Raw genomic sequence first — 288,358 nt, 5'->3', positions numbered from 1 at the left:
GCTCATCAGTTGAGGCCCATCGTCATCTCTCTAGAAGCTGAAGTATCTAGTTAGTCCCTGGACAAGAAACGAGAGATTTTTGTGTAGGAAAGTCACAGACTTTAGCGGGAGATGCAGGAGATCTGACTGAAAGCGGAGGCTGCAAGGCTGCACCACGTTTGTGAGTTCAGAGATGAAATGTGGGGAGAGTGTCTGTGTTTCTCAGTGCCCCCTGCAATGAAAACACGGAACCACACGAGGAACACACACTCCCCTACGGACCTGGTTTACAAATGAAATGTGAGACCAGAGCTCATCATGTGCTGTTTTTATTCCCACAAGTACTTGGGGTGGGGGGTGGGGGTGTCTCGTTTCAGCAGGCCCCGGACCTAGTTTGTTGGTATTATGAAGATGTAAATGCTATGATTTGGTTTTAAGTTTGATTTTATATTAAATAAAGAATATACAAAGTATGAGAAATCATCTCGACGTAATAAAATAGCTCAAATAGCTAAAAGACAAAAACAAACAAACAAACCTAAAAAAACACTGGTGGTTATGATAAGCAAGCAAGAATTTATGAAAGTTACAGGTCTCTTGCCCATGAGCTAATGAAATATAAAGCTACCAAACCTTGGAAAAGCAGGCTGTATACAAAAGAAATGACAGGAAAATGGAACAAATATGAGAGTCTTTCACAGGAGTCACCTAAGACCATTGGAAAATACAGATGTTTACATTACAATTTATAACAGTACTAAAATTATAGCTATGACGTAGCAATAAAAACAATTTTATGGTTGGGGTCATCACAACATGAGGAACTGTATTATAGGGTCACAGCAGTAGGAAGTTTGAGAACCTCTGCGCTAAGTGAAAGAAACCCACATAAAAAGTGCATCTGTGCTATCATTTGGTTGATATGAAATGTGCAAAATAGAAAAGCAGCTTAGTGATTGTCTGGGAGAGTGAAGTGGACATGAATCCGTAGCTACTGGGTTTCTTTTGGGGGTGAGGATATATTTTGGCATTAGACAGTGGTGATGGTTGTCTAACTTTGTGACTATACTAAGACCCACTGAGTTGTAAATTTTATGTTTTGTGCATTACTCTAAGTCTGTTTTGTGTTGCTCTGAAAGATTACTGGAGACATTAATGTTTTATATAAAGAAAAAAGGTTTGCGATTCACAGTTCTGGGTGGCCGTGGAGTCAAAATAGCATGATGCTGCATTAGATCAGGAAAGAGAAGCAGAAAGGAAAACAATTGAATCAGAAAGTGTGTGTGCACCTCAAAAAGCAAGGGGGCAACAGGTGTGAGCTTACTCTTTTATTTAATGACCTGCATGAATTACACGAGTCCCTTCCAAGCGCAACCTCTTAAGGATTTACCATCGCTCCATGGGGGCCTCCCTGGCAACTGAACTTAGCCTCTAGACCACTCAAACCACAGAATGTTGCATTTCTGTAAAGTGGTACTGGAGAGGCTGATGGAGTTATCCTTCAAAATAAAATGTGAGGAACCAGTTCCTCACACCTTTCAAGACACACATGAATAGTAAACTTCTCTAAATCTAGCAAGGTTTCTTCATGGAAGTTATTTTCTCAAAGGAAAACACTAGCAGACTCTACTCTAGAACTCTACAGACTAAAGACTCTATTATAGGGAAACTTTTATATGTCAAAATGTCATAAAATTAAACAGTAGTGATGTGGGGCGTATTTTTCTCTACTGAGTGCAATAAAGCTTTAACTTTTTAGCATCTTGATCAGGCAAACATTATAAGACCGGCAGAAAAAGAGAGAAAAGCTGTTCATGAATTTATAAGAAATATAAATGACTACTAACACCCAAAAAACAAAAAAGGAAAATTTAAACTAATAGTGACTTTGCCTCACAGAGGGGTGTGTTTGCTTATTCGTTTCACCCCCAGCACAGCTGGAAACAAAATGTGAGCCTAGATTTGCAATTAAAATGTCGAAACAGGTGGGTACATCTGTACAGATGTTAGGTACCCACCTGAGTTAGAAAGTATCCAAGGACTGGAGAGATGGCTCAGTGGTTAAGAGCTGTTCAATTCTTAGCTCTCCTATGGTGGCTCAGAACCGTCTGTAACTCTGAGTCTAGGGGGTTTTATTCCCTTTTTGTCCTCACAGGCACCAGGCACACATGTGGTGCACAGACAAACATATGGACATACAAAGCACCCATACACATAAAATAATTAAAAGAAAAAGAGTACAGGTGTACAGGTGCCACCTGCAATCCCAGTGCTGGGAAGCAGAGGGGGAGGGCATGCTGACCAGCCAGCCTTGCCCACTTGGCGAACCAATGAGAGCCCCTGTCTGGAGAAACAAGGTGGAGTTTTCTGGGGGAGAAAGAGGAGTTGTTTTGTTTTGTTTTGTTTTTTCCAAAGAAGTATCTAATAGTAAATAAGTTGCCCTTGCTTAAGTAAATAACCCTGGACACATGCTTATGTAAGCAAACATAATTAAATGCACACACACACACATGCACATACATATGAATGCATGCACACATGTGCCCACAGGTATGTCACAAGAAAATAAGAAAGGGTCTCGTTGGGAAGAAGGGGTTCAGAAAAAGGGGCAAAGGATCCTGGGAGATATGATCAAAGTACATTATACATACATATATAAGAAATAGTGAAGGAATAGGGGGAAAAAGCTGTACAAACAAAAACAAGGTGAGAAGATTGAGGAGAAAATCCAACATCAACCGCTGGCCTCCACAGGCACATGTTCTGTCCCACCGCACACCCCTGTGTACACACACATACACACACAACCACACTTACATACACAGAGAAATAAAAACATAAAATAACACCAATGTACATGATTTCCACCTTTCAGCTTAACTACTAAAATGTAACCTGACAGAAGCTTGAATGTTAGCCCTGAAAACCCTACTGTATTTTGAGTTGTCTTTTTTTTTTTTTTTGTAACGTGTAACATGCTAACAAGAGCTCAAAATGATTTAGTATTATAATGTGGTACTTAACACTTTATCTCATGAAGCCAGGAGGCTGCATCACTTATAAGGGATGCTGAATGGTATAAGCAGGATTCTTACCTTTTCTCATTTGAGTTGCTAGCAGACTATCTGTAAGTATACATGTTTTTAGTAGAAGCAGTGAAGGTGAGGTCAACAGACTTCCTCTATCTAGGATGTCTTCGGGCTCAGAAGGCAGTGAAGGTGTCATCCTAGAGCTGGTGATTTGTTACAAGCTACACAACTGCTTCGGCCCATCCTTCCCTCCTCTAATCCATGCACGTTTGGGTCTATGCTGTCCCAAACACATCCCAGACACTAGGAATCCTGACGAGTTCTACCCTATATTAAATGTGACCCAGGAAAACACAGTTTCTTCCTTACATATGGAACATTAGTTTATTCACAAGCTATCAGTTAGCATTACCTCAGTGTGAGTGAATGGCCCATGTCTTCCCATGCATCATAGAAAATGTCAGTATCTTGTCTGCCCTGGGTCACTCTGAGCAAGGGCTTTGGGTAGATGTTGCAGTGATGGTGTGTGGGAGCATCTATACAAAGTTTGGGGAAAGCAAGTGTTGGCCTTTTGTCTCTCTCTCTGTCTCTCTCTCATCCTTGTTGCCTAGCTCAGGCTGAATCAGGATAATAAGGCTGTTCTATCAGAAATCTGTGCTAATTAGCCACGATTTCTCAACATCCTTGGACTGCCTTTGAGCTCTAATTACTGGGAACCAGAGAGTGTAAGAAAATACACACCCTGCGGACACCTTGTTAATACACACCCCTCTACCAGGTGAGGATGGGACAGGGCATTTAATTTCCCTAAAGAGAATCCTTTGGTTTTTCCCCTCCTCATCTTTTAAATTTTTCTTTCTTAACAGCTTTGTTAATTTAGGTTAAGTGGTTTGGTTGCCATGGAAACCAGTATTCCTCTCAAGCTGATTGTGTCAAAGGCATCATTAATCTGTTTTCTCAACTGCCTCTTCCTCATCCATCTAATTGCAGCACCCCTCCTCCCCCTCCCTTTGGATGACATCATTTTGGACATTTTTAGGACACCATATGTGAGATTCAGCACAATTTATCTTCTATTCAAATTCTGTATCACTACATTAATTGTAATATTGCCACTGCAAAGAAATAGCATGGCTCCCCAGGTGGGTACCAGGAGTCTCCGTGGATGAAGGAAAAGGCTCCTGTTTGTTTGCCTCAGGTGCAGCTGAATATCCCACATAAAGGAGGCTTTTGAAGCCATGCCACCTCCGCCTTCTCACCCCTTTAGTTTTTCATTTCCAAAACAGATTCTAAATAATTAATTGTGATGTTTTTCTGGGAGCCGTGATCTTTGAAAGAGTAAAGAGCCTATCCTATTGAGATTATGTAGGGGAAGCTAGCCTGGGGAGCAGGCTGGCCACCATCCTGCCGAGATGGCCTTGGTCCAGGGGAGGGCGTGCAGGACTCCTTAACTTGCTTAGTTCTCTCAGGAACAGTGCAGGAACACAGTGCTGTGCCTAATGGCTGTGGTGTCCAGTTTTACACTAGTCTTTCCCACAGCTCTGAGCCACAGAAAATTCTCCACTGGTTCGCTCCATTTCAGTCACGCACACCTTCCTTACACACCGGCATCCCTGTGAGAGCTTGCTAGCTAGAGTCCGTGCCCAGCAGCAGAGTGGGTGAACAGGCGCTAGAGTCGGGGCCACGTGACCCCTCCACGTGACCCCTCCACTCTGCTTCCTGATCCTTGCTCTTGAAGAACGTGGACAACTGATGCTCTTTTCACCTTCCTTTCTGGGAATCCAAATCTCATCTTTTCCCTATCTGGCTAATGTTTCTATGGCTTATGAGGAAAAGATGAAAATTAATTGAAAATAATTTCAACCATATAACATTTTATGTACAAACGGTGTAGTAGAATGAAAATTTCATTTAATAACAATATATGTCATAACAATTAAATTAAGTCCCTTACATTTTTGGTGTGGTGTTTACTTCCGAAGGTTTACATACTGATTTCTATTCCTGAGATAAAGTTTATTATTAAATGAATTTTGACAATGACAATTTTGAATAAGACAAAATAAAGTAAAACATTCATTCTTTTAAAAAGTTTAAAAAAGTTTTGTCATTACTAAAAAGTAGCTGTTATAAATTAACTCCAATCATCTCAGTGTGAAGTGTGGGGGCAGTTACCTTCATCTGATTAATAAGCCATGAGAGAGGAGAGCTTCAAGCTCTACAGTTTCAGAAATGCGAGCACTTTACAGTTTAGCCTTCCTACTAGCGTTAGTCAGAACGAGTGTTTCTTCACTGTCTTCGACGTCAGAATCCAGATTTCTTTCTTCATTGTAGATGAAATGTAGTCAGGGGTAGGTGGGGGGAATAAGTAGAGGCTTAAGCGTAGGTTCTCATGGAAATAAGCGTAAGGGTCTGAGGAGGATGAGAAAGTGAGATACAGCAGTATTAATGATGCTGTAAGTTCCAGTTTCCTCCTTTTAAAGATAGTATTAGTGGCTCCTAACTAGTCTGTTAGGTTATTTATATTTTCTTTATGGGACATTGTACTGAAGGTGAAGGGACATTAAAAAAAAAAGATAGCCCCTGTTCCCTCCCCTATCAGTGGACTGGGGATGGGGCATGGGAGGAGATGAGGGAGGGAGGGAGGGAGGGCACGAGTGGGAGGGGATGAGGGTGGGGGCTACAGCTGGGATACAAAGTGAATAAATTGTAATAAATAAAAAAATTACATTAAAAAAGTTTTAAAGCACGCTTATTTATTTATTGTATAAGTATGTGATAAAGGTGGCAGTCACATACTATGACACCTGTGTGGAGGTCAGAGGACAACCTGCAGGAGTTGGCTCTCTCCTCACACTGTGTGTGTCCCAGGAATCTAACTCAGCTCGTCAGCTTGGTGGCAATTCGCCATCTTGCCAGTCCTCAGCCACTTATTACAGCCCATATTTCATTTAATTATAGTTAATTTGAAAGTATGTCTCTTCAAACATGAGCTATTTAAATCACATCTCTTATCCTTCTGCCCAGCAGAGTGTCTGACACATCACATTTAGTCAGAGTATTTGTTGGATAAGTGAATGTTGACTTAGGACAAAAACAGTATTGATTCGTGTCTAAATCAGTTCACAATAGTTAAGACGACTTTGTGTTCTTAACTGTCAGCATGGTGGGAGACCAGAGAAGACTCAAAACATTGACTTATTTTTTTTCTTTTTTTCTTTATTTTAATTTTTTTAATTTATTACAATTTATTCACTTTGTATCCCAGCTGTAGACCCTCCCTCATCTCCTCCAAACCCCACCCTCCCTCTATCTTCTCCTCCCTTCCCCCTCCCCCAATCCACTGAGAGGGGTGGTCCACCTCCCCTTCCATCTGACCCTAGCCTATCAGGTCTCATCAGGAGTGGCTGCATTGTCTTCCTCTGTGGCCTGGTAAGGCTGCTTCCCCCTCAGGGGGAGGTGATCAAAGAGCCAGCCACTGAGTTCATGTCAGAGACAGCTCCTGTTCCTATTATTGGGGAACCCACTTGGACACTGAGCTGCCAGGGGCTACATCTGTGCAGGGGTTCTAGGTTATCTCCATGCATGGTCCTTGGTTAAAGTATCAGTGTCAGAAAAGACCCCTGGGCCCAGACATTTTGATTCTGTTGCTCTCCTTGTGGAGCTCCTGTCCCCTCCATGTCTTTCTATCTCCCCCTTCTTTCATAAGATTTCCTGCACTCTGCCCAAAGTTTGGCTATGAGTCTCAACATCTGCTTTAATACCCTGCTTTGTAAAGTCTTTCATAGGCCCTCTGTGGTATTTTTCTATCCTGTTCCTTGTTTTCTCCCTCTTCCGAAGTTTACCCCTTTTGCCTTTCTGAATGAGAATTGATCATCTTACCCAGGAACCTCCTTCTTGCTTAACTTCTTTAGGTGTACTGATTTTAGTATGATTATCCTATATTATATGTCTAATATCCATTTATAAGTGAATATATACCGTTTGTGTCTCTGCTTCTGGGATACCTCACTCAGGATGATCTTTTCTAGTTCCCACCATTTGCCTGCAAATTTCATGATTTCCTTGTTTTTATTCGCTGAGTATTATTCCATTGTGTAAATGTACCACAATTTCTGTATCCCTCAATTGAGGGACATATGGGTTGTTTCCAGATTCTGGCTATTACGAATAAAGCTGCTATGAACATGGCTGAGCAAATATCCTTGTTGTATACTTGAGCATCTTTCGGATATATGCCTAGGAGTGGTATAGCTGGATCTTAAGGTAGCACTATTCCTAATTGTCTGAGAATGCGCCAGATTGATTTCTAAAGTGGTTATACAAGTTTACATTCCCACCAGCAATGGAGGAGGCTTCCCCTTTCTCTATAACCTCTCCAACATGTGTTGTCACCTGAGTTTTTGATCTTAGCCATTCTGATGGGTGTAATGTGAAATCTCGGGGTCTTCCATACACTGGAAAAAAATAGCATCTTCAACAAATGGTGCTTGTCTAACTGGGTACCTACATGTAAAAAAATGCAAATAGATCCATACCTATCACCCCACACAAAACTAAAGCCCAAGTGGATTAAAGACCTCAGCATAAAACCAGACACACTAAATTGGTTAGAAGAAAAAGTGGAGAAGAGCCTTGAACTCATTGGCACAGGAGACTTCCTGAACAGAACACCAACAGCACAGGCTCTAAGAGCAACAATCAATAAATGGGACCTCATGAAACTGAAAAGCTTCTGTAAAGTAGAGGACACTGTCGTCAGAACAAAACCACAGCCTACAGGCTGGGAAAGGATCTTCACCAACCCTATATCTGAGAGAGGGCTAATATCCAGAATGTATAAAGAACTCAAAAAGTTAAAAAGCAAAAAAAATGAAGCAATCCAATTAAAAAATGGGGAACAGAGCTAAACAGAGAATTCTCTGTAGAGGAATATAGAATGGCAGAGAAACACTTAAAGAAATGCTGAACATTCACATTGACTTCTCTTTTTTTAGCATTTTCTTTTCTTTTTTTCTTCTTTATTAATTACACTTTATTCACTTTGTATCCCCCCTGTGGTTTCCTCCCTCCTCCTGTCCCAATCCCTCCCTTCCTCCACCCCTCTGCATGCATGCCCCTCCCCAAGTCCACTGATAGGGGAGGTCTTCTTTTCCTTCCTTCTGATCCTAGTCAATTAGGTCTCATCAGGAGTGGCTGCATTGTCTTCTTCTGTGGCCTGGTAATGCTGCTTTACCCCTCAGGGGGAGGTAATTAAAGAGCAGGCCAATCAGTTTAAGTCAGAGACAGTCCCTGTTCCTATTACAATGGAACCCACTTGGATACTGAACTGCCATGGGCTACATCTGTGCAGGGGTCTTAGGGAAAGGCAAAGAGGATGGACATCAGAAGAAGGAGAAAAGAGGTGTTCTGCCCAGTTCACGAACCCCAAAAGACCAGAAATAACTAGACTCCGCTGTAAATACATGAGGTTCTTTTTATTGTAAATTACAAGCTGCAGCTTGGGCCCACATCCCCCACTGCTGAAGCGGTGGGAGCCGAGTGCAGGTGCCCAGGTTAGTTGGGTGATTTAAAGATTCTGGTCCATCCCAGCATGCCCAAGGCAGGGGTGATTCCTGCCTGTCAAGCATCTATTGGTTAAAATGATACATTTTGAATTGATTGGCTATAGGAAGGTTCCCAGACCATAATGACCTCGTGGTGTCCCTCCCTAGGGGGATGGGCCAGTTTCCTAGCAACTTTATCTCTAGTGGGCGGGAAAAGAATGCAGTGAGGTGGCCCTTCCCTTCAGTGCATTACTAGACTTCTTTTATCTACCAACTTCAGGCCTTAATAATAGCTGCTAATTTATCTTTTGGTCTCTCAGAGGGAACTACTCAGGAGCCTGACACAGAGGACCTCTGAAAGGCTCTGCCCTGCAGACTATCAATGCCAACGCTGAGACCAACAGGCAACCTTTGGGCAGAGTGCAGGGAATCTTATGTAAGATTTGGAGAGGACAGGAACTCCACAAGGAGAGCAACAGAACCAAAAAATCTGAGCACAGGGGTCTTTTCTGAGACTGATACTCCAACCAAGGACTATGCATGGAGATCACATTGGCTTCCATCTAAGGCCAAAGGAATAAAATAGTGTGTGGAAGGGTTGCGGCTATTGTTGGGACCAGTAAACAGGCACTTCTATGGCCAGCCCCCAAGGGACCTAATAGACCGGTTATCAGGCATTTGTGAAGACACCCTGACCACCTGGAATTACCTGCACATGCCCTGGATCACCCTATAAGAGAACTGGAGCCCTCCCCTCTCTCTCTCCTCTTCCTCTTCCGCTCTCTAACTCTCCTTTTCTCTCTCCCTCTCTCTGTAACCCCCTTCCCCTAATAAACCTCCCACGTGGAACCGATCTCGTGGTGTGATTTGTGGACCCGCGTGTACCCTCCACATCGGTGCTTTGGTCCTAACAGCTATGAACAAATCTAGTGACACCAAGCTGGATGTGAGGCATGAGAAGCTGCCTACAAGGACCCCTGGCTCTCGGGCAGCATGGGGCTTCTTATGTTTGGATAGGAGTATCGCGAAGATGCGAGAGCTGACTTGAGTTTCAACAAGTTTAAACTAGCAACAGTGAAGAACCTTTCCGAGTAAAACACAAAGAAGGTTATGGTCTTTTTTATCAGATGGCTGCATCTTTAACGCAAAGTGTCCAGTGTCTTCTGGTCTAATCAAGAAGCCTTGTCTGGCAAGGCTGTTAAGCAGATAAATAAGGAAAATGGGACACACAAGTACTTAAGAATTTATAGCAAATGGAAGCAAATTCAGACTTGTCAGAGAAGTTTAATATTTTAATTAGGAGAAACCAAGACTGTTTTGTGTAGCTAGGAAGTCTCTCATTTCCTCTCTGACTTTTGCAGTGTGTGTGTGTGTGTGTGTGTGTGTGTGTGTGTGTGTGTGTGTTTGCTGAGATTGAATATAGGGCCTCCCACATGTGAGGCAAATGTTTCCAAGTTCTCTTTCTACTTTGTTTTTTTTGTGAGATCGGGCCTCCTGAAGTCGCCTAGGCTGGCCTTGAACTTGTGATCTCCCCTACCTCAACCTCCCAAGTAACTGAAATTATAGGTACAGGCCACTAGGTCTGGGTTTTTTAAAAACCCATTTTACTAAACATTTATTTATTTTACATATATGAGTGTTTTACTAACACATATGTCTGTCCACCATGTGCCTACCTGGTGCCCTTGGAAGTTAGAAGAAGGCATCAGATCCTCTACAAGAACAAGTGCTCTTAGTTGCTGAGCCATCTCTCCAGGTCCCTATGTCTGTCTTTAAGCAAACAAATAAACAACAACAACAACAAACCATAATGAAATAATTAAGCTCAAAGAAAGGTAGTGCCTAGAGTTTGTTGATCCAGCCACTCTCTCCATCGCTTTCCCTGCTTCTCTCCCATGCCTTCCGGCCTCTTTTTTTTTTTTTTTCACATTTTTTTCTCTCTTGATTTATCTATCTCCGTGTTCATTGCTTCTGACTTTTAATAATTTGACTGTGTATGAGGCCTAGGCTGGCTTCTGTGTTGTCTAATTTTGGCTGTCAATTTGACTTCACATGAAATCAACTAACACACAAGCTTCTGGGCATTCTTCTGAGGAGTTTTCTTGGTCAGATTGTTTGAAGGAGGCCCACCCTACATGTGGACAGCAGGTTTTGGTAGGCAGTCTAGAAAAAAGAACATGGGAGAAGGAAACTTTGCTTCTCGCTTGCTGCTCTCACTCTTACTGGCGAGCCCATCTACCCATTGTTGTATTCCTTCACTGGTGGCAGAACCTACTTCAGGATTCTAACACAGACTGAAGACCAGCCGCTCTCCAGCAATCCTCCAGGCCTTCTGTGTCCGACTATAACAGCTGAAACCTCCGGCTTCGTGAGACAAACAATTATTGTATGCTCAGACTCTCCAGCGAGACAGGCATAGTCCCGACTTCCTAGACCACACCCATTTAATATATATTTTAATTTAAGAGATATTTTCATTCTATCCAGTGTGTTCCTTTAAAGCAGCAATTCTCAACATGCAGGTCACAACTCCTTTAGGGTCACATAACAGATATTCTGCATATCAGGTATTTACATTGTGATTCATAGCAGTACCAAAATTACAGTTATGAAGTAGCAACAAAATAATTGTATGGTTTGGGGCTGTGGCATTAGGAAGGTTGAGAACCACTGCTCTGGAGAACCCCGCCTAGTACAGTTATTCCTCTCCTTCTCCTTCATGAGACACCTTCATCTTTAACCCTCTACAGAGATGACACCATCTTGATCGCCCCAGTTTCAGAGTTGTCGGATAAGGGTGATTATTATCCATGCCATTTTTAAAGTCGTGGTGTCAGAATACAGGGTGGGACTGTCTGGCAGGATGCAAATTTACCGGTTGTGTAGATGAGGATCCACCAGAGAGCAGACGACAGGAAACAAATTTAATTCAAAACACTGCTAAGAGTATTCTGAGAAGAGGCAAGAACCGGGTTCCAAAACTGTAACTGTAAGCATGGATTGCTACTAACAGAGGCAAGGAAAACCTTCAGAAGTTTTGAGAATTACAGGCAAAGAAGCTGACGGGATAAGTGCAGGATGAGCAGAAGGATGGGAAGATAAAAGGGAAGAAGAAAATGAAAAGGTAACACAGGAAACATGGAGACGGCTGTGAGAGCCCAGCTCGCCAGCACCGCACTCCACGCCGGCACAGGAACCCTAACCTGGGCTGCAGTTGAACCATTGGGAAGCTGGGGTTCCTCAGGACCAGCTCACCTGTGGCCTGACGGGTAGCCTTTCTCCCAGGCCCTTGGCCTCCTAGCTTAGCCTCTTCGGCAGAAGGAAGTATGCTAAGCACAGGACGAATCTTTGTCATTGCCCTGCTGTATGCTCGTGTTTTGTTGCTCAGAGTCTGTGCTCTGCGGCACAGCACCTACTAAAGCGAGAAAGAGCACACACATGTCGACGAGGGGCAAGGAAAGACATCTGTTTGGCTTAGGGTCTCAGATTCTTTGATGTTCGGAATCCATGTATGTTCGGAGTTTAAGAGGTCTCAGAAGCAAGCTAAACAAGTGACTGTGGATGCTTCAGTATCTTCCTTCCTTCCTTCCTTCCTTCCTTCCTTCCTTCCTTCCTTCCTTCCTTCCTTCCTTCCTTCCTTCTTTCTTTCTTTCTTTCTTTCTTTCTTTCTTTCTTTCTTTCTTTCTTCTTTGTGTCTAAGCCCACCAAGCTCATCTGCTCACTAAGACTTCCTGTCTACACGGACAATCTCAGTGACTCTTCAGACCCTGTCACAACTGGGTTACATATTTGCGCAGACGCTGTCAGATGCAAGCTGCAGAATGTGGGTTCTACCAGCAAGGGCGGCATCTGATGGCGTCTAGTCCCAGTGCGTTTCCCTGAGTCAGGAAGCAAAGGTTGAATTCAACACAATAAATATTGAGGGAAACCCCAAGGGTGACCCCTTGAGTCTGGAAAAGCCCCCAGAGATGGCACGATTTAGCCTTTTCTGCTGTGGTGCCCAGTATACTATAACTTGCTCCCTTCTTCCTTTGCTTCCCTTTCCTTTGCTTTGTTTGGCTTTCCTTCCCTTTCCTTCGTCTTCTTTTTTCTTCCCCCTCCTCTCTTTCTTTTTGTAAGAGAGGGTCTCACTACATCTCCCTGGTTGTCCTGGAACTCACTCTGTAGGCCAGGTTGGCCTTGAACTCACAGAGGTCTAGCTGCTTCTGCCGCCCACGTGCTGGGGTTAAAGGCGTGTGCCACTATACCCTGCCCACCAACCTTTCTTAGCCAAGAATTTGACACCACACATAATTAAAAACAAAAGCTAAAGTAATCAAGTAGAAGACTGTGGGTGAAATAGCTCTTTTCTATGATATCCTTTACATTATTAAAAATTCATGTTGGGTTGAAAACAAAATTGAAAGACTTTCTTCCTCTTGGACAGCTTTCACTGCTTAAAATTGGTGCAGTTTTAGATTGTGAGTTTAATATTTGTCATGTGCCCAGTATTGTCCCAAGGATGTAAAGACCAATATGACATAGCATTTTGTTCAAAAGGCAACGGAGAGACAAACCTGACAGGGTTATACCACTTAACTCTCATCCTTTTAGTTCTGACGGCCAATTGAACGTTTCCTGTCCTATCTTAGTTCCTGTCTGGAACTAAGTGTTAAGTAACGGTAGGCATAATTAGCTCTTTTTAAATGCTTTTAAGTAGAGAGAACACTACAGAGCGTTTAAGCCCTTCAGACTTCTTTTCCTGCGGATTAAGAAAACCATGACAAGCCTTAAGTGTGTGGTTTCTAATCTGTAGCAAAGGCGTACTTTTGGGTGTGCTGTGCGGTGCCCCGCAAGTATAGGAAGCACCCATTCGTATCTTCATCTCCTCTGGGCTCAGTTCACTGCTTTAATGTGGTGCTCACTCTCACTGTCCATTTCTTAGGCATCAAGAAAAACGGTGGCTTAGCTAGTGTAGCCATTGCTTCCTGGAGGGAGGCCCACAAGGCTCAGGAAACTAACTTATCCATCTTGTGAGCTACCAGACTCATAAGGCCGCCCCCTCCAGTGACAGAAGATGCAAACACAGACTCTGGCAGAGCAAATTGTTCAGGGTCCTCTTAGGACGCAGCTCTCATGAGTGTCCACCATGCTTGGTGATGTAGTTAGGTGAGTTACCACAGTTTTGTAAATAACCTTTCACTCATGGGCTTATAAGTAACATTAATACTATTGTTTGCGCTCTAAGACAGACTTGGATGGAACCCATTTCTCTGGGCTGCTGGTGCTCTGGGGTTAATAGATCTTTGTTTACATCTTCCCAGGAGTTTAGTAGTAGTTGCCTTTTATTTTTGGAGATGTAGATGGCTGGTTGGCCCGATCATAAGCTTTTTCCTCACACAGACCTAATGTATGTCCAAGGTCATGAGTGCTCTTGGTTAGAGTTCACATGGGTTCAACATCCAGCTTATAACATGTTGCAAGAACACCTTTATACATTCATAGTATCTGTGAGGTTATCTTCAACTTACAAGAGTCATTAAAAGTAATTTCTCCCCTGGCCTCTCTCACAGTTGTGCCCTCATGTCTCAGACATAGTGGAGTGTGGGTGTGAGAGTTGTCAAAGGTCTTTAGAGTCAACCCTAGACCAAAGGAGCCTATAACTAACCACAACACGATTCTGCCAGCTGGGAACTCTTTCCAGGAGACAGGCATCCACAGTGGCATTGTTGGAACCCAACACAGGCAACCACTAGTTCCTTATTATCCAGAGGCCCAAAGTCAGAGGAAGCCCGCTATGAATTAATCTATTCATGTTTCCCCTTGAGAGAATTAAATAACTCCCTAGAAACAGTCTTTTTGAGAAGAAATTTTGGAGGACAGATCTATGATTCAAAAAGGCATATTCCTATCTGGGACAAAAGATGATTTTTACTGTTTATAAAAGTTGAGTTCACAGAGAGGATAAATAATTTCTAAGAATTTCTAAGTAGAATATAAGAAAAATCCTTTTGAAATGTCCTCATTGATTCATGGAGCATACACAGATAATTCCTGGAATGATGACAGTGCCTAGGATTACAGGATTTATTTTCTGTGTTTGCTATGAGGATGAAATAGGGCTTGAGAATTATTATGCCCAGACGCAAAGGGAAATCAACTAAGCTCTGAGGATGAAAAGACATGTTTAAAAAAAAGAACCCTGAATGACATTTCAGGTAATAAACCACTGGGGCCAGATGGGTACGCAGCTGTATTGCACAGAACTCACAGTCATAAATTACTTCTGACGTTACAGAGGTTTATAAACAGGCCCCCGGAACTGCAGAGACACCCCTGCTTCCAATAATGCTGGCAAGAAAAAGAAATGTGTAGGCTGTAAACTCATTTGTTTTTTAATTCTAGCAAAAAAAGATTGTGACTGTTAGATTTATAAAGTACTAAGCAGTATTTACCTTTCCAAGTATATTTATTTTATAGAGGTTTATTTTATAGAGGTTTCACATATGGGATTTATCACCTTATTAATATTACAAATACTGTGCCAGCTCTCTGAAAAATAAGTATGGATAAAGTCTCCCTAGAAAACTGAAGAGCTGAAAAAGCGTTCTTCTCAAAGAAATGGTCATAGAAGCTTTTGTTTTGTTTTAGATTGTGAGACAAACCAGAATCCAGGCAGAATATATTTGACTTTTTCTTTTCTGCATGTTCTTGGAACAGTTACACACACCTGAAACTAGCTGATACCCTACGTACTTCTTAAAGTGTGTTTGGAATAGCAAACCCCAAAACAAAACACAACAAAACATTCCTATGACTCACTTTGATGTCTAATACCAGGCTTTGTAAATTATGAACTGTTCATACAACAGATATTATGCAAATCATTACAAATAATTTAGCTTATTTGACTCAAAAAGGTGGCCTAACAATAGCAGTAACAATAGATTCCAAGGGAGGTAAGGTGTACACTCCCGTATCTCAGTACTCAGGAGGTGGAGGAAGGGGATTGTGAATTTGTGGCTAGCTGGCATCACATAGAGAAACCATTTTAAACGAATGGGTATAGGAGGCGTCTTCTCTATAGGAGAAGTTTTTTTGCCATGTAATATAATGTGTGTTTCTGTATCTGCAGTGCTCAGCAGGAAGCTTTGTTAGAGGCAATTAAACACTGAGACTGAAGACCCCCGGAGGTTACGTTTGCCTCACGTTGCTGTAGCGGGTGTTGGAGAGGAAGCACAGGTCTTCTGTGGGCAATGCCTTTGAGTCCTTTCTTACAGTTGCAGACCTGGTGCTAGCAGAGGACCACCACACTGGGCAGGGCAAGAGAGGCTGTGGCGTTCACCTCCTATCCCACAGGGGCTGAGCTTTTCTCATATCAGTTTCCTAACCTTTCTGGGTCACATTCCAGCCACTAGAGTCACCATGCTGAGGGAAACCCAGAGCACCCCCGTCTGACCAGGGAGTTCATTTACTCTCTTTTCCGGTGTGGATCCATTTGCCAACTCAGGAGTGTTTCTATTGCTTAATATCTGAAGCCAGTCAATCTTGCTTGTCTCTGAGATGGATCTGGAATCAGCTAGGAAACCCACTTCTGGGTGTATCTGTGAAGGCATTTCAGGAAAGGTTTAACCTTGAGCCCACTGGCCCGGATGTGAGGAGGTCGGAGGGAATAGCAGTGTTGTCTCTCTGCCTTTGCTTCTATTGCTGCTGTCGTCCCTACTGACGTCAGGGCCACAGAGCACTTGACCTTCCAGTACAGACAGAAGAACAACATTCTCCAGAAATCCTCCAGGCTCTCAGCACCTGAGAGCCAGTGCTGAGATATTCAATATGGCAGACCGAGAAACTACCAAGTTCTTGAGCTTTACAATCTGCAGATGGTCGCTGTTGAACTACCCAGCCTCTATTGTGTGGGCCCATATAGTGAATCTGCATTTAACACACACACACACACACACACACACACACACACACACACACACAGATACAGTTGTCAGTCTCCCCCCACCTCTTTGGAGTATCCAGGCACCAATGTGTACAGATGCTGGACTCAAAGGAATGAAGCTTAGCCAGATGGGTGGGTTAGCAGGAGCCCATTCCCGAGCGCTCTTTTAATCTTACAGCCCTTTTAGCGACACAGCTCTCTCAGTTATACAGCTCCCTTTGTGGAGGTGGGGGGGTAAGGGCTGCATAAACCTTGGGGATGTGGGTAGGGGTTTTTGGGTGAGTGAACATCATTGGCTGAGGTGCTGGGAATGCAGCATTTACACGGAGAGGAATTCCAGGTGCTAGGCTTCGTGACTACCTCAAGAATTGTGAAGGTGGGGGTCATAAGGCTAGGTGGGCCAGGGCATGCCGGTACAGGACAGTGAGGGAGAAGTCCTTACTCCTGCTGGTCTCGAGATTGAGACTTTTGGAGTTCAGACATGTCTAGACCTCACTCTAGCCCCATGCTGGTTTCCTCAGTCCATGTGCCCCACAAATAGCCAAAAGGAGTATAAAAAGCAAGCTTATTTACATGTATGTGATGGTGAAAACTGGATAAGGAGCCATCATTTAGGGTGCTAATGAAACCTGCGTCTAGAGGTGCCTGTAAGAGCTCTCCTAGAGACTAACCGAATGAGAAGGAACTGTCCTGGATGTGGGTAATGCCAGCTGAGGTCCTAGACTAAATAAAAAAGGAAAAAGGAGATTGATTGGCATTCTATTTTGCTTACACCTTCACTGACATTTCTTGTTCTTTTCTTTCTTCCTTCCTTCCTTCCTTCCTTCCTTCCTTCCTTCCTTCCTTCCTTCCTTCCTTCCTTCCTTTCTTTCTTGCTTTCTTTCTTTCTTTCTTCTTATATTATTATTATTATTATTATTATTATTATTATTATTATTATTACTATTATTATTTTGGTGGAAGGCTGATGGTATCATGCGGCCAATCAGCAGCATGCATGCATACCCCGCCTCTTTTCTTAATGATTAACATTATGACTGGGTATGAGATAGAATATCAGTGCCCTTTCTCCCCAAAATTTCAGTTCTTTATTTAGGTAACAAGTGGGTTATGTCTACTGTATTGCATGAAACATCATGATCTTGTGCCAGGAAGGTGTAGTTTTAATTTGCATTTCTCTGAGGGCATGTAGTATTGAACTGTTCTTTCATGTTTGTGGGCCATGTGAAGTTTAGCTTTTGAAAAGTGTTTGTTCATTAGTCCATTTACTGACTGGGTTGTTTGCCTTTTTGTTTCACGTTTGGAGTTCTTTATATATTCTAGATATTAATCCTCTGTCAGATGCAGAGATAGCAAAGACTTTCCCCAACTGTGCAGACTGTCTCTTCACTTTTAATTATTATTATCATTTTGCTGTGTAGATGCCTGTTGATTTCATTAAGCCCAACTTCTTGATTGTTGCCCTTCTTTCCTGAGTGACTAGAGTCCTAAAGGGCTTGCCTATGCCCCCTATTTGAATGGTTTTCCTTTAATAGTCTGAGAGTTCTCAGACTGAAGTCTTGGACCCTTTTGGGGGTGATTTTGTCACAGGTGGCACACGGGGATCTAGTTTCATTTTTCTGCATGTGGACATCCAGCTTCTCCACCCCATTTCTGGAAGAGCTGGTCTTCTCCAAAGCATGTTTTTGGCACGTTTGGCACATTCAGGTGGCTGTAGCTGTGTGGGTTTATAACCGGGTCCTTTTCTGTCCCACCAAGTGTCGGGTTTTGTGCCAGGACCAAACTAGTGAGGCACAGATGCTCTCGCTCACTGAGGCGTCTCTCCAGCCCCTGTGTTTGTTGCTCTGTGTGAAGGAGGAAACCAGTACAGAGGTACTTCTACACCATTCCTTTTATTACCAAGGGTCTTTTCTGCTTCCATGTACATCAGAAATTTGTATTTCTAGAATGTTGTATCTTTGTCTTTGTTGGATTGCTTCAGTTCCTCCAGTCCCTTCAGGGACAGACATGTCCTCACCTTGATCTGTTCTGTTGGTGAGACTTTCCATGGAGCTTTTGATTTGGCTTACCTTTTTCATTTCCACCTGATTGATTTTTCTTCAGCATTTCTATGTTGCCTTGTTTTTTTGTTTTGTTTTTTTCCATGTTTCTTGTGTTGTTGCATTGGGATTTACACATCTGAAGTAATTTTTTTTTGCCTTAAAAAAAAAAAGCCTCAACAATATACTTTCAGTTGGAGTATTTGCAATGTTCAAGTGGTTTTTGGATGCAGATGAAGGACCTACTCCAGAAAACAATATTTCAGTCTAGGAACTCAGGGTGCTGGTGTAAACTTTACATTATTCCCTGAGTAGAAAGTTAACTGTGAGACTGAGTGCCTGCTGGATAGGATCGCTATGCAAATGCTGTGGCAAAGAACTGACAACATGGGGTCCTTTGACCTCAAGAGCTGTTGGAAGAAAAACAACCAAGGATAGCACGTGATTTATTTGGCTTTTAGTTACTAAGATTAAGATTGGGAGGGAAGTGAAGTAGGAAAGGATAAAGAGAAGCATTAGGTCAATTTTGAAAAGAAAAACAAAACCCACGTGAGTAGAGAAGCTGGGAAGAGGATAATGGGATGTTGTTCAGACCCACAGATTTTAGACATTGCTACAATTAGGAAGGAAAGAAGAGGGACTATGGATAGAGAATGAGGAGGAGACCTGGTGTCTTAGAGTTTTATGACTGTGATGAGACACCATGACCACAGCGACTCTTATAAGGGAAGACATTTGATTGGAACTGTCTTACAATTCAAAGGCTAGTCCATTAGCGTCATGGTGGGAAGCATGGCGACTTGCAGGCAGACGGTGTTGGAGAGGTAGCTGAGAGTTCTACATCTGAAGGCAGCAGGAAGAGAGAATGACACTGGGCCCGGCTTGAGCTTTTGAAACCTCAGCAGTGACAAACTTCCTTCAACAAGACCACACCAACTCCACACCTCCTAGTAGTGCCACTCCCTGTGGACCCGTGGGACCCGTTTTTATTAAAACCACCAAACCAAACATGGTGATAAGAAATATAAGAGACATGGGTGAGAGATATAGTAAAAAACACCCTTTTGTGGCCTGGGTGATGAAACACACAGTAATCCTAAAGCCTGACCAAGCAATATACAGATGAAAGCAAACTCTTCATTAGACACACATACATACTAACTGTCCCACAGTTCACCAGCTGCAAGATCCAAAGGCCTTGAGCTCAAAACACAGGCCCTTATCAGATCCTTCCACTGTCTCCAGGACAACAAACCTTCCTAAAGAACACACTTCCCGCCTAATGGTGGTGGCGCATGCCTTTGATCCCAGCACTTGAGAAGCAGAGGTAGGTAAATCTCTGACCTCAAGGTCAGCCTGTTAAAGGACAGCCAGGGCTATGCAGAGAAACCCTCATTTTGAAAAACCAAACTCAACCAAACCAAAATAATAGAAACTAAGAAATAAAAAGAGCACCCACGGAGGGATTGGCTGGCACAGCTGAACTGAGACGAAGGGTGATGTTCTCAGATGTCCCCGGCTCTAGGAGGTGCTACTTGTTTCTGTGCTGGGTAGAGGCAAGGGGGAGCCTTTGGTCTCAGCAGCCTCCATGTTGTATGAACTTCTGTGGGGGAGGGGAGGTTCAAGTCCTTTCCTGGTGGTTCCCTTGGACCCCTATACTGCCATGTGGCCTCTCGGTCTCTCGTGTGTGAGGGAGCTTACTTTCCTTGCAGGTTGGCAACCCTCCTTCCCCAGCTTAATTGGTGCTGGCTGGGGAGTGCTTGCAGCTGGGCCTCAAAAGCTCTTACTGTATCTGTTGAGATAACCATGTACTCTGTGACCTTGGGTCTAATTATGGAATGTATTACATTTATTGATTTGCCTATTTTGAACCATCATTTACACTCTGACATGAAGATCATGGGGAATGATATTTTTGATGTGTTCTTGAGTTTAGTTTGCAAGTATTTTATTAATTTTTTGGCATTTATGTTCATCAGAGAGAATTATTCACAATTTTCTGTCCATTTTTGTGTGTTTGTCTTTAAAAATACTTATTTTACTTTTACTTAATTGTGCGTGTGTGTGAGCAAGCATGCACACATATATACTTACATGTGATGTAAGGCACATGCTGGTGCCTTCAGGGGCCAGAGCCAATGGATCCACTGGAGCTGGAGTTACAGACGTTCTGAGCTGGCCTCGTGTGGGTGCTGGAAAACAAGTTCCAGTCCTCTGGACAAGTAGGAATCTCACTCAACTTCTGAGCATCTCTCCAGCTGCCTTATCTGGGTTTAATATTCAGATACTATGAGCCTTGTAGAAGTTTAGTGATATTCTTTCTTTTTTATTTTATGGAGTATTTTATAAAGCACTATGCTGATCCTTCCTTGAAGATTGGTAGAATGAAGTAGTGAATCCATATAGTCCTGGACTTTCCTTACTTGAGAGTAATATATATATATATATATATTACTGATTCAATCTCACTTCTTATTACAGCTTCATTTAAAGGATTTATCTCACCTTTGTTTAGTTTTGACTAGCCATAAACATCTAGAAATGCACCCATTTCTTTTAGAATTTCCCGTTTGGTGGAATATAGGTCTTTAGGGTATATTTAATGGTTTTTCTGAATTCTACTAAAATCTGTTGTGTTGTCTCACTTTTCAGCTGGCCTCCAGCTCCCAGAGATTTGACTGCCTTTGCTTCCCAAGGGCTGGGATTAAAGGTGGGCACCCCCCCCCAGCAAAATGTTTAATATTTTTATTAATTCTTTGAGAATTTTATACAGTGCTTTTCGATCACACTCACTTGTAACCCTTCCCAGATCCACCTTATACCTCCTAGTCCCTTCCAACTTTCTGTCTCCTCCCCACCTAAACAACCCACGGAATCAAGTCTGTGCTGTCTGCATACTCCTGCAGAACCATCTGCCGGAGTGTGGTCATCTACTGGCCACACCCTCTGACAACACTGACTTTCTTCTCCCTAGAACCCGTCAGCTGTCAATAGCTCCTCATTTAGGGCTCTCTACTCCAGGTTAGACTATTGACTGGGTCGATCTTATGCAGGTCTTGTGTAGGTGACCAGAGTGACTGTGAGTTCACAGGGCAGTGGTCCTGTTCTGTCCAGAAGACACAGATTCAATTAATACTTCTCAACCTCTGGCTCTAGAGCCTTCTGCCATGGTTTCTGGACCTCCGGATGGTGGTAATGTAAGTGTCTCATTTGTGGCCAAGCACTCCTCAGGCACTTCTCTGAGGTCTGAGAGTGGCAGTAAGCTATGGGTATACAGAGGTTTGAATTTGAGGGCAGGTCTGTTTACTCCTGGGCTTCAGCAGACTCTTCTAAAACCGTTAACTTTCTGTTGCTTTGTCCTTTTAAAGGTGGTGTCAAGAAGAGAAGGTTTTCCCGATGCCTCCCCTCCTCTTCCACAACACACAACTTTTGTCTTATTTTCGCATTGTTTTCTCCTTAAAATATCTGTTATGGGAATACAGTGCTGATTTTCTGAGGCTCTCTTTCTTAAGTGTGGCGCTAGTTACTACCTCTCACTGAGAGTACAGAGCCACCTACAATGGACAGTTCCTCTTGTGTTTTAATTAGCTTGCCTCTCCTGGCATGGCTTCTGTCATGGTTTAATCTCCTCTCTTCCCCTTTGCAAGGTTCCCATTTTATGTCACTGTTAAACTAAAGATTCCCCGCCATCACTTTCCTCTTCTAGTAGCCGTTGTCACAATGTCCCAGGCTAGTCAGCTTTCCCCCTCGTTCCTTCTTTTAACCGTCCACTCACTGGCCTACGGGTTAGTTTATTGCTCCAGCAAGCTACCAGCTTCCTCTGATATGCTTCCTGATGAGGTCTCTGCTGTGTTCAAGGTCCCCTTAGGCCTGAAGGTCCCCACAATCCACCCCCAATACAACCATCCTTTGGCGAGACATTCTAAGGCTTCTGGTCTATGTCAGCCCTTTGGAGAACATCCCCATCCCTCCTATTGACTCTGATTCAGAACTTAGGGGAGGGACAGGACACTTGCACGTGGGGACAGCTTTGCTAGGAGAGCAGGGTGCTTGTTAGGGTGGCCTGTGTTTTAATTAGCTTGCCTCTCCTACTGTGGCTTCTGGCATGGTTTCAATGTAACACGTTCCCCACAGGCTCACGCACTTATATACTTAGTTCTCAGCACTTATATACTTAGTTCTCAGCACTTATATACTTAGTTCTCAGCACTTATATACTTAGTTCTCAGCACTTATATACTTAGTTCTCAGCACTTATATACTTAGTTCTCAGCACTTATATACTTAGTTCTCAGCACTTATATACTTAGTTCTCAGCACTTATATACTTAGTTCTCAGCACTTATATACTTAGTTCTCAGCACTTATATACTTAGTTCTCAGCACTTATATACTTAGTTCTCAGCACTTATATACTTAGTTCTCAGCACTTATATACTTAGTTCTCAGCACTTATATACTTAGTTCTCAGCACTTATATACTTAGTTCTCTGGGAGGTTCTGGAATGGTGTGGAGCCTAGCTGTAGATGTCAGAAGCAGGCCACTAGAGGGAGGCCTTTGAGTATTGTAGCCCAGTCTCACTTGTGGTCTCCCTTTTCTTCCCCTTGGTTCCCCATGCGCCAGTCACCATGAACACAATGGTCTCAGTGGTCATTGCTTTCCTCATCCTGGTGCGCTCTATTCCTCAAAGGCAATCCTTCCTTAATTTGCTTCTGGGAGGTATTTTTAGTCACAGTGGTATAAAAGAACGAATACAGCTTCCCTGTCCTAAGTAAACGGAGATGAAGGTGTTTGGGGACCCCTTGCCCTTATTCTTCGATGCAGCTTCTGCCATATGAGGTGAGTGAGGAGAAAGTAGCCCTAGACCTTTCAGATGTTGTTACCTGGGATAGAGGTTGTGTACCCCGCACTGGGAAATGAGTGCAGGTGGCCTGGCCTTCCTTGGAATCCTGTAGCCCATACTGAGGGCTGGGAAAGGCTGGGCCCTTCATCTTCACCAGTCCTCATCAGTGCCTCTCCAGTACTGAGCAGAGTGTGGGTAGATGCAGAACACGTCAGTTTTCATGGACACTCAGTGATTTTCTTGATTAAATATTCCTCTGTTTATTGTGTGCACTTAGATGTTTGTTAAACATTAAATTAAATTTTTTTTGTTGTTGCCAGATATAGTTATTCTCTTAGAGAGAAGGTTTGCAGAGGTCCTTAAGCTGCTAGTCTGAAGCTCAGTTCCCCCTTTCTGATGCCAATTCAGAGGTTCAAAAGCTCTCTCTCAAGCTATAGCCCCATATTGAATTTAATATTCTTATTATGCTGATGCTCTTTCTTTCTTTCTTTCTTTCTTTCTTTCTTTCTTTCTTTCTTTCTTCCTTCCTTCCTTCCTTCCTTCCTTCCTTCCTTCCTTTCTTTTCCTTCCTTCTTTCCTTCTCTCCTTCTTTCCGTCTCTCGCTCTGTAGAGCAGCCTGGCCTCGAATTCACAGAGACCCACCTGCCTCTGCCTCCCAAGTGCTGGAATTAAAGGCGTGGGTCACTGCCACCAGGCCCTCTTATTGTGTTTCTCTATGTGTTTTGACATAAACTTTCTGTTTGAAATGAGAAAAGAAGCTTTTATTGAAAGAAACAAATTCTTCATTTGTCTCTGATTGTCTGGGAAGAAAAGGGGAACACAAAAGCCTGCCCTGCTTTCTCTCCCTTTTGTTGAGGAAAGATGAGTGGTGAAATCAGGTATTAGTTATCTGCACATTCAGGTAACTAAGTACTTCTGTGGCGGAGGAGCAAGAGGCTGGAATTCTGCACACTGCAGGCACTGCTATTTGGGACATGATGGTGAAACATTTTCAAACAACTAGACAATTCAGTTTCAGCCCCTCTCCCCTTTTTTCCCTGTAAAGTAATTTGCTTATATCAATTTCCCGAGAACTGGTTTTTGAAATCTCCAATGCTTTCAGGCAGTGCAACTAGAAAGTAAAAATATGTAAGCCCTAATATTTTAGGGTGTGTGAGTGCTATGTGACTTTTCCCAAGGAGACTTGAGCAAACATCAAAGGACTCTAATGACAGGTCAAAGGAAGGCTCCCATCCCGTGCTGAACTGGAGTTTGTTAGGGTTATTTGATAGGAACACAGGTGACTCAAAGGTGGCCGAGTCATTGAGAAGCCCTCTGCAGTGAGAGTTCACTCATGAAAACTACACCCCGGAAGCTCCAATGGACACTCTTCTCTCCTTGGTAACTTGTGCTAGTCTGACCTCTGGGAGGGGACCCCTGAGTCCATTAAGGAAGGAAGGGAACTTCCTCCTTCCAGAAGACAACGGTTCTCTTCAGAAAAACTAGCCATACATACTGAGGCCATACAAATTACTGAGAGATGGGGCAAGGGAATAACCTTGCAACCAGAAGATTTTGAGCTTTTGTTCTCTTATGAGCACCCCTTCCATACAGAGAGGTCTTCCCTCTATTTTTCTTTTTTTCTTTTAAATTTATTTATTTTTATTAATTACAGTTTATTCACTTTGTATCCCCCCATAAGGCCCTCCCTCCTCTCCTCCCGGCTCATTCTCCCTCCCCCTTCTTCACGTATGCCCCTCCCCCCTCTATTTTTCTTAACGTTATAAACCAAAGGAATTTTGAAAACTATATGCGGTATAAAACAAACAGGAAACCAATCTGGTTTTATTCATTTCTTTAGTATGTTTTCTTCTGATCTTTTCTTTAGATGAGTCTTCCCTCATGTTTACAAGTCATTCTGTGCAGAGCTGAAGCATCTTCTGTTCCAGGACTCAGCTGAGGTAGGCAATTCGTTTACATTTGTTTGGAAAACTGAGGCAGAAATACACCTGTGCTGCCCAATTATGCAAACAAGCTGGATCAACAGAAACTCAATAACTTGTGAATCTTTAACAGAAGTGTGTAGGAGAAAGGCTTTCTATTCTGGGGCAGCTCTCCAGTGGGATTTGAGAAAGGACAATGAGACTGAGAGCCTCTAGCCCTCAGGTACCTCTACCTACCCCCCGGGTAAGTGTTAATATTTTGATGCGTCTTTCCCGGGTTATAAAGAGGGAAACATCTCTGGCCTCTTTCCAGGCAGAACAAAACAGCCACCATCATCTACAGACATGACTGTCCTAGTTTGCTTCTTGTTGCTGTGGAAAGGGCTTATTTCAGTTTACAGCCTATATTCCATCACGAAGGGAAATCAGGGCAGGAAGTCAGAGCAGGAACCTGGAGGCAGGAACCGAAGCAGATGCTGCCTCCTGGCTTCTTCTCCATGGCTTTTCACCTTTGCTTTCTTATACACTCCAGGACTGCCTTCCTAGGGCTGGCGCTGACCACAGTGAACTGGGCCCTCCGTATCAACCATCAGTCAAGAAAATGTCCCAAAGACTCGCCTACAGGCAATGGTGAAATAATTTTCTCAATTGAGGTTTCTCTTCCTAGAGAACTCTAGCTTGTGTCAAGTTGACAAAAACCAGACAAACCAAACCCCAGAATATTGGTGCTTTGACTGTTTTTTTTTCTTTCTGTTACATATGAAAAGCAGTGCTTTGTGTTTTTTTTTTTTAAATAGAGTTTCATGTGAAAAATGACAGTCCCTAGTGCACTAATGGTGTTCTATAGATTGCTTTGTTAATTCAGTTTGCACTGGAACACATCTTCTTCAGTAAATAATGCTAAAAAAATAATGGTTCAATTTCCAGCATGTTGGCCATGCTGGAAAAAAAAAAAAAAAAGCATTTCAGTCTTTACCCGTACCCATGTCATGTAGCCTATGACCCGTCTGGGATCTGAAAGTTCAGTACTGCACAGGTAAACGGCCTATGGCCGCAGCTCCAGTGCTTAGCTGCAGGCTTTCTTCCCTTCCCCCACTGTGCACTCCGTAGCCCAAAGCTAACGCGTGGTAACGGTATAAAACACAACGCTGGCTCCCTCTCACTACTGTGCTCAGGGCCTTCTTATTCAGTTCCCACTCTTTCCCATGTCTCATGTATGAGCAAGGAGACAAAGAACTGAAGTGACTTGCCCGAATGGATATGGCCACTTGAGGTGGGTCTAGCTCAGGTTTCTAAACATGCCACCCTCCTGCAGCCTTGAGTCAATATATTGGACAAAAATCGTTGCCTCCGTAAAAAGCTCCCCGCTTGTCTCTTCTCACCCACGCCGGCTCGGCTGTACTTAGTCGGGGTCTTCCTGGAAGGTGGAGTCCTTGCCAACACATTCATGTTCACTTAGTCGCTGTCGCTCTGCCCGGCTCCTGGCAGGAATTCTATTCCTCCCACACACACCGCTCGCTCCCTTCACGTTAGCGTCAGTTCCATGGGATGTGGGGACTCAGTTTGTATATTTGAAAGAAGAGGATGCTGACGAAACGTGGGACCGTTCTTCCCGGGGCAGAGAAAGGTGCACACGGGCCAGATGCTTCCTTTCACGTCTTACGGGACAGGGCTGGCTTCAGTGTTGACAGATCTCAGGGAACCACAGCTGCGGGCTCTCTGTGCTTAATGGAGAATGGTGGCCAGGACGAGTGTTAGGTGACTGTCAAATCTGTGTGTCAATCTCTAGTCTGGCTTTCTTTTTTTAAAAAGGCAGTTTCCGAAGAGCCAAGAGATTTGCCATCTGTACAGAGATTTCTTTTTCTTTTTTTTTCTTTTCCTTTTTTTTTTTTTAAGGACAGGTTCTCACTCAATAGCACAGTTTGACCTGGAATTTACTATGTAGCCCAGAAAGGCCTTGTAATTTACTTCAATCCTCCTGCCTCACCGTCCTGAATACATGGGATCAAAGGGGAGAGCCATTGCACCCGGCTTTGTCCAGGGGTTTCTAATTGGGGAGTGTGAGGGTGGGGGAGGGTCTCTGCAGCCACCATGGCCAGCAGAGTCACGATCTGCAGGGGCAAGAAGGCGGTTAGATTCAGAAGCCGCTATGCGGCTGGAGCTCGTTCAGACTTTGGGAGTCTGACCCGGAGCACATATTTAAACTCAGCACAATTTGGTGAAAACTTCCCTGGTGATGATTAACTCAATACCACACGCACAATAAAGCACACGCAAATCTCCTTAAGGGACAGAATAAGCTAAATAAAGATCAGATGTGACTACATTGAGGGTTTTTCTTTTCTTTTTTCTTTCTTTTTTTTTTTTTTTCTTTTTTTTCTTTCTTGTAAAGTGCTTGTGACACCTTCCATAGATGTGGGTTGTACAGACTGAGAAAAAACCAGCTCAGGATAAGTGTCTTGGAGTGGCCCTGGTGTGATCTCCAGCTCACAAAGGTTGATCACTGCGTTATTAGCCACACCTACCCCCAGCCTTCTGGGCAGCAGCAGATTGCACATCCCTGCTTTTGAAGGAACAGCCCCGTGTATGTCTAACATTCCGGAGTCCCTAGTGCTAATCTGTGAGCACAAAGACCTCTGTGCCTCCCACAGGGGACTCTCTACCTGCTCATTGGATCTTAATTGCTGGGCCTTCATTCAGTCAGGCCTTGGTGAGCCTTCAATCAATTTTTTTTTTTTTTTTAATTTTTGGGGAAAGTCCTAGTTTATTTCCCAAAGCCCTCCGGATCAAATCTCATTTAATACAAATTCTTAGAGCAAACGGTCTCCTTCGGCCCGTGCTGCCACTGCCTGGGATCTGCCATTATTTGCTTACCTCCGTGTTTGTGTCCACTGGCTTGCATTGCACACACTCTCAGCCCTTTGGATAAGCTTCGCGGAGCTCTGCAGGCCCAGGCAGACCTTGCCCGCAGTTTCCCAGCTGGGCCCTCTCACAGCGGTGACTCTGCCCTGCACACCACCCTCCACGCCCCTTCTTTCTGCTTCCCTTCAGGCCTGCTGCAGTGTCGCCGTCTCTGCAGCAGGTGGCAACCTTCACAAGCGGAATCCGGGCAGTTTCTCGGCTCTGCTCCTCCGCCCGGAATAGTTACCTCAGCTGCTCTCGCTCACTAATTAGAAACATTTGCTTCCTCGGAGCCTCAGAAGCGGTCCCGCTATTATTGTCCTGTTTGGGAAATGATCTGAGTTGTCTGAGCGACTCCATTTTCCATCATCCCATGCTTAGGCCAGAAAAGGGGGAAACAGTGTTCTTTGCTGTTTGCTCCTAAGGACAGGGAAGAGCCTTCGCTATGCAGTTTCGGTGCTGACGGGGTAGAGGGAACTTTTATCATGAAAATAACGAAAAGGAGAGAATATTTTTTAAAACACAAGGCTACATAGTTGTAAGCAAAGGCGTGGGAAAACAAATCGACGAAGAACTCCCACATGTATTATTGGCGGTTCTGTCTCTAGTTAAGGAGAAGACTGGGCAGCTGGTGGCTGCCCAGCGGGGCCGTTGGAGAGAGACCTTTGACACTTGGGAGTTTTCTGGGGCAGTCAAGGGAACTGTGCTTGGGGCCACCCTGAAGCCCGCACCTCCCGGCCACTCTTTCATTCCGTGTCTGCACCGCGGGTTGGCACACAGCGAGAGGGTCTGGGCGCGGTGCGTGTCCTTTCTTATGGTGCCCTTCCAGGAGGTTGTCCATGTTACCTGCAGGGATCAGTTCTCCTCGGCTCATCCGGACCCTATGGCACTTTTCCTTCACACCGTCCTCATCAGGAGATGCCAGATCAGTGTGAAGAAGTGAAAGTGTGTGAGCGGCCCCCAGACAGACCAAACCTGCGCTCAGCTGTACCCCAGCGTCCACGCCCATCGCTGCCATGCCCCAAAGAAAGGCTGAGGGCGATGCTAAAGGAGATAAAGGCAAGGTGAAGGACGAGCCACAGAGAAGATCTGCAAGGTTATCCGCCAAACCTGCTCCCCCAAAGCCAGAGCCCAAGCCTGAAAAGGCCCTGCAAAGAAGGGAGAGAAGGTCCCCAAGGGAAGAAGGGGAAAGCTGGTGCCCGTAAGGATGCAAATAATCCTTCGAAAAACGGAGACGCCAAAACAGACCAGGCACAGGAAGCTGAAGCTGCTGGAGACACCAAGTGACATTTTTGTTAACTGTGTACTTCTGACTGTACAGTTTGAAATACTATTTTTAATCAAGTTTTATAAAAATGCATAATTTTGTTTTACTTTTTTTTTTTTTAAAGCTATGGTGTTAGCACACAGAACACGTCATTGTGTCACTAACAAAATGTCTCCCAAGCTGGATTGATGATGGAAAACATTTTTCCCTGATAATTTTGAAAGGTCCTGGTGGTGCTGACATATGTGGTCACCAGAGCACAAAATGCCTTGTGGTATGGGAAAACTCCAAATTCATTTTAGTATCCTCCTTCCCTGCATCATCAACGTCAAATTAACTCCCTTAAAACCAGAGACCTGTTGGAACCTGACCCTCAAAACTGGTTTCCTACCGGGTGATCTGGACTTTGCAGTGACATCATTGAGTGTCCTCAGAAGAGTGGCGGTTCCTTTTATAAAAAATTGTAGATCTTCAGATTGATAATTCTGCCATTTTCATGTCATTTCCTGAAAGCCAAGGTTGCCTTGTGAGAAGTTGCTAAACAATATTCTTAATGTGAAATGTCAACCCTCACTCTAAGCTACTTCCCTCATTTCAAAGCATTGAATGAAGATTTCGTTGGGTCTTATAGTGGTTTTCTGATTTTGGTAGTCTATACAGGAACAGCGTTTGGAAGTTCTCGTATACTGTCAATGACTGTCTGCCTGTGTCCTGTCTGAAATGCCATGATTGTTTATGAAAAGCATCTTTAGTAAAGATGGGTATGTTAGAGTTGGGAAAAAAAAAAAAAAGAAATGAGTCTGGTTTCAGCAAATGGAAATGTCTGTTTCTAAGTGTGTACTGTATTCTTCAAAGGGAACTGTGCGTAATCTTGTACTCATTTTAACAATCTCTTGGTGACCTCAAGCAAGAAAATTCCAGTCTTGGTCTTATTTCAGAGCCTTTGGCAACAGAATAATAGCTGTTCTGGAGCCGCTTCATGGCTCCTTGGGTCTGTGAGTGCTTTTTGGGTTCCTGTGTTGCTCATGCACAGTTTAGCATATGGATCTTGCTGAAGTAAGAAGTTTGTTAACTCCACCTCATCTAATGTCTTTCAAGACGAGTTTAGGCTGTTTTCTCATTTGTGCCTTAAATCAAAGTGAGTTTATTCCTGAGAATATTTGTGTCTGATCTAAGAGGAAATTATTCCAGTGGTCTCTTTATACGCCTACTATATGCGGGGAGGGCTCTTTGATTTCTGTTGGACTCACAGCATCAGGCCTTAGGACTAGAAATCTATTTTCCTCTTGTTATGATAAAACTGAATGGCCAATAGAAAGTAGTGTAACTGGACTTTTAGGATGCTGAAAATATTCTGCAATGTATATATCATTGTCAGTTCTAACTATAGTAGCATACTAGGTCAGAAATACCTAGTGAGGGACTGTGTCTGGGGTAAGGGGCTGTAAAGGGAAAATCTTTCTTCTTTCTTCCCAACTTGGTGTGGGGAAAATAAAACCTTTTAAAAAAGATTTTAAAAATTATGTATACATGTGTGGTTTGTATGAGTGCAATGCCCAGAGAGGCCAGAAGGGAATGTTGGACCTAACCCCTGGAGCTAGAGTTACAGACACTTGTGAACCGACACATGTGGGTGTGACGAACCAAACTCAGGCCCTCTGCATGAGGTACATGGTTTTAAGCACTTAGCCCCATCTCTAGCCCAAATTTATTTTTTTTGAAGTTGGTTAACTTTAAAATGAAATAACTAAAATAAAAAGAAAGGAAAAGGAGCAGAACATAGTCTGTAAAATAAGTCAGGATGTATGTGTGTGTGTGCGTGTTTGAATCTGTCTCAACATCCACAAATCCACTACTGTATGTGTGTGCTTTAATGATTAAAATAGTCAACATTAATATCTAGTGAGAGGACCTCTTTCTTTCCAACCCCTTGGTTCTGCCCAGTTCCAACTCATGATATGCCAAAGGGATCTTTACACTGGAATTTGTGGCAGCTGATGAGCGTATTTGGGAATGAACCATAACTGTATTTTTATATAAGACAATTTTGTGGAAAAGCCTTATGACACTGTACGGCTTTTAGTAGTTTTCAGTAATGCAAAAGGAGTGGCAAGAACTCTGAAGCATGTGAGGCTAAGCAATGGAATCTCTCTGTCATGTCTGTTTCTTCCTCTTAGCGATTCTCATTAAGCCGGCCCTACACTGTCTAGGTAATGAGGGATGACATTCTTATGTCATGGCCCTTACTGTCATTTGTGGACTATCTTCTCATGTGTGTATTCTTGCCCAGAGTTTGCTAGCTAGTTAGACTCATTTGTACTTTACAACTGCTTACATATCAAAACAACAACAACAACAACCAATAACACCACACACACACACACACACACACACACACACACACATACACTTAGTCAAACAGGACTATAGAACTGACAAGATGGGCTGGAGAGAAGGTTGACAGGTTAAGAACACACACTTTTTATTGTAGAGTACCCAAGTTTGCTTTCCAGCACAAATATTAGGTGATTTACAACTGCCTGTAACTCTAGCTCCATGGATCTGATGACCTCTTCTGGCCTCTACAGGAACTGCACTCATGTACACATACACACACCCATTCATAGTCCTCATCAATTAAAAACCAAACATTTGAAAAACATTTTCAAAATTGACAAGAAAACAGCAATTCCTCCTGGTAAACCCTACTTCTGTCACATCTGTCTTGGGTCTTCCTGCAAGTGATTTCGTTAGAATCCAAGTGGTCTTTTAGCTGCTTCTTTGGGTGTTTATTATGATATTTATAAACAATATGCTTAAACGGTACTTCATGTTGTTCCAGTTGTAGACCTTATTATAATATTTTGGATGACGTTTCTTTCTTTCTTCCACTCCCCTCTGCTTGCTTAGACCCTGCACTGGGACTCATACTGCAGCTACAGCCAAAATTTTGGTTAAATGAATACCTGTTGTATTGGTTAGTCTTATGCCAGCTTGACACAAGCTAGCATTATCTGAAAGGAGGGAACTTTAATTGAGAAAATGCCTCCATAAGATCCAGCATTAAGGCATTTTCTTGATTAGTGATTGACGGGGGAAGGCCCAATTCCCAGGCTGGTGGCCCTGGGGTCTATAAGAGTGCAGGTAAGCTGCAGAGAACAAGCCAGAAAGCAGCACCCCTAGGACCCTGCATGTTTGAGTGCCTGTCTTGACTTTCTTCAACGATGAGCAGTACTGTGAAAGTGTAAGCCCAATAAACCCTTTCCTCACCAATTTGCTTTTTGGTCATGGTGTTTCATTGCAGCAACAGAAACCCTAACTAAGACAACTAGTATTCACTAAGAATGACCACAGAGGTTATTTACTACAGGCCGCAGTAATGGCTGAAAACTGTACTTTGTATGTTTGTAAATGTTTAATCTTGATGTTAAATTTCCCTTTTCATCTCTAATTTTATTAATTTAGTCTTCTTTCTCTGGTTAGTTTGGCTAAAAGCTTATTGATTATATATACAGTATGTATTATATGTCCGTATATACTATATATTATGTACATACATAGTATAATTCACACACACATATATGAATCACCTCTTTGTTTCATTGATTCTTTATATTGCACATTAAGTATCTGTTTCATTCATTTCTACTCTGCCCTTTATTAGTTTTTGCTATCTATTCTTTTAGAGTTTGAGTTGTTCTTGTTTTCCTAAGAATTTGAGGTGCATCATTAGGTTATTTATTTGAGATCTTTCAGAGTTTTGTTTTGAAAGGAAAACACTCATATTTATGAATTCTTCTCAGAACTACACCCCAGAGGTTCAGATAAGTTATGAGTTCATTTTCATTTGATGATAGAAATTATTCCTAATTTTCTTAATGAGTCATTGTTCACTCAAAATGAGTATTGTTAGGTATCAAAATAGTACTGTAGTTTCAGTAGTTTCTCTTGCTAGTGATTCCTATTTTTACTGTATCATGACCTGATAAGATACAATAAATTATTTTTATTCCTTGATAAAATTTGTGGCCTAGAATGTGGTCTGTTTTAGAAAAAGATCCATGGTATGCAGAAAAGAATGTGCATCCCATATTTATTAAATGGTATAGTTTGTACATATCTGTTAAGTGCATTTGATCTAGGCTATGGATTAACTCTGAAGTTTCTTTGGTGGCATTTTAGTTTGGATGACAGTGGAATGTTGAGGTAACCTCTTATTACACATATCTGACCTTTTATGACCACTGTGTTTGTTATATAAATTAGAAGCCCTGTGTTTATTGCATATATGTTTACAGTTATATATATTTGAGAAATTATATATATATATTTGAGAAATTATTTTTTTATTAACCCATAATGGCTCTAATGATCTCTTCAGAGTGATTTTGGTTTGAAGTGTTTTAATCAGCTATCAGGCTAGTTATTCTAATTAGTTCTTGGGTTCCATTTGCTGGATACATTGATTTCTGTATTTTTAAACTTTCAATCTGTGTCTTTTCCAGAAAAGCAGACTTTTTGAATTCGTTTTCTTTGGTCTGGCCGGCTGGAGATTAATATATAGGCTCAACCAAAAATATTGTGTGTCTGCTGCCACCAGTTCTGTTTAGCATTCATATCCTAATGATAACCATTTCTTTTTATACTTGCTTAGTGCCATAGTTAGGCTTGAGCCTATGATTTGGGATGAGTCTTTGGGGTTTCTGTGCAGGTTTTCAGTTTTAGCATCAATGCTAGCACCAAAGTGACTTCTATTTCTAATGATATTAAAGGTTAACATCTTAGGTGGAAGTGATTTTTCCACTAGCATGGACAACTTTGAAGTTGAGCAGTTCACAAGGGTTTTTTTTCCCCCATTCTCATGGTCAGAGCTTTGAACAATGTACGCCACATTGATTGGGAACTTCTGTTCTTCTGATATAAAAATCACCACAAGACTTTTGCAGCCACAGGAAAATCATTGTGATAGTCATCTCTAACAAATGTATTTGCATTTTTTTTCTTCAGCTTATGCTGCTTTAGCTTAGAAGATGCAGATCTTTGAATTCCAAATAAGACCTCTTTAAATTCTAAAATACCCTGCACCCACACAGATCATCTGTAAGTAGAGTTAAATTTAGTTTAGAGCACTCGGTAGAATAGAATTTAGTGGAAGTCAGTCAGAATTAGATTGAATTTGGGTTGATTCAAATATTGAATAAGAAAGGGCTTTAACTGAGTAGAAAAGAATTTGAGTAGAGAACGAACCATGCAGAGGCTGGGTCTTATAAAGACTGAGTTCTGCGGAGGATAAATTGAGTGTCTTGGTAGAGACTTGGCTGCACAGGGATTAGAGCCACCTGATATGTATTAAACAAACCAGAGTCCTTGTTAATGGCTCCAACATTCTTTTCAGCATGTTCATTTGGGTTATCTTCTGGCTTTTGCAAGATGGAAAGAGTGCAAGAGCTCATCTACAAGTTATTCTGGTTGGTTTGCTCTGCTTCTCTTCTTAGCCTTTCCTTCTTCCATTCATTTTTTAAAATTTATTTATTATGTATACAATGTTGTGTCTGCATGTACACCTGCATGCCAAAAGAGAGCACTAGATCTCATTATAGATGGTTGTGAGCCACCATGTGGTTGCTGGGAATTAAACCCAGGACCTCTGGAAGAGCAGTCAGTGCTCTTAACCTCTGAGCCATCTCTCCAGGCTTTCTTCCATTCATTTTAAAACCAAAAAGAAATTAGTTTTCCTTCTTTCCTCAGAACAGAATGGTTTCCAAAGGTTCTTCGACAGCCAGGTTGTTGTAGTTTCTTTGCTGTTTCTGTGATAAAACACCCAGACAAAAGCTACTTAAGGGGGAAAAGACTTATTTTAGCTCATAGTTCAAGAGTAGTGCACATGGCTGGGACTTCACGGTAGTGAGATCTTGTAGCAGCTGGTCGTACTGTGTCGACAATCAGGAAACAGAGATGAAGGCAGCGTCAGGGCTTTCTCCATTTTATACCATCCAAGATCCTCTGCACAGAGAATAGTCCCACCCACAGGGTGGCTAGTCCCATGTGAATGAACAAAACAGGGTAATCCATCACAAGGCATGCCCAGAACTCCTCAGGTGATTCTCTAGCCTGTCAAGTTGACGACACTAAGCATTTCACAGACCCTCATTGCTCAGCATGAACCCTGAGAGCTTAGCAAGTGTGCTTGAGAGAGTACTCTATCCTAGGAGGGTATGGGAAAATTGCTAAGACAATATCCTTTTCCCTATTAAATTATCTTAGTGGGACTAGTAACTTATGAAATGCTTCTCTTTCTTCTTTTAGCTTGCCAGATCACCAGAACTGTTGGCATACACTGACATGGAGGATAAAGTGGAAAACTCATTGCTCACTTACTGGAAAGTATATGGAAAGTATATGGAAAGTATATATATATATATATATATATAATATAAAAATATTCTATATATCATATAGAAAACATATGATATATGGTAATCCCTCTTAGGTAGTCTGATTTTCTGAAGTTGAATTACTTGAGATCAACTGATATTTAATATTAAATATTCAATGGAAAAATTCTAAAAATAAATGACACTATTTTAGGTTTTATTTTAATTAATTAATTTCTGGTGGTGCTAGAGGTTGAGCCTAAGGCCTTGTGCTGATAATTCTAAGTTTTAAATTGCCTGCTGTTCTGTGGAGTGTGTTGTTCTATGGAGTGTGTTGATATTGTCCTGGATCCTCCCCACCTGGGACATGAGTCAGCCCTTGATCTCAATTATACACTGCTGTAATGTGCCGCGTGCAATGCAGTATGTGCACAGGGAAAAAAGTACTTTGAATGGGACACGGTAGAATGTGTGGTTCAGGCATGTGCTGAGTGTACCGGACCATTGACCCCAAGGATAAAGGAGACTGTTGTTATTGTAAATCAGCATGCACTCTTTCAAAGTCTTGTAATTCTGATATCATTTGATCCAAGTAGCAGCGACAACTTTAAGAAGTGTGTCAAATTGACCACATTGAAAACATATTGCTGTTCTAAACGCACGCAACTGGTCAAAATCTCTATAGACTTTAAAAATTACCAAATTTTATTTGGTAACCTTCAGGTGCCAAAAGGGCATTGGGTCTAATTTTCAAAGACAATTAAGATAACAGGCACTTGATTTTTATTAAGTACTAGCTATAAAAGATGCAGAAGTCATGGCCTTTTCCATTGGGAAAGTTGAGAACCTTATTAGTAGAATTAGACTAAATAAAAACAGAAACAACGTTTGGGCTATAGGAAAGAGTGTATTTGAGGACTGAATTATGGGATAAAACTCCATGTTGTAGGCTTTGGGAAAGGCAGGTATGTTCTGATCTGTTATGCTGAAACCTGCACAACTTCAGCTGTAGCTGAGAGAGGAGTGCTGGCTCCAGCAAAGGAGGAAGAAGTGGTTTGGAAAGCTAAGAGCTGTGGAAATAGATTGAATGGGGAGAAGACTAGTAAGATGAGATTTCATGGTAGAAGAGCTCTTTCTTTCAATCCCTCCCTTCTTCCACCCCTCTTCCACTTCTCTCATCAAGGTCTTGCTACAATAGCTGAGGCTGGCCCTGAACATGTAATCTTCCTCCCCTCGTGCCCTTCATGGGGGTTGATTATGGGCATATATCACCATATCTGCCTCGAGCATTCCTTGATGGATTTGGGTTGGTGGGTTGCTGAGTTAGCGTGACTTTAGATTTGAGTTCTAGGCTTGAGAGACCACACTTAGTCTCCCTGACGGAGGAGAGCTTCCTAGACACGGTTATCCATGGAGAACAGAGATGGAATTGTCTGTGAGCACATTTCATCTTGTGGCAGAGTAATCATTTGCTCCCACATGTTTGTAACTTTCTCTCAGCAGAAACAGGGTAGGGAATTGCTGTAGTAGGATCTGCAGTTGTTGGATGTGTGATGCTATTCAGGGACAGTGGGACCTTTGAGAGGTGGGTTCAGTCTCTTTGTGTTTCTTACCTTTGCTTCGTGGTTGCTGAGTCTCCTGACATGGTATATTGGCCAGGACCACTTGGCACACAGAAACTTCTTAAAGTAAGCCACAGGAAACTTTCCTCCTTGAAAGTTGATTAGGCATCTTGTCACAGTGACAGGAAGCTCCCTAATCCAGGGAAAGTCCTTATGCCATGAGGGAAAAAAAGTAAGTGCTTGAGATCATTGTGTTTTGTATAATAAGGATTAAAATTAAACTTGCTATTAATGTTAATGTGGGTTCCTGCTGAGTTGCCAGTTCTTAAGAACTAAAACCCACCTGACATATTTTCTCTTCAAGAAGAGACTTCTCATTGTCATTGTACATGGTGCTGTTTTGGGCATTTTAGGAGGAACATTATTAGCGTGGTTAACTGAGGAAGTTTCAACGAAGGTGCTGAAGGCGTCAGAGGCCACCGTTGATGAGTAAGGAACAAGGCTCTCGTGTGTGTTGCTGAAGCAGAAGGACTGAATATGATTCAGACAAATCTGATGAATGAGAGGCAACAGATGCTCAGGATACAGGCATGCTTGTATTTGGCACCCCTGTGCCATCTCTTTCCATTCTTCTTTCCAGATCCTCCCTCATTTCCCAAAATTCCCAGATCTCTCTGCTATAAAACCCACTCCTGGTCTAATATTAGAGATACCGCCCTCTGTCCCATCTGTCTTTTGCTTTTCTCCCTCAGCCTTATTTATTAGGCTTTCTGCTGGGCAGGAAATAGTTCCAGGATGTAGATGGTGGGTAGAGTAAAAACAACCCTCTCCCCAAACCAGATTACTTCCGCTCACATTGAGTTGAAGGCTAGGGAAGGGAACACAAATTAGCTTCTATAAACTGGTGTTTAGAATAATTGTAAACTATTTTATGTGTTTTAATCATACTCTGTGTGGTATGAGAAAAGGCTTTATACTAATTATGAAGCGATGCAGTGTTTAGAATTCGCTGGGGGAGAGGAAGGTGGAATTGCCGTAGGTGGATGGTGGTGTGGCTGGGGGTGGTTACGTATCGAGGGCCAGTCCTTTTGTCACTCTACAGGAGTGGTATGCTACTTTTAAAGGATTAGCAAGTTCCTACGACTTGGTCTTTTCATAGAGACTTAGCAGAACAGGGAGGCCGGGTACAGTCAGAGGAAGCAAGTTGTAGGAAGGACTTCATTTGACCTAGGAAGGACTTCATTTGACCTATGAATGGGCTGATTTAACCCTCAGAGTCTCTCAGCACTTTCATTCTGCAAACACCATCCTGTGTCGTTCTAACAAACGAAACTGCCTCCTTAAGGGTAACGTGCTGGGTGTGGAGCTGTTGAGCTGATGCAAGGTTCCGGTGGTACACAAGCTGATGACTGACCACCTAGAAGGCTGCAAGCATTGTACTTACAGCACCTGGTCAACAAGCAACCGTGGGTGAGGACGTGCATTTTTTATGGAACAAGGAAACTGGCCTTGGTTTAGACTCAGCAGACAGGTCCTGGGGCTGTCACTTGTACCCATGGTTTAGACTCAGCAGAATGGCTCCGGGTGCTGGGCTCCAGGTCCACTAGTGGAGAGGATGGCCAGGGATGTCATGGTGATTTCTTCCTGAAGCCCATCTCACCCATCTCACCCTTACAGCGACTCCCACCTGCATCCTCGCTCCACTGACTAGAGAAGATTGGTTGAGGGGAGACAGCCCTTCCCCTTTTCACAGGCGTGACCCAATTGTTTTGATGTAGCCGGAGCTGAAAGCCTGAGGTTGAGTAAATGCGCAGCAGCCTAGGCTGGAAAGCAATCAGGCTTACTGAAGACAAAAAACAGTGATGGTCAGCACTGACTGTGAGCTCACGTGAGGAAGTCTTTGGGAAACTTTCTGCGGTCTGTATTCAATGGGCCTGTTGCTCTCACGTGGGAGTGAGACTTGGGTGTCCCCACTACTTGTTAACGTTGAGACACACTTGGGTTTTGCTACTGGTTTGCTTCTCCCCCTTTGCCTTTGGGTACTTAGGGGCCATTCACCTGGCAACTGTTTCAAAGATGTTAGAGGCAGAGGCCAAGCATTCCGGGCTTAGCAGGGGACTGTGTGGAATCACTCACAGTTCCCACCATGAAGCCAGGGGAGAGAAGCGGGGCCAAGGAAAGGTCAGAAAGCAGTTCTGAGGTGAGTCTTGAAGTCAGGCTAGGATTTAATTTCACAGGTGGGACCACATCCTTCGAGAAGTTTTATATCAACAGCAACTACATTAACAAACATTCATAGGAATTTAATAGTACCTAGAATTTTTCTAAAAAATTTAGAATTTATAAGGTGCTTTGTTCATAATTGTGAAGTATACTTTGACACCTGCGCTAAATTTAATTTTTTTTTTTTTTTACTTTTTTATTTGGTTTAACAGAGGTATTACTTTGGTTGTCACCTATATAGCATGTGTGATGGTTTGAATGAAAATGGCTCCCGTAGACTCACAGGGAGTGGCATTATTAGAGGTGTGGCCTTATTGGAGTAGGTGGTTCCTCGTTGGAGGAAGTGTGTCACTGGGGGTGGGCTTTGGGGTTTCAGAAGCTCAAGCCAGACCCAGCGCCTTTCTTTTTTCCTGCTGCCTGTGGATCCAGATGTAGAACTCTCAGCTACTTCTCCAGCATCTGTCTGCCTGTGTGCCCCCATGCTTCCTGCCGTGACGATAATGTACTAAACCTCTGAACTGTAAATCACTGCCGATTAAATCTTTTCCTCCATAAGCGTTCTCACGGTCACGGTGTCTCTTCACAGCAATAGAAAGCCTAAGGTGGCAGCTCATTTTATACCTCTTGGTTTTCACTCACACACACACACACATGCATACACCTGGGATTTATCAGTTACCCTCTAGCCTGTTCTTTGGGTAATTGACCACACTCTCTTGATACATCTCTTGAAAACTGGAAAATTTCAAGTATGTATCTTACTTCTAATGAGACTACAGGCTTTTCTTTTGTTTGTTTTAGAGCTTGAAACCATTTTGTTCAATTGTGTCCAAAAAATCATAGAGAGGAAAAAAAAAAGAATATGGTTTCTTTTATTTTTGAGGCAGAGAACAAAAACCCGACGTCTTACGTGGTGGCCATGTGGCGCGCATCAAGTGCCCAGTTTACAAACTCTAATATAGAACATATTTGCAAAGACTCCCAGCTAATCCACACTGAGAATATTTATGCACTTTTGGGGGGATTTTGGCATGGGCGTTCCTTTTCCGGAACAGGTGGTGGAGCTAAATTTGTTTGGTGCGCTCGACACGCTTGGAGCCTCACATTGGAGCCGTCAGTGGCTGTAATGAGCAGTTCTTCTTTGTGTTTACTGGGGGGTGGGGACTCTCTCTGCGGGACTGGGTTTCTGTTTCTGCTCCCAGGCAGGCTGGAAATAGTTTCTGGCCTGCATTCTTCCACCGGGACAGAAAGCTGGGGTTGATGTGATCTGGAGACTGTGGCTCAGCTGTGACGTGGCCCTAGCCCCAGCTCTGTGACTGGGTCAGAGCTGATTCCAGAATCCACTTAGGTCTGCAGAAATAGAAGCAATGCTTATAATCTCTTCATGTTTGATTGAAAGAGCGTCCTCAGAGTACTGGGGTATCACACAGTGGCAGGGAAGGGGTGGCGAGGGCGTGTGCAGAAATGTGGATAGAAAACACTGGGGGAACATGTGCTGTGCTTACTTGCTGGACTTGAAAACATTTCAAGTCTAACACCAAATGACTCAGAATAAAATGAAATGCATGCGGATGTTGTCGAGAGCATTGAGTGTATGTGTCTTGTTGACTTGGGCGTGCCCATGTCAAGGGCCTCAAAGCCCCATGGGAGTGGCAAAGCCTTCCTTTGGTCCAAGTGTGAATGTTGACAGTGTGTGCAGAAAATGTCTACCATGCCCCCAACTCATGTTTACAGCCCCAAGATTGCTCCTATCCAGGAACTGCTTCTACTGGGATTAGCTAAACCTGTCTCATTGTTAAGCTGCATGTAATAACCAGGTCTTTGTTCAGCCATATGCTACAGCGTTGTCTCTGTTCAGATGTAGATGATGAACACGCTGAGCTTCTGGATGTGCTTGCTTCTCTGTATGAGCTGTTCTGTGTCCATGTGTCTGTCATTTTTTTTTTTTCCCCACTGTCTATCCTTTTTTCATTCCTTCATCACCCCTCGCCAAGGTTCTCAGTCAGACCTCGGCTGAGCATGAATTTGATAATCTATGTGCTGTATATGTCTGTACTCAGAGTCCAGAGAAGAGCAGAGTGCCCGGCTCCATCACTCTCTGCCTTTTTCAGTGAGACAGGTTTCTCACTGAATCTGAAGTGAGGCTGGTGGCCCCAAGCCCCAACGATCCTCTTGTCTACACTCCCAACTGTGCTGTGGGTGCATGTGTAGGCCCATGTGAACACACCAGCTTTTTTTTATGAGTGCTTGGGATTCGAACTCAGGTCTTCAGGTTTGCATAGCAAACACACCTATCTGCTGAGCTCTCACCTTTTACCCTCTGTTTTGTTTAACACAAGTAAATGAATACACTCCCCCCCCAAAGCTTTGTGCTGGAAAGTGGTTTTTCTTGCTGAGAGGAAACAGTGCTTGCCTGAGTCCTTAGGCTCCCGGGCTTTCCCGACGCCTCTGATGAGCACGATGCTGGAAAGGGTCACAGCTGCTCATGGTTCTCGTTCCCACAGCAAGTCTGAAGCCAGCCCTCAGCAGCAGCTGTCAGGCTCGCATTCCCACCGTCCAGCTGTGTGTGATGACCCTGACCTTCCAGATGCTCACTAGTGTTTCCATCCAGGACTGGGTGTTAATGTACCTTTTAGTCACCTGATTTCATTTTCATTTCTGAGGCTTACTGCCTCTGTCTGCTAACCTAGACCTAGTCCTGGAAGCTTCTAGTCTCTGTACAGTCTAATCCAGGCCTAGAATGTTTCCAGCCTCTGAGACTTACTGCTGAATAAACTCACCCTTTCCGGTTCTTTCTGAACTCTGGCTGGCTGGTTCCACTCAGCGGTTCTGGCTCAAACTCCTCTCCAAGTTGACTGATTCAGTGTGACTTCTCTCAGTTTCTCACTGAATTGCTCTTCTTGGCCTCTAACTCTAGCGATTTGTTCTAATCTTCTGGCTCCTTCTCCTTCTCTGGCTTATCTGTCTTCACCTGTTTCTAGCTTGTTCTCTCTACAACCTGTCTCTGTACAACTGTCCTGGCAAAACTGCCCCCGAATTTCACGAACTGAACCGCCATGAACTCAACCTCACAGCCCAGCCTCTCAACTCACCGACTCAATTGAACTGACTGAACAGCACTGACTAGAATTCAGAGATCTGAAAGCCTCTGTCCCCTGAGTGCTAGGATAAAAAGCTTGTATTACCATGCCTAGACCTAAGCTTTTCTTCACCTGAAACTTACTTTATACCAGGCTGGCTTTGAACTCAGAAATCTACTTGCCTCTATCTCCTGGGATTAAAGGTGTATCTTTATTCCAGAAGGTCTTTGGATGTGATCTCTTGCCAGAGCAGCCATGTTCTGAATTAAAATTCCTCTATAATTGAGAGACCCAGGCTTTCAACATATTTAGGCAGAGGCTTCCTCTGCCTCAAAATTAAAGTTAACATACCAATAGTGCCTCACCTGCTGACAGACTAACCTGTTTGTGCTATACTTTCTGTTTGGGGGTTGTAGACAATGCTGTAATGTCAAGAGACTAGCCAAGTTTCATATAGACTCAGCAGGGCTTGATGGTACACGCCTTTAATCCCAGCACTCTGTGAAGCAGGTAGACCTCTGTGGGTTTGAGTCCAGCCTGGTCTACAAAGCGAGTCCAGGACAGCCAAGCCTTCACAGAGAAATCCTGTCTCGAAAAACCAAACCAAACAGGAATCAATTATGTTTTGGCTTCAGCTGTTGTAACAAAGCCCAAAGCCCAGTGGTTTCAACGGGATGGTTTCATTCTCTACTCCATGACAGAGTACACACCCAGGCGAGTATGGTAACTTTATGTCATTTGTTTCCTCACTCTTTTACTCTTATCCCATAGTTACTGTTTTATGATCCAAGAAGGCTGTTCCAGCTTCCACAGCCAAGAGAGGGCCTGAATGGCTCCTGTAGGTGGAATACTGCACCTGCCCCAATTCAAATGCTTAGTCCCTCACACAGATGTGTGGTCCTCATGGAAAAGCAAGGGTTAGTGGACCACACAGGGTCAAGGGAGCACCGAGTAAGACTTGACTTACTTGTGAGTGTGAGAAAGGCCAAGCAGGGCCCTAGAGAGTCTCTCATCTCGGATTGGCATACAAGGTGCACATGCCAAGGCTGCCACTCATCTGGATGGTTTAACCTTGCTCTTCTGGGCTGTCTCACACCCCACATTTAATGATGACGGTGAAGCTCCCTGAAAACGAAAACAGAAGGCGCCAAGCCAGGTTCTGTTGCTCATACCTCTAATCCTGGTACTCAGGAGGCTGAGGAAGGAGGACTGCTGCCAATCTGAGGCCTGCTTAGGCTAAAGAGTGACTTCCAGGCAGCTTAGGCTGTGTGAGACTCTGTCTCCAAAAATCAAACCAAACACACGAAGCCTAGAGGGAATCACAGAGAGTAAAAGATTTTCCAGTGACTAACTATGTGTCTCTGGAGGCTGGACATGTAGCCCAATTGGGAGAGCACGTGTAAGAAGCCCTCAGTTTGATCCCCAGCACCTTATAAACTGGGAGTGATGGTGCACACCTATTGTTCTAGAGGCTGAGGCAGGAGGATCAAACATTTAAGGTTATACTTAACTACCAGCTTGAAGCCAGCCTGAGCAGCGTGGGACTCAGTCTCAACTTCTGCCTATGAGTACGTGTGTGTGTGTGTGTGTGTGTGTGTGTGTGTGTGTGTTTTACTGAGTCCTGATGCAAATGCTTTTCTTATTGTAAGTTATGGTCAAATCAAGTTCGAAAGCCTATGGTCTAGTGTCTCAATGGTATCACTGCCAAGATGTTCATCTGTGGTTTGTCTGTATTTTCCCTGACTTGATTGAGGCTGTGGGGATCAGGCGACTAGCTTTTGTCATCTGCATCTCCCTCTTTTACAAGCTGGGATATCCCACCTCAGGTTGGACAGTGCAATTAGCTCTGTTCACAGGTAACTGCTGAACACAGACCATGTGCCTGACACTGTGTAAGATGGTGCAGGGCTGCGTAGGACCCTTTGCTACTTTCCAGAGAACTTAGTCACGAGGCCCTTGGGTACAAAGCCAAATGCCTCCCAAGTCCTACCACAGAGATACTTGCACATATTTGTTTACTGCAGGATTTTTCACAATAGCTAAGAAATGCACCAGCCACATGTCTATCAACATGAACAGAAGAGGAAAATGTGATACATAAACACAATGGAATTTTCGTTAGCTGTAAAAGAAATGAAATGATGACATTTTCAGGCAAGTGGAAAGAAACTATTTCAGACTAAGGAAGAAAAGAGGCATGTTTTATCACATGTAGATCTTAGATTTTAATTTTTACATATTTGTGTATATTAGGTGTATGTGTAGGAAATCATAACGGAGAAAGACAAGGTCTTAAGAATGTGTTGGAGGAGGGAAAATAAAGAAAAAAGAGTGTAACCCATGAGTGTAACACTGAGAAGGAAAGGTGACCCATGAGAGGAGGAAGAAGATGGGAACTAGTATGGAGGAAGAGTATCACCCCAAACAAGGAGTGCGTCACAGTGACATGATGAAACCATCACTCTGTCTACACGTTTAAAAAGAAAACGAATGCAGAAGTTACAAGTAAACTAGTGATAGGAGTCACATGTAAAGGAGTCAGTTTGATTGTAGGCTGACCATTAGAAAGGATGGTTAACTTTTCAATCATCACAACTTTATTTTCGAATTTTGATACACAGCTAGACAGCTAACAATATTTTGTTGTGTCTTATTCTGAGGGAGGCTCTTTATGTGTGGCAAAGGATGATCATTATGCCCTACTTGCTTTACCGAGTGTCCCAATATTCACCCTTTCCTTAGTTAATTGTCAGTGGAGGAGCAATGGGGACGGAAGTGATGCTGTCACTTGATTTCTTTCCTATTTTCAACTTTTAAAAAAGATGAGAAGTGGGATGTGAGGGTTCATGCTTGCAGTCTCAGCACTTAAGACTGTAGACACAGCAAGATCAAGGAGTTCAAGGCCAGTCTCTGCTGCAGAATTCAAGGCCAAACCACTTGAGACTTGGTCTCCAGAAAAAGAGTCAGAGTTGGAGGTGTAGATCAGTGAAGGTGTTTCCTAACACTGAGGTTCTTGACTCCACAAACAAATACAGAATTTAGGATTACGGTGTAAAGTATTTGCCAAGTAGCTGACACTCTGCTTATAATACTTTAAATTCCTGGAGGCTATTAGACTTAGCTTGCAGGGTCTGGGCTAACCTGAAGAACTGTATGCTGTACCATAGGACAAAGACAAGCACCTTGACCTACCTGTGGATGTGTGCAGGCCATCCCCCACCACTCTCACCAGGACAACTTTGACCCAGGAAAGACTAGCCTGCACTTGAAAGAAGTATCTGTGTATTTGTTTATTTATTTAGGCAAACTTTCCAAGGACAGGAAAGTCAGCAAACATTTAGGTGTTTCTTGGTGACATGCTCAAACAGTTCACTATAACTGACTTGCATATCTCTTTTAACTCGGACAATAATCTTATCATCAGCTCCTGTTTTATACATGAGGCTGCTGCTATCTAAAGATAGCAGTGTCATCAGAGTCTTTCCAAAGCTGGGCCCAGGCCATGGGAGGACAAAGCCTGAGTGTTTAAACTTCGTGCCATTCAGCAGTCCCGAGTGCTCCCTCTGTGGTCTGCTGGGACCCTCTGTGACATTCATGTGCAGGCTAGGTAATCATTTTTCAGCATTCCAATGTCAGAAGAGACTTTCTATCATGAGACCATTGCTGTAATGACTGAATTATTCTGATTTGATTCAGATGGCCAGCTGCCTCCAGGTTCATTCTATTAAAATTAGCTTTGCCTAATTTCTACCCTTTCCTCAGGAAGACTCATATTTTAATCTCTTCAAAATTCCAGAAAAAAAAAAAAAAAAAAAAAAAAAAAAAAAAAAAAAAAAAAAAAAAGATCCTTTTCTTGCCAGTAAGAATCTTTTAGTTTAGTCAAAGCAAGTTGTGATTTCTGGTGCTCCCTGCCTCATTAGCTCCTCCAGATGGTGCATGTAAACATGGCAGGAGCTGCAAATTGTGTGAAGGCCGGAATGTAAATTAAGAAATAAGTATTCATTACAATTCATATGACAAATGGAAAGGCCATCCAGTGAAACAGTGCACTGCTTGATTGATTTCACCCCATTACTCCTGGGGTTCTCTGGAGACTATTTTCAGAATTGGACTCCCCAGTTCTGAGAAGGTCAACCGTCGGGACATGGTTTCAGGATTCTGCTGGGCAGCTCTGATGACTGTGGGCTCATCATTCCTGCATCCTCTCCGGCCTCGATGAGCTGTGGACTGAGCTCAGCTCTTCAAAAAGCATTACTTTAAAATTTGGGGGGTTCGAGGCTAAGGAGGTGGCTCAGTAGTTAAGAACAATGGCTGTTTTTCCAGGGGACCTGGATTCAATTCCCAGAATCCAAGTGGGTGCTCAACTCCTGTTCCAGAGGGTCCTATGCCTTCTTCTGTTCCCCAAGGGCACCAGGCACACATGTAGTGCACAGACATATGTGAAGGCAAAACACTCAGACACATAAAAATATTGTGGGGGGGTTATTTGAGAGGAAATGGGAGATTGATTATAAGCATTCCATACCCACTGCAGTGGAAACCTCATTTCCTGCTACCTGCTGGAAGTATAGATGATGGTGGCTCTCAGCCCAGACCCTGAAGACATCTTCTTCCTCAAGGTCACACATCCTCCAAGCAGCCACATCCCTTGACTAACTGGTGCAGGAGAATGAAGGTCTCCACCCTTTCACTCCACCCTCCATTTTCTCTCCAACTTAGGGCAGATGAGGATGGCCATCCCAGCTCTGGAGTGCCTCACAGGACTGACTGAGGCATTTGTTGCTACTAAATTGCTGTTCAGCTTTTTGCTCAGTTGTTTATTCATTTTTTTCTGACATTGGGGATTGAATTGAGGGCCTCACACACATGCTAGACAGCAATTCTAATACTGAGCTCTCTGCCTAAATTTTAATTTTACTAATAGTTGAGTTCCTGGTATAAGAAACTACAACCTAAAGAGGAAGAGAAGACACCAGCCCCCCACCCCCACCCCCCCAAAAAAACTGAAAATCTGCAGACCTAACCAATACAAGCTTTGAAAGATGGAGTGCTGACTTTTAGACATATTTGTCTTCTTTGCTCTTTACTGGTCTCATCTTTTGGTTGTTATCTATGGATCTCCTCCCAAGGGCATCCTTTAATGCAATGTCTGTACATTTTTCTGATAAGAGAGACCACAACTTTCATCAAGTTCATAGATTCTAAAGGGTCCAAAGATTCTTTTTCAAGTAAACTTTATTAGATATAAAATGATCTATGAGCGATAGTTACTGACAAGCATGCAAATGAAGCCAGTTAAGGACATAAGAGTCCTTTATTAATGGCCATGTCTCTTGGTCCCGAAGCTCAGGAGCACAGCACTTTTAAAGACAAAAACCACAATTACATCAGTGTTGGAGGGGGTTGGAGTAATCTTGTAGCATCTGTCTTTTTGCAGAGCTTAGCAGTACTTTCCAGACACAACACAATTATTTTTATTTACACTTCCTCTAGTTATTTCAGTTTTACGTTTTAGCTTGCAAAAACATTAATTATTTTGGCTAATACATCTGTACCATGGTGAGGGTCCTGGACAGTCCCCAAACCATTGCCAAGGCAGATGTAGCTATTAGAGGGTGGAGGTCTGAGGATTGTCTAGGCAGAAACAAAATGGAGTCTGGACAAGATGGCGTTATCTTAGTCACTGAGGTGTAGAGGTCCATACCTCTAATCCTAGCAAGCTGAGAAAGGAGGATCATCAGTTCAAAGCTGGCACAGACTATGTAGAGAGGTCAAGACTAGCCTGGACTACATAGGGAGATCTCAAAAAAAATGAAGATACTGTGTTTAATAGACACATAGTAATTTTACCTATTTATGGGTGCAAAGTAATATTTCAATCCACATACCAATAAGTAATATTAGATCCATGTAATTGTCATACACATTCCTCAAACATTTATTATTTCTTAGTGTTGGAGACATTAGAAAATCTCTCTCCTTGCTATATTGTTTTCTTTTGCTATTGTTTTGTTGAATCTAAGTCTCATGTAGCCCAGGGTAGCCTCACACTTTATATATAGCTGAGGTTGGTGTTGAACTCCTGATCTTCCTGACTCTACCATCCTGGCAGTAGGATTACAGGTGTGCACGGCTCTAGTGTGACTTTCTGGAGACAGGTGAACAAGCATTTACTTACCCAAGACAGAGAAGGTCAAAGTAACAGCTCCACAAGAGTCTAATGGCAGATTAATGAATGTGTTGATTTGTTTGCAGAGTATGAATGACTGAAGGGCAGCTGTGTGATCCAGGGGACCGCCTCAGCTTGGTGATGGCAGGTGGAAACCACATCCCTGCAGCTCCCTGCCTGGTGAATCTGGGATGTTTCCGTTTTCTGAGACTTGTAAGCTTCCTTTACTTTCTAAGCCTTAGGTGCCCCTTCTCCCTCCAGGAAGGGATGCTTTAATTAGAAGAAAATGGTTATACAACAAACAGCCATTATGCACAGCTTCTATTGGCTATTTTGAAATATTTAGTAGCTGTCAATCATAGTTATCCCATGGTTTTATAGAATATTAGAAGTTGTTTGTTCAGCTGGCTGTGGTGGTGCACACCTGTAATCCCAGCACTTGGGGAGACAGAGGCAGACAATCTCTATGAGTTAGAGTCCAGCCTACTCTACAAAGTGAGTCCTGGACAGCCAAGGCTACACAGAGAAACCCTGTCTTGAAAAAAAATGTTATTTGTTCTGTCCAGTTATGCTCCTGTATTACTTATCTATCCTATCTTCATCTTCACTTCTTCACCTTCCCCAGACTATGCAACACATTGGTGAGATTCGTGTTTTAGCTTCCACAGAAGCACATACCTTTCTGTAATTGACTATTTTATGGAACACAGTGTCTTCTGGTCCCATCCACATTACTGCTAATGGCTGCATTTTCTCATTTTATGGCTAAAATACCATTGTGTGTATATGCTTAGGTTGATTTTATATCTTGACCACTGTAAATAGTGTTATGATAAATATGAGTGCAGATGTTTCTCTAACATACTTATGGTCACATACCTGAGAGGGGGAAATGCTCTTGGATCACATGGTAGTCCAACTTCTCAATTTTGGAAGAGATTGACATATTTTTCAGAATGGATGAGCTACTTTACATTCCCATTAACAATGAAGGAGTTTTCCTTTCTCCACATCCTCATTAGTATTTATTATTTTGTCTTTTTGATAATAGCCAATCCAACTTGAGTAAGATGAATCTTACTATAATTTTGATTTGCATTTCTTTGAAGAATTAGTGATCTTGAATAATTTTTCATATGTTTTCTTGACACTTGTAGATCTTCCTTTAAGAAATGTCTATTCAGGACATTTGCTTATTTAAACATTGAATTATTTTTTTCCTTGTGTCTTCTGGATATTTATTCTTTGTCAGATCAAGTTTACACTTTTTTTCCCCTATTGTCTAGGTTGTTTTTTCACTGTATCTACACTAGCTTTTCTTCTTCAGTGAGCTTGGGGGTGAATCCAGGGTTTTGTACATGTTAGGGAAATGGTTTATCATAAACTACTTCCCTATAGCCTTTGGTTTTTTTGAGACAGGGTCTTGCTACAGAGGCCAGGCTGGCCCCAAATTCATGATCCTCCTGCCTCTACTCCTGCATTCTGACATTTCAGATATGGGCAACTCAAGTATTTCTTTTGAATGTGATGTAAATCAGTTTGTCAATTGTTTGCTTTTTGTCCTGCAATGTTGGAGGCACAGCTCAAAAAACTTTAGCCCAGAGTAATGTTCTGAAATACTTTTTTGTTTGTTTGTTTTCTTCTGGTAGTTTAATATCTTGGATTTAAATTTTTAATCTCCTTTTAGGTGTTTTTTTGGCCGTGGCTTAGATATTGTAGTAGTTTTTAGTGAACACCATTCTGTAAAGGCTTTCTTAGTGTGTGCTTTTGCTGCCTCTGTCACAGAGGGGTGACTGAATACATGCGCTGATCTCTCAGTTCACTAGGATGCTCCATTGGTCTATATGCCTGTTTTAATGCTACTGACCTGTTACTTGGGTTAATGTGGTTTTAAAACTGTGTTTTACAGTCAGTTTTTATAATGCTTGCCTTTTTGCTCAGAGTCCTTTGTAGTTTTGCAAAAGTTTTAGGAGGTTTTTTTTGGTTTTGTTTTGGTTTTTTTTTTTTGTATCTATCTGAGTATATTGACATTGGATTTTGGTAGGAATTGCATTGAATCTCTTTGGGAAGGATTGAGGTTGATGAGGCAAGAATTAGCCGTGAGACATCCAAGCAAACTGATGACTATTAAAAACTTCCCTTTGTGGCTAACCATCTTGAAGATGTAGTTAGGGCATTCCTGCTTTAAAGGAAGTAAGGTGCAGGGGAATTTCAAGAACCTTGATGCATATGTGCTGTGGAAAGAATTAGCAATCTCTGTTTTTTGTTTTTGTTTTTTTTTTTTTTTTTAATATTGTGGGCAGAGATTCCCTTAGAGGAAGCTCTGCCCACCAGAATTTGGGAGAAATAAGGGAACCACAAGCTTTGTGAGTAGCCACCATCTCAGAAGTATACATGAGAACATTTTACAGAAATAACAAGCTGGGGGTTTCTTGGGGCTGCCAACTCAATGGGCTAGCCTTTGGATTTGGGGTTGCCAACTCCGTGGGCTAGCCTTTACATGTGCTTCCTCTTTACTTGCTGCAATAAATATGGCTCTTTGTGTTTCCTGCTGAACTCTCTCTTCTACACCAAGGACCCACTGGGCTCCTGCCTGAGGACAGTGTGGCTATTTCAACATTATTAAGCAATGTAATCATGAAAACCAGCTGCTCTTCCGATTGTTATTGTAGAGGTCATTCACTTTTAAGCTTATTTCAGGTTTGAGTTGTGCAGTTGTTTGTTTTGATTTTTGGTGGGGTGGCTATTGTGAATTTGATTGCCTTTGGGATTCCCTTTTCAGCAACTTTTTGGGGTGACTGCTAAGTAATTTTGCCAAATTCAATATTACAAAGCTTTTCTTTTTCTATGTTTCCTTCTGGGATTCCTGTTTTAGGCCTCCATGAATTAACTTTGTATACAGTGTGAGATGAGGGTTTTCATTTCATCTTCGGTATGTAGGTATCAGGTTTCCCAAATACCATCTGCTAAAATAGGCTGTCCTTTCGCCACTGAGGAGTCCTGGCTCCTTGTTCAATGTGAATTCATTTCTGAGCCCGTTGTAGTTCTTACAGGGATTTGTTGTTTGCGTGTAAATAATCCTTAAGAATTGTTTTGTTTTATTGTATGTACATACATGTGATATTCATGCATGAGTGATATGTGCTCCCACTGGTGTGGGTACTTTTGCCTGTGTGTGCACACTTAGGTGGAGGCCATTTTGTATACCGGACCTAGAGCTTGCCAATGTGTCTAGTCTAGTGCTCTGGCTTGTTCCGGGAGCCCAGCACTCTCTGTCCTCTGACTCAACCTCACTCTGTGGTGGGGAGAATCCCTTTGCAGTACTAGAGAGAGGATCTCGCTCAGTTACCCAGCCTGGCCACTCAAACTTGTGATCCTCCTGCTCCGATATCCCAAATTCTGGATTAAAGACTTGGATCTTGCTAATGTCTTGATATTTAAGTAAGGCTGGCCTTGAACTCCTTATCTGTCTGGTTCTACCCACTAAGTGTAGGTAAGCATCACCTGACTGAAGTCCTTTACGTGGACTAATTTTTTTTTAAACAGGGTCTTTTCACATTACCCTGGGTGCCCTGGAACCTACTATGTAGACCACTGCTTCCTAAGTGCTGGGACTAAGGGCATGCCCACCATGCCGGCTCACTGTCCGAATTTTTGGTTGAGGTATTTGTCATTGTTCATTGGGGATATTTGGTCTATAGTTTGCTTTTCTTACGATTTTTTTTTTTTTTTTGGTGCCAGCTTAATTCTGGTCAGACCAAATGAACCTGAAAATTTTTGAATGTTTAATCCTCTTTAATTTGTTCAAAGGTCTTCATTTGAATTAAAAAAAAATGTTTGGTAGAATTCTCCAGCGAAACTCTAGTCTTGGTTTTCCCCCCACCTTCTTATTGGTGTGGTGCGCGCGCGCGTGTGCGTGTGCGTGTGCGTGTGCGTGTGTGTGTGTGTGTGTGTGTGTGTGTGTTGTGTGTCAGGGTGTGCACGTGTGGAGGTCAGTGCACAGCTCTGGGTAACTCAGAAGGTGAGTCTTGTATATTAGGCACTTTATTCCCTGGGTCATCTCACTGCCTCCTCATAGGCCTTTTCTTTGTCTAGAGGTTTTTGATTATTTACTTAATTACTCACTAACGATTGACTTATTCAAATGTTCTAGGTCTTCATGCTTCAGTGTTGATGGTCATGTGTTTTAAGGAATCTGTCCATTTCTTTTACACTGTCTAACCTATGATATATGACTTAAGAATTTCTGTTCAATTTTTTTTTCTAAATTTGCTTCTCATTGATGATATTCTCATGTATAAACAGTGTTTTCCTGATTTATTTTCTTTTGTTTTTTTTTTTTTTATAGTGCATTGAATAGCTTTTTGACAGTTATTTAAAATTCTGCAGCAGATTGCTCAGAGATCTGCGGTTATTTAGGGTTAATTGATTTTGTTCTTTTGACTGGGTCATGCTTCTCCGGTTCTTTGTACATTTTATATTATGGGTAGAAGGGTTGAGATGGATGTGGACACTTGAAAAGCAAACAGCCACCTCTTTAGGGCTTTACGTCCTACTTTCATGAACAAGTCCTTCACCGGTCAACCCTGCTGAAGGCTTTAGGACATGGTTCTCAGCCTGTGACACCTTTGCGCTGTGTGTGTGTGTGTGTGTGTGTGTGTGTGTGTGTGTGTGAAATGACCCTCCCACAGAGATTGCATATCAGATATCCCGCACATTTTGATTCATAACAGTAACATTATACTTATAAGGTAGCAACAAAAATCGCAGCTTTAGGAAGGCTGAGAACCACTGATCAAGGATCTTTCAGATCTTTACTGATCTATCTCTTGCTTCCTTGATATCTACCTATAAAATTATGTTATGGTCAGCCATTTTCAAAGTCAGTGAATGGTCTTACCAGTGCTTAAAATCAGATAAAAAGAGAAAGCTGACCCAAGGAAAGTGTCCGTCTACTGCGAACTGTATGTTAGAGGTGAGCGATTACTCTGCAGAGGAGACTGTGGGATATGGAAGTGTAGCATGGTGGCAAAGGCTCCCATCTTAGGAGTGTTTCAGTGGAGACAGACAGAGATGCCAGCTGGCCAAGATTTAGAAGGATCCCTTCAGAAGGCCATAGCACTAGTTTGACTTATAATTGCCTGCATCTAAGCTTTATGAAGTTTTTGAAGGACTCTGACTCCTTAATCATTTTACATAGAAGCTTTTAAAGATGGAAAGATTATCACATTTTGAACATCCTTCAATGCTGAAAACTGACAATGAAACATCAAGAAAAAAGTGCCCAGTTCCCACAGAAAAGTCTATATGACGCAACTTGATGGGGTTCAGCTAAAACTTAGGGTTTTTTCTCCTTATTATATTTGCTTCTATTGTTATGTTTTTGTAATATATCAATATATTATGAACAAATTTTGATGGATTATGAGGGCTTTCTGTCCGCATTCAGTGAGTGGCTGGCAGTGTTTTCCTCAATAGCATTGCTACATGGGACATGAACTTGAATAGAGGTGAAGGAAAACTTTTCTCATTATTTTCCTTTTTAGACCACATGCAAAATTCTGTGTGATGTAGAAGCTGCTGAAGATGTACTGGTGTATGTTAAAGAAAACATTTCCAGCCTGGAGGTGGTGGTGCACGCTTTTAATCCCAGCCCTTGGAAGGCAGAGGCAGGTGGATCTCTGAGTTTGAGGCAAGCTTGGTCTACAGAGTGAGTTCCAGGACAGCCAGGGCTACATAGAGAAACCCTGTCTCAGAGAGAGAGAGAGAGAGAGAGAGAGAGAGAGAGAGAGGAGAAAAGAAAACATTTACCAATAGATAGGCTACCATGTATGCTGTCTGTCTTTGCCACTGCTTCTCCTGAATACTGTTTAGTTCAAGGAACCTGTTAGTTAAAACTGGTCTTGGATTTCTTGTGAGCCTCCCGTAATTACTATATTTGTTTTTTCTAGCTATATCTTCTTAGAATGAAATATTATAAAAATATCTCTGACATTTTAAGAGACTAGAACTTCTGCATTTTAAGAGACTAGAGACTAGAGTTGCCTTGAGGTCACGTAAGACGTAAGCTTGCTTTGAGAGACTTACTTTGAGAAGACAGTGCTATAGATACAGATTCGGACTCATACAACAGACAGAAGATGGAAGATGCAAGGAGCATAAAGTAGAGAATTAAAATTCTGAACCTGCTCTTGATTAAATGACTCCATGCGGAAGTACTTTTCTTTCTTTCCTTAATGTGACACCAATGCAGTATAGCTTTTATCATTAATACAAATACTTGAACATTTTGGTGTCCCATATGAAGAACATAAGAGACAGGGTGAGGAACTTTAATGCTGTACTGAAGCATTTTGGAGCACCTGTGTGAGGAGAGGAAAGCCTGAGCTCATTCAAGCATACAGGGGAGATCTCTTGTTGGGGATGTATCACTTGTTAAGGATGTGAATTTTGGACATCTCAGTAGCCGAAAGTGACAGGAACCTGGAAATTGCGCAGAAATCTCCCATGTTGCCTGCCTACAGTGGTGGAGAGGTTCCCAGGAAAAGGGACACTTGTGTATGTCTGGCCAGCTGAACCTGTAAGTCCATCTCAGGAGCTGGGATTCTATGCCCTGGAAGCTCTGCTTGAATGGTAACTTTCATTTTCTCTAAGGCATGTGTGTGCAGTCCCTGCCTTTCCACTTTGCCTTCTCTGGTCCTGCTTCGTTAGACAAGTCAGCAGGCCTGCCACCTGCTATATCAACAAGCAGGTCTCCGCCAGCTCCTCCCAGGCTGCCGGCTAGTCCACCCATAGCTAAAAAGTCTGCTTTTGCCTTAAAAACATTCTGGCTTTAGATGCCAAACACAGACATGTCGCATGCTGATGACTCAAATTACAGACCTTAAAGAGGAGGTTTAATTACCCGAGTCTCCTAGGTAAGAAAACCAAGGCTTAGTTATCTTTCAGCCTTCAGACAAGTGGACTAAAAACCTAAATGGACTCCACCCAACAGGCCCACAGACTGCTACAGGGCGTAGAGTACATGAGGAAGTAAATAAGTAAATAAATAAAGTGCCCCTTATCTGATGCACTCCAGGCTTTTGTTTTGTGTTGTTTTCCTCCACTAGCAGACGAGAATCTACTAAGACCTCTGTGGGCTTTGTTGATGATCTACAATAAGCTATAAAAGGGATTGCAACCACCTTCTTTCTTTCACTGACTTATGAGAATACAAATTCTGACGAGGTCTCTAGAAAAACCCAGATCTTGCCTTTTCCTAGAGCTATTAGGCTTCCTACTTGGTAGGAAAGCTCACAAACACCATCCAGTTGTTAGACTTAAAAGTTGCTTTAAAAAAAAAAAACTAATTATTTATCCTCTAACCATAAAAAAAGAGACTTGCTTTTTCAGTGACTACTTGCAATAATCAAACATCTAGGTGTCATGGTATTAAGAAAAAAAACAAAACACGTAGCAAATAAAAAACTTAAATGGATGTAACAATTAAAAGATTTTGATAAAGAAGGATTTACATATGAGGATTAAATGGATGGGTATGTTCAGATAGAAAAGGAAGGTAAAAAAGTTGCATGAGTTGTAATGAAGGTTAAATAGAAAGGAAAAAAGTAAAGGGCTTATGCCAGTTATGTTGTAAGTTATGTGAAAGATGATTCTTAACTATGGTGCATATGATATTAAAACTTCGAAGTTCAAAGTTAGGCACGTTGGTGTTAAATGTCTACTCAGGGTCAGATGAAAGGGGAAGAGGTCCTCCCCAGTCAGTGGACTTGGAAAGGGCAGGGAGGAGATGAGAGAGGGAGGGTGGGATTGGGAGGGAATGAGGGCTCGGAATATAGCTGGGATACAGAGTTAATAAAATGTAACTAATAATAAAAATAAAAAAGAAGAAAAAAGAAAGAAACTGTTGGCTAAACACTACATGCAAATAAAAAAATGTCTACTCAGATTCGAAGAGTTCTCAAAAGTTACTAATCTTCTCTTGGAATAATTCTTAGCACTGGCTACTAAAGCTTTCAAAAAATAATGAATGTTTTCATAGTCACGGGCTTAATAAAATTAAATTTCTTTTGTGTTTCAGATTTGTTCATTGTACGTCAATTTTTCAGGCTTCACTTTTCCTGTGGCTCAAACATGTGGGTCTGCTGGAGCTGTTAGCAGCCACCTACTGACTGCCTTCTCTGGCACTGCGGTTCTCAACCTTCCTGGTGCTGTGACTCTTTAAGCCAGTTCCTCATGTTATGGTAACCCCCAACCCTAAAATTACCTTGCTGCTACTTCATAGCTGTAGTTTGGCTGCTGTCATGAACCATAATGTAAACACTGGAGATGCAGGACAATGTGTGACCCTCAAGGGGGTTGAAGCCCTCAGGTTGAGAACCACGACTCTGCAATGAGGATTTCCACAGATGAAAATAGACCTGCTGATACATCTAAAGCTCTACATTCCGTATAGCTCCCAAGAACAAGCCACAATCGAATGAAATTGTTTATTACTAAAAACCAAACAAACAGAAATAAATAATATAGAAACAGGAAAGGGGGGGTAAAGGATTAACTGTTCAGGAGCAACTTATACTTTAAATCTTAAAGTTTTTCTCCCAATTTTTCCCCTGACACCTACAGAAACACGTCATAAGAAGCAAGGCATTTTATCCAAACTCCTGTTTGTTTGTTTGTTTGTTTGTTTAGATTAATTCCCTCAAGGGCCTAACTGATGACTGGGTTCCACTCCCTACACAACTTGGAGCCTAGGCTCTGCATCTGGCCTGTCTCTGGATTCCACCAGGATTTCTGAAGCCATTCTGTGAACTGGGACCGGAAGATGAGAAGCTGGTAACAAAAGAGGGCACTCTCCTAAATTTCAGCCACATTTACCAACGTTCTCATTACTTGTGTTTTTATCTCCTGACTTTAATTCTTAGACAGCAAGTCCTTGCCTGGATCCTGGCTAACAGACTCATCTACAGCATAGAGAATCTGCTTTAGAACAACTTAATTAGGCCCTGGAACATGTAGGTACAAAAAGATTCATTGGGAGGACAGCGCACCTACCATAGCTGCCACGATTATCGCAATGGCCTTGACTATCCAAACCACAACTGTATATTCCCGTCTTCAAAATGCACACCTTGTGTTATGAAATATAATGTGGTGAGGGGGGCACCGTTGGTGGTCTGAGCCAAGGTGTGTCCTTGAGAAATTAGGCCATGCAACAGATCTGGTATAAGAGAGGTTTATTGGGGGTAGGTGAGGACCTGGGGAAGGGATAGAAGCAGACAATGTGGACACGTAGACAGCAGACAGACAGGAGACAGACAGATAGACAGATAGACAGGCCATGAGGGCTGAGAGAGGGCGCAGAGAGGGCAAGAGGGGGAGAGCACACAGGGAACAGACGGAGCGAATGCAGGAAACAGAAAGAGCTGGGGAGGTGGCTGGGTCCTTTCATCATGCCTGGTGGGAGACCATGATGTAAGCAGCTGCTAGCTCCCTGAGAACAGGCCGTTGGAATGGCCTGTTCACTAACACTTCAATGGTTTTTAATAACTGATGGGCTTAACGCTTCTGATTGGCTTCCAGGCTTAAATCTTAAAATATGGTCTTTTGCTGTACCTCACATCGAATGTTAATATAACTTGAAGTCACTTAAGACATTACCGTGCACCCGGCCTGTTGTTTAACCCACTTTTAAGAGAACAATATAACAGTCATTCTTACTCGCCCAGGAGTTCCCACGTACATCAACAATTACAACCTAGGCTAATGCATAAATGTTATTACAAGCCACACCCTTCCATGCCCCGACCCAGAACAATGAATGGGCATCATTAGACAAAAGCAGAAAACACAGAGGTTGAAAGCAGTCTTCTAAAATGGATGTCCACCATAACTGTTGAACACAGCAACATTTGGATATTGCTTGATAAATAGTGACGTTTGTAATACTGTTTGTTATCTAGGTCAGTTGTGATCAGTTGTTGCTAGTGACTTAATCTCTTGTAAAACTCTGTTAAGAACTTCTGTGTAAAATGTCCCATTCCTTCCCCTTGGGATACTTTCTGGGATGTTCAATAAATACAAGTGAAACCCTTTGCATTGGACAGACACTGCACAGGAACAGATTCACAAGACAGCCATCAAGCAAGCACATATTCAGACTCAAGTAACAGGTACACAGAGAAGGAAGATACAGGAGCAGGAAATAAAGAATTCAAATATGAACTTGCTCTTGGTTAGGTGACTTCAAAGAGGAAGTGCTTTTATTTCTTTCCTTAATGCAACGCCAATGCATTATCAATGTCTCAGAGTTAATCATGAATTTGTGTAAACCATGCAATATCTAGATATACTTGTGTTTCACTGAAGCAAACTTTTTTGCCACAAGAATTTTAAGCTAATTACACGCCAAGTTGACCTTTTTATAATGAATTTCCAGTATCTCTATTCATTAGTTTTCTGTTAGAAAATTCCTTTTGAAATAACCCACATGAGAAAGTTACAGATTACCACGCTTTTAAAGGCTACTTAAGAGGTTACAGCAAAACCTCTGATCTTATAAACCATCACACCAGGCCACTCCTCTAGAGGAACCAAACTCTTTACAAATCAGGACCCTTTCCCAGAAGGGAAGGAAGCCCGGTTGGTATTGTGAAATACCTCATCAAGGAGAGGGAGAAGCCCTTTGTTTACAGGCACATGCGGCTTTCAGGGGGAGGGTGGTGTAGGGTCAGGACTACAGTTTAAACACAGGTATGCATGGTCTTTGCTGCCCACAATGGCCAGGAAGTGGAAACAACCTAAGTGTGGTCCATACACACAATGGAGTTCTATTCATCTGTGAAGAAGAACAGGGAAGTGTCAACAACTTCACAGTGACAACACCAGTGGAGATGACAGCACGGGAGAAATCCCACTCCTAGATGAAGAGCCATAAGCAACTAATGACTGCAGAGAGAGGGAAAATCAGTCTTCCCCAAGTGGGAGCTCCACAATTGGTTCTCCAATACCAAATGGTCAATCCTAAAAACAGACACATACAAGCAACACTAAATGGATTCAGCAGGATGTATTTATATATTTATATGTATGTATACATAATAACATATAACAATAACAATTAAAGAGAAAGGGGAAAATAACCATTTCCTCCTATTTTAAAAGTGGGATGTACAAGAATCACTAGAAACATTATCTTTTATTAAAGTTTACACTTATTATTATAAGGGGAGTGCACACAAACAATGCCACATGCATAGAGGCTGAAGGACAGTTTTATGAAGTTGGTTCTCTCCTGTCTTTACATGGGTTCCAAGCACTGAACTCAAGATGCCAGGCTTCCGTAGCAGGTACCTTTACCCACTGATCCATCCCACTAATCCCATGGCTTAGTTTTGCTATTAAAAGGTTGAGTAGAAGGGGCTGGGGATGTAGCTTGGCTGGCAAAGTGCTCGCTGCATACTCATGAAGACCTGAGTTTGATTCCTAGCTCCCATGTGAAAAACTGGGTGCACCGGGATACATCTATAATTCTCATACTTGAGAAGCAGACAGGAAGATCCTTAGGGCTGCCTGGCCAGCCAGTTCAGCTGAATCATGAGCTCCAGGTTCAACGAGAGCCCCTGCCTCAAAAAATGAGGTGGAGAGTAATTGAGGAAGATACCTCATGTCAATCTCTGGTCTCCACGCTTGTGTGTTTGTGTGTGTGTGTGTGTGTATTCACGAGGCATGCATGTAAATACACTACAATACAAACACACACACGCAGAAGAACATATGTGCACAGGCATATCTACAAACAAAACAGAAGCACAAAGTATTTCTCTTTATGAGAATTCCCCTTCCTTGTTTTGAACAATCCCATTGATGTAGAAAGTGTCAAAGTTCTTCGATGACTGACTTTGCCTGTTGCCTCCTCCCATGAATGCAGCCCAGTTTCTCAGGGTATGGGGCCCAGCTCCATAACGTGCCCGTGGGCCATTGATAATTATGTCTCCATAGCATGGCCAGCAGGGTGCTTCCTGTTATGTTTCAGTGTTGTGCTGTTGACATTCTGTGCATGTGTTTGTGGTCTACACACAGGCTCCCTTCCAGCTGGAAAGACTCTCCTTTCATCTAGAAGCTGCTCAAAGGAAATGCTCAACTTATCTCAAAGTCAGGGAGGGTGGATGGGAAGGAGGAGTTTGTTTGCCCACATCTTCAAACACACTGTGTTTTGGGCATGCCAGCAGGACTGTTTTAATTTGTTCCCCACAAAGGCAGACTGCTGTTGCTTTTCCTGAGGGAAGTATGTTTGTCTTTAATGTCAGGCAGGGAGATAGTGCAGCTGTGTTTATGGTGGGAGGCACCTGTAATTTATCCTCTAACATAACGGTTTAGAAAGATTAGCTGTTTCCCCCTCTGTAAAATCGGCATTTGTTCTCTTTTTTTTTTTCCTTTGTTTTAAAGGTTCAACTCCTCTAAACTTCTGAAGCATCAGGAGAGCAGTTGGAGAAACAGAACTTCTGCCGTACACACCTGGAGTCCCTGAAAATGGTGCGTCAGAATGTGAGCATATACGAAATTGCACATAAAAAGCACAGACAAGTAGGGAAAATGAAGCCACCCTGTTGTCTAAATGATGGCAGGCGTTTGTAGGCTTGTGGGGTCTGAGCTGATGGTGGCGTGCACATTCCCATTCCCTTACTCTTTCATTCTCTTCATGTTTTTTTCTGTTACAAATTATGCTACATATTATTGTCATGAAAAAAAATGGTGTTTCAAGGACACGAGCTAATAAGGTTGGTTTAAAGCACTTGGGCTTGGGGTTGGAGCAGGGGTGTAGTGTGTGGACAGGTCTTTCTTCTCCAGAATTTGGAATTTAGAAGTAGGTGAACGATTTCCTAGAACGGTAGAAGTCCTGAGGTTTAATCCTTAGTTCTTGGAAAACAAAGCTGAAAAAGCAGATCACCACACACACACACAACCTAACTACAAGAACAATTAACTATAAACTTTTACTAAATAAATACGAAGTAAATTTTTTTATTTCATAGAATCTAATGGAATGCTAAGCGCTTTCTTACAATTACCAGTAGATGGATCCCTTCTCTGTCTCTGAAGAGGAAATATCACTTGCCTGTCCTCTGCTATGGGAAATCAGGGACCTTTGTTATCTGTAGGAACCTATCTCTAAAAGTTAAGTTTACAGGGAGGACCCTAGGAAGGATGCTTAATTCTCATTCAGAACAGCAAATAGAATAGACACCAAAAGTGGCTGAAGAGAGGGAACAGGATGGGAGCCTACCATAGATGACCTCTGAAAACTCTGCCTAACGGGATCAAAGCAGATGCTAAGACTCACAGCCAAACTCTGGGCAGAACACAGGGAATCATAGGAAAGAGTGGGGAAACAGGAGGACCCAGACTGGACAGGAGCTCCATGAGAAGACCAACAGAGCCAACAAATCTGGGCCCATGAAGGCCTGCAGAGACGGATGCACCAACCAAGGATAATGCATGGAGAGGACCTACACCCCCTGCTCAGATGCAGCTGACAGACAGCTCAGTCTCCATGTGGATTCACCAGTAAGGGGAGCAGAGGCTGTCTCTGACATGGACCCTGTTACTGGCTCTTTGATCACCTTCCCCTGGTGTTTGTGTGTGCTGGGGGAGGGGTGATCTTGCCAGACCACAGAGGAAGAGGATGCAGGCAGTCCTAATGAGATTTGACAGACTGGGGTCAGATGGAAGGGGAGGGCGGAGGGATTCCCCCTTTCTGAGGAATAGGGGAGAGGGATTTGGGAGGGGCTACAGTTGGGATGTAAAGTGAATAAATGATAAAAAATAAATTAAAAAGTTAAGTTTACATCAAAAAGTTTTCTGGTATCTCAAAAAAAAAAAAAATCAAGGTATAGCATCATTTATCCATCAATTCCAAAGAAAGTTGTTGAGTTCTTCCTGTGTGGAGGCCTTGTATAAAAGAGCTATAGACAGCAGTAAGAGCCACACATATGCAAATAGATTTGATAAAAGTTAGGTGTTTTAATGGTCATGTGGACAGACTCTGCACACTGAGAACTACAAGACAGACCTGGAGGAGAGGTTTCTTCTGGGAATCTGGAGACTCTTTAGCAAAAGCCAAAGAAATTTGTTCTTACTCATTTATTTCTTAAAGTTTTTACTCACATATGTTAGTTGTGTATAATAATGGATTTCACTGTAGCGTGTTATGCATGTATATTATGGAGTTTGCTCATATTTACCTCCTATTACCTTGTCCCCTTCTGGCCCCCAGTGGTCCTTTTTCTCTTCCGAGCTAGCCCCCTTTCTATTTTCATGGTTTTTAAAATTTCCTTCCTCTTTTCTTGCTTCCTTCCTTTTCTTCCTTCCTTCCCTCCCTCTCTCTCTCATTCTGTCTTCCAGCCACATTTCATTACATCCTTCCTTCCTTCCTTCCTTCCTTCCTTCCTTCCTTCCTTCCTTCCTTCCTTCCTTCCTTCCTTCCTTCCTTTCTTTCTTTCTTTCTTTCTTTCTTTCTTTCTTTCCTTCTTTCTTATAGAGTATTGTGCTGTATGCCAGAAGAGAGTTCCAGATCTCACTCTAGATGGTTATGACCCACCATGTGGTTGCTAGGAACTGAACTCAGAACCTTTGGAAGAACAGCCAGTTTTCTTAACCTCTGAGCCATTTCTCCAGCCCTCATCAGGTTTCTTATAAGGTTTTGGGAGGAGCATTTACAGGACATGGGCTCCCCACCAGTGGTACAAAAAACATGTCTGCTTCCCCCAGTAACCATGACCTGCCTTGGATAATGGGAGCCCTTCGTTCCTCCTGCCCATGGCAACATGCTGACAAATTCCATCTTGTGCAGGTCTCATGCCAATAAGCAAAACAGTTATGAGGTCAAGAAGGCAAGGGTATTGCTGTGCTTTGAAGAAAGACAGCCTTCCCCCTCACTCTTTTCCTTCCTCCATTGTTTCTGCCTCATATTCCATGATGTTCTCTCTTGGCAGGGATGATATTGATAGATCACTTATGGCTGAATATTTGGGAGTCCTTTGTTGTCATCACCTTGAAGTCAGTCTCTGCAGTTAGCATTACCTATTATTGTTAAAGGGAGCTTCTCTGAGCCAAACTAATGTCAGCAGTAATCTATGCACAGAAGCACAATAATTCAGGAGAAAGTCTGATGGGCCCATTGTGTCCATTTAGTGACGCAACTGCGTTAGCTTTCTAACTGTGGACTCTGACTTCCCCAGCCACTGACTTTTGATCAGGTACAGTTCTCCCTCCTATGGGACAGGCCTCAGATCCAACCAGGTTGGTTACACCGGTGGGAACCTCTCACCTAGCTGGTGGGTAGCTTAGCATGTAGGGTCCAGAGCTTTAAGACTGTTCTTGCAGCAGTCTGCCCAGCACACAGCAGTATGCAAGCTGGCCTGCAAGCAGGAGCTTCCATCCCAATACTTGCTTGCTCTCTCCACTTCTGAGTATATTTTGTGTCTCCCAGTACTGAAATATATATATTCTCTAAGGTCTTTTAAATTTCGAGTAGTGGTCGGTTTGAGATTTCCCCTATTCATTGATTGATCAGATCCCTATGTAAACAGTATGTGATCATTTACTTTTCTCTAGCTTTCTAGGTTCTGCAAGTTCAGTCTGTATGTATTCCAAACTTATTATATAATATGTTTGCTGATGATAAAATATTATTTTCCTCTTTATCATTTTTTTCTATGACATAATTCCAAGACGTCTCACAGAAAAGCACAGGATTCTACAAGTTATTGTCGGTGTATGGTTCATGGCTAGATTTCAGGGAGTGTTTTTGACTATATCTCTAGCTCATGTTGAAGTGTACTTTGCCATGCTCATAGGAGGGCTCTGCATGTTGCTTGCTTTAGAATAACCTTCAGGGGTTGGAGAGATGGCTCAGTGGCTAAGAGCATATACTGTTCCCTCACAGGACCTGAGTTTGGTTTCCAGATCCCATGTTGGGCTGTTCACAATCACATGTAATTCCAGCTCCAGGGCAATCTGAAGCCTGTGGCTTTCTCAGGCACTCACATAGCCATCCATACCCAGACACACAGACACACAAATAAAAAAAGATATTACTAAAAGAATAACTGTTAGTATTTAAAAAGCGGAGATTGTGTGTTTGATGGAAAGATTTAAGGCAAATCTTTGTTTTTGTTATTCCTTTTTTAGTAAAATAATGTGAGTAATAATAATGTCGTATCTTTTTTAACCGTTCAATGATTTATTTTATTCTGTGTGCATTTGGAATGTGTGTGTGCATGTGTGTGTGCATCTGTGCACATGACACAGAGCGCATGTGGAGGTCAGAAAGACAGCTTTCAGGAATCACTGCCCTCTTTGCACTGAGGGATGCTGGGATTGAACCGACGCTGTCGGGGTCACACGGTAAGGAGCATTTTCACCCCCTAAGCAGTCCTGCTAGTCCTGCTAGTTTCATACCTTCCTCCTGATTTTAAATGTGAGACTTAACAAATGTTCAGACTGAAGTTAAATCACACGTTCATTGGCTCAGTAAAGCACCCAAAAATTGCAGAGCAGGCTCCATTTCTGACTGTTTGAAACATCTTAAAATCATGAAAAGAAATTAAGAAGTGGGCAGGGCAGCAGAGTGACATGTTGACGCTTAACAGATGGGGCGCAGCTACTAGAAACAGGAACTAGAGGATCAACTTAAGGACTTGTGCTCACCCCTGGGAACTCTACTCCAGGAAGAATTCCTCCCTTCATCTGCAGGCCACATAGATAGTGCAGAAAAGCCCAGGATACAGGCACATCTGTACAGGAAAGGAAAGGGGGGCATTTTATTCTCTTGGGGATACCTTAACAGAATGCCACGAGCGATAACCAGAAAGTAATGTCTCACAGTTCTAGCTTCTGGGAAGCTTGAGACTGATTTGTTGGTAGATTAGGAATGTGGTGAGGGCCCGTTTCCAGGCTTTCTGCTTTGTAGACGGTGACTTCTTATCTTCTTCCCAACAGCAGCACACTAGTGACGGGGCCTCTAGGTTTGAATTGTGGAGTGACACAAATGGTCAGATCAGGGCAAGGATTGACTAATTAATGGGAAGATTCAAGGCTGGAAATTAAAGTCAAGCAAAACATTGGAATCGGATCAGTTGCTTTCATGTTGCTGTGATGGTGATAGGTGACAGACATAATTTGATGAAGGAATGGTTTATTTTGCCTTATTACTTCAGAGAGTTTCAGTCTGTCATGGTGGGGAAGGCGTGCTGGGGTGCATGTTAGAGCAGGCACACACCCCTCACATATTAGAAAGCACAGGCTTCACAACAGGAAGTAGGGCTGGGTGTAACTTTCAAATGCCTCCCCTCAGTGACTTGCTTCTGCCAGGTACACCCCACCTTCAGAGAGCTCCACGGCCCCCCAAGGACAGCATTACCATCTGGGGACAGGCAATCAGAACATGAGCCTGTGGAAACACTTCAGCTTCAAACCAAAGCAAGGAAAGTTCTGTCTCACGTTGGTGCTGGAGAATCCTAGGAACATTTTGGCAATTTATCTGGACAATGTTGGTGGTGTTTTCACCTTGAGTCAGTGACCACTTTCCTAAGAAAACATAACTAGAGGCTGACAGGATGGCCCAGCAGTGAAGGCACTTGCCAGCTGAGAATGCGAGCCTGATACCCGATTTGAATTCTCAGAACCACGTAAAGGTGGAAGGTCAGAACCAACTCCAAAGCCACTCGTAACACCGAACAACAGCAGCAGCAGCTGCTGCCGCAGCCAAAATAACAATAAACACATATGTCATAAGAATTAATATGTAAAATACTCCTCATATCACCAAGAGTTAGAAGTAATGTGATCATTCAACAGCAAAGGAAGAATAGAATAAACAGCGTATGGCCTTTTAATATAACATTATAATAAAAAAATCATGTTTTTAAAGAAAACATTATTTCGTATTCAATGAAAATGTGCCAGCCATGTTCAATCTTCTGTATTGTAATGTTTCATAACTTGCTTTTAAAATTTGTAAACGTCTGCCCATGAATATTCATCCACAAAATTGTTGTGGCTGCATAATTTCCTCTTAGAGGGATACGTTACAGATTATTCCTGTTGCAATACAAAGTGGTTCAGTCATTATGGAAAGCGGTGGCAATTTGTCACTTACTTAAGCAAAGTCTTATTCCACAACTGAGCAACCTTATTCCTGGGTATTTTCTAAAAAGAAAGGAAAACTTAAGTTCACAGAGAGTGCTAACAGTTTTGGTATTTTCATTTACGTTTCACAAGACCTATATATAACCCAGATGCCCTAAAAATAAAATACTGATGGCAGGCTGTACAATAGAATACTGCTCAGAAATAAAGAAGAAACTAATGATTCATAAGATGAATGAATCTTAGATGCATTTTCCTAGTTGAAAAAAAAAAAGCCAGTTCCCAAAGGCCACACATTGTATGATCCTATTCACATGACCTTCTGAAAATAGCCACACTGTAAAGGTGAAAAATGAAAATGATTGCCATGAGAAGCAAGAGGGTGAGGGCTGGCTCAACAGTAGCAGTAGGTGGGAAGTACTATGGTTACTGACAGGCTGCTCTGTAGCATAACTCTAGCCGTTGATTCATAATTATGCATCTGTCAAAACCACAGGATTGCACATCCCAGGGAAGAAGCTTTCTACAGAGAAGGTTGTAGCAAAAAGCATCCTGAATGCGATGAGAACCCAACACAGAAGATTAGGGCTTGACTCTTGTCTCCCACAACTTCATGTTTTGAATATTTGGCCCACAGAGATTGGTGCTGTTTCAGGAAGCTACAAAGCTGTTGTGGGATCAAGCTGGTAAAGGTGGGTTGCTAGGAGCATGACTTTCAAGGTTAAATCTGGGACCCTGTTTCTGGACACTCTCTGCTTTCTGGTCCACTGTGCTGTGGGGAGCCTCCATGACACAGTCCTGCTGCCATGAGCTCTGTGTGGCTTTTTCTCTGTGATGGACTGAGACCCTCTGAAACTGTGAGCCAAAACAAATCTTATAAGTTCTGTCGGAAGTTCAATTCAAAAGTAATCAATACAGGCTACAAACAGTAACGCTTCAGCTCTATTATAGAAGAATAAGAACAATAAAGGCAGAGGAAAGACCCATTTCGGTTATTTAACAGCATTCTTACTGGGTGCTGTTGATAACAAAAGAACCGTGAATGAATACTGCACTTCAGTAGTAAGCTCCCTTTATACAGGGGTATGGGTTAGAAATTCTGTGTCTGCTTTGTGTGAGTATTAGCATTGAACAAATAAGTACACAATAGGCAGCAAAATCCAGACAACAAAAATCATTAATTTTGAAGAAAATATGAGTTTCATGCCAGCCATGTCTTGATTATCTGAAAAGGGAGACTAAAATTTATAAGATGAAAATTGAGGTATCAATTTAAAATTTACACACACACAGAAAGACAGAGAAAGAAAGAAAGAGGAGGGGGAAGAATAAGTATAGGTTTGTTTACCTGCATATATTTCTTATTCTGTCCAATGGCAAGGCCTACCTATAGTGACAGGCTAATAGCAATGAGCTCAGGCACACATATTTGCTATCTACAGGCCATTCATTTTTGCACATTGGAAAAGTGATTTTTTCCAGAATGAGCATAAGGAAAATACAAGATGAGCCTGGAGCATCATGTCTCAGAAAGTGAAGAAATTCTGGGAGAGAGAAAGAAGGAGGAAGGCTGGGAGGAAGGGAGCAAAAGAAGGAGATGGGCAGGGAGGGAGATCCAGGAAGTTTCTTTGCATTGTGATAAAAATACACAGACAAAAGCTGCTTAAGGGAAAAGAGGGTTATTCTGCCGCACAGTCTGTCATGGCAGGAAAGTCCAGGTAGCAGGGGCTCAAAGCTCAGCTTGCATGCTCAATCAGAAAGCAGAGCGTCATGAATGCTGCTGCTGCTGCTCGGTCCCCCATTTACAGCGGTCAGGGACCCAGTCAGGGACCAGTGGTTATGTCTTCCCATCTCACTCAGCATAATCAAGTCAGTCCCCAACAGGTTGTCTGAAGACTCATCTCAAAAGTGATTCTGTCAAGTGGGTAACACTAACTTGCTATTGAGTTAACTGGAGATCAACATCTGTGAATCCACACTGCTACAAATAATTAAGGAAATAAGCATAAGGAAGAAGGGACTCTTCAAAGAAAAAAAGGTTAAGAAGATGAGTAAACGTAGAAGAAACAAAGATATCTAGGAAAGTCACCATTAGAATACCACAGCAATTGTTTCAAGCAAGTTGGTGCTCAAGTTGACGAGTGGAAGTCTGGGCACACTTGCTTGGTCTCAAAGTATCTCTGTACCATCTGAAGCAGAGGATGACAGAAAGAAGTAAGTTTGTCCCAGGAAAAACCCAAGCAGCATGTTAGAGTGAAGACGGAAGTGAACCTCTGTAGCAAGGCAGGGGACACAGGCACCAGTGTCCCTCCTAGAGACTCTCCAGTGTGGGCGGATCTCTTAGCACCATCGCTGTGCAAAGATAGAAAAGCCTGTGTCCTGTCATGATGAGCTATCAAGTAAACTCGAGCTGACAGACACTTTACAAATCACACAAATGTCAGGGTCATTAAGGACAAATACTGAGGAATAGTCACAGAGACTTAAACATTAATCAAACACGGGGTCTTGGGTTGGATCTTAGAATTAAAAAAGGCTGTTAGTGGACGCACTGTTTAATTAACAACAACATACTAATATGAATTAATTGTTTTTTTTTTTTTTAAATAATTCTATTGCACAAAGTGTTAATTAGTGGCAGCTGGGTGGAGGGCTGTGGAAAGCAGATGCTGCCCACCTCTCCAGGGAGGTTCGTGTTTTAATCCTACTCACAATTCAGAATAGCACGTCAGTCAAGTGCTCAGCTCCACAGCCAAACTTCCAGAATCAAACTGGAGTTCCTTCACTTGGAAGTTATGTGACTTTAAAGGCATGATAATCTTCCAGTACCTTAATTCCCACTCTGTGATCTCTAAACCATGGTTACAAAGACATGGACCCCAAAGTGTACAGAGCTGTAATGAGGATAAAATGAAATAGTTTATATGAAACATAGTGAATAATGCCTAGTCAGGGTGAACCTTCGGTAATTGTTAGTTCTAATATCACTATCTACATTTTAAAGAAAAAAATTAAACTCTGCAATCTTCTTTGTAACCTCTTTCACTGATTTATTGTGACTATAATTTTTGTTGGCAAATGCATGTTCCATGACACTTAGGAACACATGGTATTTTGCTCTTTGATAGAAGATTATAGAAATGTGGACGCTCCCAGCCGCTGAGACTCCCTGTATTGAGAACAAAGTTAACACAAGGTAGGTGCTCAATAAACACTTATAGGTGAAGTAAGAGAGAACATACCTGAAGTTATTTCCAATTTTTCACTATTGATATTCTTAGAAAAAGTCTTACTTTCAGGAAGTTTTGAAATTCGCCTGTGCAGTAATATAAAGCCTAGTCATCATTCAAGAACCAAAACCTTATATCTACTCCGATACAGACATACGGAGCGTCTAAGGACCATTGCATAGAAAAGAAAAAAAGTGCCAAAGCGAAGGTGCATGGCTACATTTAAAATAATAACTTTAAAATGTTTCTCTCGTGAAATTGTTTTCGAAGAGTGTTTTACCATGAGGGTTTCTTTTAAGCAAAATTGTTCAAATTAACTTGAAGTTCAGTGACACACACGCTTTGATCACACATACGAAATTCATTTAGTCAAAGAGACTTTGGGTTGGAAAACTGCAAGTCTGTAAGAAAAAAGAACCCCCATTATGATAATGATAGAGTAGTTCCCTAGCATTCAATCACATGCACATTGAGGAAAAAGCCCTTCCTATTCCATAGACCGGCAACATCTGGCGGCTTTCTGACTACTCCTCAGCAGCTTCGCTCTCCTTTCAGAATCCCATTTCGCCCCATTCAGCTCTGTACAGTTGCTTTGGAGACTTGGTGAAGTTGGAAGAATTTCAAACTGACTTGAAAAAATGTGCTACTATTACTGGATTCTTGGAGTTAGGGTGGGAAATAGCAATGAATGGAAAGCCAGTAATGAATGGAAACTGAGTCCAGGAGAGTCCCCGCCCCCCCATAGGCGCCATTCCTGTGGGGTTTCCTTGGAAAATTCTTTAAGGAGGCCACAGCACTAACCCGTGGAAACTACTGACTAGAGTGAAGTGAGGAGCTGGAGCAGCCAAGGGTTTCTCCACACAGCCGGCATGGCTAGAGTTCTGTCAAGATTGGCTTTTTCTACTGTGTCACAGTTTTGAGCTTCCAATTAGATTGTGCGTTTGTTTTAAATCATTGAACTGAAATACAAGCCGTAGAGAGGGAGACTTACTTTTTTAAAGGCAGGGTTTCCTGTGTCTCAGGCCGCCTTTGACCTCTTGAAGTCACTGCCTAACCAAGTATGGTCCTGGTTATGAACCTTATCTTTCTGTTCCCTCCTCCCCAGCTGCCAGCATCATTGTCGGCTTTGTGCTATGCGGAGTGCTGAAGCCGGGTCTCTGTCTTCGAGCGTGCAAGACAAGAGCTCTGCCCACTGAGCTACATGCCAGCCGTAGATGCCAGTGTTTGTCCACTCACAGCCCTTTTTTGTGTGGAAAACGTATATGTAACTCATACACACATACATGCAACATTCATATATGTATATATATAATTCATTGGTAAAAGTAAATTTCTTTAATCCAGGTGTCGCACCTTTAATCCAAGCACTTGGGGAGGTAGAGGTAGGGGAATCTCTGTGAGTTTATGGCCAGTCTGGCCTACAAAGCAAGTTCCAGGCCAGCCAAGGCTACCTAGTGAGACCCTATCTCAACAAACAAACAAAAACAAAAACTACCCTCCCCCCCAAACAAATTTATTTTACAGCAAGTCTTTTGGTAAATATATGTCTGTATATATATATATATACATATATATATGTATATATATATAATTTTCCATGTATTAAAGTTGAAAGCAGATTTGCATACTAAGAAGGGGAATGTGTTTGCTCATTTTTACATAGAGAAATATAAATCATAGTGGAATATTTATTTGATGTTACAGGTCATACAATATACTCAACCTTTTTTAGCACTGATGGATTTTTTCATTTTTCTGCTGTCAATGCTGAGAACGCCACCTTATTTACAAATATATAATGTAAAATGGCTGTAAAATGCTGCAAATTCTGTCCTAATTCCAAGCCGAAACTCACTTAACAATTTTCATTATAATTTTCATTTATTTATGTGCTCTCCACAGCGCGTGTGTGGAGGTCAGAAGGCAACCTCTGGGAGCTGGGTTTCGCATTCCACTGTGTGTGTCTGGGTCTTGAACTCAGGTTGTGAGACCTGGCAGGGTTAGGGTCTAACTTGATGAGTCACTGATGTCCCATTTAATGATTTTCTTAAAGTGAAACTCAAGTGAATGACTCAGAAAGTAATCTTTTAAAATTAACGTCCCAGTTATAAAAAATTATAAATCAACTTCATTTTCTTGTTTCTAAGTTTAACTTACACATCTTGTTTTCCTTATATATTCAGCAATGGTCTTTGATGTTTGGTTACTTAGAACTTTACAAATTCTCCTAAATAACTTCCAAGTTTTTCTTGATTTATGCTGGTGCTACATCCCATAAATTTATCTTAAATTGAGAATATGGTCATTTGAAAATGCATAACCTACTGAGCATTGCAGAGTAGCTGATTCTACTGTAAGTGAAATCGAAACACTTACATTAGCCTATGATGGGAATCCCAGGAGAGTATTTTACTCCACAATACCGGCTTAGGAAACGATGAACATTTACATTTGAAGTCTAGTTTCTTCCTAGTACATAGAGCCTTCTCAACATTATCACTGTAAAGTTGAAAAACTGAAATCAAACGATTTCAGTCTGTTTGTTATATTCTCTCTCTCCCCCTCCTCCCTTTCTCTCCCTTCCCTCCCCTCCCCCTCTCCCTCCATCTGTCTCTGTGTGGGGTGTGTGTGTGTTGGGGGTTGCATTGTGGAGGTCAGAGGTTAGGGTTCATGAAGCAGGCAATCCTCACTGCTCTGAGTTCATAACTGCAGTGTATGTGTTCAGAAGACACTGGCATCTGTCTTCTCCAACCCTCCACTCTTACAATCTTTTTGCCCCCTATTTCAGGGTTGCCCCTGAGCCTTTTGTGGGAGGGGACATGACATACACATCTCACTGATGGATGAGCACTCTATAGGTGCTTATTCTCTGCCTTTTAAGCAGTTATCAGTTTCTTCATTAACCACCATCTACTGCCCAAAGCAACCTCTGTGAGGATGTCCGAGAGCTGTATCAATCTATAGAGATATGGCTTTAGAGGAATTTGATACTATGTCCATTAGCAGAACAATCATGCTGTGTTTACCCTGGGGTACTGTGAGACCCACAGCTATAGGTTCTTTGCTATCTTTACAGGAGAGGGCATAAATTTCCCTCCTACGTCCAGTACACAGAGCCTTAAATCCAAACCAGAAAGGAGTTTGTAAACCACCAATCATGGGCATATCTTGCCAGTTGTTATTGTAGATCACAGAGTTCTCAGATGGGCAATGCAATTGATTACTTTTCTCTCTGCATCCTGCATAGACCTTGCTGTGCTACGAGAGCTAGCCAGCAGAGAGAAAACTTTCCAGTCGGTACCAGCTTGACTTTCTTTCATGACCTTTGACCATAGCGTGTGTTTCATGCAATAAGCTTTTATCCTCAAGTTCTGAAGGGAAACTAAGAATGTCAACAGCCAGGATTGTTTCGGGTTCTCCAGGAAACCCCTGGCCAACAGCCTGCAGTGTTTTTTGTTGTTGGTCTAATTTTGATGTGTACGTACACATTATGTATAATGTATTTATTTGCATATATACATAATGGATAATGTATGGATTATTTCATATATACACATTAAAATTAGATCAGCCGAAGAGCATTTGGGTATGTGAAGAGAGATAACTACTTAATGGAGGGGAGGAGCAGCGGGAAGGGGGTTCAGAGGGTAATGGGAGGTGAACACGCATAAAGAGCAATAACGCACATGTATAAAGGTGTCACAGTGAAGCCCATTATTTTATATGTTAATTACAGCTTAATGAGCAAAGAAAAGAAAAGAGCATTTGATGTGAAACACGGGATGACACCAAGAACAAGTCACCTCTTTCATAGTTGAGTTTTCCGATATAGAGCTAAGAGAAATAGTGAGCTTGTTCTTAATTTCTATGGGACCTTTGTACCAAGGGCCTGCCCCTGGGCCACTCCACTCCTTCTCCCATAAGGTCTTCGTTGTTAGTGAAGTCTTTAGATCTAAGAGTTGCACCAGATTTCCTGTGTGCACGCACGTCTCTTAAATAAGCTGAGAGCAAACATTGCAATGCACCCGCAACTTTTTAAAAAAGTGTAATTGTGTGTGTGTACAAAGCTGTGCGCAGGTGCCTGAAGAGGCTGCGAGCTCTCCTCAGTCTTCTGCTGGAGAGGCAAGTGCTCTTAACCGCTGACCCATCTCTTCAGCTCTTAGCCTGCAACTGTAGACACTTGAGTTTCACTTTCTTAGCACATTTTCCAGATTAACCTAAAGCTGTTCAAGTCAAAACTGACGCAGTCAGGATTTGGTTTTAAGGACAGTTTCAGTATTCTGTGGAGGATGACTTCAAGTTTAAGAACTTACCGTGATTCCAGGACAACACATCCAGCTGGGAATCTTTGCTCTTGTTTGTGTTTCACTGTTCTTGAGAGAAGATCTTACTGCATATCCTAGACTGACCTGGAATTTACTATGTAGTCTGGGCTGGTCTCAAACTGGAGTCCTCCTGCTTCAGACTCTCAGGTACTGAGGTTACAGCCACGGCTACCCTTGCATGAAGCTGCTTATATAAATCAGGTGAAAGCTGATGTGTTAGGCTCATATTGATTCTACAGAAGAGCTATAAATATCAATGTAAGAGGTTGGGCAGACTAGTAAAACAAAAAGTTTCATCTCTTATATGCTGACATTAAAAAAAACACTTTTAAAAAATTTACTTAAATTTTCTATTACAGTTATCTATCTATCTATCTATCTATCTATCTATCTATCTATCTCTTGTGGATGAGTATGTGTGGGTACGCATACGCCACAGCATGTGTGTAGAGGCAAGAAAACTTTTGGGAATCAGTATGGTCTTTCTACCAGGAATCAAATTCATCATGATTGGCATCAAGCTCCTTTTATGGTGTGCTATCTCCATGGCCCATAAGCATACCTTTTAATACCCTAATAAGACAGTTGATTCTCTTGAGTCCTTAACTGTTAACTTCTCCTAGAATGAAGTCACAGTAGGAGGACAGTGAAGACACAAGGATTTTTATTTGCTATACTGAACAACAACAACAACAACAAAAAGGTCACCATGCAGGACTGACAGCTTACATAGGAAAAGAGCAAGTCTGAATTTTCATGACAGCTGAGTGCCAGCCAAGAGAAGAGGCAAAACTTTGGCAGGCCTTATGATGCCAGCCTAGAGGATGCTAGAAAGTGGTATAGCTCCAAGCACTTAGTGGGGCCTCAGGTTACCAACAGAGAACAGTCTTCCAAAGAAGACATCTGTGGAGGGCAGGCTCCTGAGGGCGGGTGTGGTAGGACTGCCTGAGGTGGTAACAAGTCCCCTTCCTGAGTGCTCATGGAGGAGCCCAGAGGGATGACGTTTGTCAGGGGACCTGAAACAGCAGACACACTTCTGAATTTGGGGGTTCTTCTCAGGCTCCAAAACTCAGAGGTGGGATGGGCTAGGCTCTGGGTGGGGAAAGGAAGGGGAATTAGATAAGAGAATGAGATTAGGAGAGGTGAGGGACACATTCTTGCATGGATTTCTTGTCTACCTACACAGCCGGCTTCCTGTGCCATATGTGTGGCTGCCTTTATACCCAGGCCATACTTTCAAGGCTTAATTTGAGTAGGTGAATTAATGTTTCCCTCTGAAACCAGCTTGCCTGTGTCTTTAACGAGTGTCCTGAGTCCAGTGTCCCTCTCCTAGTGTAGGTCCCCTTTGCAGGGTTCATCTGGGTCCTCCATGTGATGCCTGTGCATCTTCGAAGGCAAGCTGAGCTGAGGCAAACCTCACGATGTTTGCACCGTTTGCTGTGCTGTGAGCAAAGTAAGTCTTCTGTCACAGAACCAGAAATCCTATACCCACAAAACAGAACAGCTAACCTTTTGAACCCTTTAACTATTTAAATTACAAAGCAAAGGAATCTTTGGAACTGTTTGAACACCGGACTGACTTAAGAGTTGTTTTAAAGGGGAGAGTGGCATGCCAGCCTCTTTAAACTGCAGAGATTTGGTGCCAAGCACGAGGCATTCACAGAGTCCTTCATGTCCCTATTGCAGAAGTCAGGAGGTCCGCTCTGTGTTGCCTGGTGACTGTGCAGCCCCAGCTCACGTAGCCCTGTGTGGCATAGCATGACCTTCCTCCCACTCCCCTCAAAGTTGCTCTAAATAACTTGGCAGAACCATCATCAGCTGAACAGACCCTGCACCTCCATAAGGGAGGCCATTGGTCCCATAAGCTTCACCCTTTAAAAATGCCTTGGCTTGCCCTTCAACTCTCAACAGACCGACTACTGCCCTGCAATTAAGAAAACTCTATTTCACAGTCAGAAAAGTGTTATATACCTATGGTCTTCTTTCTATTGACTTCTGGTCACAGAATAATAGAGAATTACCAAAATGCTCTGTCGTGTTCTGTTCCTTTCACATTTCAAATTGTGCCCCAACATGAGTCATAGGTTTTCTTCTTCCTCAACCATTCAGTTAGTACTCACAGGTGTTGGTTCGGGACTTGGCGTATGCAATCAGCTAGGATTCAATTATCTGGCAGAACATGGTAGCTAACTGTAGAATTATTTGCTATGTATTTTTCCTCTTTAATAATGTTTTTCTAATATAGGATTTCCAGTCTGGTAGTGAAGTCAATGTAAGAGAGATGATGCAAAGATAGACTTTGAGAAAGCACTGATGGTCACTAAAACTCTGTTCTGTTCAGCTAGGCATCTAGCAGGCATTTCTTTTTTCCCTTCTTTTATTTGACAAGCAAAGAAATAAGTTAAAATGTAAGCAAACAAAACTATTAATATGTCAAATGTTGATAAATAAATATTCCAAGCCTCCAGGCAGGGTGGCACACCCCTATAATCCCATCACTCAGGGAGGCAGAGGCAGGCAAATTGCTGTGAGTTCAAGACCAGCCTGGTCTACAAAGCAAGTCCAGGACAGCCAAGGCCAGACAGAGAAACCCTGCCTCAAAATAAACAAATAAACAAATAGTCCAGACCACAGTGGCCAGCACAGCATGCTTGGCTATCTTAGTGACCTTGTCTCTCCTCTTGGTAAACGCCATGTGCTAAAGTCATCTGGAAAGCAACATCAAGCTGTATCTAGCATATCCATGGAACAGTTCTGTTCCTTAAACCCAGTTGTCTACCTGCATTTTTCTCAAAGTTAATTTATTATATACAAAGTCTATCCTGCAGAATATTCCCATCCTTTGAGTTCCCAGGTCAAAAACTGGAAGCCATTCTCAGATTTCTACTCTGCCACAATTGTTTTTCCAATCCATCAGAAAGGTCTGCTCATTCCTCATCTCAAACGCTGTCTCTCTTATTTTTCTGCCTCTTCCTTTGTCTCATCAGTTTGCACCTTTGAGCGATTCAACACCGTTCTCCTTGCCATCTTTATCCTCTCATCTACCTCCCCAGCAAAGAATTCCTAGACTATCCTGTGACCACATTTCTGTTTGAAAACTATCTTGAGTAGCTCCTTGCCCTGGAGACAGAAGGCAGCCTTAGAAAAGCAGTCTCGAGTTGGATCTACAGACATCACAGCTGTCCCATTTCTTGAATGTATTTGGCTCGTCTTCTAGAGATAAACACATACAGCATTATAACTGATTAGTGATCAAAAGCTGGTCCCTTGCATGAAAAAGTTTATTTCAAAAATATCTTCAAGCAATCCAACAATCACGATGAGGTATCAAAACTAATTTACACTTGGCTAAACTGTGCCCTTTTCGTATGCTAGTGAAAGATGGTTACACCCAAACAGTCAATTAAGAGTTCAAAGCAGTTGGGACTGTTCAGTTGAATGGAAGGAGACTTTAAGCATCCCTGGAAAACTCTTTCCTAATTGCTTTTGCCTCCCCCCCTTTTCCTTTCCCATTTCCTCCCATTTTAGATGGTGATTCCTCGGTCCTGAATATTTGTTGTTTAAATATGTTTACTAATGTTTGAGAAAGTCCTCTTTGCTATCTCCATGAAAAAGTTTTCTTTTCCTTATAAATTAAAGCTAAACAGTTTTGACTCAAGTTTAAGTAAGACAGGCATATGGATTCGATTTGGTTTTGAAATAAACATTGCTCAAGGGCGCCTGCAGTAGTGGTAGCTGGGGGCGGGGCAGAAAAAAACGCATTTCAGAGCCTCCTAACATCAGAACAATTAAAAACATGCCCAGATCTCTGCAGCCTCAGCGGGCCAGATGGCTTTGTTATTGGAACAAACTTTCCATGCTATCAGAACCTTAAACTTTCCAGTTGGGACACTGGTAAAACCTCTCCCCATTTTCCATCTAACCCTAATGGTGGCTGTTTGTGGCTTAGGGTGGAATAGGCTAGGGAGCTGTCAAACTCATAATCTAGATGGTTTTTGCTACTGCCTTTGGGTTCATATAGGTGTAAGGGTAGCTCACAGATCTGTGTCACAACAGGACCCTGGAAGCCTTTAACACAATAAAGAGGTGAAAAAATGTGATGTCAAATTGCTAGGCTGTCCATTGTTAGATGACAGCATCTCAGGCTTTTCTCAGGTGATAACTATTTCGTACTGCTTAAAGTTTAAATTTCATTGGTATTTATCTAGTCCCTTCTTTCATGCCAGGGCTCTTACTTTATTTTGTTTATTTTTATTTCATTATCTTTGGAGATGGAAGTCTTACTATGAAGCCCAGGCTAGCTTAGAATTCATGATCTTCCTGCCATAGCCTACTGAATACGGGGATTGCAGGCATGAACCACCATAGCCAACTTTGGAAGAGCACACTTTTACCATTCTGATTATCGTATAAACTAAGAGAGCTTACTAGTCCTCATGACTGTAATGTTAGCTAGTCAGACTGGAAAATATTTTAAGTACTTAACCACGTAGCATGTTAGGCAAAACTTTTTCTCGACTTTCAGGTAAATGAAGACTTTTTTTTTTTTTTTTTTTTCTTGAAGAGAAGAAATAGTTCTCTCTGCTCTTGGGGCAGACCCAGTGCTTATCATGTGTTGAAATAAGTTTCTGTTAAAAGCAAAGGAAGACAAGTGACTGTGTGTCAGAGAAGCCGAACCTTCCAGACTCCCTACATCTTGTCTTTCCTTGAACTTTGTATGGTCAACTGAAAACAAGTATCCTAAACTTCCTCTTCACTTACCCCCCTTCTTGAACCTCACTCTTCCAAGTTTTAATGGGGCACATGGACATCATAAATGCCTTCCTCTCTGTCTGGGTATGAGATGGTGCTCCTTTCCCTGTTGTTGCTCTCCTGAGGAGTCACGGGAGGAGCTGTTTAGACCTTCTCTAGAGAGCCACGTTCTTTTGATCAACTCTACCTGGATTGCCTCTGCCTTTGAACGCCCATAGCCTCTGCTCACCGAGCTTGGCCAAAACCACTTTTAGAAGCCCACCTGCATTCCTGCCCCTTTTCTGATCACCCTGTTTTCTTCCCAGTGTTTTACTTTTGGACCTGGCTGCTGCTGTGGTGTCTGCTCTTTCCTGCCCTTTCTCCTTCTGTGCCACTTTGACTTAACAATCAGGGCGTAGCTGTCTCAGAACCATCAGCATTTATCATGGACTGTACCTGAATGTTCTTTTCAATCAATTCAAACTGGCATATGTGTGAGATTAAGGTCACTCAAGTGAATAACACCCAATCTTAAATATTGAAAGTAAATTCTAATAGCTGGAGGTGATGAGAAAAGTGTCCAAGATGTCACCGAGAGACCTGTTAGCAAGGGAAAAAGAGGGGCTCAGCACAGCTAGGGGTCACTAACGGAAAGGAACTAACTTCTTAAATGTTAAAAGAGACTTCTCGTTAGCCAGCTGCAGTTGGACTTGACATTAACAGAGTCTTCATGAGTGTTGTTCTTAATTCCTTCTTCTTTCTTCTGGAAACAGGTCCTTGATCATGCCCTGCGTTACTAAGCTGTGGAGCTGTGAATGAAGGCAGAGACTTGTCCAAAGCAGGGCATATGACCCAAGTAAGGCTAAGCTCTTTTAAGGGAACTGGATGAGAAGTGTAACAGCCTGAAAATCGTTTATGTGTCATTCTACCCTATCCAAACCATTTCTTAGTTCCAATCCGGATCCTGAGCGACAGTTATTCTAGTGTCCCAGAAGCCTTGTTCATTAATTCATTTAACAATAATAAAGTAATAACACATAACAGCTAAATACCACTTATTTTGTACATGATATAATAAGAAATATATTTCATTTTTGTTCCAGGTTCCAATTCTTGGCACAGAGTTTCTAAAACCCTTAGAATTTCTGGATTGGTAGGTGTCTTTTGTTAATTTGATCAGACCCACATTTATGCTAATGAGGTTACTTGGAGCGGAGCTCCTAGTTAGGCTCAGGGTGGTTCTTTTTGTGAGAAAGACAGAGGGAACAGAGGGCTGGAACTTTCTGTGACATCACTGACCTCCCGACAAGGCCACACCTCCTAGTAGAGCCACTCCCTATAGACCAAGGATTCAAACACGTGAGTCTTTGGGGGCCACTCCTATTCAAGCCAGCACAACAATTAAATCACCACAGTGAGTATTGTGGTTTGAACTGAATGGCCCCCTACGCACATAGACTTGAATGCTTGGTCACTAGGAAATGGCACTATTAGGAAGGGTGGCCTTGTGTAGTCTTGTTGGAGTAAATGTGTCATTGGGGGTGGGCTCTGTGGTTTTAAATGCTGAAACCAGGCCCAGAATCTCTTGCTCTTCCTGCTGCCTCTTGATCCAGATGTAGAACTCTTGGCTCCTTCTATAACACCAAGTCTGCCTGTGCCATCATGCTTCCTGCCATGACAATAATGGACTAAACCTCTGAACCTATAAGCCAGCCCCAGTTAAATGTTTCCTTTATAAGAGTTGCTGTGGTTATGATGTCTCTTCACAGCAATAAACACCCTACCTAAGACAATGAGTATAAATACTGTGATTCATTCTTCTTTTTCCTTCTGTGAGGGTTTGGAGCAGAAACCCTGAGGATCAGGATTTAGTTGATGACACAGGTCAGTTTTCCAGGCCAGAGAGCAGTAGGAAAAAGAGAAAGTAGGTTGGGGAAGGTGGACAAAGGAAATCTCCAGGCCTCTTCAGTATACTCAATTACATTTGTTCTCTTTCTCTCTTATGTTTTTTTTCTCTCTCTCTCTCTTTTGACTGACAGGCTCCTCAATACTGTATCTGAGTAAGGAGAACTACCAATGCCACTTCTCTGGGTTTCTGAAGTTATATCTTCTTTGAGGCAGTCAATGGAAGAGGAGAAGATTTCTAGAATTTAACCTTCTTACGTTATTCCCTCCATGTTCTAACTAGCCTTTGACACAGAAAAAAGCAGATATTTTGTGCTCTCTTACCTGTGCGGCTAGAACTTCACCTTTGTCTTTTGTTCTTTTTTCCAGTGCTATTGCTCATTTAGCCTTTGTGGTAAAGGGAAATTAATGTAAACCAGCTTCTATAAAGGAATAAGATTAGAAGGCACCTGAACTTAGCATAATTGCCATGCCTGTCATTCTGTTTTTGGTTAAGAGGTAAAATCTCCAAGATGCAGTACATGGACAATTTTTACCTTGTTTTTGACAGAGTGAGGGAGAAAGAAATCTTAAGGGCCAAGAAAGGTGCAGATGAAAGTTTGTGGGGATTGACTTAATGTCGTCCTTCGTGAGATGCTGAGCGCAACCATGATGTTCAAATACCCGTTTTCATCTTGAACTCAAGCATAGCATAGGACCAGCCTTATTTGGTAATTTACTTACAACAGTGTTCTGTTCTGAGCTGTATTAGAATTCTCTTGTGTTTTACTTTTCTGCTATTTTAAGATAATTAGGAGTTTTTCATCCCCTGACATTCTAGTGATAAGAATACTTTTCTTAAGATTTTTCCCCCCAAACAGACATTTCCAGGCTGTACAGTGCCTGGCCTGGCTTTTGTCTAGAAATGACAGCCCACTCCAGCCCTTGCCAACTGAGAGAGAAGTGTGACTGATTTTATGCTCCTGGGAGGAAGCGCAGTGAGAAACACTTGGGTGGGGATAGATTTGCTTGCAAGACCTTTGGTCTCTACATTTCTTTAAAACTCATAACGTCTGTGTCGGGGACTCACCACCACGCTTCCTGGTTCACCCACTGGAAAGGGAGGCAGCCAGCACATGAAGTACATGAAGTCCCAACAAAGAACACGAGGTCCCAGCGCTGGTGGGAGTGAGGGCACAGACGGAAGTCTGACCTCCAGTGTTCCTGCTCCGCACTGGTGGGCAAAGGCTTCCTCCCCTCAGAGTGAAGGCGAAACGCTCTGAGAAACGTTGGAGCATGAACATCTTTTCATGGTGGACAACAAAGACCTGGAGTGTGTGGTAAACGTGACGTCCAGGCAGGCCTCTTTTACACACTAGCGGAATGACTTTGGGCATCACCTCCTCCCTTCCTTCTCAGCTTCAGTTTCTTCATGAGTACAAAGGCAGCGTAGTGCCTACACCACAGGCTGGGAAAGACTCTCATCTCCAGCCTGGTCTATAGAAAGGGCTGGATGGTTCTTAATTTCTCTTTTACCACCAGCTTTTGCTGTTGCATATGCTGTTTTTAAAATCTGGTGAAGGAAAACACAGGATGAAATGGGACCATTCTTTAGGCCAAGGAGACTGATTTTGGATACCTGCTGCTAAGTAATCTCAAAGTTGCTTCTCCATGAACTTGCTGTATCCTATCTTGAAGAGGATAGTCTGCTCTTGAAGAGGATAGAAGAGATGCTAAAAGTTTCATTCTGTGCCAAAGGAAGGGTGGGAAAGACATTGAACCTGTACATAAAATGATGGGTTTATTCTAAATTCGTTCAAATAGGTCTAAATTGGTCCAAATATATATGTACCCATGGATATATATATATACATATATATATATATATATATCCATGTGCATTCTTAAAAACTTTTAAACTTATATTTTAAATCTTGTGTGTGTGTGTGTTACAGGATAGCATGTGTATATCATGGCACACACATGGAAGTCAGAGGACAATGTTTAGGACTTAGTTCTCTTTTTTCACAATGTGTGATATCTCTGGATACTCATTATTATGTACTATTATTTTGTCACAATGTTAGTTAAAACTCAATTAATTGATGTCTTAACTCCCTAAGGTATAGTAGCTAATTGCGTTTTGAAAAACACTGCTCTATATTTTTTAAGTTTTCCCCCAGTGGATATGAAGATTCCAAGAGCTTGCAAACTCAGTCAGTATCATACGTCCAGGAAGTGTCCACATGTAGATTTCAATGCAGAGCCTGAATTCTTGTGCTGCCTACACCTGCCTCTTCTTACCCACTCTCTCAGCACTCTTAGCTATCCAGAGGCCTATCGGTTAGGCCAATCCCGAGACAACTAAAATAACTACCTTGGTGTGAAAGTACAAACTCTTGAGTGCCTCTTCTTTGTGGATTCCCACAGCAGGAATCTTTTTGAGTGCTTGATGCGCACAAAAAAAATGTAGCATGGACTGTAAAGATGGCTCAGCAGTTAAGGGTACTTGCTGCTCATCCAGAGGACCCAGGTTCTGTTCCCAGGACCCTTATCAGGTGCCTCTTGATCACTTTAACTTCAGTTCCCAGGGATCTGATGCCCTTTTCTGGCTCCCATGAGCATACACACATACCTAAAAATAATGAAAACAAATTTTTAAAATGGGGAGAAACATTGCTTTCTTGCTCACACTTGAAAACGTGAAAAGAGGCACAAGTTCCTAAGTGAAACCACAGGAAGAAATGCCTACTGTGTGCTTTCAATTCTGGGTTTGAGAAAGAACAAAGCAAAGGGGGCACAGTTGCACTCTGAGGTCTCATTTCGACATTCTGAATATAAATATCGTAAAGCAAGCCGGAAGGTACTTTGTCTCCACATTTCTTATGTAGCATGTTTTTCCAATGACATGTTACTTTCTGGAATGCATTAAAACAATAAGCTTTGCAAATCTAATATAAAATACAGCTAGTGTGCTTATAAAACAAAACAACAAAAATAAATTCTTCCAAGAACAGTCTGGAAAGATTATTAATATGAGTGTCACCGTCTACAGTGAAATGGAGGTCCTGACCTTATCTGTGAAATCTCCCACCAATGAGCTCCGAGAGTCTGACCAGTGGGAGCCCCGGTGCCTCCCCAAGAGCACACTCAGCTCACTCAGCTGTGTCCAGCTGTAGCACAACCTGGCTAAGGGAGGCTTCTTTCTTGACATTCAGATTGTAATCCTCCCAATTCACATTTCCTGCCCTGCGTACATGACTCATGCAAAAGAGTTTAATTTGTTACAAAAGAAAAGGAAGGGGTAAAAAGAGATGGAAAGGCAAGTAAAGGAAGACTACAGGCTCTGATAATGCACTGCTGAAAACAGAACCAGTGCTCAGGTGATAGTTGAGGCTTCCTTAGGTCAGGGCAGGGGAGAGCCAACAGATGCCCAGGTCATATCTACCATGTGGAGGAAACTGGCGTTGGTCAGTCCTCACCCTGCCCTCACCAAGGTTACGCCTCTGGTACTTGACCCAGCAGCAATGATGGGCAGGGTAGGGGTGAAGAGGTTAGCAGTGTTTGAGGGGTTCGTCTCTCTGGGATTCTTGAGGCTTGGAGACACTCATAGGTTCTTCTCTGCGTAAGGCTGAGAAGAATGACTACTGAACACTACCTTTCTCTGTAGCAGGAAGTTTAGCGTTCAGAGCAACGAGCAATAGAGCTGTAATCACATACGGCAGTATGGTCTGTGGGCATGTGCACACATATGAACATGAATGTGTGAATGTATGCATTTATTAATTCATTTATTTAAACTCCCCCAAACCTAACAGCTAAGACAAAATATTCCTGCCACCAAGGAACATTCACCGTGCTTCTGCCAATAGTTCCTGACCCAGGTCCATGTTCCTTGGAAACTAATTGCTTCCTTGGCTTCTTTACTGACCTATTTTCTCTGGAATGGGAAAGTCTTAAAAACTCCTAGGCTATCTGTCCAGCCCCAGGCACTTTTTAAAAGTTCCTGAACTAGCCATCCTGTTACAATTGAGTTTTAGATTAAGGAGTCAGGCATTTTTATTTTAAATAAAACATCTGTTTAATCTGATATGATTTCTATGGGGCACAGCGCTTGGCAACCATAGAAAGCCAATGTAGAAGTACCCTTTTGAAAAGGGGATGACAAATTCACTCTTGTTCCATGCCACGGACACTCAGAGATTTGTTTATTTCACAGATCTTTAAAAAGTGTCCACTAGTGACAGATGCTATCCCAGTTAGGGTCACTACAGCTGTGACGAAACACCGTGGCCAGAGACCACCTCGGGGAGGAAAGAGTCTGTTTATTTGGCTTACCCTTCCACATCACTGTTCGTCATCAAAGGAGGTCAGGACAGGAACTCAAACAGGGCAGGAACCTGGAGGCAGGAGCTGATGGAGAGGCCACGGAGAAGCGCTGCTTACTTACTAGCTTGCTTTTTATGGCCCGGGCAGCCTGCTTTCTTATAGAGTCCAGAACCACCTGCCCAGGGGTGGTACCACAAATAACAGACCAGGCCCTCCTTCATCAATTACTGAATAAGACATGGCGTGCAGCCTGCAGCCTGCCATGATGGAGGCATTTTCTCAACTGAGGTTGCCTCCTCTCAAATGACTTAGCTTGTGCCAAGCCGGGTAAAACTAGCCAGCGTAGGTACATTCCTGGATTTTAGGCAACAAGATTATATTGATTAAGGATAAAGATTTTTTACTTTAAAGCTATAATTGGTGCATTAAAATGGTACCTTGAAATCTGCATCACAGTGAGGAACACAATACATATTTATGTTCTATGTCATTGTAATACTTGATGCTCACTCTTATGTGATATTACTTATATTATGATCTCATTTTTACTGTTGAGGAATCTGAGGCTTCAGGAGGTGACATGCCTTGTCTAGGTCATTAAATGAGAAAGCAGAGAAGGGGGAATTTTAATCATTGAGACTTTGCCATGGTTGATATAGTTTTACCTTAAAAATTAACAACAATGTTTCCAAAATTTAAAAATTTTATTTAGTTATTGTATATATGTTTGTGGGCACAAGTGAGCCATGGTGCACGTGTGGAGGTCAGAGGGCAATTTGCAGGACTGTTTCTCTTGGGAACCATGTGGGTTCCCAGGATTGAATTCAGGTGATTGGGCTTGGTGGCATCACCTTTTCTTTCTTTTTTTTTTTAATTTTCTTTCCCTTCCTTCCTTCCTTCCTTCCTTCCTTCCTTCCTTCCTTCCTTCCTTCCTTCCTTCCTTCCTTCCTTCCTTCTTTCTTTCTTTCTTTCTTTCTTTCTTTCTTTCTTTCTTTCTTTCTTTCTTTCTTTCTTTCTGCATCCCAGCTGTGGTTCCTTCCTTCATTCCCTCCAAATCCCACCCTCCCTCTGTCATCTCCTCCCATGCCCCTCTCCAAGTTCACTGATAGGGGAGGTCCTCCTCCCCTTCCCTCTGACCCTAGCCTAAAAGGATACTTGATTTTTGACAAAGAAGTGAAAACCATACTATGGAAAAAAGACAACATCTTCAACAAATGGTGCTGGTCCAACTGGATGTCTACATGTAGAAAAATGAAAATAGATCCATATTTATCACCGTGCACAAAACTAAAATCTAAGTGCATCAAAGGCCTCAACATAAAACCAGACACACTGAATTGGTTAGAAGAAAAATTGGGGAAGAGCCTTGAACTCATTGGCACAGGAGACAACTTCTTGACCAGACAGCACAGGCTCTAAGATCAACAATCAATAAAGGTGGCACCACCTTTCCCCACTGAGATGTCTTGATGGCCCAGCAAGGACTTTAAAGCTATGCCAGCACTTGCTTGAAATTCCTAACCCACATTTTCTCTTTGCATCGGTCTCTGAAAGTGCTAGAGCCCAGGGATTAAACTTCTCCCTCTCATAGTCCCTTTATTCCTGAGAAATTTTCATGTTAATTTAGTATATAGGCATGTAAATAAGTATACAAACCAAGCTTTTACTTGTAATAAATCATAAAGTAATTTAATAAAAAATTTAGTATATATTTGCAGAATTTTGTGATTATTAAAGAAAAATGCATATTAATAAGACAAGACACTATTTATTTTTGGTAAAGGATAAAATCTTGGCTTAATATTTGAGACAGCAGGATGTACAGTTCATCAATATTTTGATTTATTACCATTGATTTTGAGAATCTGGCTTCACACAAATGTGACATAAATTGGCAAAAGCATGCAGCAGGCCATTTAAGAAATTATTGAAAATTCTGTCCTAAGCCTAGACAAATTCATTTAACAAGTTTAAAAAATATAATCAAGTCAGTAACTCAAATAACAACTTATTTTTATCATTTATTTTTGTTTTTTTCTCTGAGGGAGTGGTAGCCGGTCTTTGCTACTTTGTGGGTTTTCTTTCTCACCCTTTACTGGCCAGTTTACACCTTAATATTAGATAGGGGAGAAGCCAGGATAGAGGGGAGAGAGGAATTAAGAAAAATCCCTGAATCTATTTTTTTTCCTTTTGTTTCTTCTTTGACTATGGCTACTAGCGAACCACAACCAACCTCCCTAAACATCTAACAACCACTGACCCTGCCTCTTGGGGCCCTAGCATTTATGTACCAGAATTTCAAACATCACACAATCACAGAAATTCTCTGCAGCTGGCAAAACCATGCTTCTGCAAGAGCGCAAGACAAGTCACAGTCACCTGCTGCAAACAGTCTGAAGCAGCCGCATGTCCCTGAACCTGGGAATAAAACAAAGGCACATTCTTGTAATATTTCTGTGTTTTTTTAAATAAACCAAAAATTCAAAATTGTCACTATAGACAGTATCTCTCAATGTAGCCCTGGTTGGCTTGGCACTTAACATTCACCAGCCTTGAACTTGTACCATTTCTCCTGCCTCCTGATTGCTAGGATTTATGGAGTATGCCACCATTTCTGGTTCTCTAAGCAATTTTATAATTCCAGTACTCAGTAAGATGCTATCACCAATTCTGATGGCCTGAGTTGGACCCTCTGGATTAATAAACAACGGTTCTTTCTATAATGCCGGGACAAATATCGTACAATGGATGATGTTCCCACACCTTATGCATTTTAGCACTCGGTCCTTGGCAAATGGAACTGCTTTGGGAGGTTGTAGAACCTTTAGGAGTCATGGCCTCACTGCAGGAAGTGGGTCTGTGAGGCTGACTTTGAGGTTTGTAGACCAGTCAGGCTTTCTGTTTTGTCTCTGCTTCCCGGCCCACTGAGATGAGCTGAGGGAGCCTGCCAGCAAGCCTCTCCTGCAAGACCCCATGAGCTAAAACGGAGTCCTTCTTCCCGAGTGAGCTGTCAGGTGTTTTGTTACAGTGATCAGAATAGTAACCAACGCTCCCTTCCTCTGCGTTTTCATTCTGTTTAGATCCTCAGGGGGTTGGATATTGTCTGCTCACATGGACGACTGGGTCTTCTTAACTGAGTCTACTGACTGAAGAGTCAGTCATTTCTAGAAACAATCTTATACACCCAGAGAGAAAGAATGATTTATGAGCTATTTGGTCATCTCCTAGCCCTCTCAAGTCGGCACATATAATTAATTACTTTAAGTGTGGTGGAGTATCATCTTTCTTCATGAATTTGTGTATCTCACAAATATGTCTCAGCACTTATGAGTCACTATACCTACTTGGATCATTTCCACTGGACAATTGTGCTTTGTCTATGGGCTTATGGGCTAATGTCTGGTCTTCAGATGGTGGGAGTATTTTGGGAGGGTGTGGAAACTTGAGGAATTGAGCAAGAGGAAGAGGGCCACTGGAGGTGTATCCTTGTGAGTACTCTGCTCCTTGATCCTTCCTGTCCTGTCCTCTGTTCCATGTCTGCCATGATGATGATGGTTGCTTCTTTGCATGACAGCCTGAACCCTCAAAAACCATGAGCTCAAATAACTCTTTCCTTCTTTAAGTTGCTTTTGCATGTATGGTCATGTGATATAAGGTGACCAATAAAGGGACAGATACTCCCTCACCTCTTCCTGAGTTCATAGGAAGAGATTAGATGTTCTCAGTAGTATAGGGAAAGAGGTGCTAACTATTTGGGTATACTGGGGAAGCCAAAAGAAAGCAACAGAGAAAGGACAATTCTAGATGAGAAAATTTCTAAACTGACCTATAAAGAAGCCATATCTATTTGTAGCTGTTAGGTCCAAAAGAAACTCCATTTTCCCAAAATCCAAAAGGCAGAATGGACGAATGGCTATTTTTGGTGTTTCTTTGCATACCAAAGTTCAGGCCTCCAGGCTCCCTCAGTGTACTTCAGAGTCCATGCTCATCCTAGCCCTCCTCACCTCCCTTACCCTAAACGTCTCATGACCTTCCCTCCCACAGCTGTTTATTCTCCTTATAACCCCACTATTTCTGATACACTTGCTTAACCATTCTGTGGAGCATTCACACATCAGTTTTATACAGGAGTGAGTGCTGCACTAGACGAATAAACACAACTGTGCAGAGAGAGTAAGGAGGCTTTGCAATCTGGCTGACTGAGTTTGACTTGCTTTGTTCACTAGTGATACGACCCAAAAAAGAAGTGTAGATAATGCTAGGATGTGTCTCACCCGGTTGCAATGAAGATTAGAGTTAATTTAGTGAAAGCTGTGCACTATTCTTGGCAAACGGTACAAAACAAACATGAGCTACTGTTACCTGAAGATACATCTATCTTCCCAGGTAGCGAGATATGAAGGAACACTTCAAAGGTCACACGAAATTATAAAAAATCTGATTTCTCATCACTTCCAGTATCCCACAAATCCATTACCATTTAGTCCCGTCTTACTGTGAGAAATTTTTACTTGTCAGAACAGAGGCAAGATGGCTGTCACTCCCCCCCTCCACTGGGAGTGACAATGTGTCAAAACATGAGAGCTGCTGTTGCTGGCAGTCAGTATTCTGCTCCCCAACCAGTGTTCAGCTTCCTTACAAACAGGAAACAGTGTGGTCACTTCATAGGATTAAAACCAGATATTTTTGGTACTATGGATATTCACAATGTTGAAGTCACGGCCCTAGAGGATAACTCAGGATTGCTCACCATTCCTTCGTCTGCATATGTATTTGAGATTGTTGCAGATAGCATCTACAGGGCGCCAAAAGCAGGGACCTCTGGATTCACCCGTCACATGGTCTCCTAATTATTGCCATATGTCCTTCTTACTTCACCAAGTTCCCTGTGATAGGGTCATACAGGCTCCATGATGGCCTGACCAGGTCAGGCTGATGTCAACAAACCCATGACTGTTGATGGAGGTGGCCTGGTGGTCCGTCCCCCACAGTGCTGACTTGCTGGCTACCCACACACTCAGTGTGTGTAGCCACACTCAGGGCTGTTTGGTTTTTTGTTTTTGTTTTTTATCTGAAAATGTTTTTGTAAGGCTGAGAGAGCAGGTAGTCAGCACCTTTGGTTCTGCTTTGGACCCCCATGCAGAATTCTTTCTGAAATTGCAGCAGGATTGGTTTCCTGGACCCTTTGGACTTCCTGTCTCTGACTGTCTTTTCTTGTTTATTACTCATCCGTTAATTAACGTCCAAAACTTGTGTCCAGAGCACTCTATAAATAGAAGTTATCTTTTTTACAGTCAGGGGCTGCCAATCTAGTTGCAGAGTGAAAAGGCTAAATTACACGAGCTCTGCACATCTTCAAGCTCTGTCACATATGCTAGCTTAACATACAATTCATATATTTGATAGTCTGGAGTCCGAGGGTTTATGGAGAAAGCAGATTCGCCATCTTCCTGAGTAAATGTAAGTGTCTTAACAGCAGATAGCAATAATCACAGCCCTCAGGGGGTGAGGCAGGAGAATCGTAAGTTCAAGACCAGCCTGGGCTGTGGAGGAAAGTCCTACTAAAAAACAAAAACAATGACAACAAACCCCCAGACAAACAATGATGATAATGCTTGTATTGTATTTAGGAAGAGTACACGTCAGATGTTATGTGTTCTCTTTAATCTTCCCAAGATGCTTACTACTAGCTTTCTTTTAACAGTGAGGAAACCCTTTCAGAAAGGATAATTTACCCAAGACCCACGTCAACACTGGTAAATCCAGTGTTGGAGCTGGTTCCTACCAGACGGTTATCTAGAATGTGCCCCCTTCTCTGTGTGACAGCAGAGTTTGAATCGGAAATGTCCCCACAAAGACTTGTTTTAAATGATATGTGTCTGGCTTGTGCGCTGCCTTGAAAGCTGAGCACCTTTAGGAGGTCAGGTCTGGCCGGTGGAGGAAAGAGATAGCCTGGCCCTGTTCTTGTCCAGCTGCTTCCTGAAGACCTACCACAAGCTCCTGGTACCCCCATGCCCTCATGCTTCCTGCCTCATGGACCTCTTCCTGCCTCCAGAGAAACTGGCATGGGACAAGCAAGACTGGAGCACGTTCAAACCCTGAAAACCTCAAACCTGCGACTTCAATCTCATCCTGAGAACAGAAGGCACGGAACAAAGCTCACTCCTTGTTTTATGTGACCCCAAAGTGGTCACTCAAAGTTACAGGTCACATGAGCTTGTCTCCTGTTATCCTTCCCCCAGCAAATACAGCGTGAGCATCTTAGTCCCAGCCAATGACAAGCATTCATTCTCAAAAACCCCTCCCACTGCCCAAGGTTTATAAGCCCCTGTTTTACGTGAAATAAATGGGCCAGCACCATCTCTTTCATCAAAGATTGCCTGAGACTTGTCATTTATTCTGGGGGAAAAAGGGCTCTCCTCGTGCCCGAAGATCACTCAGCCATGAGCTGCTGGCTGCCTGGAGCTTCCGCCATTCGCAAGTGTGCCATATTTCCCACCGTCTCTCTTGTGCTGTGTCCACCGCAGAGCCTGTCTGTGGAGGCGAGCAGCCACTCTGTCTGCCCGAACCGAACTGAGCTCCCAGCGGTACCGGCTGTTCCCAAAGCAGGCACCGAGCTGCCTGTGGCAGGCCGGCCCTGCGGCCCTGAGCTCCCTGTGGCCAACTGGCCTGGTGCTAGCAGCCCTGCTGGAAGAGCAGCAAGGTTTACTGAGGAGAAATCTTTCCTCCTGTACCTCTGGCTGAGCCGCAGATCTGGCATGGGTCTCTGTTCAGTGTCGCGCCCTTCTCGCCCAGACACCGCTGTTCCTGAGAGGGGTGGAACCTTAGACTCCCTGTTCTGCCCAGAAGCAGACTGCGCTCAGACCTCCCTGTTGGAGACGCGGGCACTTCCGGCGGGTGGTGTCCCGGGCCTCCTGGGAGATGTGGAACTGCAGACTGAAATCCCCCCAAACCGTGGGCCAAAGGCACCCTTTCCTCCTGAAAGTTTTTCTCAGGTATTTGGCCACAGAAGTGCGGAAACCAGAGCTCAGGCTTGTTGCAGCCATGTTGGAGATTCACTGCCTAGTCTTAAAAGACGGGATCAAAGCTCACTGGGCAGTCATGGAAACAAGCAGGGTGCAGACAGAAAAGAAAGTTCTGAGGACTGTCGAATGCCACCAATGTGTGATTTACACGTGTGAGGCACATTTGCATATAATTGCTCAAACTCATTCCGTACTATTTTATGGCAAAGCAGACCTGGGCTCCTCAGTTAGGACTTGCTGAGTCTCTCCTGGGGCTCCGCACGTTAGGACCTAGGTGACACTTCTGTCCTTATTGGCAGTCTTTGGACAGCTTTGCCCCTGCATGACTGGGTCATTCAGCTGGGAAATGTTCGTGGGCTCTTCTGAATCAGGAGCTCCATCATCCTGTGCGGGGCAGACGCAGCGTGGTTTCTGCCTTTCCGGAACTTGTAGCTGTGGAGAGGTGTGTTCGAGTTATCCTGCTGTTCTGATGGAACACTCCCATTAGCAGTTTTCCATCCTCTCATGCCCACCCCGCTCCTTGGCTCCAAACCGCACCCCTATTCTGTATAGAAATTGAACCTATTTCTGTGTCTATATTTGCCTTCTAATTGCAATAATTTTAAATATGTTTCTTTCTTTTTTTAATCACTTGAATGTCATGCTGGTTTTCCCTCCCTTTGGCAAGTACAGGGAAGTGTAAGGGGTGGATTATTGTATGGAAGAGTATGTTTTTAAAAGACGGGGTTTCTCTGTGTAGCCCTGGCTGTTCTAGAACTCATTCTGTAGACAAAGCTGGCCTTGAACTCAGGGACCCACCTGTCTCTGCCTCCTGAGTGCAGGGATTAAAGGCATGAGCTGCTACCTTCTTGCAGAGGGGATGTTATTTTAAAGAAAAAAAAATATTTGATGAAAAAAAAAAAAGGTCACCTGTTGTTTCTGGTGATTTGGAGAGGGCAAAAGGGCCAAGTGGAGGTGGGGGCTTCAGGAAAGGAGTGAAGGCAAGCAGCTTTTGTCTCTAGTCTGTGAGGGGCTGGTATTAGTCTGATAATTAGTGCATAATTTCTCATCACTTCGTTTTTTAATCTTCTTCCTTTGATAGCCTGGGTCTCCAGTGTTCTTTGCCTTTATTTACAAAGACAAAACATTTTCACTGAAGACAGCGAACTAGGTTTAGGAAGGAGATCTATGCGCTCTGGCTGGAGAATGGCCGCTATGGAGGATAACAGATAATGTGTGCTTACAGCCAGCCAGGTCACTGCAGAGTTCAAGAGTGTTTGACCTAGGCGATTCAGAACCTATCTAGGGGAAGAGGAATGGTACTGTAGAAAGGAAACTTTATTTTCCTCTGTGTTGAGCCACAAACTAAAGAAACGTCTCTGGGGAAGGAGGAGTTTCTCGGCCTGAAGTGTGAAGAGTCTCTTATCAAGGAAAGTAGGAACAAAGAAAGCCCAGACTTAGGCTGGAAGCTGATTGGTGACTCAACACTGGAGAGCTTCTGGTTAGCTTCTATTTTATCCTAAACCTGAGGCAGGACTGTGCTGTCTGTGGGTTAAGGAGACCTGTGGTGCTGTCTGGGGAGTCAGGGCTGAGGTCTGCTGCTCTCACCCTCCCGGGACTTTGCAGGGCTCTTGCTTGCTATCTGGGTAACTCATGGAATGCTGGGATGCCTGGCTTGGATGAAAGCATTTCCATCCCTCGTGACTTATCCTTTCTACTAGCAGAACACAGATCACCCAGCAAAGCCCCAACATTTGTTTCCATGCTCTAATTCAGGAATTCAGGTTTCTCCGCAACGGGCATGCGTGCCAGTGCACACACTATTATAGATTACTGGGCAGCTAGGAGTCAGGCAGCCTCCCTGGTAGGCAGGCAGACAGAGAGACGGGCCACGACTAGGTGATGAAGGTGGCAAATTTCCAAGATGGCTGGCTTCCTCCTCACACTCCAGACTTAAGACAAAAGCCTGGCAGTTTAAAACAAAAGTCTTGTAGGCAATTCTCTCCCACCTGCCCATGGACTGCCTCAACAAGGTCAGGACATGCTACAGAAGAGTTGTGGGACGGTCAACTATGCTAGCTTACTTCAAACTGACCCAAATTAGGGAGGAAAGCAGACTTAAACAAAACAAAACAAAACAAAAAAACCAACCAGCCCTCAAGAAGTTTTGGGGCTTCCTGAGTCCCCCCTTCTGCTCAGCAGAGGGTGTTTTCTCTATGTGCCTGCTCAATGTGTGTTTCCTCACCCCCCATAAATGCCCGCCAACTGCTGATTCTATTCACAGTGTGAGATTCCTCAGCTGCTACCTGTTGCCCTCCAGATTTTTTCCCTGCCCTTTAATTCTTTTAATGGCAGAGAAAATGGGCCCGATTGTGATCTCTAGATTGGACTGTTATCTCCATTACGGATACTGCGACATTGAAATGGTTGAGATGGTTGTAAGAACAGAAAAGCCTGTGTTAGGGTGAAGCCGTGACTGGTCTTGGGGAACATGGCTGCTGGCGGGTGTTTGGAAGCATGTCACACCTGGGAAACGGGACTTTCAGTTAAGTGGGCTTGTCTTTGGGGGATAATCGATGTGCAAGGGCCCAGCCTTTTGTGGGCAGCATCAACCCTGGGCAGGTGGTTTTGGGTTGTATAAGAAAGAAACAGCTCTGGAAAGCAAGCCAGCACCCACACTCCTCCGTGGGCTCTGCTTCAGTGCTTGCCTCAGGTTCCTGTCCCAACTTCCCTCAGTGTGTGACCTGGGAGGAGTGAGATGAAATAAACCCTTTCCTCCCCATGTTGCTGTTGGTCAGTGCCTCATCACAGCAACGTAGGACAGAAAGTAAATGTCATGTCCTAGAGAGCCAGTCTGGTAGGACATTTTCTCAATTGAGGCTCTCTCTTCCCAAACGACTTCAGCCTGTGTCAAGTTGACACAGAACTAGCCAGCACAGTACCTTGTCATTCTTCATTCAGTGGGGGCCTGGGTTCTAGCTGGGGTTCTGGATTCTGGCTGGGGTCCTGGAACTCAGCTTCTTGACAGAGAACAGGGTTCCGTTTCTCTCAGAAGCAGCTAGAGCACCTTAGGGTGAGGCCCCAGTGCACCAAGCCGGGGTTTGGAAAAGGTTTTCCACAGAGTGTTATCATCTAGCTCTTTTAGTATGAGGTCGCAAGTGGCAATGGAAGCTCAGGTGCTCCAAAGCCTTCTGGTGGATACCAAAGTATTACAGCTCTTGGTCAAGCTGCTGTGCTGAGCATGGCAGAGGTACAAGCCAAGGTTCATGCCTCGTTGGCTTGCAGCCAAGACACAAGCCCAGCAAGGCCCAGCCCCAGTGGGCCTGACGGCAGACCTTAGTGAGACACAACCCCAGAGGAGGATAAAGCTCAGACAGTCTTAAAGTGAGAAAGCGTGAACCTTTATTCACATGAAATCAAGGGCAATATAAACCCTTAGCAGAGGGAAGAATTTCCAGGGTGAATGTATTTGATTTGATGGTGTCAGGGAGTCAGGTCACTTAATGGTCCTATCACAAGAAGGAAAATACAGTACTTAATTATCCTGTGGGGAGCAGGATCTCCAAGTACCTTTGAAGGTCACTGCTGGACTATGATCCTTAGCAGGGTGGGGCATTTTTTTTAGGAATTGCTAGATGCTTGCTAGAGCAGTTTGCTTATCGGGGAAGGGTCTGGCCTGTAATCTACCCTGAGGGCTATGTGACCTCCTTGCAAGACCTGGAATCACTCAGATCAGGGAAGATCTAAAACCTTGCTGAAAAAGGGGAGTCTATCATAATAGACCAGGTGCAAATAATTGGCTATCCTGAGAAGAGAAGGCCGACTTCAACCTTATTTAGCTCAGCCCTGCAGTACCTTATGTCAAGTCCACAAGATGTCCAAAAGAGTGCTTTGATTGCAAGTTTCTAAGATGCTTTGACTCAATGCCTGGTAGAAAAAGTGAATAGAGCTTAAAAATGATGAGCAACTAAACTGAGAGAAAACTATCTGTACAATTACATTAGCAATTGGTGCGTTAACATATAAGCGGTGGGAAGGGGATTTATCTTCATGTCCCCACTCTAGAAAACATGACATCTTCTCTTCTCTCCTTCTCCCCAGTTATTTGTCACCAACTTCTCTGCCCCCTTCAGGAGGCTTGGTATTATTTTGTATGTGGATCTAATTTTCCCCCTATGTTTTTAGTTCTTAATTTTACTGGAGGCTAAAATCTTCTTTTTTAAAAGAAAGTTTTCTTTCCCCTTTCCGATAACTTCTGAGCTTTTTATATTGCATTTTCCTCCTTCACAATTCACTTTGTAAATGCTTTTTTTTGAGCTGTAATCCCTAGAAATGAAAATAAAGTATATTATTTTGTTTTTCTTCAGGCCTCTGATGATCATTCTTCACCGTCATGATGCCTGGGCTCAAAATTCTGTATACACGTCAGCTGTCTGTGAGGGTGTTTTAGAGAAGATTAACTGAGGCTGAGAAGCCATCCTGGACGTGGGGAGGATCATCTCGTGGGGTAGTACTCCAGACTGAATAGACGGGAAAAGTCAGTGAAGCTTCAGAATCCCTGTTTCTCTGCCTCCTGATCCTCTAACTCAGTGCTTCTCAACTTCCTAATGCAGTTCCTTTAATACAGTTCCTCCTGTTGTGGTGACCCCCAAACATAAAAATATTTTTGTTGCTACTTCATAACTGTAATTTTGTTACTGTTATGAATCACAATGTAAATATATGTGTTTTTCGATGGTCTTAGGTAAACCCTGTGAAAGGGCCACTTGACCCCCAAAGAGGTCATGACCCATAGGTTGAGAACTTCTGCCCTAGATCCAGGAGTTACTGGAGGGTTGGGATCCCTTCATGGTCACCAGGTGATACAGGGTAAGTCAGGGACTCTACTAGAGGCTCTTAGCTTAGTCAATAAAAGAATTAAATAATGTTGTTATAAAGAATGAAAATCCCAACCATTTGATTTTACCATTGTAGACTCAGGAGAGAGATGCTGGGGTGAAAACCTATTAGTTCAGAGAGGCAGAGAAAGCACACAGCTGAGCTTTCTACTCAGCTCAAGTCCCAAAGAAAAAAACCCAAAAGCCTGATAGCTCAGCTGATGGCCCAGGAAGAAAAGGCCTGCTAGTTCACCCAGCAGCCCAGAAGGAGAATGCCCAAAGCCAAAAAGCTAAAGAGCTAAAGAGCTGAAATTGCTTCCTCCATGTTGTCTTAAATGCTCTTCACTCAAAGTCCCTCCTTTCTGTTAATCTCTGTCAGCTGGTTACTTGGTCCACCTCTTGACTTAAGGTTAACTTTTAATAAAACTCTTGGATTAAAGGTTTGTGTTAGGGCTGAGCCACACCAAACAAAAGACAGGTTTTTACCTTTCACAATCTCGGGATCAAATATCCTGAAACAAAATAATGGACTCCAACTGAAATTTAAGAATGATTTTATAAGAATTTAAAAGAAAAAGCTTTTTGAGAGTTTGCAAGAATGCTGAAAATCTCAACAACTTCCTAGAGAAGAATGGAGGAAGGAGAGGGAAAATAAAAGTTATGCCCTGGGCATATAGGTGTCAGACACATGGCAGATGAGCAGGGGAGGAGGCTTTAGAGAAAGAATGCAAAAGGAAAGCAGAAGGAGAAGTGCTGCTTTTCTGCATGATTCATAAAAATGGGCAGGCTTATGAAGCTGCGTGGCTGTGGCTCCTGCAAGCTACTGCAGTGATGGTGGAGATTCTGGTAAGGAAATGTAACAGCCCCCATACCTTACCACAACTGGCTCCATGATGGAAGTACCATCCAGGCCATAAAATTCAACACTTAGACAGCATTACCTTCTAAAAGGAAAGCAAAGACCTAAACTATCAACATCCACGGCTCTGGGAAAGTCTCTAAATGTGCTAACCTTCATTTTGGCTTCTGTAGTTCTGCTTCCGGCTAAATGTTCTTGCTAACCGGGTGTGTCAACAGAGTATACGGCTTTTGTATTTTAAAAAGCCTGTATTTCTCACGCTGAGAAATGCTTGGGGTTACACTGGGATCCCAGCACTCAGTGTGGTCTCAGGCTGGCTGCTAATGACTTTCTATTGTCTTAAGCCGGTGTCTGAGTAGTCTTCTCCAGGAAATACTCTGTAACAGAAAAATAAAATATTTTGTTTAAAGCATCAATTGTTTTGCCTATCTCTTCAGCACACCTTAAGATGAACCTGCCTTTTTAGGGGTGGTCCCATGCCTGGCTGATAGCCTGCCCAGCTGGAATGTTAGGTCTCTACCCAGGCCCAAGATTCTAGTCTCTTGACCAGAAGGAATATTTTCCACTCTGTCACAAGCGTTGTAGCTGAGAGCCTCCCCTGACATGATGAAGTTTACATTCAGACCATGAAACAATCCTTCCTCTTTTAAGTTTCAGGAGTCTGGTCACAGGAACAAGGGAAGTAATCACGACAGGGCAGTGCTTTGCTTAAACAGTGGTTCTCACTGTTCTTTCAAAAGCCTCTGTTCAACACTGCAATCCTACTCTTTCTTTGAAGAGCAAGGATGGGGCTCCCTGTGATCATCAACTGAAATTTTCCTTTAGCACAAGGAACAGAGGAGCTCTGGTTATCAAGAAGCTAGTGCAGATAGTACCTTCTTTGAATCAAAGACTAATCGGGAATCCTCTTAAAAGGCAATCAGGACTTTAACTTGCTGCAGTGTTGGGAGCTTTTGTTTGACTCTGGCAGCCATGATAAAACTGTCAGTCCTCTCTGATCTCCAAGTTCAGAGAGTCATATAAAGAAGAGTGTGAAATTTATTAAACATATATGTAAACGAAGCAGAAATTAATCTCTCAGACTTGCTTTTTTTTTTTTTTAGGCCAGCACCTCTTGTAAGAGATAAAAGTTGTTTCACTAGGCCTCAAATCTGGGTGCAAAGCAGGATAAAGAGATTGTATTGGAGCCAAAACAATGGACATTCCTTTCCTCTCCCTACTCCTCTAGGCCTGAAGATGGGTAAGGACATGTCTTGGACATGGTAGCTCCTTCTTGTTCATTTTCAGTGGGCTTCCTTGATAGCATTACTTCCTTGCTAGGTTATTTTAGTCATGCATGTGCATGTGTGTGTGCGTGTGTGTGTGTGTGTGTGTGTGTCCTTTCCCCCTAGGAGCCTCTTCACCTGGTCCTTCAATGGTGATGTCCTAGACAACATGGGTAGAGAGGGATACGGGCCCATCTGTACACTTTGCCATGTTGATGACCTCAGTGGCTCACTCATGGAGACAGGCAGCCCTCGTGCTGTCCTTTGAGCAAAGCGCGAGGGAAGCTCACCTGCTGCCCTCATTAGGAGTGGCAAGGTTTGAGGTGAAAGCAAAGAGTATTCTCCACCATGGATAAGAGGGATAAAGTCTTTTTGCTGGCCTTCCCTGGAAATCCAAAGAAGGGCTTTCTGCATGTAGCTCTCACTCGGCAGTTTAAACATTTATGCTCTGCTGAAGAAGGGTACATGCAGATTTTCCGGGACATCACTTCTCTGTTCTGTAGTGATCTGTACCCTTAGTGCATGGAGTTGTATCTGTCCAGAGTCTGTCAGCAACACTGCATCGCTCTCCAGTTTGCCACTAACAAGTTAAAAGGAAGAGGTCTGTCCTAGTGATACAACAGAAGGGAATACATTTAATAATCAGTATTAAGCATATGGTCTCCAAAAAACTCTCCTGAGTCCAGGAGAACCCCCTGAATCACGGTATTTGACATGTTTCTCAGTTCCAAACCCAGAAAGATGGTCTGCAGGTTTGGGTAGAAGTCCTGGTCCCCTTGGCTGGCCAAGCAGTTTTTCTGACCCACGTGTTCTAATTTTCTCAGGACTTCATGCTCAGTGATGGTGAAGTTTTGAGTGTTAGCGTGAGTGGATCTGAAATCAACTAAGAAGTATACGTTTCCATGGGTTTCTGAGTGAGTGCGTTTCTAGGAAGATTTAACTAGGATTTAGAGGAGATCCTCCACCAGAGTAGGTACCACCTTCTGGCGTTAGCCCAGATACAGACAGTTCTGAGGGAAAGGCAGTACCTGACTGTCTGCCTCTGATTCTCACTGCTGAGGTCTCTCCTGTTTTTTCTGTTGTTGCAGCTGCTGTCCTGCTGTGGTTTAGTGCCCATTGTCCAACCTCCCTTTATTCCCCTTTCCCTCTCCTCACCCTCCACAAGCCTCTAGGCACCACTATTCTACATTTGAATTGACTTTTGAAGCTTTCGTTTATGAGAAAGAACATAAAGTACTTGCCTAATGGAGTCTGGATTATTTCATTTAACATAGCCTGTGATTCTATTGCTTTCACTGTGAATGACAGGATTTCGTTCTTCTTTAAGGCTAAATCAGTCCCCCCCAACCACCTTTTCTTTATTCATTTGTTGATGGACAATTTGTTCAAGTCCACAACGTCGCTACTATGGTAATGATTCTTACAAATCTCTCAATTTCTTCAAAAGTCTTTTTCTTCAGTAGTCAGCATTTCCAACACTTCTCACCTCTCCAACTTTCTGGGCACTTTTCTTAGAAAGACAAAACGTTTTCTCCCAAGATAGAAAGTTCTAGAAGACTTAGGTATGGTTAGTGCAGCGCCCTGTTCTGGGGATGAGAGTAAATATTTGCAGGTTGTGAAAAGAACTGAAGCAGGGTTGCTTTGTGCAGATGGAGAAATGTCACTGATGCGCTAAGTCCCTGCTGGAAGAGGACGGACATGCATATGCACACGCAAACATGCTTCCAGACTGAGCAGGGACGTGGGGGTTTCTGGCAAGCCCGCACTGTGTTTTCTGTGTGTTTTCTGACTCACTTAGACAGTGCACAGACGCTGTTTTATAATGAAAAGTATCCATCCAGATTCTATCAAACTCAGTCCCGGGTGCCCAAAATTCCTTTTATTAAACGAAACTGGTTAAGATGGAAAGGACAGTAGGCACCTCTTTTTACAGTGTTTGGCTGAAAGTTATTTATTTTAAAAGATCTATTATTTATACAGTATTCTGCCTGCACACCAGAAGAGGGCACCAGATCTCATCACAGATGGTTACGAGCCACCATGTGGTTGCTAGGAATTGAACTCAGGGCCTTTGGAAGAACAGCCAGTGCTCTTAACCTCTGAGCCATCTCTCCAGCCCCTATTTATTTTTATTTCTAAAGATGGTCCCCTCTTTACTGAACAGCAAAACAGCTTGAAGAGTCGGAGGTCCTACAAACAGTGAAACCCTGTAGACTTTGTGGTTAGGACCCTGACCAATTCACATCTGTTATTGTGACTGAAATGTCTTTGGTGTCATCTGGTAATTCCCTTCTCAGCAGTGATCTCAATGACTTTATGATATTCAGACATCAAATGATAATTGTTGGCTGAGTGCTGGCATTGCTTTCATCAGAAATGAAGTTTAAAGTGTGTGAATTGAGAATTGCAAACTACATCTACTGTACTTGCTTCTCCAGTTCAGAAGGTCCAGGGCTGAGTAGACTGAGCAGGTGACATTTGTCTTTCTTCATATTTGTCAAATAGACAATTGTTAGTCATTTTAGAGAGAAATAATTTCATCTATAGTGCAAGAACATTTACTGTTCCTTAATTTTGTTGTGGCTTATTTTTCAATACAAACTTAATAAAACATATAGATGATGCTTGTCCATGCTCATTCAACAAACAGTTGCGACTGTCATTAAGTAGGGGCTTTGTGGCTTAACTGAGCGAGTTTGTGAGCTTGCTCAGTTAAGTTGGTAGTTCAATTCCCAGCAACCACACAGTGGCTCTACTAGATCTCTCTGTAAAACCAGGAGGTATCCGATACTGTGACAGTAGGCTTGTACTGTAAAAGGCTTTTTACCAAACTACACAGGACAAGTAGAAGCAACAGGACTAGAAAGGGGCCTTTTGGTGGGTTGCTAGGACAGAGGAGACAGTACGATGCACGTAAAACAGAAGAAGTGAAGTGGAATGCTGGTCAGAAAGGCTAAGCCTGAAGGGATGTACAGATATAGAACTGAGAGGGTGAAGGGGGTGATGCATGCTAACCAAAAGAACGGGCATGAAGGGCCATACGGAAGCCTAATACCTCACAACTCAATTTAGCTAAACGATAATAGAACACATTAGATGAAAGAGGAAGAATACCAAATATTAAAGGACAAATCAGGGGTGGGGACAGGGGAATGTCGGAGAGAAGGGGTAGTTGGGGGGGGGGGTTTGACCAGAACTAAGGATCTATGAGAAAAGCTTCATGGAAACCTACTACTCAGTAAACTAATTTCAGAATACAATCTAAAAAGAAAAAAAGTTTGAATAGAATTACTCATAATTACTAGTGGGTGGTCAGTGTCACTCCCAGGAGACATGGTTATTAAATGGAAATCTCAGCACTATGCAGGTAGTGCCACTGTATGAGGTTAGGGGCCCCAGAGGTCACCAGAACAACAGGGAACATTGGCATCACCCTTGGTTACTTACTCTAACTCTGTGGTAAGATCCTATTGTTAAAAACATAGCACACTTTGGCTACAGGACACAGAGAAAGCAGCTTCAAGCCGACCAGAAAACGTCCTTTCTCCCTGATGGCTAGCTTTCAGGTGGTGCTATGGGTCTGCTGAGTGACAAGCTAAATAAAATAATCCAGATACCCAAAGGTAAATACTGTATGTTCTCTCTCATCGACGAAAGCCTTAACAAGTCAATCTGAATGCAGTCATTGACAATTTTCCCATGCTCCATTGGAACCCCCCAACCCTTTGCACATATGGACAGTACTAACTGGATTTTGTGGGTTATAAAAATAACAAGCATGAAGTTGATTGGGATGGGGCTTGTTAGAGGGGACATAGGGTGAGAGGACATGAAATTTACATATGATCGTGTTTCATTGTACACATGTATGAAATTCTCAGATTTTCAAAAATTCTGTGAGGCAATAACATAAAGAACAAGAAAACGGGAGAGTTAGTAAGACCTGGAGAGGACGGGAGTGCCACAAGGACCAAATATATCTGGGCACAGGGCTCTTTTCTGAAAATGACTCTCCAACCGAGGACCATGCATGGAGATAACCTAGAACCCCTACTCAGACATAGCCCACGGCAGCTCAGTATCCAAGTGGGTTTCCTTAGTAAGGGAACAGGGACTGTCTCTGACATGAACTTGGTGGTGGGCTTTTGACATCCCCCACACCCCAAGGGGAAGAGTAGCCTTGCTAGGCCACAGAGGAGGACATTGCAGCCAGTCCTGATGAGACCTGAAGGGCAACCACAGTTCTAGAGAGCAGAAAGATGAGGACGTCACACAGTGTGCAGCTTGCTGGCGGCGCCTTGCTGACTCCCCGCCTTCGAGGTCTGCAGTACTGCAGAGGCATGATGGCTTGGCCATACCTGTAAGTACTGGCTGCCGCTCAGCTGCCATTGGCATTATTTAGCCTTCTGCTACAGTGGCCAGTCGTATGTAGTTCATGACCCATCCATTCTTCTGACGGGTCAGTCATGTCCAGCTAGGATGATTGGCTCTGGTTGTGTCTTGTCTATCTGTTGTTGTTCTTTTGCTTTCTTTTTTTCTCTATAGTTTTTAACTATAGTTTTTTTAACGATAGTTCACACACCTTCTTTTGGAATTTCACTCTATGCAATACTCTGTATTTCCTGACATCCCTTCCTGCTCTTTTTATAGATGTGGTTATGGTCCTTAGGTATGTCTGAGCATTCCTGGCCTCTGGTTGCACTTTGGCACAGAATAGTGAGGGCTGCAAGTTCCATTTTGTGCAGGGTCATCTTCGGGAGTCTGGAATGACTGTGTGGGCAGTCCTGTTTTCCTTGGCCACTGATTCTGCCCTGGAAGACATACATGACACCCACCGGGTTCTGGTAAGTCAATTATCCTGCGTACATTTCGTTTCCTCTTCTAAATGTGGTCATCTCTCAGCTGCTGACTGGTTGTAAAAAGCTGAGATAAAATTTATATAATAGCAAATTAATCTTATAAAGTGCAGTGCAGCGGCTTTTCACTATACTTACAATGATGGATTCACACTACTTGTGTTTAGTTTGAGACAGCCTTCACCCACCCCATCACCAAGACTTCTGGACTTTTTAAGCATTTGCTTTTCCATATTCTTCTACCTGTACCTTGCTCCGAAAAACTACTCATCTGCTTTGTGTATTTATGGGTTTGCCTCTCTTGGCTGTTGTCCATACATGGAATCAGAAAACATGACTTGGTTAGGGTTTCTCTTGTGATAAATGTAACCAAAAGCAACTTGGGAAAGAAAGGGTTTGTCAGCTTATACTTGCAGTCCATCTCCAGGGAAGTCAGGGTGAAGATTCAAGGCAGGAATCTAGAGGCATGCAGGAATGGCTAGGCCATGGAGGAATGCTTCTTCCGGGCTTGCTGCTCAAGGCTCACCCACCTACCTTCCTATGCCAGGGTCACCTGCCCAGGGGTGGCACCACTAAGTGAGCTGGGCCCTTCCAGGTCAATCATAAATCCAAGAAAGTTACCACAGGTTTGCCAATAGCCCAGTCTGGTGTGGAGGGTGAGGGGCACATTTTATCAACTGAAGTTCTCTCTTCCTAAATGACTCTAGCTTGCGTCAAGTGACATAAAACTAGCTAGAACAATGACCTTTGAGGGTGGCTTTTCTTTTCTTTTTTTTTTTCCACTTCCCTTTAAGATTCATTTGTGTTTTTAGTACCTACTGGTATTTCATTTCTTCCCATGACTGAAAGATGTTCTATGGCACAAACATACTACATATGCATTTTCCAGTTGAGGTTCATCTGCTGCAGTCTTTCTGTAGACTTCCACATTGTATTCCTTTATTTTCTGTAAGGTTTTGGAACGTAGGAAAGAGCAATGCCCAGTCAACTGCTGTACTTGACACATAGTCTTAAAATTAATAATATAAGACCATTGCATTTCTGCCTGACAAGTGATTACACACTTGAGCTTATACAATACAAAAAATTGACCTCGCTCTGTAACAGCCCACAATCCAAAGCAATAAACAGGGGCTTACACTGATATCACTTATTTAAATTGCATGTGTCTTACATAGTTTTTAATAACTTGAAATAGTACCATTTGACCCCCTTTTCTTTTACTTATTAGTTTGAAACCATCATGTGTTATATTATTGTTATTAACAGAAATGAGAAAGAATTGCCCCTAAAGCTTGCCCCATCAGTGTGGGTGTGTGAGCAGCTAACTCGCTTAGCTTTCAACACCAGTCTGGGTGCTGAGTGAGGGTGGGCGCCAGTCAGACAAAGCTTGGCCCACATCGTTGGAACACCTCCTATGATGATCTTGAAGGTTTCATATTTATTAAGTCTCCTCTAATTCACCAAGACAATATCGTAGCAAATACAAAACGTCATCTACAATCTCTTGATTATGACAAGTTAGGAGTTTTTAATGCTTCCGTGAGTCCTTATATATTTATATTTCTAATGTTTTTATAATTATAATCATTTCAATACGTACAATGTAATATTCTGATTTATTTCACTTATATTTTATTATAAACATTTAGTTTTATTGCTTTAAAAGCTTCATAATTACTATCCAGAGGCCAAAGATTTCATTATATGTACATAGCATGATTTACTTAATAATTCTTCTAAGACTGTTTTCAGCTATGTTGAGTAATTATGATAATTGAATGGGGGCAATGAATACATATTTAGAAGAAATGGCCTTAATTATAGATCATAGGAATCACAGACTTTTGTCACAGACAAACCTAATTTTATTCTCTGTTCAGCACTAGTTTTGTGACCTTGGGTAAACTGCTTTAAATTTATTTTATTTAATTGCAATACTTGATTGAGGTCTCATTTACATATGGTAAGGTGCACAGCTCTCAAAAGTATAACAATATAGTTTATATGCTATGTACCTGTATGGCTATATATGGGCTCAGTTCTCTTGGTTGTATATCTAGGAGCAGAATTGCTGTTTATAGAGTAAGTGCAACTGGAGATGTTAACAAATGTGAACAAACAACATTGTGAATGGGCTGGAACACGCCACTTACTGACTTGGGTAGATTTGGGGGGGGAAGTAAATATTTTAAATGCTCTGAACCTTAGGTAAATAACATATAACTTGCACGTATGCTTTGATGAGTAAAATGTATAAATGAGAAAAAGCATAAAATATATAGATCATAATATAACATTCAAATATGTACCATTTACTATACAGGAGCTCCGATGGCGGATGTGATGAGAAGACAGAGAATCTCCATGTGCAGGGCGACCGGCTAAGCTCCCTTTCATCTCTGAAAGGAAGTCTGAAAATGTTCGCTTGTGCACCCCCCTTCACATTATCTAGTGGTTTTCAACAGAATCTTGAAAGAATTCCCACCCCCGAGATTCTGATTCAACTTTTTAAGACTGCTCAGGGCATCTGTTTTCTCTAACCTTCCCCATGCTGTTACCTGAGAGGGCTAGTCTACAGCTCACCCCACAGATGTCGCCGCCTTCCAATAGTCCGAGGGGCGAGCCTGTTGAGCCACCTCTCGATCCTTCTCCGTGACCATCATCCCGCTCCGCACCGCAGCCTCCAAGGTTGGGGTGTTTTGTTGCCTCCTTTCCTTCCCTTAGGCTTATCTTGCAAATCCTAGTCTCTAAGTCACCACGCTGCTGCACGATTTCAGCACACAGCATCAAGTCTTTTCAGCTGTCACCTTAGTAATATTTTCTCCTTTGTTTTTACTTCTCCATTTAAAAGAAACACAAATATGGCAAACTCCTAGCGCCTTTGGCAACTGGTACTGGCTTGCTTGGCTGATCTTACCTTCAAGGTGCGGCTCACGTGGAAGGTTGTTGTGCCTTAAGGAGCAGCTGGCTTTTCTTCTCTGTCTCTGGTTCTCTGATTTTCTCTCCAAATTTTCTCTTCCCTATTGGTTATCAAAGTAAAATGTGTATATAGAGATGAGATGGGAAGTTTGGACAGGTATGTAATGACCTAAGACAGCAGCAATTGCTTTTGTGTGTGCAACTCTCTCTTTACACAATCTACCTTTTCAGCCCCAGAAATTCCTACAAGAATGACCCTGCTTACTCCGCTTTTAAAGTCTGTTACCCATATGTTAAAGAAGCATGATCAAAACCTCTTAGGAAAAAATGAGCAAAAGTAAAAATAGCCATTGAACATATAAAACTGTTCAGTTTTCTTTATAAGGAAATGCAAATAAATACTTAATAATGTAAAACAGCAATTAAAAAGCTTAGGAACATGCCTTCCAAGAGAGGCAGAGAAATGACAGGCTGGCCTAGATTGCTAATGAAAGCATAAAATGGCATACTGTACAGATGGGGATTGAAGATGCCTAGACATGCCACAGATGTGCTCGTAGTTTAAACAACAACCCCACGTCAAAAAGTTTAAAGATTTATCTTAGCAATGAGAAGACATATGTGGTTAATAATAATGAGGTTATTCATTGCGGCATTATTCACAAGTGTGAAATATTGGAAATATCCAAACATCATAAACCATGGAACATGGATCCACACCATTAGTTCTCTCGTTTATCATGAAGAGTTTTATTACTGTAAAGAAGGAAAGGCACTGTAAAGAAGGAAAGATTAGTAATTTTCTTAGAAAGGAAGGATAAGTCAAAAGATAATAAGATTGGTTACCCTCAGGAGTCAATGTGAACAATATGAAAAATATTAGAATGAGTGATGCTTCACTGAATCTATTCTTCTAAATAGTTTTGACTATTGGTATCATGATATAACTTTTATTTACTTTCAAAAATGTAAATCAGCAAAGACGTGGAGAAGGCAAAGGCCAAGAGATTTAGTTGTGTCTGGAGTTGGGCTGCATTTGGAGACGCTGGTGTATATCAACAACAGAATATCACTATATACACTGTGTCTATACTCATTTACGCTATGACTCATACATGTCTATCTATCTGCATACAAATATGTGAACAGGCACAAACTCTTCTTAACCGATCACTGAAAAGAAGGAGCAAACAATAAAAACAAGAACAACAGATATTTTTCAAATGTCACGCCCCATTGAAAATGGCTACCAATACATGAATTCAGACTGAATCCAGCATCAGGGAAGATAAAATGCAAGATGATCCTGGGTTATCGTCACCGAAAAGATTGAAGTTATACTTAAAGAGAGTGGCACCCAATATTATTAGGCTTCTCCAGAGACACAGAACCAACAGGATAGATGGAAACCTATGAAGAGAGGAGGATAGAAGAGTCATTTGTAATGTCCATGCTAATTTTCTCAAAGATGCTATTTTGAAATGGTTTCTATAGTTTTAAAAAAGAAATACTATTACTCATAATATTTTTATAAAGGCTAGAGGAAATAATTATTCAAAAAGGGTTAGTACAGAGCATGAATCTATGAGTGTAAATATGAGAACTTTGGGGGTGCAGTTTACTTCTAGGTCCATTTAGTAGTAGAATAGTATTTGTTCACAGCTAGGGCCTATGACTTAGCCAGCCACAGTTTTGTACCAGGCCTGAGCTTTATCTAATAAAGTGGGCCTTATAGCCAAGCAGAAAGTAGCTGGTTCCTCCCATCACATTTGTGCCACTCTTGCACCAGTGGGCATATGTTGCCGAGCCAGTTGTTATTCTTGGGGTTCAAAACTGAGTAAGACTGTTGATTACCTTTCTAGTTACCATAGTGGACTTTTCTAGTTACCATAGTGGTAGTGTACATAGAGCTTTCTAGAATCATGAAAGCTAGCCAGTAGAGATGACGCTTCTGGTTGGTCCTGTGTCCTATGACCTAAGTAGGCTGTGATGTCAGCAAAAGGATCTTGCCATTAAGCTGTGGAAATTATCTAAGAGCAATGGCAACAGCCTATACTGTTTGAGAGTTCTAAGGGACACTGTCCCCCCTCCCCCAACAACAATTCAAACAGAGGTAACTCATGCCTTGCACTTGTCTGGAAGAGGCGTTGTCTTTGTATTGGAGAATAATTCCACTGGAACTCCTTTTTCTCCCACATGGCTGAGTTTTGTGCCCAAAATCTACTGGGTAGGAGGAATGAACTCACAAGTAGTCCCCTTCCCTTTGCATAATCACCATGGCATGAATGCTCATGCATCTTCGTGTATACAGATGTAAACAAATAAGCATAATCATATTATTTACAAACAACATGAGACAGTTTGTAATTCCCATATTTCACAATTTATTTATTTTCTCTATTTTGGTTGTTTATGCTATTTGTAATTTTGTTTTAATAAACAAATAACATCCTCATGGTAACACTATACATAAAATTGTTTATACAATTTTGTGCCTTTTTCTAGCGGTATAAGACAGGGTCCTTGAAGTGATTTTGCTAGATCAGAAGTACTGATGATTTAAGAACTCTGTAGTCAGTGCCAGAGTTGGTCTTCCCTGAGAGCTTTCTGGCATCTCCCTTCAGGGGTTTCCGGTTTGCTCTTATCTCTCAGGACAGTGGCAGGTCAGTTATCTCCCCATACCAACCTTGTAACCGTCAGCACATTCTTCTGAAGATTGTGGTTTTCAGAAATTAAACAGTTCCTGGGTAGAAGAATTTTTTAAAAGCTTAAAGCAAAGAAAAGCAGAATTTAAGTTAAGCGGGGAAGCATCAGTCAGCAAGTGCCATTATGTAATGGGGTCTTCCTGATGCCAGACGCAGCAACAAACTGCACCCCAAACACTTGCTTTTCTTTCTTCTTCCATTACCTTCCTGTGGGCCCCTCCACCTCTCATGTTTCTTCCCTTGAACTTGCCTGATTGTTGAATCATTGTTTGCTCAGGCAATCTCTTAAAAAAAAAAAAATTGCTGTTCCTCAGTTTATCTTTTTAGTGCACATGAAATTTTATATACCAAATGTTTAAGGAATATGAGTTTAAAATGCATTATTGCAATTAACAGTATTTCCAAAAGTAGGGAATTATATGGTAAATAAAATGTTGTGTTTCTGGTTACACATAGTATCCCTTCATGTAAGCCGGGAGAATATTGTCCATGTTCAGAAAGTCAGTTTCCCGGGAGGTTGTGCGTTGTCCTGGGACTAAAATTCATGACCTCAATGGCTGCAGCTTCCAGAGGAGCAGAAGGAAAGGTCTGTTTGCCAGATGGATGCATGCCGGATGCCTGACTGCTTTCCTGCACGTGCCCAGAGGCCACCAAAGAGCAGCTCCTGCTTCTTAGAGTTAGAGCAAAGCCTGAAGCTGAAAGGTCATTGCTTAGATTCTGAAATAACAAGCCCATTGGTTCTGCTGCAAACCAGAACTTAGATGTTTGCAAAGATGTGGTGGTTTCACGTTTCTTAAAGCCAACTCTTCCTTAACTGTGAAGCTCTCTAGCACACCAGCCACCCAGGATAGTGCACTTTAAAGGTATTGTTAAAGAAAGTCACCTCTCCCAGCTCTAGCTTCTCATTGTAAAGCTGGATCAACAGTTGTAAAAGTCATAGTAATGTAAAGTTTCAAAGAATGGCTATTGAAAAATTAGGAAGTTTCTTTTTTCTTTTCTTTTCTTTTCTTTTCTTTTCTTTTCTTTTCTTTTCTTTTCTTTTCTTTCTCCTTTTTGAAGGGAGTTATCTATTATCTGTCCAGGAAGCAGTCACCATAAAATCCTTGATAGAGAGCAGATGCTCTGCTCCCCCAAACACACTCAGGAAGCCTCAGCCTGTGGGGCGGACTTTGCCATAAACGTCTGCAGTGTTTATTCAGCCAAGATTTATGTTACAGTGAAATTAAGCCTGATTTTAAAGCACTCACTATTTAATCAGTATTTGTGCATACTAGTAAATAACCTAAATTTTCAAATATGGAAGCAAAGACTGAGTGTCACTGCACTGATTCTTAGACAGATTCTCAGGCATGACTGAAAGAAAAAAAAAATCCAACCCTTGGATAACATCTCATTCCTTAATTCTCAAATTTTATTTTGTGAAACAGGGAACATTCTTTATGCATTGACACTGATAACTGCTTTCTCGCTTTCTCTCCTCTCTCTCCTCTCCTCTCTCTCGTCTCCTCTCTCTCCTCTCCTCTCCTCTCCTCTCCTCTCCTCTCCTCTCCTCTCCTCTCCTCTCCTCTCCTCTCCTCTCCTCTCCTCTCCTCTCCTCTCCTCTCCTCTCCTCTCCTCTCCTCTCCTCTCCTCTCCTCTCCCTCTCCTCTCCCTCTCCTCTCCCTCTCCTCTCCCTCTCCTCTCCCTCTCCTCTCCCTCTCCTCTCCCTCTCCTCTCCCTCTCCTCTCCCTCTCCTCTCCCTCTCCTCTCCCTCTCCTCTCCCTCTCCTCTCCCTCTCCTCTCCCTCTCCTCTCCCTCTCCTCTCCCTCTCCTCTCCCTCTCCTCTCCCTCTCCTCTCCCTCTCCTCTCCCTCTCCTCTCCCTCTCCTCTCCCTCTCCTCTCCCTCTCCTCTCCCTCTCCTCTCCCTCTCCTCTCCTCCCCTCCCCTCTCCTTCTCTTTTCTGTTGTAAGGCAAGATCTCACTCTGAAGTCCAGGCTATTCTGGAACTCGCTAAACAGCCCAGCAATGTCCCAGCAATGTCCCAGCAATGTCCCAGCAATCTCTCTTCATTTCTTGAGTATTGGGTTTACAAGCATGGAGCAGCAAGCCCTGCTTAATGACTTCTTTATAATGGAGAGAGTGACTCAGCGATGTCTCTGCTACCCTGAAGAAGTGATGTAGAGTTCAAGACTGTGAAGGAACATGGAGGGTTACATTTTAAAAGCTGGCTTTATGTGTCTGGGGACCTCTAATTCTGGTGGCTAGGCTGAGGCAGGATAGAAAGACAGGAAAGATTTGAGGGCCAAGAAAATGAGAAGGCGCTCATCCAGATAACCTGTTGAAGCCCCCCCACCCCACCCCACCCCACCAACAGAGAAACAAGAATTCTAATAAAATTTGCAAATGCTTCAGGCCTTTCTCCTTCCTGGCTGTATACCTGCAGTTTCTAGAAATCTCACAAGAAGCCCGAAGACAGACCACAAACACACACCAAAACCTTGTGCAACTCTAGTGGCTGCTGGTTATATGAGTATAATCCCAGCCAAGACATCCCCAGAGCCACCTAACTCACTTATCAAAAGAGTGGGCTTCTTATCTATGACTCGAGAGCCACCAAAGGGCTTCATATGGCTAATGCTGAGGTAACTAGATGTGAGCCTTTCTTGAAGAGCTCCTATCCATGACTGAGTCCTACTCTCTGTGACTCTAGGGGAGGGGGCGTTATACCCTTCCTTGGTATGCCTGACTTTTCTCTACTCTTCCTTCTACTTATTTTGTGGTGTTGTATTTCTCCTTCCACCTTCACCTGGGTTCTGGTGATCAAATTCAGGTATCCAGGCTTGTACCCTCCAAGCCGCCTCACCAGCTTCCGGATATTTGGTTTTTCAGTCTAAAAGTGTAAAATGTTTCCAGAAAAATCATCTCTTAAGGTACTTTCAGGTTTGGTGAAAGCAGTTTTAGAGAGAAGAGGATCTGAGAAAAAATGTTGTTAAGGAAAGAGCATCAGTTAAGATTTATGTACTTAGGAAATATTTAACTCCAAACTCAATTTACAAGCTATTTAGATAATACTCCTCCATTTTGCTTCATAGAGGAACACTAGAAGGAGACAACCAAATATCAGCACCCCAAAATTAGTCCAGCCAGTTAGCTGCGGCCACAGAACAATTGCTACTAAACTTTTCTAGAAAAATTCTCTTATCTGTAAATATTAGAAAAATAATGCCCTTTCTGGCTACCTTAGAGTTTTGAGAATTCAGTAACTTCATGAATGGAAATATGAAATCATGACCCATGACATAATGTGTGAAGTACAATAAACATATACTCGACATTCTCTGAAGGAGAGAAGCTCCTACTTCCTGGCCTCTGCACACAGTTTGTTATTATGTTGTCTTCACTTGCAGTTATGACTAAAAATAGATTGTTGATCCAGAAGTTGATGACACGAGTAAACTGTAGGATGCTTTCTTAGACCGAGTCCTCAAACACGTTGACCTCAGTGTTGCTCTTTCCCCTGAACAATTATCCAAGTCTCTGAAGACCTTTTGTTTATTCAGTCATGTCAATGCATAGTTGCTATATTAGAAAACAAATCAATATTTAAAGTATGTATTAATTTCAAAGGGCCAACACATTGATTGCCTGTAAATATAAATGTTTTAACAAACAATAACTTTTTGAATTAAGCTATTAAAAGTGGTATTTTACATTTCTGCCAATCTCTTTAATGTTTGGCTTAATTAGAAACAGCTGGATCTTCACATCTGCTTCTGCTTTCAGCCTCTCATGGTATCACATATCACATAGACTCTGGAGAATCACATTCTGTACCCTGAGAGAATGGGAACAAGGGTGAGAATACCTTAGTTTTAAAATGAAAATAATGTCCTCGAGGACCTCTCTGAAGGCCTTGAAGAACCCTGGGTGTGTGACACTGTAACAAATCTACAGAATTAGAGTCAGACTAGGCTGGGTTGAACTTGGAAGTATTTTTATTTTTTATTTTTTAATTTATTACAATTTACTCACTTTGTATTCCAGCTGTAGCCCCTCCCTCATCCCCTCCAAATCCTTCCCTCCCACCCTCTTCTGCTCCCTGCCCCTTTCCCAGTCCACTGATAGGGGAGGTCCTCCTCCCCTTCCATCTGACACTAGCCTATCAGGTCTCATCGGGACTGTCTGCATTGTCTTCCTCTGTGCCCTGGTAAGGCTGCTTCCCCAACCCCCCAGGAGGAGGTGATCAAAGTGCCAGCCACTGAGTACATGTCAGAGACAGCCCCTGTTCCCCTTACTAGGAAACCCCACTTGAACACTGAGCTGCCATGGGCTACATCTGTGCAGGTGTTCTAGGTTATCTCCATGAATGGTCCTTGGTTGGAGTATCAGTCTCAGGAAAGACCCCTATGCCCAGATATTTTGTATCTGTTGCACTCCTTGTGGAGTTTCTGTCCCCTCCAGGTCTTTCTATCTCCCCCTTCTTTCATAAGCTTCCCTACACTATGCCCAAAGTTTGGCTATGAGTCTCAGCATCTGCTTTAATATACTGCTAGGTAGAGCCTTTCAGAGGCCCTCTGTGGTAGGCTCCTGTCCTGTTGCATGTTTTCTCCCTCTTCTGATATCTATCCCATTTGCCTTTCTGAATGAGGATTGATCGTCCTACCCAGGGTTCTCCTTCTTACCCATGGCAGCTCAGTGTCCAAGTGGGGTTCCCTAGTAATAGGAACAGGGGCTATCTCTGACATGTACTCAGTGGCTGACACTTTGATCACCTTCCCCCCCGGGGGGTTGGGGAAGCAGCCTTACCAGGGCACAGAGGAAGACAATGCAGACAGACCTGATGAGACCTGATAGGCTTGTGTCAGATGGAAGGGGAGGAGAACCTCTCCTATCAGTGGACTGGGAAAGGGGCATGGGAGCAGAAGAGGGTGGGAGGGAAGGATTTGGAGGGGATGAGGGAGGGGGCTACAGCTGAAATACAAAGTGAGTAAATTGTTATAAATTTAAAAAATATTATAAAGCAAAGAAAATCCTTTTAAAAAAAATTGAAGCTAAAACTTGTGACTAGTTTATGACAGAGAAGTTTTAGTCTTGAAAATACACCCGGCAGAAATTAGCTTAAAAATGTTCATAATAAGCTTATTCACCATGGTTATGAACTGGAGCAACTCAAATGTCCATCAACAGAAAATGTATAATAAACTATTTAATATCCATACAGTAATATTCTACACAGTAAGAAACTATTTGTGAAAAACATGGGTGACTCACAGATCTTACATTAATTGAAAGAAGCCATATAGAGGCAACCTGTCGTGCATGATTGCAGGTATACAAAGTTCAAGACTGGGCAAGAATAATCTACTGTGCTTGAGGCCAGAAGAGTGGTCACCTCTGAGAGTATGTCTGAGAGTATTGTCTTAGGGTTTCATTGCTGCGAAGGGACAACATGACCAGAGCAACTCTTAAAAAGGAAAACATTGAGTTGGGGCTGGCTTATAGTTTCAGAGGGTTAGTTAGTCCGTTATTATCAGGACAGGGAACATGGCAGGGCACAGGCGGACATGGTGCTGGAGGAGTCCGTGAGTTCTACATCTTGATCCACAGGCAGCAGGAGGGGACTGTCCCACACTGGGCAGAGCTTGTGTACTAGGAGACTTCAAACCCGCCCCCACAGTGACAGCTTTCTCCAACAAGGCCACACCTACTCCAACAAGGCCACACCTCCTAGTAGTGCCACTTCTCAAGGGCCAAGCATTCCGACATGTGAGTCTACGGGAGGCCAAACCTATTCAAACCACCACAGGTATCAACTAAACAGGGAAAAGAGGGAACCTTCTGAGTTGCTGGAAATGTCCTAGATCTTGAAGCAGATGGTGGTTACGTGAGTACAGGGAGTGTGTAAATGCATCAGTCTCTGAACTTGAGTTAGTATGCTTTGCTTTATCATATCGCATATCAAAATAACGCATTTAGAGATCCTACAGGACATTTTAAACTTGCAGTATTTAGGAAGTTTTCCTCCTCAGAAATTCAAGTGTACCATTTCCCCTCTAAGGAATGTGACTATTGTTGATAATTTCTGTTTGTAACGTGTTTATTCTGCTGCATCTATGATTACTTTACACAGATTGACTAATCTAATAGCATTTGATCCTCCTTTCAGAGGTTACAAGGGGCTGTTTAGTCATATTGTTCTATTTGCAATTCATGTTAAGTCCTGGAGACGTACAAAGGAATAACCACATTGTATGTACCAGGGAATCAAGTTTCTGAAAGACAGACACACAATTAGCAAATATCTAAGTTTTCCTTCAACCCCAGGCCCTATGACCTGTGCTATTTCTGCTGCCAGGCATGATGAACTTGCTCAAACTATTGATTTTTCTAGGCTCCTCAGTTATCAGCAAGTGATATTTATATTGAAGACAGACCCAAACATGTGAACCAATCTCTGAGACCTTGTTAGATCTGGGCCTCAGTGCGCAGCTGCCTTGTGGCTCAGCAGCTCAGAGCACTGGTTGTCTTGCATCCATGGAAGACTCCTTGACATCACTCCAGGTGGGAATGCCAAGGTTGAACAGCTCCTCCCCTTGTCCTACCACAAAGGTGCATTTCAGAAATATCAAGTCAATGGGATCCGGTCTCAGATGAAAGGGCCAGAATTTATATTTCAATTCTGTCATCAGTTCTGAGAATATGAGCATATTTCTGGGGTCTGAATTTCTCCTTTAAAATGAAGACCCATGTGACCAGTTCATTTGCTAATGGCCTCTGAGATTCTGAATGCAGAAAAAAAATGCCTCCTTGTAGAAATTTAAACATGTCATTGATTTTTCCTATTTGCAATAAAACCAGTAACTAAAGTGTTTTATAAAGCTCAACGTCACTGAAATACCATTGGAGATGGAAAACTTTGTGTATACTACTTGCAACAAGCACAATAAAGTACACTATTCGCAAGCAGCATCATTAAGTACACTACCTGCAAGAAGCTACATTAGGAATGCTACTTGCAATAGGCAATATTACATACACTACTCAAGCAGTCTGAGCGAGTGCCCATCTGAGAGAGGTCAGACAGGTGTCCATCAGACCACTTACATCCTTCGCGTGGTGCACTGAATCAACCGCATTGCTCACTGGGCGCTGGCTCACACATCTGAAATGTCAAGGAAAGGGCCAGGGGAGGTGCCATACACCTCCAATCCCAGTGCTTGAGAGGGTGTGGTAGTAGGATCAAATGTTTGAGGCCAACTTCGAATTCTGTCTCAAAATATAAATAAACATGTAAATCAAACTCTAAATAATGGCCATTATAAGAAGCAAGACTGAACAAAGCATCTGATATTCTACTAAGAATAGTGAGGAATCAGATCTAGAGGTTTGGCTATTTAAGAACATTAGAACACAGGACAAACCCTCGTTTGTTCAAAGATACTGTAACAGAAATTGAGAGAAATAACAGTTTGACAGAAAAACATGGGCTAGACCCTACACCACACACCATGGCAGTGGGAGTTAAAAAACAAACAAACAAACAAACAAACAAACAAACTAGGATGGCACTGTTCTAATGTGGCATAGAAAGAAAGCCTTGTAAAGTTAATTTTTGTCTTGAAATTTTAGGGAGATGAAGTTTCTTGGATCCATTTTTGTCTACTGGATCCTTTACAATCCCACGGGTAATCGTAGCTGATGATGGAAAAGGGACCACAGCATAGTTCAGTCCAATGACTGCTGGTGACATACAGCTAAAAACCCCACTGGATCCAAGTCCAGGAATTCTAAGGAGGCTTGTGTTCTCTTCCTTGCAAAAGGATGACTCACACGGCTGGGCACTGTGGTGTCAGCACCCTTCCCAGGCACCCAGTGAGGCCATCACCATCACCTGCTGAAATGCCCCAGTGGCTCTAGAATAAGAGAAACAGATGGTGTCAGGAGATCTCCTTCATTTCACAGTAACACTGTTTGTTAAAGGGGGAAACTGGATGCTAAAAAAAATGCTGAGTACGTTGTTATCATGACTATGGAACTCCAAGAGGAAAAGGTCAAGCTACTCAGAAAACAGTAGGGTTGGTGAGTGTGCTGGAAGAAGCACAGGTACGGTGTGTGTGGGAGGCTGAGTCTGACTGTGAGAGTGAATGTTAGAAAAATATATATGTATATTATTTTCCTTTCTTTAAAAATCTCTTTTTCTTTTGGCTGCTGACCAGATTCTAAGCATGCTTTTTCCTGACATCTGGGCTTTCTCACCATTTTTCTACCAGCGGCTGCTCACCAACTTTCATTGCTGAGCTTTCTGGATTTCTTGAAAAATAACTAAAAAGACACGGCTTTCTCTTTTCTGCCTAACCATCTCCTTCTCCTGGCTGCCGAAAAATTATAGCTTGTCCACTCCGTTGTTCTCTCAAACCAAATAAAATTGTATTCAGTTCCCTTGTGAATGCATTTCTAGATTATTTTATTAATAAGCAAGAACCCCAAAACTTTTATGTGCCTATAAAATTTAGGACCCACAAGTGAGAGGAAACATGTAATTTTTGTCATTCCGTAACTGACATAATACACTTAATGTAATTATCTCCAGGTGCATCCATTTTCCTGCAAATGTTATATCTTTATTCTTCTCTATGTCTGAAAAGTTTCATTTTATATATATATATATATATATATATCTATATATATATATCTCACAACTTCTTTACACATTCCCCTGTTGTTGGCCGCCTAGGTTGGTGGACAGTGCTGCAGTAAGGGTTGATAGGGTATATCTGAATAGGCTGACCTTGCCACTACCCAGCAGTGGCACACCTGGGTGGCTGGGTCACGTGGAGCTCTATTGTTAGTGTCTGTACAGGCTGGACTGCTTTGGATTCCCACCCCCCACGTGAGTGTTCCGTCTTGCCTGCATTCTCATTTGTTTCCTTGATGTCTGCTAGTCTGGCTGGGGTAAAAAAGAAACCTCAATGTAGTTTAATTTACATTTTTCCACCAGCTAATGAGGTTAACATTTTAAATATGTTCATTAGCCATTTGTACTTCATACTTTGGTTGCTCTCTGCTCCTTTTATTAGTTCATTTGTTGTTGTTTTTGTTTGTTGGTTGGTTTTGGGTTTTGGTGGGTAGTTTTTTAATTAGGGATTTATTTTTTATTTTTAAGTTTGTGTGTGTGTGTGTGTGTGTGTGTGTGTGTGTAAGCGCTCACGTGCGCCCATGGAGGCCAGAAGAGGGCAGGGTATCAGATCCCTTGAACCACATGCTTTACCACCAAGCTGCTACTGTCCCAACTTGCCCTGCAGTCTTACCTAAATTCTTGCTTGGTTTATAAGATTCTTGAGAGCAGGCACTGGTCTCAGTCACACACACACACACACACACACACACACACACACACACACACACGCACCCGCTCCTCCATTCATCAGCAGTCCCTGGCTGAAAGCTCATTAAACCCCAGGGAGGGGGTCAGCACCCTGGAGTTCTAGAAAGGCACAGCCAAAGTCTGGCTTCAGCCTCATGTTTTCAAATAAGTCCAAGACTTCATCAAGAGGCTCGTACCATTCACGTCTTAAGATAGGAAAAGCATTATTATTTGTGATTATGTTTTAGGGTGTATTGGTTAGCTCTTAGCTGTGTGATTGTTCACTCCTAGGATTAGAACCTGAGACTTTGCCGGTGAGAGGCACTGTCGATTGAAAGTACCCACATTAGCAAGTTTTCCTAGAACCACATTGAAAAGGCACCAAGGGCCTGTACATGTTCTCCTGGCTTTAAGAATATGCACAAGTACCATGAAAAATATCTGTTCTTAACCTGTGGGTGGCAATACCTTTGGGCTCAAATGCCTCTTTCACAGGGGTTACATACCAAATATTCCGCATATCAGGTATTTATACTACGATTTGTAACAGTAGCAAAATCACAGCATTAAAATAATGAAGCAGCGACAAAATAATTTTATGGTTGAGGGTCACCACAACATGAGGGGCTGTATTAAAGGGTCACAGCTCTAGGAAGGTTGAGAACCACCGGTGTAAAACATTAATATCTAGTATTGTTTCGCCGGGGTTAGCTGTTACTGGTATATGTTAGTACCATGTAGATGCCAAGTGCTTTGGGTTGGCTCCTTCCCAAAGCCTGTCTTGTCACCTTCCGACCCTCACACTAACCCTTGTGTTTCTGTGTCTTTTGGGTTTGCAGTACCTTTTGTTTTGGGCTGTTGGGTCTGTAAATGCTGTTTCCCGTAGGGAGATCCTCCTCCAACTTCTCCTTGAGAAATTCAGCCAGAAAGTGGACTGCTTTTCCCTCCGGTGGGAATGAAACACAGGGAGGCAGTTTCTTGGATAGATTCTGAGATTAGCTGAAAGAATCACCGTTGAGAGGGCACCTTCTTAATGTTCCCTGACTCGGCAGACACATGAAATCCTTCGCAAACGGAGAGCTAAGTGGTTTTCCAAGGTCAGACTCCGAGAATTTAGACTCATTCTTGCATCTCTTCCTTTAAATACTGTGACAAAAGTTCAAAAGGGCCAGTCCCCTCCCCCACCCCCTCACAAAGCTGAGCATGGCCTCGGAATTTGAATAAGGACCTTTTAGGGCCAAACTGCCTCCAGGAGAAAAGGTGCAGGGGTAGGCGTGTTTGAAGAGTCTGTATGTTCGTGCATCATGAGCCTTCGTGATTGCACGGGTGTCAGAGTGAATCCTGCCTCTATCTCGTGTGTGTGTGTGTGTGTGTGTGTGTGTGTGTGTGTGTGCTGTCAGAAGCGACTGCTTCAGCTCAGCCAGCGGTAAGAGTGAGGAAGGAAGCTGAGAAGAGAAGCACCCGACCTATTAATTAACAAAAGCCCAGTTTTGTCCCTGCTGACCAACCAGCAGCAGGAATGGGAGCTGAGGCTCTCCGGCGGGAGGTCGGGCTCCCTGCAAACAGTTGCCACGCCTTCCTTAACACGCCCTTCTCTGGGGAGGCCAGAAACTTGGCACTGGGGCAGTAAGTTTTCAGAGCCACAGCGGCGGCTTTGGAGGAGACCAGCAAAACAGTGTGTTTGGGAACTCCAGTTCTCTACCTATTTGTGTCGTGTGGGTTAATGGATTTTTAGTACAAAGAAAGCGTAAACTCAGCTGGCTTGAAAGACTGGAATTTCGGCTCTCCTCATTTGCTGGGATGTTTTTCCTCCCTCTTCCTCTGACAGTTCTTTAAGCCTGACTACCAGGTTAGTGACCAGCCCTCCACATCCAGGGGTGTCTAGCTTTTGGCTTGGAAAGAAAACCTCTAGCTGTAAGTACCGGCTTCCTGCGCTTGTTTGCTCTTGACTGGGAATGCTCTGTTAGCATCATGCCCCAGAGGTAGGCAGCTGTGAGCAACAGTGAGCTAAGGCTGCCTGGCAGCTTGCAAAACTTTAATTCTGTTAACTCAGGAGGCGGCACTTGTGTGTTACCAAACCAAATGCCAGGGGTGGAATTGGCCTCTCAGCCTCTGCTGAGACTCTACTGAGTCCACCCCTAGGGGCACCCATCAAGGAAGTAACTGCTTTACATTTTTGTGGAAAATTTTCCTGAAGAAGAGTATTTATTTTCTCTCAGCTAAAGGAGATGGAAAAGAGAAAAGATGCAAAATTAACGGGGCAGATAACATCCCCAGGATCTAAAGGTCTAGAACACGGGTGGTCTCTGGGAACCTCTGCGAAGCCTAATTACATTTGGATATGCTGTTTTAGTGTGAGTCTTGTTTTGTAGTGATGAAAGGCAGTGAGAGGGAGGCAAAGAAATCATTGTTCTGAAGTGTGGTTATTGTTCAGGTTCTTTTAGCTCCTGATTGAGCTGTGGTCCAGAAACTTCAGTGCTGTACTAAGTAATTTCTGTGAGTCTTCATCGGGGTCACAGAAATCATTTTCAAGGCAGTTAATTTTAGTTTCTGGGTTTCGTTTACTATAGTGTTCAGTGTTGACGAGTGTGTTTATGGGTGGGAGTGTTGCTGGAGAGATTAACCTCTTCAGGGCTGCTTTGCAGACCCAAGGAGAGACCCACCAGCTGCTCTTCAAGCTTCTACTCTGGAAAATCATGACCTTCCTGGATCCCCTCCCAAAGCATGAGAAGTCTCATGTTAGCATCTCCTAGTGCCTGTCTACTTGATAAAATGCCTTCTGGGTGATTGTAGCTGCATCTGTTCTTTCTCTTCATTCTGGATTCTCAAAACCTAATGCAGATAAGAATTTAAGCCAGTTGGCTCCCACATCTAATCCCTGCACTCAGGAGGCTATGGCAGGAGGATCACAAGTTCAAGGCTAGCTTGGACAGCATAACAGGACTGTCTTAGTAAGAGGGGGATGGGGAAAAGGGAGGGATGAAGGGAAAGAGAGAGAGGGAGGAGAGAGGGAGAGGAAGAAGGAGGAAGAGAGAGAAGGAGAGGAAGAGGGAGAGAGGGAGAGGAAGAGAAAGGGAGGGAGGAAGAGAAAGAGAGAGACTCCTTTTAGACTTGGTGAAAAGATTTTTAGCCCCTACCATCAAAGGTTTTTAGACCCAGTATAGGGCCAAGAATCTTCACATGTCAATCTGATACAGTGATACTACATTTGAGTAATCACTGCCGTACAGTGTTCTTGGCATTTACGTTCTTGTCATGCACTTAGTTAAGTTAATGTCGAACTTTATGTCCAAGTAATAAGCCTGAGCTTAAGTTGATGCTGAACATGACTTGGGTTCAACAGAAACTTGCATTCTTGACTGCCAAAGCAGGGCTTTCTAACCAGATTTCTCACCTAGTTTCCCTTTGGTCTGCCTCTCTGTTGCCATGATTGAAAGCGATTTGTGTACAGGTCCTGAGATACCTTGCTGTCAGGTGTGGGGCTGCACAGCCTGACTGGCCCCTCAGAGCTAAGCAAGGCTTGTTTTGGAAATTTTATTTTGGGGGGGCGGGTGTTATTTACTATCTGGGGGTACTCTGATGTTGGGGCCAGGCTGGATGAAGCTGGATTTCTTGGAAGAGTGCGGGAATCTATTCCTACTGACTGAGTTTGCCTTAGGCCCACCCTCAGTGGCTGAACAGGAAGTGGCTCTTCTTGCTGCCGCCCACACATGACAGCATGTGAAAGCCAGCACAGCCTCCAACCCCATCCCTGCATTTTATGACACTCAGCATCTACAGTAGAAAGTAAGCAGGGTGTGCATATCAGGGCCCCTTTCTCGCTCCCTGCTTAAACCAAGCACAGTGCTAATTTCTAAGTATTTCAAAATGACCAATACAGATGGCATGGTCAGGGCCCTTGCCCTCACCGTGTTTCCAGTCTCAGCTGTTGCCAGACTAGCCACCTGCTCTAAATGTCCCTTCTTCTGTTAGTAAAAAGAGGGGTCCACCGACTCTCCTTCCTTCTCTTCCAAGCTGGGGTCAAAACCAACCTTGCCTCTGAGCTGCATACCCAGCCTCCCCACCCCCCACCCCACCCCCGTTTGGATATTGTTCTAACGTTGACTAGCTCTGACTTCTAAATGCAGATATGGAGTATGAACTCTATTCTCGAGGTAGGCTCAGATTCATTTTACCGCTTTCCTCCAAAGATCTTCCTTGTATCTTCTAAATTTTACTCTCACAAAGACCAGGATCACTGGACAAGTTAGACAATTGTCACCATATCAGAGTACACAGCCACTCCTCACAAATCAAGTAACTCCCTAGAAAGGCTGTCTCTCTGGGCCAGGTCACACAGGAGGGCACTCTCTTATCTTGTCCAAATCTGATGTAGCTCCCTCTTTGGAGAGCTGGGTGGTCTGACCAGGGCTTGTCCTTCCACAGCTCACTGCAACCTGACCCTTCCATTCAAAACGCTCCACGGCTTTTGTGCAACTTAGTGAGAGGCTCAACCAGAGGCCTTTGAGGTGCCTGGAGAAAACAAAAAGCAAACAACCCTCCCCCCCACTCCCAACTCTCAGATGGAATCTTGGTTGTCTATATTTTGTCTGTGATGTAGCTCCTATTACCTCCATGAATGCAGCATTGTTTCAAAGGGCTTTAAAATCTGGCCATCAGGATAGGAGAGAGCTGTGTCTTTTCTGACAAATGCAGCCTCCAGCCTCTATCTGTAGGTAGACCGTTGACCTCAGGCTGAGGACTGGGATCTTGCAAAGGAAGCACATGCTTAACATAGTGTTCCTGCCCCTCGTTGGTAAGTTTTTTGCAGAAGACAAACACAATTGGCTGTTTGTTTTTTTCCATTAGGCTTGTCTGTTTTCACAGGGTTGGTGATATTTGGGAATGTGTGTTAGAAGATGCTTAGAAAAACCCCTCTTGGGCATCATTTGAAGGAGGCTCAGGTTGCATGTCAATTTCTCAATTTCATTTTCCTGTCTGGTCCCGAGAGACAGGGAGTAGATAAACACTCTCTAGGACTGACACTGGGCCTGCACGCTGGGGCTCAACTCTGCTTTCCATCAAATGTTATCAGCTGCCCATTGCTTACAGATGCTGTGCTGTCTTCACTTGGAATAAGGAAACACACCTTTGTCTCCTGAGACCCATGTCCCGGCATCTCATCTCAGTTTATTGTAGCAACTGCTTCATTTTCAGGGAGAAATGTGTGCTTGAGAATTTGAAACTCTGGGGTCGCAGCCTTGTAAGTCTGAAACTAGCAATAAATGGAGAGACAAAGCTACTGAAACAGGAAGAGCATGAGCTCCTGTCTTTCCTCCTGCACTGACACTTTTACATTCCTGATGTTTCTCTGGAGTCGGTTATGCAACTGATACTTGTTGACTTTCTCTGCACAGTCCCCAGTGCCAGCCCTGGAGAAACTTGAGTGAGCAGAAGAGTCCTGGTCTTTATCTTGAAGATGCTTACAGGGCAGGAACTTTTAAGGCTGCTTCAGTAGTGGTACATCAATCACTGCTGGATTCCACATGAGCAGATAGAGCTGCCCTGGGAGAGTGAGGTCTGAAGGAAACAGGATTTAGCCAGGTGAGTGAGGCAGTGGGGAATTGGGCAGTTGGGAAGAGAGGCTGCACGGTCTAGAGACACTCAGGAGCTGGCAAGGTGAGTTTAAGGTAAGACAGAAATTACGCTTGGCCAGCAGGTCAGTGACCAGAAGATGGTGGTACAAGAAATGCCTGGGAGGAAGGGACCAATCTCACACCCTAAGCGGAATCCAGAGAGTACGTGATCCCTACTCTTTCCCCCTGACAAAGAACTGAACTCTTCTCAATGCTGGGGGACACCGATGAAGTCAGTTCAGCCTTCCCCTGCTTCTTGCTGCTTCTTTACCCTATGGCTGTGGTAAGGTTGACTTCCTCGAACAATTGGAGGCACCCCCTTCCAATTACTGCCAAAACAGGTCTGCTTTTTCTCATACATATGCACTTAATTTTGGAGATATAGAATTACACATTTCTGCATACTAAAAGCTTATGCACTGGCCTGAGTCCATCATTCCAATCTCAGATTATCAAGGCTGTGAATCTAGATTATGTCCTCAGTGACAGCAATCAGCTCTCAAAGATTTGTACTGTCTGTGAGTTGGATAAGTTTGTCTTCTATAGCTTTATTGGGGGACTTAATCAGAGAAAGTGAAAAATGGCACTAAGAGGCATAGAAATGATCTCTTTCTCTCCTCCTTCCCTCTCATCTACCTTTTCTCTTCTTTTCCTTTAAAGAAGAACCTGGTTATAGTGTTTCTGTAACCTGTAATCATGGCAGTATCTAGGTGGTATCATGCATTTTCTTGTTTTGACAAAAACTCAGTCACTATTGGTTTCATTTTTTTAATCCATTCATTGAACTACTCTCTGCCACAGACAACCTAGTGCCCCGCCTTCAAAACTCACAGGCAAGTACATAGCACAGGACAAATGGTCTTCTACAAAGACACAGAGAAAAATTTCCAAGGGAGACGATCAGGTTGTAGAGCATCTTAGGGCAGGCACTTCACTGGTGTTAACAAATGGGAAGGGTTTCTGTGAGAGGGGAAGCCATAATGTCACAGGTGGTAGAAAGCTGTCCCTTTAACAGGAGCGCAACATCCTTGAAGGCTGTGGCGTGAGGAGCAGTCCCCCCACAGTTAAAGCTCTAACAAGCCATTTCAAGTTGCAGGTCCAATAGTCTTTCCCTTGCTTCCTTTACCTTCGTTCGCTTGGCCTTCTCCTCCTTCAGTGTTTCCTTCATCTGGAGGAACGGGACGACTGCTCACCACATGTCACTGAGTGTGACTCGGATCTGCCGCCTGTGGCTTCTGCTTTCATACCCCAGATCTGAATGAAACCACATGGTGTTTACTGAAATATGAAAGGAGCTGGTGCCCTGAGCCTTTAGACATTGCTTGATGAGTGGAGCCGCTGCTCCAGGTACTGATTGGTGCTTAACTCAGCATTGACCCGAGGGCTCTGCATAAGTAGAAGGATGGGAATTAAGTGGCTGTTTGACTGTTTTAACAGCAAAAGAAGGAGCCTGACACGGTGCCACTCCTCCTGTTCACACCATGTTTACCGTGAAGCCGGGTCAGCACCACCACCGTTTGGTTTTAGGTGATCTTCCAGATTTTTGAGACACTGAGGAGAAATAAGCCGGAATGAAAGCCATAGTGTGCTGGTTTGGACAGGAACGGCTCCTGTAGATTCCTGTGTTTGAATGCTGGGCCCATAGGGAGTGGCACTGTTAGGAGGTGTGGCCTCGAGTCGATGCGGTCTTCCTAGAGGAAGGGTGCCACTGTGGAGGCAAGCTTTAAGGTCTCCTATGCTCAAGCTACTCTCAGTGTGGTACTGAGACGGGTGGATCAAGATGTAGAACTTTTGGCACTGTCCCCAGCACCAAGTTGGTCAGGATGCTGTCATGTTTTCTGCCATGATGATAACGGACTAAACCTCTGAAACTGTAAGCCAGCCCCAATTAAATGTTCTCATTCCTAAGAGTTGCCTTGGCCATGGTGTCTCTTCCCAGTAATAAAACCCTAACTAAGAGACATACATACACAAAGCTCTATTTGCAAAATCAGCTCATGGTGTGTTCTGGACTTGGTGTCTGGCTGCAGGCTAGGGGCTCAGAGAAATTTCCTCAAGCAAGATTTCTGACTAGCTTTGTACTTTGGTATTATCTTTCAAAAGCCCCAGATGGAACCCATTTCATCTTTCTCATTTGGCCATAAAACCCATGTGGTGCTGATTTGATGGCTCCAACTAGGAGGGAGCAGCGTGTGGAGCCTCGGTGTGTGGTACCCCGAGTATCATTTTTGTGTTGCAGATGCGCTGTGGCCTGCCTCACTAATGGTTGATGCATTGCATTGTCAGGATCTGTGGCCTTCATTTATTCCCAGTGAAGAGCTATTTCCTGATCTGTGGCTGTGTAACTTCCTTTGGTGGTAGGTCCCACGTAGCGTGTGGAAATCCCAGCCTGTGCGAACTATTGGTAGGAGGATTCTGGATCCTAACTCCCATCTTCCCTACGCCGCTATCTGCCTACAGTGAGCACAGGGAAGGATGACAACTATGTGAGTCCATGGAACAGAGACATGGGCACAGTGCTTTTTATAGCGAATTGGCACTCACAGGCTGCCCAGTGTGTAAAGACAGCGTGTGTGGCTGACCTGTGAGCTCTGTGACCTGAGAGATCTCGAATTGAGACTTTAAGACATCAGGCCTTAGGACAGCGTCGTATTGAGGCACACTGGGTGCTAGAAGTATGAAGCGTCGAGAACTTCTATTAATTGAAACAATAACAAGGACAACTGCATTGAGGCCGAGAAAGCTCAAATAATACATGACATATTACAGGCTGCAATTCTTTCCACAGACAAGAAGTGAGGAGCTCAGCTTATACTTAGTACATATTTGTACATGAAATCTGTCCACAGAGAGAAATTATCATCACGGTTTATCTTAATTTAAGAAATATACTTTATTAAAAATAGGAATTAAGCCCCTTTCTCCCTTCAAAAGATTTACCTTGTTGTTGTTGTGGTGGTGGTGGTATAGGGTAGAACAGGTTACTTTCTTCACACAGAAGCTGGAGGTAAGGCGAGTTAAGACTGAAGAGCATGAGCAAGTCACAACGCGTTGTAAGGGAGTGTAGGAAAATTCCACTATTTCACTGAAGAATCTACAGGAATTAGTACCGAAGAAACCAAGGGGGGTTAAACTGTGTGTGGTTTTTCATTTATAAATCCAAAGGTGTTAGGTTCGTTTTTGTGTGTAGCTGGTAACAAACCAAATAGCCTTTTATCTCCTAAGCTTTTCAATTATTTTGTAAGAAATGATTATAAGAGCTGTTACTCAACCTCAACATACCCATTTCTATTTCATCTTAAAATTACAGGTAAAAAAATCTTTCTACGGACAAAACGTAAGGAGCGTGGCTAACACCTTTTCTTAGTACATGTTTGCACACAGACTCTGTCTGCAGAGAGAGATGAGCTAAACCGTGTGAATGACACATTCTCCTCATAGTTTAATCACCCCACATGCATCATCTCCCTGTCTCCCGCACACCAGCTCTGCCAAGGCGCCTCACACTGGCTCTGCTGCTGATCCTGCAGTAGCATCCTCACTTGCAGTCCCACCTGCTTTCTTTCCTCTGACCCCCAGACTCCCTAACCCTGCGGGCTCTCTCAGACCCAAGATCCCGACTTCAGTCTTTGAAGGCTAAAGTTTCTTTTACCTCTTCCTGGACTTACAGAAGAGGAAGACACTGTTTTCAGTTCACAGCTGTGGTTCTCCAGCCCGGTTCCTTCACCGGAGCCCCCTGTAGCTCTTTCAAACTGAGGTGACTGAGCTCCGCCCACAGGAATGAAATCAGAAACACTGACAAATGATGCTTGCACCATCACCTGTAATACAAAGCTAGGGATGGGACTCCCTTTCCGAGGGTGGGTATTTGCGGTGCTTTTTAATCCCTGTGCTGTTGTTACTAATTCAGGCCTGCATAAGCCTTCACAGAACCGTCCGATTCCTTTGGGGCAGAGGCAGAGGACTAAAGCTCAGCCAGGGATGCTTATTCGCAGTGTGGTCTGCCTACATGATGCCTTTGGCTCAAGATGACATGATCGGTGTCCTGGCACTGGCTGAGCTGAACAAAGCAAAACCCAGGAAAGGAGCCGCAACGTCACTGGCCAAATCTTGGCAAGACAGGCGCGTCAGCGTCTGTTTCACAGGAGGGCCTTTCACCCAGCGCTCAACAATGCCACAGTGTGAAATGCTTTTGTGTACATTATGCCCAGAGTGACTATGCTGATCTTGCAAGACAAACTTCGAGCAGGCGGTCCCTTTATTTAATGATTTAGTTTGTTTTAAATTGTACGTACGGATGTGCAGCTGTGTGGAGACACGTGTACGTGAGTGCAATTGTCTGTCCAGACCAGAAGAAATCACTGGGTCCTGTCAAGCTGGAGTGACGGGTGATGGTGAGCAGCCCAGTGTGGGTTCTGGGGACTCAACTTGAGCTCTCTGGAAGAGAAGCCAGTGCTCTTAACCACTGAGCCACCTCTCCAGCCCCCTGTTTTATTGTGAGTGTGTGTGTGTGCTGGCACAGGTGTGGGGTCAGAGGTCAACCTTAGGTGTTACTTCTGACCTTCCACTGTATGTAAGCAGAGTCTAGCTCATCCCTGCCCTGGTGCTGTGCAGTCTTCTGTCTCTGCCTGGTGTCTCGCGGTAAGGGTGCTGGGACTAACGACATCAGCACGCTGAGCTTTATGTGGGTTCTGGGGATCAGAACTCAGACCCTCATGGTTGCATGGCAGGTGCTTTACTCACTGAGCCATCTTTCCAGCTCCACACCAGCGTTTTGAGTATATTCTGTTTGTATCTAGAACATGCCCCAAGTGTGTTGAGCCAAAAGTGCTCCGTATTTCCTCTTAAAATATTTCTCCCTGATGTTCAGTTATCACACGTCATTCTTATACATTATCCCAAACTCCTGCATATCTTTGTTCAATCAGATGCAGAATCAGACATTTGGATTACTTTAGGCTTGTGACACTTGGGAGATTGACATTGGAGATGTTGTTTTTGAGCAAGAAATCGAATTGTCTTTAACTATGCTGCCCAAGACACTGCGCCCCCATGCTCTTTACGGCTGAAGTCTGTAGAGGAGACAGATTAAGTTTCACATTTCCTAATGCCATTAGGCTCTGTGAGCCACCCAGCGCACTGTGGCAGAGCCTGCTTTAACCAACACTGGCAAGTCTCTGCATTCCAACGGGGGTCAGCATGGGGTCACAGCCCGGGGCAGTGAGATCTGCTGGTGCTTACCAGTTACTTAGGTGCTGATCCCTGCAGTGGCTGGAGCTGAAAATCTGCTAAAACCACAGCTGGCCCTGCATGCCCCAGGAGTGAGATGGGCCAGCCTGCTCTCTTGCCTTCTTCTCTGTTTCTGAGGGCCCAGTGTTACAGCATGGACAGTGTTCTGGCCCTACTAAGGGCCCAGAGAAGAATCCATTCAACCTAACTCCTGAGGCATGTTAAAGGATAGCTTAATGGATCTGTTTTAAAGGCTACTAAACTGTAAAGGGCTGGATAGATAGCTCAACGGTTAAGAACGTTTATTGCTTGTGCAGAAGACCAACGTTCAGTTCCCAGCACCCACATGGTGGCTCAAAACCATTCCTAACTTCAGTTTCAGGGGATCTGTTGCTCTCCACACACAGCAGGCACATACACACACACACACACACACACTTGGTCCACATACATACAAGCAAGAAAAACAGTTATACACACAAAGAAAAATCTATTGAAATAATAAAAGTTAGTTTTTGAAAAAAATATTAGGTTATAAAAGTGAATGGAATATTCAAATTCACTTATATCTCCTTACCCCTCACCTAGATTTCTTCTGTTAGTGTGTGCAGATGCCCGTCACAAAAGCCAAATCACTGTTGTGAGGCAAGGCCCATAGTTTACAGTTGGGTTCATTCTTAATGTACATTCTGTATTGTATGTTCAATGACATACAAGACAATCCTTAAATTTTTTTTGAGTCAGGGCTTTGTATATCCCAGGCTGGCTTCCTATACACTATGATGCTGCAGATGATGACCATGAACTTCTGGTCCTCTTGGAACAGCCTCCCGAATGCTGGAATTACAGGCGTGCCACCACATCTCATCTGTGCATTCCTGGGAATTGAACCCAGCGCTTTCTTCATTCAGCCAGCACTGAGCCACATTCTTAACCCTACAGTGCTAATTTTAAAATTAACTTTTAGAAAACTTTCTTTAGGTATTTGGGATAGAAAAGGAGAAGACAGGGAACTACTCTGGATTAGGCCTTGAAATCTTTGCATGCATGTGTCTCTGTGTGTGTGTTTGTGTGTGTGTGTGCACACGTGCATGCATCCCTGTGTGTGCACATGTGTGCATGTGGACTATACAGGCTTTGATTAACATGTATAGTATTATCACATTTAACTATTTTATACCCATGAAAGGTATTGACTGTGTCTTGATTTTATAATGACGAACAAGCTCCAAAGAAGAATAAGGCTTTGATCGAGGGGGAAAACAAACAAACAAATAAATAAACCAGGCCTTTGGCTGCCTTCCGTGTTCTCTTTCTCTTTCATTTGTTGCGTCAGGGGGAAAATCCTCTCTACTTCCCAGGTTTTAGTAATGTGAAATCAGAAATGTGTTTACACTTTTCTTAATTATTAAAAACAGCTAGCAGAGCATGGTGGGGCGCATCTGTAGTCTCAGCTCTCAGGAGCCTACCTCATGGGAATTGTAAGTTTGAGGGCAGTTTGGGCTATAAGCTGAGACTCTCAGGAGGAAAAAGAGAGAGGAAAGGAAGTAAATAAGGCTGTAGCTGAAGACTTCTTCAAAACTGCTGAAGCCTTCAGCAGGGAGGTTCATCTCACTAGCGTTCTGTTGAGTTTGGCAGTTTAAGAATGGTGGCTTCTTTGCTCTCCACCGTCATCTCACAGGTGGTTGCTGGTTCCACTTCCACACTTTATTGCATTAGTGAATAACACAGTGGAACTGATCCTTAAGCCCTGGCAAATGCCTGAGCCTCCTTAGACCCCACTTCCTCATGCGGGCCCCTAGGTGCTAGCACAAAGTCCCAGGTTTTCCGGCTTCTGGGCTGTTGGCTGGGGTTGGAATCCCAGCGACACTGTAAGCATTTAGCTTAACAAGTGGCTTCTCTGCTCCCTTAGCTGCAAATGGGACTAAGCATAGACTCTCCGTATGTTGTTATAAAGATTAAATGTGTTTTAACAGTGCCAGGTACAAGGGAATAATAAATGCTTATTTATTATGATGATGATTATGGGTGAAATTTGGAGGAGTTTCTTCTAGTTCTAGAATTCTGTTATTTAAAAATTTTCATTAGCATATGTTAATTTCCACAATAATATTTCTTTATGACATTTTTAAACATACACATAATTGTCTCAATCATGTTCATTCCCCCATTACCCTATCTTGTCCTCCTCCCTGATCCTTACTGACCCTCTAAACTCCCCAGGGAAGAATGGACCCTCTGAACCTCTCCTCCTTCCCTGACAGGATGTCGGTTGGCCTAACGTCCTTGTGTAGGTGCTGGGCTGGTAATCACAGCTGCCGTGAGCTTTAGCCCGGAAGAGCCATGTTATGCCCGGAAGTTAGTGTTCCATGACACTCTGCCCCTTCTTCGGCCTCTTCCATCCTTTCTACCCTGGTATATTCCAGGAACCTTGACAGAGGTGAGAGAAATGCTCCACTTGCGTCTGAGCATTCAGTAATCACTTATTTCCCACAGTTATGCATTTCTACAGCCACCAGTGACTGGTGCAAACAGAAGCGTCTGTGAGCCAAGCTGATGGCAGTCTCAGTCCACGGCCGTAAACAGTTGTTGGGAAGGCAACCTGACAGCCATATCATGTCCTTTAGCAAGACAGCAGGCATTTTTTTTTTTTCCTGTAAGGCTGATGACCGCCCTAGCCATAGGGTGTTGACTGAGTTCACAGGAAGATGTGAATTCCTTGCTGTGGAGCAGACCCCCGATCCAATCAAACTCTGTCATGTTTGTCATATTATGACCAGGGATCAGACCACGTCACACTCTCTGCCACCTATGAAAATGTTACTAAGTCACTAGAAGCATTCCTTTTGTACCAGATCTCTTCTGGAAGGTATATGTGGTGACTGTGAGTTCGAGTGTTATCCCTTGATGGCATGCATGCAAGTAAGAAGTTGCAGGTTGCACACATAGCTGCATAGGTGAGCAATCTTCTTCCAGGGAAGCAGGAGTTGCTTTAAATGTATTCTGATGGGTTTGCTGCAACTATTGGAGCAATTTACTCTTACACTAGTATGACAAATACCCATTTATAATGTCAAGTTCCTAATACTCAATCTCCTTCATAAAGACTTTGTCTCTCAAGAAGCCAGGTGATTTCTTTCTATTGCCTCACATCTCTGTTCTCTTTTACCCAAACATTATTTGCTTCAGACATAACATCTACTATGGATTCTTTAACTGTATTTTATCTTTACTTTCAAGCACAGCCTCCTTGGGGGGTGGAGGGGGAGAATTGATCTCCACAGTTCTGAGTTCAGTGCTTTCTTGGGGGGTGGTTATCCAGCAATGCTTTGGTGAGAGGGACGTTTCGGACTTGTGATTTCTGGAAGCTGCAGAGGGTAATGGAGAGGGCACTGGCTGAGTGTCACAGTCTCAGTCCAAGAGTGGAGAGTGGATTCAGGCAGCCATGCAGTGTTGGTAGTCATGTAAGCACCACAGGACATCTGGTCTTCTGTAGGGTGGAGGGGCTTCTGGGAAAGAAAATACTGGTGACAACTCATCAGAAAGAAAGTGGGTGTTCCCAACTCAAGCCAGGAAACACAAACTAAAGAGTGATAAGAAAGGGATGGTACTGCCATCTCTGAGAAAAGATGGCGAGGGTACCAGCTGGTCTTTTTTTGCAGAAAATATGAGCATAATAGTTTTAATAAGTTCACACCTTCTGACCATATAATTCCACCCTTAGGATTCATTACAAGAAAAACCTTTAGATTTCTAATTCATAATTAAAGGATTTTCATCATCCGTTGTTAGCGTAACTAGCAATACAGCTAGAGTTTTAGGCAGAGGCCTGGCTCAGGTGACCTCTATAAGTCAGACGTGACCACCCATCCTATTATACCAATTGAAGGAATGAGTATTGATGGAAAGCAGGGGAAGAAGATTTAATCAATACGCTGGAAACTGGACGAATAAAAGAGTCCAATGAGTTTGTCTATGGGATGCTAATATGAACTTCAGGTTTAAACAGAAAAATAAGTGTGGCAAAGGTTTTGTTCTGACTGCAGTGTTAAGAGAATGACACCCCTGTGCCTAAGGACAGAAGAGGTTGTGTAGGTACCAGCTTTTAGACAGTTACTCCTAGAGTGAGTACATACTTAACATCAAGTCAAACAGAGAGCTGACAAAAGTGAAAGAGAAATACAGTGAGGGCAGAGATGATGTGTTTTCATCCTGCTTATGGTTACCTTGTGGGCCCAAGCCAGGAGCCAGTTCTTTGTCACAGACTTGGATTCCAAGTGTCTCTATAGTAACGGTGTGAGCGCAGCAGTGAAGGGCATATAGAAACTCCATGGCATCTTTGCAGTGCATATAGTACAGGTTAAAAGCCAGCAAGGGATGCTTAATGTTAAGCAAGATGCTTGTGATAGAATGCCATGCTAATGGAAAGAATGGTAACATCTCTTTATGGTATAGTTCCCACTAAAGAAAAAACAGTGTGTACACATCACACACACACACACACACACACACACACACACAAGCCACCAAAGAAACGAGTATATCTGTGGGTAGTAGGATTGTATTTTTATCTTTTCTGCAGGTTTCTTTACATCTTTAATAAATGAGCATATATTTATTTTTAAAACAAAAACCTATTTTCAGAGAAAGCAACTGAATTGTTACATAAAGTGTAGCATAAGGGCTAGTTGATTTTTAAGATTCTCAAATTGTATAGTCTGTATTTTAAACTGATTGACTTAAAAATTTCGCAGTGGAAGCAATGTTAAAAGATGAACTAACCTGCACTTCATTCATTTAAGAGGCTGCAATTATGAAGGGGCTTGTTGGCTTCAAGGTCTTTAAACTCTGCTCGCAGTGGAAGGGGTCAGACACTAAACTGGGGGTGGGCAGGCACCATTGTTAATTAATGCTCTTAAGGAACAGCTGGTTCCTTCCACCATAACTGCCTCCAGTGGAACTGGCTGAGTGCAGTCACCCTTTGCTGTTTGGAGCTGTAAAGGAGATCATTAAAGGTTTAAGTATTGCAGATAAAAGGCCCCCAGGGCTTGTGAAGAAAACTGGGAAGAGTAAAGAGGCTTCCTTCAACGTGAGTCAGTGCAGCCCCGCAGCTAAAGTGCTGGAGCTCTGGTTTGGGCAGAGTACAAGGTCAGGCTGAAGACCTTGCAGAGTCACTTACCCCACAGTTCCCCAGTTCATAAAAATCGCTATCAACTTTCTAGAAGAGCTGTAAAGAGAAAGCAAGGTAGTGTTTGTAGGGCACGCTGAACAATTCCAGTCTTAAAGCATGTGCTTAAAGAATGTAGTTTGTGTTTGTTTAACTGCTTAAGAAACGCTAGTTTTATTATGATGTTTAGGTCACTTTTTAAATTCATAATTTATAAAATCAGAATAGTAATAGAAACTATTTATAGGCATGTTAGGGAAAATAAATGAAAAGATTCATGTAAGCAATAGAGCTCAGTCAGTTAAAGGCCTGGAAGCCAACGAGCCCCTTCATAATTTCAGACTCTCACATGAATATAGTACATACAGGTTGGCCTATCCTATAACATTGCTTCCTCTATTAAGTGAAATAATTAAAAATTCAGAATATATAATTTAAGGATCTTAAAAATCAACATAGTAAGAAAATGTTATCAGCATAAAGAATTAGCATAAAGAAATAGGTACATGGACACATTAAAAAAAGTTTAACCCTCAGAATTTTCAGGCTATTTCTTTCCCCATTATTCTAGTCTCTCTCTAAAAGAAAAAAATCACTTTGCAGATCCCATGTTTGGTGAGATTGTACAACCTTTCCACCCTTGGGGCTACTGAGCAATTGAAGCTCCACGGGAGCTTGAAGAGCCTGCTTCATGTTCTCTCTTTAGAATTCAGCTCAAGGCTGGATGGGAGGGAGAGGTCCTTAGCATGAGGAAAGAAAGAGCTCTGAGTTGGGCACTTCACCCACAGTGCTGCTGTGACCTTTAGACCTTGGGAGATTTACAATGCTCCCTCTTGGTGGCTTGTAACAAAAGGCAATTAGACTTCTCTACCTCAGAAAAAAAGCGGAGAGTGGACCCAAAGTCCCTGGCAAAGGTCTGTTAATCCATCACTTCCTCAGCTACACACAGAGAAGGACTTTGTCTACCATGGGATGACCAGATGGCCAGCTCTTCCCCAGGACTCTTCCTGATTTACATTTCAATGCCCTGGGTGGCCAATTCATGCCACATGTGATGTGAATTCAATTCAGTTGTTCCTTGGGCAATTATATTCATCCATAGATTTATATATACAGCTTTAAAATTTGGTTTATATAAATTATTTTGGAAAATATTTGCATAAAAATTTTACTCATTTAGAAAAATATATCATCAAAATCCCAAGGCAGCTTTGAAGTTTACTCTAATTGGAACTTGCAAGGTTTTAATGTGGAAAAGAGTAAAAAGGTTGTGTTTACTTCCTTCCTCATTCTCACCAAGGATCTGAGAGTCTTTGGATACTCTGGTGGGATGGGCTGATAACGAGCTGGCTATTTTTTTATGGGTAATTTTATTTTTTTTATTGGTTTATTTTCTTCCTTAGGGGCTCTTAGGGCACATGTAATAACTTAGCTGTGAGTCAGGGCCAGGCATGGGGTACATGGTGGCACATGGCCCTAATCTTCAGAACTGGGAAACTGAGGCAGAAGTTTGCCGTGTGTGATAATGGGCTGGGCAGCATCATGAGCCTCTCTGAGTCAAAATAAATTAATAGATAATAGTATAGAGGATCAATAGAGAAAGATGATAGAGTTGTGAGCTAGGCAGCCGCACTCACCTGGAAGATAAAAAGAATTACTTATCATTTTCAGTCAATAACTACTTGACATGCTGTTGAGAAGAGTAGTAGTGCAGATTCTGCAAAGTACAAACCAAATTAATAGGATGCTGTGATAGGTCATTGATGGTCTGAAGTCTGTGCTGAGCCCTGGCAGAGGAGGGCAGTTGGTTGCCATGCCTTAAGTAGCTACCACTGTAAAATCCAGAGGGTAGGGACAGGGAGTGCTGTCCTCATCAGGGAGCATCATTGGTACTGGCAGCTGGGAATTTCTGCCTCCAGGAGAAGATGGAGGACGCAGGGATCCACTGCTGTTCTTCTTGTGCCAAGGTGACTGCGGAAGAGTTCCCATCAACACAGAATGCCTGCTCTTAGGGTTCAGCCACATAAATTAGGAAAGAGATAGAGCCACACACGTCTGCCCTATCAACGAAGGGATACTAAATTAGTCTCTTCTGTTCCGGACAGTTCACGAGAAAGAAAGTTTAGATAAAGAAACCTTTGTGGATTTTTAGAAGAGTCCAACACAGGGTGGTTTTACACTTTCAGAACATTTTCACACATAGGCATCTGCCTGTATAGGAATATTTAGAATACATGATTTTCACATGAAGGACAAGTGATGGTGGGAAATGGTCAGGAAAAGCAGAACTGATTTGCAGGCGTGACATGAGGAGTTCGAAATACTGCGCAACAGCTGAACCTTGAGAGCAAGCTGACAGGATTTGCTTCTATGGCAAAAGCAAAGTTAAGTCGGACGTGGCTCAGAGCCATGCTCCCTCAAGGAATCTAGCTAAGTGTCCTTTATACTTCAGCCTTCAAGGGTCCCCAGTAATTGATCCATGGGTACTCACAACTAAGCAAACAGGTGGATTCTGAAGAGCTGACTTGGCCCTGTGTGGAGACCAAGAAAATAAAAATTCTCAAGATGTATTAGGCTTCCCATTAGAACGCTGGTAAGTAATACTGGCTGCCATCAGACGCTGTCACTGCGCCAGAGACAAGATAATCACCATCATTTTGTATGAGGAGAAAAAAAAGACCCGTCATTACTCACAAAATCTTAATGTTTGAGAGTCTTTGTTATTTTTCTGTTTTCCTTTTTGTCCCATTTCTGTCTTTTCCATTCTCCACTTTGCCATGTCTTAAAATGGAAGAAAAACTAAATCAAACAGAGAGTGTTTTCCATCCAGAAGCTAATTGAAATATAAATAAAATACAAAAGCATCCGTGCGTATCTATAGCTCCCAACTCTGCAGCCATTGCGTAGGTCCTGTTGATTGCATTTTATTTGTAGTTGAATTTGGAAATTGTTACTCTTGTACTCCTTTCTCCCGTTTGAATTGCATGGCCTCCGGTTGAGTTTTAAATGCTGTAATTTAGTTTCTTATTATGCATTCTGCTTGAGGACTGTAAGAGCAAATGACAGTATACGCTGACATTTATTGAACTTACTTTTGCTGTGTGCACAAGTCCCCACTCTCTAATTCTGCTTTCCTGAGAAAGATTAACTTTCTGTTATTCCATTCATACATTTTGGATTGCTGTGTAGGTTAGAGTTTTTATTTTTTTCAATACAAGCTGTGATCATCTAGGAAGATGAAACCTCAATTGAGGAAAACGTCTTCATCAGATTGGCAAGGCTGTGGGGCATTTTCTTGATTAAAGATTGGTGTGACAGAGCCCAGCTCACTGTGAACGAACCGTGGGGAGCAAGCTGTAGTCAGGGTTCATTCATGGCTTCTGCTTCAGTTTCTGCCTCCCGATTTCTGCCCTGACTTCCATTCATGATGGATGTAAACTGTAATATGAAACAAACCCTTTCCTTTCAAAGTTGTACCAAAAACAGTAAAAAGCAAGCTAAGACAATTGATAACTTATATTCATGTGGGTTTATAACCAAAGTTCTTCCATACCAATTGTCATCTGGACTCATGGAGAAATGGAGTGGATGATGACATTTTCAGGAGAGGACGCTGATGTTTGTAGAGTCAGGTTTTGAATCCACACCTTCAGAGGTTGATCTGACCCACAACGTTGGCAATGGAGCTTCAGGAATGAGATCGGTTTTCCCTTTCTTCTCTTGCCTTTTCCTGATAGGTGGACATTATGGCTTAGACTGGACCTTATTCCTCATCTAAGGACCTAAGGATGTAATGGAGAGTGAGCCACTGGCCCATTCTCAGGCTCTGTGGTAGATTGATAAAAATGGCTTCCAAAGGCCCATTGGGAGTGGCACAGTTAGGAGGTGTGCCTTGCTGGAGTAGGTATGGCCCTGTAGAAGGAAGTGTGTCACTTTCTTCCAATGCCTGGGGATCCAGATGTAGACCTCTCAGCTCCTTCTCCAGCACCATGTCTGCCTGCTGGCCGCCATGCTTCCAGCCAGGATGATAATGGACTGAATCTCTGAACTGTAAGCAGCCCCAGTGAAATGTTTTCCCTTAGAAGAGTTGCTGTGGTCAGCAACTGTGGTCAGACAGCTGTGTCTGTCTCTTCACAGTAATAAAACCCTAAGGCAGACTCTTCAGTGAGAGGTTATGAATTTTATCTGATTTTTCCTGTTAAGAAAAAAAAAAAACTTGAAGAAAACAGTTAGTATTAATATATACAGTTAATATTCGTGTGTAAATATTAAGAACAAAAGCCAAAATAATACCAACCAATCAGGAAGTTTACATTCTTGTCTTACAAAATTCTGGGAAGATGGTGTAGTACAGGGGCTGGTTTGTAGATGTCCCAGGGGCTCATTCTCACTCATAGTTCTGCCAGCGTGGGGCATTGTGTACTTAAAAATCTGCCCAAGTCTGGCCAACAGGTTGGATAGAGGAAGGAAGAAAAATGTTATAATTAGCTTCAGCTGCTGAGCTGATGCAACACAGAGTTGCCTGAGAAGAGGAAATCTCAGAGGGGACACTGCCTCCATCACACTGGCCTGCTAGCATGTCTGTGGGGCATTGCTTACTAACGTAGGAAGGCCCAGTACATTGTGGGCAGTGCCAGTCCTGGTCAGGGGATCCCGGAAAGCATAAGAAAGGTATTTGAGCAAACCAGGGAATCAAGCCATTAGGTAGCACTCCTTCCTGTTCTGCTTCAGCTCCTGCCACTAGGTTCCTGCCTTGAGGTCCTTCCTTGACTTCTCTTGATGACTGACTGCAACCTCCAAGGTAAAATAAACCCTTCCTACCCAAACTTCTGGTCATAGTTTTTATCACAGAAACAGAAAGAAGACTACATGACTATGTGCCTAGCTAAAGTTTCTATTTCTATAAAAGAAGATAAGGATAGATACTGTGAAACAAATGGACTTTTAAAAACATTTTTTTTATTAACTTTCTTGCAAATTTCATACAAAGTATTTTGATCATATTCATCCCCAATCTCCTCCCCTTAACTGCTTTCAGATCTACTTCAATTTCTCTCTCCCCCAACTTCATGTCTTGTTTTATGTTTTTAATGTATATGGTTCTCTTTCTTTCTGCTTCAGTACCTGCTTTGGCTTTGTCTGATGATAGACTGTAACTGAGACATAAACCCTTTTCTCCCAGGTTGTTTTTGTCATGGTGTTAATCACAGCAATGGAAAGTAAACTAACACAGCCCTTAAGAAAGCATTCCTTCTATATACACTCATGAAGAAACACAGATGCAGCTTTTAGTGTTTTAACAAGTGGAAACAAAATTTACACCCATTTGACCTAATTCACAGCATTTTGTGGAAATGATTCCAAGCTGAGTAGCATACCTCTGGTTTCAGGTAGGGCCATGTTGCAGTCCATGGCTGCACAGCTACTTATCCAAAATGGCATTTTCCAGAGTTAGAAATCCCAGGGTTGTAGGTGTGTAGTTGACCCCAAGCTGATCTGACCTGATCCTGATAAGTTTCGGTAGCTGAATATACTTGGTGTCTTAGGGTTTCTATCATTGACAAAAACATCCTGACCACAAGTAACTTGGGGAGGAAACGGTTTATTTCATCTTGCAATTTGCAGTCCACTATCTAGGGAAGTCAGGTAAGGAACTCATGGCAGGAACCCAGAGGCAGGAACTGATGCCCAGACCATGGAAGAATACTGCTTACGGGCTTGCTCCCTCTGGCTTGCTCAGCCTGCTTTCTTATACAACCCAGGGATGGCAGTGTCCACATTGAGTTTTGCTCTCCCACGTTAATCGTTACTCAAGAAAATGCCAGACAGGCCTTGCTTAGATGCCAATCTGATAGATGCCTGGTCTTAATTGAGAATCCTTCTTTCCAAATGACTCTAGGTGGCAGGTTGACAAAAAATTAGCAAGCACACTTGACATCTTGACCCATGATTTGGACAGCATTTTTCATGATGTCAGTTCTCTCTCTCTTTTTAAACAATGTCTCAATGTGTTTGACATCACAGAGCTCTACCTGCTTCTGCCACCTGAGTTCAAGCATCAAAGGCTTGCAAAAGCTTACAGCATCTTTAAACTATAGTTCATATTAATAAACATAAGGAATTATTTCTTCAACTTGCTCATTCATTTAAGAAACATTTACTGGTGTATCATGCTTTGTCCTAGGCACTGAGACAAATCTATAAATAATTAAAAAAATTATATTTTTATGAAGGAAATGGCAAGGACCAACAAAAAAGTGAGTGGATTGGTTAGATGTTTGTTAGATCTAAGGTTAAAAACAAATCAGAGAAACGGTTCAGGATGTCCTTTTATGGGATATGGGACAGTTAAGTGTAGCTGTTGCATTGCAATTTTGATGTTTGACAGAAAACTCAAGAAGTGAGAAAGACAGGGGTCATATAGAAGTGTGTGTGTGTGTGTGTGACCAACAATCAGAGAAGCCTTTGTGGGAGAGAAAGGAGAGAGAATCATCTGATTCACTGAGGAAATGCAAAGATATTAGCATGGCTGTGTAGAGTTGCAGTATGGCAAGGCCGGGGGTGGGGGTGGGGTTGAGATGGCAGAGGTGAGGAATAAATGGCCTTCTGCCAGGTAGGTCATTCTCAAGTGTTCTGCTTTTACACAAGATGAGAAACTATTGGGCATTTTGAGCATTTTGTCATAAACAACTTTTTCTAGGAAACTCAGCCTTGATCCAGAGAAACGCTTACAGGGGAGGCTGAGACAGGAGGCTTTTGTCGTGTTTGCCGTGTTTAGCATAGTCGATGGGAGACCGGACCAGGCTAGTAAACCGAAAGCAGGAAGTAGCGCTTGGCTTCCGGATATATTTTAAAGACGATGGATTTTTCTCGGAACAAACAAATCACTGCAACCTTTGCAGCTTGAATCCAGTGTCTAATTTTAGGGCTTCTGTTAAACTCGTGCCTTTGCTAGCTTCTCTGCTATGGGTTCAGCTCCGTAGGCTCCAGTCAAGGAGACTGACTTAGGGCGAATCCACTTTGACACTCGTTCTGATTGTCTGCAGAATTTATTTCCTTGAGGCAGGAAAACTCATACAGGTTTGCTGCTTCAAGATCAGCTGGAGAGCCTAATGCTTCAGCTAAGACTGCCTACTGTCTCCTGAAATGCAGTAACAGGTCATGTAATCAACCGCCAATCACCTTCACCTGTTGGCTGAAAATGCCACAGGTTCTTCTGGCACTAAAGGGAAAAGGCCTTTCAGATACTAGAAGGCTAGAATTATATTTGCTCAGGTACTTACACAGCATCAAGAACAAACAGGAACCAGCAGGCTTTTGCCTGGAGTTTTAAAGATCGAGACAAGAGAGGAAGCAGCCAAAAAGTTGGAGTTGCCATTGATTAACTTAGCCAGAATGGGGGCCACCATTCATTTGGTACTTAGGGAAGGAGATGCTTGCCACACACTTAGGTGGGGACCACAAGAAATACCTAAATGTCTCTGAAGGGTCAGGGCTCAAGGGGGGACTCATTAGCATGCAAATGGTATTCAGTTCCAAGAAATATCCCTGGGGATCCAGGCAGGACACCAATAGTCCCAAGAAATGGACCCCAGTGATCAACATTAAAATGTCAGCTTGGGGCTGGTGAGAGGCTCAGAGAGGAGAGGCGAGCCTGAGTTCAACCCAGGGAACTGCGTGATGGAAGCACAGAGCCAAGTCCCGCGGGGCATGTTCTGACTACACACCTGTACAGACGTCCACATATGCACACATAAATTGAAGTGTGCTTTTAAAAAGCCGAGTGGTGCAGAAAGAGGCAGTGAAAGGGTGAGAAGCCATCAAAGGCCGGGACCAGGAGCCCTTGCTGCCTCTACGTGCTGGCTGACTCGGCTAGCCCGAATCCCAGAATGTAGTGTTCTCCTCCACCCCTCGCTTCTCTCCCTGAATGGCTTGCTTTTCTGTGTGGTCTTGAACGACAAGTGGAAATGGTTAAAAAAAAAAAAAAGATTTGACTTTGTTGTGAAAAAAATTCCACAACCAAATCTGCATTTTTACACAAATAAGCCAATTCAGCTTGAGTGTGGACAGCATGGTCAGTGGGAGTCTGTGAACAGCTTTATTTTAGGACTGACATCATTAAAAACAGGCCAGTCTGTAAAGCTTACACCCCCTCAGGTGACACAGGACAGATGCCATCTGTGAAAGGTTTCAAATTGACATGGAACAAATTCCCGTTTAATGTCTTAGAGGTAGATCTTACAAGGCATTTGTAAAATCGGTGCAAACACATTTCCTTATCTATCAAAGACATGACCTATGAAAACCAATGCTTTGAAACCATTTCATTTAGAATGTTTGTGGTAAAGGTAACAAAAAACCATGGTGATTTAAAAAAAGAAAAAAAAAAGCTTCTGTTTGGAGAACTGCACATTGGCCCAGCTTGCTCACTGTCTTAGCATATCCTGTCCCAAGACGAGGATGGGGCTTTGATTCACTCTTCCATAACCCTGCACACAGGAGGCATTGTTGCTCACGATTCCTACCAACCCCCATGCTTTTCCCAGCCTCTTGCTGGGCGTGAGCATCCCTCCCGTTCCTTATGTGGAACTGTGCGCCATCTGCATCATCGTCAGCGGGCTGAGTTTTTCCACCGTAGGCTGCAGTTTCTTCAGACTTCTCTCACAGATTATAAGAAAAGTACTTGTCAAAGTGTTGTGGGTTTTTATGACCAAGTTTTTGCTGTCTCAAGGGGTAACCTAAACTTCTTGGCTATCGCATCTGTGTCTTGCAAAACCACTCTTATTTTCACTTCCTTGAGGTGTGCACCAAAGCCTCCGCTTCACTGCTGTTGTGCTGCTAGGGCTGCTGAGGGGAGTGAGCCGGTGTGCAGAGCAGGCTGCGCAGGGAGCAGTGTGGGGGAAAGCAGTGCTACAGGCATTTTTGCGAACACCTGCAGACACTGATTTCATTTCCGGTTACTTATTTTACAGTTCCTCTGTAGGAAAACACTGAATTATGAAGATGTGCACTCTCAAAGCAAGAGCTCTACCACCAAGCCCTGTCCTTGGCTTGGTGTGAGGCTTTTTACGGGCATAATAAACTGCCCCTAGTCATCTAAATGCCCTCTGGGTTTTGAGAGGCGTTCTAATACACTTATTTTAAAGTCTTCTCAGTTCTTCTAGAGCAGGAAAAAAATAGTGGTGATGCTGGGCAAAGAGAAACGACTCCATCTGAGGCAATCAAGTGCATGATGGCAGAATTAGCCTTGTAGACGAGGATATAAATGCATGCTCATACAGTGTCGTTAGCTGAGCACTTTGAGCTATGTCACTCTTTCTTCGCAGTTCCTTTACTGTTTAAACAATAGCTTGAGTGTTGGTTTAGAAAAAAAAAATCACCTCCACCAGTTTTCACTGTAGAGTCTCTTAGGTGACCTTGTTGCCCACCTAAGTTCATTGGACCAATTGTCAGGTGTACTTCCTGGCTGCACCCTATTGGTTTTGAATTATCCACGCTCCAACATGATGTACAAATAAATGCTTTCTGCTTTCTAACACAAATTAGAGTGTGGCTTACATTTAGCAAGGAGGGAGGTGAAAGCAGAGAGCACACCACTTGGGCTGAACTTGAAGGACCTCCCGCTGTGCTCTAGCAACCAGGCCAGGGAATCCTGCAGGACCACACAGTTGACATTCCAGTTGAGGTCCGCTGCATCCGGAAGGAACAGCTACAAGCAGAGTAATGAAATGGCTTCCTTGCCTTTTGGATGGACCTGAAGGTCAAGTTAGTTTATTTGCTTTTAATTTAGCTGAAATTATAGGCCAGCTGAAAGATCCCTTTGTTGGGAACAGTTCTTTAAATAGCTGCACAAACCTTTGGTCTCTCTCATTTTCCTCCAACCTCTTCTCCCGTTTGCAGGATTAGGAAAGCACTTGGGAGGGACATTAATCTTGCCAGCGTTGTCAGGAGTGATCAGCGAGTTTTATTAAAAAGCCTGGATTGCCTGAAAGGCCTCCTTGTCTGAGTCTGAATGGAAGGGGCATGGTAAGATCTTGGGGCATGCTGTCGGGACCCCTGCTTGCCCTCTGGACCACGAGCTGACACTCCAGGAGGAAGTGTGGGAACCCTGCTTTGCTGAGCGGATTGTGCCTGTGGGCAGATCCGGCCCTGGCATCATGAACTCTCCAAGCTGTGCCGGGTCCAAGGCCCAACTGTCTTTACTGCTCCAGCTGCTTCTGCTGCACCTGGACCCCACCAGCACCACCTTCATCAGCGTCAACCAGGGCCTGAGGGTGATGAAGGGCAGTTCTGCCTTCCTGTCTGGAGATCACCTGAGTTTTGCCATCCCTAAAGAGAAGGATGCCTGCAGAGTGGAGGTGGTGATGAATGAGCCAATCACCCAGAGGGTTGGAAAACTCACTCCACAGGTACACATTTCATTTCCGTTCAGAAGTATGTGTGTGTGTGTGTGTGTGTGTGTGTTTGTATACAGTGTAGGAAGGCAGAGGAAACAGGTAAAGTGTCTGTCAAGCCATTGTTACAAGTATGTATCATATTTGAAATTAAGGCATGGTCACAGTATCTTAGTGCTTTTTTTTTTTTTTTTTCAAAGAGGTGAAACATATTTTTGAATAACATATTTATTTTATTTCAGTTATTTTGTTTCTGGACATGGGCATGCTTATGGAGGCTAACCAACAAATTTCAGGAGTTGGTTCTCTCTTTGAATTGTAGGGATTAAACAGGTCATTGGGCTTGGTTGCAGATGCCTTTACCCTCTGAGTTATCTTGCCAGCCTTATTTTTGGATATTCTTGACTGGATTCAGATAATAAGCCTGTCACTGACATGGTTTAACTGAATTGTATTAACACATTGCAGGAAGTGAGGGTTAAACCCCTACAGATGTGTGCACACTTTTTCTTAACAATGCACTGTTGTCAAGAACCTTTCCGGTGTCTCCGCTCATCGCAGAGAATTTCCATGTCTTACCAGGTGCTTGACCTTACAGAGTAGTCATTAATTCTGTCAGGAAAAAAGAGAATGTAGCAGAGAAGGCAACAGAGTCTATGTCAGAGTCAGTCCTGACTACAGGGGAGGAGAGACAGGGAAGAAGGAGGGAGGGTGGGACCGGGAGGAGAGATGGGAGGGGGCTGGGGTGGGATATAAAGTGAATAAATAATTTTAAAAAGGGAGAGGGAGTGTAAGAAAATCCCAGGTTTCTTGGTCTTTCATTTTAGGGGAAGGGGAGAGAAAGGGGAGAATGAAGAGGGAAAGAGGAAGATTGAGAGAGATTGAGAAAGAGGCTGCTATTGAAAGATTAAAAGAGAGACAGAAAGACAGACTGTGGTGAGGAGTCTCTTGGAGGGCACGCTATGGCCAGCTTTATAGGGTTATTCTGGCCCCAAATTCTCCCACTCATTGCAAGTGAAGTATCTTTAGAGAAGAAAGCAAGCTGCTAGGCTGATTTATTAGTTGGGTCCTGTTAGTTGGGGCACATTTTAAGGACATACTCAGACCCCAGAATGACAAAGGCAAATCATGGATGATTAAGGTCTCCAAGTCACCTCTGTATCAAATTTTCTCTGATTTTTAAGGCTAAAATCTAGTTATTAAGAAGATATTATGCCACAGAGACAACGAAACACCCAACTAGATTAGAAATTCGTGACTGTTTCAGACCATCTTCTCATCTGGCGTCTGCTCATTATTTGAAAAAGTGTTATCTGGTGCTGAGTGTATGTGTGTGATTCTAGGAGTAAACAGGACATAGACAGTGGATTTGCAGCATCACAAGTAGACATGTGACCTTTACATTCTGAAATTTGTTTCTTGGTGACCCATTGAAACTGTAAGCTTCATTCCTGGTTTACCATGTGCCATAGATGTGTGTATAGAAACACCGTCTCTTCCCAGTTTTTTTTTTCTTTCTAATTTTAAATTCTAATAATTTTAGCAAAAATAAGATTTCCAGGTAAAGTCTGATTTGAGGAAAATGTATACTTGTTTTAAATCCAGAGTGGTTCGGCTCTTCCCAGGGATTTATTTATTATGAGTTTTTGAATTAAGTATGGCTAAGTGCATAAGTGCACATGTACACACACACACACACACACTCACACACACACACACACACACACACACTCACAGCTAAACAAACATTATTCCTTAATAGAGCTTAACAGTAAACTCCGAGGGAGGCTTATTCCTAGCAAGACTATTGTATTAGCAACACCCTGCTGTGAAATGAACAGTTTTGTGGGATTTGCACAGAAATGCTTTGTTTAACATCTGTTCAATTAGTGTTTTCCTTTCATTACTGAAGTTTGTCTTGGAACCAACAGGTTCATTCCCATTGCATATTAGGAAAGCCACTTGCGTGGGTTCATGCTCGTGCCTTCTGTGTCTACAGTCTCCTGGATAGCCGATTAGACAGGCCAGTGGCAGTGTGCTCTCACATTCCGGGGCAGGACTTCTCCAGCACTCAACACCTGGACCAAAACAAAACATTTTCTGGGTGGAAAATCACCTTGGTTTAGTGCTGAGCTTGCTGTTTTTGAATCCGAAATACAGCATTAAGAAAACATCTCTAGTTTGAACCACTTCACTGTCATTAAAGTGAGTAATGAGTCAGGAATGTGTGACAATTTAATTATAAATTGTAATTGAAAAGCAGTTGAAGTGGAAAAAAACAAAGCTAGACAGTAATTAGAAAAGGATTTAGCTCTCCTTTGTTTTAGTTGGTAAATTTATGGTCAATCATGGTTGTCGCCTTTTATAAAAGCAAAACATATTAGGAAACACGGAACAGATGTTTCTTTTAACAAAGCAGATTGTCTCTTTATTACCGTGGCTATTTGTCAATGATATGGGAAGGGTTTCCCTTTATCTTCTTCCTGGTTGTCAATTCAAAAGAGGACTCGAAACTCATTCTTACTTGTGAGAATGTCTTCCCAGGGTGGATTTTGTCTCTAGAAATGTTTCAGGCCATAAAAGGTGCTAAGCACACCGCAGCAGCTGTGTGTGGACACACAGGACGTTTCTCAGAACTTTGCCACCTCTGTCAGGGCAGGGAGTCTTAAAAACACAGATCAAAAACCCAGAGTCTTAATATAAAATAGTCTCTGTGTGTGTGTGTGTGTGTGTGTGATTCTCTATGAGGTGATACAGTTAATTATAACTTTATTGAAGGAGAGTAAATTCTCATCAGCCATTTGCTTTTTTCTGTAACTATCAAAATTGTCTGCACGTGTGTGAGAAACAACTATAGATCCTGTTTGGCTCTCATCAATGTAGCACTACGCACAACTAGTGTCTCCATCTTTGAACAAAAAGACTTTATTTGAAAAACGAAGGAAGGAAAAACCCCACAGAACAATGTTTGTGCGTGGGTAAATGTGCTGTCCAAACACCCAAAAAAGACCTCTCTAATTCTACAAGTTCCTGAAGGGGATATTTTTTGTGATGAATAGCAGATATTTACAAAACATTATAGTTTAGAGATGTAATATCCATTCATTTGTTTGTTTGGCCTGTTTGGGTTATTATAATTTAAATATTAACAAAACAAGACATAAACAAGATGACGAGTGGGCACGGGTAGAGAGAAGAGCTTGTTGGTGATAAAAAGATACTTGCACCCATGCTACTAATAGAACATAGGCACGCTTGCTGTCCCCCCCCTTTCTTCTTGAGGGGGAGTCTTGCTAAACAGCCCAGGCTGGCATGAACAAGAACCTTGAAAAGAAGCTGTGCCTGCCGAGACTGACTGACCGATTAAAGCCTCCGCGCTGTGGAGGCTTGGCATGTCGTCTGTCCGGAGACCAAAGGGCCGTTGCTTGCCCACCTCTGTGTAGGAACTAGCAACTTGTGACTAACAGAGAAATCTGTTAACTCAGTAGACTACTGGCTTCTACCAACCTCAAAGCAATGGCTGTCATCAGATAACAAACATCTGAGGCTAAAAAAACATCAGTCTTTCCCTATCTTGCTAGAACCACCCCTTTGATGTACCATCAACATAGTTTAAACTTACCTTTATTTAATGACTTTTTTGTTCCGTAAAACTATAAAACTCCATGAAACTGTTTCCACACGGGAGCATGGAATTCAAGATAACCTCCATCTGTGTTCCTAGGCCATGATCGTTCAAAATGGCTCCAGAATAAATTATCGCTTACTCCATTTAAGGAGTTTTGTTTTTGTTTGTTTGCTTGCTTTGCATTGACACTGGCCATGAATTCACGTAGATCTTCCTGCACCAGCTTTCCAAGTACTGGAAGCAAGTGTGTGTCGCCACGACCAGCTAGCACATAGTTCTTCAGGCAGTGCTATAGAGCCGAGAAATAAAACTTCATGCTGGTTTTCTCACAGACATTTCCTTCTTCACGTGCATTAGGTCTTTGATTGCCATTTCCTTCCCAACGAAGTAAAGTATGTTCACAATGGATGCCCAATTCTTGATGAAGACTCTGTGAAGCTTAGATTATACAGGTAAGTGGATAATAATAATAAATTCTTTCCGATTGTTTACTTTATTTTTGCCGGATAGTCACGCTGCATACTCCTTGGGCATTTTTCTACGCCTATATGTTAGCACGTGGGAGTTGTTAGAATACAGTAAGAGAGTAATCATCAGAAATTAGAGGTCTGACTGGGTGGTGCTGCAGTTTCAGCCAGTTTTCAGTTCCTGTTGCCTCTTCCTCCTTGGTGCCTTTCTACAGATTGCTAACTTTATTTCGTTTCCCCCTAGTCCTTTGCAGATGTTTCTGTTACTCCGTCCCATTGCTTAACTTTGGTAGTCCAACCCTTATCGTGGTGAGAATCACAAACATAAGTTCCTTATTAGAATCTGATAGACATTTATTACCAAACTGAGTGAAATCCTCCAGTTTGATTGCCAGCTGCTCAGTTATAGGAAGTGCAAGAGTTTTCCATTTGTAAACATTAAACAATACAAGTGTTTAAAATCAATTATGAAATTAAGCCTAGATCATATAATCCTGTAAAACACTTCCCACCTATATACACAAGAGAAAACCTATACTTATATAAAAGCTTACACAAAATCTTAACCTTAAAGCCTTTTTGAGAATAGCTAAAAATGCTGAATGAACCAAACTGATGAGTTGCATAACTGTACAATGGAATATTAGAATATTAGAGTAGCAACAGAAACTAATGGAGTCATGAATTAAAACATGGTTCCAAATGAGAACAGCCAGCCACAAAGAACAAGTATTACGTGGCTCCATTTATATGAAATGTCTTAAGGGGCGGGTCCAGAGGAACAAAAAGTAGATTAATGGTTCCCAGAGGCTGGAGGAGGGGTAACTGGGGAGTGACTACAGTTGCAAGCACCGAAAAGAAAGTCACAAACAAAATGTGCTCAGATACTGAAATGGCGCCCAGGATTCCCTAGGAAGCCACAGCGTCAATATGGAGGGGTGTTGGATCTTTCTAAACTTTAAAGTCAAAACCAAATCAAGGTCAAGGAGCTTGCCAGGGAAGGCTAGGAAAGCTGATGTATTATTCTCTTGGCATCCAGACCCTGTTGGCTTTTAGCATGTAGGAAGATTGGGAAAGGGCTCATGCAGGCCTGCATTGGAGGCGCTCTCATGCACTTGGTTTGAAGGGCATTTGTAACAGAGCATTCAGAAAGGCTGGAGCCAAGATCCAAGGCTGCCCTTGAATCTCCTCTTCAGCTTTTGCCATGCTATTTGACTTTTCTGTGCCTCAGTTTCCTCATTGGTGAAAGGGGCTGGACAGTGCCTGTTACAGGTTCTTATGAACTTGTGGTGAAGGCCTTATTAAAACACCTGGACTATATTACAAATGCATCCATTCAGAGTTGTATTGTCAGGGTGCATTCATCATTGATTGCCCTTCTCACTTCTATCGCATGATGCTCCAGCTCCAGTCACCTCTGCAGATGCTCTGGAACATAATCACTACGGCATTAACAATTACCTATTTAGTTTCTATGACAAGTGCTGATCTGAACATCCAAATTGGCATTTCTGAAGGATCAAAGTTCTTGATACTCAATACTTCACTCCTAAATCCAAAGTCAATCCATAAACTATACAGCCTTTAAGCTCTTAAATTATTCATGTGCTAGAAGTGGAACTCTGACATCTCAGCAGTCATTAGATTAGGATAGATGATGAATTTGGGAGTAGGGTTTGCAAGAGAGATGGTTAAGGAAGGAAGTAGCAAGAAAAAGCATTGCCACAAAGGTAGAGAGGAAGCCATGGGAACAGAAGGGATTGAAATGGAACTCCATCTGAAATACACATTTTGTGAAGGACAATTTTTGTTGCTATTTTGTTTTGGCTTTGATTTTCTTTGAAATAGGGTCTAGCCTCAAACATGGTCTGTATCCTGGGCTGTCCTCAGATGGTAATAAAACTCATCAGAGAGTTTTATTAAAAAGCCTGGATTGCCTGAAAGGCCTCCTTGTTTGAGTCTGAATGGAGGAGATATGGTAAGATATTGGGGAAATACTGTCAGGACCTCCGGTCTCCCTTCCTGGACTTCGAGCTGACACTCTCAGAGGAAGTAGGTCAGCTAGGATTAGAGGCATACATCAGCATCTCTACTCACGAGGGGCAACCTGAGCACCAATAAACACTGCCTTTGTCCTACTCTTTGTCCAGATTTACCGAAACAGACACCTTCATGGAAACCTTTCTCTTGCGGGTCTTTCTCGTGGAACCCGACTGTAACATCATCCGTCTGAGCAGCAATGCTCTGGAAGTGACTGAATTCTATGGCTTATCCCAAGCCATTGATAAGAACCTGCTCCAATTTGATTATGATAGGACAGCCAGCCTGGACTGCACCATTAGACTGGACTCAGTGAGGACCCAGCTGCCAGCTCATGGCAGGCTGGTCGTGGTGAACCGTAAGCCAGAGGGGCCTCGTGGAGATCAGCCACACAGCTTTTTCTCTGAGACCCGTATGTACCTCTTAATAGCTAAGGTTACTAAAACTGACTAAATGCTCATCTTTCACGTTAACAAAGAGCTCTGCTTAACAAATGTATTTTTACCTTGTTGAAAACTGTAAGTTAGGGCTAGTGAGATGGCTCAGTAGGGAAAGGCACAGTCACCAAACCTGAGTTCAACACCTGTAGCCCACATGGTGTAAAAAAGCCTACTCCTCCACATTGTCATCTGACCTCCACGCTCACACTGAAGTTCTGGTTCTTTTGGACACACACACACACACACCAGCAGGATGGGTCAGTTGGTGAGGACACTAGCCTCCAAGCCTGATGGCCTGAATTTGATAATCAAACCTACATGGTAGAGGGGGAAAGCTGACTTCCACAAAATAAATAAAATTAAAATGCAACTAAAAACAACAACAACAAAAAAAAACAGAAAGAAAAAAAAATGTAGGTTAGTTAAGGCTGTGAATTTGGAGTCAGAATCAGAAATACCTGGAATTGCTGTTTGTATTTTTCTTTGCTAATTTGGTTATCGATGGGTTCGAGATGGTAAAGTGAACAGCCATTCCATAGGGCTGTGTAAAGATGGAGTAGGACACCATCTGCTTAGCCCAGGCTTGGCCCATTATGGTGCTCATGAGTTTCCAGCTATGATCATAGCAACAAACAGCGGTGGTGAGAGCAGTGCATTCTTTCTGAGGATTATTGTATTCTAGTAAAGGCTGTAGGTAACAGTCAGGATTCAAATCTAGAATGTTGATTGAAAACACCCCTTCTGATACTGATTCAGTTTCTCCAGTCTACAGTGCTCCTTCTGTTAGTCATACAAGTCTTTAATTCCTTTTGAACATTTGCTATCTGCATAGTGGTATTGTAGCAACTATGGAGAGACCTAGAAATGATCATAATATTACACTGAATTTTGGACAGAAGGTTACATCTCAAACAACTAAAAATAAATATCAGTCATGTCATTTGTTTTTTCTTTTTTTTTAAAAAAGATTTATTTATTATTTATACAGTATTCTGCCTGCATGTGTGTCTGTAGCCCAGAAGAAGGCATCAGATCACATTGTAGATGGTTATGAGTCACCATGTGGTTGCTGGGAATTGAACTTAGGGCCTTTGGAAGAACAGCCAGTGCTCTTAACCTCTGAGCCATCTCGCCAGCCCCTTGTTTTGTTTTTCAAGACAGGGTTTCTCTGGGTAACCTTGGCTGTCTTGGACTCACTTTGTAGACCAGGCTGGCCTAGAACTCAAAATGATCCTCCTGCCTCTGTCTCCCTGAGTGCTGGGATTGAAGGCGTGCTCCACCAGGCCCAGAAGTCATGCCATTTTGTTGTTGCAGCCCTTGGAGTAAAAAGTAGAACACCCAAACAGCTTTACTTGCAAATGTTCCTCGCTACGAGCCACTGGTCTGGTTCAAGCCTTTGGCTTTTGCTATGTTATCAATACTGGATCAGCACTGGGACTCCTCTAGACTATCCTGTTGTTGCCATGTGTCATGGAGGTCCTGCAGCTTTGGTTCTGCAGGACTGGCCCCTTTATGCACTCCAGCAGTTCACAGATGGGGTAGATGCTGGGGTAGGCTAACTCAAGCCCTGGATCTCGGCTTGGGTGGTCGCTGTGTTGCCTGCCAGCTCTCTTGTGCCGTCAGGTCCAGCTTTCCTACCTTTGCCAGATAAGGGGTGTGGCTATTTGGGACAAAAAGGTATAGTGTGTAACACACCATTGTTATTGTCATTATTTTCATATTTTGTTTTCTTTTCAAGGGGGAGGTTGCAGGGGCACAGGTGTGTTTGCAGGGACAAGAAGGTTAGAGAGGATTTTCTAAAAAGACCAGCCAGGGGCAGGGATTTCTGTGGTAGGCACTCCACACGAGGCTGTATAACGTAAGTAGACAGCCACGGTGCTGGGCTGTGACTGTCCACAGTGGGCCATGGCATATTCGTCACCGGTATTCAGATACCACAGAACCCCTCTTTAATTTCCTCAGCCCAACTTTGGTGGGCAAGGGCGTGGGGAGACAACTGGCCACCCAGGTCTTGTTTCTGTCTTCTGTTTTCAGTAAAGGAATTGACGATTTTTCAGAACAGTGGCAGTCTAGTCAGTGAATAGTCAGAAGATTCATGCGTATGTGTCCTGGGGCAGTGAGTGAGGACATGTCCGAGGCAGGAGGGTAGGTTTTGAGTTGATACAATCATTGTGTTCCAGTGGCTGTCCTAATGCAGTGCTGTGCATTCCAGAGCTGGGGCCAGGACTGAAGTGCCCACACGGAAGCTGTGCCCTGGAACTGAAGAAAGTGGCAAGTCTGAAACTGAGCTGTGAGGAGTTCCTGCTGACGGGGTTCCACTACCAACACCTGCAGCCCCCTTCACCCGACATCGACTATATCCCCATCCAGCTGGATCTCACAGACAGGAGGAGTAAAGCCGTATACAAGGTAGAGTTTGGAGTCACGCGTTGGTGTCCTTAGCTGGTCCATTGTAAGAAAGCAGTTCCGTAGGGGTGCCCGTGCTGCGTCTATGCAGAAGAGTTCCTGTGCTGTGGAGGGCACAACTTCAGGCTTCGGGGTTGTGCCTCAAAGAACTTCAACCAGCAGCTTAGGCATGGAAAAATAGGATGCCATTTTCATCTTCATTTCTTCTATAGCTCCACACCAGGAGGAATGGACTGGGGCTATTTCCACGTTAATCTCTTCTACATCCTATGTATACGTGTGTGTGTGTGTGTGTGTGTGTGTGTGTGTGTCTACAAGCATGCGCATGCATGAAGACTGAACCTGAAAGCTTGTGTGTGATAAGAGTAGATTCAGCCACATACGCACACCCTGGCCCCTCTTCAATGTTTCAGTTTATGGGCTGATCCTTTGTAAATACCACTTTTTCTCCTTGACATCAAGGCATATGCTCTGTAAGGCCACATGACAGCTGGGTGCTGTGGCTGCAGCTGACTGTATAGTTTGTGTGGTTTCAGACCTTAGAACAGAGGGCTGGCCCACCAAGGGATGAGTTCCCAAAAGCCCAGATATTTCTGTGTCTTCATTTCCCTTGCCTTCCTCCTTTCGTTTTTTACTGAAAATATGACCAAAAGTAGACAAGACATTACAAAATATTTAGCGTGTTTCTCTACTGTTCACATATTCTACAGTGTGTTTGGGAAACTGGGGAAACAGTGGCCCTGGTGATGCAGGTCAGATTTATGCCAAGATGAGATGATCCATGGGACTTTGGGTGGGCCCGCCAGTGTTACCCTGGCCCTCCCGCTCGCATTTCTCCTAATAAATCCTGTCTAATGGTGAACATCATTACCCAAGGAATGAGATTCCCTAAAGGGTTAAAAATGATGAGACAGGTCCACAGAATTTTATAGCTGAGATCTGGAAATAGGACTTAGAGGGAATCTTGTGTATCTGATCAGCCAAATCAGCTGGGAAGGTTTTCAAACACCAGGTTTCCCTGTCTGTAGCCAACAGCTCTGGGTGCTGGTCCTCAGACTGCCTGAGTTCAGATATATTTCTAACTATTCATCTGATGTTGGACTTTATGTCTCATTTTCTTCATCTTAAATGAGGCTACTGGAACTTAGCCACAGTCTAAGTAACTGAGGGGATTAAGTGAGACAATCCTTATAAAGTGCTTGCTGCAAAGCTTGGCTCATATTAAATGTGTACATGTTTTTGCTAGTTTAAATAGCCACCAACAGAAAGAACCTGTGATCATTCAGTTTTGGAAAAATAGTGCAGCCCAGCCTCTTGTTTCAGTCTTGCTCTTTATATGTGGTTTTCTTATGGCTGACAGAATCAAAACTAGATTCTACTATACTAACACATGTAGTCTGGTTTGTTTGTCACAAAAACTCCGTTCATCATCAATGACTTCTTACCGCCATTAAAAAGGTTAGATGTTCTTCTTTCTGATGGATTTTCCAAATTGTCCCCTCACTGTGTCAAAGCCTTTATTTGTGTTTTTAGGTCAGTTTTATTGTGTGACTGTCCTTTGAAATGAGCCTCTTGATTTTTTTAAGCCTTAACCTACTATGTAGTCATTTCGACAAGTCATACAACATCTTCATTTATAAATATGAAGATAGTGTGCTCATTGAAGAAAACATTGAAAGCATGAGAATATGAGAAGAAAATGGAACTGACTTTATTGATAACCATTTTCTTACACAGAGACGCACAGCAGGGGGCCACGTACCACAGAGCTCATTTTGTTGCATGGCATCAATTTATCTGTGGAGTCTTATTCTTTGGTTACTTTTATGGCTCTGCAAATCATTCTTGCCAAGGAACCACATGCCCTCTCCCTCATAAGTTTTTTTTCTTCTACAATAATTAATTAATTATTATCGTCCTGGGGGTTGCATGGAGGCTCTCATATGTGCTGGCCAAGTGCTCTCTCCACTGAGCAACACCCCCAGGCTGATTTCTTCTATGCCTTTAAAGGCCATTCTCTTTATCTTCGTCTTTGTAACACCCAAGGTTAAGTTCTATTGCACAGAGAAGTGCAGGAAATAGTTTTTCTTCATATGGTCAAAATTTACAGAACTATTTGTTAAAATTATGCACTTGTTTCTCATGGATTGTAGGAAATCCTTCTGTTGTATAAAAAGACCAATAGGCTAACTTTTTGTTCTCTAGCTTCCTCTGCTTCTTGCTTTGTCGGTACCACACCTCTCTAAATCAGTTTCGTGACCTGTCTCATGACAGTGAAGGCCTGGCACCTCTCGTCCTTACAATTTTCTTGGCCATTCTTGCCTAACTTTAGTTCCATATAAATGACTAAATAGGTGAGTTTTAAAGCCTAAAGGCTGTTTAGAACCAAATGCTAGATTAAAACTGAAAATTCTTTGAGGAGGAATTGGTGTGTCAGCACTTTGCCACTCTCGGTCTTCTCATTCAGAGCGAACACCTCACTTCCCTCTTGGTAAATGTCATTTCATGTGTCTACACAAAGAAAACACAATTACTAAATCCAGTCCCTACAAGTTCTTGTGAAACTACTGAAAATAGAATTGTGTCTTTTCATTGGTTATTGATGATAAATAGGAAAACAACTTTTTGGTATAATTTTCTTTTATCTGGCTTCTTTCCTAAATTCAATTATTTTAAGAAATTTTCAATTCTTTGGGCTTCAAAGGACCATAATTATATCTTTACTAATGATGATAATTTGGGCCTTTCTTTTTCTGTAATTATTCCTTTCACTTCTGCTCTCTTCCACACTGGTTTGACCAGACAATACTAAATATAACGTTGCTTACAGGCACTTTTTGTCTCGGTATTCTCTCTATTTCAGCTGTACGCATTGTCCTTTTCAATGCTTCCTGCCTTGATTCCATCTATTTGAAATCAATGTGGCCACTCTGATCTTTTTTCACATCACGAACTTGGGTTAGACGCCCACTTTCAACCTCTCTATGAATTTCAAGTGTCTTTTCTATGAGGTCCATACACCTAGACATTTTCTTCAAAATTTTAGGTATTTTTCTTGATTAAGGAAATATAAACTCTATTATGGTGATAATAGATACACGTGGATTTTTTCATCATCTTATCCATGTATACTTGTCAGTTAAAAAGAAAATGTCTTCCTAGCATGTGTAAAGCCTTGGATTTGATTCTCAGTAACACACACACACACATACTCAGACATGCACACACTCAGACACATACTCATATACACACATGTCTTATAGACTACAGTATATTTCATGACTTTATTTTTAGATATTCAAAGGTCCTTTCTTCTACTTTATGTTTTATTTAAAATTAAAAAGTATCCCACAGGCTGGGAATATCTACTTAGTGCTTTTCCAGCATGCACAAGGTATGCACCACAAAAGAGCAAGCAACCTATATTAATATTACTTAACCTACGTTAATATTAGTTAAAGTCTGGACTTGCAGGGGCCTCTTTTGAGTCTTTCCTTATGCTTGATGAAGAGTGATCCAATCTATCTTTTCTTCTGGCAGTTCCAAGGCTCTACTAACACTATTGGCAATTTCATTTCTAACATAAGGCTGTTGTGTCTTATTATTTCTTACATCATCTATCTTTTAAGTAAGACAGAACTATTGGTGTTTGTATCCCCCCTGCCTGCTCTTTTGACATTTCAAATACTACATTTACTTAGGTTTAACTCTACACTTACTTGGTCTCAATATTCAGGCCCAGCCCTTTAAAACCACACTTACCTTTATTGTTCCTTTCCAGTGACACTTCATGGACAGTCACTTTTGTCCTGGGGGTACCACAGACTGTCTCTCTTCCTTGTCAGTATGCTGTAGGGGGAAAGAGGGCTATCTTCTCTAATTCTCTTTTTTTTTAATTAATTTTCTTATTAATTACAGTTTATTCACTTTGTATTCCAACTGTACCCCCTCCCTCATCCCTTCCCAACCATATCCTCCCTCCTTCTTCTCCACCCATGCCCCTCCCCCAGTACACTCCTCCTTCCATCTGACTCTAGTCTATCAGGTCTCATCAGGACTGGCTGCATTGTCTTCCTCTGGTAAGGCTGCTCCCTGATCAGGAGGAGGTGATCAAAGAGCCAGCCACTGGATTTATGTCAGAGAACAGTCCCTGTTCCCATTACTAGGGTACCTACCACTTGGACACTGAGCTGCCATGGGCTACATCTGTGCAGGTGTTCTAGGTTTTCTCCATGTATGGCCCTTGGTTGGTGTATCAGTCTCAGAAAAGATCCCTGGGCCCAGATATTTTTTTTCCTCTCCTTGAGGAGCTCCTATCCTCTCCAGGTCTTTCATCTCCCCTTTCTTTCAAAAGATTTCCTGCACTCTGCCCAAAGTTTGGCTATGAGTCTCCACATCTACTTTGATACCCTGCAGGGTAGACTCTTTCAGAGACCATCTATGGTATGCTCCTGTCCTGTTCTGTTTTCTCCCTCTTCCAATGTCTATCCTGTTTGCCTTTCTGAATGAAGATTGATCATCTTACCCAGAGTCCTCCTTCTTGCTTAGCTTCTTTAGGTGTACAGATTTTAGTATTATTGTCCTATATTATATGTCTAATATCTACTTATGAGTGAGTATATACCATGTGTGTCTTTCTGCTTCTGAGATACCTCACTCAGGATGATCTTTTCTAGTTCCCACTATTTGCATGCAAGTTTCTGATTCTCTTTTGAGTGTCTCTTCTTCCAGATGTTGCTGGCTACTTGCTGAACCTTTGGCCGGTGCTTGGGCTGGAGCATTGAGAGGAAAGGGTACTGGGAAGAAAGGTCTTACTTGCTCAGGAACTGATAGAATATGATTCCATGCTCTCTGAGCTTGGCAGATGTTTTAAGCTGCTTTCTTGTCCCAGGGACAACTTCCTGATCTCTCTGGGAATCTCTGTCTTAGAGCCTCTCCCTCTGTCTTAGAAGGGATGAAGGGTTCCCTTCCATCTAGCCTGAGCTACCACCTGCAATTTTTCTGCAGCCAGTAGACTATGATTTATTTCTCCAGTTTAATGCTGTTAGACTTTTGGCCTCTGAAGGATGGTCTCCATAATTCAAGATCCAGGATGGCCCCAAAGCAGTCCTCTGCCCCATATAGCATGGGAGCAGTCACATGTCATTTGCTGACATACAAAAGGAAAGGTTGAATCTAAACAAGATCTCTAGCTCTCAAGTCTCAGGGTCTTCCCACTTATAAATGGAAATTCTGGACTCCCAAGGATTAAATGAGGATTAGCTGCCATTATTCTGATTCTTGTAATGTAGCTTCCTTCAAGGTGGGCTCTGAAGCAGTCCTCTGCATGCTCTACCTGGAGGACTCTAAAAGAGCATTCTCTCTTGATACCTGAGATAAGAGACATGGCATCACACCAGCCTCAACCTTCATGGGTTCGGAGGGCTGGGAGTCGGCACAGCACCCTTCTTTCCAGATAAATCTCTCATCTCTCTTGAGATTTTCATATTCCTCTAGTGAACGAGAGTAGTCCAGAGTCTGGAACCAACAGACTCACATACATTTTGACTACAGCATCTTTCTTACTCTTGAGATCTGATGTCTCTTAATTATCTATTTATTTATTCTTAAATTTTTTTTTTTCCTCGTTAAACTTGTTTTAATGGGTCTCAAAATTCTGTGACAGATTTCTGGTCAAGTTGTTTTCATTAAAAAGTACTGATTTTGAGAACTAGTAACTATGTACATTTTTATGAATGTATTCATTTTTGTGAACTTCAAGATAAGTTTACTCTTTCAGCTAAAGTGAAGATAAAGTGAAGAAGAACTTGAACATCCTTTCCCTACCCCAGAGTTTAGGTGTGTGGGACAAATGTGACTTGGGTCATTGAACCTGCTTCTCTCAACAGTGGGTCATGTCAGTCCCAAAACAGAAAGGTTTCCTGCTCTCAGGCTTCCTCCTGCTCGTGCCCCTAACAGACACCTCGGACGCCATGGTGCCCTTCTGTGAGTGCAGAAGGTCTCTCACTGTGGCGTCCTCCTTTGGGGAGGATGAATTTCTAGTTTGAGGGGTCTCTTGTTTCCTTGTTCCGTTAGGCAAATGGATAGTCCTCCTTCGGTTGCGTAAGTACACAGGCACGAAGAGCCTTTTCCCCAGCTTTCTCTGCCCTCTTTGAAACCACATGGCCCAAGGAGTTAGTAGTGTCTGTGCCAGATGCCTGATGCTCTACTGTCACAGTTTCATTTAATACATAGGAGTCTAGTGTTTTCACTTGTAGGTGATAGGAGCATGGGATTTAGGAATTACGAACCTGTCTAACATCATACAAATAACAAATACTGAAGAGACTATCACAGGGCTGGAGAGACGGTTCAGGAGTTAAGAACAACCACTGTTCTTGCAGAGAACCTGGATTTGGTTCCCAGCACTCACACTGTGGCTCAAACCAACCTATACCTCCAGTTCCAGGGGACCCGATATCCTTTTCTGACCGCCGTGGGATCTGACATGAAAGTGATGCATGTCCTCACACATACACATTCGCACTCTAAAATAAATATATAATTTTAAAGATATAATCACACACATAGTTCTTTCTGATATCAAAGTAGCGGCTCCATTCCAAACCTTTTGTCTGCTTTGGAGTCCCTGGGGAGCTCTAAAGTGTCAACTTTCTAATTTTCTCCTTGGAATAATTAAGCGAACATCTGAAAATAGTTTCTGGTGGTCAGCAGGTGATCCTAACATGTAGCTGGTGCCCACAGCTGGGGCATCCTCTGGTCTGCAGCTTCAGGGCGTATCATGCCACGAGCCACGCACAGCACATCTTCATCTCATTCTTTGCTTTTTATTTTCTCTCTCCTTCAAAAGTCAGAGAGTGCGTGGTTGCCTGTTTATATCAGAGTTGGCATTCCTAACCAGCCCCCAAGGGCTGCGTTCATGGCCATGTTTGTTCTGGAGGTGGACCAGTTCATACTGACCCCCCTGACAACTTCGGTTCTGGACTGTGAGGAGGATGAGACGCCAAAACCCTTATTGGTGTTCAACGTCACTAAGGCCCCACTACAGGGCTACGTGACCCACCTGCTGGATCATACCAGAGCCATCTCTTCATTCACCTGGGAGGATCTCAGTGGCATGCAAGTCGCCTACCAGCCACCAAACGGCAGCTATCCTGAGAGGAGGCATTACAAGGTAAGAAGGAGGGGAAGAAGAGCGCCCAGCCTGGTGGATTTCAAATACAGATTTGAAAGTCTGCTTCCATTAGCCCTTGGGGCTTGCTAGTATACTCAGTTTCGCAGAGGAGACGTGAATTCTGTAAGTCGCAGTTCGATATAGCTCAGCGTTGCCTGAAGAGACACTGGTGCAGCATCGTCAATTCCAGCCCATGGCTGCCATGTTGAAATCTAGGCAGAATGCATCTGGCTGTAGCTCTCAGTTGTCCAGAGAAATCCGAAGACCACATTGGGATTATATTCCTGATGGGCATGTGGAGGGTGGAGGCAGGGGACTGCTGGCTACTAAGCCTAACTACAGGTTCAGTAAGAGAGCCTTTCCCAGGAGAATAAGGCAGATAGACAGGATACAAAACATCCATCCTCTAATAGGCCTCTTCCTCTGGCCTTGTGCACACTCAGACTTATGCCTCTTAAATGTAAGTATTCTACATATACCACATTCTTACATACATACAAAAATATATATTTGTTATATAAAATATGTTTGTTATATAAAAATAATGAACAAATAATAACACTAAAGTGCATGTTTCAAAATAGCTAGTAGAAAGAATTTGTATGTTCTTTACATAGGGAAATAATACATATAAGAGATGATAGTATAGATATGCTGATTACCCTGATCTGATTAGGGTACAGTGTGTAGGCATATATGACTGCGTGAGGTACTATACCCTAAAAACATGTACAATCATGATCAATTAAAGATTTAAAAACAACCAAATACAGTACCTAGAAATGACATGAGTGACCTAAGAAAAATGTTACTTCCTATAATAAAATAACATCCTTTTCACATGAATGTTTTAGTGAAATAGTTCATAATAGCCCCACACTAAAAACAGCAAAATTTTCCGTTAAGTGAGGTATCTAGAGAGGACAACAGACGTGGAGCAGATATGGACACTCGGGTGTGCCGGTTGTAAGGAGAAAGCATAGTAACAGGCATGAAGACCTTTGGTGTAATGGAAAAGCAGTGACGTTCACATAGATGTGAATTTATGTGTACTTAAAAGGGGTGATTTATGTAATATCATTTATCTCAATTGGTTGTAAAATTAATTTTAAAAATAGAATTAAACCTGAACCCATTATTGCTTCATGAGTGAGTGTGTGTGTGTGTGTGTGTGTGTGTGTGTGTGTGTATGATGGAACTTTAAGCCTAAGTTTGTCTGTGGGGCTCATGCAAATTTGTTTGATTCCAGATGGAGCTGGAGGCCTACGACTTCTTCTTTGAGAAGAGTGCCCCCATCACAGTCCACATCTCCATCAGAACAGCAGACACGAATGCTCCCCGGGTGTCATGGAATACAGGTGTGATGTAGTCCTGAGGAAAACACAAGGAGGTGGATGGGTCAAGAAAAATCCTTTTATTCCATTTCATCCACGAGGTCATAGAAACCAAGGCAGAACAAGAACAGCAGTTATCTCTGTTCTGGTTTTTCCTAGTAGCTGGTGAGAAATTGAAATCCAGCATCCTTGAATCCTCGGGTTATATTTCTGCTTTGGGAGAGAGACCATAAAAGTGGCCCCTTACAAATGAATGGAGAAATAAAGTGGCTGCTTTATTTGACTGAGTGTAGAGAATGCATCCAACTCAGATTTTTGCAGAGGGCTATGAGCAAGGTGCAGCCTGGAATCCATTGTCTTGTTTTTTGTTGGGTTGCATGGAAACCAAAATAAGGAAATAAGAGGTTAAGCTAAGCAGTTTAAAAAAGAAAAGAAAGAAAAAGAAAAGAGAACGTCTTTACACTGCCACTCAATTCCAAGTAAACTGGGAATGTGATTTAGATCAGATGCAAGTGTAGAATGCGAATGGCCTTTCTCTTTTTCAGTAATATCATCAATGATATTCAAAACATGCTTTCAAGTAGTGCTGTAGGTTGTGTAAAGAAGAACATATTCATGGCTGATCCCGAATCTCAGCTTAGGCTTATAATACTGGATTTTTGAAGGATAATGAGAGCAATGAAGGAACTGGCCAATGAAAGTTGAGTATCAGGGCTACTGTGTTCTTGCGAAATGGTGGAATCATCTCTATGATACACGATCCTCAGATGCATCAGGAAGTAGCAGGCATTACAATCCTTTTAAAAACGAGTTTTTAGTTATTATGAACTTGGTAACTGTTATTATTGGAAAGTTAGAGAATATATTAGATAGAAGAATAACTATTCATTTTCTACTATAGATAATATAGTTGTAAATGCTGTCAGCATTTCAATGTGCTGATTGACTTATAGTCTTCTTGGATGCTCCCCTGATGTATCCCATGATGACATGTGTATGTACACATGTCCCAGCACCACCCCAAGAACCCTGGAGGCTTCTCAGCAGCCATGAAGAACAGTTACATATACCTGTTTTTCTTTTATGTCCATTCTTCCTGGCCGCATCCCTTCCTTTTTAGCTCTCCTTTCATCTCTTTCTCTCTTTTACTCCCTCTTTTCACTTCTTCCTTTCTATTTTTTTTTCTTACAGTCATAGATGTCTTAGCCCAATTTCCTCAGGAAACAGACCCTGAGTTAGATCATGTGTTGACCGTATGCTGACAAGGAAGAGCAAGCATTGTGTGTCTCTGTAACAAATACCCAAGACAACCAACTTATAAAGAGTATAGGTTAGCACAGTTCTAGAAAGTCCAGTTCATGATTGGCCCTGTCACTCTGGGGCCGTAGTGAAACAGCACATCATGGCAGGAGCTTGTGGAGAAGCAAAGCTGCTCACCTCACTGCCAAGAAGCAACAAGGCAGAGGGAAAGGAAGTGGCTGAATTCCACATCACCTCCAAGGGCATGCTCACCGTGACTTAAACATCTGCCCCCAAGCCTCTTATAAACACTCTCTCAAGACCAAAGATGTGCACCTTTTGATGATGATCCACAGTCCAAGCTGCAGCAGGAGACATGGCTGAGCTGCTCACAAATTCTCAGTTTGATGTATGGATCACTCTGTTGTTCTGGTGTCTCTATGAAGCAGATGCAGCTATTTGCATCTGAGAATAGTTTGAGGTAAATGAAGAAAGTGTGAGCTGTTTGTTGATTATCAGTTCTACTGAGAGATAAGAATGTTTGATGGTGATACATGGCTTCAGAGTCTGTATTTTCCTATTACCAGTGAGTGAAAGTCGATAGACTTCCTCTGGCATAAGTATGAGGAGAGTCTATTTCATTCCTTTAGTTGCATAAATTCATCTCCAACTAGAGTTTAAATGAATGTACTTCTATTTTGCAGAGTGCCAAGCACTCTACATTTAACATCCGTAAACACGGCCAGGTACAGTAGCTCTGTATAAGGGTATTGAAGTACTATATATATGTATGCTTTCAGAAGTCATATGTAAAACCCCTTCTCACTGTTGTCCACCTAAACCTAAGGTTTCATCTTTGACAAGTTCCCCATGGACTCATTCAAACCAAGGATCACTGTGAGCCTGATTTTGGCTCTTTCCTTTAGTTTTTAGTTTCAGGCATCATCATGGTTCTTAAGAATGCATCTTAAGGAATCCATTGTCACATTGAAATTAGAGCAAGGTTCCCTAAAAACACAAGTGGTAGTCAAGTTTCATGAAAAGCATTTGAAGATACAACGTTCAGATAGGTTCATAAGTGAAAACTCATTAACCTTAAACAGATGTGTTGGATGCACAGAATTGTATAGGACATGTTTCTGTATTTTCTTATAGGTTTGAATCTCCTGGAGGGGCAGTCTCGGCCCATCACTTGGGAACAGTTTCAGATTGTTGACAATGATGACATTGGTGCGGTGCAGTTGGTCACCATTGGTGGGCTGCAGCATGGAAGGCTTACAGTAAGAGGTGAATGATCTACCCATTCAACCCAAAATTGAACCTAGGGACTATTTTCTTCAAAACCAAATCACGGGACTAGAGAGGTAACTCAGCTGGTAATATACTTAATGTGCAAGTGTGAACAACTGAGCTCACTCCCCAGATCTGCGTAAAAGTTTCATGTGGCAGGGCGTGCTTTTAATCCCCGCACTGGGGCTTCCTAGTCAACCAGCTTAGCCAAATCCATGCGCTCCATATTTCAGTGACAGACAAATAGAAGGGGCTGAAGAGATGGCTCAGTGGTTAAGAGTACTGGCTGCTCTTGAGGAGGACCAGGTTTGATTCCCAGCACCCATACAGTGGCTCTCACTGCCTGTAATTCCTGCTAGAGGGTTCTGATGCCCACTACCGACTGCTACAGGGGCAAGACACACTTGTAGCGAGCAGATATGCACGCAGCAAAAACATTCAAACAATAAAAATAAAGACATAAAATCAAAACAACCACAAAAACAAGATGGAAGAGGTTAGAGAGGTGGCTCAGTGGTTATAAGCAGTGGCGCTCTTCCAGGAGGTCTGGTTTCAATTATCAACATCCACTTGGAAGCCCAGAGCCATCCTTAACTTCAGCTTCGGGGGCTGCTGGCTCCCTCTTCCACAGGCACCAGACATGTACATACGTGCAAGCAAACACTCATCTACATAACATTAAAGAAAATCTTTTTTCAAAAAGATGGAGGGTTCCTGAGAAATGACAGTTGGGATTGACCTCAGGCATGTGCACCCCCAGACACCCAGTGTGAGGATGCTCACCCACATAATCACACATACACACATGCATACATGCAAATGCACACACGTGCTCAGGCACATACACATGCAGGCAGGCCACATTTAACAGGATATTTATGTTACTTCTTGGATGACTTTCCAACTGAAATGATCATAGTGGGAAGATGTGGAGATGTGAAAATCAACTCTGTGCCAAATGCCCACATCACTTGGGAACTGTGTTTTATGTTTGGCTCATTACTCACACTTCAGGTTTGCATAATATTGTCCCCAGTTAGAGGGCAAAATATTTCTCTGTTTCAAAAATAACATACTGGAAAACAGGAGAAAAAAAACCCTTTTAAAATGCTTCAATAATAATGATGTTATTGTTGTTATCAGTTGCCATAGTTTAAAAAGACATGCATTTATAAACAAAAGGATGATAAATAAGAAGGTAAGAGTCCTCATAAGAGCAGTGATCATGTCATGGTCAAAGTTTGTTCCTTTAATGCGCTAAGAATATTTAACTCAATTATCCTCTTAGTTCGCTTAACTATAAAGAAAAGTGAAAACTTTTGCTTATCGTCATTTGTAATTGGAGAATTCAGAACTAAAAAGATAACAAATTACGGTAAGTTCTGCCTAATGCCAAGACAATGGGAGACAGTTTAAACCTGGGTGTGGCCAGTTAGGACCACGGTCTAATCAAGAGCCTTGCTCTTCCAGTGCCTTCATAATCAGTGTTACTTTCTTTGTGCCTTTGAGCTGGAAAAAGATAGAAGGGACAAAAAAGAAGTCACACCATCTAAGTCTGCGGTCCTTAACAAGTTTTTTAGAAGCCTAGTGCAACTACTTGCATTTCTGTTGTAATAGTCTGTGCAGAAAATGAAACTGTAGTGCGGAAGTGGAAATTGGGATGGTAGCCCATGACATCGGTGCCCTGAAGTCAGAGAGGGGAGAAAATAGTACTAACAGTTATTAACCCTTTACTCTGTGTCAGAGACTGGGCCAACCATTCTATATGCTTTATCTCATTTCCCTTGTCTCACCTTTATGAAGTGTTATTAATGCTCTTATTTACAAGTGGACAGCCTGTGATTTTAAAGACTCCTCTTGATTAAGGCTACACACTTAGGAAGTAACTAATGTGATTTTTACTTCTGCTTGACATTAAGGCTCTAGCTCTGGTTCTCAAACTATTTAGCATGCACTCATCCTCTGGGTGGGGCTTAGTAGGTTGTTGAGTCCAATATCCAGAATTTCAGATTATGTAGGCTCAGGGCAGAGGCCAAGAAATTCCATTTGCAATTGTCTTCCATTTGGTGCTGATGCTGCTGGTTGGAAAGGCAGCTTCCCTAGCTTGCTGCCGTGTCGTGACAGTGACCTGAGAGTTAACTCATACTTATCAGAGGCTTACTGTTGTTCAAGTCCTCTCATGATGCCACAACATATCTGCACCCATATATGTATTTGTATCTATTTATGTTTGGCAGGACTTGCCAGAGCAACAAAAGCAACAGGATGCATACAAATATATAAAGGTGATTTATTATGGGGACTGTATGTGTGGGTGTGTTTATCTATAGAGACTAGGAAGCGTCATGACATGTTTCTGAAAAGAATTATTTTCTTTATGTCTAAAAAAGTCCATCTAGTGATTTATTCCTAGGCCAAGGCTTTAGAACTCAGGTAGCTGATGACATAATTCTCGGTCCAGTTCAAGGTCAAAGTCCTGGGAAACAAGGTGGGGAGACCATCAGAAATGTAAGAGTCTAAGAGTACAAAGGCCCACAAATTTTTGGAGTGAGAAGATGGCTCAGTGAGAGATAAAGATAAAGATAGATAGATAGATAGATAGATAGATAGATAGATAGATAGATAGATGGATACAAAGATACATAGACAGGCAGGCAGGCAGATGGAGTACTCACCATTTCTCTGCATTTTTGTCTTAGGTCCATAACTGTCTGGTATGTCTTAGTTGACACCTCAAATGAACTATAAACTTATTATTTTCCTGTTTCCCAGAGTCTCAAATTCTTGTCTCAGGGCCACACAGGTGGCCAGTGGGCGAGCCAGTATTCAGCATCAGGTGCAGCATCCTAGAGCTCAGGAAGCTGCACGCTCTAAAGACTGTCCTTGACTTATGTTTGGTTTTACGTTTTTAAGGGTGTCATCGGGACTACCTCGTATGCATTTGATTTAGAACATTTCTGTTTCATGATGGTTTATGGAGCGTAACCCTGTGATGAGCTTAGGGGCATCTGTGTTGCTGCTACTGTCTGTAGCCCACCGTCCTGTAGCTGTCCCTTCCTCAGCCTCTGCCTCTGCTCCCTCCCTTGAATCACCCAGTACCATCTCTGCTCTCTCCACCAGAGGGTAAAGGATTTCTCTTCACTGTGGCTGACCTTCAGGCTGGAGTTGTACGCTATCATCATGATGACAGCGACACCACCAAAGACTTTGTGGCTTTCAGAATATTTGATGGCCAGCACAGCAGCCATCACAAGTTTCCCATCAATATCCTGCCGAAAGATGATAGTCCCCCGTTCCTCATAACCAATGTTGCTATTGAACTGGAAGAGGGGCAGACCGTCCTGATCCAAGGGTCCATGCTGAGAGCTTCAGACATGGACTCCAGTGATGACTACATCTTCTTTAATATCACCAAGTCCCCACAGGCTGGGGAGATCATGAAGAAGCCAGGGCCAGGACTGATAGGTGAGTTCTGGGCAGGTAAGATAGCTTGAATGGAATCTTTCTTTCTTTCTTTCTTTCTTTCTTTCTTTCTTTCTTTCTTTCTTTCTTTCTTTCTTTCCTTTTTCTTTTCCTTTTTTTTTGAGACAGGGTTTCTCTGTATAGTTTTGACAGTCCTGAACTCATGTTGTAGAACAGGCTAACCTCACATTCACAGAGATATGCCTACCTTTGCCTCATTGAGTGCTGGCGATTACAGGCACGTGTATTATGGTCAGATTTGTGCAAGGGTAGACAATTAGGAAGCAAAATATTATTTTATAATTATACATGTAATTTATTTTATAATTTTTCCGTGTTATATAATAGAAGCTTAAGGCTTATATTGTCAACCAACCGCCTAAGTTTATGCATCTACCAAGTTCTGGTGCTAAGCCTCAAGATAACTATCATGCTACTAAAAGTTAAGTCAGCCAAGAAAAGCAGTAGAATAAATAAGTCTGAAGGGAGATATTTGGTTTATTCTAAAGAGCTACTCAAATAATTTCATTAATATATTTGCTTACATGTGGGTGTCAGTAGTTTGACAATGTGGATCAAATAAGTAGTGGTCCTTTGTATATCTGGAATAAAATCTATTCCTTAGAAATATTTTCCCATTGTTAATCTCCACATTGAGATCGTGCAATTTTAAATGCTGCTGTAACTTTTGTCAAAAACATTTAGTGTAAAGTCTCAGCTATGTACAACATACTAGGCAGAGAAGACATTGAATGGTAAGCCCAGTTTCATTGTGTCCCAGTACCTAAAATTGTGTGGTATTTTGTGGCCCATTAGGGTATCCTGTCCCTGGCTTCCTTCAGAGAGACCTGTTCAATGGAATCATTTACTATCGTCATTTTGGTGGAGAAATCTTTGAAGATTCTTTTGAGTTTGTCCTGTGGGACAGCCATGAACCCCCAAACCTCTCAGTACCACAGGTGAGAGACCATTTCAGAGCCTCTTCCCTCTTCTCTTCAGATGCCAGTATCAGCTCTAAGAGATGTTATTAAATAAAAAGTACATGAAAATGGGTTTCGAGATTCAAAGTTTGAGAAGCAACGAATTAGGCAAAAATAAGCATGTGGCGTGTGTCACCCCCTCCCTCCCCACCAGACTATGTCCACACTTTCCTAAAGCGCTTTTCAAGTGTCTACATGGTAACTGTTTCTAAGGTTACTTAGCCATAATATATACATAGACAGCCTCACAAATTTGCTTGCTTCTCAACACCCTAGAAGACTTTTTTTTAAAGCTAGTGTTTAAATTGCAGTCGAGAGTGAGACCTCTTGAGTTTTCCTCCTGTTCTTGACATTAACTAATCAACTTTCATTCCTCTTTACTTATTTTTCAAGCAAGTGATAGAAAAAAGCTTCCTGTTAGGAAGCTCTGGTATAGCTATTGTGGTGGCAAGGACAGGCTACTGCGCAAATACGAAGCACCTGGTAAATACTCACAAAATAAATGGATTGATTTGTTGTTTTTAAGATCTCAGATCTGACTGGTTCTAGAAGATATAATTTAAGTCCCCAGTGAGCAGGAATAAGATGAGCAAACGTTACCACATGGAAATTGTAAAAGCTGGGATCAGTGTAGCATAGACAACTGTGGAAAGTGTGCACTCTGCATGAAAATGGTGATGAGGAAGATGGGTTAGATTTCAAAAGGAGCAATTGAAATGAAGTGATCATGGACTTTCTATGATACTGCTGCTGGCTGTTTTATACCTGCTGTCTTCAAAGGTAGCACATGCATGGACGCAGGCAAATCTCACACCTACCCAAGAAAGAAAACTTAAGGCTAATACTCGTTGCTGTAATGGATCAATGGGGTGCTACAGCCATGGATATTAGCCACTGTGCAAAAACCCAAGTTGTACACCTGTGTGCTGACATGGACATCCTGGAGGGGAGGGTCTGAAAGAATGGCTTTGCAGGGCTTGGAACCTGAAGAAGTCAGTGCTGTCCTGTAGGATAGGGTGGGGAATTGTAAAAATACCTCCTAAATTCATCTGCTTTTCTACTGACAAGCCAACTCCTTTCAAAGTAACTCCTTTGTTTCACCTGTCATTTCTGCACTGAACTTTTATGGGAGATTGTAGTTGATTTTGTAGCTCAGAATGGTAGCCATCAACAGGATCTATTTTTGAATCTGTGCATCTGTTGAAGCTGTTGCTGGAATATTATACCATGTTTAGAAGGCTTCAGGGCTTCTTTCTTTTTTCTTGGTAAACATGTAAGAAATCATGTTTTTCATACACAAGAAGAGAAATATCACTTCTCTCTATAGTTATAGACCAAGTTAATGAAAACTCTTGAAACAATTATTTCTAAATGTGAGGAAGTAAATCAGTAAATTCTGTCAATCTGGTTATAAACCCATATAATGGATGGGTTCTTTTATTATGATTTATTTTAATTTATTTGTGTGTTGTACACACACAAATATGTGAATGTATGTTTGGGTGCTTGTGGAGGCCAGAAGAGGGCATCAGATCTCTTAGATCTGGAGATTTAGACAGTTGTGAGGTGCCTTGTGGATGCTGGAACTGGAACCTAGGTCCTCTGTAAGAGCAGTAAGTGCTCTTAACCAGTGTAAAGAAAACATCTCGTGTATTTGATGGATGCACCACCTGTCAATTAAAAAAAAAAAAAAAAAACAACAAACTATGGTGTATAGGAAAGTGTAGAATAGAAGGTGGGACATTCAGTAAGCAGAAAGGATTCTGGGACAGTGCCAGGTGCAAGAGACTCTCCCAGGAAGATGTGAAAAAGACGGATTCATGGTACCTGAACAGAAGTAACCAGCCACGTGGCAGAATGTAGATTAGCATAAGTGAGTTATTTTAAGTCATGAGCTTTTCAGAGAAGAGCCTCGCTATATGGTGTGGGTATCTGTAACTATATTTTGAGTCTCATGAGTCATTATTCTGGGAGCTTGGAGCCAGCAGGAAAAATCATGCAAACCCTACTACAAACCAGTGAGCCATCTATCCAGTGCCAGGATGTTTTTGCTTGTTTCTTTTTAAGAAACATATTTAACATATTTCCTTGCTTCAGTGTTCTTATATTTATGAACCAGGGAAAAGAGACTGAGTGAAAAAGGCCACGACATTGTTTTATGTTTATGTAGTATGTGGTTTGGATTTTGTTTGTTTGTTTGTTTGTTTTTGCTCTTAAACACAGCTGGCCCCCTCTTTATATCTGTAGGTTTCTCATCAATGATTCAACAAACTGATGGTAGATAATTTTTTTAATTGCCTCTGTTAGGAACCTGCACATACTATTTTACTTGTCATTATTTTCTAAACCATATGGGCCACTACTATTTACAACACATTTCATTATATTAAATATTGCAAGTAATGTGGACATAATTTGAAGTGTTCAAGGGGATACATGTAGGCTCTATGCAAGTACACCATGTTTTGTATGACTGGAACATCCACAGATTCACAGAGCCATGGTGGAGCAGGGGAGTTCGGTGAGCCTATTTCCTGCAGAAACAAGCAATGGTTCTTTTTCTACCTCAGGACTGTGTTCATCCCATCTCTTTACCTAGCATCTCCACTTGTCTCTGTCATCAACATTTAAAGGACATCTTGTTCAACAAACATTTAGTGTATCTTCTTAAAAGCTTGTACAAAACTGCTGTAGCTAGTAGAGAGGCCAGCTTTAACAATGGAAGTAATTTTTGGTACTGAGAAAGAATACTGGGTATCCTCAAATGAAGAGAAATGAAGAACAAGCTCAAATCAGAGCTCAGGAAACATGAAGGATCACGAATTCAAGCCACAAGAAAGTCAGATGCCCCCTGGTGAAGCGTAATTGCAGAGCCTGAACCTGAGGGTCGTCAGGGTCTGACCAAGTCATTTGTCATGATGACTTCTCACTTGTTATTCTGATTTTTTTTAAGTCTGTCTGTGTGTGCTGTGGCCACAAGGACATTGGAGGACTTGAGGGAAGCTGGAGTATAGAGGCTGATGACTGGTTTGAAAACTGGTTCCCACTCTGCCTGGAAATGGGTTCTTAATAATATCTTTGTTATGAACAGATTTCAGCACAATGAGAACGCCTTTATTTCTCTGTGGAGTTTGCTAAAATGGAATTTCTCTTGCCCACAGACACACACACTAATTGTTTGAGCATGCATAAATATGTAAAGACACATCAACTTAGGCAATCATAAAGCATGTTGAAAAATGTGCCCACCAAGAATTACTACAGGGGATAAAAAGCATGCTCTTCCATTCTTCTTCCATAAAGAACACATTGGAGAATAAATTAGCATGGAAAATGGTCTCTTTGAAGGCACAATAACTATTGTTTCCTTATTAAATCCAGTTTTTCAATTAAGGAGAGGCTCACTGATCCGTACTATTGCTGTGAGGGCCCATAGAGAATTTCTGAACTTTGTAGATTAGAAAAATACCGTGGTTGGGGGAAAAATCATGACACAGATTTGGGGGACTAGAATGATCATTGTCTTTGTACTCTATTATTTGGATACCTGGCCTTAGTTTTTAATCACTCCAATGAAATAACTGAATAATTTATAGACAGCAGAAACATTTCTTACATCAGAAGACCGGAAAGTCCAGGGTTAAGTTATCATCCAGTTCATTGTCTGGTGAGGGTAGCTCTTTGTTTTCAAGGTGGTACCTTGATGCTGCGTCCTCCTAAGAGGACAGCAAACTGTGTGCCCACACAAGGCGGAGCAGGATGGAAGGACAAGCTTTCCCCATTCAACTGCTTTTAGAGGGATCCACCCCATTCATGCGGGCAGACCCCTCCTGACCCCATCCCAACCCGCTCAATACTGTTACACTGCCGGTGAGGTTCCAAGATGAATCTCATAGAGGAGCACACTCAGGGGAATTGCAAGGAGAAAGCCAAGTTCAGAAACAGTTCCAACTGAGAAACTGGAAGATGAGTCTAGAAGATCCTATAAGAGTGAAAATAATCAGATTCCTACAGGCAGCAAAAGAAAAGCATTAGATTGAAGAAGCAATACGGTATGAATCTGAGGGAGGGGAAGGTGTCCATCACGTGCCACTAGAGTGTTGGTTTTATGTTGAAAGGCAGTTAGAAATAAAGTTGAAAAGTGCAATAGATATAAACTGTGAATGATCTTGAGTGACATTCAAAAGAGTTTGAATAATGTTACTTCCTGGATGGTTGTTTTAAGGTTTTGTGAGAAGTGGATTGAAGTGAATCAACTAATTAAACTTTTTTAAGTTAATGCAAGTTGATAAAAAGTATAGACTTGCAGGTGGAGTTAGGTTGTTGCAACAAATGACACAGAAAACTTGCAAGTAGAAATCTGGCAGTGAGGGAGCTGGGAGTGAGGAAGGAGAAACCAAGAGCAACAGTAAGGTGTCTAGGATTGAAACTAAGAGCAACAGCAAGGTGTCTAGGATTAATGATGGAGTAGAGGGAGGGAGCAAAGAAGCCTGACTTATTACTGAAGGGAGACGGGAAAGTGAAATCAGGGTTGTACTTTGTATTCCCCGTGCCTGTTTCCTAACACCTCGAATGGATTAGCTGGAATGGTGACGAATCTATCTATCTGTCTGTCTGTCTGTCTGTCTGTCTGTCTATCTATCTATGTATTCCTGGCTGTCCTAGAACTTGCAACGTAGACCATATAAGCCTTGAACTCACAGAGATCCTTCATCTCTGTCTCTTGAGTGCTGAGATTAAAGGTCTGCACCACCTTTATGCATCATGTCTGGCATGATGATTATATTTTTTAAACGCGTAAAATCAGATGAGTAAAGTGGTTTCTAAATCTTTTGACAGAAGTCTTTTATCAGTGGCAGTTTGGGGAACCACCTTAACTGTTCCTAGGTAGCCCTGGGGCATTCTCTTTGGTGTTTTCTTGTATTTCAACTAAATAGAGCCACGTGTTTTCATTCTAGGTGGTGACTATCCATATCACTCCAGTAGATGACCAGCTCCCAAAAGAAGCTCCTGGCATTTCCCGGCACTTGGTTGTCAAGGAAACAGAGGTGGCCTACATCACTAAAAAGCATCTACATTTCCTGGACACGGAATCACATGATGGGGAGCTCATCTACACAGTAACACGTCCTCCATGTTTCTCCTTCAGCCACAGGTGTTTTTGTGAAACTACCGTATGGTCCACTTGTTCTACGAGCATCACTGTGCAGCAGTGTGATTCAGTTGCTTCACTCGTTAGACTTGAACTTACATTCAATTAAGCATTCGTTTTTATCACAGATTTGTCCTTACCTTCACTGAGTGAGCAACAATCAGTGACTGACAAGCAATTTGTAGTGTTCAGCACACTGACGCTTAAGCAAAACAGTCTAAGTCCCATTTTTTTCTAAAGCAAATCCTTCTTTTTCTTTTTAATGCTGTCTGCAAAGTGTTATTTTTAGGTGTGGCATTCTGTTCAGTGTTCATCTTTTATAGTCTCAGATCAAAACAGTGGCACAAATAATGCTTAGGCTAGCATCGTATGCGCAACGGCGAGAAAACCTTGGGATGGGGCTAGTGGTTCCTTTTCACTGTAGGACAGCCAAAAACTTTGTTCCCGCATGATGAGGGTGGCACAGATGATGCTGAACTGAACGCCACAAGCCCAAACGTAAAGAGACTAAAAAGATGGAGCATCTGCTTTCTCCCCACAATGAAGGGTCTTTTTTTTTTTTTTTTTTTTTTTTTAAATTTTGCTGCAGTGGCCATCCCTGCAAGCATCAGGCAGGCAGGGACGTGAACTGTGAGGGGGTGAGAATGAAAACTTCACCCTGAATTAGTTGGTCTGTATGAAACTTGTAGAGGCTGGTGCTGGGTGGTTTATTGGTTATATTTAAACACTACACTTTGGGGGAAAGTTCCTGTGTAATACAATCCCCTGAGCACAAGGAGGCGTCGTTACATTGACACTCACTGAGTTCTGGAGACAGGCTTCCTGTGTTAGCTTAAGGGACCAGGGGAGGCTCGAGCATGGCTTTGCTCATACAGATCGTATAGAGGTCATTTGAGATATTAGCCACTTCTAGTCCTGGTTTTGGGAGCTTGATATGGCCTGGCCCTACAGATACAGATCACTAGGCTGTTAATCACTGCCAATTCCCAGCCTTCTGGATGGAAACACAGGTTATTCGTCCTTTCCTTAGAGAGGACAATCCCGGGTGCTTAACATTCCTGGTCTCCCTGGTGATCTGTGGGCACCTTCACGCTCCCAACAACTGGAGGCAATTTGATTTCAGTTTTCTTAGCTGAAAAATAAGCTGACGTGGTCTGTGTTTCCCTTAGACACCTGGATGCTGGAAAGTTATTCATGGTGGACAGCATACCAAAACTAACCAAAAATCCTTCAGCCCTGGAGCTGAGGTCGTTTACTCAGGTACGAAAATTTGTAAAGATACTGGCCAGCACAGTGTGTAACGTATCTTCTGAGAGGGTGTGGTGTGCCCAGGGTTGCATCCGAGACGCTGCCCAGTCACTTCCGCCACAGGGCGTGATGTCTTTATTCTTGTGCTTGAACACTTCTGGTAAGCGTGTGACATCTGTTTGAAAGACCTTCCTCAAGTTGAATGTAAGTTCAAACCTTGCTGTAAATCTGCAAGCCTTTGGCATCCTTTGCCAATGGCAGGAGACTGATTTCAGGTCCCCTGCCTGTGTTTTTATTAAACTAACTGCAGATCACTAATTCTGCTGTTTTAGTTTCCCACGGTTGCCATAGCAAAGTTTTGAACACTTTGTAGTTCAAAACAAGAGCCCTGTTTTTCTTGTACCTCCAGAAGCTGGAGGTGTTGAGATTGTGTCATTGGCAGGTTGTACTCCTCTGAACCCTGTAGATAGCTCTCCTTCCCTGTGTTTTAGCATCTAGTGTTTATTAGCAGTTTTTGGTATTCCTTGGCCTATAGGTGCATCGTTTTCAGCTTTGCCTCCTGTCATTCAAATCTCCCCTTATCTGTTTCTTTGTTACAAGGAGACTATGTGTATTGGATTGAGAACCCGTGCTACTCAAATATTTCCACTAAGTATGTATGTAATGGCCTTATTTCTAAATAAATTCGTACTCTAAGGTTCTAAGGATTAGAATTTCAGTACGTCACTTTATGTGGATGCCGCTTATCCCATAATACTTACCCCTCTCCCAAATCCTTCAGCATCCCTTTGCTCACTCATTTGAACTCTCCTCTGCAGACCCCATGGGGGTGTGGCATATGAGTGCTCAGGCATCAGACATCTGTGGTTTGGGGCTAATTGCATCTGATTTCTTCAGGATGAGAAGTTGTAAATGTGCTAAGTGCTACTGTTCAACCAACTTTACTAATACGGAAATGGGTTTTGCAGGTACAGCTTGCGTTAGTACAATGACTGCAGTGTGGAATAGGGTAAAGCATAAGCTTGCCTTCTGCAGAGGTGCTCGGACTCCAACATTTGACATACTGGCAGGTTCCTCACATGTACAGACAATGTGGTTTACAAAGTAGAGCCCTGGGAATCTTTCCTTCTATGGGGACACTTAACCGTGCTCCATATCAATTCACACAGCGGGGGTCTTGGACTTAGGTTGCTAAAGGATTCTGATCGCTGCAAATCAGCACATGTGTCTGTCTCCATTCACTTTGCAGCATGCAGTGAACCATATGAAAGTGGCCTACATGCCTCCCATGCAAGACATAGGTCCCACGCCTCGGCATGCGCAGTTCACAGTGTCCGTCAGTAACCAGCATGGAGGGACTTTGCACGGAATCTGCTTCAACATCACGATTCTCCCAGTGGACAATCAGGTTCCTGAGGTATGCAGGGTTTGACATGGAGGGCCAAAAGAAGTGAGAGAGAGAGAAAAGAGTAATGCTTTCATTTTCTAGTTACAGTACAGAAAGGAAAGCAGGGGTGGGTGTGGGTGGGAGACTATTTCCCCTGCGTCTTCCTATCTGAAAGGTGAGAATTTTTCAGTCTTGAATTTGGCATTGTTTTCAAAGCCTTTCATTCTGCTGAGCTCCTGTTGTTGATCAGGAGAAGGAGATTAAATGATGGGTCTCTTAGCAACCAGAAGAACCTATTTGCTCTCACCACAGGCCAACTATGCTGCTGTGTGATCCAAAGAAGCTTTTTAATTTTCCAAAATGAATTAGGATGGACCCTTTCGTCTTACCCTGTGCCACTACTTAATGTTTGTGGAAGTCTTAAAGGGTCTATGTTTTTCCTAAAACCAAACTACAAAGGCATTGCTACCTGCTGTTTTCTCTCTGAGGCTGTTTCTCTGTGAGGTTGTTTTTCTGGACACCCTTCCTTCAGACTCCAATACTTGATTAGTGTGGCTATTATTGGGATAATTTTTTTCTCCTTAAAACTGGAAAGACAAAGAAATGTTCTTCCCCATTTGTTATAGTCGAGAAAGCCCTAGACCTTTCTAGCTTCACTTCCAAGGAAAAGGGTGAATTTCCCAAACATTTGCCTACCCGAGTACAGCCAACCCTGACACTTTCTCTCCTGAACACTTTCCTACCCGAGTACAGCCAACCCTGATACTTTCTTTCCTGGTCTCTCAGGCTGGCTGCACCTGTCTCAGGTCAGCCAACAGACTTCTTACTGGAAAGGCCTGAGGGACAGCACTCACTCCATATGCAGAAATGGCTCGACAGGTCTGAATGGTATTTTAAGTTGTTCTATTGCGAACTGTTAAGGGTCAAGAGATTTCCAGGCTGACTTGGGGCTTCTGGGAACTACCCAGCTCTCACGGCACTGAGCCCGGAGGCACCTCGGCTGCAGGCAGGACGTGCTGTCCGTTTTCAGAGCCCCCATCAACACCACACTCACCTGTGACAGTGACCCACCTCTCAAGCTGGAGGGCTCGCCGTCTGTGTTTGAAGAAGTGTTGAAGAGCTGCAGCTGAGGCATCTGTGGCGACCCCAGCCAGGGACCCCTTCTCTGCTGAGGACCTGGCCTAAGCCTTGTGGTGAAAATAACTCAGAACATCTATGGAATGGACTTGATTAGATTTCAGTTAGACCATCCTTTTCCATGTATGAAATTTAGATTCTGAATCAAACTGAAACATCCCCTATAGCACTTGCTGAGAAATCTTATTTTATGCAAAATAGTCCAATTTTTGGAAAAAGCTGATCTTTGCAGGAAATTATGAGGCAGATGGAAGAGTTGTCTTTATTTGAAAGAAGATAGCAATCTTAAGGCCATCTTAAACAAAAGAGATCTTAATCTCTTTTGTTAATGGACTAGGGACAAATGAAATGGTATTTCAAAGAACTGAGAATATTTGAAATTGAACTAGTACTTCCACAATATGAAATTAAGTGATAATCATTAGGGCATGGAGATCTGGAGCCTCCTAAGTGCTACTCATGAAGCCTTGGGTTTTTAATGTTTGAACTTGCTCTAAAAGAAATATTTTGAAAAGCATCTTATAGAGTAAAATGTATTTTCCTATTTCAGATACTAACTTGATGCCACCAGGAAAATGGGGTTGATGGGCATGGCCCTTGGTGCATGTTCCCTCTGGAAAAGAGTTCCGTTTCTTTCTTCTGCTGATAGTGACGATGTAGCATGACAAAATCAGAGGGTAGCGCTAGGGAAGGACCACTGGGGCTGGGGATGAAGGGACAACAAGCCAGTTGCTCTTGTGGTTTTCTTTGCTGGTGGTAGTTTATGGAGGAACGTAAGGTGGCTGCATCCTAATCGGAGTCATCTTTCCATGACCCAGGGCGCTGCCCTGGAGACGTGCATGAGTGGCTCGTGTCGGGTGGACATTTCCTGGTGGCTGTGGAATAGACGCTGTGCTTCACTGATCAGCAGGGCAGGATACACACTGGCGTGGAGGCTGTGGCTTCATCTTGCTGAGAGGGTTTCTTTTTGTAAGGACACATTGTCCCGGCATTGGTGATGGCTTGCCACAAGCCTTCTGGGAAGAACCCTCAGAGAGCACCGGGGTCTATCCTAACTCTATTGACTGCCTTTTCCTTCCGGGCAGTGGTACTAATTTTGGAAGCTGGTATGCTAAGTAAGCTCTACATGGTTTTCTGCTATGGTCTCAGAGCCTGGAGGACATATGTGTGCCTTACAAAGGTAGTGAGTACATTGCAGATTACGGTTTTCTAGGCTTGTTTAACCATAGAGCATGTCTGGCCCACTCTTAGCCTGGTAACAAAATATACCAAGCTGATCTATCAAATTTGCTTCATGCTTATGACTAAATTGTTAGGTAAACACTGGGATTTTTATATTGAAATTGCTCTTGTACCTATTAATATTTAAGTCTAATATTTAAATAAGTTTATTTCCCATGGAATTGTAACTCTCTTGTCCTCAGTTTTCCTGTCCTTACTCTACCTGCAAAACACAGTGGAGTTTTCATCATTTTCCCAAGTCTTCCTAAAGAACTTTTAGGGTTTTAAAAAAAGAGCTGGATCCCTTCCTTCATAGGGGCTTGGCTAAGGCTCAGTCAGTGAACTTGGGAGTTACTCTCTCAGTTTCTCACTGCAGTAGGCACTCCTTTGCTGATTCTGCTACAGAGGCTCCGGGATACTTAAAGCATATGCACTTTCAAATTAGGGATCTGCCTTTGTGTCTTTGTATCTATCAACACTTGGAATTGAAACTCTTCAATTAAAATATTTTTAGCTAAATTAGTCATGAATGCATCTCTTTACAGACATTATGAAGATGGTACCAGAAAGTTTCTAGGGATCTGATGAACTCTTGTGTTCAGGGACACATCATGAAACAAGGCCTTGAGTATCTTCTTCCTTCTTTCTAGGTGTTTACCAACACTCTGAGAGTGGCTGAGGGAGGTCAGTGCACCATCAGCACGGAGCACATTTTGGTTTCTGATGTGGACACCCCACTGGACAGTATCTTCCTCTCTCTTCAGGAGAAGCCTCTGCATGGCGGGGTAGAGCTGGATGGATTTCCTCTACTCCCAAGAAGCACATTTTCTTGGCGAGACCTCTACACCTTAAAAGTTAGGTCAGAAGATTTTGTGGCTTTTCCTTTCTGCGCAGCAGCGTTCTGTCTAGATCAGTGTGGAACACAGTGAAAAGAGAGTGTGCCACTTCATATTGTTAAGGGTGAATTGAAAATCAAAGAAGTAAAAAGAAAATTTCACTTTTCTTCAGAGATTTCCTCTCTCTGTCTGGCTTACTATAGCAGAAAGAATGAGTTTATGAATATATGTGCATCAAAAATTAATTGCCATGAATATTAATTTTGCTGCAATGGCACATATCACAAACTCTGTAGAGACTAAAATAATCTATGCAGCTAATTGCATTTGACTCTAAGCAAAGGCAATTTCATAACCTTGGAAACTCTGGAGTAGAAGATTATTGATCAGTCAGATATGGCAGCCTATACTTCTAATCTTGGTGCTTGGGATTCTAAGCCAGGAGGATTATGAGTTCAAGGCCAGCCTGAGAACAGAGAGAAGGAGGAGTGGGGTGTGTGGGCGGAGCTAGCTCTGTCCATCGATGGTTTAGATGTAAGCTTTTATTTCATTCTATTGGGCTCAGGTTTGCAGGTAAGCAAATAGAGCCTCCTGATGGGTGGGCTGTAGAGCAGGACTCAGGTCTCTGGGAGCCAGAGATGGAGAAATCCTGCCTCTTGGCCTCACAGTAGGCAAGAAACCTTTTCACAAAATCAAGGAAAAAAAATCTCTGGAAAACAATACAAACCCCTTAAAAGTAATAGTCAGGCAAACAGACATACTAATTTTTCACTTGCCAAATCTGACAAATGGAAATCTCACTCCTCTTTAGTGGCGTGTTGTAGGAAGTGTTTGTCACCAAATGTTTAGTTTTGAGCCAGGAAGTTCACTTAGGACTGAAAGCTTTGTACAAGATGGAAACCTCCATAGCCTAGTTATGTCACAGACTCACATATTTTGTGACCTCTTTCAGTATTCATCAATTCCAATTAAGATTTTCCTATTTGGTTCATAGTTTGCATTTTGGAATCTCAACTTCTACCTACATGCTAAAAAGGACTTTTGTTTAGGCAACTTTGGGATGAATGGTGAACAGAAAAGGAGAAGTATTTGCTAGAGTTCTATGTACACTCACCTTTCCAGAGAATGGCAGCTAAGATTTTTTAAAGTCATTTAACGTCAGTCGTCAGGCCTGACGCGGCACCCCATTCTGTTCTCAACGTTGCAGAACTAAGCACAAAGGTGCTGAGGCGTTTGCTAAGAGCGAGAAATGAGGAGTTAAAGACCTGCTTATCTCCACCGCCACGCGTTCCGTGTGCATTCTCAGACACACTCAGCTGCTCTAAGGATAGTAGCATTGTGGAATGGATCCGCACACTGTAACTCAGAGTTATTTTTGACCAAACAGTAAGCGGCATGGGGAATCAGCACAGAGGATAGTGTATGTGAGAGTCGGGGGGATGGCAGAGGGTGTGCCTCCCCAGCCACTGGAATTAAACCCATTACCAACCTATTGGTGACCCATTTTGAATAAGATACAGTCCCTTCTGTTCATATAACAATATCATATAGCATACTGTCTGCTGAAACTTTTGTTTTCAAATTCTAGGGTGTAATACCATTTGTTAGTACAAACAAATCATTGGTATGTTAAAAAAAATGGCCCAATTAAATTCAAGAGCTACTTGGAATTAGCTGAGCATCCCTGTAGTAGGCTAGAGAGTATGTGAAAAGCCTAGAATTATACACTTTCTTTAAAACAAAAAAACCTGGCTGAGAATTAAGAGGATGATAGGGCCAAGGGTAGAGCAAATAAAGGCATTTTAAACCCAAGGAGTTGGGAGACTCTTTACCAGCTGTGGTAAAGAGCTTATAAAGGGAACATGGACTATGATGGTGTTGATACCCGGGTCATAGACCAAGGCTTCAAAGAGGAGTGGGACAGCTCAAGAGCATAGGAGGAAAGCTGGAAGGTACAGGGATCACGACATTCTCAGAGTGCCCTGCCGTTACATAGATACCAGGCCAAGGACTTCCCATTATCACAGAGGCCATTGGAAGACTTCTTGTGGAATTTTATTTTCAAGATTATTTTAAAGTACCTGTGTCTGCGTGTTTTTAGTGCATGAATGTACACAGTGTAAAAACAGTTCAGGGTTTTAGGTGTTAAGCTGTCTCTCCAGCTCCCAAAAGGCTGTTTTTTTTTTTTTGTTTTTTTTTTTTTTTTTGATTTGGGGACAAATTACCAATGCATACATGTTTTCCCAGGTAGAACAATTTTACATTTAGGGATCTTGAGTGGTTACACATCTTTGCATTTAGAATTAAACTACTTTCTTAAACCATTTATTTATTTAAATGGTTATTTATTTAGTGGAGTCACATTTATGGAAGGTTGCTTACGACATGTACCTCCTTTTACACACATGTATTTTTAAGATGTTAGCTTCCATAATATCCCTGCAGGTATCAACATGACGGCTCTGAGGTTCTTCAGGATGAACTATTCTTGGAGGTCACAGATGGCACAAATTCAGCAGAGTTCGTTCTACACATTGAGGTGGGTGGAAAGCTTCATCCCCGAGACATTTGAATGTAAACTTGCTATTCTGGGAACCTCACACGGTCCCCAAACAACTTAACATACATGGATTCCAAAGCGAAAGGTTGCCAGCTACACCTGTATGGAGCTGGAGCCAGGCGAAAGAGACAAAGGTTATACTGGTGAAACAGACATATTCATTTCTCTTTCCTCCCATACCCCCCACCCCAGAAAACCTAAAGTTAAAATTGCTCAAAGATTAAATCCAGATACTTAATTTTAAAAGTGATCATTTCTCTATATAAAATTTGTCTAATAATTTTGAACTATGACCCTCAAGCTAATCTAGCAGCTGGGAAGACTGTCCCAAACCACTGGGCTTCTCTTTGCTTATGGAAGAAGCATGCATAAGCCCCACTAGAAATGTCCATACCACAATCCTGGAACGTGCTCTGCTTAAAGCCATTTTCTTCTTTCCTTTGACAAATAAAGACTGCTGACAAAGTTGAGGCATGTTCAAAGGATGTCTGAGAACTTGGTGTTTCTGTGCCGAGAGGGGTCCCCAGTCCGTGAGCATCACATGTATGATTTACAAGTGTTCACAGTCGCTGATGGAGAAGCTTATCGTGTTCCCTGAAGGGCCATTGAGTATTCGCATTGCGTTCCCTTCCATCTTCTCCTGTTTGAATCTGGCCTAGATTTTTAGTGATAGAAAATTTCTATGTATTTGTATGATATTTTGTAGCTTCTCATTAATAAAGAGCGTTAATATCTATAGATTGTTTTAAAGGACAAAGAAGAAATTATCTATAGTTAGTCTAACTAAAAAGATAGGCCCCAGGTGAGTCTGCAGTTGGTTCAGAGTTTTGAACTCGATGATGGAGTGCAAAGCATGCTTCCTCATCACGTGACTGTGATGTGCTTTCCCCTCCTTTTTTAAATGTAATTTTTTATTTATTATAGTTTATTCATTTTGTATCCCAGCTGTATCCCCCACCCTCATCCCTTCCCAATCCCACCGTCCATCCCTCCCTCATCTCCTCCCATGCCCCTTCCCCAGTCCACTGATAGGGAAGGACCTCCTCCCCTTCCATCTGACCCTAGCCTATCAGGTTTCATCAGGACTGTCTTGCATAGTCTTACTCTGTGGCCTGATAAGGCTGCCCCTGCCCCTGCCCCTGCCTCAGGGGGACGTGATCAAAGAGCCAGCCACTGAGTTTATGTCAGAGACAGCCCCTGTTCCCTTTACTAGGGAGGCCATTTGGAGACTGAGCTGCCCTGGGCTACATCTATACAGGGGTTCTCGGTTATCTCCATGCATGGTTGGAGAATCAGTCTCAGAAAAGTGACTGTGCTTTTACCTGGCTGGTCTTGATGACTTTCTTTGGCAGGTTCTATGCACAGCCTGTCTCTCACTTTCTCCTCAGGCCTCACAAAGGCCTGTGATGTCTCCATGGGAAGCAGGAGACCATTTCAGCTTCAAGAAGGAATGTTTTCTTTCTGGCAAACTTTTACATACAAAGAAAGATTCTGAGTTATTTTTACATTTTTTAAGACCACCCCAATCTTATTTGTTGAATCTGTCATATATGACCATCCCATTATATATGGCGAAAAACAGTGCATCTTGGCGAAAGAAACCATTTATTGCTTCTTTTGAAGTTACAAGACATAGTTTCAGAAAGCCAGACAAAACAATTTTGGACAGTGTTGTTTGTGATTCCTTTTTTTCTTTTTTCTTACAATGACTATTCAGTTATCATCCATGTGAGTAAATCCATAACATTTCTTAGAGTCAAGAAAGATGATGTAGGTCTTTACTGGATTCACACGGAAGATATGAACAAAGATAGTTCTTCTTCATAGGCCAAAAGGAAAGCACACAACTGCAGTTTTTAAACCTTTGATGAGATAACTAAGCCAGAGCATCTTCGCACTCACCCTGTTCCCTTTATGGGGAGCATCAGCGCGCTGCTCTGTGTATTTGTCTTGCAAAGTTCTATTCACTCACTTATTTATTCAACAGACATTTAATAAGCACCTTCTGTAATGTGTGTGGGATCTTAAATACATGCTTGTAGAGCAATTATGAACAAGATAAACGAGCAGGTTCCTGTTATTGATGCTACAGACCAGGCATGATGGCAGCCGCTGACTGGATAATCACAAGGATAATTGATCAAAATATATGTGTGGTTTTTGAACAGGAGCATAAGTAATGGAAGCTTCTTAATTAGCCTGAGTGATCAGGAAACCTTCTCTGAGGTAGAAATTAATTGCACAAAGAGAGAGAGAGACAGGATGGGCTGGGCAAGCTGGAGGGGTGAGGCAGAGACCATAGGGGATGCTGAGGAGCGTGTGCTCCGGGGAAAATGGAGTGGGTGGTGAAGGCAACCACAGCAGGCTGCACCAGAGACTTCTGGAAACTTGGGGGGAGCAGACGGGACACAGAAAGTCCTTGCAGGCCAGCAACTTGATGTTTTATGAAGATCACTTTGTCTGAGGTATACGGAAGGTTGGGTAGGGCTGAAAGGATACATACTTGACCAAATCAAACAACATAACAGCCATAAAATTAAATTAGCCAACAACCAACCAACCAACCAACCAAACAAACAAACAAACAAACAAACCAACAACCAATCAAACAACCAAGCAAACAATTGATGTTTGGGGCATATTGATGTGGTCATGAACTCCAAGGAAGAATTTCCTCTGTTCACATCCCATAGATGCACATTTTCTGATTTCTGCATGCTTTTTTTTTTTTTTTTAATCCAGAGAGCCAATACAACCCCATGTTGCTTTGTTTTTCTTTCTACTTGAGGCTTCATTTTTATGAATGTGAGAGAAGAACATTTTATCAAGCTCAAACCTGGAGCTGATCGTTTAGTCATGGAGTTTAACCTACCACTCAAGCCATTTGACATGCTGCTGTGGCTTACTGTGGACCCAAAAATCTCTGTGGGTGGCCAGAAGCTGAAGATGAAAGAAAGCTTTGAATTACCAAGTAATCTGAAAGGAAAACAACTTTGATGCTGTGAATGTAAATACATCAGACCACCAGGCCCAGAATTCTTCTAGACTGTGTGTGAATTTAATGAAAGAGGTTACATGTTAAAGTGAGGACTGTTTTGTATTGCATTTCTGCTTTGTCTTCTGAAAACAATGAGTGCTCCGAGTTTCCCAGCTATAACCAAAGACTCTCATTCCTGCCTAAAATGTGTCTCATGTGGAGCATCCCTTAGCTGATGGAGAAAGTCAAAAGACTCAGGATGCTTTGGCCAAATTCCATGGCTATTGTTCCATGTGTCCAGAAGATGAAAAATGCCTGTCACTGTGACTGTGAGCTATGGCTTGCCAGCTGGGACATTCGTCACTTCTTTCTTTTTCTTGAAAATGTGTTCTTTTGTTCCTGCTTAGGTGTTCCCTGTGAACGATGAGCCACCTATTCTAAAGGCTGACCTCATCCCCATGATGCACTGCTCAGAGGGTGGAGAGGTGACTATCACCCCTGAATACATTTTTGCTACTGATGCAGACAGTGAAGACTCGAAACTACTGTTTCTGATTTCCCAAGAACCTCAGTATGGGGTGGTGAGAAAGTCTGGGATCCAGGTGAACAGGTTCTCTCAGGAAGATGTCGCCTCAGGGGCTGTGACATACAAACACACAGGTGAGTGACAACCTTGTGCCTACTGAAGGCATTTGAGAGAGTCCTAATTCCACCCCATATCATGGGCTCCCATAACATTGCAATCTCTTTTTTTCCATTTTTATTTTTTTTGTAATCCATTTTTTATTGTTTATTATTATTAGTTAACATTGCAATCTTAATACTTCTTTTTTCCTCTGAAAGATAAAGCTATAGCCTGTACTCCAGTTGGTAAGCATGGTTGCCGTGGATAGAGGGACTCTTGACCTAAGTATGATAGTGAATTTCAGAGAGTGGAGAAGAGAAAGAGTAGCTGTCATTTGCTGCACTGTCTAAATGCTCCCAACGCCAAGTTCTTCTTTTTTAGTCAGTTTGAAGACTCTTGCTATTTACCTTTCAGATTTCTAAATCATGCTGAAATTCCCAAGCAAGTTGATTAAAGCAAAATGACATCATTACTTTTAAAAGTCTAAATGGCCAGCAGCCAGCTTCCAATCAGTAACCAGTCTTCCTCTAGGTTCTCAAAAAGCAAGATGATGTTTTGCACTTTTTATGACCTGTTTCATGGTACAGGTACAGCTTGTAAGGTCTGGGTTTCCATTGATGCTATCTCAATATATTGTTACTCAGTTGACATTTCTTCTCACCAGGTGATGTGTTCAACTAGAGAAAATATTAACTCTAAACACATGCTTTTAATCCTAGCCTTTGGGAGGCAGAGGCAGGCAGATCTTTGCGAGTTTGAGGTCGCCTGCACTACAGAGTGAATTCCAGGACAGCCAGGGCTACACAGAGAAAACCTATCAAAAAAAAAAAAAAAAAAAAAAAAAAAAAAAAAAAAAGAAAGAAAGAAAGAAAGAAAGAAAGAGAAAGAGAATATTACCTCAGTATCTGATATTTGCCAGGCACAGCATTGGGCCCCATAGGCCACAGTGGAGTGCCATCCAGGCTGTGCCGAAAGACTGTTAGCTGAGTGTGCAAATAGAACCCTTTCATGTGGAAGGATGACCACAACACACTGGCAGTTCATATTGCTCTTTCTTGTATATCTTCTTTTCTGAATATTTTATGTCAGTTTGACATAAGCTAGAGTCATTTTGGAAGAGGGACTCTCAGTTGAGAAAATGCCCCCATAAGATCAGGCTGTAGGCAAGCCTGTAGGACATTTTCTTAATCAGTGATTGATGTGGGCAGTCCCACCGCTGGACTGGTCATCCTGGGTTCTGTAGGTATTTAGATCTAAGTTAGTAACTTTTGCCCGGAAATAGCATCATGGATTTCCTCTTGCTGGAGTTAGTCACACACTACCACAGTTTTCCCAGTAACAGTCTCTTTAGACTGGAAATCCTATGCAGGAAGTAAGAAGTCCTAGAAAAGCTAACTGAGTGGGGCACTATGCTACTTACCTTTGTGTCACTGCAACAAATACCTGACAGAAACAATTGATGTGAAGGAAGACATTTTATGCATTGTTTTCTGAGTGTATTCAGCCATTCACAGCCATGAAGTCATGACAGAGAATCTCATTTGGTGGCAGTGGCATGAGGCAGAATCTTTTCATATGATGACAGCTCAAGAAGCAAAGAACAAGACTGGAGCCAAGGGCTGGACTGTCACTTTCAAAAGCCCACCTATAGTTACCTACTTTTGCCAGCTAGCTCCTGCCTCATGAGGTTCCATTAATTCCCAAATATTACCTTGAACTGGGAGACATGCCTCCTTGAACTGGGAGACAAACCTCACAGATTTTCCTTTAAAATTGGAGTGCATGCACCTCCATGATATCTTAACTCTTGAATTGTGTGTGCTACTAAAACCAGTACCATGTTGACAAAGCCAAGGTCGGCTACCATCTTAAGTAGTTGGGTGGTCCTGGACCATGATGAAAACAGACTCTGAGTGACTGTGAGGCAGACTCTTGGAAAACATCTTCTGAGACAGTCCTGCTAAAGTATGGCAGTACAGGCTCCAGGAACAAAGAGCCATGGCTATGGACAACCAGATGGCTGCCAGTGTAAGAACACAATCAACAAAAACCAGGACATCATGGCTTCACCAGAACTCCCCTGCCCCCCAAATCAATGGATATTCTAATGCAGCTGAAACACAGGAAAATGATCTTAAATCGATGATTATGCAGTTATTAAAGGCACATAAAGAGGAAATGGACAAATCTCTCAAAGAAATATGGGCAAACACAACCAAACAAATAGAGACCATCTTTGGCAGACAGAATCCACAATCAAACAGGTGAAGGAAATGAATAAAATCATTCAAGACATGAAAACGGAATTAGAATCAATACAGAAAACACACCAAGAAAACTCTGGAGACAGAAAACTTAGAGAAGAGATCAGCAACCACAGCAACCACGGCATCACCAACAGGATACAAGAGATGGAGGAGAGACTCTCAGGCATTGAAGATAAAATTGAAGAAATCGATACATCTCTCAAAGAAAACAAAAATGAAAAAGTCCCTGACAAGGACACTATGAAAAAAATGAAACCTAAGAATAATAGGAATAGACAAAAAAGATTGTAGGCTCCAAGGTCCAGAAAATATTTTCAAGAAAATCATAGAAGAAAAATTTTCCAACCTAAAGAAAAAGATGCCTTTAAACTTAAAGAGGCTTACAGAACACCAAATAGACTAGACCAGAAAAAAATTCCTTCCACCATATAATACTCAAAATGCTAAATCTACAGAACAAAGGAAAACATATTAAAAATGGCAAGGGAAAAAGGGCAAGTAACATATAAAGGTAAACCTATCAGAATCACATCAGATTTCTCAACAGAGACTATGAAAGCTGCTACTTTTTAAAACTGAAGCTACTTACCCACACTTGTTTTGTTTATAGTTTACAGCATATTCTTTTCCTTGACAAACTACATATTTTACATCATCCTCATCTTCATTTTGCTCCTAATCTTCACAGTAAAGCTGGGTAAAAACAGCCAGTAAAAATTCATGCCACAGCCTGAATGCTATGCTGTCTTAAAATTTCTTCCACCAATGATATTAATCCATTACTCTTGAATTCAGCCTCACTCGGATTTTTAGGACATGACAAAACATAGACAGATAGGCTATGTAGGCCAGGCTGGCCTCAGGCTTATGCTATCTCCATTGTAGGTCACAAATAGTCTTACAAGAAAGGGGCTCAAAGACCAATGGTTATTGTTTGTTTAACAATCCCAACGTCTTCAGCAGGTTCTCAAAGGTCAGGTAAATTATGGTAAGATAAACCATATTCTCTTATATTGTCTTGCAAATCCTAAAAGGCAGGTTTACAAACATCTGAATCTCTTCTTATGTGATGCTCACATAAAGAACTGTTAGTTAATAAGTCCTAGAAGGACACTGTAGGAAACAATTTCACATAGTTTTTTTTTTTTTTTAAAGTTATGTTACATTAGAAGGAATACTCAATTTATGGGGTATTTTAAATGTTACATTTCCTTAGAATGCTCATGTCTTTACTCCACTGGTACTCATTTAAGCACTGGTTGGATTGATATCAAGAATCCTGGCACTAAAGATCTGATGCCTCAGTGACTTTTCTGTTTCAATCATTGCTTCAGTGTTTTGATTAGTTTTGTCACCTGAACCGATTAGTTTTAACTGTCAGCTTGACACAGTTTGGAATCACCTGGGAAAGAAGTCTCAGTGAGGAGTTTTCTATGTTAGGCTGGCCTGCAGGCATGTCTTTAGAGAATTGTTCACCCTTAGAGGAAGGTAGGTCCCTATGGTTGAGGACGCTATGCACTTCAGACACAGGACTCAGAGGGCCCTGAACTGGAACTTCCCTGAAAGCCTTCCCCCAGAGGACTGTCTTTCACGGTACCCACCAGGAGGTGCCTTGGAAGCTTCCAGAGAAGGGAAGTAACCAAGAGTTCTACCCAGCTATGACTCCTTTACAACATGATATTCCCAATGGTGTAGTAGTGACACACATACCTTGGTGGTAACCAACAGATTTTTAATTGGACTTAAGACCCTCTCAACAATAGGAAATCATGCCTGGTGCTAAAGACCTAGACAACTACCTAGGACTAAGTAGGAGAACTTACAACTGCGTCACTAAACCGGCACAATTCCTAAAAACAACCTAAACATTTGTTCTTATGTCTACAGATAAGTGTAGTCTTCACCCCTCACTGAGGAGACTACTTTTTGTAACAGATGGGGACAATTATAGAAAACCACAACCCATTAAAATGCAGAATTTTTGGAGCCCAATCCCACCTAATGCATCTACAATACAGTTCTAGCTCAGGGATCATTGTGGAGGAGGGAGATGAAAGAGTTTAAGAGCCAGAACAGAAAATCTGCTGTGTTGTGTTAGAAAAGCTACACCGATGTCTCATCCACACGGTTACCTAAACTTGACCTGAACAAGCATCATTCCTGTAGACGTGCTAACTTGGAAAGAAGAAGTCTTATGTGGCCTCCGCTTTAGACGATCCTAGACAAAGAACTATAGACAACTAAGGAATGCTGAAAGTGGGAGAAATGGTCTTCCCGAGGGACGGGTATGCCAAATGGTTGTGTAATACAAATAGTCAGCCCTGAAAACATATAAATAATATCATACAGACGGAACAGATTCTATTATGTATTTAGGAACACAGTCACACACACACAATGAAAAAAGAAGCCATGGATTTGAAAGAGAGCAAGGAGTCTTTATAGCAGGGTTTAGATTGAGGAAAGGAAAGTAGAAATGATGTATTTGTATTACAATCATGCATTGATCGTATCCATTTATCCTCTTCTACAAAGGATCTTTCTCTCTTCTTTCTCCCAACTCCTGTCCCGAATACACTTCTCTGGCTATAAAAGTCTCTTGTCATTTGTTTTTCTTTCCCTTCTCCTCTGGCTACTCTCCACAATTCCATTATGTATGTCAACAAAACTTGAGTTGTTGCTTTCCACATCTGTCTTGTTTCACTTACATAATGTTTTTTGAGTTCTGCCCATGTTGCTGTGACTGGTATAGCATAAACATTTCACGTTTCCTTTCTCTGTGCATCCACTGAAGTCTGTCTGGAGTGGGCCCACATTTTGACTATCACGACTAATGCTGCAATAAACATGGAGATACAAGTATCTTTTTGGTATAAAAATTTACCTACTCAGGGTATCCAATGAAGAGTGGGATGTTGGGTTACGCAATTCTGTTTCTCAAGGACTCTGCATAACATTTCCCATAAAATTCCTATTATTTTACATTTCTTCTAATAGTGTTTATTTTTCTCTGCATTTGCCATTTATTGTCTTTTTGGTGATGGATGTTTAGCTGAATAAGATGATAATTCATGGTTTTGACTAACATTTTCCTGGTGATTAATAAAATTACATACTTTCTGATGAGAATTGGATTGACTGAATCTCTTCATCCCTTTGGATAGTGTGATAATATGATATCTTTTTTATTTTTTATGTTCTTATCATTTCTTTCATCAGTGTTTTATAATTTTGTTGTAGAGTTTTGCCTTTTAATTTATTTTTTTAAGTATTGTGAGTGTGATTGCTTTCTTAATTTTTATTTCACTGTGTTTACCATTTGTGATTAGAAATGCTACTTTAAAAAGAAAAGGAAAAGAATGCTGTGTATGTGTGTGTGTTGGTTTTGTTTTTGCATAATTAACTGAACTCATGTATAAGTTCTAAGTATGTTTGATGGAGTCTGCTATATCTATAAATAGGAATAATTTAATTTATCCTTTTCATTTTTGGTGTCTTTTCTTTCTGTTATATTTCTTTTGTTAAGATTTCTAGTACTATACAGTAAATAAGAATTGAGAAAGTCTTAAGTTGTGTTCCTTGATTATATTCCATTTGAATATAATATATAATATATATATTATATTCCATTTGAGCCTTCTTAGTGACTGGCTGCTCAGCCTGTCCTACAGCTGTTGCTGTAAATGAAGCTTGGGCTTATGTAAAGCAATCAGGTGCTGAATGCTATGCTGCCCCTTTCCACTAGATTCTCTTTTCTTTTAGGATGTTTTTCTCTCTGTTTCTTTCTCCTACTTCCCCTCCCTGCAGGCTCCACTTCCACCTCCCAGGTATTTACCTGGAAGGCTCACTCTTCCCTCAGGGCACAGCACAAGGCCAGAAAGACTTAAGGTGCTCCAGCATGCGCAACCGCCCCGGGGCACTGTCATCTAGCACTTGCGTCTTTTTCCCAAACTTAAAACCTTGTAGCCTATCCAAATGAAATAGAGTCATCACTTGGTATAGCCAGGGGATGGGTTTCAGAAACCCCACATACCAAATTCCATGAATTATCAAATCCCTTCCAGAAAAAAGGTCTAGTATGTCCCTATAACCCATGAAGAATTCACATACTTTCAACACTCATTACATCACTTACAATACGGAGGCAGATTGTGGTATTTTTTGTTTGGGGAATAATGACAAGAAAATCTACATATTCAGCACAGATACATTTTCTCCAAGTATTTGCTTAAGTTTCCAGATGTGTCATGTGTAGACACAAAAAGCTTTTTTGTGTGTGAAATTGCCATTTAGTGGGTAAAAATGTTTGCACAATAGCAATTTCAAATGGCTCAGCCTCGTGCATGCATACATCTGTGGTGCTCTGACCACATTGCCCTTGTTTTTCTCTCATTACACGGTAAACAACACACAGTAGGGCTTTTGACATTAAACATGTTTCAAAAATGCCTTTTGGAGGAATAAAATGTCTACTTTTTCTCTGCTGTAATGTTCAAGGAACTAATTATCTCATAGTAGGAATTAAATAAATGTTTATCAAATGAGTAACTGATGGGTAAATATTTTCAGTCAACTTTCTCTTTATCATCAGTATGATAAGTTAAGACAGTTAAGAGGTTTTTTCTATTCCTGCCAAAGGTGAAAGATAATGCTTTCTTTTATTGAATAATATTTTAATTAACTCTTTCAAAATCTCATATAGTGTATTTTAAGCGTACTTACCTCCTCTCCTCACCTCCTCCCAGATCCACTCCTACGTCTCTGCCCACCTATCTCTATCTATGTATGTATCTATATGTCTGTCTACCTGTGCTTAATGTATGTATGTATCAATCATCTATTTATTTGTCATCTATCTATCTATCTATCTATCTATCCATCTATCTAAACCCTTAAGTCTAATTTGTGCTATCCAAATACTCCTGGATGTGGAACCTGCCCTGGACCCTTTTCCACTTACCAGGGGTCATACTCTTAAGGGAAACTGACTCTCTCTTTTTATCAACAGCTATCAAGCTAATGGTTTCCATTGAACTCCCTAAACTTCAACTTTCCCTTCCCTTCCCTTCCCTTCCCTTCCCTTCCCTTCCCTTCCCTTCCCTTCCCTTCCCTTCCCTTCCCTTCCCTTCCCTTCCCTTCCCTTCCCTTCCCTTCCCTTCCCTTCCCTTCCCTTCCCTTCCCTTCCCTTCCCTTCCCTTCCCTTCCCCCTTCCCTTCCCTTCCCTTCCCCCTTCCCTTCCCCTCCCTTTCCTTTCCTTTCCCTTTTCTTCTGTGTTCTCAGCATTGTTTCCCTCTTGGAACTTCAAGAATTGCCAAGAGCCCACATTCAGATGTCTTGTTGGCTGATAAGCAACTGGCTAGTGTATAGTAAAAGAAACAAAGAAATGACTGAAATGTAGATTGCTTTTCTTTACATTTATCTAACATCCTCTTGTCTCACGACTGCTAGGTGGTTGGTACACATACATTTCTACTGGATAATGCACAGGGAGGCATCATTATCCTCAAATGCACACATTTCTTAGGATAGGGCACTTTCTGCCTTTCCCTGAGGTGGTTGCTAACATCAGAGAATTAAGAGGAAGAATGAAACCATTCCCGGTCAAACTCTGGGCCTCCCCCTTGTTCATTTGTGAACTGTCAGACCCTTGTTAGACCTGTTTTGTTCCTCCATATGGTGGTCCATGGCTGGCAGGGATTTCACAAGAGGCAACAGATGGAGAAGCTTTTTTGTATTATTTTTCCTAACTATATTTAATTTTATAGTGATAAAATTGAGCTTCGTATTTTAGCCCCACAATTTTCTTTCCTTTCTTTGCAATGCTTGCAGAAAAGGTATGAGTGAAGTTGATCTTGGTATGCTCTAGCTCCGGTGTCAGGATTCAGCCCAGTTGTGTTTTCCAGGTGGTGAGACTGGCGTCACACCTTGCTTTGACACTGTTATATTGGTGGTTTCGGATGGCGAAGCTGGACCTTTGGTGAATGGCTGTTGCTACAATGGACCTGATCCATCTGTTCCTCTTCATGACTCCTTTCCCGTATACAAGCTCAACATCACGGTGCATCCGGTTGACAACCAGCCACCTTCAATTATAATAGGTGACGGTGCTGTTTCTACACGTATAAGTGTCGGCGTCACACCCAAGCCTCGCTGTAATACTTAGATGAGAAAGCTACCAAATGCAGTGATCAAATGCCATCCAGTGATCATCTCAACAGAAATATCTAAAAACACCAAATCTATAATTTAAAAAAATCACAGGGCAAAAGAATTTACCTGCTTGAAAATTCATGTACTTCCATATATGAAGAGAATACAGCAGCATGTGTGTGTGTGTGTGTGTGTGTGTGTGTGTGTGTGTGTGCATTTGAGGACATTGAGATCCTCAAAAAAGCACTGGTTTATTTCATGTGGGAAAATACCATTTGCCTGCTGGAGAGAGAATAATTTATTTTATCCATAATAATTTCTATTAGAACAGAATGTGTTTACCACAGAGGCCATTTATATACATTTAACCTTACATGCTTTTCAGAAAGTCATCTCTTCATAGGCATTATGTATATGTTCCGTCCCATGGAAAAAAAATAAGCATATGTATGAATGTTCTTGTAATTTGCAAACTATCTCCCAAGCAATGTTCTGGAAAGGAAGCATTATCCCGGCAGAATAATTAAGCACCAAGGCATGAAAAAAAATGTTCGTTATGAGCAATTCATAATCGCTCTCAGGCAATTAACGCTCTGACAAACAGAGGTAACGGCTGATCTTGAGGAGTGCATAAACTGCATTTAGTGGCTTATCATTAAAACAGTTTGGCAATTCTTAGTTTCATTTGTCACTTCTGTAGAGACACGAGGGAAATCAGAGTTCCCTGAGAATGACTGGAGGGCTGAGGCAGAGCATTTAGCCTTGTTGCTGCCTTTCCATTATCATCCGGCTGGCTGGTATAAGAAAAAACATACAATTCCATAAGTCAAATCAAATCCCACTCGCCGCCCCTGAATATTTTCACTGCAAAGAGAATTTGTGCCCAAGAAAAAGAGCATCTCCCATGGAAGCACTTTTGCCTGTGGGATCTTTTGCATATTTGCTCTAGTTAGGATTGCAATCATGCCCTTTAGCTCTCACTATTCTGATGAGAGAACTGAGGCTAAGACATAAGTGTTTATTTTAAAATTTGGTCACATTTTTATTTACTTGCTTTGTGAGCTGCTGTGGGCACATGAGTGTGAGAGCCGGAGCTGCTTCTCTCCTCCCACCCTTACATCGGTTCTGGGGTGGGAGGTCAGCAGGCCTGGCAGCTGCTGCCTTTACCCGCTGAACCATCACGCTGGCTCTTTGTACCAATTGCAGGTAGGATGTTCATCGTGGATGAAGGCTCCTCAGCAGCCCTTACTACTTATCATTTGACTGCCACTGACCCGGACACTGCCCCAGATGACTTAGAATTCGTTTTGGTTTCTCATCCCCAGTTCGGCTACCTAGAAAACACACTCCCTTCTGCAGGTTTTGAGAAAAGTAATATGGGCAAAAGCATAGGTAAGTCGTGGTTTTCTCGCTAGGCCATGCTCAGGAAATGGGTCAGGATTCAGAAGCATTCAAGGCACCATATGCATTTAAGAGATTATTATTATAGCTGATGTGTTGAGTCTTAATCGGTTTTTCATTTTAACTCTTATCTTGACGTTTCCTATGTGTGAACCTTTATAAGTGAAATGAGTTGAAACTTGAGTTATAAAAGATGTGTCAGTATACACCGAAGTGCTCCCCTTTCCACGGCCGTCCCAGCAGCACGGTCCTGAGCTAGACTTAGCCTGGTGAGGACCACGGGGTCTTAGTCTCAGATAGTCAGCATGTTTAATGCATATTGCTGAAAAATACTGACAATATGCTGTGAGTGGTACTGAAAGTGAAACTTGAAATGTTTAAGTAGATTACATTAATTTGGAAAGCAAAATGTTTCTCAGCTACCAAAATAGCCCGTAGTAAAGCAAAACATAGATAAAAAGCGAAACCCAAATCTTCCAAGGGTAACACATTATTGGCAAATTATTTTTCAAGGTCCCTTTAAGACATCTTTAAATATGAACGAGATTAAAGATTAATCAAATTAAAGGTTATTCATCTTCTCTTGTGATTTAATTCACGTCATAGGACAATTTTTCTCTTTTGATTTAAGGCTAGCTAAACATCAAGTTAACTAATTCCATTAATGCAATGAGTTTCTTGCTGTGTGTTACACAGACAAATCATTGGTTTCCACTCATCTTATATTTCTGTCAAAGAGGTGGCGTCCTTCGTAACCTAGTGTGACGAGAACCCTGTGTCAGAAGGACAGTTTAGGTGAGGGCAGTTCTCCCTTCCTTTCAGTACGAGCGCATGGAGAGCGGCCACGAAGCTGCCTGGGTCCTGATTATCGCAATTCTGTTATTCAGGCAGATTTGAGTCCTGTCTTAAGATCCCTGATCCCCGCCTTTGTGTTGATGGCTGGTAGGTGCCACACCAGTCCTGGCTCTGGTCGCGCATCTACTTTGCAGAGAAGCAACTGTTAAAGATTGAAGCCTCCTGGGAAGTGGTGTTTACGTTCCCTGTTCTGTCTTGGTGTGTGCTAGCTTCACTCCAGTGGCGAGACATGAAGGCGCTGCACATTAACTACGTGCAGTCCAGGCACCTGAGGGTGGAGCCGACTGCTGACCGGTTCATGGTCTATGCCACAGATGGGAAGCAACACTCGCTGGAGACAACATTTCATGTTATCATCAACCCCACAAATGATGAAGCTCCTGACTTTGTGGCACAGAACATCACTGTAAGAAACATACCAGAATGTTCCTTTTTCTGTTTATTATTTTCTGTTTTATTTATTTTTTTTAATTTTTTTGCCTTGCTAACCCCTTTTTGTTGGTCCAGGTGTTCCTAATATGTTAATTTGGTGAAGCGTGAAGAAGGCAGAATCTTATATCATATAATTAATCACTTGTGAACCATTAGCCTAATAATAACAGTAATGGTAAAGATAATGTGTGTGCGTGTGTGTGTGTGTGTGTGTGTGTGTGTGTGCTATAGGGAACCCACACACCTACAACCTACTGGGTTGTGGGTTGTAGGTTCCAAGTCCTTTCCATGTATTCATAGTTAATCTTCACAAAAGGCTTCTAGGGTACTTTTATTGTGATTTCATTAGTGAAGAAATGAGGCATACATAGGTTATCTAAGTAGCCCAAGAGATTTATGGACATGCCAGAATTATGTCTATTATACTATATTTTTTTCTGTATGTTTTTACTTACAAATAAGAGAATCATACCATCTTCTCTGTGCTTTACTTTCTAAAGAAAAACAAATATATATATATATACATATATATATATATAGCTCCTATGTAGTTCCTTTTAAATATCATGACTCTTTATATACAGTTATTTAAATTACACACAAGCACTAACAAGTCAAATGAACACAGACTTTGGCCTCAACAAAACTTGGGTGTTGCTTTAAATATTTTTTGCATCTTGGGCAGGCTATTTATCTTGAAGGTTCTGTTTGCCCATCTTTAAAAATATATATCTAATTTTGTTTGAGAGTTAGTCATGATGATCAAGTTGGCCAAACACAGTAGGTCCTTAATGAGCAAATGTTTCCAGTACTATTGTGTTTCATCTTTTTTCTAATATTGACCAAAGTCATTATTTCTGCTCATTATTTTTGCTAAAAATAATCACATTCTAAACGTGAAAGACTTCATTTGATTTTAATTTTCTACTGAATCTTAACGGCACACAAGCGTCACCTCAGCATGAGATTTAAGAGCCAACTCCTGCCTCTCCTCTTCTTTTGGCTTGCGGCTTACTCTGGAGAGCCCTTCAGTTATTATGTGAGGGGGAGAAACCTTTAAATGATCCCTTCCACACCTATTTCCACTGTCTTTATCTGCCTGAGGCATGGGCTTCTGGAATAATTAGGCCTCTGGGAAGTTGTCCCTTACTCCTTTGTGGAAGTAATCGTGTCTTTCACCCATGCTTCCACATACATGCAAATCATGCGCAGATCTTTGGGGCATTGTCAGAGACAACCTTTAAGTGTCAAGAATTCTTTTTTTTTTTCTTCATATAACCACATTTGGCTTTCCTGTTAAGAAATTTCCTTACTGTACAGATACTGTACATCAGAATGTTTTTGTTTATTATAAGCCTTTGCAAACCCATGCCATAGGAAATATTTGCTTTTTATGTAAATTCATTAAAATTTTTTATTCTCATAATGTCAAGACACAATTTGATTTCCAAAAAAAGAATCCTGTAGGGGTTTTGTTTGTTTGTTTGTTTTAGAAAATTCTCTGGTAATCATGTGAATAAATTTACCATCTTATAAACAAGATAGATTACTACACAGTCAAGGAGGAAATGCTTCATGGTTAAGTTCCATAAAGATGGAGAGTTACAAAATGCTTTTAAGGTGCTTTAGTAGAGTTCTTAGGGGCTGGAAAAGTGATATACTGGCATGAACTATTTAATAGGTGTATCATTATGAATGAATCTACGATGCTCTTTTAATCTTTAGTGATAAAAATTCATAGAAGAGCAGTGTTCATTGTTTTGCCCCAATATCACAGTGCAGCTGCAGGAAGGACCCCGGAGCCAGTGGGAGAAGCTGGAAAGGAAGCAAAATTCTCACCACATGGTCCCCTCAGCTGTGAGGAAAGCCCGCGGGCCTCCACTCTTTCATGCGTCTTGCTTCTTGATGTCCTGTAGCCCTTGATATTACTTCCCTGACTACGCTATCGATAGACAGGCCTTCCCAGTCCTTCCTGACTTTGATTCTTGGGAGCATCTATGCTTCCTCCAGAATGCAGCACAGTGGCCTTGCAGAAAGGAAGGAAGCCTGTGTAGAATTTGCCTACTTTTATTTCTTAGCTCTTGCTGTATTTCAGAACAGAAAACAAATATTTCCTTGTTTTATCTAAGTACTAGATGACCAGTGAGCTTCTTGGGTCAGTAGATACTCCATTGTGTGTGTGTGTGTGTGTGTGTGTGTGTGTGTAGTATGTCAGGTTCCCTGCTCTGTCACTTTATGCCTTTTTCCTTTAGATGAAGTCTCCCATTGAACCTGGGGCTGGGCTGGGAAAGCCCCTAAGCTCTTGCTGTCTCAGCCCCTTTGCCCCCTGCCCTGACAGTGCTGAGGCTACAGGAGTCTCACAGCCACACCCAGCTTTTTATTGGGTGTTGGGGAGCTGGGATCAGAGCCTCAAAGTTTCACAGCAAGAACTCTTACCTGCTGAGCATTTCCGCAGAACCCAAAATGAATGAAAAAGTATCTACTATGATAGTAAAAATTTGAAAGCCCAAATATCAGAATGGCAAAGTCACTAATAACAATAAAAAGGACAGGCATCTGAGGAGGCATTGGAGGGGCCTCAGGGGGAAGGAGAGTGGATAGCGATGGACGAGTGTGATCAAAATACATTATATACATGTATGAAAATTTAAAACAACAAATATGAAATATTTTGGAAAAGAAATACCAAATTTGCTCCGTGTATGCAATAAGTATTTGCTACTTTCAAAGAAAATAGAAACCTAAAAATTGTAGAGACAAGGAGTTCTGAGTTTCATAATGGATCACTGTCTGCAGAAAAGATTGCAGACTCACTTTTACACTGAGCTTTCCTGACTTCCGGAGAGTAAGCGTACATTTGCAACCTTTGAGTTATTAACAGCATGCATGTTCTAAATTCTTAAATAGAATTTTTATTTAAGTGTTTTTGCACGCATATATATGTGAATGAGGAGACACGCATACCATAGCCCAAATGTTGAGGTTGGGACAAGTTTGCAGACTCCGTTCTCCCGACTTTAATGTGAGTTTTAGGAATTGAACTTGGATGGCTAAGGCTTGTGTGGCAAGCCCCTTTCCCTGCTGTGCCTTCTTACCAGCCCCACATAAACTCCCTGGGAATACTGAAACGGGATCTCTTCATATAAGTGGGATTTTTAAGCGGCTTTTCAGAAGAAACAGGTGAAGGTTCCATTTCGCTTTGCTGACTCTGCCGGCTTGCTCCTGCTCAGGTCTGTGAGGGTCACATGACAGAGCTGGATTCTTCCATCATGAGTGCCACTGACGGGGACATTCCCAAGGACCCCTTGCTCTTCAGCATCGCTCAGAAGCCCCAGCATGGCCTCCTCGTCGATGCGGCGATCAGCAAGGACCCTTCTCAGGTCAAGCAGCTGAGACATGAAATCCACAACTTCTCCATGGACCTTCTCAGCAACGGTAGCTCATGTTCCACTTGTGTTTACCCACTGTCGTTGACATCGTAACTTAGCTCCTCCCCATGTGTGGGCTCCAAACAAGTTGAAACCCAGTAGAAACAGAAATCAGATTTTGGGGACCAGAGGTGAGGGTACTAGAGTGAGGATCTGTAGATCAAAAGGTACAAAATTTCAGTGCCACAAGACAAAGTTTGAGCCATCTGTTGTGCACTGTGGTGTGAGCAATACTAAGAGCACACACGTGACATGCAATAGCCAGGTGAGGCCGTGCAGATTTGCGGGATTTAAACATGTCCCACGTTATACACACATCAAAATGTCATGCTGTGTTTAATGCCCACAAATTTTTGTTAATTGATACATAAATTTAAAAACTGTTTTACACCCGTAAAGACACTAACAAATCATAGAAATGTGGGGAAAGGAAAAGTTGGCACTTTAGCTCTTCAGTCTATGACAGGCTTTTGGTTAGTGAAGGGCACACAGCCCCTGCCTTCCACTGTAGGCAGCTGAAGACATAATAGCACGTTTTCTTTGACTTTTAGAATGCCATTAACAGTCATATTTGTGATTTTCAGGTTTTTAACACAGAATTTTAATCATAATTAAAAATTTTCTTTCCAGACTATTCCGATCATGGCTTGTCTGCCAAAAATTTCCACAGTTGAAACAAATATAGATCCACATATAATAACCCCTCATTAGTCTCTGCGGGGATAATGTGTTCTTCAGGGAGATGACGCTCTGGAGCAGCCTGAATTGTTTTTTAATTACTTTTTTAAAGACCTTATCCCATTTTCAGTGTATAAAAATACTTTCAAGAATTTGAGCGAATATGCCGCTCTAGAATGAATGGCTAATCTCATATGCTTCTCTTCTCTGTCTCATTTTTCCAACCTGAAAGGTGTTCCCTCACCTTGGGTTGGACAAGGTGGAGTACTCTGTTCTCCTCCACAAGAAGCCAACCCTCTCTCCAGACCTGTCTCCTCCCTGACTAGTTTGTCCTAGTACTTCCTGGCTTGTTTCCTGCTGCCGTTTGAGTATTTATTTCTCTAATTAGAATGTATCCTCTTTGTCCCAAAGGTTATTTTGTAATAACTGCTGTTGTCATCTCACCTTTGAATCTGAAAAGCCAATTTGTTGTCTCGGTTTTTGTGAGTTGTAAAGAATTAAGCTCTGGAACTTCAAGGCTATCTTATAAGACCAAATCAGACCCCATATGAGACAAATGATATCGTTACAAACATAGGGAAAGGGAATGATAGCTTAACATTTACCCTCAGGAAAGTCTGATTTTCATTCTTTCTTTTCTGCCTTTTGGGCTGGGTTAGGTGATGCCTACCTGTAATTCCAGCACCTAAGGAGTCTGAGGCAGGGGACATACAGCTAAAAAAAATTTTACATTTACGTATTTTGTGCATTTGGGGGAAGTTGTGGGGTGCCTGAGTGCCATGGCTAACATGTGGAGGTCAGAGGTCAACCTGTGGGATTTGGTTCACTCTTTCAGCCATGCAGAGTCTGGGGTTCAAACTCAGACTTGAAGATAAGAACCTTTATTTACTGAGATATGCAAAGATTTTTTTTTTTGGGGGGGCGGTGATTTGAGGCAAGGTTTCTCTGTGTAGCCTTGGTTCTCCTGAACTTACTTTGTAGATCAAGCTGGCCTCAAACTCACAGAGATTTCCCTGCCTCTGCCTTGCAGAGTGCTGGGACCACAGGCATGTGCCACCATGCCCAGTTCCAAGATAGTTTTTTTTGAAAGTGATATTATTGGTTGTAATTATCAGATTAGATAAGTATCATGTATTCATTGTCTAAGTTTGGATAGCATAGTTAACTTAAACAAAAGATAAAAATTTCTTACATAAATGCATATTTTGATGACATTTTCAAAAGTTAGGTTTTACTTGTATTTTATTTCTGGTTCATTTATGTATTAAAAGTAACCCAAACAATTTGAATACATTCTTATAAACATCTCACCTCTAAAGATACAGGACTTACGAAACCCCTGCCATGTTATAATTATTTCCTGTGCATTCTAAATGGAACCTGGAATATTTTGGCCACTACAGTGTTTTACTAGTGTACTATGCTAAATTTTTTCATAGCTGTTTTCTATCTTAAACAATCTTTTATATTTCTTGCCAGTAATGGTCATACGTCAGTGATCATTTTCCATAAATCTCTTGATAGTTTTACAGCTTTGTAATAAGTTTTGAAAATAGTAAATTAAAGTTTTCAACTGAATATCCAAAGGACCATAAGGTTGGCTTAAGACACATGACTAAAGGTAGTTTTTATAGAGAAGTTTGTTACAACTTATGATTTATTTTGGTGACAGCTCAAGACAGATCTTACTTTACTTTTGCACAATAATTCATTTTCTCAGATTCATGCAAATAGCGCACTGCCTTTGTTCTTATACAGTTTATGTGGTTTCCTTATTACAATGAGGAAATTTGATGGGCTATTGCCCCCCCACGTCTGCTTCCTCTGCGGGGTATCCAGGCTCATGGCACACCCGGCTGGACTAGTGAGAGTGAAGCTTAGTAGGGATGGGTGAGTGGAAGGCAGGGTCTTTGTCGGCATCAGCAGTGAGTGCAGGAGAAACAAACCTTTCTGGAGACAGCTTCAGTGAGACAGCTTGTTTAACAGAGGGGCCACAAAGGCTATTTGAAAGTTTGGGGAGTGGGGAGTGGATTTTAGAGTGAGTATACATCATTGGCCAGGGCCAGGGTGCTGGGGATGCTGTATTTGCATAAGCAGGAATTCCAGGTGCTGCTAGACACGACCTTATAAGGAGAAAGGAAGTTTAACCTGTCTGCCAGGCTATCTGACCTCCTCAGGAGGGAAAGGGTGTGTTCACAGGGCTATGTGAGCTGGGGCATGCAGGCCCAGGAAAAGGAAGGAGAGGTTCTACTCCTGCTGATCTCAGGATGAGATCCAGACCAGCTCCCCCAGTTGCATGGCTTTCTGGCCCCACAGGCCATGAATGAATCCACAGAACAGAATTCATGTCACTCGAATGCACCTATCAGTGAACGTTTTGAACACCAAAGACCGACATTAAAGAAGAGTATCTGTGGCATGTGGATGGTTCAACAAGAAGAAAGACCCTCTCCTTTTTTCGTCTTCCAGGAATGAAGCTGGCCTATGTCCATGATGACTCGGAGAGCCCTGCTGATGGCTTTGTGATCCAGTTGTCAGATGGGAAGCACAAAATACTTAAAACCATTTCAGTAAATGTCACTCCAGTGAATGATGAGAAACCAACATTAAGCAAGTAAGCAGACTGAGGGGAGTCACTTCAGATTTGCATAAAGCTCTGTGACACTAGGTCCAAGTGCGTCCACTGTGTCCTCTTCCACCACGGCCCCTTCCCTTCAGGCATCAGTAACTTCCAGGGCAAAGTTGACACTGTAGGAAGCAGTGTCAAGATGGTGAGCCCTTAAATGAGATTTTTCTAAAAGTCCAAGTTTACTCTGGAACACAAAAAACTAAACATACGTGTATATGCACATATGCATGCTTTCACACACATGTGCACACACATGCAAAGTATAACCTATAATTCGAGTTACAATGTCAACTGCCAACAGTCCTTACAATAGACTTCATCAAACTTGTAACAAAAAGTGCTCAAGGGAAATGCTCAGTCCTACTTTGCTCAACATCTTGGTACTTCGCTGTCTGCCAAATCCGTTCTACGTCCCGTAGCGGGGATAGTGAGACCAGCACCTCACTATCACATATCAAAATGCTACTTCTTAGAGCTCTAGTGTTATGAACTGCAAACCTCGCTGGCAACGCCCTTGCAGAGAGTGGCATTTCTACAGGACCAGCAATTTCTTCTGCAATTGTTAAGGGTCACAGGTCACAGAGGGCAGCGATCTTTAGGAGGCCCAGAAGGCCTTTAGGGCTGGTTTCAGATATGAGTCTGGCTCTTGGTGCCTCCACTGAGACTCCCCTTTATTTAATGCTGTAGACATTAAGTAGGTTATCTGAATTTCGCCAGGATGGGAACACATTCCTAGAAATCTCTAAACTCCCAAAGTCTCCTAGACTGTGTAGGGAAAAGAGACCAGACAAGTCTACACCTTACCCTGTCAGATTGTCATCATTCCTTACTGGTTGCCAAATGCGCTGAAGAAAGTGTTATGGAAAATGCTTATGATAGTGTTTTGGAAGGCTGATTCTCAGACATCAGTTCAACAAAGAATATATATGAGACATCCATGTCTTTATTTCAACGCTGGGATGTCAGATTGGTTTGACATTGACTTACAAATGTGAAAGAGGAAGCAGGATGAATTCAAGGCTAGCCTGGGGTGACACAGTGAGTTTGATACCAGCCTTGCTTACGTGGGAAGACCTCTGACAGTGGGGATTGAAGGTTATAATACAAACCTCTTTGTAATCATCACTTAAAGAAGGGAGAGAGATGGAAGCCAGTGTTTATTAAGTACTTACTAAGTGGCAGACACTTTACCAAATCCTTTATACACATGAATTTATGAGCTCCTCAGCTAAACACTGACCAAGACCAGAAAAGCAAAGGAGTCTGTGCACTGCAAAGACTCCTTTTTTTTTTTTTTTTTTGCTGCTAACACCCTGGCAAATAGCTACAGCTACAAAATACCCAAATCTTTCCAATCCTGCTTCATAATCCATCCTTTATAAAATAATAAGATAATAAGCATAATTACTAATCATATTTGTGGGCCACAATGTGACACTTACATACACATGAATAAAATACAATGTCAGATCTGCTTGATTGGCCTTTCACTTCCTCCTTCCTTGTCTCCCGAGGAAGGGAGCAGCGGTTCCTCCTTTCTCTTCCACCTCTTACTTCCCTCCAGAGCATCTTGCTCCAGTTGTTGTCTTCTTCTGCACCTCCAATTTCTCCTGCTTCTTTCCTTCTGTTATTAAGACCCCAGGCATAGATGGTAGTTAAGAAATGTTGAGACAGAGTGACTCAGATGGCTACTTATCAGAGGTATGACCTTAACACTCTCTCTGCTTCTCCTTGAAGCCTTTCAGTGGACGAGGATAATGTTAGCATCCTTTTCATAGGATTGCTACAAGTAAGATAGGTTAAAGTGCTCCAGGGATTGTACACGGTGGGTGATCACAAATACTTTTTGTTGTCATTATTACAGGCAGTTGTTCCCATTCTAAAAATTACCCCCCTGTTCATTTCTGCCAAGAGTAGCTTAGTCTTTGCTAGTACTTGACCCCATTTCCTTGATGGTTCCTTTAGATGCCGTGGTGGAAGCTTCTGTCCCCGAGTTCCAGCACCTCAGTCTACCTGTGCTGGGCACAGGATCAGTGTTCCACGTCAGATGCTCACGTTGTGAGGCTCCACTTTTCTCCTTAGGAAGCTGCCTCAACTTGTGCAGACAGTTGGTAACGGTGGGGATGGACGGTCAGTAACTGTGAGAGAGAGAGTAAATAAGACAAACGCCCCGCCTTTCTGCCCTCCGGAAGCTTACTCTTGTCATGCTCGGCATGGGTCCTCAGAAGATCCTAGCTGGGCACTGAGGCGTGCGTCTGTAGTCTCAGCTCCTTGGGAGGTTGAGGCAAGAGGCTGTCCTGGACCTAAAAGTTAGAGACTTCCTGACCAACTTCGTCAGGTCCCTCAACTGCCTTCAGCAATCAAATCACTCATCTTGCCCTTCCCCTGTCCCTTCTTGCCAGCTCCCATCTGTCTACTCCAGAATCCCTTTCTACAAAATTACCCGTAACACAGTCCTTTTCCTCAAAGTCCCTTGTAGGGCAACCTAGATTGTGATACTTGCCATCGCTGCCATGTAATTCCAACATGCTTTTCCTACCAGCCTCGTCTTTCTCACAGTGACTTATGGCCAAGCTTCATCTTATAAAAGGTGCCACTGACCACCAGATTCATTAGCTTTCTAGAATACTGTGATTCATTCTCGCCATTAGGAAGGTAGATGAAGTCACCCTGTCCTATCAGGGAAGCTGACAGTTCTAGGCTAGCAGGGATCCCTCTTCGAATGAGAGAGGCTGGGATGAAGTATCAGGCATTGGCTTCTCTGCAGAAGACCTGGTGTTCGCTGATGTCACTCGTGAGCTGTGGTGTCCTTGGTCCCAAGGCTAAGACTTCAAGCATGCCCATCTTTCTCAGAAGCAAGACTTGTGGACAGAGTAGTCATTTGTGGTCTCACTGTGATCACAGTGGAGAGCTAGAAAGAGCTGGTGGAAAGAAATCCCTTCCTCACTTGGGTGAGGCAGGGAAAAGCCTGCAGTGTCCACACTGAAGCAGCAGCTGCTCACTGCCCCATGCTTCATGCTGGCCTACTTTCTTCATGGAGACATTGTAAGCATTAGATGAAAGAATGAATAGAAGATCCTTATATAAACTACATGTAACATAAAAATGTAATGTTCTCTTCACGTAAACACAGCAAACCTCTCTCACCTGGCCCCCTAGTAATGGCTGCTGGGTCACACTCCTTTTCAGACTTTGGCCACGCTCCTTTTTCAGACTTTGGTGTATGATTCAGTTTCCAGTACTTTGGGTATTGGTTATTACTTCTTAATTCTTGAGGTTGGGACCCGTGATATCCAATACAAGTATCAACACTGGCATTTTCCTTTCTACAGGGAGGCCGAAATCTCAGTGGCTGTGGGCGATACGCGTGTTCTGTCTAGTGCTGTTCTTTCAGCCATAGATAAAGACTCTCCCAGGGAGAATATTCACTATTTATTTGAAAGACTTCCCCAAAATGGGCAACTTCAGCTTAAGGTAAGTGACCTTTTAAAAATAATCAATTATTATTTTTAATGCATGTGTACCCATATGTGTTTATATGTGCCACTTGTGTGCAGTTGCCTACCGAGGTTAGAACCTTTGGAGCTAGAATTATAGGTGCAGGTGAGCTGCCTGTTTTGGGTGCTGGGAACTAAACCCTGTTCTTCTGCAAGAGTAGCGTGGGCTCTTAACCACTGAGCAATGTGTCCAGCCCTAGAGTGGCCCTATCATCTTCATTTCCCAAAGCAGATGTGAACTTTACCAATACACGCTCTTGTACAAGTACATTTATTCTCACATACGCATAGTTTCCATTCAAAAGTAGAACATTTCCTTTTCCTGTTAAGAAAACTTTTGAATATGTTTCCACTCCTCCTTTTTCTTCTTCCCCAACTCCTTCCCTCCGTCTTTAACTCCTACTCTTGCTCCTTCCTAATGCCTGTGTCCCCCTCTCCCATTCCAGTGCCACTCATTTCATTTCTCTCATTTTCTCTGCCGTACTCAAAGCCATTCTCAGGAACATGGCAACATTTAAAAATCTGTCTTGGTGACTGTCTTTGTCAGGAAATCTCTTTTTCCAGCCTCATGGAAATGCGTGAGAAGGCAAAATCTTGAATCAAAAAACCACACTAGGCAAACCTTCAGGTCATGGCCCTCCCTCCATCCCCACTGATGGCTGTCATGTCTTAGTAACTGCGGTATTAGAATCCATCAAACTGTGTGACAGTAAAGCAACATTCCTGCATTTGTATGTGTCCCAAACTTAATGCTTTAATGGAAAGTGGAAAACATGAGAACATGAAGGCACACGAAGGGTTAAGTCACTCGGGCTCTGGTGCTAACTGTTCCAGGAGCTTGCTCACACCCTCTTGATTCCTTTTAGTCCTGTAATGGCAGATTTCTAGTCTATTCAGACTGCAGCCGTCATGCTTAATGACTAGCCCAACCTGAATTATAGATCAGCCACTGGAGAAGGTCAGCCGACTCGGGGGTCAAACGTTTACATGAATGGTGGCTAGAGACCAGCAGCCACCTCTAGCCAACCTCGACATGATTACCTGAATGCTTGAGTCTTAATCTAATGCAGGCTCAGTTTAGAATAGAAAAGCAGCGAGGATTCATTCTGTGGGGAACAGCTTGATTGCCACAGTGTGGGTACCACAGAGAGTCAGAGAGAAGAGCAATCACTGATTTAAATTGAGGTACAGCTGTGTCCTTATTTCATTTCAAAGCGTAATGAAGCAGAAACACAGTGAGAGTGCACACGTTTGGGTGGCTTGGGGCCTGAGTTGCTTCAGATATGAGAAGATCCAGATGGGTCCAGGGCCCCAGCAGGGCTACACACCATTTTCTCACACCTCCCTCAGGCTCGCTGAGGCTGGCTGACTGAGGCTAGGGACCAGGTCTCCAGGCCTCCTGGACTCTCAAGGCTTCTTATTTTCTTGTTAGCATCCCTTCATTTTTTGTTTGTTTGTTTGTTTGTTTTGTTTTGTTTTTCATTTTGAGTTTCTCTCTTTTTGTTTTCCCCTTCCTTTTCCTGGCATCAGATGATTGCGTTATTTCAAACTCATATTTGGGAATGTAAATGAAGAATTAGAAACAAGAGGGCAAATGATGCCTTCCCCTGTATTTATTTTCTAGGACAATATTATCAAGAGGAAAAGTTAAAAGCAATTCTATGCAGCCTGGCTTAAAACGAGTCTGTTTGAAAATCTTTATTTGCAAATATATCTGCTAAAAGGAAAAATAGCACAGCTTAACTACCGTGCTATAAGTTATTTCACACAGCAGACTTGCACAGGTCTACAAATGTCAGGTGGGCAAAAATGTTCCAGGAGAAGAAATCCCACCAAGTAGAAGAGCTCAAGAGGAGTGATGATGTAGTGGTAGGGAACTGGGGGTGGATGACTAACAAAAAAGAAAACACACATGACTTAAATATGGCCAGACAGGCAAACTGCACTGCAATTCTTATTGTGAATCACTGAAAAGGACATTTTCTTCCAGTTATATTGAACAACTTTTTGTGAACTATTCTTAGGGAAAGCTATGCTAGGAATTTAAGAGAATTGAAATAGTATTATTAATACAATATAGGTTTATTATTCCATAATAATTTTCCAGTTATTAGCCAGTCTGCCAGCCTAAAAGCCTCTTTCAATAACAAAAATGCCACAATTTCTTAGTTAAACATGTACAAAATAGGTGTTTAACTAAGGTTGAATTCAGCTTCGAGATCCAGATGGAAAATGTAGAGGGCATTGACTGTCTACTGTGTGCGTGGTTCGGGGAATAGGGTGTGATGGGGATCTGACAGCTTTCTTTAGGTTTTAGTAAGGCAGGACAGTGGGCTGGGGAAATTGCTAATGCATTCTGATTCTGTTTGACCCAGTGGGCTTGTAAACACAAGTCATGTTAAAAAAAAAAGGGGGGGTGTTTTATTAGTTATACAAAATTCAAAACTAAAATAAATAAAAAGAGGGAATTCCAAAAGAAACATATTTAATTTCTAGGCAGCCAGTTCCAGCAACTGATTGCCCACCTGCTCTCGTTAATTGGGATATTTAATCAGCCATGATTACTGATGATAAATACTTCGGAAATACCAGTGCTATTGAATGGCTTTGTCAAAAGTCCTTTGGTTGAAGCTGTTTTTCACCCAAGGTCTTTAATTATTTTAATATATTTCTTTGAAAGGAAAATACAGTGAAAGGAAAATAAAAGGTAAAAGGTAGTGTAGAGTTTCCCCCAAGCAACCCTATCAGAAGTTGTCAGGGCATGGGGAGAATGTCCACTGTGAATCAGGGAAGCCAGAAGGCTGCCTGACTGTGGCACCTTTCAGATAGGGAGGGACTGGGTCCCTCTCTCAGCTGGCATGCAGTGCACCCAGGAGGACGTGGACCTGAACTTGCTGAGATACACACACACTGGCAAAGTGGGTTCCCAGGATGGAGACAGCTTCACCTTCTACCTCTGGGATGGGGATAACAGATCACCTGCATTTGACTGTCACATCATCATTGAAGACTCCGGAAAAGGTAAGAGTGTGTTTACCCATGCTTACTGAGGACAGTGGTTGTCAGTAGAAATGAGCTGGAAATAAGTCCACACATTTGTGAATTACAGGCCAAGAAAACTTCCTGACTTCCTTACATAGGTATCAGGCACACACATGGTACATAAACACACCCACTCAGGCAAAACACCAATATATGCAAAGCAAAATAACAAAAAAAGAAAGAAAGGAAAAATGTTTAGCAAAGGAGAATGTGAGTTCTTGATACTCAACTGCCGCCATTCTATAATTTATGATTGTAACTTACACCAGGAGGTTAGGGATCATATCCTGTTGCAGACCCAGGGTATACACACTTTCAGATCAAACAGTCTTTGATCCTTAATACATGCTGTATTAACTGAATGCTTCTTTATTTAGTCGTGAAGCTCAGAATTAAATTCAGTGATTTGAGTGCGATTTAAAAACCCCAACAACTTTATTTTATGCATGTGGAATAATTACAATTGTCCTGAATTAATTTTTATATGAGTTAATGTTATTCCTTTTGGATGCTTATATTACGTTTTATTTACTTGCTTTCCAGTTATAGAATGTATTCTGTGATTAAAGATGATCAGATAAATAAAGTAGATGATGCTGAGTACATTTATTCTTCTCTGCAAAAATATCACTGTACTGGTTGGGTTTGTACGGCTTGACACCTGGGAAGAGGAGCTTTAGTTGTGAAATTGCCTCCATCAGATTGAACTGTAGGCAAATCTGGGGCTATTTTCTTGGTTAATGATTGGTGGGGGAGAGCCCGTCCTACTGTGGATGGCACCATCCCTGGGCTGGTGGTCCTGGGAGGTAGAAGAAAGCAGGCTGAGCATGCCATGGGAACAAGCCAGTAAGCAGCCTCCCTCCATGGCCTCTGCTTCAGTTCCTGCCTCCAGTTCCTACCTTGGGCTCCCTTGATGATGGACTGTGTGACCTGTCAGCTGAAACCCTTTCCTTGCTCAGGTTGATTTGGATCAGTGTTTAATCACCACAACAGAAACGTAATTAGGACAATTGTGCACACAAGATGCTAGGCAAATGGAATACTCCAGCATTTTGGCACAAGGGAGGCGATGTGTCAAAGGAGGCTTTCTTCTCAGTGCCTTAGTTTCACAGCATGGGAGAAGACATTCCACAGGCACCTGGGTCATCTCCTGTCCAGTCACCTCTTCGTCTCTAAGTCCATCCATAGTTACTTAGGAAGTGAGAGGCTGAGAAAGAGCTCACGGACCAAGGTCTCATCGATTCTGCTTGAAGGCAGCTCACATTTCTTTTATGCCTTCCAGTGGCTGAATCACAGTCATAGGGTATATTTGGGGAAGTTGGGCAATAGAAGCCCAGAAAGAAATGACCCTAGGTTTCTGAGCACCTCACCACACCGAATTAATGTGCAATTGTTTTCAAAACGATTTATGAAAACCCATAGTAAGCAGTCAGATGTATTTATCCAGGAACATTTAAGAAGCTCAGAATTTCTCTTGCTTCTTTGTATGTTGTTTTATCACTGCAACATTGTACCCTGTTTTCCTTCTGTTTTTTTATGCTCCTTAATATGACATTTATAAGTTGCTTATGTTTCTCATGACTTCACAAGCAAAACTTTTTACGAGATCTATTCATATTTTTTATTTAATTTTTTTAAATATGTGTGAGCTTTGTGTGTATGTCTGTGTGTCACATGTGTGCCTGGTGCCTGTGGAGGCCAGAGGAGGGTGTCAGATACCCTGACACTAGAGTTACAAATAGTTGCAAGCTGCCATGTGGGTGCTGGGAACTGAATCCAGGTCCTCTGCAAAGAGCACCCAGTGCCCTTAACCGCTGAGCCATCTCCCCAGCCCAAGCCTAACTTATCTCAAGCAGAGCCATACTGTGTAGCTGGCTGAACTATCTTCTCTATCCAGAACATATGCTCAGCTATGTCCAGGACCTATTATAAATAACCTTTCACCTTCCAGCTGTGATGTGACAAGTTCTTATTTCCACAGTGACAGAAAGGATGTCTTTAGGAGCCATTTAGGGTGCACAGGTCTGCAGTTTACCCATGCCTATACTCTGCTTTGAAGTGCTGGAGAGTGAGCTGCAGAAAGGCAAGAGCTGGGTGCCCTACCCCCGCCCCACAGGTGGCTGTGCTCCTGGTAAAAGCGCCCTGTAACATTTTAACTTTCCCTTCCTTGTTTGTTCCTCTTACTTCCTCAGAGCATCTGAGGCTTAGATTTTCATTGGAATTTAGAATAATCTTTAATTCTTGCATTTCAGTTGGAGAAAAAAAAGACAGTATGCCCAAAATACCAGTTTGGTCATTTGAAACAAAATTACATAATCTTACCAGTCCTGGGATTATTCACTCTGGGGTAAAACACTCATGTACATTAAATATGTAAACAAACAAGCACATAAATAAATAAATACAAACATACTTACATACCTAAGATGTCTCCAGACATTGGCAAACATCCTGAAGGGGGTGGGCTGGGGTAGGGTGAAGAGTAGGGGTGTAGTGTGTGCTGTATGAATTCGTGTGTGTAGTGGGGTCTGCATGCGCATGCATGTGTGCTGTATGTATGTGTGTGATGTGATGTATATGTATGATGTGGTGTGTATGGTATATGTATGTGTATGAGTGTGTGGCATAGACTGTGTGGTATGGTGTATGTGTGAGTTTTTGTGTGTTATGTGGTGTGGGGGAGGGCATTAGTGGCCCTCGTTAGAAATGCTCATCTGATACTGTACTATCTTGGGCCAAAAAAATGTCTCAGTGGGTCAAGGAACTTGCCCAACAACTTAATTTCAATCCAGCAAACTCACGTGGTGGACAGGGAAAACCAATTCCTTCCAATCAAATTGTCCTCCCTCCCCCAGGGACACAGCCCCTTCAACAGGCCACACTTCCTAATCCTTCCCAGTCAGTTGTACCAACTGGGGATCAGGCATTAAAACATACAAACCCATAGGGCCCTTCTCATTCCCTAAGAAGTCTTATTGGATCTTGTGTTTTCAATCTATCTCACGTATTTATTTTCTTGTTGGATATTCACCCATTTAGTGCTGAATGCTGAAGAGGGGGTGGCGCAGTACAGTGCTTATGAGTTGTGCCTTTAGTGAGTGACTTTTAAAGCCAATTCTGTTTCCCACTCTCAGTAAGAGAGAGCCTCTAGCACTAAACAGTGCCTCCACATCCCAAAGTTACAATCTGGGGGCTGGGATAAAGCTCCTCCCTGAAGCAGAGCCCACCCCTGTGCCTGACATGGAGCAGCCCTGCTCATTTTGATTGTTTACTTACTTGGTGGTGTTAAGAATTGAGCTTTGGTCCTTGCGCATGCCAGGCAAGCACTTTATAACTGAGCTGTATCTCCAACTCAAAGCTTTATATTTTAGGTACCATCATTTTTAATGGATCTCTAGTAAATGAAACTGGTTTGTGAAATGCCGTCAGCCTATGTGCTAATCACTTCTATCTTGCTCATTCATACACTTGTCTATGATTTTTTTTAACATTATAAAATAGGTGTATTATAAAATGAGGCTTTGTTTCTTCAGTGAAGTGTTCACTCAGTCCTTTTGACTGGTTAGTTAGAAAGTCCTTGCCAGGGGATGATGACAAACACCTTTGATCCCAGCACGTGGGAGGCAGAGGCAAGCAGATTGCTGAGTTCGAGGCCAGCCTGGTTTATAGTTTTAGGACAGCCATGGCTATACAAAGAAATCCTATCAACAAACCAAACCAAACCAAACCAAACCAAACCAAACCAAAACAAAGGTCTTCCCACAGCAGGTTAGTCTTGACTTGAGCACACTTTGGCCTTTGTCTTTTATACTTACTTTGGACATTGTATGTCACATTTTTCTGCAACTTGGGGGAGGAGGACCTATCTTGGTTTAAAGCGCTAAAGGGACAGTCCATCATGGTGAGGAAGGCATGGTGGTGGCAACTTAAGGCAGCTCGCTACCCACTTTGCACCCACCATCGGCAGACAGAAACATGAAGGCCAGTGCTGGGCTTGCCTTATGATTTCATGTATTCTGCCCCACCAGTTAACGACACCAGTTAAGGTCTACATTCAGGGTAAACCCTCAGCAGTTACCATTTCTAGAAACACTGTAACAGACACACCCTGAGTTGTGTTTCCATGGTAATTCTAAACCCAAACAATTCAACAATGAACAGTCACCATCACAGGGATCACATTTGCTTTGAATTTAAAACATTTTGACAGTGTCGTCCGTGAGTGCCGTATTCGCAGCATCTCCACTCTCACCTCTCCTCTCCAGCACCTTCCATTTCCATTTCAGTGCACCTCCCTCTCAAACCTTTGGCTTCTTCTTCTTTAATTACTACATGCCAGACACACAACCTGCTGAGTCCATTTAGTCCATAACTATGTTTAGGGCTAACCCCTTAGGAGTGGATAACCTGTCAGGGGCTCATTCCTGGAGAAGACTGATTCCCCCTCTTTCAGCAGCCATTAGCTGCCTGTCACTCTCCATCTGGGGGTTGACCGAGCCTTATGAGATTTTCCCCCATGCACATTGGCATGTCAACTGGTATTGTCATTTTGTAGGCCTTGTTTAGGCAACCATATTGTTACGATTTCATGGGGCAGCTTCCCCCTCACATAAAGATGATACAGTTTCCGCAGACAGCCTGCTCCTCAGACGCACAGTCTCTCTGCCCTTCTTCCCTTGGGATCCCTGAGCTTTAGGTTGTGATATAAACGTTTGAGCTGGGGCTGGGTGCCCCAAGGTCAGTTGTTCTCTGCATTCCAGCCTGTTGTGGATTTCTGTAATAGTTCCATCTCCTGCAAAAAAGGATGTTCTTTGATGAGGGGTGAGGGAGTTTACGGCTGAGTAGGATGATTGGCTGCTTTTCTCCCTTGGCAGCTTGCGTGCTGTCTCCAACACTTGGAGAGCCGGTTCTCGGGGACATGGCTTCCAGGTCAGATGCAGCTCAGTCTCTCCAAGTCCTGTGTCTGAAGTGTGTGATGCCTTCATCAATGGGGACATTGAGTATTTTATTTTTTTTATTATTTTTTACAATTTATTTATTTTATATCCTGATTGTAAGCCCCTTCCTCATGTCCTCTATCCCACCCTCTATCCCTCTCTCCCTCTTCCCCCCTAGCCCCTTCCCCTACTACATTGAAAGGAGAGTCCTCCCTGCTGCCATCTGACCCTAGCTTATCAAGTGTCATCAGGACTGCCTGGATCCTCTTCCTCTGTGGCCTGGTAAGGCCGCATCATTAGGGGGAAGTGATCAAAGAGCAGGAAAACCAGTATTTTAAATATGAATCTTAACTAAAGTCTTCTTGCCATGCAGGTGATATCGTCATTCACACACAACCACTCGTGGTAGCCAAAGGTGACAGGGGGTTCTTGACGACTGCCGCTCTCCTGGCTGTGGATGGAGCAGGCAAGCCCGAGGAATTGCTCTACCTCATCACCTCCCCGCCGCAGTACGGCCAGGTGGAGTACGTTCACTCTCCTGGAGTCCCCATTACCAGCTTCAGCCAAATGGACATAGCAGGACGGACAGTCTGCTACATACACGAGAGCAGGGCAGCTGCCCCCAATGACAGCTTCAGGTAAGCCTATGACATTTTTCTGAACCCCTTCCTTAAATTAATGCTTAGGAAGAGAAACAAGAGTGAGGTTAACATACCCCACTGCACTAGCCATTTTACTGTGTGTCTCCCTAACATCCGCTTAACCCAAGGATCCATGAAACAATGTTATCTTTTAAAGGAAGGAACATATAAGTCCTTTTCTGGTTCTTCTGTGGCTGTGTCTTCTTCTGTTTCCTGACTGAACTAAAGGAAAAAGCACACTATTGAAATGGCAGAAGCAGGGCAAACAAGCAGAGCCATTGTTAAGAGCAAAGCGTGATAAGCAGATCTGTGTTCAAGCTCTTCTGAAAGGAACACAAAGAGCTGGGAAGACCCTCGCTCCAGAACGATACAGAAACGTAATTTCCCCTTTCTGCATGCATTTTTCTATCTGAGAAAAAGGCACTTATTAGCATAATAAATTTGGCATGAGCAGACACTGCCTTTTGACACAACATGTTCCTGTAACTATGTCATAAATCACACTGTCACAAAGTGGATCATATTTCCCCATAGAAACCAGGTTATAATTGGGGGCTGTGCACCTGCTGGAGGATTCAGTATCAAAGAAATCACTGGGGGGAGTAACGATCTGGGGCGCAAAGGCAAAGACACAACGCTAAGGCAAATCTGTGTCCGTTTAAAATGTGGATATTGGTTTCCAGTCTCACAAAGCAGGAGAAATTCTGACAGTTCTGTCTAGTGATGGGGGAAGCTGGCTGGACATGTGGTCCATGATAAAACTGGAGACTCGGGCCAGGGATCAGAACCGGCAACCTTGGATTAGTCATTGCGTATATGATCCACCCTTTACTTTTGCCAGCTAGAGAGCATTAATTACTGGGGACTTCTGAGCTCCAGTAAGACGTCTGCCTCATCCACCTAACCTTCAGGAGCGCACTGTAGAGTAACAAGAATTGCAGACGCCCGTATGATCCAGTGGGCAGCATAACCCACATGAGCTGTAAAGGCATCCACATTGAAATCCCTCTCTCCTGGGTCGCATTTGACCTCGAAATTCCTGCTGTGATGAGCAGTGTGTGGCAATGAGGACAGTGTCACGTATCGTTTGAGTGTTGAAGGTGATTTAATGACCCAGATTAAATCTAGTGTTAAGCAGCATCAAGAATATTGACAGATATGAACTGACGTGTCCTGCCGCCCTCTCTCTTGTATGTGCGCTCCTGTGGGGGTGGCGCACATGTGTGTGCAAGTCCACACACACGTGGAACCCAGAGAAGAGCCCTGGGTGTTGTTCTTCAAATGCCATCTATTGTGTTTTTGAGATAAGGTCTCTTATTTAGCCTTGATCTTACTCGACAGGCCAGGCTGGCCAGTGAGCCCTGGAAGACCCCCCCACCTCACCCCACCCCCGTCTCCGCCCCTAGCACTGGGACAACAAGCACACACTAGGACGCTCAGCTTTTTTATGTTGGTTCTAGGGTTCAAATCCAAGTCCGCAAGCTTTCAGATCAAGCCCTTTACTGCCTGATCCATCTAGGATATCTATAAAGAGGAAGGGGGTCAGGAGAATATCCTCAAACGGGAAGGTAATTATCTAATTGAGCAATAGCTTCACCGAGTTTGTGCTTGAGTGCTGTTGGGCATTAGAGAAAACATCAGAAGAGAGAGAGTCCTCTTCTGGTTGGCTCCTGTGTTTGAGTGCTATGTTACTATTGTGAGAATACAGGCTCGAGGTCATTTATTGCCTCTGTGACTCATGGCTCCATGAGCTTTGTCAAGTGACACAGCCACTCGTGTTGTTGCTCCTTCTACGGGACCGCATAGTGCTCCTTGTACTAGCCAAACAGGGTCATAGGGAGGCTTAAAGGAATCAGGCACCTGCTGTGCATAGACACATAGACCTATTGGAAGAACTGAGTTAGCACTATCTGCCATTGTTATCATCCGGGCGTTGCCACTGTTATTATAGTCTTTCCTTGGCTACTGTCTCCCCTTCCGTCTTTGCAGTAGCAAGTGTGATCATGGCAGAGAAGGGAAGTCTCAGACAGGAGTGGGGCCTGTGCTTTCCTCTGTCTGCCGAGGAAAGAGGGTGCTCCTCAGTCTCACTCATGCCCACCAGAACCACGGCCCTTTGCTTCTCTCCATTCCTGATTCTCAAGTTAATGCTCATTAATGTCAGCTTCAGCCATTAATGGCTGCTGGGAGAACTGGTGAGCTGGCTGGGGAAACCAGTGAGTGAATACATACAGATGGAGAGAAGTGAAGGCAAGGTGCTAAGATGGTGAAAACCTAATCCCAAATCCCTTACTCGGGACTAGTGACCCTGTGAAATGCCTGATTCATGTCAGGGAAAGTCACCTAAGTTGGCATCTATCTATCTATCTATCTATCTATCTATCTATCTATCTATCTGTTTATTCATTCATTCATTTTGAATTTTGTTTTGTTTTTCTTTCTTTTTTAATTTATATATATATATTATTTATATATATATATAAATTGTATATATATATATACAATTTATTCACTTAATGTCCCTACTGTAGCCCCCTCCCTTATCTCCTACTGGTCCCACCCTCTTCTCACCCATCTCCCTCTCCTAGTCCACTGAAAGGGGGAATCCTCCTCCCCTACTATCTGACCCTAGCCTGTCAAGAGTCATCAGGACGGCTTGGATCCTCTTCCTCTGTGGGTTACCAAGGTTGCCCCTCCAGGGGGAAGTGATCAAAGAGCAGACAACCAAGTCCATGTCAAAGACAGCCCCTGCTTCCCTTACTGTGGAACCTACATGGAGACTAAGTTGCCTATGGGGATGTCTGAGCAGGGGGACTAGGTCCTCTCCATGCATGGTCCTTGGTTGATGCATCAGTCTCTGCTGGCCTGTTGGGCCCAGATTTTTTTTTGGGGGGGAGGGTCTCCCTGTGGAGCTCCTGTCCCCTTCTTGTCCTTCTATCCTCCCCTTCTTCCATAAGACTCCCTACATTTTGCCCAAAGTCTGGCTGTGGGTCTCTTCATCTGCTTCAATCCCCTGCTGGGTGGAATCTTTCAGAGGACATCTATGATAGACTCCCATCCTGTTCCCTCTCTTCCATAGCTTCCAGCATCTATCCTTTTGCCTTCTGAATAAGAATTGTCATCCTCCCTAGGGTCCTCCTTGTTGTTTAGCTTTTTTAGGTCTGTAGATTTTAGTATGTTTATCCTATATTATATGACTATTATCTACTTGTAAGTGAGTATATGCTATGAATGTCTTTCTGGTTCTGGGTTACCTCACTCAGGATAGTCTTTTCTAGTTCTATCCATTTGCCTGAAAATTGCATGGTTTTCTTGTTTTTAATAGCTGAGTAGTATTCCATTGTGTAAATGTACCACAATTTCTGTACCCATTCTTCAGTTTATGGACATCTAGATTGTTTCCAGATTCTGGCTATTACAAATAAAGCTGCTACGAACATAGTTGAGCAAATATCCTCATTGTATGGTAGAACAAGGATGTGGAGAAAGGGAAACCCTCCTCCATTGCTGGTGGGAGTGCAAACTTATGCAACCACTTTGGAAATCAATCTGGCACTTTCTCAGAAAATTGGGAATAGCACTACCTCAAGATGCAGCTATACCACTCCTGGGCAATTCTCCTCCAGATATTTACTTTCTTTAGCTCTTCAGAGAGGTACCTGGGAATACTAAAAATCCAAATTCTTGGGCCGTGTGCCCATTTTGGTAGATCCAGTCTCAGCTGGAATCAGTCTTTTGGAAAGCTCTCGAAAAATCTGATGCCTCAGGACCAGCATCCCTGAGCTGGCCTACTCCATTTCTCTGAGTGTGTTCTGAGCCTCCATGAGAATTTCCAGGAGCTCTACCAGGGCCTCCTGGAGACAAAGAGAGGTCTTCACCTCACCGTACTAACTAGATTTCACTTTGTTTTGCGTCTTGACATTCTCTTTTCTACTTGGTTTTGCATACAAAGAAAACCATACTTTGATGGTTTTCTGCAGCAGAAATTTGTGGCCTAATTTTCCAGAGGCAGGGATTTGGGTTTCCAGTGATAGGCAGGTGTGAGACAGTGTAGGCTTGTGGAGGAAGAAGCCTCACAGAAGTGAAGAGGCAGAGATGAGAGGCTGGCCCTGCTGGCTCACTCACCCTTCTGCAGAGATCCAGGAGAGCTTGTCCCGGGTTGCTGACGGTATGCAGTTTCAGCTCTTCATATTCAGTTTCCTCTTTTTAACAGAGAATATGAGCCCCAGTTTATGCAGCCTTAAAAAACATCTACCCGGGACTTAAGAAATTATTTTCTTATATATATTTTTGTGGTGTTGATGGAATTGATGCTTTAACAGGTAAGTATTTCTGGTTTTAGAGCTAAAAGATTTCTCTCTAAGAATATTTATAAGTTGAGGTAGAGCAGTGGTTCTCAACCTATTGGTCGTGACCCCTTGGAGGTTACATATCATATATCCTGCATATCAGATGTTTACACTATAAAAGTAGAAAAATTACAGTTTTGAAGTGGCAACAAAATAATTTTATGGTTGGGGGTCACCACAACATGAAGACCTGTATTGAAGGGTCACAGCATTAGGAGGACTGAGAATCAGTGATATTATATAGAGCAAACCAGAAAATTCAAAGAGTGAAGGTAAGTACAGGGATGTGGCAAAGGTCACCAAGAAGGCCTGTGAGGTTTAGAAACAGGGCAACAGAGAGGAGCACAAAGGGCAGAAAGTGTTCATCCAGTCCAGCGCCTTCATTTACCTGTGATGGCGCTCTTGTTGTCTGAATGCCCACATTGTTTTGGGCATGGCAACAGACACTTTCTGTATGTCTTTCAGGCCTCAAACCACATCTTGAGAATGATGTGGTTGTGACCATTTGTACACAGAATCCTGAAGTTCCAAGAGACAAAGGCGGTGCCTGATTGACATGACAACTGTGTGTCAGGCCGTACTCTGGAGCTAAGAGCTTCTTTCGAATGAAGTATTCTTTGCACTGTACCTTTTTTGTACCAAAAATTTGTGGAGACTCTGTTTGTGCAAAGGAAGCCCCTCAATGTGTCATTCTGATCGGGGGCCAGCAGTTTTACATATTTATAATGGAAGAGCCTCGCATCTGCCCAAGATCCACATTTTAATCTTGTCATTTCGATCACCCAATCACGGGCTGCTGTGCTGCCTGTCAGGTGGCTCTCAACCAAAGCTGAGTGCCTGTTTTAATGAAAGTGTGATCATGGTGCTTTTTAAAAATTAAATATATGCAACCAATCTAATCACCCAGATTTATGTTGCTTGCTGTTAAATTTGGCAAGGAATTTGGCTGGGTAAAAGAAATGAATTTTATGGTAGAGAAATTTTCCCCTTTCTCTTTTTAATGTAAGATGTGGCAGCATTAATTAAATAGGGTTTAATGGTTGAATTTTACCTTCTGCAAAAATATTTTGTGAATCATAAATTTCCCCTGCATTGTTTGGTGCTGCTGGCCTGGAAGAGAGATTTGGCAGCCCACTCTAGGACAGATGACATGGAGCGATTAGCAAGCTGACTTCAGCTGCTGGCGGCGGGGTCCTGAAAGAACATGTTAATGTCCTCCATTTTGACATGCCGGCTGGACTTTTTTTTTCCTGAGGAGCTGGCACTATTTATGATTCCATTTTTATCTTTTAAATGCCATGACAGATGGCAGATTCTTCAGCCAACTCTATTGCCAGGAAATGCAGAAAGCTTGACAGCATTGTGGTAATGGTAAAATCAGACAAGGCAGACACCCTCCAGACAAACCTGAAGTCATTCCCCAAATTTCATGAGAATGCTGGTCATCCTGTTGGCATCTTTTTGAGGGGCTGGCGGGGGGGCTGGGGAATGCAACAAGGGGAATCAAACAAAATGACCTGCGGAAGAAGCTGATACCCCCATGCGGCCAGTCGCCTCGCCTCGGGATGATCACTGTTGACTTCCAGAATATGCTTGCGGGGTTTGAAAGGAGGCCTGCGCGAGTCTCTTCGCTGGCCTTTTGCAGGCAGGAGCTGTGTTGACCTTGTTTCATTGCTGCGCTAGCTTTATTCTGATGGGAATCCAAGCAGAACCACTCGCTCTGTCTCTCACCCTGGTGATGCTTCTCTGCCAGTGAGTAGCTTTCATCATTACTCACAAAAGTGGGATGATGTATTTGATCCAGTCATGTTTAGAAATTGCATCTTTTTTCACCCCTGACTTATTAGCTTTAGGTCAATGCAGACAGCTGCTTCAGTGTCCCAGCTGGGAACACTGGCCTCAGTAAATGGATTTCTTACTCTTCCATGGTCCCTGGCCTGTTCATCCTCACTTCCATCTGTCAGATGGCACATTGCCTGTTTCCCAGGTGGTCAGATTCCCCAGCATCAGACAGGGATGTGTGTGAGAAGGACAGCATGGGTCAGAAGACAATTTCAGTACCCTCAAAGAGGTCATGTTTGGCCTTGACACCGATCTTTAAAGACCTGTCTTCAAAGGATGTTTTTCAGAACCAAGACTCTGGCCAAGCATTAAAAATGGCCACCTTGGAGTGGCCAGCTACTCACTTGGCTAACACTAAGTTTTGTTGCTCCCTATCCGTCTCTCTCCTCTTTTTGCTTTCTTCCTCTTCCTTTTAGCTAATATTCGACAGCCTTTTAATGGGAACAAACTCTTTAAATCTATAAGTAATGCTAATATAAAAATGTACGCCATGAGGCAGAGGCTATGGCTTACTTGGTAAAATGCCTGCCATGCAGGCATGACAGCACACATCTGTAATGTCACAGCTGGGGAAGTAGGTACAGGAAGATCCGTAGGCCCTACTGTTTTCCCAGTGTTGCCAAATTCATGAGCTCCAGATCGGCAAAAGACCACATCTAAAACAAAACAACAACCAAACAAACCATAGAGGATGATTGAGGAGGATCTCTGATATCAACCTCTGGCCTATACACACATGTACACACACATACACATACGCCCTCATATGCAAGTATGCACACCCACAGAGAGACACATGCATATACATGAAATAGAATTTAAGACAATTATAAACCTGAATGCCTTTGGCCTATATTGGTGCTAAGTTATTGATGACTAATTTAAACTCCCTCAGAAAGCACATTTGAGGCTGGCATGTGGTGAGGAATAAACCGCCATTTCATTTGAAAAGGGGCTTGGGCAGAATGGAAAGGTATAAAGCATCTTCCAGACGAATAAAGTAAAAAAAGAGTCCTTGGAGGCACAGAGGGGATGCCTCCCAGAGGGGATCATTTCGGGTCATTGTAGAGGGCTAGAAGAGGAGAGCATGTGCTGAAGTGACAGGGAGGAAGAGAGTGAAGTCGGTCCCATGGAGATCCTTGACAGACAGGCAGACCTCAGTGCTACACCTCAGAGCACTTCTCCATTGGCCATTGACATTGTCAACAAGAAGTCTGAAGAGCACGGATATTTCTCTAAGCTCACTTGTTTTTTTACCAGAATTATTTGGTAACACTTCATGTTCAACCAAATAAAATTTCCAATTTGTATAGAACTTATTAATCAAAGGTTTGTATTCACCAAAAGATGACTACTGATTTTTTTTTATATATATAATTCTCAGAGTTTCTCAGTATCTTTTTTCAAACTGTGCATACTGATGCTCCAGGAAAAAAAAATCACATTCTTTACAAACTTAGATTAGGGAAATGTGAATTTTTTGTTTTACTTTACTTCATTTAGATATTTTTTACTTTGGGAACATAGATTGCTTATTCTATATGTCACATCATATTTTCTTTGTAGGCAGTCTGTGTGACTAGCTAACTAAAAAACTCAAAATCTTTAGCCTTCCCTGAACCTGAGAGCTTCAATAACACCTAGGTTGGTAAGATATGCCCATGGTACAACAGTGGCACAAATGTTGTGGTAGTGACCAATTGCTTTCTCTTTGGATTTAACTTCTACTTCACAAGATAAAAACTATTGCCTAGTACAATTCGTGGAGCCCCAGATCAAGGCTGGCAAGGCCATACACCTTAGGGAAAACCCTAAAACAAGTATTCTGCTAAACGGACACAGTAATAAACTGTCCCCTAAGCTCTTACCTTTTTGATACCTGATTTAAACTCCTTTGAAGAATGTTTTGTTGTTGTCATTGTTTTGTTTTGTTTTTAATATGGGATCTTTCAGAGAACAGAAAGCCATTTCACTTAAGAAATGGCAGAATGGGTGATTAGTCCATCTCTCAGCCCTCATCAGAGAAACCTCCTCTGATTAATACAGTTAATACACACTCACAACCGGAAAACAAAAGACTGTGGTGTGCTCAGTTCCAAATGGGGCATTGGTATCGTCCCCCTTGCCCTGTGGCTCAGGCCGGATCATCACAGAATGGGCAGAAAGGTGGCGAGAGCCAGCAGTAGTAGAAGGCTATAGCAAAACAAAGTTTGCTGGGCGTGACATGCCAAATGGAATCACAAGAGTTGTGACTGATACACAAAATCAAGCCAGCCAGGACACCAGCCTGGATGAGGAGGGACTCCGGAAGTCCCACCCCTAGTTGAGGAGCTGCTAGGAACTGGAGGCTGCTGAAGGGTAGACAGTCACTTCTCATTAGGGGCAGGGCCTAGGAAGCTAGCCAGCCATTCTGTAGCTGATTGTCCTACACCTGTGCACATGTGGGTAGCATTGAGTGAACTCAGTTTAAAAAATAGCTCATGAAGCTGGGAGAGGAAAGTAGTGGAGGGTTAGGGGAAAATTGGAGGAGAAAGAGGGAAAGGGATAGATTTGACCAAAACACAGTGTATGTATATATGAAATTATCAAACAAACAAACAAAACCTTTAAGCATAACCTTCCAAGCAAAAGCTGTACTCAGCCAAACCTATCTCCCTTGCCTTTTTGCTAAGTACGCTTTGCTCTGAGTCCTTTGCCCTAGGAAGGCTGGTTCCACAGCCTGCTTTCAGGTTTCTTCTGGTCAGGAGTAAATCATCTGCCCTCAGATCCTGAAGCACAAGAGATAGTTCACCAAGAATGAAGGCTTTCCCGATCCAATATGCCAGACTTGCGAAGTAAATGCCATGCTTTCCCTAGCCAAAGGAGGGATTTTTGTGTGATTTAATGTTCTGTTCCAGTGAAGTGTGTTCTTACAAATTTTTACATCAATATAGACACGCTCCACCTGCTTCTACCCAGTGGAGTATGCATCCTCCATATATATTTCTGCGACCACGAGTGGAGAGGAGCTGCTGAGAACCAACTCTGAGCAACTCTTGGTACATCCATTCCTTCAGTCTGTGGCAAATTTGTCAGTCTCATTTGACAGTACTGAGTTTCTCACTTCCAGAGTTCTAACACTGTGCCTTATTTACATAAATAGGTTCACATTCCCCTCTCCCTTCAAACACTATGGCCAACAGCAGGCCAGGGGAGGATTTGGCTTACACTCTAACTTCGGGAAGTCAAACTTGAAGCGGGAAAACTATGTGTGAATGCTGCCCCCTTTGCTGGCTTGCTCTGACAGACTCAGGCCTGGCTGGCTTTTTCACACAGCCCACACTCATCGGCTCAGGGAATGCTGCTGCCCACAGCCAGCTAAGCTCTCCTACATCAATTTACAACCAAGCCTCCCCCCACACACACACCCCAAACGTGCTCACAGGCCAGTCTGATCTGGACAAACCCTCTATGAAGACGCCCTTCTCAGGTGATTTCAGGCTCTGTCAAGTTGACAGTTAAAACTAACTGGGATAGTTCATAGTAGCCTTACATTTCTTCTAGATGGAAGCAATAGGCTGAAGCGTTATCAAAAACTAGTGTTACTGCACAGCTGGCTGCAGTGAAGAGAACAGCCCTAGTGATTGAGGTAAAGGAAACACATACCCAAGATTGTAAGAGAGAGGGGTCAGCTCACCTTGAAAGTGTGTCATTTCAACTTTCTCTTCAAAGTTGGACATTGGTCCTTAGGGACTACAACTTGATTTGTGTGTATATGTGTGTGTGTGTGTGTGTGTGTTATGCTATTGATTGAAAACTCTGTAAAAACAGAGTGTGCGGAGTCAAATAACCTGGGTTCTAGTGCTAACTCTATCTACCTGTTCGTGCCCTCCACCAGGTTTCTAAATGACTCTCCTCAGCAGGGGAAGGATTCTTGCCTATTATCAACACCTACATGCCTCAGCTGGAGCAGGTGTACAAAAGTACATGTAGACTGTAGGAGGTTAGCATCTCAAATACTGTGGAGTTAGGTGGTATTCATCAGGTCTATCCTCTCATCATTTCACAAAAGTCTAAGAAGGCCCAGAGAGGAGAGTGAGCTGGATAACATGGCTAACTAATGTGATATGTTTCCTACAAAGTTTACCAATGTGACCTATCCTTACAAACCCCACTGCCAGATGCAGCTGTGCACATCTGTAATCACAGCATTCCTCTGGTGAGCTGGGAGATAGAGACACAAGAATCCCTGGAAGCTTGGATGCACAGAGCTGGTGGCGCAGCTAGCCTGGCATACATAGCCACAAATAACAGGCCTTGTTTCAAATGAAGTGAAAGGCGAGACCTGGCACTGATGTAGAGATTGTCCGCTGGCTCTACACACGTGCTATGGCATGCATACACACACATACACACACACACACACACACACACACACACACACACACACAGAGTTAGAAAGAGACAGAGAGACCAAGAGACAGAGAGAGACAGAGTCAGAGAGATAGAAAGAGAAAAAAGGAAAGACAGACAGAGACAGAGAGAATTTTTTTTCAGAAGTTAAAAATTGATCTTTGGGAATGTAGCACAGCAGTAGAGCACCAAACTAGCACATGCAAAGCTCTGGGTTCAATACCTAGTACTGGAAAAAGCACAGAAACACATGAGTTAGAATAAATTATCCTGTTCACTGTCTTATTATATTGTGGTCCCAATGATTAGTCTTTAAAGTTATGTTTTCTACATTCTATGAAAACATATTATTGCAATATTAAAAACATATGAGTACACACCAGCTACTCATACAATGGGAACAGTTGGACAGGAAATTCCTGTTTGGGACAAAAGATTACGCTGAGCTTCCGCACTTCATCATCAGTGTTGGGAAAATACTCTTCGATGTAGCATGGTCAACGTGTCAATTCCCCAGCAACTGGTTTACTAACAGAAGGACGTTCTTCTGAAATTCCACCCTTGCCTTTTCCTTTGAGTCTCAATTCGACATGTCCTTTAGTAAAGGTGTGTATGTTATCGTTTCATTCCAGTCGATGGTGACACAAGAGCCCATGCTGAAGGCTGCCTTGCCTCTCTTTGCCAGATATACCATCAGCAATGGACTGCAGACCCAGCACGGTGTGTTTCAGATCACACTGGAGACTGTGGACAGAGCCTTGCCTGTGGTGACCAGGAACAAAGGGCTGAGGCTGGCCCAAGGGGCCATGGGTCTGCTGTCTGCTGATCACCTTCAGCTGACTGACCCTGACACACCCCCAGAGACCCTAACCTTCCTTCTGAACCAGCTCCCACGCCATGGGTACCTCTACCTGAGGGGGAAAGTGCTTCAACATAATTTCACCCAGCAAGATGTGGACAGCGGGGGCGTGGCCTATCAGCACTCAGGAGGCAGCTCCCAGGCAGATTGCTTTACTTTCCTGGCTACGGACAGGAAGAACCAAGGCTTTGTTGTGGATGGAAAAGTTCGAAAGGAGCCTGTTTTCTTCACCATCCAGGCAAGTATGGCAGGCACATAGTTTGTGCCAGAGATGAGGGGACAACCATTGCAGGAAGGTGTGCTTCCTTACTGCCATCCTCTTGGCATTCATGTGCAGGCTGCAGCACGCCAAGCTGTCTGTATGGCTGTGCAAGGGGCTGACCTTAAGAAGTGGTAGAAAGGGGTAGGAAGGAACAAAAGCACGGGCCTTAGAGTCACAGACATAGATTTGAGTTTCTGTTTTGCCATTCATTATCCATAAAACCTAAAATGGCCTTTTCAGCCTCTCCTGTCTTACTATTCTATTGCTGTATGGAGATACCATGATCAAGGCAGCTAGTAGAAGAAAGTGTTCGATTGGGGGCTTGCTTACAGTTTTGGTGGTGGTGGGGTAGTCCATGGCCATCATGGTGGGGAGCATGGCAGCTGGCAGGCATGATGCTGGAGCAGCACCTGAGAGCTTACATCCTGACCCACAAGCCCAAGCTACTGGGCCTGGCATGGACCCATACCTCCAACCCACAAGGGCACAACTTCCCAGTCCTTCCTAAATGGTCCACCAGCTAGGGACTAAGCATTCAAATACATGAGCCTATTGGAGCCGTTCTCATTCAAACTACCAAACCTCCTAATCTTCGAAAGCATTCCTGCAGAATAGCGGTGGCAATTAAACAAGATTGGGTATCCAAGGCACTCACCCATCGCCTGAAAAATACTTAAGGTGCATACTAGACATTCGTAGCTATAGTTGTGCCATCGGGATTCTGCCTAGTCAGGCATGTCATCTACTGACATGGTCAAGTGTGCAAACCTCACAAGGCTGCATCAGCATCACCCAGGAACTGAAGATGCTGATAACAGTAACAGCAGCTACAAACGTTTCTTTTTTGTACACCTTTAATTTCTAGGCAGTTTCATGCACCTATATAATGTGTCTTACTTATTTGCATTCCCTGTTCTCCCTTTCATCCTCCTCCCCTAACCGCAGAAACCATTCTACAACAACTCGCCCTCCTGCTTCCATGTTGTCTTTGTGTGTGTGTGATCCACTGAGACTGATTAGTGTTGCTCGCATGAGCGTCGATAAGAGGTTTTTCTCTGGAGCAGGGAAATCACTAACAGCGATCCCACTGAAGAAAGCAATGCTCTCTCCCTCCCCCAGCAACCATTAACTACCATAGGACTTCAGGGGGCAGTGCTGGGGCCTTGTGGAGAAACCAGAACGAGAGCTGCCCAATCTGCAGATAACTAGCTGCCCTGCGTTCATGAGTGATGTGGGCCTGTCATACCTAGGTGACTTTTTTAGTCTCCCCACCCCCTGGCTCTTACGTGCTTTACAGCTCCACGATTTTAAAAATGGCTATCTAAAGATCAGAGCTTCTCTGCATAAATCTCACTTGACTCTCGTAAGCATTTTATGTGGTAAGCTTTATTGTCTACATTTCATACACGAAGGAACTGAATATCAGAAGTGAAGTGACTTGATGGGAGAGATCAAGTCTGTTTGATTCCAAATTCTGTGTCCTTCCTATGGCTCCATACTGCCACGTTTGTTGACTCTCAACAATTCTTGGAGGCCAGAGTGTTTTGCGTCTCTCAGTCAAAACACATCAAGCATGTTCTGGCTCTCAGAACTCCTAAGCTACTCCTCTTGGAGAGAGCTCACCCTGTTCCACACACTCCAACCAACAGCAACAAAGATGCCATTTTTGTCTTAACTTCAGGATAATCTCTGACTAGTGAGATAATATTCTCTCCTTGCTCTTTATGCTCTGTTAGGCTTCCCCAGAAAACCTGTGTATGCTGTGTACAGCGGCCATATATCTTTGTAGACGGACAGTACAGATCAATAGAATGCGAGAGACAGACGTGTGTGAAAGAGAAAGAGGCACACAGGCAGAAGTTGATTTGGAAATTGCCTCATGCTACTATCGGTGCTGATATGCTCAAGATGCATTGTACAAGCAAGCCAGAGGACTAAAACTTGCAGGCAAGGTGGTTCTGTGGCCTTGAATCTGAAAGAGCAGAGAGACAAAGCTGTTATTTCTTCGAGGGAAACCCTTTTCTCTTCAGGCTGGCAATGGACTGGATGGGGCTAAGGCAGTCTCCATTACCCACTCTGTGGAACTAAGCATTGGCTGAAATACTCTTCCCTAGACCGTCCAGGCCCTGGGCCTGAGAACACATGACACAGGTTCTCTGGGTGTGGATGAGTTTTTGGCACCACGAAGGCTGAGAAAATTAAATGAGCTTCAGATACCTGGGGAGACAGTGTTGGTGTACTGACATAGTCTCCGCAGTGTCTACTCAAAACAAAACAAAACAAAACAAACAATGTTTCTCTGGATATGTTTCCTACAAGTTTCTAAGAGTTATAAATTCTACATGCAGACACAGCTGCTTCCTGTGCTACAGATATGGAAATTGGGGTAGAGTAGAGAGACAGCGCTAGAACTAACCCAGATCTCTCGACCACGGTGCTCTTCTAAGAACAAAGCCATTCTAAGAGTCTGTTCTCTCTCCGTCTCTGGGGAAGCTGTCTTCTGGGTGTGGTAAAGCTTGGCTTTCATCACCAATGCAAGATGTCTGTTTCAAAAACAAACAAAGAAACAAAGATCATGTTAGACACTTACAAGCCTAAGTTTTTTTTGTCCATCAAATTTCCTTGACCCCTTGCTCCCTTAAGAGCAAAGGGTCAAGCAGTGTTTTATAAAGCAACTGGCCCTGCCAGATGTCGGAGAGAAGGCGCCCCTAATGTCCTGCTTCCAAGAGCTGGGTTTTTGTTGTTTGTTTGTTTGTTTGTTTTTAAGACAATACAGTATTTATTGACTGCCATCAGTCAGTGATATACTGACCCAGATAAGTGACTCCAGCATGGACAACAAGTTATAGAGTGACCATTAGTAACTGAGGGCAAAGCTGCTGAACTGAAGAACTAAAAACAAACAAACAAACAAGCAAAAGCTGTGCTTGACTGATACCAGCAGGCACACAGGACTTTCATTCTGTGGGGAATCACCCCCTCCCCCAAGACCGCCCCCATCTGTAGTTCTTCTGTGGAGGGGACAAGTCTTGGGTAGAGACAAAAGGACCTGCCCTCACTCTCTATGGGACTGACATGTCTAGGAGGATTTTCACTAAATCCAGCTCCAGTTATTGGAAAATAGACAGAGCCTTCCTTAAAAATAAAATGCTTTCCCCTGTAATATTTTAAAAAACTTTCTGATATACTAAATCAAAGATCTGCTTTCGAAGAAGCAAAATGTTTAATATATCTGAGCACACCAGTATGGGCTGAGGCACAAGAGAGGACCAAAGTGACTAAAGTTTTTAAGGTGATACATCTTTAAAACATTGACCACAGCAAATCTGTATTACTTTTGTAACACTGGGGCATATAAGAAAAATATAACACCGAAACCAAAAACATTGCTCTACATTCAGGCATCTTGTGTTTGGAAGGATACCGACATGGCTTAGTGTATTTTTATTTTTCCTCTTCCGTGCCACCACGGCTGTGGGAGCTTCTCTTCCTAGAAGATCATCAGGAAATTTACATCCATGTTCTGCAAAGCTTTGAAGTGCTGAAAGTCCCAGCATGCAATTTTCAGATCCACATCCATTAAAATATTTTTATAATCAGCTAGAACAAATCCAGAAAGCATAAACATACTTTTTGTATGTGTATGGTGTGTATGCATGCATGCTTACAGATGTGGAAGCATGTTCGTGTGCTCTTGTGTGCATGTATGTCCATTTGGTGGCTGGAGGCTGACGCTGTGTCTTCCTTGATCACTGTCTGTTTTACAAAGGCACTATTTCTCTTCTTGAACATGGAGCTTGCTGATTCCACTAATCTGACTAGTCAGCTTGCCCCAGGGAATTCTACCCCCGCCACAGCCTTAGCTGTCCACCACCACCCTTAAAATATCTAGTCTACCTACTGAGTCCCATGGTCTTCGGACCTAGTTGAACAACACAGAGTCTAAAGATAACCACTTTCAGGATTCTTCGAGTAAACCATTTCACATTTTCTATTGAACACCTTTGGCATTTGGACAAAGGCATGTGGAAAAGGTCCTTGGAGTTTGTGGATACCTAGGATTCTGTTTGCATAGTTCTTAAACACAGCACACCTTTCTGAGTTGCTGACGGTAAATTCGCCGTGTGATTCTTAGGTCAGTTTAAGCATATTCCTCATGCTTCTGCTATGGTTCAGGCATGGTGCCAGGTGCAAGAATGGGCCCTGGGGAGGGAAGATACAGTATTTCCCTTCATAAAGCTAATATGGTAAGGAAAATCAGACATGAAACAAACCATAAAGCAGGGTGAAGGGTTAAGATGGAAAGTAAGCGTCTGCCCTAGTCTCTGTATTTGTTAGGGTAGGGTGAGCAAGACAGGCTTCAGCAGAAATCAACAGATAAGGACTCCAAGCAACCTGTGAATCGAGGGGTTCGCCATTGTTGAAACACGAGAACCCCGTGTAGCATGGGGAAAGAAGTCCTTGAGTAATGTTTCTTCGATGATTCAGGTGGACCAGCTGGACAAAGAGGCACCTCAGATCACTCACCTGCACTCCCCTTCCCAAGTGGGGCTCTTGAAAAGTGGCCGCTACGGGATTTATATCACTTCCCGTGTACTAAAGGCATCGGACCCCGACACGGAGGATGGCCAGATCATTTTCAAGATTTTACGAGGCCCATTGCACGGCCATCTAGAGAACACAACAACAGGTACCTTCCGTCTTAATCCTTGTAATTCCTCTCATTTTAAACTACTAGTGGCTGGCGTGGCTAGAGAGTAACTCAGTTAAGTGTAGGCCCATTTGATGAGTGCTCCTCAGGGCTTGCTGATAGACTCAGTTTATAAATCAATACTGTTGCTAATGGGAGTTTGAAGCTGCATCTTCTAAACTCAGCTTCATAAGAACAAGCAACTCCTGATGCACAGCAGCTTAACTCTTCACCATTTTGTTGTTTTATTTTGTTTTTCAGGTTGTGTAGTATTCAGAACACAGCACCAGGGTCAGGTTGATAGTTCAGACTAATTTCTTTCTTCTAATATGCATCCTATATGATAGCAGATTCTTTTTTAAAAATCTGGGTTTTGTTTAATGGATCTGTTAGATTATGTATTATTTCTGCCTCAGGAAGGCAGCGATCACAATACTTCATTAAGCAGGGTGGCAGAGGGGATGAGTTTTATTAATTCCCTCTTTCCTTTCTCTTTAGTTGAGTACGGCAAGGCAAATATCCGAGAAGCAAAGCAGATTTAAAGATGAATCCATTGCATTTGAAATTGAACCTAGCTACAATAATGTTAATTCTCATCAAAAATAGACTTCAGTTGTTTTGTCTTGAAGCAAGGTCTTGTGTAGCCCAGGCTGGCCGCAAACTTGATATGTAGTTGATTGTGGCCTGGAGCTTCCAATCATTCTCCCTCTATGCCCCAAGAGTGAGGATTACTGATGTTTGACACCACGCGGGCTTTTGGGTGTGCTCCATGATGCTAGGCAACCACCCTAGCGCCTGAACCCCATCCCCGGCTCAGCACTGTTCCGTAAGCCTGTGCTTCAAACAGAACAGCTGTATGGTGTTATCAGCTCTTAAGTGGTGTTTGATTAGATTACTTGTGGGATTCGTTTATTCCTTGCCTGTAGGTGAATTTATCCATGAGCGGTTTAGCCAGAAGGACTTGAGCCGTAAGACCATCCTTTACATCATAAATCCATCTTTGCAAGTGAATTCGGATATCCTGAAATTTCAGATCATGGACCCCACAGGGAACACTGCCTCTCCTCAAAGGTAACTTTCGATTATTCATTGGTTCTACACATCATGTTTAAAATGTATCTGATTAAGAAAGTGAAATAATCTTTTCCACACCAGACATAAACTGACAAGAGTATTTCATATGCTCATACAATTTATTTTGGAGAAGGGATTTCTGTTATATTATTTCTAGATGATGGAAAAGCCAGTGGTTTCCAGATTATACAGGCATGCTTCCACACGCTGGGAAGCTGCTGTTTGAGCTCGGAGCACATGTGTTCATCCTGCAGCCAGAGGTCACTCTAGGACTGCGTTAGTCACCGCTGGCTCCTGAACTGTGGCGTGAGCCAGCGTGGGGTGAATAGGAAGGAACAGTCAAATACATTCTCTCCTACAGAAAAGAAGGAAAGAGAGCACATTAGTGCCTCTGCGAGTCAGCAAGCCTTATAGGCAAGCTGAAGAGAGTATAAAGAAAAATAGACTTGAGAGCATTTTGAGCGATGTTTAGAAGTGTGAATATATGGGGATGTAGAATAGTCGCCAGAGCAGGAACAAATCCGTGGTATTAACAAGATTAACAGAGCAGGGTAATTTCAGTGGCTGTGCCTCCTTTCCAGATGCTCCTTGCATATAGACCTTGAATAATTTACTGGCTGACAGATGGTCATGATGAAGGTCCATTCGTCCATTTCTTGTGGTGCATTAGTTTTCTTTATTTACTGCCTTTTCCAGACGGCTCAGAGGAAAGTTAATTTGTTCTAAATTTGTGTTCACCGTATCAGAGACATATAAGATAGCATAAATGACCATAGCCCTACTGTGCTTTCTCTAGTATGAAATGTGGACAGGAGAGAAACATGATGAGAAAATGTTCTGTTTTGTACTGTTTTGGTGGTTTGGTTTGTTTTTCCCTCATCCTGTAGTGCAGTTTCACCGTTCACCAGCAGAGGTCGCTAGAGTCGTTGTTAGCAAAAACTGGCACTCCGTCTCAGGCTCCCCGGTCCTGGGAGGTAGGGACCAGGTCCGAAAATGGAAGACCAGGTCCCTGCACTTAAAATCCTGAGATTATAAACCAAAACGAATCAGTTTTGAGGAATCAGTTTCCTCAAGCAAAGTGGGGTTACAGTTTAAAGAATCACTTGCTTTTCAAACAAATATCTTTATTTTCAAGAAAAGGTTTTAACCTTACTTTCTAAAGATATTAATGAACTGTGTTCACTCAACTATTTTTTTTTTTTTTCTCTTGAGATGCATATTTTGATCAGCCTTGCCCCTGAGCTAGTGTGAGCCTTTGGTCCTCCAGATGTCAGCACGGCATGAAGACAGAATTTCCCACCAGCAGTAGCACTGGGTTTCCTCTCACAGTACCCTTTTCATGCCTTATTGACAGGAGCAACGAAAAGACTTCATGAAGATGCTTTATGTTTGTCGGTAACCATAGAAGTTACTTATGCAAGTCACAGCAGTTATCACTTCCGTGGAGGCTCTTTTAGGTCAGCTTGCTTGCTTGTGCATGGATCGCTTTCCACAGGCTCATGCTGGAGATGTTCCTCTCACCTCCAAATGGCTAGAACCCATGAAGAAAAATGCCTGCAGACTGCTAATACAAAGATAACTCATATTTGGTCCCAGCATCCTTTGTGCTATTTTCTTTTGATTGGCCGGGGAAGTAGGTATTATTCAGCATTTGAGTGGAATAGTTAGTTATGACCAAGTAGATGTTTGTTTTCTGAAACTAAGCACACATTTTTTCTGATAACAAACAAAAGGGAGGTGTGTGTTCAAGCCTGATCACCTGAGCTTATTCTCCAGATCCAACTCTCAACAATTGTCTTTTGTCTTCTACACACAGAGAGAGAGAGAGAGAAAGAGAGAGGGAGACAGAGAGAGAGAGGGAGGGAAGACAGAGAAAGGGAGAGAGAGAGAGAGAGAGAAGCAGAGACAGGGACAGACTTTTTAAAAACAGAAACAAAAGTCTAAATAGTGGTTTGTCTTTACAAAGCAACCAGCAAGAGCCTACTAACACAGACAATACGGCTCATAGGCATTTGGAATCTTATCATTTTGAGCTCTATTTGATGTTATTCGTTTAATCTCCAAAATCCTGTAAGGTTGGGTACCATCATAATCTACAATTTGCAGGCAAGGAAACAGAGGCACAGAGCTAGCAGAGACTTCCCACTTGTAAAGCTGGTTAGTGTGGTCGCTGAGTTCAGCCCTCATTAGTCCATGCGGCCTGCCACCCTGCTCTGTCCCCCTGCCCTTCCTTAATGCTGGCTCAGCCCTTCTTTCCCTGTAGGTATTGGCCATCCAAGATGCAAGGAAGAGGAACACTCATCCATCAAGAACCTTAAGGTTTACCTGGATTTTTGTGAAAATGTGAAAAATCGACTGTCAACAGTAGTATGATCTCCATCTTTAAAGCCCTGGGGATTGTAGTATAGATAATTATCCTTTGGACATGTAGTGAAACAGGCCTGCACTTTGGTTCCACCATTTAGTGATGGTTCACAATAGCTTCCTGATCTGTATAATGGGGAAATAGCACCATTAACTTAGTTAAACAAGTGAGGCCAAACATATGAAAGAATCTTGTAAGTTCTTAGCAAACACATCTTGCGGTCCTTACTACTAGTGTTCATTTCCTTGAGTATTTTTGTTAATTCAATTGACTGAAGAAGTATCCTGAACTATTTGGTGGGTTAGAGTCTATCTCTGATTGGATATTGATTTTAGAGTGATGCGCACAGCAAACAGTGCTCATGGTTATTCTCAATAAGCTAAACACTGTTTTGCTATTATACTTTCTGTGCATTATTAGTTCTGAGGGATCAATAGATGCTTTAGTTCATCGAACATAGGAAAGTTTGGTCTGGGCAATATCAGTCCAGTTACCAGCAGCTGGCTAATTGGTGAGTGTGTTTAATTATATCACATCAGATTTCATCAAGCTGATCATGTTATTAGAATCTATGAGAGAGGGTGCATTGTGCGACTCACTTCACCTTAACAGGCTACAGAGCCACCTATCCTCCCCTCCCTTCCCCCATCAAGGTTAGTGAAGGCAACAGTTAGTCATGGAATGCATTTGGGAATGCTGCCATAAAGCTACTTTATACCACCAAAATCCATGGATGTTTGACTCAAAGTTTAGATTTGGCTAAGTGTCTAAATTCTAGGCAGTGCGTTAGGTGCTTAAAACACAATCCTCCAAAGAAAATAAGGAAATTAGACTCAAGGCACTGAAGTAATTATCTCTGAGGTAGTGGAAGAGTTGAAGCTGAAGGTGAACCCTGACCTCCAGGTCTCAGAGAGCATATCTCTTCCTGGCTCTGGCCATGACTTGACTTGTTCACAAGCTTGCTCTGTTTTCTGGCTCAAGCTGACTCCCCACATGATCTACAGAATCTAAGCACGGTACACAGGGCTCATGGCACTCATTAAAAATATAGTGTAGGCCAAAGAACAAAGCCAATGTGCACCAATGTCGTTTTCTTAGTACATGCTCCATGTGGACCTCTTTATTATGCACACACACACGAAACAGACAGACAGACAGAGAGACAGAAAGGAAGAAAGAAAGACAGAAAGCAAGAAAGAGAGAAGGAAGGGAGAGAGGGATGGAGGAAGGAAGGAAGGGAGGAAGGAAGGTGAAGAATTAACTTCAAAACAGAAGCTGGTCCCCATGGCCCTTCTCATGTGATGGTTTCTCTCCTCACTGATTCCTCTCCTCTCTGGCAACTGCACCCAGCTGTTCTATTACTCAGTCCTGGCCTCGAAAGAGAAAAGTCAAAAGAAATGTAAAAGGAAAGGAATTTCTATCAGGCAAACTTTAAAACATTTGCACCGCTTTTATGAAACACCTTGCAGGGGGAGAGGTTGAAGCTGTTTGCTCGCTAGTGCCTGCACAGCGTCTGCAGTCCAGAGTTAACATGTTTAGCCCCAGTCTCGAGCTAAGGAAAGCACAGAGGAAGGAAAAGAAAATGGCACTTATTAAGCACCCACTGTGTACAGGTGCTTTGCACACATTAACTAATTTTAATTTTAATGATGTGACATGACTGTAATTCCCCTCATTTTACGATAATGAAAACTGAAGCCTAGAGAGACGGAGGAACTGACCGCACCCCCACACTAATGAGCGGTTGCAAGTGTGTTTGACTCCAAAGTGCTTGTTTTCTCCTCTCACTCTACTGCCTCTTGGCTAACCACTCCCCACCATCAAGAGAAATGGAGACCGGGAAGCACAGGTGTTCAAAGTATGAGGTTGTCAGGGCTTAATGGCTTCGTCTCTGAATTGATAGAGCTTAGACAGAATGCTTAGAAAAATATGTTTCAGCATTTCAGTTTTCCAAACTCAGATGCTACTTGATTATAAGTGACTATCTAGTTATAGGAAGAATGACCTAATCACGATTTTAGCTTCTATGAAACCTTTTACTGAGAAGCTCGCCATACTTAATGAGCTCTCGAGGATGTTCATTTAACTCCTTTGAAGTATGACTTGTGTTTAGTATGCTTTGAGAAGAGAGGAAACTGAGGCAAGGAGAGGCTAACGTGCACTTATTGACCTAGATTCATGTCCCAGATCCCAAACTGATGTAACCCCGAGGGTTTCATTCGGTTTGTTGCTCCTTCGTGTATATGAATCAAATAGCTACAAAATAAAATGCCAAAAGCACAGATTTTTTTTTTTCGTTGTAGGACAGGCTCTCTCAGTGTGGACCCTGTCGGCGTGTAGGGAAACACAATTCTTGTTCAGAGACCACCATCCTGTCCATGGCTGCTAAGCAGCATCCCTAGGCTCTATCCACCAAATGCCTGGACCACGCTGCTTGAGACAACGCTGTCTCCACATATGCCCAGCGTTGAGAACTGCAGTCTGCCTCAGAGAATAACATACGTGCCCAGCTAAGAAACAACACAATCACGCTGACCTCCATCTTTCTCTCTAATGGGGTCAGAATACTGGTCATGAGGTACAGAGTAAGTCAGGGTTCTAAGGAACATGTGAGCATTTTCTGGCCTAGAATTATTTTCAAGGTGTATGAAGGATGCTAATGATTCTGGGAAAGGACATTTCTGGCTGTCAGTTCAGCTCGGGAAACAGTACAATGAACAGACAGCTGTGGAGTACTCTGTGATGAGCTATGTGTTCCACACTCTGCAAAGTGAGTTGTCATACATGGGGAGGCAAAGGCTGCTCCCGAGGAGCATGCTCACTACAGAAAAATATAGTGTACTCTGCATGAAAACACAAATCGGGATAAGGCAGCTGAAGAAAGTTAAACCTCAGCAAAGATTCTGTGATGTCAAATGGCGTGTCCAAACACCTTTTCTTGTGTCTGACTGTTTGAGTTACTGAGTGGCAGTGTGTCCAGAAGCCTCAAGGCATGTAATCCTGCTTCAGTGCCTTCTGTTCCCAGAACTGGTCGTTGGAGACCAACATTCAGCTTTCACGTAGAATCCACACCTCTGCTGTGCTGCACGTCTCTAGCCTGGAAGCTCTCAGCTGAAGGCGTCTTTCCCCTCAGGGGTCAGCCACAAAGTCTGGACAGAGTTTTGATGGTTGTGAGCCGGGTAAAGTACAAAGCTATATCCACTGGAGAGGGACGGAAGGTGCTGCTGTGCCTTTCAGAGTCCAGGCTGCCACCCCACAGCAAAGAGTCCTTGATTCTGACAGCCACAGCGTGGGGTGGAGAGGCCCTAGCCTAGGGGCTCCTGCCCATCAGCTTGAACAGTTTACCACGTGCGTTTAATTCGTGGTACGTTGTTAATCATCATTTCTGCCCATAGAATGTACTCTACTTGTGGTAAGAAGAGGGTCCCTTAGATGAGAAGAAGTCAATCCAACCTTATCTTCACACAGAACTTCCAGACTGATCTTACAGGCTCCAACATCTGAAATTTGAAACTACAGTCATGGCAATTCTTACAGGGAGAATTCCAACCTGTTTGGCTACACTGTTTCTCTGTCTCTGTCTCTTACTCTCTTTCTCTCTTTGTCTCTCTCCCTTAGGTATTTTCACAAAGTTTAATCATAGAAGTAGCTTTACTAATAAATCACTGCAAAAAAACTTTACATTCAGAACATATTGTATATATCCTGTGGGTATAGGAGGGTTTCTTTAAAAACATTTTTTTTTCTTGGAAAATCTACAGCCTGGGTTAAGTTTCATGTCTTTTTAACAGATTATAGTTTTAAGGAAAATAAAAATAGGACATTGTTTGGAGACAGTCTTAACCTACAGGCGTGATAATTCAGATGGTGTGTCCAGAAAATACACATGCACACTCCCAACACTGAGACCCTTTGTGCTTTGGAGTGAATGGGCCTCTAAATTGTCCCCTTCTTTATCTAGATCAGCAACCAGATTGCACTGAGTGTTAGGCCTTAAGATTATGTGGGTGTGTGCAGTGGTTCTGATTGGTGCTTACAATGCTCAGTATCGACAATGGGTGGAATTCAGCTTTGGCGCCCACTTGATTCTTAGGAGACTTAGCTCAAATTTGTTCACACATATTGGTTTCCCATTTATTTTGCTGGCTTCTCCCTGAATCTGTTTTTCTTTTTTTAATTTTTAATTTTTTGCTTTTTACCTGGATTCTTTAGGAATTCTTTGCAGCTTATCATTTTATTGCCATTGGTTTGACCTTATTAAGTATTATTTTATTATACTTTAAGCCTAGTTCTATTTTATGTTAGACTTAAATTCTATTGCATCAAATATTAGTGAGTGAACCAATATTTCTATTATAACAAGTTTTTCAAGTCATCTTTATGTTATCCAGCATGCAGTAACAATGCTCCATAAGTATTGAATAAATACACATCTGTACAGCACGCATATTTTATCACGAGCCCCTGTAGTAAGTCTATGCTGCTGTGTCACTCCTCCCCCGCACCAGCATCCTTAGATGAATCAGTACAAGTGGATTTATTTTGTTGGTGAACTTTGAATGATGTGATAGTGACCTGTGACCCCTGCAAGAATGATAAAACAGTTGTTGAACCTTTCTGACCTTAGTCTTTTTTTCCCCTTTTAAAGCTCTTTAGATGACAGCCATTAAATACGACAATTTCCATCAAATGTCAGATTTACTCATGATGTAGCAGAGCTATTCATGAATAATATTCAGCTGTATATTCTGCATCCTACCTTGCAGATGCAGCCAATTATAATTCAAAATTATTTATTAAAGAATTATATCATATCGAACAGGCACAAACCTTCCTTGTCATCAGTCTCTAGACAATATAGTAAGTCAGCTATTTAGGCTGTATTTGGTATTGTAAGTCATTTGAAGACAAAGCAAGGCATACAGAAGGATATGTGCAGGCTGCGTGGGAGTGGAGTATTGACACATGTCAGCATCAGCAGTGGGTCGTGGACCTGCTCTCCCATGGACACTGAGACATGACTGCAGTTGCACCCAAGCTACACACACTATTGTATCTCTTTCGTTGCACAGAAGGAGGGTTGGGTGTTAGGTACAGAGCACACAGACACTGTAATCCCTAAGCACATCCGGGGATAACTTTTCATTAAAGCGGAGCCAAGTTCGGAGATCTTCCTAAAATGAATGGGCTCTTGAACTTCATGCCTGCTAGTTTCTTTCCCATTTGAACGTCTACCTCGTCACCAACAACCATGGGACTTTTGCAGTCCTTTTAATCTTCTTTCATGTACAAAATAGAATTTTAACACTTTCTCTGTTCCCTCACAAGGTCATTATGATGAGCAACTAAGGAAATGCAAAAATGCATCATGAACAAATTTTCCAAATAAGCATGAGGGATTTCTGACACCGGCATGGGTTAATCAAACGCCTTCGCTGCCTTGATGGAATTCAGTGCTCAGTCTCCCATCTAGCTGACCATGCTGAGGGACATTCTTATGGGTACCTTTTGATCACCTTTCTCCTTTTTTTCATGTATAGCTTGGAGCTGAAGTGGTCTTATATTGAATGGTCTCAGACTGAATATGAAGTCTGTGAGAACATAGGCTTATTACCCTTGGAAGTTACGAGAAGGGGATATTCCATCGATTCAGCCTTTGTGGGCATAGAGGTAACAATTATAAAATTCAAATTGTCAAAATAGAACTTAAAGTTAGTGGTTAGTGCCTTTGATTTTTTTTTTTAAGAAAAATTCAGAATGGCCAAGGAAACTGAAAACTGCAGTGTGTGTGTGTGTGTGTGTGTGTGTGTGTGTGTGTGTGTGTGTGGCGGGGGTCTGGGGTGGCGGGTGGTGGTGGTCATTATATGCCGGAGAGTCCAAGTACACAAAAATCTTTGTCGCTCGGACTTTCAGTGATTCCTAGACAGTTTTTAAAATCCACTGTTGGTTTGAAATCTGGCTACTTCTACACTTTCTTTAGCTTTCAAGTTTGATTTCACAGAAAGATGTATCTAACTTTGTGACTTTGTATTAAACTGCACCTTGAAAGGTGTATACAGCTCCTATGAGATGCCCACAGCAAACGCCAGTCACCAGCTGTGCAAGAACAGGATCCCTTTTCATGTCCCAGTGGGTAAGGTAAAGCAGGAGACCATAAGCCTACCTGGAGAAGTACCCTCGTTGTGCAGAAATAGGAGGGTACTGAAGTGTAAGGTCCCCACATTGTCACTTTGGCCAGATTTGCTGTCCTTTCTGTAGGCTGGAGCACAACCTGAGGCTTATAGAGTTGAGGGGGTTTTGGAAGTCACTGTAACCACAGCCCGTGCAGAAAGTGGGCTTACAGAGCTGGTTTATGTGCTTCAGTGGGGAACGAGAGAGACCCCTGCTCAGTCTGAGGAGCTGAGCCTCTGAGCAAGGTGGCATCTCTGCTGGTCACAGTTATGATGAGTTAAAACACCTCAGAACACCGTGGACCAGCACCTGACCACATCCAGACTCACCAGTTATCTTTCTAGTCAGTACAGGTCTGTCTCCAGGACCTGCAGGGGATTCATCATCAGAGTGGGAAACTTGGCATTTCCCACAGTTCCAGGGAAGGGTTATGAGAAAAATGAGAATTGACTTTTTTTTTTTTTTTAAACCCCTGGTCCTTCACAGAAAGTGCTATATATTTTCATGCAGCATTTAGGTCTATGTTACCACTCACCACAACATGTAAAAGAGCCTACATGGTGCTTTAGTCTATGTAAGCTGTATGAACATGACAGCTAAGGGTGCAGGCCCTCATGAGGTTTTGGAGAGTGCTCCATATAGTGTAACCTGAAGATCTTACGGGCTACCTGACTGAGAAGAGAGGGAAGACGTAGCCTGTGCTGTTTGCCTTCACTGAATTGTGTCCCTTTGCCCAACCTGCCTTTCCAAACACTTTGCCTCAGACATGCTTTTTCCACCTAGGATTCTGTAAACTCGGTGGTGGTAAATACTAGGTAATTGCATGTGCGAGAACCATGCAGACAAATGTAGCTTCCAGCATATGGTGGATGCAGGTGTACAATGGGCTGCCTTTTTCCCGGCAAAAGCTGGTTCAGGGGGAGCCTTGGCATTGAAGACAAAGAGCAAATGGAAGCCTAGGAGGTAATCCATTCTTCAGCAAGATGTTTCTAGACAGAACGATTAACCTATTAGCGTCTTGGTTGGAAACGGAGACATTGTAGGGTCTGCAGGAATGGACAGACATTTTAGTGCTTCGGGTTGTGCGCTCTCGCTCCGTTCCTTTCACTGCCTTGACCATCTTCAACATCTCAAAAATGTGCAAGATTAACAATCCCTCGTGATGGTTTGCCCAGGGTCTCACTCAATGGCCGTTTTCAGACTCACCACAGACATTTCTTTAGCAGACATGTAGGCTCCCCTTCGGGGGCCTAAGACCATGTCTTCAGAACCAGGGTGCAGCAGGACAGTCTGTAGTCCAGTTAGACCAGGGTGGTTTTCCCTTTTTACAGCTTTCATGACAAGGCCTCTAAGCCTGTGGGTCCTGTGTGTGGATTGCCTGTGCGTAGCTGCTTACCAGGTCTGTCAGCCCCGCAAAGCTCTCATTCGTGTTGGTGCAGAGCGATGGTGTCATGAAGGCAGGACAACGATGGTCAGGACGTGTGCAGTTCATCTGGCCTGAGGGATTTCCATGCCTTGGAGCTGACAGTGCACCAGCCACTGCCTGCTTCTCCTTGTCCCATCCCCCCTTTCTTCTCCCTTTTAAACCAAGAGAGGTAATGGAATAAAATGATGCTCATAACAAAGAGTACAACAGGGTTTTAAACTTTATTCTATTTTTTTTTCAATAATTGAATGCTTTTAAAAGCAGAAACAATCAGTTAACTTAAGGGGGAAAAAAAAGCATGCCATGTAGCATGGATCCAAAACAGTTTATTATAAATTTAAAATTCTTACCTGATTCTCTGGTGTAGAGTATTTACTTTTGTTTTTAAATGACTTTTTTTTTTCTCCCCACTAAGGTCAACCAAGTGTCAGCTGTAGTTGGAAAAGATTTTACCATCGCTCCATCCAAGCTGGTTCAATTTGACCCAGGTATGTTTTTTTTTGTTGTTTGTTTGTTTGTTTATAGTTTCTTTCTTGATCTATAAGCATCGTGGAGACTGTTGGGAAGACAGGATATTATGCAATTTCGGCCAACTAGAGGATCATCAATGAGCCATACCACCTTATTCCCAACAGACAAGTTAGGCCTGAAGCTCTGCCATTATACATGTTTTTATTAAAAGTAAATATTTATTTGAATAGAGAAAAAGTCATAGCAAATAATAAACATAAAATATCAAAGCACTATATCCAAGCAATCCAGAAAGATATTATTATAATGGTAATTTAATAAGCACATATTCTGGTAGAAATTTTTCAAATGTTATGATTATCTAGATACCTAAAAGAAGTTTCTAAACGATCTCTTTTGAAATAAGTTGATATGACATGCTTTAAGGGCCAATGATTATTTCACTGAATAGCATTTACTTTGATTTAAATCTGTGGAAAATATTGCTAGGTACCAAAAGGTAAAATGTTAAAATGTTTCTTCTCCTGAAGATGTTCTGTTGCTTGTAACATATAGACATGAAAATATTTGCCAGCAGGACTTTGGAACCCAGAGTGAAAGCCATTGTTCTGGATAAAGGAAATTCTGGAGGACTTCCTGGAGTGGGCAACATTATAGTGAGGAGGAGGAGAGGGAAGGAGAGGAGGAGCAGGAATGCTGGAGCAGTAAAAAGCATTGCTTACTTCTGGGGAAGTCTGTCTTAAAGCCAGGAGGCTGGACACCACCCTCCAGGCTCTCTTGTGGATGGGATTAACTGCCTCCTTATTCTGCATGGCTCTTCCTCGTTCCCTGTGGTCCATAAAGGACCTGGGTTGCTCAGCGAAGAACAAATGGAAGAAAAGAACAAATGCTAGAGAGTAGCCAGGGCTTGCGGCTTTGTACTCTGCGGGGATGTTCCCCCACACCCTGATGACTCTACCAAGCCTAAGCTCACTTGACACTCAAAAGACTAAATATCTTCCCCATCCCCAAACGGATGATTTTTGTGGTAGGAGAAGAATGTCTTTGTTCATAACAAGAAGCAGAACACATGAAGGTTATATTGTTTTCCCATAACTAAGTTTGCCAATAGTTGTGAACATAGTGGTGGCCTTGCAGCTTCAGAGGCTTTTCAATCTAAGACCAATGTGTGGATCGGGTGAGGGAGAATCTATCCTGTCCCTTTCTTTTGTGCCTTTTGTCGTTTGCTGGCAATCTTTGGTGCGCCTGGCTCTTGCTATATCTCCCTAGTCCTTGTCTTCACCTTTGCATGATATTCCACCCATGAATAAAGCCTCCCTCATCAAAAGAACCCAAGTGAACTTAGGTTAAGGAGCTACCCTGTTCTCCTATGACCTCATTCTAACTCATTACTACCCCATTTACACATTACACATCGCAGGTGCTGGCAGTTAGTTAGGAAGACCTCACAATATAAGCTTTGGGGGCTACAATTCAGCTTATAACAAGTTTTCTAACATGGATGAGTTGCCTTTCTAGGCTGATCACATTATTGCTCCTCTGTATTTGCCGCTTATCCTCAGGACTCTGCAGGTTCTTCCATCCTCAGCTCTACCACAAAAGGGTTAATGTTCTTTTCATCCTCATATTTTAAATGACTTGTTTGAAAGTCAATCATTTCTGCCATATGTCCTTTTTATTATCCATAGCTGTTTGTTGCAAGTTAGGTTTTCAGCAGCCCGCCAGGCGCTCTGTTTAGGTTGAGAGGGGCGAGAATGTATCACCCTAGGGGAGACACAGAAATTTATCTCTTGGAGATTCCACTACATAAGATAAATGCCTGTTTGTCTAGAAGAGTTTACATGCTGTTTTGATAGCTGCTAATGACTTCTGGGGGCTCCGAATGGTCTCCGGATTTTAATGACTGTTTATACATTGGAAAATAATATAAGCATATTTTATACATTTTTTAAAAAAGCCATATGTTTGGCTGCTCATGATTTTGGAATTTATTAAGCCAGAAATAATTTCATATCATGAATCCTTTCTTTAGAGAATTAAAAAAATTCCCTATATCCACAGGTCCTATAAATGTTTATATACTTTAACGTTGTAAATCCGTGCTTCTTTTAGATGGCCCCAGCTCCACCCTATCACTTTTGCCAGGAGCAATCTTTTCATTTCTCTGGAAATATCAGCTTCCCTGATGCCAGAGGAACAGAATGGGCCATCCAGCACCTGAAGCGAGACTGGAGAACTCTGGCTGGGGTGGGGTGAAGGCTTGCCTCGTAGCACTTCCCCAAACTTTGCAGACACGAACCCTGAGAACACATTCAGCTGTTGTGACTAACCTGAAGCGCTCAAGTGCCTGTGCAAACACTCTGAAGAAAATGAGTGCTTTCCTTTAAAATGTGTCCCCGAAAGGTTTGATGCATTCTTAATCAAATCTTGATCATTCTGAAAAAGTCAAAATGTTTTCCAAAGGAACAGCTCTCTAATTTGGCATTTCCTGAAAAAAATATTGAGAAAATGTCTCTCAACAGAAAAATCTGCTTTGTAGGAAAATATCCAGGGATTCGTTTTCTCTGTAAAGTGGGGTGTGTTTGTATGAAAGGGCATCTCTCCTGTGCTCCGTACAGCACCTTTTGTTTTCTGGAGACAGGAAGGGGCTGTTCCAGAACAGCCCCTTCTGAAAACCCAGGTATACCTCAGGGAGCTAAGGACCACCTTGACCTGGAATTGGGAGGAAGCAGGGCACCAAACAACAGCCATGAAAACACCACTCACAATCTTTGTTAACCTGAGAGGGTGACCCCCACACCTGGGAGGCTTGAAACCAGTTTGAAATATAGGTCAGCAAGTCAGAAGCCCTTCAAAGAACTCAGAGGAGGTCTCTTTCAAGTATTTGGTTTTGTTCCATAAGATCCAGCAAAAACTTTTAAGGCCTTTTTTGGTTCCTTTGTGTGTGTTTGTTTGCTTGATTAGAAGTGATACTATCATTTTTCTAAAGTTTTGAAGTAGGAGGACAACTGCTTGAGACATGGAAATACATTTCTGCATATGGGATTTTTATTTAAGTTGTGCTTAACATTATGACACTTGGTGATTAGAGCGGTTCTCTGAATATTAACTGTCTCCATTGTCTACCTCTTTTCATGCACGTTTAATTTCCATAGCTGCCTCTAAAGTCCCAGAGTCTCCAGGACCCAACATTCACACAGACACTCTCAATGCAGTCTGCTAAAGCGCTCACTCTCAGAATGTCAGTGATGTCTTCCCTCACTAATGACTGTCTAAAGCCCGAATCTGGCCGCCTGGTGTCCAGGGTTCTCTGCAGTGTAGCTACAATAGCTACCCGCAGTCTGTGACCTCCTTCCCCCAAACGTCTCCATTCAGCTGATCTATTTTCCACTCGTCTGACCCAAACCTCAACTTCTTGAACTTTCTTAGATTACTTTTCATTTCCTCCCTCCAAATCCGTGCATGTGGGTCCTACAGGCACTGACTGTGCACACTCCATTTTACATATTTCGTCAGCTAATTACGCATAGCTTTGACTTCTTGGTACATACAAAGAAGGGCTACAGAATTCCTGTGTCCCCTGTCCACCTAGCCAACCAAGTACAAATCAAAAACTAATCAGAAAAGCCATTCTTTCTGTACTGACCTTTGACGGACTGAAGCTTACAGGGAGGCTGCATAGGTCATGTACAAGGGAGGCAAGCAACTGCTGCAGATACTGATAATCGGTGGGAGTCCTAGGGCCCGTCCTCCTGGATACCCCAAGACAACCGGATTCATCTTGTCTCCTCCCAAAAGCTTCAGATTCCTTTAGATAAGAGCTTGGCTTATGCTGCACTTGTGGCATTCCCCATAGCTTCTAATGCAAAGGCAGGTACTTATGGGTAAAACATACATTTTGGTGGATCGGCTCATCTATCCCTGAGGTGGGAATTAATTGCTATTTTATATTCTATAGTTCAATTTTGATTTGGCAAGGACTGTAAGAAGAAATAATCTGAGCACACAGAAGATGCTGGATGGTTCCTAAATCAGCCATCAATTTATACTATTTATCAAAATTATTGTAGATGCCTCCATTCTTTTCCTCTAAGTGTAGCCCAAATCAGAAGTGAATCACTTCAACTTTCCATTGACTGCTACAGGGATTAGTGATATGCTGATTTGGTTACAAAAATCTATAAGAGACATAGTTTCAAGAAGGTGGCTGTCATGTGGATGACAGAGTTAGAGACATGTCAATCTGCAAGCAAGATGTCAATTTTCAGAAGAGAAGCCTGGGAAACAGTCTTTAACCACCTTGTGGAGAAAGACTTATTGGCATGAAAGCACCCATAAGCAGGGGAGGCAGGAAAGACTTTCAAACTTTGCCCTAGGTACCAACCTATGAACTTATTGCCCTTTGCCCCCATTCTTGTACCTCTCATCCCACCAAAAAGCCCTCAGCTTGCTTACCTCTGCTCTCATCTTTCCATCTAAATAAATCCAGGAAGCTATCTTACAGTTCCCGTCATAGAAACTGCTAAGGATTGGACTCTTTCAGAAGTGTCCTCCAGTCAGTATCTCTGACTTTGATTTGCCTTCCATCCCAACGGGGCAGAGTGGCTGGGATATCATAATGGATAAAAACTTGTATTAAGTTCAAAAGATTATGTGGAATAAACTTGATTGTACTCCTTGATAGAAGTGGGGGGGAGGGGGGGAAGAACAGGGCGGCTGGACCAGTCCATGTCTACAGTCTCCAGCCCATACTTTTCTCTAGGAGAGTATCCAACTGCTAAGCATTGCATCATCAGAGAAATCAGCCATGGGCTAGATCTGGGCAGGGAGAGCAGCCGACACAGGCAGCTGTTGGTGGAAATGAATCACTTCAAGGGTTCTGTGAGGTGCTGAAGCACCATCCAATAATCACCTCTTTCTGCTGCAGCATCTTCAGATTTTTTGCAACTATTAAGATTTTCAAAATTGTAGTAACTATTTATTTCTTAAGCATGGAGGGGATGGAATGGGAGAAAAATTATGTTTGGGATTTTGTGCAGTAATGGCTTTTTTTTTTCTCCCCCTGGGTAATGCAGCTCACTTTTTGTTACAGTGTTTGTATTGAAGGCCGATCATCATTGTCCAGGAACAAATGCGGTCTTTTTTATATTATTTGGGAGAACAGCGGGGCCTCCGTGGGTTGGTGGCAGTACAATAGCTCACTTGGGCTACCACAGTCTAGCTGTAGACATGTTAATTAATATATTTCTCTGACACCTAGGTGATTGAAATAGCAATTAAAGAGTAATTAAAATGTTTACTTCTTGTAGGAATGTCAACTAAGATGTGGAATATAGCAATTACCTATGACGGATTAGAGGAAGATGATGAGGTCTTTGAAGTAATTCTGATCTCCCCTGTGAATGCGGTTCTTGGCACAAAGACAAAAGCTGCAGTGAAAATTTTGGACTCAAAAGGAGGTATTCTTTTGATCCTCGTCTTGAAATCAGGCGCAGTCCTGGCGCCATGGCTGCTGGCTTGCAGCAGCCAACGTGCTTGATAACACCTTCAAATCAAAATGCATAATTTCTTGTCAAGAAAGCCGCCTCCATCATGACTCCAGCTTCTTTATTCTAGTTTGTGCTTCATGTGGCTTTCCTCCTGCTAAGAGCAATGGCTGCAGAAAAGCAACAAGTCAGGGCCCTGGTTGCTTTTTTTCTAACCGTTTGTTGTTCTCACCAAGGGGGAAACAATGTTGGTGAGAATCTATCGACAATTATTTTCCCCCTGGGTTTGCAGGGCTGTAATTATCTTCCTCCGTTAAAGAGAGCACCCCGTGCCTAAAACTGGAGCCCCCACTGCAGTGTGACCAGGAAAATTCTAAGAAGGAAAGGAATTGGAGAAAAATAGACGTGAAGATGCAGCTGGCTGGGGACAGGGGCAGCTGGAGAATACTAATGAATGACTTGGTGATGTAGAGCCAAACAGTTCTGGGAAGGTTCTGCTAGAGAGCAACGTGCAAATGAAATAAAAAGCAAAGACGGTGGCGCTCTGAGGTTTTGTTCTGCCAAAGTCCTTCTGTTTCTGGTTCCTTATCTGTGTGACATTTTATGTATCCGGCATGATGCTCCATTTTAAGCCTTTATTTTTATGCTTGTCAAGCCCTGCACTCTGCATTTTTTCTTACCTGTAATCTATTGTTTCCTTGCTCACCCTAAAATAAAAATGGGTGCTGTCTCCTTTGCTTTGGACACCCATGTTTCCATGAGATCTCTCATCCCACTTTCTTCTGCACATTTGCTTCTCTTCCAGTGGGAATGTCTGCTCACATTAAGTGTGCAAAATACACAAGTACAAAAATGCCGTGGGCTGGGAATGTAGCTCAGCTGCCGAGTGCTTGCTTAGCTTGTGGAAGGCTCTGTGCTTGAATTTCAGTGCTGCTGAAATGGAAATAAGTGTCCAGACAGGTTCTGGCAGTAGGTTGTTTTTTGTTTTCTTGTTAGTTGAGGTTGGTAATTATCTTTTACTTACAATGTGTGGAGAGGTCAGAGAACAAGCTGTGGTGATCTCTTCTCTTTTATTACGTGGGTTCCCAGGATCAAACTCTGGTAGTGAGGCTTGGTGGCAGGCATCTTCACCTGCTGAGCCAGGTAACTGGTCTAGTTTGTTTGTGCCTTTGCAGAAATATCGATTGCCGAGGTTTCCCACAGAAGCCGCTCTCCTAAGATGCACTAGGGTTTTGCCCTGTTAAAGTTGATTGTAACTTTTTGTAGCTGCTGCTTGGTCACATGATACCTTTAAACAATTCCAGTTTCTGCCTCTAAAAGATTGGAGGAAAACTGAATACTCAAAAAGTGTGTGTGTGTGTGGGGGGGGTGGTACTTGACCAGTGAACAAACCTCCGATGTTGATGAGGATCACAGAAGGAGGGAAGCGAGCCGGTTCCCTGAGTGTCTGGAATGATTACAAAAACCGTGACGATGATTTTCATCTATGATTTGTGGGATGGATTTCATGACTTTATAATCACCCCATCCATGTGCAGAAGGACAGCGCTTTCCCAGGTGGGAACTGATGAAGAGAGAAGGAGTTGCTGGCAAATGGGGAAAAGACAACATCTGGTGGGAAATTCATCCGTCTAGGTTTAATGACAAGCTGTTCCAGAAACTGTGTCAATGCCATCACTTATGCGTCTGTGTAGTATACTGATCGCCTGCCATCTTGCATGCCTCCAGGACGATGCCATCCTTCAAATTCCTTCAACCAAAGCAAGCACAGCACACGGGGGAAGGGCATTTGGCATCCGCAGCCCTCAGGGTCATCCTCACTTACCACTGCTGGTTCTCCTCATCTGGAAAGGAGGCACCGTCCATCTTTCTCCAAAGGAGATGTCCTTCAGGGCTTTGATCTCACAGACCTCTCTCAGAGGAAGATGAGGACACATGGGAATGGGAAATCGGTAAGGACGGGGACATTCTGGGAGGGGATGTGTGTGTGCTCCAGTGGTAAGTGTGTAAGACAGTGCAGAACTGTTCGGATTCTCATAGCAAGATCTTGGTGGAGTCAGCAGTCTTCTCTATGCGAATAGCATTTTTCTGCCCCACCCCACTTGCCAATTGAAGTGGTAGGTACATTTACTCAGCCATGTGAATCCTGCATTGGCTCCTTTTATGACCAAGACAGGTAGGGAATAATCAGTGATCCTAGGACAGAAGCACATTTAAGGCACACACACACACACACACACACACCCCAAGCCCCGGATGTGGAAGCTATGACTCCAGCAAGGCACACTCTCTTACGTGTATGTGTGTTTCCTGAATCTTTCTACATTGTAGATGCACTGAAAACTAAGAGGCCCAGCCAGCACGTTGGATGCAGAAATCAGCACAACAATGAGCTATGGTTACACATGATAGTTTAAAAAATTGTATTGAACTTGCATGAAAAAAAGCGTTATAAAATATTTTTTAAATTTTTAATTATTATAGAATCTTACCAGAATATACAGTGCTAAATGCTTTTTAAATCAGCTTTGCATCCATATTGTTCTTTGTTGATTTCAGGTTCTCCCATCCTCTGTTTGTAAAAATGGAACAGACACCATCTACAATGTAAGCATAGAGAATTGCCAAATGTCTTATGTTCATGCTGTTTTCACATTTGTGAGATTGTTATATCTTTCCTCTTTGTCTACTTACCTGAAGCTTTTTTTTTTTTTTCCTAAAATTTGTTTTAGAAGATTAGGTGATCAGGAAAAATCTTCTTGTCTCTTTTCTTTGATACAATCTTTAAAATGCTCATTATTAGAACAAAAATGTTCGCCTGCTAGCTTGCTGCTTACTTTTTTTCCTCGTTGTTTCTTGTTGTTGTTGCTGGTTTCCCCAAGTATCATGGCATAGTGTCCTTGAAACTAGAGGGTGATGGTTTCTCAGCTCACAAGCGGAAGGCCAAAATATCCATCCAGAGTCAGCCGCAGAGGACAATCACGGTGGCAGAGCTGCCTCCAGCTGATAAGGTGGAATCCACAACTGATTCGCACTTTCCCAGACAGGTATGGAAATCTTTCTTCCTTCCTGTTTGCCTTCTGGCAAACTAGTCTGTGGGCCATAAAGACACTTAGTTCACAAAATGGACCTTAAGGTTGGGGATAGTTTACTTGACACAGACACATGCTGCCAAACAGGGAGACTATGTTCACACTAAGTCAATTCTAAGCGGCTGCTCTTCCCTACAGGGTCTGCTGCCCTTGTTTCCGAGGAACTGTTCTGTGGAATTAAAGGGACTCTTTCACTTTGAAGAAAAAACCCACAGATTGTATCAATGTGATGGAGTCACCTGGAAGGCCTGGAGCCCCCAAGCTGAGGTGGGACTCTGGCTGATAGCTAAGCACCTTTAACAGCAGTAAGCCCTAGAATGTGCCTACAGAAAAATCAACATGCGGTTCTCAGCTCATGCTATGTCTTTTCTTATTACACCTGGAAAGGCAATGGGGGGAGGATGCTATAATGTGACGTTTTAAGATCCAAAATCTAAAGCTGGGTGGTGGTGCATGCCTTTAATTCCAGCAGAGGCAGGTGAATCTCTGAGTTTGAGGTCAGCCTGGTTCATAGAGTGAGTTCCAGGACAACACGAAGAAACCCTGTCTCAGGAAAACAAACAAACAAACACACCAAACAACAACAACAATAAGATCCAAAATATAGTATTAAACCAGTCGATTTTGTCTGATTATCAGAATGTCAGTGGTATAAAACTGAACCATTTCTGACTGTGGTGGCACTTTCTGTAGGAAGTCATTTATCTCTCAAGGTGGGACATTGCAGTGAGGGCTGCCTCTGCTCCGTTGAAATGAGAAGACTCACAGGCTTCTTTCTACTGTGAGGCAGACTCCAGATTATCAAGTACATTCAGATGTGAACACAGACAACTGTTTTACAGGGGCTGAAGGGCAAATCCTGCCCAGCTGGATGGCATCTTCACTCAGGCCACTGTCACACCTTGATCACACAGCAGAAAGGCACCTGGACCACAGCCACCCGAGCTTGCAGAGAACAGTAAGGAACCCTGTGCCACTCGTGCCTCATGTTTTCTTTATTTTCGCATGGAACTGTAGGACTGTGTCAGTCACTGAACATGTATTAAATGTCTAATGTTTGCCCGGCTTTGTCTAAGGAGCCTAAGGGGAGTTTGTGGTTCAGAATGGATATGTGGCTGATTTTGATACTTCTGTCTGCTGGGTCTTTTTTGTTTGGTTTTTTGTTGCGGCCGTACTAGTGCCACATTCTCTTCTGTTTCCTTCTATCTCCAACTTTAAAGAAAAGGTCAAAGAACTTTCCTGAGTCAACAGCACTGTAGGTTCTGATATTTTCTCCTCTCTCTTTCCCCACCCCCCTCAAATGATAGACATCCAAGCCCACTGATTTTTAAAATAACTGGTAATGAAAGGCCCTGGCATCCAGCCTTTGGCAGTGTAGGAAGCACTAGTGCCCATAAAACCAGGCAAGTAGGACAAAGGCTCAATGGGCAACATTCAATAAAAGATAACTTGTGGCCAGATAATGACAACAAAATTCATCTGATCCAGGACACATTTAAAAATGCGTATACAGCAATCATGGACCAACCTTTTTATTTGATAAGCTGGATATTATCCAAACAATGCAATTATACTAATATGCATTCTTGCTAAAATTGAGACTACAGCAAGTTCTAGTTAATATTGATTATATCGTATACTTTATTAAATTTAAAAGGATAGCCTCGTCTAAAGACACCATTAAGAAAATGAAAGGGTAAACCACTTCAGGTTCTTAAATCACTTATCTGATAAAGGCCTTAAATAGGAGATAAAGCCCCTATAAATAGATACCAAAAATATAACTGAAATAATCTCAAATGAGGCTGACAAGGTGGCTCAGCAAGTAATGCCTGACGACTTGGGTGAAGGTGGAGGGAAAGAACCAACTCCACCAATTTGTCCTCTGTCCTTCACATACGTGTAGCAGTGTGTGTACATCAATATACATCACTTACATACAACTATAACAAAATTTTACAAGTGACTTAGAGACCTCACAAGAAAAAGCAAACAGAAGGTTACTAAATAATTAAAAAAATTCTCAACATCACCAGAGACAAAGAAAGTGACGACGAAAGCATTTTACACTCACTAAAAGATTAAAAATCATAAAATTACAAGATCAGTGCTGACAAGGGTATAGAGCATCACACAACGATGCGTCTCCTTTGTGGGACCCTCTGACAGTTTTTAATAAAGTTACGTGCCCTGTGACTTAGTAATTCTATACCTAACTACTTCACCAAGAGATTAAAACATATGCTAGAAAATACAAAATAATTTCATAAGTTTATTCAAACTAAATGATAGTAAATTGGGTCATTTTTGTTACTAATTTATTAAAGTGCTGGCTGTTTTCTCCATCACCAAGATAACACATTTATATACGTATAGACTGATTCTCCGAAACACCCAACAATGTGGGTAAATTAGGGATAAATAACACACCAAATGTATACAGCCTCACTCAGTAGAGTACACATGACGTGACCCCGTGTGTATGTGTGGGGGAATGTACATGCATCTGATCTATTCTGTTTTAGTAATAAAGGGTCTCACCCACAGATAGTAAGAGGACTGGAAGCAACGGCAAGAACTCTTCCAGTGCAAGGTTCTGTGTCCTTATCCTCGCAGCTTTTACCAAATTAAATATTTAACGATCTCTGCATTATTTTTAACCTTATCTAGTTGATTTTTTTGTTTTGTTTTTGTGAGACAAAAATCTCCCTGCGCTGCCCAGGCTGACCTCTACATCATGGGTTCAACCCTCCTGCCTCAGCCTCCTGACCACCAGAGATTACAGGGCTGTGCTACTATACCCAGCTTTCCTTTTTTTTTTTATTTTTAAGATAATAAAGTATTTAAAACCTAGGAAGGTCAACCACATTTTCTTGGGGGGGGGCACTGCTGTATTTTATATCTTAACTGTAAATAGAGGTTAATCAGTACCTTTGTGGATTTTGTTGGTAAGTTGGTAATGTCATATGAATCCAGATATTTAAAACTCTTAAAATGAGTGCTATTTAACCATAGAGTTGTTGCCACAATGATGCATGCTGAAGAAGAACTAAGACATCCTTTCGCTAAGACAATCAGGTATCCTGCGTGTATTTCTGGTGATCTAGGGCAGTGGTTCTCAATCTTCCTAATTCTGAGAACCCTTAGTATAGTTCCTCATGATGGGATGACTCCCTAACTATAAAATTATTTTTGTTTCTATTTCATAACTGTAACTGGCTGTTATTATGAATTATAATGTAAATAGTTGATGTGCTAATGATTTCAGGCAACCCTGTGAAAGGGTCATTCGGTCCCCAAAGGGGTTGTCACTCACAGGTTAGGAACCATTGATCTAGGGGATGGCTGGCTGGGGCAGTAATAGTTTTCTTGCTCTTTCTCTCCTTGAAAGATCTGGGATGTTAACCCAGAAGTTGTCTGAGCTAGCCAGGAGAAAGATGCTACTAAGAGGAGGTCATTCCTGGCAAAAGAGAGGGTAGTGGACCTACCTACCCTGCAGTGGGGTGTCAAGGTCATGGTGTGGGCGAGTGCTTGGTAAAATGCAGACAAACAGAACTTCCCAACTTCAAACTCGAAAGCAGCTTTATTGATTCATCTTCCACTTAACTGTGGCTAGCTCTCCATGGTTATTCAAAGCCCGACCAGTGACTTCAGCCACTTTCTTCTGGTGACCCTCAAAAGACAAGCAAGTCCTCAGTAAGCTTTAAGGGTTACTTTTTTAAAAAACGGTTTTCTTTGTGTGGGGGGTTGGGATGAGGATGGGAGCTGTTTGTGTGTGCCTCTGGAGATTAGAGGTCAATGTTAGGTTTCTTCTTCAGTCACTGTCTTAGGATAGGCTGTCGCTGAACTGTGCGGTCACTGATTCTCTCAAACCTGCTGGCCAGCGAATGCCTGTCTCTTTGTCTTCCCTGCACAAGAGCCACATTCCATGTGCCCAGCTTGTGTGTGGTCCCTGGGCATCCAAACTCAGGTCCTTGATGCTTTATGGATTGTGCTTCTCCCAAATGCTCATGATTACTTCTTCTCTCCTTGAACATTTGTTTGTTTGTTTTTGTTGTGTTGGAGAGGAAACCCAGAGCTTGATAAATTCTGGTCACACACTCTACTCCTGAGCTGTGCTCCAGACTCTCACTGATTGTTAGTACTGTGATAAAATAAAGGTAACATGCGCTGTGAATCGCCTTTGCATCCACACAAAGAGGCCGGTGAAAGGCAGCCAGGCGGTTCTTATTCCAATGTCTGTCTTCTATTGAAATCTATTGAAACCACAATCTTTTAATTTCTTAGTGTTGCAAACCCTTTCAATAAAATACTGTCCACTCAGAGTAGTGCTGCTGATGCGCTCCTGTTGGTCACCCTGCCAGGGTTCCAATACCTTTTAAAATTTTGATTGTCTTGATATATCTTACTACAGCTGGCTTTTAGTGGATAGTAGCCTTCTAGTTACAGAGATTTCCTTCATAGCTCTGTTAATACTGTCTCGTTTGCTCACGTCCATCATAAACACAAGGCTGGAATTAAAGGCCTGCCTCCTTCCTCATGCACCTAACCTAGGGCTTTGACTGCAACTTGAGGTTGAGCACTGCCCTGACCTAGATTAGCATGACCCCGTCCTGCGTGCCGCCTCACCAATGACGCCTCACTTTCACAAAGTATGTTTACAGGACATATATAACTTATTTGAAGTTTATCACTTCTGTGAAGGAAGCCAGTACTAATATCCACAATCTTCACATTTTAAGACGGGTCTCAGGAAGCAAAATCGGTTGCTCATTGTCATGGAAGCAAGCAAAGAGAAGGGACTTTTCCATCACCCTCCCCAAAGAGCTCTCAAGTGTAGGGGATTTCTCACCACATATGCGCCGACGAGCATGTCTATTTTAACTTTGTGTTAGGCAAATCTAACACAAGCCCTCAAAATCATGTATTTTAAAGTCTTGTATCTCTCTTACAGCAAAGAAATAAAAATTTAAAACTGAATCCAACTAACCCTTTCAGGGAATACTGAAAGGGTAATCAGGTTTTGAACTTATAGATTCATGTTTTAACTTTTTGTGCTAGAATAAAGTGAGTCTAGACTAGACTACACCTTTAAATACTGTTCTTTAGTATTGCTCTCCCAGTCCAATACCTAACTACTTCCTCATTCATTAGGGAATAGAAACCATAGCTCAATAGAACTGTCTTATACAGTAAGATGCATTTTACACTGGTAATACCGTAGACTTAAGGTAATTTCTTTTCTCATAAAGCGCTATTAAGAATGTAGATGTTGGGGCTGGAGTGATGATCGTACCATGGTCAAGAGTACTTTCTCCTCTTCTAGAGGACCTGAGTTCAACTCCCAGCTCCCACATGGCGGCTCACAATCGTATACAATTCCAGTTCCAGGGGATATAACACCTTCACACAGACACACATGCAGACACAACACCAATGCACATAAAATAAAATAAAATAAAATAAAATAAAATAAATTTTTTTAAAAATAATTATCATGGGTAGGAGGAATGTGGATGTTTATGATTTTAAGTGCCTCGTTTTAGCATCTGCTGAGCTCATATTTTACTGTAAATACAATTAAGAATTTCTGTGGCCACAAATATGAGTTTATAGCAATATTTGTTGGTTACATAGAGAAGAACATGATTGACATTTGGAAATACTGTAAAATGAAGATTTTTTTTGTTTTGTTTTGGTCCTGGAAAATGTCCATCTCCCCGGGTGATTCAAGGGGGCACATCAGAGTGGGCTCTCAGATCAGACATGATTTCAGAAGATGCTTCAGAACCACTGTTGTTCAAATCATTTCCAAGTGATTTATTTTACTTTTTATCAGGAAACTGTTTTAGGAACATATTTTTCTGAAAGCAACCAACTAGCAGTAAAATAAACTCAAGTTGCACATAATATTCGCTTTATTGACTGGGAAGCTAAACAGCTTATCAAATGCGCTCTTTGATGGCCTGGAGTGTATAAGGGAATGTGACCTTTCAGTAGCACTAGAAACATCTACACTTCCAATTTCAGTTGAAATATTAAATATTTCATGTAATTGAATCTGCATGCTACTTCAGCGTGCTTTCAGGAGAACAGGGAGAATGATTAGAGTACACACTGGCTGAAGTCACTCTTTCAAAGGACACTGGGAGATCGGAACAATGGGCTTCCGGGAGGAACACATGGAGTTAGTAAGGCTCCCTCCAACACAACCTGTCTCCGAACCCCAACTACCCTTCTTCCGCAAGCATGCCTCAGCCACACCCTGGGCCTCCTGCTTCCTCCCCCCAGTACTTTCTGGATCATTTTTTATCTTGTTTGCCAGTCTCACTGGCTTGAAAAATGAGTATTTCTTCTCTGGGGGTTGTCAATTGCTTTCATGAAGTTAAAGTCACGCGTTTACATTTTGTAACCTGAAGCTTTACTTTATCATTAGATATTTTTAGTAGATGGCTTTAGATTCCACGGTTAGAATTAGTACAAATACCAAATGTGTTTTGATTGCTGTTTCTTTGGGCTCTCCCTGGTATGTACCTGATTTTCTTTTTTTTTAATTTCCAGAGGGTCATTTACAGTGCCCGTGTTTCAATGAGAACAGTAAATTGTGTGTTATCCCTAGTCTCTAATCAGATTACTAACTCAACTCAATCTTTATCTCCCATCTCTTTGCTTCCCCATTGGTGTTTTATTATTTTTCTAACCCAAAGGAGCCAGACTGCTAGATTAGGCATTTCTTGAATTTACATATTGTAATCTCATCTGCTTATTTCCTAAGGCGGTCATTGTACATTTGGTAATTCTATTATTATAGATCATTATCTATGATGCCATTTCCCCATCCCACAGGAGCGTCTGGAACCCCTGCTGGCCTAGCCTTAAAGAGTTGCCCTGAAATATCGGTGCCTATGCAAAATCTTTTGAAGAAGGAGATGTTTGTTTTTGTAGCCAGAAAAAGTAAAGCTTCTGTTTCTAATCCTAACTTTGAAAGCCTTCACATTTCAGGGTATTTGAAGAGTTTTTACTTGTATGTGTTACCTATATATTTTAATTTTATATCTATAAACATATGCCTATATAGATAGTAGCTACCATATTTTATAAGTATTGAGCAAAATCAACAAGAATTTTTTTTTCTCAAAACCACCGTTCACATGCCAAAACATTTGTTTTGTGAATTATTGCTTTAATATTTTGCCTAGGTGAGACACAGCTATTTTCTGCCTGGCTTTTGGTGGTGGGGGGTGCACTTCTTGCTTTTTGGAGATTTAAACAGAAAACTAGGACTCTATTTTACAGTCTGTTTCCTAGATAGTTTCAAAATTTTTCAAACAGGGAAGATGCTAAGTAACTGGAAATAAAGCTTCTCTACCCATCCTGGTGATGGTTGGGGGGTTAGTGGCAATCAGTAAGAAAATTACCAGGGAAGGGACAGAGGGGCCAGGCAGGAGATGGATCCTGCCTGTCCATTCTTGGTGCATCACTCCACAGTGAGGAGATAGCCCAAGCCCGTGTAACACGAGTCAGATCTTGTGTGCCCCAAGCCCGGAGCACACGGGATGATTACACTGGATGCGAGGAGGTGTCTCATGGTAGCTCCTGTGATGTCAGACATGAGCCAGCGGTAAATAAGGGGTTCAAAACCACGCCATGAAGCCCAGATTCAGCAGCCTGGAGCTCTCCAGCAGCCTTATAGATCTCTGAAGACCTGCGAAGTACCGTTGAATTACAGAACAGCAAAGTCCTATGTTAGTGAAGGGGGAAATCACGAAGAAAGAAACTACAGTTACTATGTATGAACAGGTCAGAGAAATATATCTGAATTTTGGAAAGCATAGGCAAAAATGAATGAAGTTTTGCTCAGCAGTTGTTTAACTGTATGTGTGTTGCTATTTTATTTTCCACTTGTCTTCTTGTCAACAAATGTTGATCAGGAAAGACAATCATGGTGACTTTATTTTCTTGTCATTTGACCTAACATTATTTAATTAAATTTTTATTTTTTGTATTAATTACAGTTTATTCACTTTGTATCCCAGCTATAGTCCCCTTCCTCATTCTCTCCCAATCCCATCCTCCCTCCCTCATCTCCTCCCATGCTCCTCCCCCAGTCCACTGATAGGGGAGGTCCTCCTCCCCTTCCATCTGACCCTAGAATTTCAGGTCTCATCAGGACTGGCTGCATTGTCTTCCTCTGTGGTCTGGTGAGGCTGTTCCCCCCTCAGGGGAGGTGATCAAAGAGCCGGCCACTGAGTTCATGTCAGAGACAGTCCCTGTTTCCATTACTAGGGAACACACTAGATACTGAGCTGCCGTGGGCTACATCTGATCAGGGGTTCTAGGTTATCTCCATGCATGGTCTTTGTTTGGAGTAACAGTCTCAGAAAAGACCCCTGTGCCCAGATTTTTTGGATCTGTTGCTCTCCTTGTGAAGCTCCTGTCCTCTCCAGGTCTTTCTATCTCCCTCTTCTTTCACAAGATTCCCTGCGTTCTGCCCAAAGTTTGGTTACGAGTCTTAGCATCTGCTTTGATACACTGCTGGGTAGAGTCTTTCAGAGGCCCTTTGTGGTAGGCTCCTGGCCTGTTCCCTCTTTTCTCCCTCTTCCAATGCCCATCCTGTGACCTAACACTTTTTAAATTGCATTTCTTCTTCCTTTATTTATGGTGCATGAGTGCCATGGTGCAGGTGTGGAAGTCAGAGGACAACTTGGAAGAGAGGCAGTTCCCTCCTTCCATGACATGGGTCCCAGCTGGAAGCTGTCAGGCATGGCATGACCTCCTGGGCAATCTCACTAGCCCTTAACATTTTACATTCCTACTTTATTAACTGGAATAATTGTATATCTACAGGGCACAATGTGTAGGGCTGTTAGGATAGAGGCATACATTATATATTGTTTCTCCTTTGAACCAACTCCTTTCTTTTCTTTCCAAGAAGAAAATAACCTACTGGTTTTTATCAGAGCTTTTTAAAAATGCTTTAAATAAGCTCCAAATGGAGAAGTCAGACAATAGAATGCTACTTATAGGAATAATTTAGCTAGCTTCAGTGTAATTCATAGAGAATTCTATTTTGAGGGAAAATGGTGAGTGCTGGCAGGAAGAGTCTCTAACTTCTGTTAAATGGATGAGCTTTGACAATGAAGCTAGTCTCTTGTTAATTTTAAAAAAAGAGTTCTAATTACACTGAACTGTGATGTAAATAGAGCCCATGTATAACGTGACACTTTCTTTGCTGCTGCCCACTCCCTACTCCACAGCCCAGCAATACTTAGCCCGAGTGTAGTCTTGAAAAGCCTTGTCTACGTCTGCCAATTTTCTTTTTATTTATTTCTGTTATGCACATCGTATGAGCAGCAGCGTAAACTCCCTGTTGCTGACGTTCTCATCTTCATTTGTGTATGTACAGGTACCAGGGCAATCTTGTGACCGTGTTCTCCAAGAGGCACATGCAGTGGCTGTGGGATATCAGCAGAAGAAAGCCCTTCTGGATAGGCAAGTATCTGCGTTCTGCTGAGCAGGGAACAGCAAAGGGACAGATGCCCACCACTCCCTTCCCTTGTCCAAGTGATTGCAACTGATAATAACATGCCATAGCCATCAGTTGAAACCATCATGAGGCCTGGGGTGTGGCTCAGCAAGACAGGTGCTGAGCATCTGCAAGACCCTTTGCTTGATCCCTAGCAGCCAGGAAAAAAAGAAGACCACGTTAGGCTTTTTGGACCACTTTAGACCACTTTTGACCACTTTTGGCAAAGTGCTTTCATTCTTGGACATCTATTTCAAAGACACAATTAGGGATGTGTGGTTAGACTGATACAAAAATTCAATGCAGTGGCATTTCTAAAATTTAAAAATCTAGAAATAGCCATTTAGATTACAATATGCTATGTGAAGGTGAGATTTATATTTAAATTGTTCTTACATTATGCAGTAAAGCTGCAATAAAATGTCTTATGTATGTATATTAATTGACTAAACAATTACATATATATTATATTATTATATTATATATATTATATAATTATAAGTAATGTATAGTTCAATGTATTTGTGATCAGGTACTAAGTGAAAAAGCAGCGTTCCTGGCCATATAAATCATGGAATAATTTAGAATGAAGAAGAAATTTATGTGCAAGTAAAATATGTATTTATATGTACATATGTGTGTATATAAATACGATTACATGCTAAAGTTGGAAATGATTTACCTATAAGCACCAGTAAAAGAACTTTGAATTTTATTCCTTGATTTTTCAAATTTTTACTATTTTCTCTAATTTTGACAGTTAAGACAAATCTTTACCAGTTACTTAAGAACCATAATTCTCAAGGTACATCTTAGTCAATGTCTCCAATACTGCCTTTGAGAGGCATTGTATTTGGGGCAACAATTATAAAGCCAGTCTTTGGTTCTCAGTTGTTTTTCTGTAAGCTTCATTGGGTCTTTAACCAGACATGGGCTAAGAGTGCTGAGTTTGTCTGGAGCACAGCTTTTCTCTACGTCCATAATTCTAAGGCTTTGTATTCACAGAGGCACATGCTTTTTGGTCACCAACCCAGGGAAGTAATTCAGTGCAGGACAGGCTGTTCCTGACTGAAATCTGAGTGGAGGAAGGCAACGTGCCACTGGCTGTAACTGCTGTCATGGTCAAATCTGAGAGGCAAGATGTCAGACACGCTGCAGTTATAGAGCGTTCCTTCCTCATGCTTTTTCTTTTTAAAAATTCTATGATGAGAAGTAGGGGAAAGGCTTCTTTAAGCAAATGTTACAGACACTTACAACATTAGAGTCTAATTTTCAGAAACTGCCAGTGCAAGTAGAATGGCAACGAGAGGAAAGCTGATCTTTATTCGAATTGGAGCAGATTGAAACATCTTAAGCTCCAGACTAGAAATGACATGCCATAAGCTACTTCTGAGTTTGAAAATGAAGGCTTTCAAAGGAGAAGGAGGACTACTGGATGACAAAATGTCTGCTTCTCCATGATAGAGCTTTGTGGATAGTTGGCAGGGGTGATAACAGCTGCTGGAGCTGCAGAGACGACTCAACAGGTGAAGAACACCAGTGCCCTGGCAGAGCACCTGGCTTTGGTTCCCAGCACCCGTGTGGCAGCTCCAGAGGCTCCCATGCCTTCTTCTGGGCTCTTCTGACACTGTACATACATGATGCACAGTCCTACATACAGGCAAAATTCCTATACACATACACTCAAAATAAATATAAATTAAAAAATAGTAATAGGTACCATTTAGTGGATAACAAGATATGTTTAAAGGTTTTTTTTTTTTTTTTGGAAATACTAAATTAAAATACAATTACATCATTTCTTAACTTGTGGGTTGCCGCTGCTTTGGAGGTTGAACAACCCTTTTGTAGGGTCACCTAAGACCATCAGAAAGCACAGATGTTTATATATGTTACATTATGCTTTCTAACCGTAGTGAAATTACAGTTATGAAGTAGCAATGAAATAATTTTATGGTCGAAGTTACCACAACATGAGGAAGTGTATTACAGGGTTGCAGCATCAGGAAGTTGAGAACCACTGCATAACACTTCCCTAGCCCCAACGTGCTCATTCTCAAATTCATGGCACATATATACATATATATATATATATATATATATACACATATATGTACATGTGTGTATGTGCATACAAATATGTACATATATGTGTATATATGTATTTATATGTATATACATAATGTGTATATGTGTATATATGTATGTGTATATACATTTGTGTGTATTCTTGAGTATACAAGTACAACCAGCTCAGTCTATATACTGTTACTTGTATATATACAAATTCAGGTTTGACCAGTTGGTACTGGACAACCAGCTGGGGACTTCTTCCCTGTAAAAGAGTATTTCATTCACTCCCGGCATTCCTTAGTTGTTCTTTGTCTAGGGTATCATCAACAAAACTTCATATACTGTTTTTACTCCCATTCTTTAGTGCATAAAACTAAGACTCAGAAAGGGTGAGCAACTTACTCAGTGAGGGCACAGTCTACTTGGCTCTCTAATACGAGTTTTGTCATGTGTTATCCCCAAGTCTCGTTCTTGGTCCTAGAACTGGAGCTCACATTCATTTATAGCTATGCTCAGTAGCAGAGAACAAGGCAGGCCTGGTGGTGCACAGCTGTAGTCATCACTGTCTGCAGGGCTGAGTTAGGAGGATAATGTATTCAACACCAACCAGGTAAAGTAGTGAGACCACACTCTAGAAGGGAAAAATAACAGAGTAGAATGAGGTATCTAGCAAGGGAGAGCACTTGCCTAGCATGTGTAAAGAAATAAATTTAATGCCAGTAGTGAAAGGAGGGGCAAAAAAAAAAAAAAATAGGCTAGCCACGGTACCTAAGTTTAAGTGTAATAAAAATATTTGGCATGTTCTCTTGGCTCACGATAGGCTTGAAGAACCAAGTACGAACTGGCCGCTGGGAGTGGATCGGAGGTGAACCTGTTGCTTTCACTAACTGGAAGAGAGGGCCCCCTCAGCACCCGAAGCCTGGACAGAACTGTGTTTTGGTTCACAAAAGAGGGCAGTGGCAATCCCAGGACTGTAGTAAAGGCAAGGCTCACAATTTTGTGTGCTCAAGGAAACTCTGAATGTAAGCGGAGATTTCTCATCTATCCTTTTACAAGGTCTATGTGCCCTAGAAACGTGTTGTGTTGTGGCTGGCTGGGCACGTCTTTGTGAGTCTATCACATACACAGGAAAACGAGATCAGTGGGCCCCAGAAAGACGATTGTATAAATGTGCCTTTCAAGATGAGATACAACTTCTGCGTCTCAGTATTTTTCTAAACAAACACCTGTGGTATTATAGTCTGTAATATTTGCTTCTTCTAGAAGATTCATACTCTTCCCTGTGCCAGCTCTCAGGCAGTACAAATTTTCATGGACCTCAGATGTTTTTGTCCATAGACCTCAGATGAGTCTATCCAGGAGGATCAGAATTTCAGGTGCTCCTACCAGAGTCTGAATGAAGCTAGCCCTGCAGATCCATTAAGCCAAGATGGAGTTCCAAGAGTTGGTTTGTATCCTTAAGTCCTTTAAATGTGAAACTTAAAATTAGAGTTTATGGTAGGCAAGGGGGCTCTATTTTGAATGGCGAGGTCTTTCAGGGGGGTGCGCAATTGTACAGGTCTAGTGAGGTAGAGGCAGGGGCTCCCTCTATCGGAGATACTGGACGGAGGCAAGGGTCTACCTCTACTGGGGAAATCAAACCCGTCAGCTCATGGAACATGTTATGTCCCAATACAATGATGGTGTGCGGCTCTTCTTGGCTAACTGTTGGTTTTTTCCCTGCCTTTCAAGATCATGTGAACTTTGAATAGCAATATCTCCATTGACTATGCTGGCAAGTATTTTTAAAGGACAGTTGAAATAAAGAGTATATATGAGTATTGGTTGACATACAAAAGAAAATGCCAGCCCCTCAGAAGCATCCTCATGAATTATGCTGGCGAACAAAGAGAACTAATACTGGAAACAGAACCTTTGAAAGCCCATTGTCTTGGAAGGGATTTTGATGTAACTTTGAGCCTTTAAATCTGTAGTATTTTCAGAGATAGTCTACTAAATAGATTCTGTAATCAAAGGTACCTTATTAATTTATAAACCCAATTGAGTGAAATGTTTTTGTAGCAATGAAGCATGCTGTGCCTCTCTCAACAATCCCTTCTGGAACCCACGGTTAATTATGGGAAGTTAGAACGTCCTTTTGAAATGTTTACTAATTTTTTTCATAATCACTAAAAAATATAGCTGTGCCAAATATAACTTGTCATATGAGCACCAGCGTAACTTTAGAATTAAATGAGGTGTTCAAGAAGACTAGAGCGTTAGGGTGAGCTTTTTAAATAGAATAATAATAATATCTCAAGTGTTATAGACACTAAAAATGGCTTAAGAAAGTTGTTCCAGTTTCTGAATATAAAACATGACAGGCTTGCTTCATTTCTGCTCATTTATCAAAGTTTCAGTTCGTAGAAATTTTTACTTAAGGAGGTTAGGATAAGACTCAGACATTCTGTCTCTTATTGAAATCCAGATGTAATTGGAGAATCGGGTGCTCTTACCTCAGGTTTGGAGTAGTCTGTAGACAATAAAATGCAAAGGCCCATGGAACATAAGGATCCTTTAGTGTTTAACCAAAGCAGGCCAAACCCTTCCTCCACTCTGGCTCCAGCTGAGTTCCTTGTGATCCACTGGTTTTTGCACTATGCAAAGACGGGATTCACGGTGGAGGAAAAAGGATGGGGCCCTACAGTTCAGAGCGGGAGGAATTCATTTTAAAGCTGTACACACTATTTAAAGCTGGAAATATAGAACCACGCCAACCACACTCAACCTGGTTGGTGTGATCAGCTTATTTTACTTTGCTGCAGTGAGAATGGTATGGCTGTAATTGCAAATGGTTAGCATAGGGAATGATTTAGATTTTGTATCAACTAGGAATAGGCCATTGTGAAAATTTCCCGACATGAAAGCTTTATCAAATTGAGAAATGGGGTCTAAGTGATTGAAAGAACATATAAGTTCAGACAAGCTTGGATTCTGGGCATGGATCATGGTTGAGCAGGATTGGCTGGAGATGAGAGTAGCCAGGAGGGTGTAACAGGAGAGAGCTGCCCCCAGTCCCTTTCCTCCATCTTGAATGCCCACCCACTCAGGAACTTTGTACATGCAAGGATATACATGCAGTTCAATGGTATAGAACTTTTTAAAGATTTCTGAAATTTGATCTTTAAAGAACACATAGTATATGTTTACTACAGATAAATCTTAAAAGCTGGTGTTAATCATTTCCTCTCCTTCTCTAGAGAGGTAAAAACAAACTGAGTAACATTTATTTGTATTTCAAGTTTAGTTTATTTTTAATACAACCCAATATGCGTGTATTTCAGTGAACACTGGTTCTATGTAATTTAAACCATCAACTGGTGCTAACTAATTTCTGTAATGAAGTAGCATATTAAATGTACTCTATCTAGTGTTGTGTCAGAATTAATAAAATAAACATTCCTAATTCTCAGATACTGCCCCTTCAGTTTTTCATATTTTAGTTTTCATGGGGTCTCACAGGTATTGCTTTATTTATGTCGCTTTGTTTGCTTTTTCAAGACAGTCTTTCAGAATATAGCAGAGGCTGGCCTTGAGCTCATGATCCTCCTGCTTCAGTCTCCAAGCACTGGGATTATAGTCCTGTGCAACCATCGGTTTGTATCTTACTGAGTCTATCCCCTTGCAAGAAGGGACGGGATGAGAAATCTCAACATGTCTGTCCTGTTTCAGTTAGGCTAGCTATTGCTTTATCAACTCTCACGGATTCACTTACTGTTTATTCAGTGGTACCAAATACACAGCATCAACCCTATATGGCATTGTCTTAAAATTAAAGAGATTCAGTAATGAGTGGAATTTTTTAAAAAAGCGCAAAGCTTATGTGCAAGTTTCCACACATTTTAAAAACTGGAGAAGTTTTTGTTTGCTTGTGTTTGTTTTGTTTTTTGAGAAAGTCTTTCTCTGCATAGCCTTGGATGTCCTAAAACTCACTCTGTAGACCAGACTGACCTTGAACTCAGAGATCTGTCTCCCTCTGCCTCCTGAGTGCTGGGATTAACCACGTGCACCACTACTGCCCAGCTTACCTGGGCAGAACTTTTGACTAGAGAGGAAGTTTCCATGGAGTTTGGTGATCACTTCATCTCTTTTCAGATGAGGGCAAACTGCGCAGGCTGATTTCTGTTGTATTTTTCCCCAGATCAAGAAATAGGAACTCCTTTCCCAAGCTTATTATCAGGGTCAAGTATCATTAATACCAGTATCATTAATACTGAATTCATGTCTCCACAAAGAAGATGGGAAGATTTTTAAATTCAGTTAATTTGTTCTCTAACTTTTTACCCTAAACAATAGGCACTTTCTGTCTCTACTATAGATTCCTGGAGCAATAGAAATTAAAGAGAGATCTTTGCTGTCATCTTATTTGCTATTTCCATTTTACAGAGAACACCGAGGTCCTCTCTAGTCAAAACGTAAAGAAAGCAGCAGAAGGACTGTCATCTCAGAGATGATGAGCAGTGGGGGGGAGGGGAACTAAATTAAACGAGTAGCATGCTTGCTCTCCCAGCATGAAGACCCATATTCTACCAGCACCCATGGAACAAGCCAGTGTGGGGCTTGTGCTCATAGTCTCTGTGCTGGGGAGGTAGAGACTAGGGCACTTTTGCCAACCCACTGTAATGGATAAGATCAGGTCCCAGTGAGAGGCACTGTCTCAAAATAAGGTAGGTAGCCCTTGAACTACCACACCGGAGGTTGACTCTGGCTTCTATGCCCACACACCCACATCTCCCCCATACAGTCTGGCCTCTATGTGCACACACACACACACACACACACACACACACACACACGATGGTAGGCAGACTCTCTTCCAATAGTAATATTCAGGTGGCTTTACTGTATTATAATCCAATATTTTTGAGCACTGTTATAAAATTTATGAAAGCCATGCCCTAAACCATGATCTTATTTATATGAAATGCCCAGAACAGGCAAATATATAAACCCACAGTGGGCCAGAGGTTTCCAGGCTGTAGAGGAATTGAGGGGTTGAGCCTGACTAGCAACAGGTATAGCATTTCCTTTTGCGGGGTTAGAAATACTCTGGAATTAGGTAGTGGTGATGATTACAACAGAGTCAATACACTAAAAACTATTGAAGTGAATACTTCATTTTATAATTTGTTGAGGTACTAGAAATTAAAACCAGCACATATTAGGTAAGCACTCTGCCACTGACCTTTATCCCCAGCCCCAAAGATATACTTTAAGTTGATGAATTTCAAAGTGTGAAGTGTTCTGAAAAGTCTCCATGTAAAATTCATTTTCAAAAGCTGGAAATGGCAATGTTGGGTCTACTCTGTGTTTATCTGGCTTGCTCAGATACCCTTCCCTTTTTTGCCTGATGCTCACCCAAATTTTGTTTGCTTGTTTGTGTCACTGGTCCATGGGCAAGGAATGCTAACTTTGACATAGTTTTAAATTGGCGATGTTGCCTTACTGGCCTTCTTTTCCTTCCTCCCCATCAATCATGGCAAACCTGCCCCTACTAGCAGAGTGTGTCTGGATGTCTGTAATGTCCAGAACACCATGATATTCATGAAATTAATTTTACAAGCCTTTAGAGGAGGACTGTGCGGAAATGAATATACTATCCTCATAACTTACACATAACTGTTCATTTTGAACCATTTTTATAAGCCTTATACTCTGCTAGGCAATAAAATTCAGTTTATCTTAAGACAGAAAGGAACAAAGATCAACCAACACTTCCATTAGCGGCCTCATGGTGACCGGCAACACTTTCCATGGAGTGCTGCATAGGCCTACCTTCCCCTCTCCTCCACCTGCATATTTGCCTTCAAAAGGCAGTCTGACTCAACTTGTTATATGAAAAACCATGCTAAGACCCAACTTACTGCTTATAAGAAACATACTTTTAATATAAATATGCAAATCCATGGAGAATAGAAGAATAGAAAAAGGCACCACCCTAAACCTAGTCCAAGTTGGAGTGGCTATATTAATGTCAGACAGCATAAATTTTAGAGCAAAGAATATTGCCAAGGATAACAAAGATTAGTTCATAAGGCTAACAGATATATCGGGAAAAGAACCTTGTGAGCTGAAACACACATGCATTTGGTAGCAAAGTTTAAAAATATGTAAAGCTGAAGGAGAGAAATGGGTAAGGCTATCTTCACAGTCAGACTTGTCGATACCCCTTTCTTTAAAATTAGTGGAATGACTAGCGAGGAGACCGATGAGGGTGCAGAGCATGGATGCTGTAACTATGTTAATGTTAACTGAGATTTCTGGAACTACCCAGAAGTATCAGAGTTCATCTTTATGTGAGCCATTTACCAAGGCAAAGCTTTAGGTGCCATTTACCAAGGCATAAACATAAGGTGTCTGTGCATTTTTCAATACCTTGGATATAATTAAATTAGGAATCAGTGACAAAAGATGTTTCTGGAAGATTCTCTGAGTGGTTACCCACTACACTGGCCACCTCTTTAATGTATATGTTACAGATAAAAGAAAACTCAACATTTATAAGTATTTTGATCCTGATAAAAATGAAAAAAAAAAAACAACCTAGGAACCTACCACAGAGGGCCTCTGAAAGCCTCTGCCCTACAGACTATCAAAGCAGATGCTGAGCCTGATGGGCAACTATTGGGCAGAGTGAATGGAATTTTAGGTAAGAACTGGGAAATAGTAAGAGCTGGAGAGGACAGGGTCTCCACAAGGAGAGCAACAGAACAAGAAAATTTGAACACAGGGGTCTTCCCAGAGACTCATACTCCAACCAAGGACTATTCATAGAGATAACCCAGAACCCCTGCACAGATGTAGCCCAGGGCAGTTCAGAGTCCAATTGGGTTACATAGTAATGTGAAGAGGGACTGCCTCTGACATAATCTGATTGGCCTGCTCTTTGATCACCTCCCCCTGGGGGGGAGCAGCCTTACCAGGCCATAGTAGAGGACAATGCAGCCACTTTTGATGTGAACTGATAGACTAAGATCAGAAAGGAGAGGAGAACCTCCCCTATCAGTGGACTTGGGGAGTGGCATGCATGCAGAGGGAGGAGGGAGTGTGGGATCGGGAGTGGAGGAAGGAGGGGCTTATGGGGGGATGCAGAATGAATAAAGTGTAATTGATGAAAAAAAAAGAAGAAAAAAATGAAAATATATCAACATTTCTGGTATGCCATTAAAGCAGTGCTTAGAGGAAATTTTATAATAGTAAGAACTGTATCAAAAAGTAGATACATCAATAACCTCTCTTTTACATTTGTAAGAATAGGCTAGCTGTGTGGCACATGCCTTTCATCATCTGAAAACAGAGGCAGTCAGATCTTTGTGAGTCCAAGGAAACCTAATCTACACAGCAAGTTCCAGGTCAGCAAGGACTTCACAGTGAGACCTTGTCTCAAAAGAAGAAAAGTAGATGAGGAGGAGGCAGAAGTAAGGAATTAACAAATGTCACAATAGAACATGGAGTAGTGGTATACAGGAAGAAGCAGAGGCAGGAGGATTCCAAGTTCAAGACTAATCTGTGCTATATAATAAAACCATGGTTCAAAAATCCAAAGGCTCTGTGGTAAAGAGCATCTCGAGGGAGTGAATAGTCTTGGGTTTCATCCCCAGCACTACAAGAAAAAGAATAAAGAATAGTAGATATCGCTGAAACAAGAATGATGCTTTAAAAAAAAATTGTAAACTTCTCTCGACAGTGATTGAGAAGAAAAGACACAAATAACTAACACCAGGAATGAGGCAAAAGCAACAGTCCGGCATTCTTAGTGTGTTGTAGCTGTTCTTACAGACAATGGGGACTATCAGAAATAGTTTAGGAGAAGAAATTCAGCCGTCAGAACAAAAGTGAATGAATTCTCTGAAACACAAACTACTAACCCTCAATAAAAAACAAACAGCTTAAAGAAATCCTCTTACAACTGAAGCATTTGAACGGGAAGTTTGAAATTGTCTGATCCATCTTATGTCAAAAACTCATTTGCTTTGTCCTCTTGTAAAGACACCCACAATAGCGGACCTGTGGAAATGAGTTTGTAGTTGGGGCTGTTACAAATAAAACTACTATGAACACTCATGTGTTGGTCTCTGAATAGATGCAATGCTATTTTTTCCCTTATGTAAATACCTAGAAGTGCAATGGCTCGAACATTGTAGATTCTGCTTCTAAGAAACCACAAAATTGTTTTCCAAAGTGGCCCTACCAGTTTCTAGCCCCACCAGAAGGGCCCAGGTATTTCAGCCCTTCCACGTGCTCAGCAGCATTTGGTGTGGTGATGTTTCTATGAAGTCAGTAGTTTTGGCACGCCATGGGTTGAAGTCAAGTTTGCCTGGGGGGTAATTGTGTTGGTCACAGTTCCAAGTGTATATTTGCTGTCTACATATCTTCTTTACTGAAATACCTCTTCAAATCCCTGCCCCATTAAAAACATTCTTGTTCTTAAGTTTTCCTCTGCATTAAAAGATGTTTTCTTCCTATTCTTAGCTTTCCTTTCATTTTCTCAGTGGTGTCTTGGTTGAGATATATTATCCATTTGCATTTGTTGTTGGGTTTGACTTTGTAAGAGTTTTTTTAGAAGCTTTTTTCTATGTTCACAAGGTACTCTCTCATTCTCTCTCTCTCTCTCTCTCTCTCTCTCTCTCTCTCTCTTCTCTCTCTCTCTCTGTGTGTGTGTGTGTGTGTGTGTTTTAAGAAAGGATCTTATGTAGCCCAGGCTGGCCAAGAATTCACTGTGTACCCAAAGATGACCTTAAACGATCCTCCTGTCTCTGCCTCTCAAGTGCTAGGATTACAGGTATGTGCCACCACACCTGAAGCTCTTTTTCCCTTTAAGAAACTTCCTTGACACTATTAATAATTGACAAATAACGAACTATACATTTAACATGTATCATTTGGCATACTATGTTTATGTCATTTCTTAATTAAGATAATAAATATATCCACTTCTTTCAAAAGTTTCCTCACATCTCCTAGCACTCTCTCGATGTTTCCAGTTTGCTTTCCCCATCTCAAGGTAATAAATAATTGACTTTCTGTCACTATAGATTGGCTTATAACTTCTAGAATTTTCTATAAATGGACTACATATGCACTCTACTATTTTTGCCATTCTTTTGCACTTAGCATAATTATTCTCAGAATCACACCAGTGACTAACTGCAGCAGTAGGAGGAAGTGGGGAGTGAGAACTGGGGTTTCAAGGTTCTGCATTACAAGTGATAACTTTCCCATGTGTTAAGGCATTTGTGTTCAATGTGAAAAAGTTTTTAGGAGACATCCAGATGACTAAGAAAGCCCTCTCTGAAAGTCCCAGGATGCCTTGCTTTTAGACAAGAACTGTGATGTGCAAATCCCCTTCTAATAAGAACTAAATGAAGGGATGATGTCTCCCCTGACAGAAAGGAGTGTTTGCTGTGCTAATGGACTGATCGTGGGTGAGAGCTACTTCCTGAGCATGGCTTCTGGAACCACATTATTGAAATTTCCTTTGGCATTCAGCATTTCAGCACACATTTGCTGCATATGGATCATGCATCAAATCAATAATGACCTAAATGGGGTTACACGTGGGAAGAAGAGTGGTTGGGTCTGTGTGGGAATGAGGAAGCACTCAGGGCAGAAGCTGATGAACAGGGATGACCAGCATCGGAAGTCTCGTAGCAAATGCCTTCACCCATTGCTTTCCTACCGAGGTCATTTTAGTGACCGGATACAATAGCCTGCTTAGGGTTTTGCATTAAGTTAAGCTGACCTTTGTGCAAAGGTTTCTTAGCCTGCCTGAGTTTACTGTCAACCTGGGCCCTGGCTCAGGCAAGTAGAATAAAGCAAACCCTAACCAGGTTTGCTCTCTTTTTCCATTTTTATTGTAGCTGTTTTTTTTCAGTTAGTCTCCTGCCATCTTGTTACTTAATTCCCATACCTAAAGGTAATATTATGTGTAATATTTTAATATTTATGTTACAGATACTTAAGATTATGTTTCTGCATAGGTGTTGCCAAGATAGTAAAGCCAACTTTTATTTATAGAGGGTAGAAAATATAAATCTGTCCAAAACCTTTCATGAAATGAAGGTTTTCATATTTTCAAAGAGTTGGTTCTGGTGCCTGCTCTTGGAGAGCCTCAGAGAAGGGCTGTCAATACAAGGCGTCATTGTTTTAGGTTTCTGATCCATGCTTTGCACCCCCCCACACACACGACTTTCCTTTCTTTTGGCAACTCCTCCCGCACTCCGTCCTACACTTGGCCCTGAGTCAGCTGAAAGCTTTGCAAGTTGATTTTCCGTCCCATCTGAATTGCAGCTTAGCTGCAGAACTGTTTTCCATGTGTTTTTAATCATTTGTCCATGTGTTATGAGCTTATAGGGACAATATGGCTCCCCCAAGCTGCCTGCATTGTATAAGCAGAAACTGGCAAGGCGGCCAGGAGGGGAACGGTTTTCAGACAGATGCCCCCTGCACTCTCTGTTGGTGATACACCACCTCCGTCTCCCAACTGGAGCACAGCAACTGACAAGCTGCCTAGAGGTACCTGGCGGGCGCGTTCCCCTCCCGCCTCAGTTACCTTTCCTAGGGGTGTCAAAACCCTTCCCTGGAGAGTTGTCTGCAAACTGAGGCAGTAGGACAGAGTTCAGATAGCTCGCAGATGCAGCCAGCTTGGGAAATAAAGAATGGTTTATTCGGAATCCTTCGAGATTTAGTGGAAATTTGATTTTAAAATAGAGTCCAAGCATGGAGAATTAAGGATAAGTCCTACAGGACAGAGACCCCTCTCAGAAAGTAAAGCACAGCCAGCCTCCTGTCAGGAGTTTCCATCCACAACGGCTGCGAGATTTGGGAGGTTGAAACAAACGTTCACAAAGCTAACTGTAGAGCTCGGGCCAGAAAAAGGAATGAAACAGAAAACGTGTTCAATAAAATGCCTGTGCTTGGCTCTGTGACCCCTGCAGACTCCTGGAACAGTAGTCCTTACCCTGAAGAGTCATCTCTCTGTGGCTAAGAAGATACGCATAGATCTTAGTTAAGCCTAGCTCTAGCCGTCATTAGGTGACTGAATATGGAAGGACCGAGCCCCAAGTGGGGCACATGCCCCCATTCCCAGCATTCAGAGTTGGAGGGCTACCTGGGCTATATAGAAAGCACCTGTCTCAAGACTGGCAGCAGGCTGCTCTTGCAAAAGCTTTGACATTCTCATACCTTTCTTCCTTCTCCCCGATGCTCATTTCTCTCCCCAAACTACTTAAGATTGACTTCATGAAACATAATTTGAGTGCTACCAAGAGTTCGGGAAGGCAGAGATGTCTCTCAAAGGATGGAGGAGGTTTTAAAAAAGTGAAGGCCAGATGTCTGTGGGTGGGCGTGCAGCAGAGGTTGGGTTTGAACAAACAATCCCTCACTGACTTGTGAATGAAGATAAGAACTCTGAAGGGCAGAACACAAAAGCTTTTATGGATTCAGGAGACGTTTTGAAAGCATTTGAGGCAGTCCAACACCATGAAAATGCTAATGGAGGTGACGAGGAGTGCTTGCTATGGGGCTTTTCGATGAAATAGGGAGAGGATGCAGTTCTGAGGGGCAGGGGAAGGGAGGTGAGCTATCAGGGTTTGAAGTCACCTGTGAGAAATAATCTGGTGGCTTCTGTCTTGCTCTGTGTAGGAAGGGATAAGGCAGCTGATGAAAACGAGGGCCAGACAGAGCGAGCAACGGGCTGAGACCACTGCAGTTTAAATTTATAGGGAAAATGAAAGTTATGAGTGTGAAACATGCATGCCACGGTTCAGATGGCTGTGGTTCGGGGGTCAGAATGTTGTGGGTGAGGAGGCCAATGAAAGTGAGGAGTATCTCATTTCAGGCAGGGTTGACTGGACAGTCATTGATAGCAATGGCATGTTATCAGTATAACACGGTTAAAATCCATCCCCATGGACAAAGAAGTGACCCAGAATGACAAGCCAAAAGACAGTGCTGTTCTTGGTGAAGTCTGGGGACATATGGTGCCCAAAAGCCTTCTATTCACAAGCTCAGGTAGCAGTTATGACAGCAAGGACAGGCAGTCTTCGAGGGAGAAGGGACCAGGGGAAGGCTCGCACTTGTCTGTGGAACATCTTTGTATTATTTATAACTGGTTACTTATGACCTACTCAAAAAAGAAAGGAAATTTGTTGTATAATCTCCACTGTATTTCCTTGTGCTCAGTGAATTCTTATTGAATAAGATTACTAGAAACGCTGTAAAATTCAATGTATTTTAGCATTTGGTAACAATTGATAGAGCCTGATTAGTATATAAATGGTATCTGCCTAAAATTTTCTTATATTTTGAATAAATGACACTTTTGCTGTAAATATAACATGTACTCATCATGGAAAAGGACATCCTTATCACTAGTCCCTATAATTCTATGTATACATGAATGTGGGCACTCACATAAACACTATATGAATAAAGAGAGTTAGGGAGGAGAGTGCTTTTGAGGGTACGATTTTCATAAAATGGGCCAGAAGTGATGCTAAAAGTAGCTCTATATTTTCAATAACTTACCAAATTAAATTACTGAGAAAGTGGCTTGAAGGGAAACCACTTCACCTTTCTCCTTGTTGTTTGAAAAATAAGAAAAAAGGCCTGGCAAGATGGCTCAGTGGGTAGAGGCCCTTCCAGATAAGCCTCGTGACCTGAGTATCATCCCAGGACCAACATGGTAGAAGAGAATCGATTTCCATAGGCTGTCCTCAATCCCACATGTTGACGATATGTACACGCACACACACACATACACACACACACACACACAAACTAACAAACACTAAAAATTAAGAGAGATTCTGCCTTATTTTGCATTTTAAAAATATGATGTTCTTATGATCCCATTGCTATCCTATGTTTTGAAGGAAACACAGGCTATGTTTATGAGGGAATAACATTTACCCTAATAGAGGCCTCACTCAAAGCCCTCATCCTGCATTTCCTCTTCCATCTGCAGTTGTCCTGTTTGGCTCACATACTCATCATCCCTGTCTCAACAGAGCCTCTCACCTTTTGTTGATTTGAGATAAGGTCTTTCAGTGAAGGACTGGCCTCTGCCTAACCTCAGAGAGCCCTCCACGCTGAGAGCCCTCCACACTTTTCCAGCTTCCTTTGGAGACTCAGAGGTCTCTCACAGGGAGCCAGTGAGGCCCTCACACCTTTTTATTATTTCTTTTTTTTGAGTGGTTGGCTTTCATGGCTGTCTCTCTGTACAAATGACACTGGCATAAAGGAACGTTTCATGTAGATATCTTCAGAAAGGCCTCTGGGGCTGCAGAAGAGAGATGTATGACTTCCCTGAAAACAAGGTCAAGTTAAAAGCAGAACACACCACACATGGATGGCTGGATTACTAAACTGATCTGAGCCTGGCTTACTTGGGCCCACGAAGTAGGTTCTGCCTCTTGGGTATACTCACCTTGGCTTGTTTCCTTGTAATGGCTGTTACAAAGTACACCAATAGTGTGTTTGGCTTGGTTTGGTTTAATTTTATTTTCCATGACAGCTTTCTGCTGTGTTTAGGAATCTTCTCCAGACCTTCCTGCAGTTGGCCCATCCAAATGGACAGAAGAGATGCCTATGTCAACTGAAGACCAACAGAGGCCACCCCGTTCCTCTGAAAGAAACAAAATATTCACTTACGTGCTTAAGAGTAGATGAGAGCATGTTACATCCAGAGCTTTGGAATTGATGAGAGTACACTGCACTGAGAAAGGTGAGCCTCCCTGACCATAAGAGTAAGAGGTGGTCTGGAGACTGCTGGCCTTTCATTCTGTGCTTGTCCCACAGGAGGCTTTTTGTCAGTCAGGATGTTTGCACATTTGGGCATCAGAAATTGACAGAACAGGGAAAAGGAAAGTTCTCCAGGAGTGATTTGTAATTTGGGCCCAGGAGAGGGGAATTTAAGACCAAAGGAAAATTTTTTAAATGAGTGATTGACATCCCATAGGTAATAAAATTAGAGAACCCATTCTCCTGGGTATCTAAACTGCTTAAGGCAGGAGCCAGATTGTAATCATTTTAGTCATTTTCTAGTATTGATCCTGATTTTTCATCCACAAAGTAAGTCTTCTACAAATGTCTATTCAACAGAAGTTGCTCCAGCTTTATCCAATAGCCAGCAACTGCAGAACCAGGTAAGCCAAGACCCCAGGTAGAATCCCTGGGTTAACGCTAAGTTTGGGACATCATAGACCCTGTGTGACTGATAGCAGTGGAAGTTAAGCCACTGAACAATGAAGTTAAAAAGGAGCCAGGAAATGTATCCTAGTTAACTTTTGCACAGTATTTATTACCGGAAAACCCAATGACAGCTCTGGAAACCACATTGCATTGGACTGCTGGAGGGAGCTAAGAAATTCAAGTATTGGACAAGTTTTTTAAAAAGACTTTAAAATAAAAGGTATCAATGTTCTTATGGTAGGGACCTTTGGTGAATACCAGGAAGTTACCATGGACACCTGGAACAAGTTAAATCCATATCTTTCAGAATTCTAGTAAGATAACAATCGATTTAAAACATAATTGATAAAATAATTCATGTAAGGCTTTGCCTCATAGAACTCAGCAATGACTATCAAGAACACAAATGCCTGGAAAGACATAACAGCAGAGAACCTGTGGAAAGAAAGCTCCCTACTGAATAAAAAGAGGGCGCATTCCAGATTACCTCTGCTAGCAAAAGAGAGGAATGTGGTGACTCAAAGGAAGAAGAAAGATAAGCAAATGTGTTGTTTTCTAATTGTTGTTTTCTATTAGGATGCTCGCTATTTGGGTGAACAGGACCAAATTCCAAGCTTTCCATATATATATATATATATATATATATATATATATATATATATATATATGTTTCTTGGACCCTGAGCTAATTTCAAGTCTTTTACCACTCTTTTTCTTGATCCCTGAAGGCTTGTGTTTATTGAATCTGATCTTTATTAAGTTTTATCACCAGTTACTTGGAATTAAGGCAGAAGATGTCAATTCAGTCACATAAGGATTCCCCACTCCAGCTTCATCTTAAAATTGATCAAGACTGATTTTGTAGTCAACATTCTCAAACCTAGCTCAGTTAAAGAAAGAAAAAAATGATAATGATGAAGCAGCTTGAGGGACACATTATCCTCCTTGATTGATGAGCTGTCAGCTTATGTCAATTGGGATCCTGTGGAGAAATTTGTAAGCAACTGGAAGAGTTTACTGATCTCTGGCCAGTTGTGAAATTTGGCACTTGGTGTTCAGTTTTTTAATGTGAAAGGATTAACTGTAGAATTGTGAGTCTCCACATGTGGATAAGGAAAACGTAGTCCCTTAACTCAGCTGTGACCAGCAGCTTTAATCCACATGTGGCTACAGAGAAGGCAAAGAAGGCTCTTGTCCAGCCAAGCTAACATCCTTCATTACCATTGTGGCAGACATCCTTAGTGAGCCCCCCCCCCCCCCCCCGGCCTGGGCTTTTGCTTAATGTGTCTTTTTTCTTTTGCCTGAGATGCTTCTCTAGCAAACACAGGCCATGTCTACTCTACCCCAGCTAAATGCAGATGCGCAACAAATGTTAGCAGACTCTTGTTTCTTCTTCTAACGACTAAAGACACCGATGAGGGATTCAGACAAAGAGCAAGTTGTTTTTGCCAGTACAGCCACTCACAGACAACAGCCAGCTAAACCACCAGCTAATTACCCCCTGGGTCTCAGGCTTTCACTGGGGCCTTTAAAAATACACAGAGCCAAAGTGAAGGCAGGACGCCATTAACACTGCATAATGGAAGCAAACACTTAATGTGTTTGCTTTGCCTGCCTGCTGACCACCTGCCTCCCCATTCTACCAGGCAGGTAGCATATATGGGATGTCCTGGCTGCAGTCCTGCTGAGTGAACCTCTCTTTTGGGCCTGGACATCTGTGAATGTAATCTCAGTCTCTGGGCACTGGCAGCATGCATCTCCTCTTCCTGCAGTTGCTTGTGCCATGTCTACTCTTGCCTCTGGGGAAGGCAGGGCGATGTGTGGATGGCTGCCAAAGGCAGAGCTCTTTTTCCTTTGTGCTACTAGAAAGGGGTCGCAGAGATCTCCACATGGCCAACCATGAGGACACGGAAGCCAAGCCAGATCTGTTTGTGGCAGTGCCACACCTCATAGATACCAGCCTGGCTGGGGAAGGCCAGAGGCAGAGAGAGAAGATGCTGTCCAGGCTTGGAAGACTCTGGAAGAAACCCGAGACAGAGCTTCACCCCACAAGGGAGGTGAAAAACAACCGTGTCCCATCGGGGATCCAGACCCTCCCTCAACCAGCAGATGTGAGCAAAGTGGAAAGCTCGCCTCTCCAGGAGGAAGCCAAGAAGTTCTGGCATCGCTTCATGTTCAGAAAGGGCCCATCCTCCCAGGGGGTCATCTTGCCAATTAAAAGCCATGAAGTACACCGAGAGACCTGCAGGACCGTTCCCTTCAACCAGGTGGGCATTCTAGAGGGAAAACAGCCAGAGTTTGCAAAAACTGGGGACAATTAGGACAAATGGTAAAATGGGAAGGGGCTGACGAGAGCCTGTACCTTGCCTAACTCCAGATTTGGTCCTTGGGGATTTGGCAGAATGTGATCATATCGCCCCCATTTACTTCTCATGTCTCCATTCTTTTCTGGGATGCCGGAAATGCTTCATGCTAGAAGGGTGACATGGTCAGTATTCGGCAGCCATCACATTGAAGGCCAGAGCTTTGTTGCACATGTATGTATTTATTGGCCATTATCCATTTAGTAAGGCTATGCTCAGTTAGGAAACCGGGGATTTAGAGCAGTTGCCAGAAAGAACTACCTTGCAGGTTATCTCCACACTCATGGGGATGTATAGGAAGGCGCTCAAGTCAAACTGGAGCTGAGGTGGGGTGCACTGGACATCTCACGGGATGCCCTACTTTCATTTCTCATGCTCAAAGCTTATTACTTTGCAGGTCCATGAAGGCTTTCCTTAATAGTTGCTAAAACTATTTGATGTTTAAAGTGTTTCCACAGAAACTCTATGTTTAGATTCTCACTATCATTTCTTGGCATTGTAATAGCAAAACATATTTTAGAGTGTATTTATGTTTCTCATAGGTTTTCAAAAAAATTATCTTAATGGGAAATTTCATCTCTTTATCTGCCTCCCAGCTTGTGCAGGCTAATTTATAGTGACCATGATCAACTCTGCACTTTTAAGACAAAGGAACATTCAACTTCTGCCTCCTTCCTGGCCACACCTGCTTTCCAAATGCTAAATTAAAATAGAGAAAATGCATCAAAAAGACACAGAACCAGAAGCAGCACAGGAAAGACTAAAATTTTACAGTCTAGTAACACTGCCCAATTAAGCAGGCAGTGTTCTGAGGCAACTGCCTGTGCAGCTATGACAAGTCAATCACAAAGTAATAATATCTGCTTTGCTGGTCCATGTGCAATTAGAAAATTGCTCCTAAGACTCAGGCAATCAAGTTTCCTTTGAAAGTCTTACTTTTTAATTCTATTTGCTAATTAGATTGAGATTAAGGAGTTTGACTCAGATAGTTTGAAAGACACATAAAACTGGATGTATGGGGTTATGAGAACAAGGCAAGGATGATGTAATATAGGCGTGCATGTTATGATTCTGCTGCTTACAGATTCACGTGTACAGACCAGTATTTGTTGAGAGGTGGCTGTGCACAATGCCCCATGGGTAACAGAAATGTAAGATACTGTGGTTAAATAGGAAAGCCGCCATTATGGCTCTTTGTCTCCAATCAGTTATATCCAGTTACATGACAATTCTTTAAAGCATGTTGTTTGTAGTGGGAGTCATTTTCATGTTAACCCAGGCTTCTTAGAGGCTAACTGATAAAGAAAGCTTTGTTGAGGTGGCCTTGTCTCAAAATACATCCCCAAGTGCAGAGTTCAGAGCCCTTTATTCTAAATCATCCTTCTGTGTCCTGAGAGGTATGAGATGCTTTGGGGTGACCTAATCCATTTGCCTTTCAGACCATTGCTCATGAGGACTGCGAAAAAGTTGTTGTCCAGAACAACCTTTGCTTTGGGAAATGCGGTTCCATTCATTTTCCCGGAGAAGGAGCACATCCCCACAACGTCTGCTCACACTGCTCACCCACCAAATTCACCACCGTGCGCTTGAGGCTCAACTGTCCTAGCCCTACACCCGTGGTCAAGGTGGTGATGCATGTAGAAGAGTGCCAGTGCATGGTGAAGACGGAGCACGGAGAGGGGCACCTCCTATCGGCTGCTTTCCAGGATCCTTTCGTTCCTGGGTTTCCAGCTTCAAAAGCAATCCCCTGATTAGCTTGGAAAACAAAACCCCAACAGAAAAAGTGAGGGCTGTCAATCTGGAAATGTTAACTGGGTTATGTAAAACTCAAAGGAAAATGGTTCTCTCTCTCTCTCTCTTTTTCATTTGTATTTAGACAGGATCTTATGTTTTTCAGGCTGGCCTCAAATTTGCCATGTGGCTAGGGATGACTTTAAATTTCTGATCCACTTCCTGAGAGCTGGGATTACAGGCATGCGCCGTAGCACTGAGCTCTCAGATTTTAAAAGCGATTTTGCATACTTCAAAGTTGCCTCTGAGACTGAGGAAATATTTTGATTTTATTGAATGGTTCTTGCCACAGGTGTGGGAAGCAGCCTGCTTGGTGGCTCATATTTTTTTCTTTTCTTTTTGTACTCCCCCCATTAAGTTTTCACAGTTGGTTATCTGACTTTGAAGGAGGAATGCTGATGCTACTCTTAGCAGTTTACACAAGGAGGGGGCTCAAGCACTAGAAACCGAACCATTCCCTGGAGTCTGAAGAAAATGCGTGAATAGTATTAGAGTCAAAGGCTACTCATGGACGTTACTAAGAAACTCAGTACTTCCCTAAATACATTGCGCGTCGTTTTAAAGGGAAATATGTGAAATCTTCTACTCACATGCCTTTGAATCTGGAGCAAGCTGGGTTTCTATGTTTGGACTTCTTACTGTTGTATAAGAGTATATGTGACAAATTCAACTCGTCAGATTCTTCAATATCAAGTTCTGAACATGATCTGAATGTTGTAATGTATTAAATTTTAGAGTGTGAAAAATTCTTGGAAATACTGTGCCACATACACGTCTGTTGTTTGTCTTTCAGAAGTATTTCTGAAATGACCTCATGGGCTTATGGCAATGGCCATGGGATTCTGATTTCACAAGCAGCCTCTGTGTAAGTTGTTCAACCTCTGTCTCTTAGCAACTGCCTTCTTCTTGCTTATGTTTCCTTGTGTCCACATATTATACAGCATTGGCTTTCCCAGACAGATTACTTTTTAATAGCAATTTTTCAGATACTTATTTAGAAATTACTTGATTTGGATCTCTTTACTTTTAGTACACACACACACACACACACACACACACACTTCCCTGAGTAACGACTAATTACGGTTTATAAAGAAATTAATTTTATATTTTAATTCTATTTCTTTTAAATCACCATCTTCACGGTACTCTGAAGAAGCAAATGCATTTATAGTTAGTGTGTATTATGCAACACATCAATGTAATAGAATATGAGCTCCAGAGATACACATGTGGCATTTACAACAGAATATGTTATACCCTTTGGTGGTCAAAGACAACCTAATTGGCCAAGATATGGTCATAAGGATAAAATTGTTAAGCATTAATGATATCCCAGCTGGTCAATATATTTTGGTGCCAAAAGCTATTGAGCATCTGTCTATCGTGCAGCTGCTTAACCCTGATTATGTAAACCCATCTCTGCCAATTGGGGTCCCATTCTCCTCCTTACAACTTCACGAATCCCTTTAATCTAGACTTGAAAATAGACTCCCAAGCCGAAGCTCCAAACAATTATTAGTTTTATTCAAACTTCTGGCCTGCTCCTCCCTCACGTGTAAACTCCAGATGGGCTAGCTGATAGAATGTCAGAACTTACACCCATAAAGTGATTCGTGTGAGCCTCAGAAAACTGCCCATTCACAGATGTTTTTACTTGTAAGAGAAAGCAGTGTCCAGTGGCTCAATGTATAAAACACGGGAGCATAGGAAATTAGTGAGAGGAAATACACAGATAGTGTACTCATCAGGCACCGGATGTGTCTTTAAAAAGACCATCTACTCCTCTCAAAGAACATATGAAGTGGGTAATCACCTATTTCACCAGTAAAGAGGGTCAGCTTTGTAAGTTTAAGCAACTTGTCTAAACTAGCATGGACTATATTTTCCTTTCTTTTAATAGACTTGAGAATTTTGATCTACTTATGGCTGTATTTGAATATTTTTTACAGAATAATTTATGGTAAAAGACAGGACTCCTTCTGTGAGACCCTGATCCGGATATATTCGCCTTACTTACTTAGCTAGGGGACCACATTATAGAAGCTCTTCCTTTGTGACACTGACTGGTGTTCTACACAGGGCATCCCTGAAAAGCTATAATCAAGGACCTCCCCAGCTTTTCAGTGACACAAGCCTGACTTGGGTCTTCTGCCTTGACATTCCCACTAGAGTTAATATTTGTGGTCAAATATTTGCTCGTTCGTCCTCTATCACTTTAGCTCTGTGTCTCACCGGTCTTACTATGGATGTCGCACCTAGCTGTTCTATGGAAGCCTGTCCCAGGTTCTCTGTCAAACATCATTATCACTTCATTGGTCCTCACTACAAATGCCTTCCTAAATCTTGATTTCATTTTCCTGTCATAAAAGATAAGGTTTGGAGCTGGGGAAATAGAGTCAGGTTAGTAAAGTGCTTGTCATACAAGCTTGAGTTCATGTCTCTAGTACCCATGTGAAAGCACATACCGGCAAACTCTCTCCCCCTCCCCCTCCCCCTCCCCTTCCCCCTCCCTCTCCCTCTTCCTCCTCTCCCTCTTCTTCTCTTCCCTCTCCCTCTCTCTCTCTCTCTCCCTCTCCCCCCCCCCCGTATGTGTGTGTTTATTCCTGGAGCTGATGGACCAGCTAGTCTAGAGAAATCCATGAGCTCTGGGTTCAGTAAGAGATCTGTTGGAAAGACATTGAAGAAATCACCCAGCACTGACCTCTGCCCTCCCCCTCCACACATGCTCACTCATAGGAGCTTGTACTTTTGACTTGGGGTCTCCTTTGATATTTTGGCAGTACACATATTACTCAGTAGCACACAGTACAGTTTCCATGTGCATGCTTCATGCTGCGGAGGCTCCCCAGTTACACATATGCTGTGTACTAGCTTGAGTGCAAGTTAAACAGAGTTCTGACCCCTGTAGAGCTTCCATTCCTGTGGTGGGATGGGCAAGGAGCTTGAAAATCAAACAACTGAAAAGGCAGAATGAGCTGGCGCTAAGCTGCAGGCAGAGCGGCATGCTAGAAACAGCTTGCTTCCAACTGAGTGGTCCCTGGGAGCAGGGACCTTAAAGCCATGCCTAGAAACAGCTTGCTTCCAACTGAGTGGTCTCTGGGAGCAGGGACCTTAAAGCCATGCCTAGAAACAGCTTGCTTCCAACTTAGTGGTCTCTGGGAGCAGGGACCTTAAAGCCATGCCCTTTTAATGGTCAGCACGATAGTCTCCTTCAATGGTCTACGGTGATTTCTTCTTTGCACAGTATTCTGCCTTGTTCCTCCAACACTCTTTAGAGATTTTTTTTTTCCCTAAATGTTTCTCTATATTCTAGAAAGCTGACATTAAGTATTCCCTACAGAGAGTAGCTGAGTGAGCTTTAAGATTTCATTTTCTCAGCGTGTGCTTGTTTTTGGCATTTGTTGACACGGGTCTATTTTGTTTTTCACACAACACATTTGTTTCTGGTTGGCTTTGCCTCTGCTTCACATTCTTCTAGGACCTACACATTTGACAAGAACAGACACTTTCTGGAATAAGCATCTTGTCTGAGACAAAAAAGAAAAAGATAGTGTACTTATTCCTAAAGATTGTTCTAGAAGTAACACAAATGACCCCTATCCCATGATTAGACCAAACAAGCTTCATGGTAATCCTGATTCCAATGAAGTTTGAGAATATTAATATTGTTGATATTATTTTTTTAGAAAGGATCTTATCTAGCCCAGGTTGGCCTAGAACTCAAATCGGATCCAAGGATGACCTAAAACTTCTGACTTTCCTCTGTCCACCTCCCAAGTGCCAAAGTTATAGGTATTTGCCATCTCAGTGAGGTCCTAGGCTGTGGAGTTATAATCCTCCACCAAGGTGAGGGACATGATTTTCTTTGACCTGTTCATTGAATCCCTCAGTAAGAATGTCATTCAATCCCTACATTTTTAGGGGATTTGGTCCATTCAAGATACTACATTAAGAACTTAAGGTTATTTAAAGATAGACTGGATACACACCTGCAGCAAAGATGATGATGATGATGATGATGATGATGTGTGTGTGTGTGCAACAGATAATACAGTGACTATTATAGGTACAGTCAGAGCTTCTAATCATTGAGACTTTCATGTCTGGATACTTTAAATCCTTTTAGGGGAGACATTTCCTGGTTATATGAGCTGTGTATATGTGGTTAGAATGGTATCTATGGCCTCATGCGTGGCAGGACAGTTTTCTACCCAATACTTACATATAGTTGTTGTTTGCTTGTTTGTTTTACAAGGAACTGAAGACATCACTCGTCCATCTGGGCTGGAGTGGTTGTTCAAAGGTTAAGAGTTGGGTGCTGTGCCAGGGTAGCAGAGTTTGGTTCCCAGCACTCACATGGTGGCTCACACAGTTCTCTAACTCTAGTCCTGGGAGCTCCAGTGTCCTCCTCTGGCCTCCACGGGTACTGCAGACAAATCACATACAGATATACATGCAGACAAAATGCCCACACACATGAAACAAAAGGAAAAAAACATGGATTTCTTTCACTCAGTCTCCTATGCTTGTGTGTCTGTGATGAACACAGTATAAAAAATATGAATAAACAGACACATGATTATCTGG

General features: G+C 42.5%; 2 protein-coding genes, 1 long non-coding RNA gene and 1 pseudogene across 19 annotated transcripts; 3 read left to right on the top strand and 1 right to left on the bottom strand.

The window, feature by feature from the left end:
• The first annotated feature begins 29,203 nt into the window (after positions 1 to 29,203).
• Positions 29,204 to 29,474, top strand: LOC110556550 (non-histone chromosomal protein HMG-17-like; annotated as a pseudogene).
• An 86,771-nt stretch (positions 29,475 to 116,245) lies between these two features.
• On the bottom strand, positions 116,246 to 120,815 carry LOC132646824 (uncharacterized). The gene is made up of 2 exons (XR_009585145.1): positions 120,185 to 120,815; positions 116,246 to 117,891 (listed from the first exon to the last, which is right to left on the bottom strand). It is a non-coding gene; the product is annotated as an uncharacterized LOC132646824 (long non-coding RNA).
• A 95-nt stretch (positions 120,816 to 120,910) lies between these two features.
• Frem1 (FRAS1 related extracellular matrix 1) lies at positions 120,911 to 281,569 on the top strand. Of its 17 annotated transcripts, XR_009585141.1 has the most exons (40): positions 120,915 to 121,191; positions 145,254 to 145,762; positions 149,733 to 149,827; positions 151,993 to 152,294; positions 154,535 to 154,731; positions 161,579 to 161,902; positions 163,152 to 163,260; positions 165,631 to 165,762; positions 168,886 to 169,230; positions 170,044 to 170,186; positions 175,166 to 175,362; positions 176,529 to 176,619; positions 177,857 to 178,024; positions 181,003 to 181,211; positions 183,634 to 183,727; positions 187,133 to 187,385; positions 195,521 to 195,715; positions 196,974 to 197,159; positions 198,233 to 198,429; positions 201,686 to 201,890; positions 205,031 to 205,175; positions 208,523 to 208,664; positions 211,513 to 211,708; positions 217,040 to 217,304; positions 228,573 to 228,984; positions 233,497 to 233,698; positions 234,625 to 234,769; positions 242,678 to 242,807; positions 245,150 to 245,222; positions 250,515 to 250,664; positions 252,420 to 252,643; positions 253,251 to 253,298; positions 253,574 to 253,738; positions 253,922 to 254,050; positions 254,626 to 254,741; positions 263,190 to 263,275; positions 266,203 to 266,404; positions 278,955 to 279,147; positions 279,525 to 279,568; positions 279,993 to 280,220. XR_009585141.1 is itself a non-coding variant. In XM_060365784.1 (38 exons), the coding sequence occupies exons 2-37, from the start codon at positions 145,511 to 145,513 to the stop codon at positions 266,400 to 266,402; spliced, it is 6,522 nt and encodes a 2,173-aa protein (XP_060221767.1). In that variant the 5' UTR covers positions 120,914 to 121,191; positions 145,254 to 145,510; the 3' UTR covers positions 266,403 to 266,404; positions 273,109 to 278,934. The 17 variants fall into 17 exon arrangements, 11 of the variants coding, with proteins under 11 accessions (XP_060221772.1, XP_060221770.1, XP_060221771.1 ...); XR_009585142.1 differs by lacking the exons at positions 279,525 to 279,568; positions 279,993 to 280,220 and adding an exon at positions 281,481 to 281,569; XR_009585140.1 differs by lacking the exon at positions 279,525 to 279,568.
• Positions 280,294 to 284,515, top strand: Cer1 (cerberus 1, DAN family BMP antagonist). Its single transcript, XM_021650392.2, has 2 exons — positions 280,294 to 281,881; positions 283,417 to 284,515. The coding sequence occupies exons 1-2, from the start codon at positions 281,366 to 281,368 to the stop codon at positions 283,726 to 283,728; spliced, it is 828 nt and encodes a 275-aa protein (XP_021506067.1). The 5' UTR covers positions 280,294 to 281,365; the 3' UTR covers positions 283,729 to 284,515.
• The last annotated feature ends 3,843 nt before the right edge of the window (positions 284,516 to 288,358 follow it).

This window comes from Meriones unguiculatus, chromosome 12 (genome assembly GCF_030254825.1).
Source record: "Meriones unguiculatus strain TT.TT164.6M chromosome 12, Bangor_MerUng_6.1, whole genome shotgun sequence".
NCBI lineage: Eukaryota > Metazoa > Chordata > Mammalia > Rodentia > Muridae > Meriones > Meriones unguiculatus.
This window is presented reverse-complemented; position numbering and strand designations above follow the sequence as displayed.

What these genes read in the sequence shown, in the direction of transcription:
- Frem1 (XM_060365784.1), top strand. Translation starts at nt 145,511, where the DNA reads ATGAACTCTCCAAGCTGTGCCGGGTCCAAGGCCCAACTGTCTTTACTG. An exon ending in TGGAAGGCTTACAGTAAGAG is followed by an intron (nt 165,763 to 168,885) that starts GTGAATGATCTA and finishes TCTCTCCACCAG; the next exon opens with AGGGTAAAGGATTTCTCTTC. An exon ending in CCTGGAGCCCCCAAGCTGAG is followed by an intron (nt 254,051 to 254,625) that starts GTGGGACTCTGG and finishes ACTGTTTTACAG; the next exon opens with GGGCTGAAGGGCAAATCCTG.
- Cer1 (XM_021650392.2), top strand. Translation starts at nt 281,366, where the DNA reads ATGCATCTCCTCTTCCTGCAGTTGCTTGTGCCATGTCTACTCTTGCCT. An exon ending in GGACCGTTCCCTTCAACCAG is followed by an intron (nt 281,882 to 283,416) that starts GTGGGCATTCTA and finishes TTTGCCTTTCAG; the next exon opens with ACCATTGCTCATGAGGACTG.